Here is a 288,358-nt window from a genome sequence, read left to right as displayed (position 1 = left end):
TTTGTTTGATTTTGAATTACAAATGGACTGTGACACCAAAATTATTCATGTTCTTAGAGATTTTGAGGTTTTTAATTGGCCCTATACTAGTTTATTCTCTCCATAGAATTTCAGAGTTGAAGGAGACAGAAAATGGTTCATTTACTTCCCTTCTCAGTGCAAGTAACCCCTCTCTAACATCCCTTACAAAGATTCACTTGGGTGCTGTTTAATTATTTCAGTGGTTACAGGATGACCATATGGCAGCCTACTGTTAAGTATTATGAGTTGAAATTCTGTATCTTTGTGAATTTTACCCATTAATCCTCGTTCTAATCTCTCTTCTGCATGATAGCTCTTTGCATATTTAATGACAATTTTCATGCCTCCTCTTCCCAGGAGGTGTGGTGGCTATTCACAGGCATATGTTGTCTGAGGAACGCTTATTTTCTAGATTAAACATTCTCAATTTATTCACTAAACCCACTACTTAAATATTTATTTAGCACATACTAAGTGCTAGATCCTGGACATACATGATGAGACGTACATTTCTTGCCCTCAAATGGTTCACAATATTAAAGACAAAAGACATAGGGAAACAGACATATCATTATGCACACTTCTATGGCAATCATATCCAGACTCTTCATCATGCCAGTTACTAACCTAGAGGAATTCTAGCTTATCAGTGTCAGCATTAAATCAAGTTGCCCCCTGGAGCAGAACATACTATACCATAGATGTGGTTTGACCATGGCAGATTACAAAGTGATGAATTCCTTCTTCAGTTATGGACATTACACTTCTATTGTTGATGCCTGTGAATATTAACTTTAAAAGCTGTAAGGTCTTGTTGGCCGTTATTCTTTTTTATACTCAAACTCCAGCAAGTATGCCTCTCTGAAGCTGTCTCTTAAGAGAGTCTCATGAGAAAAAGAGCGCTGGCTCACCTTTCACAAAAATTAACTGAAAACAGACCTAGACCCACATACAATGCAGAACTATACAACTTCAAGAAGAAAATATAAGATAAAATATATATGGCCTTGGATTTGGTGATGAGTTTTTAGATACAACCCCACATAATTCATGAAAGAAAAAAAATTGATAAATTGAACTTAAAAATTGATAAGTATACTCTTATTCATTGTTAAGAGAAAGAAAAGCCACAAATGGGAAGAACTATTTACAAAACACATATCTGATAAAGGACTTGTATCCAAAGTGTTCTAAGAACCCTTAATATTCAACAATATGAAAACAACCAAACTTTTTAAATGGGCAAAAGATCCAAACAGGCACTGCAACAAGAAAGATATGCAGATACCAAGTAAGCTTATGAAAAAATGCTCAATATCATTTGTCATTAGGAAAATGCAAATTAAAAGAAGATACCACTATGTACTTGTTAGAATGGCCAAAATCCAAAAACAAACTGGCAACAGCAAAATGTTGACGAGGATAAGAGAGCAACAGGAACTCTCATTCATTGCTGGTAGGAATGCTACAGCTACTTTGGAAAACTGTTTGCCAGTTTCTTTTAAAGCTAAATATAGCCTTACTATGTAACCCACCAATCACAGTTCTCTGCACTTATCCAACTGATTTGAAACATATGTCCACCCCAAAATCTATGCACAAATGTTCATAACAACTTTGTTTATAATCACCCAAACTGGAATCAACCAAAATTGTCCTGTAGTACGTCAATGTATAAATAACCATTGGTACGTCCATACAATGTAATTCTATTCAGCAAAAAGAAAAGAGCTCTCATCTCACATGAAGACATGGATGAATCTTAAATGCATATTGCCAAAAGTAGCCAATTTGAAAAGGCTGCATACTGTATGATTCCATTTATATCACATTCTACAAAAGGCAAAACTATAAAGACTATAAACAGATTAGTGGTTGCCATGAGTTCAAGGTCAGGGAGGGCTGAATTGTTCAAATACAGGGGATTTTTTGGAACACAGCAACTATTCTGTATGATATTGTAATGGTAGATACATGACACTGTGCATTTGTCAAAACCAAACTTTATAGCAAAAAGAGTGAACTTGAGTATATTCAATTATTTAAAAATCAATTAAGTGATCATAGAATCCCAGGATGGAAAGGAAACTATAATAAAATAATTCTATTGTGAATGTATGAGATAAACTCACTGAAAGAGGAGCGAGGAAAGTGCTGATCTGAGTAACTTTGGAAATTAGTGGAGTCTGTAAGAATAAGGGGAAATGGAACTTATAAATAAGCATTGTACTCTGGTTGATAAAGTTTTTCTCCACAGTTTAACAATTTTGAAGCCACTATACGTGTGTATTGGAATTGAACAATTAAGTAAATGGATGGTGGTTGGTAGGAGCCAGGTTTCTCACCGTTAGAGTCAGGTTAGAGGCAAGCAAAGGAAGGGGACTAGAATGATCCTGTAATGGATTAGAGTTGGAAATATCAGTGTGAATTTGTCTTTAGCTTAGTACAGATAGAGCTGGTTACATTTAACAGTATTTTTAGATATATGTATATGCATGCGTTAATGTGCTCACATACATTTTCTTGCTCTGTTAGCTCAGAGAGCCTAGAAACAGTGATGCCCCAGTAGCAACAAGCCCACATAGCACTCAAATTTGTTCTCTAATCTTTAATGAAATGAACCAGGGCTCATTGGAGAAATGGCTGGTGCTGAAAAATATACAAGATGAACGTGGAGCATCTTGTAGCAACAGAAAGGAGATGTTCACAAAAAACACAAAACTGGAAACTCTGTGTTTCAAAGAGACACAGCAGATGATGGAAAGAGCTCCCAGTGGCCTAAGCTAGAGTAATTTGAGCGAGCAAATATGTAAAGTAATATTGGATTATAATCCAAAGCATAAAATAAATATCCATTGGTCCATACTGATACAAGTAAATATTGAAGTACATAATGGGGAGAAAAGACAGCTCTCCCATGCAGAAGAACTCCAAATAATTAATATAGATACTTCCCTCTCAGGGAGGTGGAGCATATATCCCTACTCCTTAAGTGTGGGATGTACATAGTAACTTCCTTCCGAAGAGTACAATAAGCAAAGGAAGATGGGGAGAATAAACTTCCAATGGAGAAATTTGAGAAATATTACCCCAGCCAGTTGATCAAAGGTCAACATCTGCAGTGATAAATCATATTGATAATATCAGCCTTTGACAGGATGTGATGAAAATGGCACTTTACCTCTATGGTCTTCCTCTAAAAATCTTGTAACTGCAGTCTAATCATCAAAAAAAATCAGACATATCTCAATAGGTGATACACTACAAAATATCTGAGAATACTCCTCAGAATTTTCAAGGTCATCAAAAAGAAGGAAAGTAGGAGAAAGTGACACAACCAAGAGGAGTCCAAGGAGACCAAATTACTAAATGTAACGTGGTATCCTGAATGATATCATGGAAGAGAAAAAGGATATTGGGTAAAAACGAAGGGAAACTGAATAAAGCTCACACTTCAGTTAATAATATTGTGTCAATATATGTTCATTAATTGTAGGAAATGTACCATACTAATGTAAGATGATAATAATAGGGGAAATTGGGTGTGGGTTATATGAAACTAATATTTCCACAGTGTTTCTGTAAATCTAAAATTTTTCTAAAATAAAATGTTTATTAAAAGAAAAAAGCACTGGCCAAGGACTTAATAATACCTTACTGTTAATTCATTTTATCTGGCTATGTGCCCTTGAAACTGTATGACCTTGGGCATTACTTAAGTGGCCCCAGTCTAGTCATCTATAAAATGAGTGAATAAGCTACATAACTGCATTAGTTCTTTTAACTGTAATGTTCTGTCACCATGTGAGTTCTTGTCCAGTTCTCTCTATGAGACAACAGAGCCCAAAAATTCCACCTGGAAGATGATGAGAAGATAAAGAGCTAGAAAAAATTTTCTGGATAAGAAGGCAATACCTTCTTATAATACCGTCACTTGTCGGAATTTTTTTTTTTTTTTTAATAAGACAGCCTCACTCTGTGCCCCAGGCTGGAGTGCAGTGGCCTGATCTTGGCTCACTGCAACCTCCAACCTCCCGGGTTCAAGTGATTCTCGTGCCTCAGCTTCCGAAGTAGCCGGGAAAACAGGCATGTGCAACCACACCTGGCTAATTTTTTGTATTTTTAATAGAGATGGGGTTTCACCATGTTGGCCAGGCTGTCTGAAACTCCTGACTTCAGGTGATCCGCCTGCCTCGGCATCCCAAAGTCCTGGGATTACAGGCATATGCCACCATGCCTGGCTGGAATGTTTTTAAAGCAATAAATAAATTGATTCTATAACGTGAAAATTACAACTGAAGTTAAGTGGCATTCCTATGCAGAAAAGGAGGAATTCATGTTCCTAGAACATACTTGTCAGATATTCCTTATAATTATAGCACAGTTGAAGATGTATGAGTTAACAGAAAATGACCCAAATCAAACCATTTAAATATAATAAACATAGTCTTTTGTATCTTTGTAACATATACTTCTCATGACACTTTATGAATGAAAAAAAAATCATACTTAGGAGAAAAATGCTTCAGTGTAGTCCTGAACAGAAATAAATTCCAGGCACGTGCCTCTTCACAAAGAAGTTGGTAGGATTCTCCTTGATATCTTTCTGATCTAGATGATGAACTGTGTCCTTCAGTATAGTTTGATAGATTGCTCTTGGCTAGACAACCCTATCTTGGGGAGGAGTTCTGTGGCAGTTATACAGTTTATGGCCCCATCATAGAACCTTGGAATGCTCATGGTGGCAAAGACAACAGACATTTGAAAAAAGAGTGAGAAAGAAAAAGCAAGACCTGGACTAGGTGAGTCTGTCCTGTTCAATAGTAACTTAGAAGGGAACTCAGATCTGACAGAAATTAGATGCAGGACGAGGATGAAAATGTTCATATTAGCTTTGCGGATAGGAATACTAAGAACCAAAAATTCTGCAGGTTTAAATTATTATACTAACCCCTCCCCCCCAAAAAAAAAGTTTTGCTCACCCGTAAGGTGGGTAAGATGTAGCTGATAGCAAATGTATGTAAAAAGTTGTATAAAAGATCATGTTTGACAATAATATGGAGTACTTTTTGAAAAAATCAGGTATATAGATCTATGGAGGCTGCATAACAGGGGGGTTACTTACAGGCTGAGGAACCGAACTGCTGGCGGTTGAATCCTTGCTCCATCACTTCATCTATTATCAGTGTGACCTTAGGCACCAGTTTCTTCTTCTGTAAAATGGAGATGTAATTACACCTCTTATAGGCTTATTGTGAATATGTTAAGCAGTTTTCACAGTTCCTAGAATGGAATTAGTGCACAATAAATGCTAGCTATTATCATACATTATTATTATTATTGATTACAATAAAATCTAGTATCTACATTGTAGGAAATAATCATTTCACTTATACCATATTGATCGCATCTGTATGATTGTGAACAAGTCACATCTGAATTCTTTCAAGGCAACATTTTCTTTTTACTTTACTTCCTCCTATAGAAAGCAGCCAGGCTAGTTAATGGGATCTGGAAATAGTGGCTTATGAAGGAAAAAAAAAGAAATCTGACTGTTCCTAGAAAGAGGGAAAAAAAATCTAAGAGATAAGGTAGCCCTGATCAATATGTAAAGGGCTCCTGTTTGGAAAAAGGAACAGCCTGAGCCTGTATCAGTCAAGAAGATAGGACTAGGAACAATGACTAAAAACAAGTGGGAGCAGAACTGAAATCAGTGTAAGACAAAACTTTAAAAAAAAGTTATTTACAAAGGTGACATAGTAAAAGCTGCACCACTGTTTGCCAGGTGTGGTACTGAAGATTTCTGCATTATGTGGGAAATAGGACAAGATGACATTAAAGGTTCTTTCCAACTCTGATTCTGGAATTTTATTCTATTGTCATTCTAGTTAAACAGGACATTTTGGGGTTTAAGGATGTATGTTGATTTTTAAAATCCCTATTTAAAATGGTCTTATTAACATTATCACACACGCTGCATACCAACTCTATGCTAGACACTAAGGTGAAACAGCTGAAGAGACTTGGAGGATACGATAAAGATTACTGTGGCCAAGAAAAGACCAAAACAATGAGGAAGGAAGAAGAAACTGTCTCTCTTCATTGGCTTAATCGTACTGATGCCTGATCTTGGTGGTTTGTCCTAAGATAAAGGAGATGGCTAATCTTTCTCTTATCTTCATTAGGAATTCTCTCAAATATTCTCTCATCTTTATGATACTTGCTAAAGATTTCTCATTTCAAAATCCCCAAAAGGTGGTTCTTACCCACCTCTGTACTGCACAGACTTGATATGGGGTCGAGGATCTCCGTTCATTTTCCACCTTGCTCCTATCTAGCTGTTTGATCTGTGGGCTTCCATTTTCCCACCCATGCAGTGAGGATAATAGTATTTAAAAGTATTGCCATTACTTTTAATGGCAAAAAACACAATCACTTCTGCACCAACCTATAATCCCTGTGCTGCCTCCCTCATTATGAGAATTCAGAATTCGATGAGCACATTAACGTGAATGTGCTTTGAATTGTAAAGCACTGTTGCAATAAATTGTTATTGTTTCTACCTGGAATGATGCTTCCGGCTCCCATGCATTACTCCCTAGTTCCTGCTCACTACTTAAGAACGTGACCAGTTACCAAAAGAAAAACCAGTTGCCTTCCACAGAGTGAACAATATTAGCTTTTTATTTTTTCATTTATGTTCCCTTTTAGAATAGTACACACTGGTGGCTTTTAGGGTATAATCAGTCAGTTCAGTGACATTAGTGTTTTCCCTCTTCCTTCTTTTGCTTCCTTGCTTCTCATGTTGTTTACTACTTAGATAACCACACCTGAATACTCGGAGCTTTACATCAGCATGAGAGCCAGACAGAACTCGGGGAATGGAGCTCTTGCCCACAGGGGCATATTCACCTAGAGAGAGGGATGCACACCAGGACCAGATTAAGAGCCTCACTCGTCTAGGAGTGGAGGAGGTTGTGTGTTGTGCTTTCCAGATGAATGTTTTGCTTCTTTATTCCTTTGTGTTTTGTCTGTCTGGCTTTTCTCTCTTATGTAAGATAAATCCATGAGCTGCCTCCAGACACTGGAATTCTAGCACCCTGAGTCGTCACTTAAGCCAAAATCTGAATCATTCCAAATTGAGCTGAGTAAACCCATCCCAGTCCATCTAAACTTTAAAAGCTAAAAATGAAATAATGCAGCATTTTAATTTTACTTCTTCAAGTCCTCATGTAGTATTTTCTAATTGACACAACTGTAGATGAGGGAAAGGCTAGTGAACTGAGAGATTTAAAACCATCATCATTATGATTGCTACTTATGAATATAATAGTATAAAGCTCATAGGTAGTGTACACATTAGCACATTTTGTGTTTGGTGCTACTGTATTAGCAGCTATTCCTCTAAACTCTGGGATGTTAGTGATCTAACCGTAGATCAGAAATAGCAAGATACTTGATCCTCATAGTCCCAAATGGGGAAGGCATTGTAAACCCATAGATCTCAATTGAAAATTACCTTGTCCCCTTGAGTAGTTCAGGCTAATATCTTAAACTATCATTCAGTATTTATTTTAATATTTAAAAGAAACTTCTCTTTGAAAGGATTTTCCCCATTGATATAATAAAATGTAACATACTAATGCTACATAACTGTTTCTAGACCTATAAATGTATAAATTATGTAACTACTTAGAAGAAATAGTGTGAAACATTCATGTGACTGTTAAGAATAAAAGTAATATGACTACCTAAGTTTTAGTAGCATTAATTATAATAGATTCTGATATCAGATACCTTCATAGCATTAAGGTAGGATTCTGCCTTTTACCAACTATACTCAAGTAACAGACAGAGGACCCTGATCCAGGACAAGAACTCTGCAGTAATGGAACAGCCCCTTAGAAATGTGGGATTGAATCAAATGTACCTACTTAAAACACATGTTACATGCTCTAAATCTAAAAGCTGTTTTCAAAAGGATGTGAGTGTCATTATTTTTAATTCAGAATTGTCTACTCCCAGTTTGGAGTCAAAACTACCTAAACATATAATAATTAATAGAATTTTGAATACCGCTAAATTTAACAAAAAAAAAAGTTAACTGGCTGCTTCATTCTTGAAATAATAGTTTGGAATTTTTTTTTTTTTTTTTTTTTTTTTTTTTTTGAGACGGAGTCTCGCTCTGTCACCCAGGCTGGAGTGCAGTGGCGCAATCTTGGCTCACTGCAAGCTCTGCCTCCTGGGTTCATGCTGTTGTCCTGCCTCAGCCTCCCAAGTAGCTGGGACTACAGGCACCCGCCACCATGCCCAGCTAATTTTTTGTATTTTTAGTAGAGACGATGTTTAGTAACACACCGTGTTAGCCAGGATGGTCTCTTATCTCCTGACTTCGTGATCTGCCCACCTCAGCCTCCCAAAGTGCTGGGATTACAGGCATGAATCACCACGCCCAGTCTGGAATAACAATGAGATTTTTTTTCATTCATGGTTTTTAAAAATCTATTTTTAAAATGCATATATTTGTGACTTGTTCGTTGTTTAAATTTCTTCCTCTCTGCCCCTTTTTAAATTATTTTTAGAGACAGAGTTTCACTTTGTCACCCAGGCTAGAGGGCAGTAGTGTGATCATAGTTCACCGCAGCCTCCCACCTCAGACTCCTAAGCAGCTGGGACTACAGGGATGCACCACCATGCCTGGCTAATTTTTTACTTTTTTATACAGGCAGGGTCTTGCCATGTTGCCCAGGATGGTCTCAAACCCCTGGCCTCAAGCAATCCTCCCACCTCAGCCTCCCAAAGCCCTGGGAATATAGACATAAGTCACTGCATCCAGCCCCCTCTTTATCAACTGTTTCTCTTCCCATCATATTTATTAAATATTTAAGTTGGCATAAATGTAATTAGAAGGCTCTGTAATCTCTGTGTATTTCCATCTGGTTTTCTGTGGGAATACAATATAATCTACTTTGTAAAAACTTGGCAAACTGTATTTAGTTTTTTACAACATAATCATGAATATATGAAAAAACCTTTTTTATGTGAGAACATATAACTTATTTAAACTACTTCAAATGCTTTTGAAAAATTTCAGGAGATTTTTATTCAAATATAAAAATACAGAAATTGATAAATGCCAGAGCATTAAAGATATATTAAATAGTGAAAGAAAAATATTGTTTTTAACAATACCTGAGATAAATTACATGTTTGTAGAACTATGTTCTATGATCAATTATAAATTTTTACTGAATCTTAAATGCCAGAATTGAGATATAAATTGCTCCTACTACAATTTCAAATTTCGAAGACATGTTATTTATTGTCTTATATCTTACATGATCCTTTTTTCTCAAATGGTAATGAATGGCCAGACACAGGTATTTCATTTACAAAGCAAGCAGATAATCATAACGCAGGATATTACACTTCCACTCTTGATTGTTTCTTCAAGGCAAGCTTTTCTAGGTTATGAGAAGTGCACTTTCAAATTAAGTCAATTACACTGTAGCTTCTAGTTAAGCTTTGAGGCTGGAATAGTATATTTAAAAATTTGTCTCCTTGTTAAATAGGCACCATGACAGTGTTTGTGTAGTGTATTGCTAACCTTCAGTGGAAGGTTAAGCAGCTTCTTCTGTGTCTAAATCTGTTGCCGTGAAAAATGACTGCAGTGTTGCACCCATCTACCCATGAATAGGGAAAGCGAAGACTTGCACCTGTGGGATTAGGTGTAGCAGCAGGAAGCAAGAGCGTTTGCAGCATATAATTAACAAGGAATTTTTTTCTCTTTAAACAGCGTGTTCATCTTACTAGGTTAACTAGTGATTAACGCTTGGGAAAAAAGTGCTGGAGTCTGCACCCTTTCTTAAATTCGTTCACTCACTGATGTATTTGATTACTTATACAGTGTCAGAGGAACTCACCTTAAAATACTTCATTTCCTCCCATAGTTCTTGATCCCTTTGTGCTCATGGGGGAATTTTTTAGATTTTTGTGTTGTTTCACTATAACTTTGCTAGACAGATTCTATTATTTTCTGAATGAGATTAAAAGTAATTTAGGAACTACTATTTTCATTTAGAGATTACCATCTTAATAAACAAGATGGAAGAGTTAGTGTGTAGTGAACTAAGGATCCTGGAGGTTTAAATGGGAGTATGAAAAAAATAATTTACTCCGAAATGGCATTTAATACATAGAGTACTTACTATATGGTTTTTGTTATTTTTCTCATATTAAGAAAACTATGATTACCAATTTAGAAGAGATTTCTAAATATAGCTCTCTAGAATACAATATTCTTAATAAAAACTAATCTGAATCCACAGCTGTTGAAGTTTAACCGGCCACTTTTTTGATATAATTGGTAGTCATGCATTTGTATCAGAATGTGTAGTTATAGTTTGTCTTTACAATGCAATCATATGCATTGTCTTCATGTACACACCAAAAAAAACCCCACAAAAATGTACTAGCATACTTAGTTATTATTTTCACTAAACTTCATATTCTTATAACACTTAATAATGATTCAAATTAGATGCAGTGACTTTCGGTGTGTAAATTTTACCACCATAATAAAACAGAGTCTTAGCACATGGGAGCATTGAACCAGCGATAATGTCTTCTATCCAAACACATTTGTACTGTATGTAGAAACTGTTTAAAAGGAAAATTACATCTTTTTCAGCAATTTATCAGAGATAATTACCCTTCATACACCAAATGAAAGATAAAGTGTTTTAAAGAACTACAATTCTAATTGGTAAATGTCACCAGCTGTTGCAGTTACTCTTACTTGTGTATATTCTTTTAATGATTATACACTCATGCCACAAGCTACATGAAAATGTATTCACTAGGTGTGAAATTCCCATATGTCACAATTTCAAGAATAGGTAAACAGCTCAATGATAAAGGAAGAAATAATTCCAGTGAAGAATGTAAGAATTCTGGGTTTGTTTTTTAGGCAAGTGGATCTTAATTTGCCAAAAGGGAAGAAAATGCAATTTTTTTAAAAAAAGGAAACACTTGATTTTTTACAACAATCAAGTGTATCCTCAGCCAGAGATTTTTATTTCCTTAGAAAGTTGTGGAACTGTCTCAACTTAGAAATTTCAGTATTATATCCCTTGGATCTGCCAATAGGAAAAGCATTTCGTTTTCTTTCAGGCTTAAACTGTAAAGTGTTAGTTTCAGGTGGTGGAAAATAAACTCTTCCTGGACAGTGTTTCATGATAGTCTAATCTTATAAGTGATCAAGGAAACAGAAAAGAAATTACCGTAGTGTCTATGGTAAATGTTTAAAGTCATTATTCAGTCTTCCTGGCCATAACTTAGTTTCCACTGAGACTGATAGGTCTAGTGACTGACTGAACTGAATGTCTAAGCAGTGGCCTTTAAAAGATGGAAACAAAAATGGGGTTGGGGTGGGGAGAAATAGTAGTAAAGACAAGCGTCCCATTTGTCTGTTCTTCAACTCCCAGTTCAACTGGGCTGTACCCAACTACCTTGGTATTTTGTACATTACAGCATCCTGTTTCTGGATACTTGCCTGAAACTCAGATACTGAGTTAACTTGCTATTGTGTATTGAAAATTGTTCTCATGTCACTTTCGTTCTGCAGCAGCAGGTTTTTTGAATGTTCTCATTGTCAGTGTTTTGACAAAGTTTGAGAGGCACAGAGAGAAATATGTATCTTAGGAGTTAGTTTCCTTCAAGTATTAATAGTAGTAATCTTTGTACAAATTACCCTGCCTCTTCACTGGAAGAGCCAATGTATAATCTTGCTAGACCCAAAGAAGAAAACAGTCTAGCTTTTTTATTGTTTATCCTTGTAATTGTTTAAACTTTCAAACATTGCTCATGAGAATTATTGAAATAGTGAAGGAATGAATTTGATAAATTGCCTCCATTAGGTTGAAAATAGATAGCCAACATTGTGTATGAATGCTACTGAAGGAGAGACCAGTAAAGACATTTATATAGTTATTTCAAGTTACAGCTAATGTTGTTGTATCAGGGTCATGTTGAAAGGATCCTTGAATTTATGTGGTATATATTTACCTTTAGACTAAATATAAGAACAGTAAGAGATTGCAGTAATTCTTACTGCACAGAAATAACTTTGTAACAAAAAATCATTAATTTTTATAAATGGAATAAGTAAGACATGCTCACTGCCTATACTATATATTGGTTAAGAGATGGTCAATTTTATTATGTTATATAAAATATGCCCCCTCCAAAAAAAAATGGCAAGAACTCTCTTTCATTTAGGGAGAAGATGTGACTACTGTCCTAGCATCACTCACATGTTTACCTTGAGTTGTTTTTTCCAGCAATGGTAATAGTTAAATGACCCATATCCTCTTTAACCTAATTTTCTTATAGTATTTACTTTTGCAAATGAGTCTGCTGACAAAGGTTATAAATGCTTTCTGTGAATACGAAATGATGCAAGGCTAACTGGCTTATTTGGGCATCAGTTCTACCTACCTATCATTAGGTCGATGGATCTATCTAATTTAATAGATCTACCTATCAAATTGGTAGCAGATCTACCTAGTGATAGATAGTTATCATTTTGTTCTTATTAATGTCATACTCTAATCAACAACTCAATACAGATTAGGAACCAAGCCCAGGTGTAGATGACACAAGTAAGTGCTTTCATTATCTAGTCCAGCTATATGAAGTTCAAGAAAGAGCTAAACATAAATCAATTAGAAAAAAGTCTTTAACAGCCATGCAGGCATCTATCCCTTACTAGTACTGACTTTGCAGCATCTATAGCAAGGAGAAATTGTATTACCTCCTCTACTATTAGAAGACACCAAATGTTAAATAACTTTGGAAAGGTATTTAATCCACATCTTCGGCTGTACATAGGAAACTAGTTCATTGATACTCTTGCCACATTTCTAAAAGAAAATAAATTATTCAGATAATGTTGTTAAATATTGAGTAGAAGCAATGGATAATCCACAAGATATTTTACATTTCATTTTGTAATATAGTAAATATTTTCCCCAATATCTTCTTCAAAATATTTTACTCAGCTTAATAAAAAATTTAGTTTGTATTCCTTGAACGCCCATAGTAGTTGAGGGAGGCACCCTAAGGAAAGCTAACATTTTTTGGTTTGGTTTTATTTTGTTTCATTTGTTTGTTTGAGACAGGGTCTGGCTCTGTTGCCCAGGCTGGAGTACAGTGGCATGATGACAGCTCACTGCAACCTCAACCACCCATGCTCAAGCAATTCTCCTGCCTCACCCTCCTGGCTAGCTGGGGCTACAGGCTCACAACACCACTCCCAGCTATTTTTTTTTATTTTTTGTAGAGATGAGGTTTCATCATGTTGACCAGGCTGGTCTTGAACTCCTGGGCCCAAGCGATCCACCTGCCTCAGCCTTTCAAAGTGCTGGGATTGCAGGCATGAGCCATGGCACTCAGCGCATTTTTAAATATTATTGATAAGCCAGCCAGAGATGATGCAAAGTAAATTGTATTTGCAACTGGGAAATTATAATTACACATGGAAAATTTTTGGAAAAATTTATTCATTTATACTGCTTGACATACTGGCCTTTCAAGATAGCCATTTAACAAAAAAAAAAAAAAGATATCTACGGATCTACAACTCTGTATTTTCAATTTGATCTCAAGTTGTGAACATCAGTAATAAACTTTTATTTGCTTTAATTATGGAATGTATTGAAGATGCTCACTTTTGGTTTAGTTTTAAGCTCCTTGTTATGACTGTAATTTTCAAAATTATTTTTCAGGGTATGATTAAATAATAATTTCACAATTGAGACCTGATATTATTTTGTTCCCCCTGCTTTTCCTTCACAACAGAAACCAGGAATGGATCTGGCAGACACCTATATTATGTTTGTTCGGCAAAACCAAGATATTCTTCGAGAAAAGGTCAATGAGGAAATGTATATAGAAAAGTTATTTGATGTAAGTAGCTTCCCTTGCAAGGTATGCTGACACCATAGATAAACTGCAAAGAGAAAAGTTGAATTTTGATGGTATGTTTGCAAAGCATAGTCTCCTTTTTGTGATCCTGTATCTTCTATACTAAAAAGTTGAAGCTGGCCAGGCATAGTGGCTCATGCCTGTAATCCCAGAACTTTGGGAGGCTGAGACCGGTGGATCAGTTGAGGTCAGGAGTTCAAGACTAGCCTGGCCAACATGGCGAAACCCCGTCTCTACTAAAAATACAAGAAAAAATAAAAGACATAGCTGGGTGTAGTGGTAGATGCCTGTAATCCCAGCTACTCGAGAGGCTGCAGCACAAGAATCGCTTGAGCCGGGAAGGCAGAGGTTGCAGTGAGCAAAGATTGCTCCACTGCACTCCAGCCTGGGTGAAAGAGTGAGACTTTCTCTCAAAAAAATGACTAAATAAAAAAATAAAAAGTTGAAGCCATTCTAGATATAGACCATCAAAGGTATATTTGTTGGTGTGTGGGCCGGGGGGATGGCGGGGTGCCTTCTGAATATCTTCAGTTTTTTGTCTTGGTGACCTATTTACTGAAATCCATTCTTGCCATCAGTTCATTATAAAGGTAGAAGTTTTTTCTCCTTGAAGTTATTCCCCATTTCCAATTCCTGTTCATTTGCAGCTAATATAGTTGATAATTTTTATACTTCTTTTGACTGCTGGAGGCCTTAATTAGCTTCCTTTTCTATATAAAAATTGTCACCATTAGAATGAGTCTCAAAAACCTGAGGTTAGTTATAAAAAGCCAGATAATAATAATTTTACCATGGTGTTCAGCATCTTTTCACTTGCCTTTTGCAGCATTCCATAAACAGAATCATGTTCTAATGGATGTGGTCCCTACTATAAGATGTTTTAAGTCAATATGATATTCTACTGTTAAACAAACAAATAAGCTGCAGTAAAGCCAAATATCTGCCACTCTACTGTTGAACATTTTTATCTTGATTTAAAGTACTGATATGTGCTAAAATATGCAGTATTACAGTTTTATCAGCACTAAGGTCTTCATTTAGGCATGACAATGCCTAAAAATGAGGACTGTGGTTTTGTATACTGTGATCGTCATGTTTCATTTATTCAGTATCTGTAAAGGAGACTAACAGAGCAGTCAATTTAAATAACAATATTGTCATTCATTTGTAATTATTTTACAGTCAGTTCAAAGGAAATGATACTTTGCTTGTGACATAACTTTGCATAATTCACCACAATACAGATTCCTAAATGTAATATTTGCTTTGAAGCTTATTTATTTATGTACATCTTCTCTGCATTTTAGAAATGCTTTTCTGGCAGTTTCACTTAATTATGCAAGTTACGGCAAATGTTTTCGTAACAGCAATTCACGGGCTTCATGGTGACACTTCAGCTGTGGCAGTTGCAGAAGGTCCTGCTACGTCATCCTCTCTGCCGTGGTCTCTCGTGTCAGTGTTCACTGTCAGTTTGGGTGGTCAAAATGAATTTTATCTTTCATGCTTTATGTTTCTACCCTTTACTCAGGCTATCATACAATAAAAAGTATTGCCTGTTTTAATAAGCTAAGTGTTAATATGTGTGAAAAAAATGATTTTCTAAAAGCTTTGATGCCCTGCAGGGGTAGAAAAATTATCATCCATCCAGCTGGCTCTTTTACAAAATACTGAAACCATATTAGCAACTTCTGCTTCCATTTGGTATTGCTCTGAATTTACAAGCATATGTTTCATTTCCAAGTTCTCTTTTACTTTTTCTGCTAATGTGGTGATTTTCAAAACTGTTGAACAGAAGAGGGAAATTGAGTTGATGTTATTCCCATTATGTTTCTTCTTAGAATAGCTAAAGCACGTCTTCTATGTTGAAAAGTTAAAGCCATTCTATAAGTAGACCATCATAGATAGATTTGTCAAGGGGAATGGGTGAACTTTCTGAACATCTTCAGTTTTTTGACTCGGTGACCTATTTACTGCAATCCATTCTTGCCATCAGTTCATTATAAAGGTAGAAGTTTTTTCTCCTTGAAGTTATTCTCTACTTCCAACTCCTCTTCATTCACTGAAGTTCTTTGGAAGACTTTCTATGTGGCAATGATAACAGACAGAGGGAACTAAAGTGGCTCTAAGGAGGCCAACATTAAAATATAACACTAGTTTAATTGCCTTGGTTATATATACTTTCATTCAATGCCTAAGCATCTGACATGGCTATGGGTCTAAAAGTAACCCTTAATAAGCAACCATTCTGTTTTGGTTGTGAAGGTTTTGTATTTTGAATATCCCCGGTAGAACACTGGACTTGTTATTTGTAAAATAATTGTAGTGTCCTTAAACATTCTAATATTTTTAAATTGCACATTTTTATTACTTTATTTAAAAATAAAAATAGACCCTAATTCTATTGATTTGTCATCAGGAATAACATGTATGAGGGGATACTAAAAGCCCCTAATCAGCCAAGACTGAATTTGCCTCAATTACAGTTAGAAAATGAGAGGTTATCAAGTACGTGTTGAAAGGCAAAGTAGAATGTGTATCTTAAGCAACAGATCATTACTGAGAGACATTATGTAATTATTGGAAATCCACTTGGCTGGAGCCTAAAATAATATTGTTAGGTGTCAAAAAACAGTTGAAAATAATGACCCTATAAATACTGTTAGCAACCTTAGCCTATTACAGATAAAAGATTGAAGAGAAAAATTTCATTCAGGCATCATGACGAACTTTTGCTATTCCAATTAGAGTATTTCCTATATAAGTAAGTAAATGGATCTTGTTAACTTCAGATGCAAGTGAAAACATGGTTACACACACATTATACTGAATTAAAACTTAGTGGTTTTAACCAACCCAGATTAGAAAACAAGGGCTACAGTTTCTGGGTCATGCAACATGAGGGCTTAAACTCTTCAAGAAATTCACTTAGTTTTGGAAATGCCACATATAACACTATTTTTATATAAAACAATTAGTCTGCAAAACATATTCACCCTGCCCCCAACATTTTTGGAAAGCATGTAATACTAAATAATCTTTGCAGGTGATGCAGCTGTGTTAAAAAGTTTGTGGAACTTTCCCTGAGTGTAGTAACTAACTACTCACAGTATCCCTGACCTCTATAACTTTTTGATCATTTAAACACCTTGATTGTTCCTGATTTTTGTGATGAAATACCCCAGGATTTGGTTTAAATAAGCTGCTATTGCTTAAGACCAAAAACATGACATTGGCCTAGATTCGTGCCCATTGTTTTTGGAATGAGATTGATATCTTCAAGAGTTTTCAGTGTACAACCTACACAGCCATTTACCGTATAAAATCTGCTTCTGGGGTATTCTGCACTGCTGCTATCATTCCCATCTCCAATAATAAGTCATTAATGTCAAAGTATGAGAGAGGAAATAAATAAAATCTGCATTACCTTAAAGGTCATAAATAGGATAATCTTTAATTTTTTTACATCAAATCTTGAAATATTAAAATTAAAAGTATCCTTTGAGGGTCACAAAAGCTAACATTAGGACAAATGTGAAGGCATTATATTCACCTCATAAGTAGTCACATTTACAAAACACTTTTTGCTTAAAACAGAAATAACTTTTTAAAAGTATAAATAAGTTATGGCAGGTCCATGATGTTAACAGGGAAAACTAAGTTTGTTTAAGGTACATCCTTCATCTTTTCAACCTATCAAAATAATAGCTGTAGTTTTCACCACTACCATTTCCTGGCCACCTCCTTGTTCCAGGAAATGTTCTAGGTGCTTCACCTATATCATTTCCAAGCTCCTAGGCTAGATCCCGTCAATCCCATTTTATCCCTATTTTTAGGTTAAAACATCTCCCACTCAGAGAAGATAAGTGACTTGTGGATTGTTGAGTCAAACTTTGAAATCGTATTTCTCAAGTTTCAAAGTCTATGCTCTCTCTACCTTACCTCTGACTTAACAAAATTTGAAATGATAAAGTAGTGTTATGGGAAGAGCTCTGGTCTGAGAATGCAGAAACTTGAGTTCCAACCACAGCTCTGCCATTAAATATCTGGGTGAGTTTGAAAAAGTTATGCCATCTGTGTAAGACTCAGTTTACTTAGTACGTGTAAACTAAAGATGTTGGTCTGGAACTCCAGATGATTTCTGAAACTCTTCCAGATTTTAAACCAATTTTTTTTTTAGTTTTAATGTTAGCAATGATGACCGAAATTACTGGACTGATTGCATAAAGGGTCTTGTACTTCAGTATAGTAATTTCTAAGTTATTTTGTGATAGCCATGTGAAAACAAGGTGTCCCACCAAAGAAGCAGTAGCATGTGCAGTAGATTAATAGAAAAGAAAATCTATCTACAAAAGTAGCTATGCCATATGACATTGTGTATATCTATCACTGTGGTTCTGAAACCCAAATTTTTTTAAAAAGTTGCAATATGTATATTCTGTATTCAGACTCAGTGTTTCCAGCTGACCAGGATGTTTTAAACAGAGGATATCTCTGCCTCTCACGTGACCACTGAGGCACATGCTAAGTTTATAATCTAGATATTACATTTACTTTTCCAATTTTAAAAAAGTGACTTGTTGGGTAAGAAAAACTGAAAGAAGTTATCCTGTAGTAGGAAAGATCATGAATATACCAAAAGAAAGTTTTTCTGCTTTGAGGTTCTCTCTCTTACACCAATGTCCTTTTTTTTTTTTTTTTTTAACACATAAGGCATCATTGTGAGCAGTCTTTTTAAAATTTTTATCAAATCAAAACCATCTTCAACCTGATCCCAATATAAAAAGTATGACAAAGATTTTCTAATTCTTCAATTCCATTTTTAATGCCTACTGTGATGTTTCTTCCCAGGCAGAGTGGCTGCTCACTCTCTCAGGTTTCAGAACATGTAGCACAAGCCACAGGTGTCCATGTGTCAGCAGAGATCCTGGTACATTTCTTCAGAGCTTTGGCTCTCTGGGCTGGAAAGGGGTGATTTTTCAGAAGTCAAAACTGACATCTGTAGTAATGACCACAACAGCACTTCTCTTGTCATTTTCTAAGGTCCAAGAATGTTGAAATGTGGAGGCAGTTGAGAGTTGACTGAAGCGCATCTTATTTTTCAAGATAGACACTAAACCTACCTAACTCTCTAAACCATTGTGCATTTATTGGGCACTGCCCACCTTGAATCCCTTGGAAACTATCTCATTTTAGCTCTCATGTTGCTGAAGACACATCAGGGTACAATGTTTAATTGGTAAATCATGCAGATTAAACATGCTCTTTGTTATAAATTGATTAAATGTTTAATTGTGGAGGAGTTTCATCTCCACAAGATTTTTTTAATGTTATGATGTCTTGTAATATTTAAAGTAATTCTTTAAATGATAGTTAATCAGTTATATTCATCCAAACAGCGTTTTATAAAGGCTTAATTTCCCAGGACTTTCTGTGAAAAGAATGCTTACTTTCCAGTGAAGAAACTCTAAATTAAACATTTTGAGTAAAATTGACCTATACTATATAAATGGATTCAGTAGACTATTAATGTAAGATAAAAAGAAAATAATGAAAATATTATAAGTGAATGTGCTTCTCAAAATGAAACTGATTTTGCACTTACATGCTCTTGTTTGCCTCTGGACTCCCAAATTTTAAGAAAGGGGGAAATGCCCAGAACTTTATTTTTTTTGGATGGAGTTTCACTCTTGTCACCAAGGCTGGAGTGCAATGGTGGAATCTCGGCTCACTGCAACCTCCACTTCCAGGTTCAAATGATTCTCTTGCCTCAGCTGCAGAGTAGCTGGGACAACAGGTGTGCAGCACTACACCTGGCTGGTTTTTGTATTTTTAGTAGAAACAGGGTTTCCCCACGTTGGCCAGACGAGTCTGAAACTCCTAACCTCAGAAGATCTGTCTGCCTCCACCTCCCAAAGTGCTGAGATTACAGACATGAGCCACCATGCCCGGCCTGCCCGGAACTTTTGAGCTAGTGCTTCACATCAATGCCCAAACTTTTTGAAGTGAGAATTTACTCATTCTTGGTAAGATTAACACTGCTATTCTTAATGTATTTAAAGACTGTTTATTACAATGTTGATTTCCTAAGAATAGTTGAAATCAACAAAACATGGATAAGAGTGACCATTAAATAGAACTTTCACGATACACAGTTGAAATCAACAAAACATGGATAAGGGTGACCATTAAACAGAACTTTCACAATACACTTGGTTATATAAGAGTGACCATTAAATAGAACTTTCACAATACACAGTTGAAATCAACAAAACATGGATAAAAGTGACCATTAAATAGAACTTTCACAATACACTTCTTTGTATGTATTTAGAGCTGATAATGTACTTTTTCAGTCATATTATTTGAGCCAGTTTCTTTGTGTATGTAATCAGCCTGTTTACTAGGAATGCAGGCTGGAACCCACTGAGATGGAAGACCATCTTTGCCTTCTTGCATGTCTTATAATTCTACGATATTATAGAAGAATTCTAGCTGGGCAGGATGGCTCATGCCTATAATCCCAACACTTCAAGAGGTCAACGTGAGAATGATCACTTACATCTAGGAGTTCAAGAACAGCCTGAGCAACATTGCAAGACCTTGTCTCTACAAAAAAAAAAAAAAAAAATTAGCCTAGCATGATAGTATGTTCCTGTAGTCCTAGCTACTTCGGAGGCTAAGGCGAGAGGATCATCCAAGTCCAGGAGTTTGAGGCTAGAGTGAGCTATGACCACACACTGTACTACAGCCTAGGTGACAGAGCAAGACCCTGTCTCAAAAAGAAAAATGGGATGCTTTCTTATATGTGAATGTCAGTTTTAAAATAGCAGTTTTCCTCTTTTCAATTATTTTTCACTTTTTAATAACTGTATAGTTGTTATATGGTCTTCACAAATTAGTATAGATTCCCATTAGGGTATTTTCACTTTGGTCTTATTTTTATATAAAAGTACTCAAATATAAATAATTAACTGTTGTACCAGTATGTCCAACCATGATTTTCCTATCAACACTCAAATACTAATATTATTCCCATGTCATAGCCATTATTTTCCTTTTCCATCAATAGAAAGGGATGTATGATATGAGTACAGTGAGGTACTTGAGGCTGTTTGAGGTTACTTATTTATTTATTTGTTTGTTTGTTTGTTTGTTTTTTTCTGAGACAGAGTCTCACTCTGTAGCCCAAGCTAGAGTGCAGTGGCGCAATCTCAGCTCACTGTAACCTCTGCCTCCTGGGCTCAAGCAATTCTTCCTCAGCCTCCCAAGTAGCTGGGACTACAGGTGCGTGCCACCATGCCTGGCTAATGTTTTGTACTTTAGTGGAGACAGGGTTTCACCACGTTGCCCAGGGTGGTCTCGAGCTCCTGAGCTCGGGCAATCTGCCCACTTCAGCCTCTCAAAATGCTGGGATTACAGGCATGAGCCACCATACCCAGCTGAGGCAATTTATTTATAAACATTGTTGTGTTGTGTACCTCAGTACCTCATTGTGTACTAAAGGTGGATAAAAAGTTTGACTAATTGGTTATATATATGATAGCAGCAGTGTCTTATTCATCTCACATGTTGTAGCAATCTGTTACTTAGCTGCTTTTAACACATTGTTTTCCAGCTGTTGTCATTGTTGTGTTTCATTGTATATAATCCTGCTTTGGTTTACTTATGGTATTTGGACTCACACTGAAGTTGTTTGACCTCTTTTAAGATAGTCATAGTCAAGCCTGTTTCTATATTGTCTTCTCTGCCTCAGTAGATGCCATACAGAGCTGCTCCTCAGCTTTTTTTTTTTTTTTTCCTTAAAGTTTGTTTCTCTTTAAAACCTCTGCTCTCGAATTACCGCTGTCTGGTTCCTTTGAGTTAATAATCCTCATTGTAATGTTAAGTTATTATTTGTAAGTGTAAGAATTTATAAAAGGATCAACTTTTGATGTATAGTGTATGCCAAAATAGCTTTGGCAAGTCCAGACGTGGTTCAGAGAGGCCAAAGGCCCTCATTTGAATCAGAGCTTTGGTGAATTAAAACCTGAGAAACTTGAGATAAGCATGCCCAATTGCCTAAAAGAAACTCAACCAGAAAGTGTATTAATAGCTTGTTGGTCTTATTTCTTTGATAATTCAAAAGAATGTTCAAGAAATATGTGGGCTTCTTGCTTAGATTCTTGAAATGTGATCGTGGAACACAATTGTCATTTGGCACATTCCCAGAAATACACATCTTTGCATGAGGCACCTGGACATATGTGGCAGGTCTGGTAGAATCAGCTAATTAACAACAGAGGCTTAAACAGGCACCTCATCTGGCAGTGCAGTTAGTTGCCTGATGGTGCTCAGCAGGATTTGGTAGTGCTTTTTATTTTTCTATCCTAATGGTCTGCTGCCCACCTAATTTTGCCTTATTGTCAGTCACTACTTACCGCAGCTTGGGGCCCTCCCAGGAGGCTAAATTATTATCAAAGGATTAGGGAGATGTAGCCTTGCAGCTCTGACATTTCTGATTACTTGTCTATGCCAGAACACTAATTAGCTGTGACTAATTAAGAAAAATGTTCCTGCCATAGAAAACTATTTAAAAGAACTGAGAAGTAGAAAAGCAATTCAAAAGCTGAGCAGTGCTCAGATTTGCTGATGCTCTTTAGATTTCCACCAGAGCCTTAACTCACCTTTAATTGTGCTCAGAATTAAAAAAAGAAATTCCACATGCAAACTGACCAGAGGATTTTGCTTGAATAGGAAAAAGAAAATGTTGATCACCTAAGCTCTCTTACCAATGGTAAAACTGTCTTTGATGAATGGAAGGTGACACAACTTTCATTTTCGTGGAGAAATTTTTCTAAACACCAATTGCATAATGTATATTTGCATTCATCCACCTGAGCCAGTAACAAAGGCTTAAGTCACTCAAGAAATTAGAATATTCTCTCTACCAATTTTATAAGAGACTGTTGAATTGATTATAAGGAACATGTTGAGCATTTGAAAGTTATTTAGCATTGCTTTCATGTATCTTTCATCTTTAAGATGGTCTAGAAATTCTGACCTCTATATGTAGAGCCTGTGACTTTGCATGCTTGCATTTCAACTGGTCTCTAGTGCCTTGTTCATGGAAATGTCCAGGCTTCCCCTGAGACCAGCATTTCTATCAGTTGATCACTGCAATGTTTTCATAGAACAGATAGCTACTACCCTCCATCTCTTCCATCCTAACTTCTTAAACAAATGGTATGGTGGCTTTAAAGCCATTTTCTGTGCTGGCCTTTTGTACTCCCCCTCTGTGAATCACGCCTTCTGCAAGGTCAGACCATTCACAAGTGGGCACAGCAGTGGCAGCCAGGTCACCAGTGTTGGCTAAATCCAAGAAAAAAAATCTGTGTAAGGAACCAGCAGAACTATCATTACATGTGATTATTGAATGCATTGGCAGGAAACTATATATAAAATAATTTTAAGCTTTCATATAAACACCTAACCTGTAAGAGAGAACCCTGAATTTCTTGATCTTAGCACAGCCCTAGATAACACATCATCTAAATTTTGCTGTCTTAATATGGACAAAATATTTCACTGGAGGGGAAAAAATAGTTCTCACCCGTACCTCACCTACATTCTTCATGCTGATTTTTAAACCCATTTCTCTTTTTTCTCTCATTGGAGAACAAAAGGCAGGTAGCCAGCATCCTCTAAGGAATAATCCCTCCTAAATATGAAGACTGTTATTAAGGTACCTGTCATACTTGTCTACTCCAGGATAAATAATCCCTATTTGTTTAACTGCACTTTGTAGGCCTTTTTTTCTAGCCCTTTAATCATCTTTGTGGCTGTCCTTTGAAACTTCTCAAAGTGTTCTCTGTCATGCTTAGGGTTTAGAGTCAAGGATAGGATGCAGTATTTGAACGTGGCTGAACAAGATTCTTTCAAGCCTTCTATTTATTCATTCTAATATATAACTTTCCCATACTTTTGCTCTACTGACCTCTATAGTTCCATATATTCCCTATATTTGTTTTTGTTGACTTTTTCTCTCACTGGCTACATAACTTAAAGATAGGCATTAATCTGAGGTCAGGAGTTTGAGACCAGCCTGGCCAACATGTGAACTTTCAACATGGTGAAACTCCATCTCTATTAAAAATACAAAAAGTAGCCGGGTGTGGTGGCACATGCCTGTATCCCAGCTACTCGGGAGGCTGAGGCAGGAGAATCACTTGATCCCGGGAGGTGGAGGTTGCAGTGAGCCAAGATTGTGTCACTGCACTCCAGCCTGGGTGACAGAGCGAGACTCCATCTCAAAAAAAGATAGGCAATAAATGTATAAGTTTAATGATGTAGAATATTTATTTTTGAGGCAGTAAAAGTACATGTTTATTCATGTAGAATATCCATTTCATTGGTGTTTTACATTAGAAGATCTAGAAAACAAACTCATTCAATTACTATGTGTAAAAAATGGTGGGAAATGTTGAGATTAAAACTTCAGGTCTTGGCTTTGCCCATAGAGATGGCTATCTATGTCACAATTACTCAATAGGAATCTAGTGAGAATAGAAAGTTGAAACCCCTCTTATTAATTATTTATTAATTGAACCTATATTTATCAAAGACTTTTTAGACCACACACTTTGCTAGAGGCTGGGAATACAGTATTAAACAAGATAGACCAAGTCCTTGCCCCAAGGGAGCTTACCAAATGGGTATTTTTGAAAAATTTTTATTTCCACATAAAATGTTTTACTTTTTTATCTGCAGAATAGCTATCCACAGATTTTTTTTTAAATGGAAGTACTCTGGTGAACTGAAAGTCAATACTGTTTCAAAATAGATACTAATAATTAATCTATTAAATTGTTTATTTATTTCTCCCTCTGCTTCAAGTGGATGACTGTAAACTTGCTAAAGGTTTAGAGCCAACACAAAGTTTGTATCCAGTTCTAGCACCTGCATCAAATGACGTGACTGTGAGATAAGAGCACACTCTTGCTCTCTGTTCTTCCTGGGTTCTTAGCTCAAAAGCCAGGCTTATATCAGCTCCCAAACAAGCTCTTATATCCCTACAGACAGAACTCACTATTTCCACAGCAACAATATTTTTCTGCCTTTCTTTAAAAACAGCTCAACGAAGCCAACAAGTGTAGAACGCACCCAGGACATGTCACTTAGTGGTGAAAATGCACAGGCAGCACATCCAGCCATGCCTCCTAATACACCCCATGGCCTCAGAGTGGGTACCAATAGACCTGAGCATATGCTAGAGAGGCAGCTCCCTGCTTGGGGGACAGCCTCTGGAGGGCTGAGTACATCAACATCTGAACTCATAGTGTTAGCATAGCTTTGTGAGTGAGTGTGTGTGTGTGTGTATTCTCATATATGTACATAGATATGAAAGTTTATCAATTTATAGTACTTTCTCTTTTATTTCATTCATCACCTAAAATAAAATTAGACTGTCACATTTTAAGCCCCATTTGAGTCCTGTCTTAAATTTTTTTGGCCAAATGCAACTGTTTACTTTTCAATGATTTCTACAGCTTTAACGTGTATTTAATTATTTTTCTGTTAAGGAAATATGTGATTCAAGTCAACAGTGAATCTGGCTCTGGTATTCATCTGTCCTTTGTCTATTGAAAAGCTGCCTGTCTGCTATTATAGATATGATATATATATATATAAATTTATATTTATAAATATTTAAATGCATGCAGTCTTTTCATGAAAATTGAATGCATGCTCTGTGCCAGACATTCTACTAAGGGCTGGAGATAGCAATACAAGTAAGATTCAGTTAAAGCCTTGTGTATACTCACAGCTGATTGAGGGAGACATGAACTACATTGTGCAATATTTTTATAGACACCTGTATAGAGTTCTAGGAGGAGAAAATAGGTGAGCCCCTAATTGTACCTAGTAAGAGATAGTATTGGCTAAGAAGCAGAGATAATGAATGATTGAGCTGAGTCTTAAAGGCTGACATGAATCTGGACAGGGAGATGTAGTTGGGAATAAAGTCCACACAGAGGAATGGGCATGCCCAGAGACCGAAGGTATAGAGAAGCCTAGCATGTGGCAGAGCTGCAGGTGGGTCAGTTTGCTGAAAAAGGTTCCTGGGGGACTGCACCGTGACTCAGAGACAGAAAGGTAGCTGTCTACTCCCGTCCTTAGGACACTCTTAAAAGAAGATTTTGGAATGTGTCCCATTTTTATAAGGAAACTGAAGCAGAAAGACATGCTAACAGCTCATTCTCAGGCATGAGTTTCATCTCAAGACTAAGTTGTACCATTTAATAGCAGTTCCAAGAGTCCAATATACTTTTATATAAATCCTACATTATGGATTTAAAAAGCAATATTTACCAGAATTTTATATACTATGTTCAAAATAAGTCAACCAGATGAAAATTTCATATTGCCTAAACGAATCATTCATAAAGGTGATGTTTGCACCCCAAACTAGTACATACACCATTATAACTGGATTTATCAATGAGCCAAACCATTAACTGGTGACTTCACTCAAAAGATTAGGCAAACCAGTATGCATCCCATCAAGGACACTAAGAAAGGGAGGGCAGAACAACTGATTGTCTGAAATTTTCACTTTCCAATTACTAGTCTTTTTAGTGCTAGGAAAGGAGCCACAGAATAAACTTGCAGAGGCACTTGCTTATTTGATAATAAAGAACATTATTTTTTAAATATTTTTCATGTAGTTTGAAGAAAGAGGTAGTTTATCTCTTTGAGGACATTTTGGAATGAAGGGTATTTTGAAAGTAGTAGTGAACTGGAAAGAGCTTGTGCAGCTCCCAATTTACAGAACTTGTCCTGTTTTCGAACTTATTGTGTTATGTAACTGAAGAGGATCTAATTCATCTGGAAATATCTGTTATTATATTCATGTATTTTTTAAAAGATGAAGTATGGAATGCCAAAGATAGGAAAGTTTTTCAGCATTCAACAAGCATTTATTAGGTGCCTATTTTATACCAACCTTCCCAATGTTAGCACTTTTTACACTTTTCATTCCTTAATAGACATGATACTCTTAATTTACAAACTGCCTGATGGAGTTAAAAAATGAAAATTGCCCTGAATATGACTTTATTCAACATGGAAAAAAGCAGCATGAATCACATGCTTCTCTGTTCTGATTGAAAAAAAAAAAAAAAAGATGATGAAGAAAGTCACATATATAGAGTTCTACTATGGAAGAACCAAGGATCGTCTTTCCACATTACATTGTTTTACTACAGTAGAACAAATATTTTCCAGTGTTTTTAATCATTATGGTATATAGCACTTTAAAATGAGTCTTAAGAGAGTATATGAGATGTATAACCTAATAGCCATTTGACTGGTTATCCTAATAGGGAGTGTGATTCTTCAAAGAATTTATTTACATTGTATATTACGTTATTGGATTTACAGATACATTTAACCTTTAGAAATGTGGATTGCTTCAACCTGCAAAAAAAATTGAATGGGCTTTTTTGGAAATAATTAATAGGTACCTTCTCTATTTGTGCATAATCCTATGTTGCAGTGACTGTCAGTAAGGACCACAAATGCTAATGACACTTTTCCTAGTTTTCTTCTGCTAGAAGCACCGAACTACTCTTAAGCATCAAAGGTGTTATTGACAAAACAGAAATCCAGATGTCCTTCTATAGAGAAGTGAAATAACACAGGAGTTATGAGCACAGACTCTGGAGTATAAATATAAGATATAAATCTTTACCCTACCACTTAAGTCATACTCATTGTATAAACTTGAATAAGTAAATTGCTTAATCTAAACTCAGTTTTGTGCCTCTGTAAACTCGGTTTCCAGATATGCAAAATGGGAATAATTACACCCACTTCATCAAAGTTATCATAAGCATTAAATGAATTATTTGTTTGTTTTTTTGTTTTGTTTTGTTTTTTGAGACAGAGTCTCCTTGTATCAACCAGGCAGGAGTGCAGTGGCGTGATCTCAGCTCACTGCAACCTCCACCTCCCAGGTTCAAGTGATTCTCATGCCTCAGCTTCCCAAGTAGCTGGGATTACAGGCACACGTCACAGCACCCAACTAATTTTTTGTATTTTCAGTAGAGATGAGGTTTCACCATGTTGGCCAGGCTGGTCTCCAACTCCTGGCCTCAAGTGATCCACCCACCTCTGCCTCCCAAAGTGCTGGGATTACAGGCACTGGCCTAAATGAAATTTTAACTGAATCACTTGAACTTCTTATGAAGGATAAAATAAATATCAGATGCCTTTATAATTAGAATTCATAAAAATAATACTAATAAAAACAGTATCTGTAATTCACAGTTCTTTATAAATCTCATTCCTCAGTATACTTTATTGTTTCATTTTTATGTCTATACATTAAGAGGCCAGATGAATAAGTTAAAAAAAAAATAACAGACAATAGAAAGTTCTGGAACTCTAGATGATTTTTCTTTATTCTGGAAGAATAAAGCTGTATTGAAGCAACATATAAAAACAGAATGACAACTGGGTTTTTCTCTTCCATTCATTTTTACAAGAATCACAAGCTCATCATGCCTTTTCCTGTAAGTCAAATTTAAACTCACAGTATTTCTATAGAGCATTCAAATCTTAGTATTTTAAAGATAGATTCATATAATCTACCCCACATATTACAGATGAGAAAGCTGAGGCATAGAGAAGGTGCGTAACAGACTCAATCCAGCAAATAGTAGCATAAATGGGGCTAGCACTGCCCACCCTCACGGGGTCTGCATTTGTGTTCTTCCCTGGTGTGTTGACAACCAGCCCACGGCTGCCATGTCCAGATGCAAGTCTCTTCTCTTCCCCCACCATGAGTGCCTCTGGATTGAGCTGGGAATGTTGATTGGCATAGGTTGGGTTAAACACTTCCTGTATTTTTAAACCTAATAGGCTGGTTTCACTTGTCCTTAAATATAGCCCTTACTCCTATTCCAAGCCAGGAAAATATTCACACTCAGAACTTGCAAAATGCTTGTGCCTGGGGGTCTGGTTTTATGGAACCCAGGTATGATAGTTTCAGTGGGGTGCCTTGAACAGGGTAGAAAAACCTTGACATTATTATATTAAATTTACCATTAATATAACATTTGCGTTTTAGTGTTTAGACATGGGAAATGAGTGAAACAGAGCCACAAATTTAGTTGCATTAAATAGAAATATACTGGTGAAATTGTAGTGCATTAATGTTTCTAAATATTTTGTTGCTCTTTACTAAATGATCCTGAAGAATGGCTTATATTTATCAAATTTATCCAAGCCTTCCTCATTTAACAAATATTGTTTGTTCTTTCATTTAACTTTATATTTAAAAGGTACATATTTCCTAAGGTGAGATTTTCTTGGCGTTATTTCATTTTAACACAATGACTCAACTCTTGCCAAACATACAGATTCTTTTGAAATAAATGAAGAAATACATAATCTGGAAACTTAGCCATTTCAGGTCTTAATTCACTAAAAAGTGTTGGTTCTTTTTCTTTCCTTTTCTTTGTCACCTATTGAGACAAGCATAGCTGGAGAAGAATAAAAATACATCAACTAGTTGTACCAATTCATAATCAATAAAAAGCTAAACACTTAAGTAGAAAATATATCACAGATTTGTGCCCTAGCGAAGCAGCTATTTTTACCTTGCCATCATCATCAGAAGCCGCATTCTGACAAAAATCATTTGCTTGAAGCAGCCGTGATATATAAACCCTATGTGGTCTTGTGATTCAGATTTAGGAATATCAGCCTTGGAGGGTCTAAAGGCATTGTGCATTAGTATGTATTGAGACCTCATTCCAGGTGGCAAGCAGCTGGACTTTTTAAAAATAAAACTTCCAAAATAAAGGTGAAGTGCTTGTTTCCAGGCAATACGTGTTATATTTAATTGAATCATCCTCAAAATGTTATAAATTAGGTAAAAAGGAGAGTTGTGCATATTTAATATATTTGTTTTGTATTTCCACTAGTTAACAGAATAATGAAATTCCTTAACTACTTCTCTTTAACTTGCATGAAGAAAGCACGGTATGTTGCTAAATCTCTTTTCACCAGCTCTGCGGAGAAACAACTTTAATCCTTGTTAGAAAATTGCCGAGTCTGGGACTGACAAAGAGCTCATGCTTGTTCTATTGTTAGTGCTCCCCGGCCCCAAGAGCAGAGCCCTTTACAGCTGCGTGGATCCCGCCCGGCTCAGCTGCACTATTTAGGAGATGAGGTTTGTCAATTTCTATTGACAATGGAAAGAGTTTTTCAGGGCCTGTAGCAGTGCTGACACAGTTGGGGATCAATGCCAGCCATTCAGACTGCACCCTCTTTCATTGCTTTGGTTTGTTAATTCAAGACTAAAGGTCCACTGAGGGGGTTCAGGGTGTTTAAGAAAGCTGATGAACTGTTTAAGAAAGCTGATGAACTGCAAGCGTTTATAGCCCTGGTGTGGCAATTTCCATAGTCAGTGGCAACTCCTGGCACTGAGGGAGCTGTGTCCTTGTTGACCCTCTTGTTATTAAAAATGCACAAGTGCTGCGCTTCTCAATATTTCAACACTCTTTCATTGTCAATACCACCTTCTGAGCCCTTCAGCTTGTTGCTTGCTCTAAAGATCTTCTTAGATTGGGTTTGAAAACCTCACCTTAAACACTAGATTAGACTGATGTTCTGTTTTCCGTGCTCCTGTTGATTTGTTGAACCTTCCCAGGGCTGGAAAGCAAGTAGCAGCTTGATGGGGAGGCGGGCTGCTAATATGATTTACCAGTCTACAGTCATGCACAATAAGTGTGAATAAATACAGGGGTCTCACAGAGTCAACCCTAGCCTTTCCCTTTCTTCTATTTTTGCTTTAAAAGAGATATCTCAAGAAAATGCAGTGAGTAACGCATGCCCTTACAGGAGTTGAATGAACCACAAAAAGAAGAAAAAAACATATTTTTGCTAAAGTGGTAGGCTGCTGTCATGGATTGATGTAGAAAAAATTTGTAAAATATACACTTACTGCTTTATTCCTGTGTAGACCAAGGCAAAGAATAAAGCAGTAATGCCATTCCCATACCTTCTGTGCAAGCTGCGGCACCCCTTCCTTTTCATCCCCTGTGGAGAAAAGTGAATGGTCAACCAAGTTGTTTTATAAAATTAACTTTTCCAAAGTGAAAAGGCACTTTCTAACATGGAGACTTTACTGCACATTCACCCTTTTCCAATTTTTTGTTTGGTTTGGTTTGGTGGAGGGGATTGGGGAATGGAGAGAACCTATCTTTGACTTTTTTCTCAGTGTGAGAAAATGGGACCTACCATATTCAGTACTCAAAAGGAGGACGTATTAATCCCAGCACTAGAAATAAGAAAGTGCTAGAGGTTTCTGTCTGGTGGCTTTCATTGTTTGTTTAAGGTGTGTGCGTGCGTGTGTGTGTGTGTGTGTGTGTGTGTGTCTGCATTTTACTGTATACAAGAAAGCAGTCATAATGGGATTTTTGTTGTTGTTAGGCTATTCTTAGTGGCAGCAAATATTCTGAGCTAAGTTGCTGCTTTTCCTTAATCATTTGCTTAATTTGAAGTGTGTCTTGAAAATGCTTTGACTTAGGAGCCAAAATATACGTTCTTATTTGATAGAATAATTTTTTCTTATTTGATAGAATAATTTTTTTCTTAGAAGCTTTTGCTGATAGAACAATTTATTGTCCTTCAAAGTAAGATGATGATAAATAGCTTAAACATTTTACTTAATAATAGTTCTCTTTTTCTGTTTTTGCAGTTAACTTTAGATCATTTTATTCCCAAATTCTTTTTCTCTAAGATTATTTTTCTCTAAAATTATTATTTTGGCATTGTATTAAATAAGTTATATATAAATGATTTCTGTGTTACATTATATGTCTTTTCAATTATCACTTAATTATAAGTACCATTTTATATATAATGGAAAAATGAAGTTAATTTTAAATTATATAAGGATTTTCAAGAACATAAAGATGCATATAGAGTAATTTTAAGAAAGTTTTTTCATTTCCCTCAAATTTATACAACTTACCAAGTTACAGTAACTGTGCAGTCTAACAGAGTAACCAGTATGTTATGTTAGGCTTCGTAAAATATATATAGTTTCTCTCCTTCAACAAGAAAGAAATATTTACTATCCCTTGCAAAATAACTGTAATTTTTAAGAGTCACATCCATTATGACAATATTTTCACTTTCAAATTATCTAGAGTGTGGTGTGGTAGAAGGGCCTCAATTGACTGTACTCATATTCAATATCACCAATACTTGTGAGTGAGTGCCTGTATTAAAATAGAAATCAAGAAGTTGAAGCTGTAAATTATTTGAAATAAGTAGCATAGAATTTAGTGTCGGAAATTAAAGTATCTATAAAAGATTTTGAGATTTAACGTGCCAGTTAAAGTATTGAATTTACTGGAAGTTTACTTTTTTAAGGATTTTGGAGTATGACTGTCTTGTTTTATAGAACTGCTGAAATTTTTACATGTCCTGAATATTAGGAAAGTGCTCATTAGGAAGGAGCAAAATTAGATACAGGAATAACATATTTTTAAAAAATCATGGTCCATCTCACATTTTTAAAACTTGAAGCTTTTATTTATCCATTTGATTGCTATTATTTAGTATATCAGTTATCCATTTAAATTAGCTTATCTCATTTGATGCATATATGTTCATTATACTAACAAATTAATGGAAATAAGCATGGTAAAATGTAAAATTCATTTTTAATTTATACTTAAAATACCATTTCTTGTTAAACTAAATTGTATTGGATCAATGTTAATAAATATAAATCCAGATGAATTTCAGACTTGGATCAGTGAAAATTTATTTTAGAAGTTGAATTTATGGTTTTATTATGTAGAGAAAATTTTTTTTCTAATTTTTTTTCGGTGTTTAAATTCTTTAGAACGTATGCACACACATATGTGATCTGGACTGTCATTATGTTTGTGTATACAAGCAAGGCACAAAATCTCCTGTCTTTCAAAACTCTTTTGTCATTTTCTAAATGCTGAGTGGACATTGATATTTCTCACTTTTATCTGAATGAGTAGCATTATTCTTAGAGTGTTATCTAAACCTAGCTCTGAATCACTGTGTCCCTTAAAAATGTTATTTGTAATGGCAGATTGTCTTTTTTTGAAAACAGGAACAATATTTTCTTTTACTAGACTGACAGACATATAGGAGCAGAAAATTGCATTAAAGAAGAATTTCAGTTTTTCTCTTAAGAGAGTTGTAATAAACAGAAAAATTATGGACCCTCCAAAAATACAAAATGAAACACATCCTTTTCATTCATAATTTGATCAACTGACACCTATTTTGTGATTCTTACAAAAATTCAATCTTGATAATGTTTCTTCCTAAGATCTCAATAAATCTTTATTTTAGATGGTTTTAAAAGAGCTTGGTAAATATTTAATTGATAAAGGTGTGATTGAGGATTACTGTTTAAGTTGTAGATTTTTTTTTTTTTTTTGCCATCGCTACTTTAAAATGTAATTTTAGGTATTGACTACATGACTTATAGCATAACACATCTTCTTTTTGATTTTTATGTAACATGCAGGCTAATAGAAAATTTTCCTTTGAAAATAATTTACCTCTTTTTTCCTGCTGCTTGGCTGTCCATTCAGTCCTATAACATGTATTTAGGATCCTTTGTTATTTACAAATTACAAAGCAGGCCACTAGGCTGCAAAGTGCAAAAACACTGTTTCCGTGAATATGTTACAGCTGAAAGACTGTAACGTTAATTCATTTAAAGAACAGCCTAGGTCAACTTAACAGATTTTCTAGCAAAGCATACAATTCTGTTAACAGGAAATTATAGCATTATTGACTTCAAGTGCTGATCTGTGGTCATTTCAGAGTGTTTTATTACCCCCTCATTATCGAATCTGTTAAATGAATACTGCAGAGGTTGTTTTCTTTTTTTGTTCTCCTCCCCTGTGCCCCAATTCTCCCTTCTAGCAATGGTACAGCAGTTCCATGAAAGTCATTTGCGTGTGGTTGACTGATAGATTAGACCTCCAACTCCATATTTACCAGCTGAAGACGCTCATCAAGATTGTGAAGGTAAACAAAATGTGTTTAGATATGAATTGCCCACTAAGCTATAAGGAATAATGGCAAGATACTGACATACAAGAAAACTGTATTTGATGTAACTAAAAAGTATCACTTATTAGCAATGATGTGCTACTGTTTACTTCCACGTTTAGTTAGATTAATAAATGAATATAAATTTATCTTTTTTGCACTAATAAAAAAAATTTGCTAGCAAATACTCACAGTTTGAGATTAAATACATAAAGCCCCAGCACAGTTACCTGAAGGAAGTAGGTTCACAATAATTTTACATTAATTTTCTTAAGCATATGAATGTTTTATCATAATACAATTACTTCATATTTATTAGGATCATATATCATTGTGAGGGCTTTTGTACTATATTTGCCAGAAGAATAAGGAGAGTCTCAGTTATTTTATTATATGCTGGTACGAAAGTAATACATTGTCATTGCCCAAATCCTTTTGGAAGCATGCCTCTTATATGTAAAAGGTAATCAGTTTGAGTGTTGGAGACCACCCAAAACTACTGACATAGACATCACATAAGTTCGGCAAGGCCATTTTGACTTTAGCTCTTGAAGAGAAAAGCTAATAAATTACATGTCATATTTAGTGAGTAAGATCTATAAAATAATATATTATGCATAATTTTTCACACTTTGTAAATTCTAATGTAAGTACAAAATTTACCCCAAGTTTAACCTTTTCTTAAAATTGGGACAGAAATTTCACCTTATGGCAGAAAACATAACTCTAAGCTATTGAGAATCACCTATTTATTTAAACAAAAGACCTTTACTTTCATTATAGTACCATTTATTAGTAGTATATATGTGTGTATGTACCCACACACATAATGTGTGTATATATGAGTATACACAGTAGTTTGCAAAGTGTCATTCCTCACCTACCACTATCATCATCACCTGGGAACTTGTTAGAACCACAAATTCTTGGGCCCCACCCCAGACCTACTGAATCAGAAATTCCGAGGGTGGAACCCAGTAATCTATAGATTAACAAGTCCTCCAGATGGTTCTAATACATGAAAACATGCTAAAGTTTTCAAAGACCCACTGTGTTACATCATTAAAAGATGTTTCTAGCCACATTAAAATATTTTCTTTATTCCTTTGGTTCCTACAGTCTAATTAGAATACAAATTATTTTTATGCCTGCTTGTTGATCTTGTTAGGCCCACAAATAGGAAAGTTCTGTTCCAAAGTCAGAAATTGGCAAATCTACTGGAAAGTAGAACCAGACCTAAAATGCCACAATAATAGCAATTATGATTACTCATAAATAACAAGTAAAATTATAGCCACTCACAAAATTTTAATACTATAGCTACACATTACATGTCAATGGAGAAAATAATTTTGATCCAGAACACTTCTTATATGGTGTTATTTATTTTACAAAGAAACTGAAAGGACAATATGATAGGTTCATAATTGGCTTAGTTCTCCATTGTTTCTTGTTTCTATAAATGTGACTTGAAGAGCTTTCAAATGAAGTTTGTTCTTCAGAAAAGAGAGTCAGGATAATGTATTTGCCATATATATATATATATATATATATATATATATATATATATATATATATAAAATATACATATGTATATAATATGCATATATATACACATACATAACAGTTGTACTTTATGCAGTGATTAATATTACAATTAGCTGTTTATCCTTATGATAAACCATATTTTCAAGCTAATGCCTACTGTGTTCAAGATTTCAGAAGTTACATATTCAGCCTCCTGGTGTTAGCTGATAGATTATTAAGCTCTTTGTTTTGAGAATAACAATCTCCACATTAGCCCATGATTTGTTTCTTTCAAAGTTATTCCTCATTTCCACACATCTTTATAGTTAAAGATTAAGCAAGAGTGAAATTTTTTCATTTTATTGAGGTATAATTTAAAAGTAAAAATTTTTATATACTCAAGATATACAGTGTGACTTATTAATGTATACTTGAAATTTGCTAAGAGAGTAGATCTTAAGTATTCTCACTAGTGAATATTTTAGCATAAAAGAACAATAATTTTATTAATTATATAGTGACATTTCCATTTTACTGTAAGTCAGTATATCTTCTTTAATATATTCTTCCTAATGATCAATATTTGACCAATAAATATGAAATTAATTTTCATGAATATGTTGATTTTCCATGTTTTACTTTTCACAGGCAAGTCTCCAGGCTTAGCCAATGTGTTCTTGGGCTGATACATTTAATCAAGTCATAGGGCTCTATTTAATAATTAGAAATAATTATTTTCACAATAAAACTCAAAGTGAATTAATAATTTAATGTTCTAATTGTTTTTTCTACTTTGAATATAAACAGACTTTTAGCCAATTTCATACATAGATTCATTATTCTTCAGAACTTACATGGTTTTGCTTATAATGATCATTTCCCAGTGAATTTAAGAAGCTGTTGAATAACACATGTAGAGAATTGTGAAGGCCCATAACCAGACTTTCCTTCCATCCAGGTCACTTAGACTTGGCCTGCATGGTTCAGCAGAGTAGTGTATTCTACCCAGGACCCAAACTACTTGCTGTTAGTAGTCTTGTCCTTACTACTCACAGGGATTGCCATTCTTCTATGCCCATGGAGACCTAGATGCCATCAAAATTTATGTAATAGCCAACTTTACCCTAAACAAAGACACTTATACACCAATTGGTTCATTCATGTTGCACACTAAGAAAAAAACAAATCCCAGAAAGGGTTACACAAAAAATTAAAGACTGAAATTATTTGCAAAGTTTTTACCTTAGAATGATTTTTTGGGGGAGGGGAAAAGTGAAACCCTCAAATAGTCAAAATGGTTGTGTTTGTGTTCTCCATAGTGGCCACATGACATTAAATGCAGTTAACATAAATCACCTGCTTCTTTTGCTAGGAGAGAAAAAGTGAACAGAACTCTGTGGCAGGCACTTGTCTTAAGCAAGAGCCAACCAAACCTTTGTGGAAGCCACAGGGAACATCCAAGTGTCAATAACATTTTATGAATTCTAAAGACAGAGAAAGAGATTGCAAGGCTAGCTGCCTAGTATCTCACCCAACTGGTTATTGCTTGCTAATTGAATAAGAAAGCGGTCTTAATTATATATAAATTAGAAAGCCTTCAGGACTGCAGATCCACAATTCAAATCTGCTCTGGCCAACTTACTGGTAATTAAGCTAAGTCAAAGGAAAGTCATTCCAATAAAATAAGAAAGTTGAACTCAAAAACTCAGTATATAATTGTTAGTGGAACAATAATACTTTACATTAGATGCATCATCTGTAGGTGAATACTTTATGTTTGACATGTTTAATTACAAGAGAGTTATAGGAATAAACACAAATCTTTGTGGTAATAATGCCATGTTTATCAGTTTCCAGATTATCTAGACAAAACATACCTTTCAGAATTATCTCACTGGTTCTGATGCAAATTACAGTGAGTTTTGGTGTAAGAGAGTACTACCTTAGTCATAATAACTTATGACTTAGAATGAGCTTATTATGACAAAATCATATCCCACAAAATGAAATATCTTCATTTGTTGTTTCCCCATTTAACTAACTGAACTTTTTCTCCTACTTTAAAAATCAGTAGTAATAAAATACCAGTCATGTTTAGCTGCAGAAAATTATATGTGAAGAAGATTACACTTTAAAAAGTGAACATGGCTGAGTGCTGTGGCTCACGCCTGTAATGCCAGCACTTTGGGAGGCTGGGGTGGGCGGATCACCTGAGTTCAGGAGTTTGAGATCAGTCTGGCCGATAGAGTGAAACCCCAAAAACACAAAAATTAGCTGGGCATGGTGGCATGTGCCTGTAATCCCAGCTACTCGGGAGGCTGAGGTGGGAGAATCACTTGAACTGGGGAGGCGAAGGCTGCTGTGAGCCAAGATTGTGCCACTGCACTCCAGCCTGGATGACACAGTGATACTCCATGTCAAAATAAAAACAAAAAAAAGAAAAGAAAAAAGTAAACATGGCCAGGCACAGTGGCTCAGGCCTGTAGTCCCGGCACTTTGGGAGGCTGAGATGTGAGGATCATTTGAGGCCAGGGGTTCAAGACAAGCCTATGCTACATGGCAAGACCTTGTCTCTACAAAAAAATTTAAAAGTTAGCCGAGCGCAGTAGCACACACCTGTGGTCCCAGCTCCTCAGGAGGCTAAGGTGGCAGGATTGCTTCAGCCTGGGAGGTCGAGGCTGCAGTAAGCAATGATCACACCGCTGTACTCCAGCCTGGGTAAGAGAGTGAGACCTGTCTCAATCAGTCAATCAATCAGTCAATCAATCAATCAATGTAAACATAAGGGAAACATTATAGATTAATATTTTAAGTGCCACAGAAAAATATTGTTGGATTTTGTTGTCTTGAAAATCATTGTACAAACAATAACATGGTACTCTATTTTTGATACATAATACAGCAAATTTTAATGTATTCTTTTAAGAAAAAATGTAAATACTTGTTTTGCTGTCCCATCTATGGAAGCTTTATGTCAGAATTTGGCACTTCACATCCCAAGGGAATTTCAAAAGAAAAGGGCAAAATTCATCCAGACATTTAGATGTACACAAATTTTTATCCAGTGGTACATGTAAATAAATTTTATAATTCACTGAAATGCTGAAAATGTGAACTTCTTTTACCGATAATAGGATTAATCTTCTTCCTCCACACAACTGACCCCTCAAAATTAATGCATTTTATAAAATATAATGTATTTTTCAGTATTAAAGGAAAGCCCCCTCAATTAAAAAAACTAATAATTTCTTATTAAAAACTTACACAGGTACATATTTTATTTTTGCTACAGGTTGTTCAAAAGGTAAATTGTGTGCAATTAGTAATGTTCTGAGGGGAAAGTGAATTTGTCATCTGATAGTAACAACATTTTGATGTAGTCATAGTAATTGTAGTTTGAAGCAATAGCCAGAGTCTGTCATTCCATTTACTCCCCAGAAATACACCAAGAAGATGATTGGCATGGACAGCCACATGAACCTATCAGTGGATTCCCCAAGATCATTTTTGAAATGCCAACTGAGTATATATCTATGTACACGCATATAATCTAAGTGAGCTAAGCAAATTTTATCTTCTTTCTTCAGAAAACCTACAGGGACTTTCGATTGCAGGGTGTGTTGGAAGGAACACTGAACAGTAAGACTTATGATACTGTGCACAGACGTTTAACAGTAGAGGAGGCCACAGCCTCTGTTTCAGAAGGAGGAGGACTTCAGGGCATTACTATGAAAGACAGTGACGAAGAAGAAGAAGGCTGATATCACACAGCTTTGCAGAAGGAAGGAAGACCTTGATCGACATTGTTTTTTATTTTTTTAACCTTGTCCTTGTAATTACATTCATTGTTTGTTTTGGCCAAATAAAAATGCTTGTATTTCTTTAAAAAGTAAGCCTGAATGTAGAGTAAAAGGGGAAATGCCAAGATTTTGGGGTTTTTTTGTTTCCTTTTTTTGTTTGTTTGTTTGTTTGTTTTTTTGGAGAAGAGCATCCTCTTTTGTGTAGTTTGACCTAAAAATGAACCTTGGCTCTGCTTGTGATCAGAACATGAACTTTTTTTTTTAAAGAAGATTTGAGCATTTTTCTGTAATCACATCAAAATGATGTTTTCTGTGTAAAGCGAGATACATATTTCTCATAATGCAGCATTGTGAGAAGTCAGTTCGGACCACTGCACCAACACTGTCGTATCCTTGTTAAAATGGTGTGTACCTTACAAATTATAATTTATGTGCCAGGTTCGTTTTGTACTTAATTTGCTATTATTGTGATGTGTATAAAATCTTTAATCTTGGTTCTTAGTACTTTGAATTGGTCTACAGGTATATTCCTGGGATGAAAGGATTGCCAAACCCAAATATAGACTAGATTATCCAATGGGTTTGTGTCTTTGTTCCATTCTCAACATTTCTTCTTTCAACTATAAGTAATCCCCAGGTGTGGGGTAGCAAGTGTGCTTCCGTCAAGATACCATATTCTCCTGCTCCAGTATAACAGCTTGCAGGCAATAAAAATCTATTTGCTCATAACTACTTCTGTATTTATTAGACTTATATAGAGCAAATGCAGTAAAAGAGGTTTGCAGTGTTTCAAACATCCCAACTATCTGACTCTGTGTTTTTGTTTCTTGAGTTTTTTGTTTGTTTTGTTTGTAATATTTTGTTTTTAATCAAATGAGTAAAAGATAGTAACACTGACTGTTCTTTGTACCTAATAGGCACATACATTGTTAAAAGAATTACTATGACAGCATATTTCCATAGCAGAGGAAATATATATTTCATATATTATTAGTTAATATTAGTAATCAATGTTAACTAATAATTAGTAATGTTAGTAATATTAACTAGTAATTCACATTATTAGTGGTTCTCTCAAAATATTTTCTTGCTAGGGTTTGAGAGATAATTGTATTATGTTGCGTAAGTTCTCTATGAATTATTTTTGTGATATTTCCCAAAACATATTGGCAGATTGTGCTACTGCATTTATTAATAAGTAATTTTTAAATGAAGGCAGTTAATGCAGAATAAGTGGAGGTATCCCTGCATTTATGAAAACGTTTATTCTGAAACTTTAGAAATGAAACAACTTGGACCTCCAGATTCGTTCTCCCATGGTGTAATAAGTGGTCGTTAGGTACCTAGACTAGCCTTAAAAATCTATTTAATCTACAGTTACTATTTAGCATTGTTTTGGCTCATTTTCTGGGCCCTAGGGCTAAGATAACAAACAAGGAAATTTCTTCCTTCTTCCGGGATTAAAGACTAACTCTACCAACTCACTATCTTTGAAAGGCAGTTTGGGAATGTTCTCCCTCCTTTTCTTCTCTATTCACACACCAAATACTATTTTCTCCAAACCCTCAAATGTCCAGTCATGCTATCCCAAACTCTCCAATGGCACCATCCCCAAGCTTGCTGTTCCACGACACATTGCTCTGTACTTAGTAATTACCCACCCTTCTTTTCCTTTCAATAAAATGTCCATTTCCTTGATACAGATCATCTCCAAATAATGCATCCCTTTTGTCCTGAAGTGTAACTAACTGATGACCTCAAATGTATTAAAAGTCGGCCTTTGTTAAAGAAAAGTTTATTTACTCTAAGAAATGACAGCTGACAGAATTCAGAAATAAAGAAGAAAAGCAGATGCTGCAGGGGAAAGTATTTGCGGCCTGGAGGTTCTTGCTGCTGACCTGGCCTGTTTAACCTGCCCATTGGCCTCCTTGGCTGGTCAGCCCCTTTGAGGTTCTTTCCAGATTTTTATGTTCTCTGCTACTTCCCTTCTACACCCAGGAGAGTCCTAAAAGCTTGTTCCCTACTCTTCACCCACAGTGGCTTCCAAAGCAAAGGCAATAGCAGTCAGGCAGGTAGTGGAGCTACTTGCATCCTTATGAGAAAATCGGAGACCAACCTTTGATCCATAAAAAAGATGTATGAAAAAATTCATAAAGTAACTGAAAAATAATGAAAAGTGATTTTTAAGTTTTTCCTCCAAACTAACTTCAAATTGAACTAATTGCAAAGTGCTTGAAATGACTTAATAATTGTTCATTGATGGGTATAACTATTAGGATGAACACCCAAGCATCTGTCTATTAAAGGATGCCACATCTTATGTGGTATTAACTCTTTTTAAGGATTATTTTTTAAGAAAATGGATTTAGTCAAAGGCCTAACAACTCTTGCAGAATTTTTTAAGTGAAACAATTTTGTCTAAAAAGAAATAGCTATACCCGTCTAAATGATTTGGGGGAAGGGCAAACAGGTACATTATTTGGACAGTTTCCTTAGTGTTGCAGGAGATAATTAATACCATCTAACATCCAACCGGAATGGGTTTGTTAAGTAATACGTCAAGAAGGAAAATTTTTTCAAACACTTGAAGAAAAAAAAAATAATAATGCCTATTCCTGGAAAAGGAAAGAACCATGCAGAGCTTAATGTAAACCTCTTGGCTCCAGCAGTGGGTCTTTCTTGTATTCACTGATTTTTCCACTTGAATTCTCTTTAGTCCTTGCTCATTGTCCCTCTCTCAGGAGAAGGGAGTTCCCGCTTCTTTTGCAATAAACGCCCAGTCAAAGCGTCTATGTGCTGCCACCCCGCCACCCAGGGTCACAGTCCAGCCTGGCCTGGCGCCGCCCTCAGCCTGCAGCTACCGGCGGTGAGAGGGTCCACCGGCTCCTTGAAGGTGTGCTTGAGAGGGAAAGAGGTCACTCAGCCGTCGTTGCTCAGAGATCCTCGAAGCCCCTTTGCGCTGCCGCGGTCTGCCTCCCGAGAGGGCCTGGGGACAGCAGGCGCGGGGACCGGACCGAGCAAGCCCGGAGTTCACAGGAACCCCGCGCCCCCGAGCTCGGACCCGTCCTTCTGATCCCGCCAGCCCGCGTGGAAGGGCCCGCGGGGGGAAATTAGGGCAAGAGCTTGGTCGCTTTTATTTCTTATTCCCAAAACAGAAAATGGAAATTTCCCGGTCCGGGTCCTTAAAGGGAGGTGATAGATCGATGTTCCGGAGAGATGTTCGCGCTCGACTGGCGGCGGGGCATCTGCGCGCCGGGATAGCAGCCCAGCCTGCCAGCTTGCGCTCTGCGCCTCTCGGCTCTCAGCAGCTCCAAGCCCCCGCCACAGCCCTCCGCCACCCACCCCACTTTTGTGAAGAAGTTGGAGGCCTGGCGTGTGGGGTTTCCGGGAGGCCGGTGGTCATCCAGTCTTTACATAGAGTTCCCCTACGACCATCACCGGTACTCTGTACCAGTACTATGCAAGAAAACGAAGTCGCTAATGCGCCTCCTTTTCCCTTCAAGTCCCGCTCGCAGTAACCTTCGAGGAAGAGCCGCGACCCATTTGGCCCCCGAACTTTGCTACAGATGGAGTCGCGTCCACAGGCCTGGGCGGCCGGGCAGTAGCGGAGAGGGGTTGAGAGCAGCGACGCCCTCGAGGGGCATGGCTGGGCAGGTGCCCCAGCAGGAGCTCAGAGCGAGACTTTCTCTGGGATACCCCAGCTTCGGATTGAAGATGGGGAGCAGGGCTGCCTTAAGCTGTTCTCCTCTGTGACATTGAGTAAAATATTAAGGGAGTAGAGGCGAGAGCGAAACTCTGAACCTGGGTTCCAGATGTCACCAGAGGGTCAACCGCTCATTGGCTTTCAGGGAGTAGTCACCGGAGTGCGAGCATGTGCCACTGAGAGATGAGGAGGTGAGGGAAGAATTCGGTATGTTTCCCAAGTGAAGAAGACCTCCGATTTTACTACCCAGATTTGGGTGTACCTGACAGCAGCTTGGACAACCGCAGAGCCCCAAGCTTGGAGTCAGAAAGTCTGGGTTTGGATACTAGTAGCCACATCCCTTCCCCAAGTCTGAGCCCTGAGTACTTGGACAAGTTACTTAACCCCTCTGTAAAATGGGCACTTCATAAGGAAGGTTGCTGGAAAGATTAGAGACGTCATAAGTGGTGGACATTATTAACTGTTTCTTAATGTATGAATGGATTCGAAAGAAATCGTGGGAGGCTGGCCTCTGCCAACATGCACCACCAGTCTCACCGGCCATTCTCTCTGAGGTTGGCACAGGGTCCTTTTGGATCACACGCAGCTCTGAGGATCTTCAGCCTAGCCCCTGGCGTGTCTGTGAACTTGCTAGAATTGTCCAGTTCTCCGGTTATATATATGGCCAGCCCGATGGGAGGAGAGGAGGAGACGGGGAGGGGCAAGGGAACTCTGGTCTCAGAAAGGGCCAGCATCGCTAACAGCAGCCCCTGTGGCTGCGGTTGGGAAGGGAGGTAGCTGGAGATGTGTTATTGAGTCCACTTGCAGATTATGTTGGTCAAGGGCTCTGAAATGGGACGGGGATGATCCAGGAGGTGCCAGATCACAAGCGAGGAATCTCAGGCCTCGGCTGTTGTGGTCAGTGCGTTGAGTTCAAGGGAATTTCAGGTGCAAATGGTGTTCATTAATATTTTCCAAGGCTTATGGGAGCCTAGAACGATGTCCTGCGTCCCAATTCAGGGATGCAACAGAAGGATACACTTGCAAACTGCAAGCGGAACAGAGAGAGAAAGGCAGAGGGGTCCACACCCTTCAAGGTGGCCCCAGCTGCGGAAACCAAGCACGAGAGAGAGAGAGAGAGAGAGAGAGAGAGAGAGAGAGAGAGAGAGCGCACAAGCGCTTAGGGCGACTGCCAGCACCGACTCCTGCCCGGAGTTGCTGGACTGCAGTACTTCTAGGCTCCCAGGAACACTTGAGCAACGCGGCGGCACAGGGTGGGGCAAGGGTGCGCCCCAGGGTCACAACCCAGCACGTCGGTGGCATGGGAGACGCGCGCCCTGGCGGTCTGGGGGTCTAGCACTCTGTGGCCTTGGGGAGGTAGAAACTGAGCACTCTGGAAAGGGGAAGAGACCGTGCCTGGCATTAAGCTGGGACTGGAGCCACTTGTTTAACCCGACTGGTGGTCTCCCCCCAGTCATTTTTTTAAAGTAGCCAGCGGCAGCTTCTGAGTCCTAGACCCAGTGACTCAATACGATGACGTCTTTTATCTCCCTGTACTTTGCAATTTTGCAGTGAGGATAGTTGTATTTGTGTGCTTATTTTTAAATAAACGTATTCTAGACTTGTCCCCAATCTCCGTCTCCGTTGATTCTCCCTAAGATCAATGATTCTCATATTAAGAGGAAGTGAAGAGTTGGTTTCAAGAACCATCAGACAAAGCAGTTACTCTTCCCATAGCCCTGGCCTAGGGTTGTTTATGGAGCCCCTACACATAGATGACATCAATATCTCCCTGTGCAAAAATTTAAAGTAGTGTGTCAAATTCTTTTCTACTCTAAATCAATGATTTCCCCTTTAGCACGACGTCTCTCTTCTCTCTCTACAAATAACATCTCTTTTGGGTGAGACTGAAAAAAAGGAGACTTGATTAAATGCTGAAGAAATGCTAAAGTTTATTCTGTAGGGCATTTCCTTAATATGCCAAGGAACCAAAACCAGTTGTAACTTCGGAAGGATATTTTGGTAGGGAGGTAGAAAATGTTTCAGTAAAGAAAGTTTCATGGTAAAATGTCACAATCTAACAGGACTGAATCTCAAAAAGTGGAAAGTGTAACATGGAAAGACCAACTGAGCGGGCAGATCATGGGAGAGTAGGGTTTTTTTTAGGTCCTGCCCGCTGGACAACCGGGTAATAATTTTTTAAAACAACTTCAAAGTTGCTGTATTGAAGAAGTGTATTCATTGTCATTTACTTAAACTCATTTCTTTTGTTACTTCATGTGATTACTAGGTGTGTTCTTTCATAAAATTAGAATAGTCTATAGAAAGTTGATTAATTTTACAAATGCATAACCACTTCTTAAGAAATGAAATCTGCTTTAATCAAATTGGGATTTTGTTTGAAAAGTTTTTGCTAAGGTTTCTTCTGTAGATTCTCCTGAATCTACAGAAGAAACTGTTCCCCCAGGAACACAGTACTGAATATGGGAGAGCAGATGTCTAGGCACAAGGAAAGTACTTGAGGTTGTGAAAAATACATAGCAAATATGATTCCTGTGTATATTTTAACATTTCCATGTGATTAACCTGAAATCTATCATTGAGCAGAGGAACTGTTTTTAAATCCAATTGTCTGAATAATATTTTGGAAAAATGTATAGCTAACTTTTTAATAAGGTGATAGCCTTTCATATGTAAAGTGGTTTTATTTTAAAATTTCTTTTCAATGTCAATGTCTCCTCTGAATGAAGGGGGCTTTTATTTAATCCCATTTTACAGAAAAAACAAAGGGGAACAACCACTATCCACTACTCAACAAGGAGTTCACTAGTTGTGTGGCCTTCCTCAAGTTGGGGTACTTGGGCTGGAAGGCCAAGACAGCACCAGAAACTAGCAACATTTATTCTAGTGCTCAAAATGTCCGCGACAAATTGGCCTTCTGCATATTTATGAAGACCTTTCTCAGAAAGGAAGACCAGTTGTGTACAATTTCAACAGATAATTGAAGAATCCAGCTTTAAAAGGATACTGAGGAACAGGGTGAATAAAGAGGTTTATATTTTACCCTTGATCAGGGCTGCATTATTAGTGATGAGGTGGGGGCAGAATAGATAGCATACTTTTTGAAAAAAAAGTTCACATTTTCTCATCTTAAGTTCCCATCTATATGTTTTAAATTAAAATCTTTATAAATTTCTTTAAAATAACTGCAAACTACTGATGGATTAGATGAAATGTTAGAGAATATGGCCAACTTTGGGTGTGTATTTTGCAGAGAAATGGGAGCCCCAGAAAACTAAAATTCAGAAGGCAAAGAAGGGAGAAGAAACCTCTTTCCCATTTCTGACTTCCAGCCACCACTACTCCCACACTGAAACAATAAGAGTGAAGGGCTCAATTGCACACCCACTGTGGTGCCATTTACCTTTCCAAGTGACTATGGGAGTCAGGCTCACTTGGAGGAGGCGCAGCGAGAAAGACCAAAGGGCACCTGAGCCTCTACCCCTCTTAACTAAAATAAGGGGATGCTGGGATCCTACCATCCCTGCCCCTGACTTTCCTTTTGCCCTGTGTCCCAAGGGGAGGTCGGGGGAGGGGGGGAAGGGGGGACTGCAAATAGAGCTCCAAAATTTGAATTACTGGTGGCATCTAGAAGAGTTCAAATGTGGGAAGGAGGGGTTGGGGGATTCAAAAAGCAACTACAGCAATCACATGTATTTTGCTGCTGCTGTATTTTACTTCTCAGTCCTCTATTTGAGTTGGCAAGTAGGAGTTGAGTTGACAGCAGGGTCTCTCTTTCAGTAGACATTGTGACCTTCACTTATTTAAGGAAATAATAAATTGGAATTTCCTATTAAAGGGCAATGACTTTGCTTTTAAAATGAAAAGCTCATGCCAATCAAATAAAAAGGAAATAGATACTTTGGAGAGTGAAGGACCCCAATTATTACTATGCCTGCACCTTTTGTACACAACATATGCTCTTAAGTTTTTTAAAAAAATCCTTCACCATTATTCAGAAATCTAAATCAACATTATTAAAGTCAATTTCTCTTTCTCTCCCTTTTTTCTCCTTCCTTTCCTCTCATTTCAACAGTGGTATGAGAGTTCAGATATTCTCTGCCGTGAGTAAAAAGCTCTGGAAATCAGCTATTGTGCCAACACCGGGAACATATCCAGGCCCATGGTGCGAAAATGAAATATGTGCTGTTGAATTATTATTTTTGTCCTTAAGGTTTACATCTACACCCTTGTATTATGTAAATTTCTGAGAAGCTGTGAATCACAAGGTTAGATAAAAGAGGGTCCCCCCCAACCCCCTCAACTCTCTCCCTCCTCATCCGTCTTCGCAAGCAACGGGAGCCGACCCCATTTAATCTTTGAATGATTCTCAGCCTTGTTCCTTTCTTTTTCCGGCTTTTTACCCCAGACCTCAACTTCCCTTCCCACCCTCGACCCAACGAGAAGGCAGGGGCCAGAGGCCGCGGTTGCAGCCCGGGTCCCCGCAGCTGGCCGCGTTCGTGACGTCAGCCGGCCGGCCCCTCGGGTCACCGTGGCCGCGGGACGCTGTTTGCGAGCTGCCAGCGTCAACACCCGCGCGGGGCGCTTAAAGCTTCGCGTTGTTTCCAGGAGCCTTTTCCTCTGTGTGGGACTGCTGAGAAACTATGAGGGCAGCCCCACTGTTCGTGAATTCAGAGAATTAACTGAACTTGAAGTAAGAGGAGACAGTGGGAAGAGGGAAAAAAAAAATCTTCTAAATTAATTTAAAGTGAGAAGGCAATAACATTTTAAAAGGTAGTAAGATTTCTTAATGATGGATCAAGCCTCTTCTTGGGATTGGATCTTAGTGCTCAACTCTTGAAACATGCACAAGGCGTGCAGAATCTGGTCTGGGAGAGGCCTAAGGGCGGGAAGGGAGGAAACAGAACAGCATCCACTTCCATCAACAAAAGGGGGCCGGCCAGTGGCTGAGTGCTTCCTCTTTTACAGAGGCTATGGAGGCCCGCGAGAGGTGGCCACGGGGTATGGCCCTCTTTGGACAGCCATGAAATACTCTCTTTTAGAGGAGATGCAGGGTTTCACTGGGAGAACTCGGGAATGAAAGAACAAATTGGAGAGTAAAGCCAAAGAAGGGAAGGTAGAAAGGCCTTTCTGTTAAGGTCTTAAACAGGAGAATCTAGTTAGAAAATTCTCTTTGCCCTGGGACCATAAGGAGACCCCAACTACTCTTAAGCACAGGCCAAACGGCTTCAAAAGGGAGGATTCTCGGAGGAAGGAGGTCGGCTAAAAAAATACACGAAAGGTTTTTGGAAGAGATACTCAGAGATGCTTCTCAGACATTCTTAAAATTTGACTTAAGAACGTATTTTCCAGGAAAGTCAAAATGACAGGCAAACCTAGTGAAAAGATGCTCTAGTTCCTCCTTAGGTATGCCACACCCCCGGGCCTGTTTTCTTTCACCTTGCGTCTAGATTAAATGACCCTTCAATTACACCCTGAGTCGTCAAAGCAAGTCTATTAGCGAGTGCCTGTTCAAAAACTTTCATCCAGGAGCTCTCCACCATCTGTTCCGCGGTCTCTTAAACCAGATCCGGCGCCCCCTCCCGAAACTCTTTGGAGCCTCCCTCGCCATCTCTCAGCCTTGGGGGGATGGAGCCGCCCCAGGACCTGCGGGAATGCAGAGGAGAAGGGGAGGAGCGCGATTGCGCCCGGGATGGGTTGCCAGACCAGCTGGGGCGGTGGTGGTCCAGAGGCCCGAGGTCGGCGGGACCTGATCGAAGGCAGCGCCGCGTCGACCACCCCGGGAGCCGGACGCTTGGGAGCCCCAGCCCGGCAGCGGCGCCCGGTCACTGAAGTTGCGCCCCAACTCCCAGCCGCCTCCAAGCTTCTCGAGCTAAGTTTCCTGACCCCTCCAAGGGAGTCTCACAGAGCTCGGTGGCCCTCGGCCTTGCCAACGTCACTTTAACTGTTTGGAACTCGTGAGCAAGAACCGAGAAGTGGAGAGCCCAGCCGGGGAGTTTTCAGCTTTTCTGTTTCACTTCGGGCTTCTTCTATTCAAATGGCTCTGCGCTGGCCACCGAATCCTGAATGAGGCGGGGCTCCTCTGCCCCAACTCCAGCAGCGGGAACTTGGTTCCCCTGGGCAGCCGGGGGCAGGGGGCGCCAAGGCCGTGGCGATAATGAAGGCTGAGACGGCCAAGGCCAGCGGGTCGGCGCGGGGCACTCCCGGGCCGGAGTGGCCATCGGCCGGAGTTCAGGAGGTAACTGAATTTATAAGCGGTTCTTAGAGCTTTCTAGCTCGAGGATTTTTATTTACCTCTACTGCTTCTCCATTTCACTAAGCTCGTTCTTTGCTCTGTGTTGTTTTAATTTCTATTATCGACTTTTATTTCATGGGATCACTTAAGAAAGTTTGAAAATAACATAAAAAATGCTTTAAACTTCGTGGGTAGTGTCAAGGAAACAGTCGAACCGTGTCTTGAATATGGTTGTTTTGTGTGTGTGTCTGCTTGTTTCTAATTTTGGCCACAAACACAAAATGTCTTTAAAATTGTCCAGGGACTGCTGCAGAACGCTAATCAATCAATTGCACGAAAACAGGTTTTTTCTATTATTGGAGGCAAGTATTTCAGTGTAGAGCAATAGAGCATGTTTGGGCTATCTTCTAATTGTTCGCCTTCCAGATTTCAGTAACACCCTTGTAAGTGACAAGCAAAACTTTGCTGGGTTTTGTTGCTTGACGCTGTTGCTCCACAGTAAAGGTTGGAGAAACTGGGTTACTTGTTTTATAAACTTCTTTTTTTCCATAAAGTCCAACCCTGAGTCATAGCCTCTCAGTCTGGAGGGACACACCTCACAGGCCTGTGGGAATGGGTGAGAAAAATCTCAGCATTAGTGGAGGGTCAGAAACAAACTGAGCCCAAGTGCTCGCTGTCTGTATTGCCTGCCACCTCATTAACAGCTCTCACATTTGGGCTCTTCATTTCCTTTCACAAACTGATTTGCTATGTAAATGCTGTTTTGAGAGAAATAATTTCACTGGGTTTAAATGAAATCCTAATATAAAAGAAATAATAACAACAAAGGTCTAGAGACAAATAATCCACCCTCACACTTCTTCCCCCAAAGAGAGGAGGGCTCTGTGAGTTAATCAACCCTTCCCACATTTATAACCTGTGATACTGTCCTTCACATTGCTTTAGGAACTTAGCAAAAATTCTTTATTTGCTACCAAACTAACTAAAAGCACACTAGTAGCCTTAAATTTGAACTTGTTGCCAATATGTTTGCTAACGTGTTGGAAAGTTAGTTCCCGTTGTGTATTAAGTAATCTGAGGTATTCAGAAACTCTTTCCTTGAACCTTATAGACCTTTGCTATTTGTGTCCCATCCCGTCACCCTGCCTCCATCACACACCAAAAGAAATAACAAAAGACCAGCCAGAGATAAAGACTATAAGCAGAAAACGCAGAGGAATTAAAAAACGTGTTTTTCCTTCTAGAAGTACAGTGTGTTGCCTTTGGTGCTATGTATTAAACAGGAAAAAGTGTAGATGTGCTTGAATGTCAAGGCTGGGGTGGGGGGTGATGTCAGAATAATAATAATGCTTTCGTCTCTCCTCCCTTAGCTCACAAGCTAAAGCAAAGAGAAAGCAGACTGTTGCTCTTGGTGAAGGGGCTGGGGGTCAGAGACGTTGAACAGGCCAGAAAACTCTAAAAACATGACCAGGGACAAGTCAATGAACTAGGGCAGAAAGTGGAATTAGTTATAATATTTTCCAATCCATTTTTAATTTAAAAAAATCAATAGTATTTTGTGACATATCAAGGAATAAGAGATTAGAGATTATGGCTTATTTGGTAATGTATGGCTCTATTATCTTATTACCTTTTATTTCGAATTGCAGTAACCATAGCCAGAAACTGCATTTGCTTATGATAGGGACTTCAACAAAAAGCCTGTGGAAATCATGAATATTTTTTAGTAATAGCAAGAACACAGCTTAGAAAGTATTGAAGTCAAAATCAGATTCCTTAGAAAAAGAGAATTTTAAATTACTTTAGAAAAGCAGGACTTTTTCTTATTTTTTAAATAGATCTTAACACAGAGTTTGTTATCTGGCCTCTTTATATCATGAACTGCTGTGGTTTCCTCAGGATATTTCATAAAGGATAAATCATACACTGAAACTCGCCTTCCATCAGGATTTGAGGTTATAAATACTGCCTTTCCATGGATGGAAAGGGGAGGCACACTTAATCATCAGCTCTCAGCAAAAAAATAGGATTATAGGATTCTCAAAGAAAATCCAAAGAAACTGTAAGAGTTTCTATTTTGCCATTAACAAAACAAACAAGGCTCCCTTGCATTTGTTTTAATAACTAAAAAATACTTGCATTGAAACGTTTTGAAAGCTTCTGAATTTGCTGAATATACTCTGTTTTTATTGCCTTTTTTGTTATTTTCAAATATATTTGGAAATAAAGTACTAGACAGATTGGACGGTAAGATAGAAGCCCTTTCTAAATATATTTTGTGTTTTGTGACAATTCTTATTTAATAGAGATAGTATTACTAATTAACATGTGTTTTTGGTTAGGTTTTGAAAAAATTAACAAATGTTGGATATCAAGGCCTGGAGTTGTAAAGCACCTTTTCAGTCTTTAGTAAACTCAAGGCCATCTTAAAGGAAGAGCATAATTGATGCTTTGCCATATTTGTGTTAACTCAAATGACATTTTCAAACACTTGCCAAAAGGGCAAATCCTGAAAAGACTAGTGAAAAGCAAACTGTTGAAATATAAACTATACAAAGCATGCATACCTCTTAGCCAATATTTTTTCCTTTTTAGTTTGGTATACACCAAAGGAGAAATTTACAGAGGTCAAAGAAAGGCTCTTTTGCAGTTAAGGAGAGGGGAGGGGGAGGAGAGGAAGGGGAGAGTGAGGGACACACCACAAGCGTAAAACGAACTGGTGGCATTCAGTCAAGAAGGCAGGTAAGGCTCCAGAGGCCGCGAATTGTGTACAAGTCAGCTGGACTCTCCAAAGCCTTCCAGAGCCGGGCTGCTTCGCGCTTCTTGGCTTTTTCCTTTCAACCTAGCCCGGTGGCGGAGGAGTGCAGCAGGAGGGGGATTTTTCGCTGCTGGGAAGTGGCAGGTAGGAAAAGGAATCTGATCCGGCCCAAAAGTCAGCAATTAAAGTCTTAACCGCGACCCATCTGTCGTGGGACAGAGAACCCCCCACCCCCCTTTGCCCCAGCAAAGCCCTTCCCGTGCCCTTTGTCTGAGCAGGGGAAAGGAGGAGACTGGTTCTGCGGCCCCAACAGCAAAAGGAAAGAAAATTTCCAGCGCTGACCAATACTGAGTGTCTGCGCCCGGTCCAAGGACAACTACGAAGCGCCTCTCGGGGATGTGGCGCCTCTCCGCTTGCTCTGCCCAGGTGCTCTGTCCCGTGGCCCCAGCAAAAGGAAAGAAAAATTTGCAGTCTGGGCGAATCCAAAGTAGGTGCACCCGGGCCAAGGACGGTTCCAAAGGGCCGCCTTGGAGTGTAGCGCCTCTTTGCTTTCTCCCCCCGGGCGCTCTGCCCTTCTCTGCTGCATCAGTTGTCCCAGCCTGAAGCCACCTCGAGGCCTGAAACGAGGCACTCCCAGGCCTAGCTGCTGAAGCCCGTCGTATTCAGCCAGACCTCTCCCCCCATCTTGCCCCTTGGCTGTCCTCAACTTCCAATAAGACTCACTCCCCCTCCCCCATTTCTTCAGCCTGTGAGCTTTCCCACCACTCACCCAGCTGCCACTGCCTTTCTGTTAGACATCAGGCGCGTTCCCAGCCCAAGCTCTCTTCCTTTCCACCCCTCTTGGCTCTTGGGGCAGAGGCGGAACTGATTTTCGCGGAAAGTTAGAGTGGGGCGGAGGGACCCGGGTAGCTTGCCTGGCATGTGTTGAGAATGGGGTAGAGAGGAGGGAATACTTTGACGTCAATTTCCTTCGTTTAAGGTCCAGTTTCGCATCTTTGAGTGAAATTGCTCAGGGACTTAATAATGCCAGGGTTTCTAGTCCGCCGTTATCCAGCCTTCCGGGGCCAACCCTTTTCAGAGCTCTAGCAGAAGGACGCCCCCACTACACTTGGCCCAATACCTGACACCCGCCACCACCTGTCTCACAGCCACGTGGGGTTAACTCACCAGGCAGATGGCACCTTGAGCTGCTGCGGTCGGCCACTCACTTCAGGGTCCAGGCCCCACCGCCCTTTGCTTGCAGCTCTGCGCGCTCCTTTGGCCTCCTCACGCCAGCTTACAGCTGCCGTGTCTTCAAACTCTGTGCAGCCCTTCCTGCGCGCCTAGCTGCGGGGTTCAGCTCTGCGTGATCGCCGGCTGGCAAGAGACTGCGCCGGGGAAGGTGCGCGCCGCAGCTTCCAGCGCGCTCCTGGACGCTCTTGCCTGGGCGGCGGGAGCCCGCACAGTCGGAGCCGCAGCCGTAGGCGTCTTCCCGGAAACCTCCACACGCTCCACCGCGCCGCCCCAGGAGTTTCGGCCGAGGTGCCACACCCGGCGGGTGTTCGGCTGGGGGGCGTTGCAGGGGAAATGGTCTCTACGCGCGCTCTTTGGGAGGCACAAGTGCACCTGTGGACACAACTCTGGCGCCGGCAAGTCTCCTTGATGCGCACAGACATCCAGGCTGCCGCCTGCGCTGCTTAGAGGAGGCTTGCAGACACCGGCAACCGGAGTGGGGATTAATACACTCTGTTTCCCTTCTCCGCTCGGCATTCAGTATTTAAAATGCTCCGGGAGAGCTCTAGCTGAGCGCAGGTACTTAAGAAAGAAATGCTCTTTCCAGACTCTCAATGGAAACTCGGAAGCGTGCGCGCGCGCGCGTCTGTGTGTATCCTGGGTGGGGTCCGATCGAGTCAAGGTTGCTTGTGGTGTGACACCCAATTATTCCTTGCAACTCCTCAACTTTGTGGATGAAAGTGCGACTTTCCCAGGCCTATTGCCGCGGGCATTGCCTTTACAAAACCACAAACACAGAACAAGCCTCCTAAGGCTTTTAATTTTCGGGGCGTTTGGGGAGGCCAGTTACCTGCCGGCGTCTTCTAAATGGTCCAGACTCGGTTCGGGCCGCGGAGACTCCGGGATTCCGGGAGCGGGCAACCCCGAGCCCTGGAGGAAGAAATAGGTCTGCGGAGGTGGCACAGATCTGACCCGGCCCAGCCCGGCCCAGCCCGGCCCACCCAGGCCCAGTGGAACCAAGCAGCGAAACCTCGGATTTCACTGCCGAGGCTTCCTAGCCGAGGCTTTCTGGAGCTTGGCGTTTGATAAATATAGCCTGGCGTTTGCCCCTGAATTAGACTCCGTTTCCTTATTTAGCCCTTGCACAATGATTTTAGATGATGTCACTTAGAGCTAAACGAGAAAATTGATCTCAGATTTGCTTGGCCTCTAAAGCCTGGTTAAGCAGATTGAGAATTAGAAAGGCAGAGGAAGCAAAAGGGGGGTGGGGATGGGGGGGTGCGGAGGGTAGTGAAGTGTGCGCGGCAGAGTGTGTGCGCAGAGGGGAGGGCGCGCCAAGCGGGTGAAAGCGCCCCCGCCTTTTCTGGGCGGGGAACCTCACTCACCAATGAAAAGTAGTTACTGACTGCAGATGAAAAAAAAAAAAGTTTTCCTGTTGACTGTTGGAAGCGAATTGAGCAATTATCTAGTTTACCTTCTCCTCTTGGAAGTTAACGATTGGCGAGATCTTGGCTGCGTTATTGACACAACACTTTCTATTGATAGAAATAAGTAGTGATTGTCCCCGAGTCATTGGTGCGCCAAGAACTCTGCGATGGGCTGGCAGGAGTCCATTGGGCTGGGCAGGCAGGTTCGGCTGGTGATGCTGGGGAGGAGGAGGAGGAGGAGGCTACTGGTGGTGATGGTGCCCGTCCCCCTCTCCGCAGGTCTGTGACAAGCAGGGAACAAGGCAACGGACGGCGCAACCCAGCCCCGGCTGACGGACGCTGGCGACTCAGACATGGACAGTAGCTGCCACAACGCGACTACCAAAATGTTAGCGACTGCTCCAGCTCGGGGCAACATGATGAGCACGTCCAAACCCTTGGCTTTCTCCATTGAACGAATCATGGCGCGCACCCCAGAGCCCAAGGCCCTGCCAGTCCCCCACTTCCTGCAGGGAGCCTTACCCAAGGGGGAACCCAAGCACTCTCTGCATCTCAACTCGTCGATCCCCTGCATGATCCCCTTCGTGCCTGTGGCCTACGACACGAGCCCCAAGGCAGGAGTGACGGGCTCCGAGCCGCGGAAGGCCAGTCTGGAGGCCCCGGCGGCGCCCGCGGCGGTGCCCTCGGCTCCCGCATTCAGCTGCAGCGACCTGCTCAACTGCGCACTGAGTCTCAAGGGCGACCTGGCCCGCGACGCGCTGCCGCTGCAGCAGTACAAGCTGGTAAGGCCGCGTGTGGTCAACCACTCTTCATTCCACGCCATGGGCGCCTTGTGCTACCTGAACCGAGGTGACGGCCCATGCCACCCGGCAGCCGGCGTGAACATCCACCCGGTGGCCTCCTACTTCCTCAGTTCCCCTTTGCACCCGCAGCCAAAAACGTATTTAGCCGAAAGGAATAAACTGGTGGTCCCGGCGGTGGAGAAATACCCTTCTGGAGTAGCTTTCAAAGACCTGTCCCAGGCTCAGCTGCAGCATTACATGAAAGAAAGCGCCCAGCTTCTGTCGGAAAAAATCGCGTTCAAAACCTCGGATTTCAGCCGAGGCTCTCCTAATGCCAAGCCCAAAGTTTTCACTTGCGAAGTGTGTGGAAAGGCAAGTACAATGCAAAACGGAGATCCTTTCCTTCCCTCCCTTCCTTCCTTCCTTCCTTCCCTCCCTCCCTCCCTCCTTCCCTCCTTCCTTCCCTCCCTCCTTCCTTCCTTCCTTCCTTCCTTCCTTCCTTCCTTCCTTCCTTCCTTCCTTCCTTCCTTCCTTCCCTCCCTCGCTCCTCCTTTCCTTCCTCCCTTTTTAGTATTTTGGGGGTAATTATTTGCATACACTTTTTGTTAAGATTCTCTTCCTCCTACCCTCTCTCTGCCCGGTTTGATTTCAAAGTTACTTGTGCGGCTAACCTGTTCTACGTGTGTTTAATTTTAAGGTCTTTAATGCGCACTATAACTTAACCCGTCACATGCCAGTGCACACAGGAGCCAGACCCTTCGTTTGCAAAGTGTGCGGAAAAGGTTTCAGGCAAGCAAGCACCCTGTGCAGGCACAAGATCATTCACACGCAGGTGTGTTCATCTGTCTCAATTTCACCTAGTTTGCTTCCGAACTGTTTGCAGAAAAACAGCCGATAAAACCTTACTCTTTAGGATAACGTTCATTTAAAAAGTGCTAGCTAAACAGGGTGAATGCCATGTATTGTTTGCTTTTGTTCTGCTTGAAAGTGTTTAAGCATTACTGTGTTTTGAGCTTGCAGAACTTCACATAATTAGAAAATATCTAAATGTCTCTGCTTTTCCTTTCTCCTGCTTAGGAAAAACCTCACAAATGTAACCAGTGTGGCAAAGCATTTAATAGAAGTTCCACTTTAAACACTCATACCCGAATACACGCGGGCTACAAACCGTTTGTGTGTGAATTCTGTGGCAAAGGGTTTCATCAAAAAGGTATGCAAACCAGGAAATGTCTCTCATGGTTAGTCTTATGAAAAGCCATACTTAATACTTTCGGGATGTTTTAGAAGACGATGTTTAAAGTGTAGTTATGTGGCACTTTTGTTGCCATTCTAACTCCCTACTCGAAGTCTGATTAGTATTAGAGAAAAGCATGATTCATAAAACAAGGGTATATGTTTTAACTGCATGCTCTCATTGTATGTAATTGGACTGATAAATGTGTATTAAAATTTAAGGAAACGGCATCACTGTTGATGCGATGCTTGAAAATAAACTTGGGGAGACAAGTGCAGGCACAGATAGTAGCCCTGCACTTGTTGTGGGACCTGTGGCGGCTCTTCTGCTTGCCTGGCGCTACCTTCCACGTGTCTGCTCCTCCCTTTTTAAGCTATTTTTTTTTTCAGAACCATATTCCTGTCATTTGTGTGTTTCAGGGAATTACAAAAACCACAAGTTGACCCACAGCGGGGAGAAGCAGTTCAAGTGCAATATCTGCAACAAGGCTTTCCACCAGGTTTACAACCTCACCTTCCACATGCACACCCACAACGACAAGAAGCCTTTCACCTGCCCCACGTGCGGCAAGGGTTTCTGCAGGAACTTTGACCTCAAGAAGCATGTCCGCAAGCTGCACGACAGCAGCCTGGGGCTGGCCCGCACGCCAGCTGGCGAACCAGGCACTGAACCGCCGCCCCCGCTACCGCAGCAGCCGCCGATGACGCTGCCTCCTCTGCAGCCGCCGCTGCCAACCCCGGGGCCCCTGCAGCCCGGGCTCCACCAGGGCCACCAGTGATCGAGGCTAAGGGTCCTCCCAGCCTCAGCCGTGCCCCCACGCTGAGGCAGCGGCAGACTAGAGCTCCTGGTCCGAGTTCGTCTGCAGACCCCAGGGCATGTTGGGCCCCACACTTCAGGGCCGACCAGAAGCCTCTGCATCCCCTGGCCTTTCGCCTCTTGCATGCACCTGCTAAATGGTTTTGTGTATTATATTCTATATAGGCACTAACAATTATGAAAAATTTGGAGGGTTTTGCTTGTTTTCTGTTTTTCTTTTTCTTTTTTTTTAATTTGGAAAGACTTTTCATCTTGGGTGGAGAGATGGTGTTTATTTTGTTTTGTTTTGTTTAAACAAATTTCTGCTATATTTATTGAGATCTGTATTATTCTACCCGGGAATGCTGCATCATTTTAATTTTATTATTGTATATATTTCCATTGTGTTGATTCTCCGGTCTCAAGATGTCTGCTGGATGTTGATCATTTCCTCTTTCCCTGAAGTAACAAAACACTGTGTGTATGTCATATATACACGCATAGATGTGTGCGCCCATAGGGGTACATTCCACATTCGTGAGCACACACCCATACACATTAGATAAGGGTGGTTCATTATGGATGATTTTGAATTTTGGTTTTGATTATTGCACGTGAAAATTGATTCATTGACTGTTGGAAATAAATACTTGGAACATGCTTATTTAATCAACAAACTTTAGGGCTCTGTTCATACTATTCAGCTAAAGATCCCTGACTCTGACCCCCTCATCCCTCCGCCTTTTTAAAATCTAAAACCCTGGATTAGTAATACTTAATGTTTTGGTCTGAAAATCTATCAAGTGCAAATAGTCTCTTCTAAATGGTTACACCTTTGGGTAAAGTTATGAAATCTGGTAAAGTTCAGAAGCAGAAGACATGGAGTTTTCTAATAGAAACATAAATTTGGCTTGGACCACCTGATACGTTCGTAGTGCACAGTTAAATGGGAACAACGTATCCAGTAGCTGTATGCAATGTACATCTCCTCAAACGCATTACAATCATAGATAGACAGGTATCTATTGTTTGCATCCTGACGGCACATACTGACTTGTACACAGCTGGCAAACGGAGCCTCCGTGTTTTTACATGTGTATGTATGTTTATAGACGAATATACTTCCATTCAAGGAGGAAACATGGATGAAAACCAAACTGTGGCGGGTGCCAGGTCCTTGAAATGCTTCAAGTGTTAATCAGCGGCTCCGCTGTGAGCTCGGGCTCTGGTGTTTCTAACTGCACGTCTCTCCTGTTTTCTTGCCAAAACAATGAAACAACTGCTAAAGACTTTAATTAAGAGGGGTAATTAGTTCAGATTTATCAAAGCCGGGTTGTTATACTATTAGCTGCTCAGTAGAAGCTGCCAGACAAACAGCCCAGCACCGTAGTGCTACTGCAGCGGGGCCACATCCCGGGAGGGCGACTGGGGGGAGCGGGCCCCGGGGTCCTCGCCTCGCCGCTTCGGACTCCACCACCCCGCCAGGCCCGGGGCCAGTGCGGCCAGCCCCGCAGGCCTCAGGGGCCCCGTGGCCCCTCCCCCGGCCCACTCTCTCCCTCCAGGGCTGTTGTCGCGGAGAATCCACCATCGGTCCACACCGCGGGCCCAGGTTCTACAGAGTCCAGGGATCTCCTTTCTGCACCCACCGTAGCGCGTCCTCACCAGCTCCGGGACCGCCCCGACAGTTGCGGGGAATAAACTTAAATCTGTGGCCCCGCCTCACTTCTATGAGTCCTGCGGCGCCCAGGAAAAGGCGGCGCGGAGCTGAGAAAGGCGAGACCGAGACCGGAGATGTGCAGGGGACACTGCAGGGGCGCGGCGGCTGCCACCCGAACTCACATTTCATGGCGGGGAAAGACTGACCGCTCTGGTCACCGAGAGTGGGTGACCTGAGTGCTTCTCAACGGCCTAGGAAGCAGGGAGATTACTAACAGCCCCTGTGGGGTGATCGCGGACGGGTAGGTGACCCAGCCCCGCAGGGACCCTCACGCCAAGTCCGGCCTGAGCTCCTTCCGGGTTGTGGAGCGAGGTTGGGGGAATCTAGAGAGCACGGACCTGGTGTGGGCTGGGAAGGTCCCCAGAACAGGGAGGTCCTGACACTTCCTGCAGACATCGGGTCCAGACCTTTCTCAACGCTTGTGCTAGTACGCACGCCCTTTGGACACAGGGAACAAGCTCCAGCCCAGCCATTATTAGATCGAAAACCGATGTTTCTCCTTTCCTGACCTCATGCCCCGACCTTGCCCACTGTTGGGGCCAAATCCATGTTAGATTTGACTTCGGAAAGCGAGGGAGCGAGGGTCTTGGAATTCCATAGTTGGCTGGATTCCGAATCTATGCGGCCCTAAGTAGCTCCATCTCTCACAGAATATCACAGCTGATTTGATAATCTTGTCTCAGGCTCTGGCCACATTCCATGACAGCTGCCTGTCACGAAGGAGTTTTGAGAGATGCTGCAGAGTTTATGAATCACCCTTTCCAAAGTAGCTTAGTTGGATTTTTAAAGCATTCGGTTTGAGTAAATGTGAATGAGATCAGGAGTCGTTATAATTTGCAACCTATACATTTCAGTGAAAAAGCAGAAAATGGCCTTTGCTTCTTGAACTTGTCAATACATATTTGAACTTATTCTCAAAACCCAGGGTGTAGATTCTTCTAGACATTCGAGATGACACGATCTTACTGGTGGAAAGCAAAATGAATATTATTGAGGAAGATTACTCAACCATTAAATACCCCAGGCCAGTGTACTTTGACATATTGGGGTTGGGGGTACTCTTCTATGGAATAATATAATTGGTTTGTTTCAATCCAGAAAAAAAGAAAGAGAGAAAGGAGGGAGAAGGAGAAAAGAGAGGGAGGTTGAGAGAGAAAGAGAGAGAGAGGGAGAGGAGAGGAGAGGAGAGGAGAGGAGAGGAGAGGAGAGGAGAGGAGAGGAGAGGAGAAAGATGAGGAGAGGAAAAAGAAAGCCTAAGAAGAAAAGATGAGAATGAATAGAATAAGAGAAGGAAAGAAACAGAAAAAATAGAGAATCAGTTATCGTACATTCCACATTGTAATGTGGAATGACTTTGTTATAAGGTCTGATCTGGGATGGTGCAATAGTTCCAGTTAAGGCAGGCACAAGGAAATTATTGTCTGCTCACATGTTTGAGCAGCTGGGAGTGTTGGTGATTAAGTAGAGGAAGCCAAAAGGAAATTCTCTAAAATGAAGCACTCAAGAGAACTACTTTTCCGGAGGTAAATTATCAATGAACTTTGATTTATGATAAAGCTGTTAGAGCTTACATCAAGGAGAATCTTCTTAAAGAGAGTATGAGCTTAGGGATTAAGTTTATGGGAGAAAAAAAATTGATGAAGTGGAACACTTAGCTAATAGTCAGGGAAAGACCTTACAATTCTCTCGCCTCAACTAATATTGAAAGGTGATTTTTTTCCTTCAACTATCTAACCTCTGCATGTGTGTATGTCTCTGTGTGTGCATGTCTCTGTGTTACACGTGTCTTATATAGATTTTTATGCTTGCTCATGAAACAGCTTCCCTAAAAGTATGAATTGAAACTTGGTTTTGTCCCAGTCCACCTTCTTTTGATCAGACATGAGCCAGCAAACTCTCTCATGTTTAGTGAGGAAGAGAGGCCACTGTCCAGATTATCTGCTGAGGGAAATGGTTTATCTTCAGCTCCCTCTGTTGGAATTAACTTTTGGTATAAGGAAGGTGGCCTTCCTCTGGAAAGGGCAGCAGAGACTAATTTTAGAAACTTGGTGATTCACTGAGACCTTATATTTAGTTCGGTTTTGGAAATCAGAGCATAGAACATAATTCACATTGTAAGTAGTGATTTCCTATATTTTTTTTAAATTTTTTTGAGACAGTGTCTTGCTCTGTCACCCAGGCTGGGGTGCAATGGCACACTCATGGCTCACTGCAGCCTCTACCTCTGATGCTCAAGCGATCCTCCTGCCTCAGCCTCCCAAGTAGCTGGGACCAGAGGTACATGCCACCATGCCCGGCTAATATTTGTATTTTTGGTAGAGACAAGATTTTGCCATGTTGCCTAGGCTGGTCTTGAACTCCTGGGCTCAAGTGATACTCCTGCCTCCAAATCCCAAAGTGCTGGGATTACAGGCATGTTACATGTGTCTTACCACACCCAGACAAATTCCTATCTATTTTATTTTAACACAGAACCCAAATCCTGATTTCCAATAATCTCTTCCAAAGGTAACAATTTGTTTAGATTTCCCAAATTTTAGTTTAAGAACAAGTTATTATGCAAGAGTAAGACTAAAGTGTCAATTTTTAATAGTAAATGAAAGCATTGCATATGGGACTCATCAAAGCTGTTACTTGTTAGTGATGCTTGAAGCTTAGTGAGTTTCTTGTGGAACTTTGCTCCTCTTCAAGTATGGAAGAAATTAATCTACAAGATGCAATGAAGTCATAATTCCCAGAATGTGTGTATCCTGTTTCATAGATTTCTCCCTCATCAATATCAGAAATCCTAATTTTGCTAGAACTGGTAACAACTCAGAATTAACTAAAGTATAACTGTAGTGGGTATATTTTGCCTTGTAAAGTATTTATTGTAACACTTGCAGTATAAAATACAGTGATCTCAAATTCAAAATTGGAGCAGAAACAAAAATGTTTTCTTTTTCACTTTATAAACCTATGTACTGGGTAAATCTGTTACTCATGAAGTTTATGATTTTAAGGGCCCACAACTTATTGTTGTTACCAAAGAGAGTGCATTTTAAAAAGCATTAAAATTAAAACCAACGTAAATTTCAATGGGTAAGAATATGAAGTTGTTGGCTGTTGAGATAAAAAGTAATTTTGAACCCAATGAAACATTGTCTTTTTGCTATATTTTTGTTAAAGCCACAGATTACTCTCACACAAGAAGTTATTTGTGTCCATTGGGTTAATTAAAATCTGGATAACAAACTGTATTTGTGAGTAGAAAATACCTTGCTATGAATTTCATTGCTGGCTGGGTGCGGTGGCTCACGACTGTAATCCCAGCACTTCGGGAGGCCAAGGCAGGTGGATCACCTGAGGTCAGGAGTTCAAGACAAGCCTAGTCAACATGGTGAAACCCCGTCTCTACTAAATATATAAAAAATTAGCCAGGTGTGGTGGCAGGCGCCAGCTACTTGGGAGTCTGAGGCAGGAGGATTGCTTGAACCCCGGAGGCAGAGGTTGTAGTGAGCTGATATCGCACCTTTGCACTCCAGCCTGGACAACAAGAACAAGAACAGAGCTACATCTCAAAAAAAAAAAAAAAAAAAAGATTTTAATTGCTTCTAGAAATTAATGCAGTGTGTCCATTTCAGCTTCAGGACAAACTAAAGACAAATAGTGATATACTATTCAACACACTGGTTATTTGCATGATTTTGGTGTTAAAGAAATTGCCAGTTCAAGCTAGCCTAGGTTATCTCCCTCCATGCAAAAGCGAAGAGGATGCCTAGCGTTTAAATGACCTTGATATGAAAACCTATCTCTGTTATTGTAATTTTCTCCATACATTGCTACATGTTGCCTATAATGATCTTGGAGAAAAAGTCAAAATTCATCATGTAATTGAATGAGTATAAAGTTATTACAAATCATTATGCACATTTTCTGTTCAAGACTGAGGTGACACTGGTGTCAAATGAAATCATGTCACTGTTGGTCTTATGGAGATTAAGTTACTAAGTAAAGATTAAATAAAATTCTGCCAGGACAGGTCTCCAGGGTTAATATTTTGCTGTCAAACAAACAAATGTTGCTCCTGGGTACGAAGGTGTGGGAATGGAGAAAGAAAGCATGAGGTATCAGTTTCTAACTAGAGCTAGAAATCTATCACAAAATGTAGAGAAGATCATCAGTTTGATTTAGCTTTGTTCTTCTTAGTAGGAATAATGAAGACTTTTCTTTTTGTCTGAGAAATCTGAAAGTTTAGATCAATGCATGACTCTCTAGTTACAATAACAAGGTGAAGTCTTTTGACAAGCCACAATGGAAATGTAACTTATCAATTAAATATAATAAATATGATAACCAAATCTGGAGTGTGTGTCTTAGTTAGCTCAGACTGTTGTAATAAAATATCATAGACTGGGTGACTTAAACAGCTGAAATGTTTTTCTCACTGTTCTGGAGGCTGGAAGTCTCAGATCAGGATACTAGCATGGCCTTCTTCTGGTGAGAGCTCTCTTTCTGGTTTGCAGATCTACCTTCTTGCTGTGCATTCACATGACCTCTTCTTGTGCCTCCTGGGGAGAGACAGAGAAAGCAAGCTCTTGATTTTCTCTTTTTATAAGGGCACTAATCCCATCCAAGGCTCCACCCTCACAACCTCATCTACCTCTAGTTGCCTCCCAGAGGCCCTATCTCCAAACACCATCATATTCAGGATCAGGGCATCAACAAATGAATTCTGAGGGGACACAAACATTCAGTACATAGCAAACATACACTATGTTTGTATGTTTGTAGTGTATGTTTGTGATATAGCAGTGGGTGCAGTATTCCAAAAGTGTAACTTGTTTACACAAAGCTCTTAATAAAAGTGGACTTACATTTTTAAAATTTCAGCAAAATCTACATTTTGGGAATCTCTAAAGGATAAACAACCCAGCAACCCAGTTTCTTCAACAAATAATTGTAAGGAAGAGAGAGAAGTAGAGGAATAGAGAAAGGAAGAGAGAGAGAGAGAGACAGAGAGAGGAAAGAGAGAGAAAGAGAGAGAACAAGGAAACCTATTTTTTAAAAAGACTTAAAAAAAAAAGAATAATCAATTATTACATGTGAATCTTATTTTAATCCCAATTCAATGAATAAACTGTAAAAATAAAGTCACATATTACATCTAAAATTACTGGGAATTTGAACACTGGGCATTTAATAAAATTAAGGAATTATGCTTACTTTTTAAGATGTGAAAAATGTAGCATACTTTTGTGTTAAAATAGTTTTTTAGAGCTCTGTATTCTGTTACTTAAGTGTAAAATGATAAGATTTCTGGGATTTGTTTAAAAATAATATTGGAGAAGAGGAATAGGTATACATATAGATCAAATAAGAGCTATAATATTAATCTTTTGATAATCATTAAAGCTGGATGATGATAAAGATTGTATTATACATTCTGAATACTTTCAAGTCTTAAATTGTTTTGTTTAAAACAAAAAGTTTTAAACAACTCCTCCAGTGAATTGTACCATGTCACAAAAATTCTTCCCTAAACACTCATAACCCTATAACCCTGAAGCATTACTTGTATTTTTTACATTTTTTTAAATCTGATTTCAGGAATAATACCATTACTATATAGAGCTTTAAACTTTTGTGAAAAAGTTTAAAAATTAAGTAAAATAAGATATGCAGAAATTTTGAAATGGGAAAGGAGGTAGAGACATAAAAGATGCCTTTCAATAATTATCAGTTAATGATATAAAGGAAGAGACCAATGGATCTGTTACTCTTGTAAGAAGAAGGGAAAATTGAGGGCCAAAGACAATAGAAAAATTATATTTATTAAAGCTATTTCAGATAGTAAGGAAGAAACATATATAGGTTCCACCCTATAAATATGTATAGGGTTGTAACTGTCATCTACCTAATAGAGACCAGGGAATTTGCTAAAATTTCTTAAATGTATAGGATAGTCCCATAAAATAAAGAATTTTCTGGACCAAAATGTCAATAGTGCCAAGACTGAGAAAACCTTACTTAAAGCTTCTAGTTCCCAGGGCAGGTTCTAATAGGGTCAGTTTGGCCTCTTTAACTGACCTATTCATCTGGGTATTAATTCATAGTCCACTCAATCAAACAAACAAAAAACTGTAAAACTAGGCAACATATGTGAAGCATCTGTTTTAGGTATTTAGCAATAGACTGTGCAGAACTGTCATCATAAAAATCTGGACTCCCAATAATATAAAATCTATAATATCTAGCACACAATAAAAATTAATAGACATATAAAGAAGCAAGACAATGTGACATATAATTTGGAGAACAAATAAGCAATTTAAAGAGATCCCAATCTGACAAAGATGTCAGGATTAGCAGGCAAGGACATTAAAACAGCTGTTATAAAAATCTTCAATAATTCAAAAAAATGGGACATAAGTAAATATATGGGTAATCTCAGCAGGAAAATAGACACTATAAAACAAGAACAAATGAAAATTTTAAAACTGAAAAATAAACCTGAAATTTTACTGGATGTCTCTAATAGCATATTGGACAATGCAGAAGAAAAAAAAAATCCATAAACTCTAAGACAGGTCACTAGAAACCTAAATTGATACTCTGGCAAATCAAGATTATTACATATTTTATATATATTATCATATAAAATACATATAATCATATATATGTATATATATATTAAACAACAGACAGTCATTTTTTCATAGTTCTGAAGGCTGAAAATCCAAGATCAAGGTGTTGACAGATTTAGTTCCTGGTGAGGACTCTCTTTCTGGCTTGCAAAATGCCACCTTCTCGCTGTGTGCTCACAGGGCCTTTCCTTAGTGGTTGCAAAATAAAATTAAGGTGCCGGTCAGACTGAATTCCTTCTGGAGACTCTAGGGAAGAAATTTTGCTTTTTCCAGCATTGAGAGGCCACCTGCAGTACTTGCCTCACGGTCACATTCTTGTTTTATATGTTTTAAGCTTTTATATGTATGATCTTATTTGATTATCTTTCAAAAATTATGAGTTAGACCACACTTAACAGCATCATTTTACAGTTGAGAATTTTGAGGATTTTAGAGGTGAAGAGACATGCTCAAAGTCACCCAGCAGTCAGAAGACAGAACTAGAAGACAGAATTAAAAGGCAGAAGAAGACTGGACCATGGTGACTCCAAGACAAAGACACTTTAAGCTATCATAACAGAGAAATATTGGAATCAGCAAGCCCTGACAGTTAATGTCCTGGTAAACTAAAGGAGTATGGCTTATGAGAGCCAGAACCAGAACCAGGCATGGCTCTACTTTACAATAATGATTAGCCAGTGGGGGCTGGTTTTTTTCAATATCCCCACAATCAGAAATGAAATTACACTCTTAAAACTCACAATTTGATATCAAATATAAGAAGGAACTCCTAATTGTAAAGAAAAAAAAAGATTTCACAGCTGGATGCATTGGCATGACCTTGTAATCCCAGCTAATTAGGAGGCTGAGGAAGGAGAATCTCTTGAGCCCAGGAATTTGAAACCAACCTGGGCAATACAGTGAGATCCCATCTCAAAAAAATTAAATAATTAAATTATATTAAATTAAATGATTCTACAGTAATACAATCAGGAAAGTTACAGAGTTTTTATGGCTAATGGTAGACAATGGAGTACTATATGATTAAGTTGGTTGGGCACTCTTTGCCTTTGAGACAATTAACATTTCTTCAAGGCATTTACCTAATCAATATATCAAATGTGGCATACAAAAAGTTGGAAAACTAGTATGATTAAAAAAGAAATAGCTAGAAGTCAGGACTATCCTTAATGTCACACAAAGTAATTGGCAGAAAATGCTAAATTCTACTGGATAATCCTTGGTGCATCTTAATACATAGCTATACAGTTCAAATACATGTATATTCCTATTCAATTAAGTACCGATATTTTACAGGGTGAGTTTAAAATATTACATGAGAAATCAAATAAATTTCAAGTATGTAGTGCATTGTTTCAGTCTTCATCACAGAACTTAAAGGACACCTAGAATGGAAACTTGAAAGAAAAACTTGAGAAGTACTAAGAAAGCTAAATCAGTCAGTCAACAAAAATGTATTGTGTGCATTATGAGACAGGACTTGTACTAAATGCTATTGCAATAGTGGTACAATAAAGAACATTGTCTATGTTTTGATGGATCTCAACCATAATGTATTTAATATGAAATAATAAATAATTATAAGCATAGAAAATAGTATGAAAAAGAAGTAAGAGTTTCTGAAAGGAGGATCTAATAAAGTCAGAGTGAAAAAGGTGGTTGTTTGTAAAAGCTTTCCTGAGGAAGTGATTTTAACAGGAGTATTTTTATCACCATCTGTATCTTTCTTGTATGTAAGCCATTTTTTTCAATAAAAGACTTAAATCTTAGGGAAGAGAAGAAAATATATTTCTTGAACAATAAGATTATCTTTGTATTTTTATTGTACCTTGAGTTTCAGAGTTAGTCTTTTGGATCTATAGTTAGATGTCTTAAAATCTAGGCTTTGTAAGGAAAAACTTTTTTTATTAATCTCAAAAGTCATATTTTGTCCTGCTGAATATTTTGAGATAGTTTCAAATATTAATACCAAACACATAAGATACAAGTATAATTATGTTTATAAATTCATCTGTTTGGCCTGTGTAAAAGAAAAGTCAATTTTGGAAAATGATACTTGAATCATGCAACTTAATCAGGGGATGATTCCAATTTTAGCTGGTGTCCCAGTTATGGTTTCTTCTGGAGTAATTAAACATATCCCATGGGCCTGGCATACTGCTATCAATTTGGAAAATGTTCCTTTTCTTTGGTGATGATGAGTAAAGATTGCCTGACAACATTTGCTTTTACTTGGCAGGGGTAGCAATACACTTTCCTCTTCTTACCACAGAGCTATGTGAATTCTCATGATGCCTGCGCAATTTTTACTGCACAACGTTCACTTCAAATTCTAAAATGGCAGCATAGAAGTAAGCTGACTTCACTCCCTGCCTCAAATAGAAAACCAACAAAATATATACAGCACCAAGATTATTACCAGCAATATTCCAGAACTCATATATGAGAAGGAGACAGTTCCCAGGGCCACAGAGAAGTGAAACACTCCCAACAGCTTGTAAGAGAATTGGATTTTCATAACTGTGGTGCCCCTCCCCTCAATCTGCCCAGCACCAAACTCATGGAAAATTAATATGGGAAAAAGTAATATGGAGGTGGACACTCAGCTTTCCCATCATCTTGGGCTACCTGGCAGGAGACCTGTTCCTGACTTAGCCCATAGGCAGCATTGGGAGTGTCTGAAGGAAGAAGTATCCTTGAGGACAACCAGAAACAATGGGGAGAGGTGAGACTACCATCCCTAGCTCTGGAAATTCTGCTCTATAACCTGACAAAAGTAGATTCCAAATTGGAGTGGCTGTTCAGCAGCACAAGCTGTAGGAGGTTCATTTGACAGGTCCCTTGAGCATAAACCCCTAGCTAACCTTCCACATTGCCAGGCTATCCCCGCTTTGGACTTATCCCATGTGGAATGGGTGGTACTCTGAGTCTTTAACTAGAGCTGAGGCAAACCTGGGCTTAAGGTGCCATCTAATGCCAAAAAGGAGACAGTGTCCAAGTGTGAACAAAATAAAGAAAATCAACACATAAATTACAAAGAATCTCTGTGCAAACATATCCAATAAAAACCAAAACAAGCCAGACAGAGAAGATGGATAAATAATTCATATTTCAATGTGAAAAAATAGACATACATCCACAGGAAACAATAGCAGACAGAGAACCATAACATCCTCAAATGGAAAAAGCATGGAACCAGTCACTGACACTAACAAGACGGTGATATGTGAACTCTCTAAGTAATCAAAATAACAGCTTTAAGGAAACTCAGTGATCTCCAAGATAACACAGAAAAGCAATTAAGAAATTTATCTGGGAAATGTAGCATAGAGGTTAAAATTAAAAAAAAAAATCAAACAGAAACCATGGAACTGAGAAATACACTTGCTAAATTGAAAAAGGTAATAGAGGCTCTCAACATCAGAATGAGTCAGAGAAAAGGAACAAGTGAGGTTGAAGACTAGCTATTTGAAAATATGTAGAGTTGGAAAAAAAATAATAAAAAGGAAGACCAGACCTATTTTACAAGAAAGCCTAAGGGAATCTTTTTTTAATCTGAGTTTGGTATGCATAGCATGATTCCATTACCAAAAGGAAGTGGTAGGTTTGAAATTTGGTGTAATTAAATCTTAAAAACACAAGTATGCTGCAAGAACAGGTGGTCCAAGATTTCATGTCACTTATATTTTAATCTATAGTTTTGGGCCCTTGGGGACATTCTGTATTGACTGAGGGAAGGAAAATAAATGAACCTAGTTTAAAGATCATTCTGCATGATATGCTGACTGAAGGACAGTTCTCTGTATAGCCTTGACAAACCTTGCTCCTCCCTCTTTCTCACTTGCAGTTCTCAAGAATAACTGTAGAATACACTGGGAATGCAACATCCTGAGATAAGGATGAACTGGCTGAAACATCCCTGACTCTATTCCTGTGTGTCCTAAGACAGGAAGTCCTGTATTGCTTTAGCCCGGTGGTTCATGTGACCCCCAGGGTATAAAACTGATGTGATATGGAGCACATGCAGACAGGATTCCTTCTGCCATATGTAGCTTTCCTGAGGCTTGGGGACTGGCTCACTATGAATCCTAGGCTTCCACTGTCCCTGATGCCTATCTGTGAGTAATAAAGTTGCTTTGCTTAACTGATGTGAGTGTTCTGTTTCACAAGACCCATGCAAGTAGTAGAAAATGCTGCTCAATGAAGGATATGAACAGACATTTCTCAAAAGAAGACATTTATGCAGCCAACAGGCATATGAAAAAATGCTTATCATCACTGGTCATTAGAGAAATGCAAATCAAAACCAAGATGAGATAGCATCTCACACCAGTTAGAATGGTGATTATTAAAAAGTCAGGAGACAATAGATGCTGGTGAGGCTCTGGAGAAATAGGAATGCTTTTACACTGTTGGTGGGAGTGTAAATTAGTTTAACCACTGCGGAAGACAGTGAGGTGATTCCTTCAGGATCTAGAATGAGAAATATCATTTGACCCAGCAATCCATTACTGGGTATATACCCAAAGGTTTATAAATCATTCTATTATAAAGACACATGCACACATATGTTTATTGTAGCACTATTTACAATAGCAAAAACTTGAACCAACCCAAATGCCCATCAATGATAGACTGGATAAAGAAAATATGGCACATATATACTATGGAATACTATGCAGCCATAGAAAAGAATGAGTTTATGTCCTTTGCAGGGACATGGACGAAGCTGGAAACCATCATTCTCAGCAAACTAACACAGGAACAGAAAACCAAACACCACATGTTCTCACTCATAAGTGGGAGTTGAACAATGAGAGCACATGGACATAGGGAGAGGAATATCACATACAGTGGCCTGTCAGGGGGTGGGGGGCAAGGAGGGGAGAGCATTAGAACAAATACTTAATTCATGTGGGGCTTAAAACCTAGATGATGGGTTGATAGGTGCAGCAAACCACCTTGGCACATGTATACCTATGTAATAAACCTGCACATTCTGCACAGAACTTAAGGGAAAAAAAAGGACCTCGTTATCAAAAGAAGAAGAAGAAGAAGGAGAAGGAGAAGGAGAAGAAGAAGGAGAAGGAGAAGGAGAAGGAGAAGAAGAAGAAGAAGAAGAAGAAGAAGAAGAAGAAGAAGAAGAAGAAGAAGAAGAAGAAGGAGAAGAAGAAGAAGGAGGAGAAGAAGAAGGAGAAGGACAAGGAGAAGAAGAAGAAGGAGAAGGAGAAGGACAAGGAGGAGAAGAAGAAGAAGAAGAAGAAGAAGAAGAAGAAGAGGAGGAAGAAGAGGAAGAAAATGCTGTCCAAGATGCAAAGGGGGGAAGCGGTAACCAGTGCACCGTCAACCTGCTTCACACTAACACCAGAGAAGAAAGAAGAAAGAAGAAGCAGAAGCAGCAGCAGCAGCAGCAGCAGCAGCAGCAGCAGCAGCAGCAGCAGAAGAAGAAGAAGAAGAAGAAGAAGAAGAAGAAGAAGAAGAAGAAGAAGAAGAAGAAGAAGAAGAAGAAGAGAAGAGAAGAAGAAGCAGAAGAAGAAGAAAAGAAGAGAAGAAGAAGAAGCAGAAGAAGAAGAAAAGAAGAGAAGAAGAAGAAAAGAAGAAGAAGAAGAAGAAGAAGAAGAAGAAGAAGAAGAAGAAGAAGAAGAAGAAGAAGAAGAAGAAGAAGAAATGCTGCCCAAGATGCAATGGGCTGAAGCGGTAACCAGTGCACTGTCAACCTGCTTCACACTAACACCAGTTAGAAGTGAAACCCTGAAGCGTTATAATCCCAAGTAGACAAAACCTTCAGAGACAGTGGATAAGGGAAATTCTCTTTTTAAAAAGAAATTTCGAGTAATACATCTGTTGCCCACTTGAAGGAACAAAGGCAAGAAATATGTATCTACATTTATTCACAAGATACAGCTAATTATTTGTCTACACGGTCAAGGACTGAAATGGAACATGATTGGAAAATTTGTGAAAAGAAGACCTAGAAAACAGAATGGTAAAATGGACATTTCTTAATGGGCCCAGAATGTTAGGATATTTATGTCCCATATGATTGGTCACTAATGGGTATCAACTAGGATGAAATTTTTTGATCATCAGGTGAACAAGATTACTTGCTCTGGGGTTATGAATCAATCTCTCTCCCTAGCTGTGATGGTTAATGCTGAGTGTCAACTTGATTGGATTGATGGATGCAATGTATGGATTCTGGGTGTGTCTGTGAGGATGTTGCCAAAGAAGATTAACATTTGAGTCAGTTGGCTGAGAAAGGCAGGCCCACCCTTAATCTGAGTAGGCACAATCCAATCAGCTGCCAGCATGGCCAGAATAAAAAGCAGGCAGAAGAGTGTGAAAACACTAGACTGGCTTAGCCTCCCACACTACATTTTTCTCCATGCTGGATGCTTCCTACCCTCACATGTGGGACTCCAAGTTCTTCACCTTTGGGACTCGGACTGGCTTCCTTGCTCCTCAGCTTGTAGATAGATAGAATAGGCATAGAATTTGGGATCTGTCATTTTTGAGGAGAAGATAAAGTTAGTTTAGTTTGTATGAGCGATTATTGTATTGTGTTAGGCAGGAGAATGTTGCAGTTTCTTGGAAGTTCATGTTAAAAGATTGTGTATAGACACTGACTAGTCAAATGGAGTAGACCTTGCTGGATGTTGCCTACTGGCACTTGACATCTGTTTCCACCCTCTTTCCACTGTAGTGCAGGTGACAGAAGCTAAGGACATTTCTGAGACATGTTTGCTGCCAGAGTACACATGTAATTTAGGTTCTACAAATGAAGTATATCTGAGTAAGACGTGGAAGACTGAAAGAAGTGGAAAGCCATTCTTCTTAAAGTGATTGTAGCTGACAGACAGACTTGCAGATATGAGTCTTTTTATCTCTCAACTTCATGCATTACTGTCTAATTGCTGTTGATGTATATATGGGTGGTATAATGTTGGCAGTAATTATAGCAAAATTGGCTATAATATGAATTTAAGCCCAGCGCTACCCCATATCTTCTGCTCTATCAGCTGTTTTAGTAAATTGAAAAATAGCTTTCCACTTTGATCCCTGTCTACTGGAAATATCTAAGGCGTTTTTCTTTGCTGTATTGAAATCAGTGTAATATTGGTAGAGTTATGTGCCATATAATCATATTTTGGCTAGTGATGGACATCATGTATTATGTGGTCCCATAAGATTATAATACTGTATTTTTGCTGTATTTTTTCTATGTTTAAATACACAAATGCTGGCCATTACATTACAACTGCCTACAACTGTTCAGTAACATGCTGTACATGCTTTTAGCCTAGGAGCAATAGACTATACGATAGCCTAGGTGTGTAGGAGGCTCTATCATTTAGGTTTCTGTAAGTACACTCTATGATATTCACACAATGATGAAATTGTGCATTTCGCACATCTTTCAATGACAGATGATTGCATTGGGATAGACAAATAGAAAAATGGAACAGGAAAGAGAGTCCATAAATGAAACCTCATATATAAACAAACTTGATTTATATAAGAACTGGCACTGCAGAAGACCAGCAAAGAAAGGAAAAACCATTCAATAATAATGTTGAGTGAAGATGTTAACGTGGAAAAAATAAGATTGGATCCTTACTTCAGACCACACATAAAAACTATTTTCTGGTGAATCAAAGACTTATATGTGAAAGAAAATATATTACAATATTTAAAATATATTTTTCTATTGTTTCTTTAAGACTTTGGAATAAGAGTTCATTAACAAATAAATATATATTGCTAAAAATAGAATGGGAAAGTTTGATAAATTCTATTACATTAAAACTAAGAACTTATGCTTATCAGAAAACACCGTAGGAAGCAAACATACTATATACTTGAAGAAGGTATTTGCAACACATAACAGCTAAAACAACACACATAATTGTCTAATAGTAACCAACATATATAAAGAAGCTTATAAAAAAAATTGACAAGAAAACTGATAGAAAAGTGAGTAAGCATTTGAAAAGGAATTACACAGAAGAGAAAATAATAAAAAGCCCATATACATGTGAAAAATGCTTAACCTTCTTAACAATGATCAAAATACAAATTATCACCATAGTGAGATCCAATTTCATACCAAACCACCTGAAAAAATTAAAATTGTTAGAATAGCAAGGATGGTGAATATTCAGGTCATCCTCAACACTATAACCTCCTAATGAGAAAGTTACCTATTTATCACTTTAGAAATATTTTGTCATTGTCTAGTAAGTTTGCCTGTACACATTTTCTATCATCTAGATATTCCTCCATTAGCTACATACTTTAAAGAGTTTTTGGAACACAGGTTTCTATAGGTATGTACAAGAATTCATAATAGCACATTTATAATTATAAATACCTGAGAACAACCCTAATGTCTATTAGCAGGAAAATAATAAATAAATTGCAGTATATATATATAACCTCATAGTATACAGCAATGAAAATAAATGAATTACTGCCACATGCAAAAAAAAGAGTGAATCTCAAGAAGATAATTTAGATAAAAATGCTTAGGTAAGTAGGAAGAAATAGTTTTAGAGTAAATAAAATTAAAAAATAATGAGTAATGAGAAAAAATAATGAGTAAAACAATAGAAAAGTAAAGTAACTAATAATGAGACCATGTTGGCTTTTTAGAAAAAAAAGTAAATCATGATATTAAAAAGTATTGGGGCGGAGGGAGGAGCCAAGATGGCCGAATAGGAACAGCTCCGGTCTACAGCTCCCAGCGTGAGCGACGCAGAAGACGGGTGGTTTCTGCATTTCCATCTGAGGTACCGGGTTCATCTCACTAGGGAGTGCCAGACAGGGGGCGCAGGCCAGTGGGTGCGCGCACCGTGCTCGAGCCGAAGTAGGGCGAGGCATTGCCTCACCTGGGAAGCGCAAGGGGTCAGGGAGTTCCCTTTCCGAGTCAAAGAAAGGGGTGACGGACGCACCTGGAAAATCAGGTCACTCCCACCCGAATATTGCGCTTTTCAGACCGGCTTAAAAAATGGCGCACCACGAGACTATATCCCACACCTGGCTCGGAGGGTCCTACGCCCACGGAATCTCGCTGATTGCTAGCACAGCAGTCTGAGATCAAACTGCAAGGCGGCAGCGAGGCTGGGGGAGGAGCGCCCGCCATTGCCCAGGCTTGCTTAGGTAAACAAAGCAGCCGGGAAGCTTGAACTGGGTGGAGCCCACCACAGCTCAAGGAGGCCTGCCTGCCTCTGTAGGCTCCACCTCTGGGGGCAGGGCACAGACAGACAAAAAGACAGCAGTAACCTCTGCAGACTTAAATGTCCCTGTCTGACAGCTTTGAAGAGAGCAGTGGTTCTCCCAGCACGCAGCTGGAGATCTGAGAACCGGCAGACTGCCTCCTCAAGTGGGTCCCTGACCCCTGACCCCCGAGCAGCCTAACTGGGAGGCACCCCCCAGCAGGGGCACACTGACACCTCACATGGCAGGGTATTCCAACAGACCTGCAGCTGAGGGTCCTCTCTGTTAGAAGGAAAACTAACAAACAGAAAGGACATCCACACCAAAAACCCATCTGTACATCACCATCATCAAAGACCAAAAGTAGATAAAACCCCAAAGATGGGGAAAAAACAGAACAGAAAAACTGGAAACTCTAAAACGCAGAGTGCTTCTCCTCCTCCAAAGGAACGCAGTTCCTCACCAGCAACGGAACAAAGCTGGATGGAGAATGACTTTGACGAGCTGAGAGAAGAAGGCTTCAGACGATCAAATTACTCTGAGCTACGGGAGGACATTCAAACCAAAGGCAAAGAAGTTGAAAACTTTGAAAAAATTTTAGAAGAATGTATAACTAGAATAACCAATACAGAGAAGTGCTTAAAGGAGCTGATGGAGCTGAAAACCAAGGCTCGAGAACTACGTGAAGAATGCAGAAGCCTCAGGAGCCGATGCGATCAACTGGAAGAAAGGGTATCAGCAATGGAAGATGAAAGGAATGAAATGAAGCGAGAAGGGAAGTTTAGAGAAAAAAGAATAAAAAGAAATGAGCAAAGCCTCCAAGAAATATGGGACTATGTGAAAAGACCAAATCTACGTCTGATTGGTGTCCCTGAAAGTGATGGGGAGAATGGAACCAAGTTGGAAAACACTCTGCAGGATATTATCCAGGAGAACTTCCCCAATCTAGCAAGGCAGGCCAACGTTCAGATTCAGGAAATACAGAGAACGCCACAAAGATACTCCTCAACAAGAGCAACTCCAAGACACATAATTGTCAGATTCACCAAAGTTGAAATGAAGGAAAAAATGTTAAGGGCAGCCAGAGAGAAAGGTTGGGTTACCCTCAAAGGGAAGCCCATCAGACTAACAGCTGGTCTCTCGGCAGAAACCCTACAAGCCAGAAGAGAGTGGGGGCCAATATTCAACATTCTTAAAGAAAAGAATTTTCAACCCAGAATTTCATATCCAGCCAAACTAAGCTTCATAAGTGAAGGAGAAATAAAATCCTTTACAGACAAGCAAATGCTGAGAGATTTTGTCACCACCAGGCCTGCCCTAAAAGAGCTCCTGAAGGAAGCGTTAAACATGGAAAGGAACAACCGGTACCAGCCGCTGCAAAATCATGCCAAAATGTAAAGACCATTGAGACTAGGAAGAAACTGCATCAACTAACGAGCAAAATCACCAGCTAACATCATAATGACAGGATCAAATTCACACATAACAATATTAACTTTAAATATAAATGGACTAAATGCTCCAATTAAAAGACACAGACTGGCAAATTGGATAAAGAGTCAAGACCCATCAGTGTGCTGTATTCAGGAAACCCATCTCACGTGCAGAGACACACATAGGCTCAAAATAAAAGGATGGAGGAAGATCTACCAAGCCAATGGAAAACAAAAAAAGGCAGGGGTTGCAATCCTAGTCTCTCATAAAACAGACTTTAAGCCAACAAAGATCAAAAGAGACAAAGAAGGCCATTACATAATGGTAAAGGGATCAATTCAACAAGAAGAGCTAACTATCCTAAATATATATGCACCCAATACAGGAGCACCAAGATTCATAAAGCAAGTCCTGAGTGACCTACAAAGAGACTTAGACTCCCACACATTAATAATGGGAGACTTTAACACCCCACTGTCAACATTAGACAGATCAACGAGACAGAAAGTCAGCAAGGATACACAGGAATTGAACTCAGCTCTGCACCAAGCAGACCTAATAGACATCTACACAACTCTCCACCCCAAATCAACAGAATATACATTTTTTTCAGCACCACACCACACCTATTCCAAAATTGACCACATAGTTGGAAGTAAAGCTCTCCTCAGCAAATGTAAAAGAACAGAAATTATAACAAACTATCTCTCAGACCACAGAGCAATCAAACTAGAACTCAGGACTAAGAATCTCACTCAAAGCCGCTCAACTACATGGAAACTGAACAACCTGCTCCTGAATGACTACTGGGTACATAACGAAATGAAGGCAGAAATAAAGATGTTCTTTGAAACCAACGAGAACAAAGACACAACATACCAGAATCTCTGGGACGCATTCAAAGCAGTGTGTAGAGGGAAATTTATAGCACTAAATGCCCACAAGAGAAAGCAGGAAAGATCCAAAATTGACACCCTGACATCACAATTAAAAGAACTAGAAAAGCAAGAGCAAACACATTCAAAAGCTAGCAGAAGGCAAGAAATAACTAAAATCAGAGCAGAACTGAAGGAAATAGAGACACAAAAAACCCTTCAAAAAATCAATGAATCCAGGAGCTGGTTTTTTGAAAGGATCAACAAAATTGATAGACCGCTAGCAAGACTACTAAAGAAAAAAAGAGAGAAGAAGCAAATAGACACAATAAAAAAATGATAAAGGGGATAGCACCACCGATCCCACAGAAATACAAACTACCATCAGAGAATACTACAAACACCTCTATGCAAATAAACTAGAAAATCTAGAAGAAATGGATAAATTCCTCGACACATACACTCTCCCAAGACTAAACCAGGAAGAAGTTGAATCTCTGAATAGACCAATAACAGGAGCTGAAATTGTGGCAATAATCAATAGTTTACCAACCAAAAAGAGTCCAGGACCAGATGGATTCACAGCCGAATTCTACCCGAGGTACAAGGAGGAACTGGTACCATTCCTTCTGAAACTATTCCAATCAATAGAAAAAGAGGGAATCCTCCCTAACTCATTTTATGAGGCCAGCATCATTCTGATACCAAAGCCAGGCAGAGACACAACCAAAAAAGAGAATTTTAGACCAATATCCTTGATGAACATTGATGCAAAAATCCTCAATAAAATACTGGCAAACCAAATCCAGCAGCACATCAAAAAGCTTATCCACCATGATCAAGTGGGCTTCATCCCTGGGATGCAAGGCTGGTTCAATATATGCAAATCAATAAATGTAATCCAGCATATAACCAGAGCCAAAGACAAAAACCACATGATTATCTCAATAGATGCAGAAAAAGCCTTTGACAAAATTCAACAACCCTTCATGCTAAAAACTCTCAATAAATTAGGTATTGATGGGACGTATTTCAAAATAATAAGAGCTATCTATGACAAACCCACAGCCAATATCATACTGAATGGGCAAAAACTGGAAGCATTCCCTTTGAAAACTGGCACAAGACAGGGATGCCCTCTCTCACCACTCCTATTCAACATAGTGTTGGAAGTTCTGGCCAGGGCAATTAGGCAGGAGAAGGAAATAAAGGGTATTCAATTAGGAAAAGAGGAAGTCAAACTGTCCCTGTTTGCAGACGACATGATTGTATATCTAGAAAACCCCATTGTCTCAGCCCAAATCTCCTTAAGCTGATAAGCAACTTCAGCAAAGTCTCAGGATACAAAATCAATGTACAAAAATCACAAACATTCTTATACAGCAACAACAGACAAACAGAGAGCCAAATCATGAGTGATCTCCCATTCACAATTGCTTCAAAGAGAATAAAATACCTAGGAATCCAACTTACAAGGGATGTGAAGGACCTCTTCAAGGAGAACTACAAACCACTGCTCAAGGAAATAAAAGAGGATACAAACAAATGGAAGAACATTCCATGCTCATGGGTAGGAAGAATCAATATCGTGAAAATGGCCATACTGCCCAAGGTAATTTACAGATTCAATGCCATCCCCATCAAGCTACCAATGACTTTCTTCACAGAATTGGAAAAAACTACTTTAAAGTTCATACGGAACCAAAAAAGAGCCCGCATCGCCAAGTCAATCCTAAGCCAAAAGAACAAAGCTGGAGGCATCACACTACCTGACTTCAAACTATACTACAAGGCTACAGTAACCAAAACAGCATGGTACTGGTACCAAAATAGAGATATAGATCAATGGAACAGAACAGAGCCCTCAGAAATAATGCCACATATCTACAACTATCTGATCTTTGACAAACCTGAGAAAAACAAGCAATGGGGAAAGGATTCCCTATTTAATAAATGGTGCTGGGAAAACTGGCTAGCCATAGGCAGAAAGCTGAAACTGGATCCCTTCCTTACACCTTATACAAAAATCAATTCAAGATGGATTAAAGATTTAAACATTAGACCTAAAACCATAAAAACCCTAGAAGAAAACCTAGGCATTACCATTCAGGACATAGGCATGGGCAAGGCCTTCATGTCCAAAACACCAAAAGCAATGGCAATAAAAGCCAAAATTGACAAATGGGATCTAATTAAACTAAAGAGCTTCTGCACAGCAAAAGAAACTACCATCAGAGTGAACAGGCAATCTACAAAATGGGAGAAAATTTTCGCAACCTACTCATCTGACAAAGGGCTAATATCCAGAATCTACAATGAACTCAAACAAATTTACAAGAAAAAAACAAACAACCCCATCAAAAAGTGGGTGAAGGACATGAACAGACACTTCTCAAAAGAAGACATTTATGCAGCCAAAAAACACATGAAAAAATGCTCATCATCACTAGCCATCAGAGAAATGCAAATCAAAACCACTATGAGATACCATCTCACACCAGTTAGAATGGCAATCATTACAAAGTCAGGAAACAACAGGTGCTGGAGAGGATGTGGAGAAATAGGAACACTTTTACACTGTTGGTGGGACAGTAAAGTAGTTCAACCATTGTGGAAGTCAGTGTGGCGATTCCTCAGGGATCTAGAACTAGAAATACCATTTGACCCAGCCATCCCATTACTGGGTATATACCCAAATGACTATAAATTATGCTGCTATAAAGACACATGCACACGTATGTTTATTGCGGCATTATTCACAATAGCAAAGACTTGGAACCAATCCAAATGTCCAACAATGATAGACTGGATTAAGAAAATGTGGCACATATACACCATGGAATACTATGCAGCCATAAAAAATGATGAGTTCATGTCCTTTGTAGGGACATGGATGAAATTGGAAATCATCATTCTCAGTAAACTATCGCAAGAACAAAAAACCAAACACCGCATATTCTCTCTTATAGGTGGGAATTGAACGATGAGATCACATGGACACAGGAAGGGGAATATCACACTCTGGGGACTGTGGGTGGGTGGGGGGAGGGGGGAGGGATAGCATTGGGAGATATACCTAATGCTAGATGTCGAGTTAGTGGGTGCAGGGCACCAGCATGGCACATGTATACATATGTAACTAACCTGCACAATGTGCACATGTACCCTAAAACTTAAAGTATAAAAAAAAAAAAAAGTATTGGGGCATTGTGTAGCCATTAAGAAAAATAAAGGTAGATGAATACTTCAAACCTTAACCAAGTACAAAAACCAGAACCACAGACCAACAGACCAACAGAACGGAATAGAGAACCCAGAAATAAAGCCACACACGTACAGCCCTCTAATTGTCAATAAAATCAACAAAAATAAGCAATGAGAAAAGAACATCCTATTCAGTAAAGGATGCTGGGATAGCTGGCTAGCCATATGCAGAAAAAGAGACTAAACCCCCTACTTTTCACCATATACAAAAATTATCTCAAGATCTATTAGAGATTTAAACGTAAGACTTCAAACAGTAAGAATCCTAGAAAAAAAACCTAGGAAACCTTGGGAAATAATTTATGACTAAGTCCTCAAAAATAATTCCAACAAAACAAAAAATTGACAAGTGGGACCTAATTAAACCAAACAGCTTCTGCTTAGCAAAAGAAACTGTCAACAGAGTAAACAGACAACCTTCAGAATGGGAGAAAATATTTCCAAACTATGCATCTGTCAAAGGTCTAATAGCCAGAATCTATAAGAAACTTAAATAATTAAACAAGCAAAAAGCAAATAATGCCATTAAAAAGTGGGCTAAATACATGAACAGACACTTCTCAAAAGAAGACATATGAGTGGCCAGGAAACATAAGAAAAAATGCTTCACATCACTAATCATCAGATAAATGCAAATCAAAATCACAATGAGAATCACAATGTATTAGTCCATTTTCATGCTGCTGATAAAGACATACCCGAGACTGGGCAATTTACAAAGAAAAGAGGTTTAATGGATAACTCACAGCTCTGCATGGCTGGGGAAGCCTCACAGTCATGGTGGAAGGCAAGGAGGAGCAAGTCACATCTTACGTAGATGGTGGCAGGCAAAGAGCTTGTGCAGGCAAACTCCCTTTTATAAAGCCATCAGATGTCGTAAGACTTATTCACTATCACGAGAAAAACACAGGAGAGACTCGCCCCCATGATTCAATCATCTCCCACCAGGTCCCTCCCACAACACATGGGAATTACGGGAGCTACAAGATGAGACTTGGGTGATGACACAGAGCCAAACCATATCAGAAACCATCTCACACCAATCAGAATGGCTATAATTAAAAATTAAAAAAAAATACATGTTGGCAAGGCTGTAGTGAAAAGGGACTGCTGGCCTGGGGTGATGGCTCACCCCTGTAATCCCAGCACTTTGGGAGGCCAAGGCAGGCGGATCACCTGAGATCAGGAGTTCCAGACCAGCCTGGCTGACATGGTGAAACCCCGTTTCTAATAAAAATACAAAAAATTAGTTGGGCGTGGTGGCACGCGCCTGTAATCCCAGCTACTCAGGAGGCTGAGGCAGGAGAATCGCTTGAACCTGGGCGGCGGAGGTTGCAGTGAGCCGAGATCGTGCCATTGAACTCCAGCTTGGGCAACAAGAGCGAAACTCTGTCTCAAAAAAAAAAAAAAAAAAAAAAAGAGAGAGAAAAGGGACTGCTTACACACACTGTTGGTGGGAATGTAAATTAGTTCAGCCACTGTGGAAAACAGCTTGGAGATTTTTCTAAGAATTTAAAGCAGAACCACCATTCAACTCAGCAATCTCATTACCGGGTATATATCCAAAAGAAAATAAATGATTCTACCAAAGGACACATGCACTCACATCTTCATCACAGCACTATTCCCCATAGCAAAGACATGGAATCAACTTAGGAGCCCATCAACAGTAGAATGGATTAAAAAAATGTGGTACATATACACCACACCATGGAATACTATGCAGTGACAAAAAGAGATGAAATCATGTCCTTTGAGCAACATTGGTGCAGCTGGAGGCCATTATTCTAAGTGAATTAATGCAGGAACAGCAAACCAAATAATGCATGTTCTCACTTCTAAGTTGGATCTAAACATTGTGTACTCATGGATATAAAGATGGTAACAATAGACACGGTGGACTACCAGACAAGGGAGGAAGAGAGGGTAGAAAAGGCTGAAAAACTACCTATCAGGTACTATGCTCACTACTTGGGTGATGGGATCAATCCTACCCCAAACCAAAGCATTACACAATATAGCCATGTAGTAAATCTGCACATGTACCCCTGATTCTAAAATAAAATAAAAGTTGAAATTAAACAAACAAAACAAAATACACCTTAGCCAAGGTAAATTACAAAAGGTCAAAAGTTTAGATGAAAAATATGTAATCATAAAAGTCATAGAAAACAATGTGGAAGAATTTTTTAAGTATATAGTGAAGTTAATTTTCTATGTATGATGACAAATCTGGAATTCATTTGAAAATGTTGAATAATTGACCACATAGAAATGAAAAGAATTATGCATGTTTAAAAAAATTAACAAAGTAAAAATGACAAAGAATAGATGCAACTTATAAAACAGACATAGGACAAATATTCTTAATATATGAAGAGTACCTTACACATTTATAATTTAAATGATGTACTTCGTAAATGTCCACAGAAATAGTTCACAGAAATGAAAGTACACATCTTTTTAAGACATCAGAAGATGTTTAGCCTCACTCACATTTAGAGAATTGGAGATTGAAACTTCAATGACGCAATTTCATCTATTTTATTCACAAAGATCTAACACAGTGGGGTTGGATAGGCATTGTTAGTCCATTTGCGTTGCTATAAAGGAATACCCACGTCTGGTGTTTTATGAAGAAAAGAGGCTTATTTGCCTCATGTTTCTGCAGCTGTACAGGAAGCATGGCATCAGCATCTGCTTCTAGTGAGGCCTCAGGAAGCTTCCACTTACTGTACAAGGCAAAGGGGAGCAGGTGTGTCACATGGAAAAAGAGGAAGCAAGAGAGATGCCAAGCTTTTTTAAACAACCAGCTCTTGCGTGAACTAATAGAGTGGGAGGTTATTACTGAAAGGAGGGCACCAAGCCATTCATAAGGATCCACCCCCATGACCCAAATGCGTCTCATCAGGCTCCACCTGCAACACTGAGGATCAGATTTCAATATGAGATTTGGAGGAGACAAAACATCCCACCTATATGATAGGCACTCTCATCCATTGCTCATGGGTAATTTAAATTGGTAAATCTATGGAGGGGAACTTCGCAATATCAGTAAAATTATAGGCGCCATTTCCTTTGATACCATAATTCTACCTCTAAGAATTTATCTTAAATGTGTGAAATGCTTTCTATATAATTTATTTCAGTATAATTTATAATAGTAAAGACTGGAAACAACCTATTCATCTGTAGGATTTGGTTAAATTTATTGCACTACATTTATACAACAGAAACCAGGCAATCATAAAAATGATGAAAAAGTGCTTTATAAATGTGAATGGAATCATCTCCAAGTCAGATTTTACAAAGTTAAGTCAAACACATACACACACACACACACACACACACACACACATCCAGGGAGAGAGAGGGGGGGAGAGAGAGAGAAAGAGAGAGAGAGAGAAAGGTTTTAAAGCAGTGTAGTAGCATGCTATCATTGTAAGAAAAATGTGTTCTGCTTTTAAATGCCTATAGTATTCCTGGAAGGAATACTACAAGAAATACAATAAGAACAAGAAGTACAAGAAGTACAAGAAATAGTGACTTTGGTTACTCATTCAGAGAACTGGTTGACTGGAAGGGTGGGAGAGCAGTGGGGAGGGAGGAAATTTACTTTTGAGTTCCAAACCAACTGAATGTGTTAGCTGAACTGATCAAATATTTTTTAAATGACTTATAAAATAATTGAGAGAATGAAGTAGCTGCATCAGGATGATATTCTCTTCTTCCTACCAGGCACACCCTAAAGGACAATTCTCAGCTTTCCTTCCTTAGATGTAATCATGTGACCTGGTTACAGCCAGTGAAGGAGGCCCAGAAGTGCAGTGTTTGATTTTTGCCACTGCTATTAATAAGCAACCGTACTATCAAGCAACTGTGTGCTTGGTGGGTGCAAATGATGACAGGGATAGTGGAGCCTCAGGGTGAGAGGAGCATATGGATTCCTGAATAACCATGGCAATGTGAGTGACTCACATATCAGGAACCCTTATTTGGACTAACACATAAGCAAGAAATAAACTTATTTGGTTGGAACTATCACATGTTTTTAGTAATATTTGTTAGCTCAGATTTACCTCCCTTAATACAGAAATTGCGACTAATACAGGAGTATGGTATTGCTGTGACAGAATGGTAAAATACATGCCATTGATTTAGATGGTGTGTGGCAAGAAAACAGGTACCATATGCTATAGAGTTGGAAATATGCATTTTCTTCTGCGGTGACAAAACATTTGATAGAACTACCACTGCAATAAATTGGAAGGCAAACACGTGCCTGCTGAGCCAGAGTGTTAGTATTTGTTGGCTTTTACCTGCCGTTTTGAGAAGGAAAGATGAAAAAGATGGAAAAGACAACTAAACCCCAAAGAGCAAGTTTGTACACTTCTATATTTCCAACCTAGGCGATTAGTTCAGGCAGTATCTTTAAGTAGAGAGAGAGGCATAGTGGATTATATAGTTTGGATGTCCCCTCCAAATCTCATGTTGTACTGTAATTCCCAACTTTGGAAGTGAGGCCTGGTGGGAGGTGTTTGGGTCATAGGGGCAGATCCCTCAAGACTTGGTGCTGTCCTTGCAATAGTGAGTGAGTTCTTGCAAGATGATCTCGTAAAGTTTGGAATGTCCTCCCTCACTCTCTCTGTCTTGCTCCCATACTATGTGAGTGCCTGCTCACCCTTCACCTTCTGCGAACATTGTGAGCTTCCTGAGGCCTCCCCAGATGCCAGGCAGATGCCAACACCATGCTCCCTGTAAAGCCAGCAGAACTATGAGCCAATTAAACAAACCTCTTTTCTTTATAAATTACCAGTTTCAGGTATTTCTTTATAGCAGTGTAAGAACAGCCTAATACATTGGAGCAAAGATGAAACTCATTTAATCCAGTATAAAAGTTACACCTAGAAAAGAACTTTGAATATGGTTATAGGCATAAGGAATTTTTGGAAGCAATCAGGCCAGACATTTACTAGTCTGAGAGTACTGTATGTCTAATCCATGAAAACAAAAACCCAAACATATTTGATTATTTTGGATTTGGATTTTGAAATAACCCTTGGATCCTCAAACCTGCATGAGCAAAAAGTTGGCTGCAAAAGCTATATTCTCCCAAGAAGAAAATATTCTACAATACCTATTACACATATGACATAAAAGATAAGGACCAGGGAGAACTTGACAAAGGGCAGTGCCAGGGGCAATAGAAAAGTAGAGTCTAATCCCAGGTTTATCTTTTTATCTTTTTGGGCTTCTCTTCTCCATCTTGGTCCTCCATATTCTTACTTCCTTGAGTTTTCTAATGCAATCAAATAGACTTAAAACATAATTTCCTCCAATTTCTCTAAGTGTATTTGTGGAAGAGTTTTTCTGTGTCAAGTTTATACATAATTGCTTGAAGAAAAAGTGTTTCCTTTTTTTTTTAACAAAGCTTCCCAGGTGATTCTATTAATAATATGCAGCAAACACTGAGAGGACTGTGTCTTTCTTGGTACTTAGGTCAGTCATAGAAAATGAGAAGTCTCTGACTCAGTAACTCTAGTTTCATTTTATACCCACACACAAAAAAAGAACTTTGTTGTTAATGAAGAGTGCGATGGCTCTCTCCCCTCCTTAACCTATCTCAGCAAATTATTGTCTATAACTTAATACACAGCTTCTATCCTTTAGTTTAATATAAGGTTTCTCCTTTATTAAAAACGCAACATGTATGTAAGTAAGATATATTACCACTTAATTTTACACTAAAGTTAAAACTTAGATCATTAATTTACTAAAAAAGTTAGCAGTTACTATGTCTCATGTCTAAACATATAAGCAAATTGCAAATGTGAAATTAAAATGTTTAAATTATCAATGTTTATATGACACATTTAATGATATACATAAATATCTAAGATGATAATTTGGTTATTAAGATTAAATGGTTTAATCAATGCCTGTAATTTGCTATCAGTGTAAGTGTGTGACAGACATTGCTGTTTGCCTGTCATTAGTCATTTTCATTTTCTTCTATGCTGGAAAAAAAACTGATTCAGGTGTTCATATTCTGACTTCTAACTCAAACACTTTTTGCTTAATTTATACTATTGGGTTTCATTTTCCTTACTGGGGGTTTGTTGAGAGTGGGCAGTGGTGTATTGGTAAATGTTTAACCACTAGCTCTCAAAAGAAAGAAAGAAGGAAGGAAAGAAAGAAAAGAAAAGAAAAGAAAGGGAGGGAGGGGGAGAAAGAAAGGGAGAAAGGAGGAAAGGAAAGAGGAAAGGAAGAAAGAAAATGAGAAAGGAAGAGAAAGAAAGAAAAGAAAGAAAAAAGAAAGAAAGGAAGGAAGAAAGAAAGAAAGAAAGAAAGAAAGAAAGAAAGAAAGAAAGAAAGAAAGAAAGAAAGAAAGAAAGGGGAAATAAGGTCTCTGATTTGTAGCACAGAACAATTTCTCTGGCGTGGCCAGTTCAAGCTACCAATGTTACATCAACTGGCTCACAACATTCTTGGAAATTTAACAATTGGCTCTTGCAAGCCAGGATGAACCTACTCCAACATACCAGCGAGGATGAATATCTGTGTGGGTCCCTGCCAAGGAGAAATGAAGAAAGTTTGGAGATTACATTAGAGAAAGATTTTATTACTCATAAAAAGAGAATCAGAAGAATAAGACAATCATTCTCTTTCTGGTACTTATCCAACTTTTTATTATGAAAAAAACATTCAGCAGATTTGAAATAATTTTATAGTAAATGCATATACTTATCATCTGGATTCCACCATTAACAGTTTTACATAGCTATCAATACACTTTGTACTTTATCTATCAATCCAACAGACTATGTTATTTCATAATGCATTTCAAAGTAAATTTCAGCTATCAATACCCTTCTCAGTAGATACTTCAGCATTTGTAGTATTAACTAGAGTTCACTATATTTTGTAGATTTTCCTTTTTTTGCAGTAAAATTTATAATTATATGTAAAAATCCTAAGTGATAAATGTGTATGCTTGTGTAACCCAAACTCCCAACAACAAATAGAAAAAGTTCACCCCCAAAACTTCTCTTGCCCTTTTTGTAAGTTAATTCCCACTTTCTCACACAAGAGGCAACAACACTTCTGATGTTTTTCTAAGGTAGATTAATTTTGCCTGTTCTAGAACTTCATATAAATAGAACCATACAATATGCACACTTTTGTATAGGGCTCTTTTCATCCAGCATAAGGCTTTTGGGATTCATCTATGTTGCTGTGTATGTGGTTTTGTTTGTTTTTATTGTGCAGTTAGTATTTCATTGTATGAATATATTGCAGTTTCTTTGTGCATTCTCCTACGGATAGATATCTGGGATTTTTTCCAGTTTGGGCTATTTTGAATAAAACTGCTATCAACATTTTTTTTTTTTTTTGAGACAGAGTCTCGCTCTGTCACCAGGCTGGAGTGCAGTGGCACGATCTTGGCTCACTGCAACCTCCGCTTCCCAGGTTCAAGCAATTCTCCCGCCTCAGCCTCCCGAGTAGCTGGGATTACAGGCGCGTGCCACCACGCCCAGCTAATTTTTCTATTTTTAGTAGAGATGGGGTTTCACCATGTTGGTCAGGCTGGTCTTGATCTCGTGACCTCATGATCCACCTGCCTCGGCCTCCCAAAGTGCTGGGATTACAGGCATGAGCCACCGTGCCTGGCCTATCAACATTTTATACAAGTCTTTTTGTGAACATGTTTTTATCTTGAGTAACCACCTAGAAGTGGGATTGTTGGATCATAAGAAAAATATGTATTTAATTTTATAATAAAGGGTTTTCAAAAGAGATTACAACAATTTATACTCCATCAAAAATATGTGTGAGTCCCAGTTGCTTTGCATTTGGCCAATATTTGATGTTGGCAGTCATTTTAATTTTAGCCATTGTGGTGGGTTATGGTGGTATCTCATGTCCTTGTTGACTAATGACGTTGAACACTTTTCCATGTGATTATTCGTTGTTCATATATTCTTTTTTAAAAATGAAATGTTTATTCAAATATTTGAGCTATTTTTTATTGTGCTGTTCATGTTTATATAATTAAATTATATAGGGGGCTATTATATAGCCCCTATTATGTAGGGGCTATTTATATATCCTAGATATATATTCCAGTCCTTTGTCAGATATGTTTTGCAAATATTTCCTTCTGGTCTGTAGCTTGTTTATTAATTTTCTTAAAGATGACTTTTAATAAGCAGTTTTTAATATTGATGAAATTTAACTTTTAAATCCTTTTTTTATTCACTCTCTCTAAGAAATGTCCTCTTTGTCCCAAGTTCCTAAAGTTTTCTCCTGTTTTCATTTAAATATATATATATATATTTTTTCTCTCTCTCTCATTGGATTGCTTTGGTGCCTTTGTAGAGAATCGAATAACCATATAATTGTGGGTCTATGTCTGGGCTTGGTGTGCTATTCTTTTGATATATTTGTATATCTTTAACACTATACTGTCTTGATTATTATAGCTTTACCTTTACTATTACTTTGTTATCTTAAAAGATTAATTTTAATGATTTTAAAGGTGATTATCAACATTCTAAAGCCTTTGGATTTCCACACACATTTGCAAATCCACTTGTCAATTCATAAACATAATTCTGCTGGAACTATAATCGGAATTGCTTAGATCTATAGACCAATTTAGTAAGAATGGACATATTAACAATATTGAGTCTTTCTGAAATAAACTGATCATAGATACATAGACAAACAGAACAGTGAGTTGACTTGTTAATTACTATTAATTTGGGGGATTGTTCATCCTTGAGTTGAAACAAGTAATTATAGTATAATGATGAGGAAAAAAAAATTCCTTATTTTGCACACCACCTACCATCTGGCAAGTTTTTATCTAATGTCTTCTAGGCTGATCCTGGAATTTGGGCATGAACTTAGTGGTTTTGAGAGTCCATGCAGTGTGCCTTAACATTGATTCCTTTCCATAAATTTCAAACATGAAAAAAGATCAGCAAAAGTCCCAAACAACTTTTAAAACAGCTTTAATAAATAAAAATATAAATTTCAATAACTCCCAAGCTGGAGTACAGTGGCGTGATCATAGTTCACTGTAGCCTTCAACTCCTGGACTCAAGTGATTCTCCCACCTAAGCCTCTGGAATAGCTGAGATTACAAGCAGGACCCCCTGCCCTTGGTTTAAAGTAGCTGAATTGAGATGCGATTCACAAATCATACAGTTCACCAAAGTGTACATTTGTTTAGTAAATTCACAGAGTTGTGTAACTATGGCCAAAATCTAAGTTTAGAAAGTTATTGTTCCCATGGAAAGAAACCCTATACTCATTTTCTTCTTCCTCCCCCAAGCCCCAGCATTCTCACCCTTGTGGCACCTGAAGTGGAGTTTCCTCCCTATGCGTCAGAGCTTCTTGGGGGATGGTAGGCCTGATCCTCTCAGTCCTAGAATAGAATTTCTGTAATATGAGGCTGGGCAGGGGTGGGGAGGGGAGAAGAAATGATGGCAGCTTGTGCCTTCTAGGGAAAATTGGAGCCTCAGCCTGGGAGCTGGAAGGAGAGGGAGACTTGTCTTCTTGGCTGCACCTGCCTGGAGTAGAGCACCCAGGGTAGAGCTTTCCTAACATGGAGATGAGAGTGGGTGACAAGGGAGTGGGTCATGATTCAAATGCCACAGACTCTCACCGGGATTACAAGAAAATTTGGCTGATTTTCTTGAATGCATGTTTCTCCATTTGCTGTATGCCCTTAAGGACAATTTCCAGAGATTTTAAACACTTAAAAAAAAATACATGTATATAATTTTTACCAGTTCAATTGTTTTGCTGAAACATGCAGGCCTCTGAACTCCTTACTATGTTATTCTGAAGTCCCAAAATATTTCTTGGTCATTCTTAAAAGATTTCTCTGCCAGGTTAAAGGCTAACTAATCATGCCTAAGTCTTTTACTAAATCCCCGCTCCTTCACTCCACAACCCTCACAATGGTGTGTGTGTATATGTATATATATATATACACACACACACACCATATATATATAGCATATATATACCATATATATAGCATATATATATACACCATATATATATACACCATATATATACCATATATATATACACACACACACTACACACACACACACACACATACACACAGTTATGCATGTTATGCTATGCAGTTAGCCAGTGTTGTTTTGGTCTGATGCTGTCTTGGGTTAGTGAGGAATCAAGTGAAGGGCAGTACATTCTTCCCTGTCAAGTTTTTTATTTTTATTTTTTTGGTTTGTTCGTTTTTTTTTTTTTGATGATGCTTGTCTCCATCTGCCTGCTTCTACTTGGTTTCCTGCATATTTCAATTCCTATCAATCTCCTGCCTTCTAGACAGCTGCATAACGTTGAAGTTGATCTATCATTTGATTTCTGTGGGCATCTCTAACTTTTGCCTGTCCTCCTTCACTAAGCTGAGCCTCTGGTGCATTCTGCTTTTCTTTCTCCTAGCTTCTTGCTTCCTTACCTTAATTGGCAGCCACTAAGAGCCCACTTAGACAAAAGCATTATGAGATCATCTGGCAGCATTTGGCCTTAGGTACGGAACAGAGGAGTATATCACGGTGGAGTGATGCAATGAATTGAACAAAAGGTCAGGTCACAAAATAGAAAAATACTGGGGAAGTGTAGTCAAGAATAATATTTTGTTTAGCATTACTCTTGCTATCTAATTAATGTCAATCCATATCAATTCCATTAAAATGGTCCCCCATAGGCTAGGGGACAGAAATCCCTAGCTGAATGTGGAGGAACCTTTTGAATTATTTGCTGCTGCCAGACCCTCTTTCAATCCCTCATTTACTTCCCCAGTATTTGAATTGATGGATGCGGTTCAACAATTCTGGCATTTTGAATCAGCACATGTGGTTAAAATTAATAATCTGAAGCTCTCCAACTTTGAGTCTAGTTAGCATTGACTTCCCTTTGGACTATGCTTCTTAACTAGTCTTACTTATGATTAGTAATGATTTCAAACCTTTTAACGCACACCCCTATTATTGATTAATGCTAAGATCTATTGTTTTCACTTATCAGTGATCCCTTCTGTGGCCTGCAGTGCTGAGCAATATTTCTTGAAAATTTATAACGAAAAGGATCAGACTCCTAAAGGTTGCTAGGCAATTCTAGAACCATATTACAGTACTTTGATCTGCAACTTCTAGTGCTCTTGGGAAAAAGTGAGACAAGTGTGTCATTTCCAATTCCTTTATTCAACATATACTTGGTGAATATCTATGACTATTGCAAAAACTAAAGGAAATAAAAATTTGGACAAAATGTGAGTTTTGCCTTCATGGAAATCACAGCTTAATATTATATTTATGGAAAAAATTTATAATGGTATGTAGACTGTGTACTATTCTGTGATAGAAATATAAACAAATGCTTTATTTACCAGCCTGGGCAACATAGTGGGACCCCATCTGTATTAGTTCATTTTCACACTGCTGATAAAGACATATCCAAGACTGGGTAATTTATAAAGAAAAAGAGGTTTAATGGACTCACAGTTCCATGTGGCTTGGCAGGCCTTACAATCAGGCTGGACGGTGAAAGGGATGTCTTATATTGGCAGCAGGCAAAAGAGAAAATGAGAGCCAAGCAGAAGGGGTTTCCCCTTATAAAACCATCAGATCTTGTGAGACTTATTCACTACTGCAAGAACAGTATGAAGAAAACCACCCCCATAATTCAATTATCTCCCACCTGGTCCCTCCTGCAACATGTGGGAATTATGGTAGCTACAATTCAAGATGAGATTTGAGTGGGGACACAGCCAAACCATGTCACCATCTCTACAAAAAAAAAACTAACTTGGTATGGTGGTGCGCCTCTGTAGTCCTACTTACTTGGGAAGCTCAGATGGGAGGATCGCTCGAGCCTGTGAGGCCAAGGTTGCAATGAGCATGATTACCCCACTGCACTCCAGACTGGGTGGCAAAAACAGACTCTGTCTCAAAAAAAAAAAAGACTTCATTCATTCATTCAATAAATATTATTGAGTGTCTACCAGAGTCTGGAGGTACTACTGTGAATAAATAAAAGTTTTGTCCATGAAACCTATTGGTAAGGGAGAGATTGCTTACATTTGCAAAAATTAGAGAAGCCTTCTTTAAGAGGTGGCATTTAAGAGGGTCCTTAAAGAAAAAGTAATATTTATCCATGTAGAAAGGCATTTCAGGAAAAGTGAGTAAAGATAGGCATGAAGAACAGACAGGCCAGGAATGCTCACCAAATGGCTGCCAGGTTTTTTGAGTTTGAGTTTAGAGAAACAAAGAGGCAGAATAGGAGGAAAACCAAGAAATTAGGTTGAGGTCAGAGTATGGAAAGACTTGTTGTCTGTCCATTCATCCATCCGTCCATCCTTCCATCCATCCATCCATCCATCCAGTAAACAACCTGATGTGAAGGTGCCATCAAAGAAACTCAGATTACAAGCAGAAAAGGAGCCAAATTTGTAGTGGAATATGTGAATATTTTAGAATACGTAGCTGGAATTAGATGTGGCTGAGCAGTGTTCATTTTCAAGGGGGTGAGATTTCTTAACTTTACTACTTCAGCCTGTGTCCTCTTTGGGGACTGGATGTTCTTCACCCTTGAAAATGAAAGACTCAGACTTATAGTCAATGCAGGATGTTGTCAGTGTTTCTGAGAAATAATCAGCTTTTCTCAAGTGGGTGAAAAATGGGCAGTCTCCAATTTCAGCCTCTCAAAAATGCCAAGTAGTTTCTCATCATCCTTTAATTTGTGACACTAAACAACAGAGACAACCTGCTTGGTGGGATTTAAGGTGGAGAGAGAACAGTGTCTGATATCCTTTAAGGTTTACAGTGACTGCTTAAAAGCTCAGACTCAAGGCCGTTTGGCCTTGCTGTCCTCCATCCTTCAATCCCCTGCTACACTCAAAATGCAAACTCCCCCAGACAACATTGCTCTTACACCAAGTCATCCTCATCCCTTATGCCACTCTTCAATTCTATTGCTGGCCCCCCTTCGATCTATTTTTCTGAGACCTCTTTTACCTTCTTTTCATCTGTGTCATTGCATTCTCATGGCCTTGTATTAGTCTGTTTTCACATTGCTATAAAGAACTACTTGAGACTTGGTAACTTATGAAGAAAAAAGATTTAATTGGCTCACAGTTCTGCAGGCTTAACAGGAAACATGACTGTACGGTCTCAGGAAACTTACAATCATGGCAGAAGGCAAAGGGGAAGCAAGCACCTTCTTCCCGTGGTGGCAGGAGAGAGAGAGGGAGTGAAGGGGGAAGTGCCACACACTTTTAAACCAACAGATCTTATGAGAATTCACTCACTATCACAAGAACAGCAAGAGGGAAACCGCCCCCAAGATCCAATCACCTCTCACCAGGTCCCTCCTCTAGTTCGACATGAAATTTGGATGGGGACACAAATCCAAGCCATATCAGACTTCAACTCTTTCCCTAGCTAGGCTACACATTCTAATGCCTTCTAATGTATTATGTCAACCACTCGAGTGCCACCATATTCAGCATCCTAATTTCCTTCTATTTCGCCTGCATCCTTACCTCAAACCTTAATCTTCAATCAAGGCATATACTTGTTTTCTCTCTTTCTAAAGTGCTGATGAGAAAACCACAAAACTGGGTGGATTTATGCCACTGTATATACCTGGTTTCCAGCCTTTAGCTGGGGAGTTCCACTTTCCTAAAGGTAGAGTATCAACATAAATTATTTGAAATTCTTCTTAGGAGATTTTTCTTTTCTCTTTTATTAGTTTATTTATTCAACCATTTATTTATATCACTATAGACTCATGGATGTCTGTTTTGCACTTTGGGTGATAATCCAATACTACTTAATTTTGCTCAAATTTTTCCGGCTTTGGCCATTGTGAGCTCTTTTGTTTAACTCCTGGGTCCCTTTGACATACGCTCATAATTGTGTGTGTTTGTGTGTGATTGTGTGTGATTGCGTGTGTTTGTGTGTGTTTGTGTGTGATTGAAGAAGCATATGTTAGAGTGTTTCTTTACATACTGGTATTACAAGATGTTCCAGATTCATCTTGCATATTTTCTTCCTTACTCTTAGATTCAACCATTTTTCCATAAGGAGCCATTTTATTCTTCCTTTTATTGGAGAATTGTATTAGAAATCAAGATTTGGGCAGTTGGTGCCCTCTCTGCTACTGGGCTATCATGGTTTCCAGGCTCTCTAATCTGACAGAGCATGTGCGCGTGTGCATGCGCACACACACACACAAATTGGTGTGTGTACACATACTTATAAATATTTCTAACGTATCCGTATGTATCTATATTAAGGTAAACATGAGTTCATACTGATGGTCTCCAAGGAGCCAAGTACCACATGGTTAGTTCCAGTCCTCCCCCTTCTTTTCTAAAATCTCCCGCTCCAACAGTGAAAAACCTGGTTTCTGCTATCCATCATCCATTTATTTGTTTTTGTATAGTGGTTTCCAAACTGGTAACCTATACGCTGGTTGGAAAAAGCTTTATCCAACTGGAGCATGGTGCTTGTGTACCATTTATTTTGCCTTTTGTTTTACAGCATCCATTTATTTTCAACATTACTTAGGTCAGAACATTTTCCCCATACCATTCAGTAAGTTTGTCTCATTTATTTGTAATGCAGTTTGATTCTCTTGTCCCAATCTGCCTTCTTTTCTGAAATTCCAAGATCTTCTAAATTAAATTCTTTTTTTAAAAATTGCACAAATTAAAGTTTACTACTTGTGCTATGAAGTCCAGTGTGTTTTCATAAGTGCATGATATCATATATCAACCATTATAGTACTGTACAGCATCGTTTCACTACTGCCAAAATCTCCTGTGCCTCATGGATTCAACCCTTTTTCCCCTTGAATTCCTGGCAATCACTGATCACTTTCCAGTCCATGGACACAAACTAACTTTGAATTTGTTTAGGCTTCTTTAATTTATTATGCCAATGTGTTGTAGTTTTTTTACCTACAGATTCTGTATCTATTATGTTATGTTTCTACTTAGGTGTACACATTTTTGGTGAGATTGTAAATATTAAAAAAAAATTAGATTACAATTGTTCAAGGCTGGTATACAAAAAAAAATTTCCCTTTGTACACTGACCTTGTTTCTAGTCATCTTGTTCCCCTAGCTTATTCGTTCCAGGATTTCTTTGTAGATTCTTTAGAGTTTTCTCATAGACAGTCATGCCATCTGTGACTAAATACAGTTTTCTTTCTTTCTTTCCCATCTCTATATCTTTTAATTTCTTTTTCTTGTCTTACTGCACTTGCTATGATGTTAGTACAATGTTGAATAGAATTAGTTACAGAATAGCCTTGCCTCATTCTCAATCTTCGGGGAAAAGCACTTAGTCTCTTACCATTAAGTTTGATGCTAGCTGTATATTTTTTGTGATGTTATTTGTTAAATTGAGGAAGTTCTCTACTCCTAATTTACTATTAATTTTTTTTAATCAGATGAGGGTTTTAAATATTGCCAAATGTTTTTCTGCATCAATGGCTATGATCATATGATTTTTCTTCTTTAGTCTATTGACATGGTAGATTCTACTAACTGATTTTTGAATGTTGAATAAGCCTTGAATCCTTGGAATAAATGTCACTTGGCTATGGCATATAATTCTTTTTATACATTGTTGGATCATGATGCACTGTTAAAAAATTTGGAGGATACAACAATGAATAAAACCATCTCCTACCTTAAACAATCTTATAGTCAATTAGAGGGAAATAAACAGATAGACACACACACTTAACTATAATCCAAGCCAGAGCATAGCAAGTGTTCTAAAAGAGGGAAAAAAATCTTACAAGTTTTTAATGGAGGGGAAGATAACATCTTGTTTGGAGGAGTTAGGAGGAACTACTATATATATATTTATTTCTTTCTTTTCTTTTTTACATTTCTCTAACACTAGGACCTAGGAGGCACTGATACATAAAATCTGGCTAATATAAAATCAAAAATTGAGGCCTGGAAGCAAACTCTAATAATCGAATTCAAACCTTTCTCTTCTTTTATTAATGAAGCAGCACACAATCTACTTCTCTGTAGAACCAGGATTTGATCTCGGATACCTCATCCTTTTGTCAGTTAGCCTTACTTTGCCTCACACAGTCACCCACTTAAATTGGAAACATGAATCTGTTTTACTTGGTTTTTAAATTGCTTATTTAGAAAATGAGCATGACTTTTCCTTTGAATTTCCTCATTCCTTCAATAAAAAGAAAACTGGAGGTACTAGGTGGGTATGGAATTGCCTAATTTTGCAATTGAGTAACTCCATCGTGTTCTGGTGTCTCAGACCCATAAAGCCAAACAAAGAAAACATAATCCCCATCTGCTACAATCTGTAGTTACCCTGCTCCCCGCGAGGGAGGCGATTCCCAGCTGATACAGCCATTACTGTATGTTGTCTGTATGGACTTGCTTTTAACATGTGAGTTACCTTTTTTTTTCCCAGGATTTGAGCCACATTTTTTTTTTTTTCACAGAAAAACTCACAGAGGAACTTAAGTGGAAGTTCACCTGTGTTTGTTCTTTGCAATTTCAAGAGATAACATTCACATTGCCCTAAGGACATTATAAATAAGAAATTTGCAGTGGCTTATTTCAACAAAGGTGTGATTTTTAAAGTTGTTCAAGATGAGAACAGCAGGTGTCAAAGTTTATTGATGATAATCAGATTCTTATATCATAGCCATGTACAATAATGGATGGATATTTCTATTTATCTCATATAGAGAATGCATTTTCTGAAATTATTATAATAATGAAGATAATAATAGTGGCTAGTATTTATACTTTATCTAAAAATGGTCCTGTACTTTATGTAGATAATTTATTTATTTAATCCCCTCAACCACCCCATGAATTGGGAATTGTTAATATCATCCCTATTTTAGAGAATTAACTTTGCGTTAAAACAGATAATTAACTTGCTGAAGGTCGCACAGTTAGTAAGTAGCAAAGCCAATATTTAAGCTGTACTCTGTCTGACACTGGTCCTTATGTTTTCATCATGGTGCTCTAACTAGTGCCTCTTATTGGCTATCCTTGGTTATCCCAAGTCCTTGGACAACACTCATCCATTTCAAACACACACACATACTCTCTCTCTCTCCTCTCTGTCTCTCTCTTTCTCTCTCTCTCTCTCTTTCTTTCTCTCGCTCTCTTTCTCACTCTCTCATCCTAGCGGATTCTTCCAATTTTCCTAACATTCAAATGACTTTACAACCTGCTTCCTCTCTATGACGACTTCCCCACAGGAACCCTTCAAACCAGCCAAAGGACTCACTTCATTTCTTCCCTCTCCGTGAAGTTTACCTTACCTTTGCTCAAAGAGCTCCCTTCAGCTGCAATGCCCACCCCCACCTCCTCACCAACTGTCTACATTTTAGCTGGGTCAGCTCAAAAGAAAAATTTCCAAGGATAAAAAGAAGATAGGCAGTGGGTGGCTGAGCCCAAGGTGAAATAAAATAATGTTTTCTTTTATTGATTTACCAATGTTTGTCTTTTAATTTCTGGAGAGCCTCTATTGCATGCAAAAATGTTAATAGGAGTTGAAGGTCTTTTATTCATACAGTTCCAATCTATTCTGCAAATCAAAAGCAGTGAAAATGATTCATACATGAATAATTCCCCCAAACCTTTGCTTATTGAAATGGATCAGAGATAATTACTAGGTTGGAGAATTTGCATCCACACAATTTTCTGGTCTCACAAACATAATTTTCTTTAGAATGAATAGAAAATATTTGCTCTTTTAAAAGCTGTTGTGAATTGTGATGCTGTTTTTCCTGTATCTGCAGAAATGTGGCTGTACCATCTGCAGCTGCTATTCCTCATAGCTGGGGATTTTTGTCTGCCCCCTGGTCTCCACCATTGTGGAGTTTAGCTGGTTTGTTTTAAAACTCTTATCTGTATTCATCTCAGTGTGGAGATCTGCGTGTTCTGTTGGTCATTACATCCAATAAGATGAAGTCAGTGAAATCTTAAGTTTGGGTGTTTATAATTTCTTCCTGCAAAATGACTTCACATTCACACGCAAGTTGGGAGGATAAGAGTAATCTGTCACACTTCAGGGATTTATTTGACCACTGAACATTTAGTATTTAGCTGAGAGTCACAGGAAATTTTAATGGGAGTTGCTCTGAGAAAGGGGTGGGGACGAAGGCTTTTTGTCTGTGATCCTTCAGAACCATCTGGAATACACATGAGATTTGTTTTCTGCCATTGTCTCTCCAAACCATCAGGCTGTTGTTCCAGGTGTGTGAAGTGCATGTGTGGCTTAGGTTTAATACTTGCTTTTCATTATGCCCAGCAGCTTGGTCCTTTATTCTCTGAGGGATGTGTTTTCAATACCGCAGGAGATTTCTTTATGCCCAACCAAATGAATCTTTACAAACAACTCAACTGGTGTAAGGCCTCAGGTGGGCTTAAGGGACCCACAAGAACAAGGTTTATGTGTAGGCACAGGGGGTATTCAAATGCGGCATTATATTAAAGGCATTTTGAATTTCTCTGTTCTGGTTTTCTAGAAAAAGAAGCACTGCTCCTTCTGAGAATAAACAAGAGATTCCAGGGTTCCTTGAACTCTGTTGGAAAAAGAAAAACCTAGGCGTGTGAAAGACATGAAATAATGTAAATATGGAAATTTTGGAAAAAGAGAGGAGGAATAAAGAAAACATTTTGTAAAAAAATTAAGAAATAGATAAGGAAAAAATAGTGATGTCTATTGATGAATTTCCATAAATTGATGAAATGTTTGTATTGCTTAGGGTTAACATATTATCTTTTAAGTAGCAAGAAAAAAAGGCACTTAGCAGAATGAATGAATGAATACAGCTGCATATGACAATATGGGTGAATTTTAGGAATATAGTTTTATGTGAAAAAGTCTCTATAGCTTATATCTTACATGATACTTTAAATAATTATTCTTTATTTTGAAATATAACACACTAAAAGTAGAGAAAGATACTCTTTATAGTAACTTAAAAATAAAAACAAAAGTATATATTATTAATAAATACATCTAAGTGTAATAAAACTATATCAAAAGAACAATGAGGCAACAACAAACACAAGATTTAAGGTGGAAGATAGAATAGGATGGACAAAGATATTATATGGATGTAAGTTGCTGTCATCATTTTTGTTTTCTGTTGGGTGGTAATTTTACAATTGTTCATTATATTATTAAAACCAACAAGCAACAAACAAAAGAGAGTCTTTTATGTACAAGTGATGGAAGCCTGTTATGAATTTGGAATTATGATTAATGCAGTTCTATGCACTTGAGAACCAATAAGAAATAATTTGTCAAATAAAACAGGAAAAGAAATATTTGCTCTTTGAGAAACATCCTCCAGGTATGGCTGTTCCTATACTGTGTATGTCCTTTCCCCTCAATATTGGATGTTGATTACCCTCCTTGCCTTTAAATGCAGGTTTATGTAATAAGTGGATCTCTAGAGAACTCTCAATTCCACCAGCAAGCATTAGCCTTTTGGAAGCTACTGAATCCTTGCTGCAGAAAAATATTGAGAAAGTAATTTGTTCTCACATGTTCCAGGCGAAAGTGCCCTCTGCTTTCAAGCATTGGAGTGGCAGGTCCCACTTAAAACATCCCTATCTATACTAGAGCTCAAAGTGCCTGTTTCCACCTCCAGAAAGAGGATAATGATAAGAGCAAACATTGGAATGGATAACTTGAATTTACAAGCCGGATTAACATTCCTCCCTGCCTCCCCACAAACTTTCTAAATTGTAGAACTTTTTTTTTATACTTTAAGTTTTATGGTACATGTGCACAACATGCAGGTTTGTTACATATGTATACATGTGCCATGTTGGTGTGCTGCACCCATTAACTCTGCATTTAACATTAGGTATATCTCCTAATGCTATCCCTCCCCACTTCCCCCACCCCACAACAGTCGCCGGTGTGTGATGTTCCCCTTCCTGTGTCCATGTGGCAATTCCTCAGGGATCTAAAACTAGAAATACCATTTGACCCAGCAATCCCATTACTGGGTATATACCCAAATGATTATAAATCATGCTGTTATAAAGACATATGCACACGTATGTTTATTGCAGCACTATTCACAATAGCAAAGACTTGGAACCAACCCAAATGTCCAAAAATGATAGACTGGATTAAGAAAATGTGGCACATATACACCATGGAATACTATGCAGCCACAAAAAGTGATGAGTTCATGTCCTTTGTAGGGACATGGATGAAGCTGGGGACCATCATTCTCAGCAAACTATCGCAAGGACAAAAAACCAAGCACTGCATGTTCTCACTCACAGGTGCGAATTAAACTGTAGAACTTTTAATCCTGACTCATTACATTGATTATTTTTATTAATTGTTGCAGGTTGGGTTTCCTGGGAAACAGACTGAAATTGAGATTTCTAGGCAGGTAGGTTATTGGGATGTGCTCTTGAGCATACGGTCTATAAGGATGTGAGGAAAGCAGGATTGGGCAGAGGGAGAGGCTGAACTGTGACGTAGTTGCAACAGAGGCCTCAACCAATGTCACAGTGCACTGTGAAGCAGGAATAGTTCCTCAGAGATGTCCCAAATTTAGGCAAGGGGAAAGAGCTTTTGAAGATTCCTTTTTGTAGGGCTGTCCCTATCCGAGGCTGCTTTCGGAGGTGATTTTCCTGTCATAATTTTCTTTCCGATCCCTTCTCCCTACACCCTTCCCCCGGGTGAGGCTATAGTGCAATAGCAGCCAATTTTTGGCTGGCACACACATACTGAGCCAGTACACCTGTGAACTAAGCTTGGACTTTTTTCGCCTCTGTCCTTTGGTGTATGGCACCACCTGCTATAGGTGTCAGCTGAAGGAGAGGCAAGTTTGCAACACTGCTGAGCTATGATCGTACCACTACACTCCAGCCTGGTGACAGAGCAAGATGCTGAAAAAAGAAAGAGGAAAGAGAAAGAAAGAAAGAAAGAAAGAAAGAAAGAAAGAAAGAAAGAAAGAAAGAAAGAAAGAGAGAAAAGAGAATTTCTGTGACCTCAAAACAGGTAGAGATTTCTCCCCAGCAAGCAAGCAAGCAGTTTTGCAGTGTATGCCAGCAGAGTGTCCTCTAATTCAATTGCAACATCGTCTACCTGGAGATAGTGTCAGATCCCACAGGTTGAGAGCTAGGTCCCCAAGACTGCCCCCATCTTCAGAAAAATGTTGTAAATCCAGGCCTCTGGAACTTCTGACCAACAGGCTTCAAACTGGGGTTCCTATGCCACCCACTTTGGTTTTGATTAATTTACTGGAGCAGGTGACAGAACTCAGGGAGACACTTATTTGCATTTACCAGTTTATCACAAAGGTTATGAAAAAGGATAGATTAATATATGCTTAGAGTGAGGTATAGGGAAAGAAGCACAGAGCTTCCATGCCTGCCCTGGCCACGCCACCCTTCAGGAACTTCCACTTGTCCAGCTATTCAGAAGCTCTCCAAACTCTGTTGCCTTGGGCCTTTTATGGAGACATCATTGGGTAGGAGTGACTGACAGTCATATAGAAATATGACTGGACAAAAAGGTATGACCTAAACCCAGCAAGATCTGTCTGTACAGATTCTTCTTGGCATTTCTGTGCAGCATTCCTTCCTCCAGGATATGGAGCAAGACACCCTCTGGAATGAGGGTCTTATGACCCATAGTCAGATTAGAGTCCTGCCTTAGGTAAAAGGAGGGCAGGAAAAAGTCACAGAGAGAGATTCCGTTTCTAAGACCTGCTTCTGATGCCTCAAGTGCCCCAACATTATAAAAACCTATACATGTGTATAATATCACACTGACCTAAGGATCTTTTGATGAAAGATTGGAAGAACTATTATCATGTTTATTTGCCAGAGTTTGCAAGGCTCTTTCTCACCATATTTCTCTCTAGGCTACATTACACTTTAAAATTATAATAAAATGGGAAATTCCTAAAACACACTAAAGAGTTTCGCAGTCCATTTATTCCCTATCAAATAGAATACCACGCAATATTGAGATGTTTTATTGCTGCTTCAGCCCTTTGCCTGAGGTGGGATCCTTTACTTGTTGAAGGATGTTGGGCCATGAAGTGATATGATCCTCTCAGGACTGGGGATAGACTATCACAGAGATTCTTGAACCCTCCAACTGAGTCTCTGCTGTCTTAAAGTGCTTACCTCCCAAAGGAGGTGATTTATGACCTCTTTTTGTTAACTTTCCTTGGGCTGCCTAATTCAAGCAAATGCTTTATGTAACCTGGTAGTCTACCAGCAGTTATTTTATTTGGATAACTTTTATTAGACAGGACAATACAGGCAAAGTTTCTAACTTTCCTCAAGAAGAAACCCAAAGACTAGATTATTGCATAATTTAAAAAATATGTACAAAAATGTATAAAACAAAGAAAGTAATAGGAAATTTGCAAATATATATTCTCTTCCTTTGTTGCAATGTGTAGCTTATTTCCTGGGAAAGGAGCCCACAAATCTTACAGCAATAAATCTTAGTCCTGTCCCAATCCATTCATTCCATTTCCTTCTCATGCATAGAATGACAGTTATATGACTGTAAGAAGACATTCACTCATTAACAAATATTTGTTGAGAGTCTACAATCACCTGTGCATTTCCCCAAGTGTCAGGAGATACTTTTGTTCACAAAAAAGTTCCAGCTGTCATGGAGCTTACATTCTGGTGAGGGGAGGCAGTCAACAAATAAGCATATATGCGAAAGGGTGGTAAGTGCTCTGGAGAAAAATAAAGCAAGGATGGAGGAAAGGGCTTTCTGGAGCTGCACGTGGTTGTAATTTTAAGGAAAATAGTCTGGAGATGACTCAATAAAAGTGTAATATTAAAAATTATCTGTGTGAAGGTGTCAAGGAGTCTGAAGGTCCCATGAAGAGGATTCTTCTAAGCATCTCCCCTAATACCTAAATTAGTAGCAAATTGGGACCAAAACCCAGGTATTGAGGTCCTCTGTCCCATGCTTTTCCCATTTTGTGACACTGTAAGAAGGACTCATAAGGGATTCACTGAAGCACTATATCAAGCAATGTGGTGAAGCTGCAAACTGTTGGCAAACAGGAGTGGCAAACAAATTAGCCTAACAAGTCCTTATTGATTACCTACTGTTCAGAGAAGATTACCAGTCCCCCAGGGAGCTCAGAGGAATACACACTGGATTTCCTGCCTCCAAAAAGCTGACAACATGCGGTGGGGGTGGGAGCAAATCATAAACAAGTAAAGCAGATGTTTTGAGGATACCAACTGAACAGTGCAGATGCAAAAATACAACCAGGGATGCTCTTAGGACAGTGTCTTTTGCCAGAATCCAAATGACATTCTTCACAGGCTTGCTGAGTGAAAGAGAATCCCGCTTACTCACTTTCTTTTCAGCCTTGCCCACATATGTGGATTATCATACTGTCAATGGCATAATCTAATAAGAAGGATGGCAATATATTGTCTTTTGTTAGCTGGCTGAAACCCAAGGACTGTGGCTGTTGAATACAGAAGGGCAGACAGAGAGAAGTTTCATGCTGTCCTGTAATTGCAAAGTGGACTTATATTTGACAGTCCTTTACAGAACAGCATCTATTACCTGTGGATAAGTTGGGATGGTACATTTTAAAATAATATGGAATACACCTACTGGTACAATGTGTTACTGATTAGATCTAGCAGAGGGAGAACTTACATCAGGCACAGTGACTTAACTAATTGGACTACAGAAATAAAACTGCCATTAAATTCAGGAGTGGTAAGTCTGTCAATATATTTGGGAAAGCAAGTAGTTGTTTTAGAGGTCAGGTTTTACACTGCCTGAAGAATAGGGGCTAGAAACCAGGCATTATATTACCAGCCTGTGCTGTGTACCACGGTGCCAGAAATAACACATAGACAACTCTGAAGGTATTAAAAAGTAGTTCCAGCTAAAAGCAGAAATGTTCAGAAATAGATATATCTATTCAGAAATAGATATATCTATTTTACAGCAAACCAGGCTGTTTATTTGATCAAACAAGTCATTTAAGGAAATTTTCAGCCAAATCAGCTATTTATCCTTGTATTGTCATAAAAACTTATAATTAAGATGCCCTGGTATTTGTTTTTGATACTTTAAAAGAACTCAGTCTCAGTTTTCAAAATATATTTTTGTTATTTTAGCTTCACTTTCTTCCTCAGTTTTAAAGAAAATATACATTTAAAATATTTCATTTTATTGCCCATTTGAACAATTCCCCTTTCATCATGTTTCTTGTCTAGTAGGAATTATCAAAAGGAAAAAGCGAAGTGGCTATATTCAAGCTTACATAAAGCATTTGCTGGAAGGTGGTAAGAACCTAATATTTGGGATTTTAAGCTTAACTCCATCTTTGATTTTGTGCTTATTCTCCAATAACATAAAATGAACCAATTGGGCATTCCTACAGAAAAATAAATACATTTAATTTGTATATACTATTTGTACATATGCTTATATATATTATATATACAGGTATATGATTTTACATATGCATATATATGATTTTTTACCATATCACACATTACTCACTTGTGGGAGGTTTATGGTCTACTAGGTTTCCCTATTATTAAATTAAGTGCCTGCCTTTTAAAGTCTTTTAAAAAAGTCTTTTAAATTCCTGAAACTGTTCATTTGAATTAAGTATAGCATGTTGGACTTTGGAAACTTCAGTTAATTGTTTGAAGGTAATCTATTACAGGTCTCAGAAAAGGGGGTTTCCGACTGCATTCAGATCCGGTCAGCTTCAAAAAAGACTTATCTATGTTTTATGGAATCAGGAATCATCAAAAGACTCGGTTTATTCTAATTCCTTATAGGTTTTGGATTTGTAGGTAATCAGAAAGACCAGCTCTACCACCTCTAAAATTGTCTTAATTAACCATGGTGAGTTGAAATAAAGGATTGTTTTGGCCTCTCCTGTTGAGTCACTCTCTCTACTTAGCAAGTAGAGGGAGGTAGCTTGGTGGCCAAGTCAGGGGCTGGTTAGAAGTAGAATTAGGCTGTGTTGTAATTAACAAGTGATAATCAACATGTTTAGCTGTGGCATGTTGCTGGTGGTGAGTGTGTTATGAACTGGAAAAAACTGTTGCTTACGGTGGTGGTAGTGTGGGATCAGAGAGTTGGTTAGGGGAAGACACCAACATCAATCCTAAAAGTGACTGTCCAGCAATTCCTCCCTTCCTCCACCCCCAATTGCCTAGAATGGAGTGATGGGCGTGGGCATAGTATAGGGCTATGGCATCACAGCCAAGTAAGAACCTTTTTATTTATTTTTTCTCTATTCTCTTTTATTAAGGCTTTGGAAAATAAGTGGTGGATTTCAAGTTAATCCAAGGAACCAAGAACCCTGCTGAAGGCTTGAAAAAATGATGTTGTGGTTTCCTAAAAGAAAAAGAGGTGAACCCAGGGAAATGCATGAGGGGCTGAACCATTGTTACTAGGACAGACACGAAGAATATTCAAAAGAGGGAGATATTGGCGACACCAGGAGTTTTCACTTCTGATGTCAATAGCTTAGTTAATGTAATTTGTATTTTCTCTTAAAGAAACTTTCTTTTTCTCCCTAGTAGACTTGGAATAATAGTGATAGCAGGAAGATTGGGTAGGCTCTTCCTATCCCATATTTTAAGTCTTTCTGAGCTGGCAGGATGAAGGTGGAGACAGGAAAGGGTTTGTAAAGTTAAACATTATAGCTAAGTAATTATTCCACAGAGCTAATTAATTTGAAAACTTGTAGAACACACTTATGTGATTGTTATAGGAGAGTGCTAGTCCACTAAGCCAATGAAGAAGTATCATCACCAGCATCACGAGTGAAAAGTTGACAGAGACAGAGACAGAATGGCATACGTATTTCATCACTAATTTTCTCCCAGAATACTATTTTACCAGCATCATGCTATAGTTTAGTTCAAGAAATGGGCCTTTGGAAACTTTGAACTTATATTATTTATAACATGCAATGGGGGAAATTGCCTGGATGAAAGAATAACACAGAACTGTCTTAACCATATTGTGAGTCTCTCTTCCATACTCACCTAGTCACAGCAACACTTTGGTTAAGATTGTGAGTGGGCATATCGTTAGGGGGAAGGTGAGGGGAGTCAAAATCAGGCAGGGCTATGGAAAAAGTTCGTGACTTGGGAGAGGGAGGAAAGAATGTACGAGCATAAGTTAATAATTGCTAATGCTTGCTAAGCAGTATTCTCAGTGTTTTATGCATATTAACCCATTTCATCTTTCTAACAGCAATATAGTGTAAACACAGTAGGCAGTATATGCATAATCTCCATTTTCCATATGCCAAAGTAGGCACAGAGAGGATAACAAACTTGCCCATAATCACACAGCTTGTAAATGGTAGAGTCAGGATTAGAAGCCATGAAATCTGGTGCCATAGTCTAAAGTCTTAGCCACTACACTAGACTGCTATGAAGCAGCAAGGTAAGGATGTGGGTGAAAGGCTAAGACAGTGGATCTGTCCTAGGATAGAGACAATGGAAGATGGGTCAGAGATGAGCCCAGCAAGGGTGCAATATATATCCATCTCTCAGGGCTGTCATATACAGGATTCTTGCCCAGGCAAAAAAATTGCATCCGAGGGCCCCCCAGGTCCCTCCTGACCCCAAGGTCCTTGGACCCTATAATGGACTGGGAAGACAAAATAATGCAATCTAAAGTGAACAGGGGCTGGTGAAGTGGGTGGGAAGTATGTATTGGAGGTGTCAGGCAGAAATTATGGTCAGGAATAAGTGACTTGCAGATTTTATATTCACAGAAGTCTTATTCTCTGTGCATGAATCTTTCTCAACCACCCCTGGCAAGGAGTTAAAAGACCCTGCTGAAAATGCCAACTCCAGGGAGAGCTCCGTGTTTTCTGTTCCAGGTATTTTGCATAGCTCCAATGGTCACCAACTGCCTCTTTGCTTTTAACAGTGATTGGTCTCCCTGAAACCTCTAGCTGCTGGTTTTGGCTCCACTTCTCAGGATCATCAAAACAAGTCTAATTAATTTTCTATGCCATGGCCTTTCAAACTTTCAGTTCTGTTTTTTCTGGTAAATCCTTCCCAGTTTCTTGGGTTTTCTTCCCCATGTGAAATGATGTAAGGTCTTTTATCATTCTGGTAGTTTTCTTTGGAAAAGTCTCTAGTTTGGCAGGAGTCTTTGGGAATGTGGTACCTGAATTGAACTTAACACATTAAGTGTGGTTTGACCAGCATGAATTAGAGTGAGACAATCACCTCTTTCCATTTGGACTTCATTAACGAAGGCTGAAGTCTCATTAACTCCTGGACATCTCTTTACACAGTGGACTTCTAGTGAGCATGAGGTCAATGAAAACTCACAAGTCATGTTTATTCATGCATTTCTCATCCTACACTTAAACTTCTTTTAAACTAAGGACATGACATTACCTTTTTGTGTGATATATTTCATCAGTCAGGTTTTAGCCCATTGTTTAGTGTGTTTTGGATATTGATTCTGTCACACACCAATTAACCATTCCTCCACATTTTGTTTTATTCAAAGTCTGGTCAATCTGACATCAATATCCTCATCTGAATTATTAAAACACATGGTGAAGAGGCAGATCAGAGCCTTGTGATATGATTCCAGGGAACTTTCATCAGAAGCTGCTTTCCTCTCTCTTCTGAAAGATAAAGCTCTCTATAAGCCAGAATAAACAGTTTTTTCTTAAATTTTAGCTTTTTCCTGAATTTTAGCTAAAAAGAGTCCTTGCAGGTGTCTAACTCCTATGGCTTCTCCATCTTACCTCTGTGCCTGTGGATGAATGTGACTCTGGGATGAATCACCTAGTTGTATGTGGGTTTGTGGGTCCTGGGTGAGGTCCCTTTGGTGGTGTGTGCCTTTGGACCTCTGGATGAATAATCACAACTGCTAAATTGATGGGACTGTGGGCCTTAGCTTTTCTTGCCAATTTGTGAGTTCTCCAAAGGAGGGTTGGAGGGCAGCCCCACAGGAAAATCTCTTCAAAGTACACTCTCCCCTTTGCTGTTCCTGGGCCCCCAACACTTTAGTGCTCCCTGAGAATACTCAATTACCTTAAAATCATTTTCAGCCTCAGATGCCCTTGGGCATTGACACTCTTTAAGGCAACAGCTAGAAATTTCCCTCTAAACTTGGTTTGGGGCTTTCTCACATTCCTCCTGCAGCGTCCATTAGAAGAGGGTCCCTCAGCAATAGTGACAAAATACTTCTTGCTTTTCCACCCAGCTTTTTTTTTTCAACCAGCTTGCAGCATGCTGAGGGGAAAGGGGGAAGAGGAAACTTTGTTGGGCTTCTGTGTTTCCAAGCGCAACCCCACACTGCCCCATCCAGATGTCCTTTTGGCATTTGTACTCCTTGTAAAGACTTTTTTTTCACTCTGTTTTCCATATCCATTAATGCAACCTGGTTTCCACTAAACTGTCTTGAAATATATCACTCTTGTCAGCTGTTTTATGATTCCCCACAGGAATCTTTCATTCCAAGCAAATCAAGAGATGTATACAGACCTCTTTTCAGAACACCAAGTATTCTGAGACATGTATAGAGGACTCATCTTCCCAGATTCTAGAGAGAACCTCTAGATGGGCACTGTCCAGTAGAAATATACTGTGAGCCACAAATGTAAGGCATGTTGATAATTTTAGTTTTTCTTATAGACACCTTTTAAAAAGTAAAGGTAGAAAAGTGACATTAGTTTTAATATTTTTATTTATCTCAAATACCCCAAATGGTGTCATTTTAACATGTAATCAGTATAAAAGTTATTGAGATACTTTGCCTGATTTTTTCCTTTTTTTCTTCAAAATTCAGTGTATATTTTACACTTACCACATATTTTAATTTAGATCAGCCATATTTCAAGTGCTCAGTAGTTACAAGTGGCTAGAAGCTACCATATTGGATGGAACAGCTCTGTACTGTGGTTTAATTCAGTTTTTATCTATGCCCTACTTATCCAACTTCCAACTGATTAATGAGGAATCCTAGAGACTTCTCCCAAAGTGATGTACTTTTTCTTCTTGCTGTTTATCTAAATTCAATTGATCTAGCCCAGAATTCCATCTTTAGGCTCAGAGTTTTCAGGTAATCATATCTTTTAAATTTCCATCACAATGCCATGTCACCTTTCTCCACATGTAAAAAAGAAGTCTTTCATTGCTCTTTACAACCAATAATTTCATACCAACAAATATAAGTTTGCTAGGGTTGCTGTAACAAAATACCATACACGGAGTGGCTTAAACAACAGAAATTTATTGTCTCACTGTTCTGGAGACTAGATGTTAAGATGAAGGTGCTGACAGGGTTGGTTCCTTCTAAAATCTGTGAAGAAGAATTTGTTCCTTCCCTTTTCCTAGCTTCTGGTAATTTTCTGGCCCTCTTTTGTGCTCCTTGAAATACAGAAGCATCACCCAGATCCCTGCCTTCATCTTCACATGGTGTTCCCTCTGTGTGCCCCTGTTTCCAAATTCCCTCTTTTTAAAAGGACATCAGTCATATTGAATTAAGGGCCCACCTTACTCCAATATGCCTTCATGTTAATTAATTACATCTGCAATGATCCTATTTCCAAATAAGGTCACATTCTGAGGTACTGGGGGTGAGGGCTTCAACATATAATCTTTAGAGGAATACAACTCATCCCATAACATGTGGTGAACATGTGATGTGCTGCCCAGACCCCTGTTACCTGTGGAAATAGTGCTGGGAAAGGGTCTGCAGCTATCAAACCTCTTTGGGATTAACTCAACCGAAGAAAATTGCCTTGCCCAAGATCTGGGCCCCTTCCAGAGCAGCCTGTCTCCAGTGACTGATCAACCAGGAGGTATAATTTCTCAGCCCCGTTGTCACAACTTGAGATAACACAGAAGAGCCATCCCAGCTCCAGAGCTCCCTGTAGATTCAAATGAGGCCTTCATTGGGACTGCATCAGAACGACCAACTTCCCCCTTTGCCTAATCTTGCTTTCTTCCCCTCCCTTCCACCGGTGTTGATCCTAAGAGCATTCCCTGAAAAACCTCCTGCAGCTAATCACAACCTGAGTCAGCTTCCAGTTTGTAACACAATGTAGCATATGTCACAAACTCCTAAAATTTCAAAAAGTCTTGCTCATGAGTCATTTTCTGAGCATACCTATAGAGCTAGTCTGGGCCACAGATGATTTTTTCTATTACTTTACTTGGTATTTTCCACTGCAAATTGCTGACTATATTAGTCTCTTATCCTGCCTTCCTAAAGTACTTCATAGCATTAGGTTTTATCATAAAAGTGTGTGGATAGTTGATGGAAAAATACTGTATAAGGAGAGTGTACAAGTCCATTTTCACACTGCTATAAAGACATACCTGAGACCAGGTAATCTATAAATAAAAGAAGTTTAATCTAATCACAGTTCTACATGGCTGGGGTGGCCTCAGGAAACTTATAATCATGGCAGAAGGAGAAGGAGAAGCTAGTACCTTTTTCACAAGGAGGCAGGGGCAGGGAACTCCCTCACACTTTAAAACAATCAGATAGTGAGTGAGAATTGCAAGTCTGAAAAACAGCTGGGCAGTCATTAAATCTTAAAGCTCCACAATAATCTCCTTTGACTCCATGTCTCACATCCAGGCCACACTGATGCAAGCGGTGGGCTCCCACAACCTTGGGCAGCTCCACCCCATAGCTTCTTTCACAGGCTGGTGTTGAGTGCCTGTGATTTTTCCAGGCTCACCATGCAAGCTGTTGGTGGACCTACCATTCTGGGGTCTGGAGGACGATGGCCCACTTCTCACAGCTCCTAGGCAGTGCCCCAGTAGGGTCAATGTGTGGGGCTCCAACCCCACATTTCCCCTCTGCATTGCCCTAGTAGAGGTCCTTCATGAACGCTCCACCCCAGCATCAGACTTCTGCCTGGACACGGAGGCATTTCCATACATCCTCTAAAATCTAGGTGGATGTTCCCAAACATCAACTCTTGTCTTCTGTGCACAGGCCCAACACCATGTGAAAGCTGTCAAGGCTTGGAGCTTGCACCCTCTGAGGCAATGGCCCAAGCTGTACCTTGGTCCCTTTTAGCCATGGCTGGAGCTGGAGTGACTGGGGTGCAGGACACCATGTCCCGAGGTGCTGCATAGAGCAGTGGGGCCCTAGGCCTAGCCCACAAAACCATATTTCCTTCCTAGGCCTCTGGGCCTGTAATGGGAAAGGCTGCTGTGAAGATCTCTGAAATGTCCTTGAGACTTTTTCTCCATTGTCAGGTTACTTATGCAAAGTTTGGCAGCCAGTTTGAATTTCTCTCCAGAAAATGGGTTTTTCTTTCCTACCACATGGTCAGGCTGCAAATTTTCCAAACTTTTATACTCTGCTTCCCTTTTAAACATAAGTTCCAATTTCAGATCATCTCTTTGTGAACATATATGACTGTACACATTCAGAAAGAGCCAGGTCATCTCTTGAATGCTTTGCTACTTAGAAATATCTTCTGCCAGATACCCTAAATCATCTCTCTCAACTTCAAAGTTCCACAGATCTCTAAGGCAGGTGCAAAATGCTGCCAGTCTCTGCCAAAGCATAGCAAGAGTGATCTTTCCTCCAGTTACCAAGAAATTCCTCATCTCCATCTGAGACCACCTCAGCCTTGTCTATATCACTATCAGCATTTTGGTCAAAACCATTCAACAAGTTTCTAGGAAGTTCCAAACTTTCCCACATTTTCCTGTCTTCTTCTGAACTCTCTAAAGCATTCCAACCACTGCCCATTACCCATTTCTAAAGTTGCTTCCACATTTTCAGGTGTCTTTATAGCAGTGCCCCAAATTCCCTGTACCAACTTTCTATATTAGTACATTTTCACACTACTATAAAGACATACCTGAGACTGATAACTTATAAACAAAAGAGGTTTAATTGACTCACAGTTCTGCACAGCTGGGAAGTCCTCAGGAAACTTGCAATTATGGTGGGAGGCGAAGGAGAAGCAAGTACCTTCTTCACAAGGTGGCAGGAGAGAGAGGGGCACTGCCTCACACTTTTAAACCATCAGACCTCATGAGAACTCACACACCGTCATGAGGGCATGGGGGAAACCACCCCATAGCCAATTACCTACCACCAGGTCCCTCTCTTGACCTATAGGGATTACAGTTTGAGATGAGATTCAGGTGGGGTCACAGAATCAAACCATATCAGAGAAAAAAGGTAGATTGGTGGAGAGCATGGCAGGAAGGAATACAAATACCAGTTTGTTAAAAACTGATCAGCTGGATCACTTTTTAAAAATGCCACTGGTGAAATAAAGCATAATTTTCTCTCTAAATTATTACACAAATTACATTTTAGGCTGATTTTCAACCCAGATGAAAAACTAAGATTTATACACCAAAAATGGTGGAGGATGCATGGGACAATAAAAAAACTTTTGAGGTGGTCAGACTCAGGTTCAGAAAGCAGCGCTGTCATTTTCCAGCAGTGGAACTTTCACCAGGTTACTTAATTTCTCTCACCTCTCATTTTCTCATCAAAGAATTGTAATACAATTGTGCAGACTAAAGAAAGTGTATACAGGACACCTAGAAGAGTCTTGGCTCATGATATCCTCAATAAATTGTATTTCTCTAATAATAATAATTACTTTACCTGGAAGTAGAATGATTATCTTAAGTGGCTTTTGCCTATATTTAATATGTATTCTAAAGTATGAATGTAACAATGTATAGATTATTCCAGAGACAATAAGATGTTGTAGCTAGTTAATACTTTTAAGATCCTTTTGCTGAAGTCATATTGATGCTAGCAGTGCCAGGATTTTGCTGAAGGATTGAAGTTCTGTGGAGTTTTGTTTTTTTTTTGGAGTGTTTCAAATAGCATCTTCACATCAAATTTCCTGAATTTTTACTTCAACAGTTTGCAGTGAAAGAAGTAAACTATCACTTGAAAATAATGTATTATACAAAATGTATTTCTAAGAAATGTGGATTTATTAAAAATTCTGTTAGCACTCCATCTGCTAGTAAGAAACATTATTTCATGTAAGTAGCTGTCTCAAGAATGGAAACTTTTCCATTAAGTGCTAAAGATTTTATATAGTACCAGAATATTAAAAATGGATTTCTAAAAGAACACCTAAAAGCACCAGTGACACAGCTTATTCTGCCTGTGTGTTCAGAATTAGAATAAAGCTTTTGATAATATTGTCAATGTGCTGAAATTATTATTAAAGGTCCTTAACCTTATTGTGGAACAGTTGAACAATACTTGTTTGTTCATCACAGAATTATGTAGGAAAGATTGTTGGGTTTCAAGGCTTTCAGGTGCTTTTTTTCCCTTTTTATTTTTTTAAGCTAAAAGTGATGTTGGCAAAGACAAAGAGTAGAGTTACAAAAGCTGATGGTACCTGCTGAGGTAAGTTCTGATGTTATCGTTAATAGTGGTAAGAGTCTCTATCCATGGGTAAAATTTTTTCATACACATTATTTTTAAGTGAAGTACTTGCATAAAGTTGCTTTTTTCCTCTTGGAACTCACCCTTTGAGAGGTTGTACAATAACCTGTTATATAAATGTACAGTGGATATTTCAATAGTGGCTTATATTGCCTTAAGTGAGACACACGTGAGTTTCATCAAGGGCATTGCTGTATATAATGTGTTGTCACACCTCCGTGTGGGACTGGGCCTCGTAACCATTATATTTTTGGGAAAGTCACATTCTGATCCACCTCCCCACTTTACCTTATTTTTTGATTCCTTTAAAAATATTTAGAAAAACACAATAATGGTATAGTTGTATCAGCCAGTTGAAATTTTTAATTAAAAAATAAGTACAACATTCACATGTTTTGAAGTTTATAATAGAGTATTAATATAGATGTAATAGTATTAGCAATGTTTGTTTTTAAGCTGAGTAATTCTCAGAGATTTTATTGATATGCTTCAAAATGTACATATAGTCCTTTGTATGCATCCAATAACACACAAAAAGCAATATTTAACTCCCTCCCACTATTAAATAAACAAATAACAAAAAAGAAAAATAAAAAGTAAAATCCTCTTTTCTTTTTTTAAATTAAGTAAAATATGTTTTATATATTTATTTGTTAAAAAAATAACAGTAAGCCCATTATATGTTAACTTAACAAAACTTCCAAACAAAAAACATTGTCCCACTATTTTATATTTTTGAAAATCTCTAATATTTTCTTTTTTTTTTTATGAGTTAAAGTATGCTAAATTTTTTTTTTTATATACTTTAAGTTTTAGGGTACATGTGCAGATTGTGCAGGTTAGTTACATATGTATGCCTGTGCCATGCTGGTGCGCTGCACCCACTAACTCGTCATCTAGCATTAGGTATATCTCCCGATGCTATCCCTCCCCCCTCCCCCCACCCCACAACAGTCCCCAGAGTGTGATATTCCCCTTCCTGTGTCCATGTGATCTCATTGTTCAGTTTCCACCTATGAGTGAGAATATGCAGTGTTTGGTTTTTTTGTTCTTGCGATAGTTTACTGAGAATGATGATTTCCAATTTCATCCATGTCCCTACAAAGGACATGAACTCATCATTTTTTATGGCTGCATAGTATTCCATGGTATATATGTGCCACATTTTCTTAATCCAGTCTATCATTGTTGGACATTTGGGTTGGTTCCAAGTCTTTGCTATTGTGAATAATGCCGCAATAAACATACGTGTGCATGTGTCTTTATAGCAGCATGATTTATAGTTCTTTGGGTATATACCCAGTAATGGGATGGCTGGGTCAAATGGTATTTCCAGTTCTAGATCCCTGAGGAATCGCCACACTGACTTCCACAATGGTTGAACTACTTTACTGTCCCACCAACAGTGTAAAAGTGTTCCTATTTCTCCACATCCTCTCCAGGACCTGTTGTTTCCTGACTTTTTAATGATTGCCATTCTAACTGGTGTGAGATGGTATCTCATAGTGGTTTTGATTTGCATTTCTCTGATGGCCAGTGATGATGAGCATTTTTTCATGTGTTTTTTGGCTGCATAAATGTCCTCTTTTGAGAAGTGTCTGTTCATGTCCTTCACCCACTTTTTGATGGGGTTGTTTGTTTTTTTCTTGTAAATTTGTTTGAGTTCATTGTAGATTCTGGATATTAGCCGTCTGTCAGATGAGTAGGTTGCGAAAATTTTCTCCCATTTTGTAGGTTGCCTGTTCACTCTGATGGTAGTTTCTTTTGCTGTGCAGAAGCTCTTTAGTTTAATTAGATCCCATTTGTCAATTTTGGCTTTTGTTGCCATTGCTTTTGGTGTTTTAGACATGAAGTCCTTGCCCATGCCTATGTCCTGAATGGTAATGCCTAGGTTTTCTTCTAGGGTTTTTATGGTTTTAGGTCTAACGTTTAAGTCTTTAATCCATCTTGAATTGATTTTTGTATAAGGTGTAAGGAAGGGATCCAGTTTCAGCTTTCTGCCTATGGCTAGCCAGTTTTCCCAGCACCATTTATTAAATAGGGAATCCTTTCCCCATTGCTTGTTTTTCTCAGGTTTGTCAAAGATCAGATAGTTGTAGATATGCGGCATTATTTCTGAGGGCTCTGTTCTGTTCCATTGATCTATATCTCTATTTTGGTACCAGTACCATGCTGTTTTGGTTACTGTAGCCTTGTAGTATAGTTTGAAGTCAGGTAGTGTGATGCCTCCAGCTTTGTTCTTTTGGCTTAGGATTGACTTGGCGATGCGGGCTCTTTTTTGGTTCCGTATGAACTTTAAAGTAGTTTTTTCCAATTCTGTGAAGAAAGTCATTGGTAGCTTGATGGGGATGGCATTGAATCTGTAAATTACCTTGGGCAGTATGGCCATTTTCACGATATTGATTCTTCCTACCCATGAGCATGGAATGTTCTTCCATTTGTTTGTATCCTCTTTTATTTCCTTCAGCAGTGGTTTGTAGTTCTCCTTGAAGAGGTCCTTCACATCCCTTGTAAGTTGGATTCCTAGGTATTTTATTCTCTTTGAAGCAATTGTGAATGGGAGATCACTCATGATTTGACTCTCTGTTTGTCTGTTGTTGCTGTATAAGAATGCTTGTGATTTTTGTACATTGATTTTGTATCCTGAGACTTTGCTGAAGTTGCTTATCAGCTTAAGGAGATTTTGGGCTAAGAGAATGGGGTTTTCTAGATATACAATCATGTCATCTGCAAACAGGGACAATTTGACTTCCTCTTTTCCTAATTGAATACCCTTTATTTCCTTCTCCTGCCTAATTGCCCTGGCCAGAACTTCCAACACTATGTTGAATAGGAGTGGTGAGAGAGGGCATCCCTGTCTTGTGCCAGTTTTCAAAGGGAATGCTTCCAGTTTTTGCCCATTCAGTATGATATTGGCTGTGGGTTTGTCATAGATAGCTCTTATTATTTTGAAGTACATCCCATCAATACCTAATTTATTGAGAGTTTTTAGCATGAAGGGTTGTTGAATTTTGTCAAAGGCTTTTTCTGCATCTATTGAGATAATCATGTGGTTTTTGTCTTTGGCTCTGGTTATATGCTGGATTACATTTATTGATTTGCGTATATTGAATCAGCCTTGCATCCCAGGGATGAAGCCCACTTGATCATGGTGGATAAGCTTTTTGATGTGCTGCTGGATTTGGTTTGCCAGTATTTTATTGAGGATTTTTGCATCAATGTTCATCAAGGATATTGGTCTAAAATTCTCTTTTTTGGTTGTGTCTCTGCCTGGCTTTGGTATAAGAACGATGCTGGCCTCATAAAATGAGTTAGGGAGGATTCCCTCTTTTTCTATTGATTGGAATAGTTTCAGAAGGAATGGTACCAGTTCCTCCTTGTACCTCGGGTAGAATTCGGCTGTGAATCCATCTGGTCCTGGACTCTTTTTGGTTGGTAAGCTATTGATTATTGCCACAATTTCAGCTCCTGTTATTGGTCTATTCAGAGATTCAACTTCTTCCTGGTTTAGTCTTGGGAGAGTGTATGTGTCGAGGAATTTATCCATTTCTTCTAGATTTTCTAGTTTATTTGCGTAGAGGTGTTTGTAGTATTCTCTGATGGTAGTTTGTATTTCTGTGGGATCGGTGGTGATATCCCCTTTATCATTTTTTATTGTGTCTATTTGCTTCTTCTCTCTTTTTTTCTTTAGTAGTCTTGCTAGTGGTCTATCAATTTTGTTGATCCTTTCAAAAAACCAGCTCCTGGATTCATTAATTTTTTGAAGGCTTTTTTGTGTCTCTATTTCCTTCAGTTCTGCTCTGATTTTAGTTATTTCTTGCCTTCTGCTAGCTTTTGAATGTGTTTGCTCTTGCTTTTCTAGTTCTTTTAATTGTGATGTCAGGGTGTCAATTTTGGATCTTTCCTGCTTTCTCTTGTGGGCATTTAGTGCTATAAATTTCCCTCTACACACTGCTTTGAATGCGTCCCAGAGATTCTGGTATGTTGTGTCTTTGTTCTCGTTGGTTTCAAAGAACATCTTTATTTCTGCCTTCATTTCGTTATGTACCCAGTAGTCATTCAGGAGCAGGTTGTTCAGTTTCCATGTAGTTGAGCGGTTCTGAGTGAGATTCTTAATCCTGAGTTGTAGTTTGATTGCACTGTGGTCTGAGAGATAGTTTGTTATAATTTCTGTTCTTTTACATTTGCTGAGGAGAGGTTTACTTCCCAGTATGTGGTCAATTTTGGAATAGGGGTGGTGTGGAGCTGAAAAAAAAGTATATTCTGTTGATTTGGGGTGGAGAGTTCTGTAGATGTCTATCAGGTCCGCTTGGTGCAGAGCTGAGTTCAATACCTGGGTATCCTTGTTGACTTTCTGTCTCATTGATCTGTCTAATGTTGACAGTGGGGTGTTAAAGTCTCCCATTATTAATGTGTGGGAGTCTAAGTCTCTTTGTAGGTCACTCAGGACTTGCTTTATGAATCTTGGTGCTCCTGTATTGGGTGCATATATATTTAGGATAGTTAGCTCTTCTTGTTGAATTGATCCCTTTACCATTATGTAATGGCCTTCTTTGTCTCTTTTGATCTTTGTTGGTTTAAAGTCTGTTTTATCAGAGACTAGGATTGCAACCCCTGCCTTTTTTTGTTTTCCATTGGCTTGGTAGATCTTCCTCCATCCTTTTATTTTGAGCCTATGTGTGTCTCTGCACGTGAGATGGGTTTCCTGAATACAGCACACTGATGGGTCTTGACTCTTTATCCAACTTGCCAGTCTGTGTCTTTTAATTGGAGCATTTAGTCCATTGACATTTAAAGTTAATATTGTTATGTGTGAATTTGATCCTGTCATTATGATGTTAGCTGGTGATTTTGCTCGTTAGTTGATGCAGTTTCTTCCTAGTGTTGACGGTCTTTACATTTTGGCATGATTTTGCAGCGGCTGGTACTGTTTGTTCCTTTCCATGTTTAGTGCTTCCTTCAGGAGCTCTTGTAAGGCAGGCCTGGTGGTGACAAAATCTCTCAGCATTTGCTTGTCTGTAAAGGATTTTATTTCTCCTTCACTTATGAAGCTTAGTTTGGCTGGATGTGAAATTCTGGGTTGAAAATTCTTTTCTTTAAGAATGTTGAATATTGGCCCCCACTCTCTTCTGGCTTGTAGGGTTTCTGCCGAGAGACCAGCTGTTAGTCTGATGGGCTTCCCTTTGAGGGTAACCCAACCTTTCTCTCTGGCTGCCCTTAACATTTTTTCCTTCATTTCAACTTTGGTGAATCTGACAATTATGTGTCTTGGAGTTGCTCTTGTTGAGGAGTATCTTTGTGGCGTTCTCTGTATTTCCTGAATCTGAACGTTGGCCTGCCTTGCTAGATTGGGGAAGTTCTCCTGGATAATATCCTGCAGAGTGTTTTCCAACTTGGTTCCATTCTCCCCATCACTTTCAGGGACACCAATCAGACGTAGATTTGGTCTTTTCACATAGTCCCATATTTCTTGGAGGCTTTGCTCATTTCTTTTTATTCTTTTTTCTCTAAACTTCCCTTCTCACTTCATTTCATTCCTTTCATCTTCCATTGCTGATACCCTTTCTTCCAGTTGATCGCATCGGCTCCTGAGGCTTCTGCATTCTTCACGTAGTTCTCGAGCCTTGGTTTTCAGCTCCATCAGCTCCTTTAAGCACTTCTCTGTATTGGTTATTCTAGTTATACATTCTTCTAAAATTTTTTCAAAGTTTTCAACTTCTTTGCCTTTGGTTTGAATGTCCTCCCGTAGCTCAGAGTAATTTGATCGTCTGAAGCCTTCTTCTCTCAGCTCGTCAAAGTCATTCTCCATCCAGCTTTGTTCCGTTGCTGGTGAGGAACTGCGTTCCTTTGGAGGAGGAGAAGCACTCTGCGTTTTAGAGTTTCCAGTTTTTCTGTTCTGTTTTTTCCCCACCTTTGGGGTTTTATCTACTTTTGGTCTTTGATGATGGTGATGTACAGATGGGTTTTTGGTGTGGATGTCCTTTCTGTTTGTTAGTTTTCCTTCTAACAGAGAGGACCCTCAGCTGCAGGTCTGTTGGAATACCCTGCCATGTGAGGTGTCAGTGTGCCCTTGCTGGGGGGTGCCTCCCAGTTAGGCTGCTCGGGGGTCAGGGGTCAGGGACCCACTTGAGGAGGCAGTCTGCCGGTTCTCAGATCTCCAGCTGCGTGCTGGGAGAACCACTGCTCTCTTCAAAGCTGTCAGACAGGGACACCTAAGTCTGCAGAGGTTACTGCTGTCTTTTTGTTTGTCTGTGCCCTGCCCCCAGAGGTGGAGCCTACAGAGGCAGGCAGGCCTCCTTGAGCTGTGGTGGGCTCCACCCAGTTGTAGCTTCCTGGCTGCTTTGTTTACCTAATCAAGGCTGGGCAATGGCGGGCGCTCCTCCCCCAGCCTCGCTGCCGCCTTGCAGTTTGATCTCAGACTGCTGTGCTAGCAATCAGCGAGACTCCATGGGCGTAGGACCTTCTGAGCCAGGTGCAGGATATAATCTCGTGGTGCACCGTTTTTTAAGCCCGTCGGAAAAGCGCAGTATTCAGGTGGGAGTGACCCGATTTTCCAGGTGCCGTCCGTCACCCCTTTCTTTGACTCAGAAAGGGAACTCCCTGACCCCTTGTGCTTCCCAAGTGTGTCAATGCCTCGCCCTGCTTCGGCTCGCGCACGGTGCACGCACCCACTGACCTGTGCCCACTGTCTGGCACTCCCTAGTGAGATGAACCCGGTACCTCAGATGGAAATGCAGAAATCACCCGTCTTCTGCGTCGCTCACGCTGGGAGCTGTAGACGGGAGCTGTTACTATTCGGCCATCTTGGCTCCTCCGCCCTAAAATCCTCTTTTCATTCCTAGTCATTCTCTGTAAAGGTAACTACTATTTTGATAATTTCTAGTGTATCCTTTCTAAAAAAAGTTCTGTGCAACTAAAATTATACATTTTAAATAGTTCTTTTATTTTTTTAACTGTAAAGACAGAATATTGCTGCTAGACAGGATCTAGAGCTAGAAAATTTGGGTTGGAATTCTGTCTCCTCTGATGACCAGTTATACAACTTTGAATACGTTTTTAAATCTCTCTGTGCTTCAGTTCCTTCATCTGTAAAATGTGGCCAATACGCTTCAGAGGGCTGTTTTTAGGATTTAACGTATCATTTATGTAAAGCACATTCCTGGCACACAGCACTCAGCAAATGTGGTCTCCAATTAATATTTATATATTAAAAAAGATTATATTTTAACTCTTGTTTCAGTTAGCTTTGCGTGACTGTATTTATATATTCTTGTTTTTTAATCTTTTGTGAATCACATTGTTTTAGATGTCTCATATACACAATATACAATTTAAAAATTGTACCCAATATGAGAGTTTTTCTTTTAGTAGATGAATATATGCCATTTATATTTGTCGATACAATAAATGTATTAGGCTTTATTTCTTGGTGACAGGGTCTTGCTCTGTCACCCAGGCTGGAGTGCAGTGGTGTGATCATAGCTCATGGCAGCCTTGAACTTCTAGGCTCAAGTGATCCTCCCACTTCAGCCTCCCAAGTGGCTGAGACTACAAGTGTATGTCACCATGCCCAGCTATTTAATTTTTTTTTTTTTTTTTGGTAGAAACAAGGTCTTGCTATGTTTCCCAGGTTGGTCTTGAACTCCTGGGCTCAAGTGATCCTCCTGCTTCAGCCTCTCAAAGTGCTGGGATTATGGGCATGAGACACTGCACTCAGCCTTGGATTTTTTTTTTTTTTATGTGTGTGGTTTTTCTTTTTATAAGTTCAACAATGTTTTGTCTGTTTTAAAACTTCTACTTAACTTTATAGCAGTTTATATAATATTACAGTTAATCTTCTATTTTTTAATTTAGCAAATTTAAATGGTTCTATTCCCTGCAGAAATAAATAAGAAAATGAGCAATTCACACTTTCTGTTAGCTCTTTCCTTATCCAATATCAGCTTGACTAAGCCACAGTCCACAGGCCACATATGGTCCAGGATGGCTTTGCATGCAGCCCAACACAAATTCGTAAACTTTCTTATAATATTATGAGATTTTTATTTTTATTTTTATTTTTGCAATTTGCTTTTTAGCTCATCAGCTGTCATTAGTGTTAGTGTATTTTATGCACAGCCCAAGACAATTCTTCTTCTTCTAATGTGGCCCAGGGAAGCCAAAAGTTTGGACACCCTATTGTATCTTAAAAATGTTAGTTACATGGTGAAACCCCATCTCTACTAAAAATACAAAAAACTAGCCAGGCGTGGTGGCGGGCGCCTGCAGTCCCAGCTACTCGGGAGGCTGAGGCAGGAGGATGGTGTGAACCTGGGAGGCAGAGCTTGCCGTGAGCCGAGATCGTGCTACTGCCCTCCAGCCTGGGTGACAGAGCAAGACTCTGTCTCAAAAAAAAAAAAAAATTACATTCTTATTTTCAATATCTTTTGGTAGTTTCCTATATATTTTATATATAGTTAAATCTTGATTTATCAAAATAGGTATGCTGAAATGATAGAATTTCAGTTTGTTTAGTTATGTATATGCGTAGATTCAGTGAACAAAATATTCAATCTCAAAAGTCACTTAGAATTGTGGTTTAAATGATTTGAGATTGTATTTACTTTTATAATCTTTTTCAACTTTTTTAAAAGTTTCTTTTCTAGTTTTTAGTTTATTTTATTTATTTATGTTTTTATGTATGTATGTATGTATATATTTAATAGAGACAGGGTTTCACCACGTTGCCCAGGCTGGTCTTCAATTCCTGGGTTCAAGCAATCTTCCTGCCTTGCCCTCCCAAAGTGCTGGGATTACAGGTGTGAGTCAAAGTGCCTGGCTCAACTTTTATTTTAGATTCAGTAGTAACATGTACATGGGTATATTACATGATGCTGGGATTTGGTATACAAATTATCCTGTCACCCAGGTTCTGATTCTAATACTCAACATTTAGTTTTTCAACCCTTGCCTCCCTTCCTCCCTCCCCCATCTAGTAGTCCCCAGTTTCTATTGTTGCCATTTTTATGTCCATGAGTACCCAATGTTTAGCTCCTACTTATAAGTGAGAACATACAGTATTTGCTGGGTTTTCTGTTCCTTTTTGAATTCGCTTGTATTAGTTCGTTTTCACATTGCTATAAAGAACTGCCTGACACTGGGTAATTTATAAAGGAAAGAAGTTTAATTGACTCACAGTTCTGCATGGCTGAGGAGGCCTCAGGAAACTTAAAATCATGGTGGAAGGTGAAGAGGAACCAAGGCACCTTTTTTACAAGGTGGTAGGAAAGAGAAATGCTGAGCAAAGAGGGAAGAGCCCCTTATAAAACCATCAGATCTTGTGAGAACTCACTTACTATCATGAGAACAGCATGGGGAAACTGCCCCCATGATTCAATTACCTCCACTTGGTCTCTCCCTTGGATTATGGGGATCACAATTCAAGATGAGATTTGAGTGGGGACAGAAAGCCTAACCATATCAGGCCTGCAGCTGCATCCATGTTGAGGCAAAGGGCATGATTTCATTCTTTTTATGACTCCTTCGTATTTCTTGTTATATATGCACCACATTTTCTGTATCTAATCCACTGTTGGTGGGCACCTAGGTTGATTCCATGTCTTTGATATTGTGAATAATGTTGCAATGAAGGTGTGAGTGCATGTGTCTTTTGGTAGAATGATTTATTTTCTTTTGGATATATACCCAGTAATGGGATTTCTGAGTTAAATGGTGGTTCTGTTTTAGGTTCTTTGAGAAATCTTCAAACTGTTTTCCACACTGACTGAAGTACTTTCCACTCCCACCAACAGTGTGTAAGCAGTCCCTTTTCTCTACAGTCTCACCAACATGTGTTGTTTTTTGACCTTTTTAATAATATCCATCCTGACTGGTATGAGGTGGTGTCTCACTGTGGTTTTGTTTTGTATTTCTCTGATGATTAGTGATGTGGAACTTTTTTTTCATGTTTGTTAGCTTCTTGTATGTCTTCTTTTGAGATGTGTCTGTTCGTGTCTTTGGCCCATTTTTTAATGCGGTTGCTTCTTTTTCATTTTTTTAAGTTTTTTGTAGATTCTGGATATCAGACCTTTGTCAGATGTAACTTTTTTGTTATTAATTTATAACATAATTGCATTGTCATAAGCAAATATAGTCTGATAGCAATTTTTAAAGTTTTTTGACCTAAAAGTAAAAAACCTTGCTTGTGGCCTTTTTTTTTTTTTTTTTTTTTTTACTTATTTCCTATGTGCTAGAGAAGAATTTGCATTCTCTGTTTTAGGTGGAGGGTTCTGTATATGTATAGCCTATTTCATTGTTCAAACCTTTTCTATCCATTGGCCTCTCAATAATAGAGAGCTGTGTTGACATCTCTCCCTTTAATGGTGATTGTCCATTTCCTCTTTTTTTTTTTGCAATTTTATAACTTTATTTGATGTATTTGATGATCAGCGATTAGTTCTCATCCACATCGACTGTCTTTAGATTTTTGAAAGTGGTAACAGGTATGTAGGTAACCAAAATATAGAGCTTATTTGGTGAATCTTCATCCTCATTACGTTTTCTGGACAACCGCACACAGATACCGTGTGGGTCATACCTTATTCCTTTGGCCCAGACCTCTTTGTTGCACCTGGTATCAATGTGCACATCTGGAGTTCCCATCTCCTTCATGGCAAATTGCAGAATCTCTTTGAGTTCCCGAGGGGCACGCTTCTTAAGCCCACTCCATGGATGCACTTGTGAATATTGATGGTGTATTCTCGGGTCACCACCTCGTTGATGGCAGAATGGCCCTTTTTCTTCTCATCACCCTTCTTTGCAGGAGCCATTCTCTCGGGTCAAAGTTGGAAAGCTGTCCATTTCTTATTATAGTTTTAATTACCTTTTCCTTGAGTATTTTGAAGCTATTTAACTATATGTATACAAAGTTAAATGTTTAAACGACCTTGATTAATTGAACTTCTCATCTTCATATAGTGATTTTTTAAAAAATAAATCACAAATAAAGCTTTTCTTTTGTCTTAAATTAAAACAGCTGATATTAAAACAGCTATCCAGGTTGTCTGATTATTAAAACAGCTATCCAGGTTGTCTTTTGTTGATATTTTTTGCCTATATAGTACTGAAATATTTTACCAGTTTCTACCACATAACTTTTTGCTTTATATTTGTCTCATTTATTTTTCTTTTTTTCATTCCCTTTGGCTTATTTTGCTTTTGGTTTTTTTTTTTTTAATCACGTATTTTTTCTTTACTAATTTGGAAGTTATATGTCCTATTTCTATTTTATTGGTTAATATCTTTAAAATTTTATAGTGTACTTTTAACGAAGTCCAAACTTAATTCCTAATCCCCATTTGAAACCAGGATCTTAATTCTAATCACATCTTAATTCTAATCAATACTTCCTTAGATTTATCTACAATTATATATTTTTTCAATTTTCTTTCCTTCTTGCATTCAAATCTTCTTTTCTGGGCTTCTTTTCCTTCCTCCTGAATTACGTCTTTAGGAATTTCCCTAGTGAAGATCTATCACTATGTGTTCATTTTTTCTTTATCTTCCGACAAAGATGAGACCAGGGGCAGGCATTTTTTTGAGAAACTTCTGAGGTCTCTACAAATCCAGGTTGTGATTTTTTTTTCTCAATAAACTCTGCATATATTATTCTATTGTTCTCCAGCATCCATGTTACTCTTAGTTTATTCATCTTTTCTTCCTCCCTAGCTGTTTGACAATTACACAGTTTTAAGTTGAAAATGTTCAGGCCAGGCATAGTGGCCTGTGCTTGTAATCCCAGCTACTCTGGAGGCTGAGGTTGAAGAATCAGTTGAGGTATGATACCACCACTACACTTCAGCCTAGGTGGCAGTGTGAGAACTTGTCTCTAAAAAAATTTTTTTTTTTTTTTTTTAACAACAATAAACACTGAAAATGTTATTTCTAAAACTGATCCCATTTACAATAACATTAAAATATATAAAACAGCAGTTCCAAAAATAACAAATGTGTAGAACCTTTAATGAGAAAATTTTTTTAATTTAATGATATACATTTAAAGAAAATGAAAGTAAATGGAGCAATATACCATGTTTATAGACTGGAAGACTCAATATAATAAAGATATAAGTTATCTCAAAATTGCTTTATAGATTCAAAGAAATTCCAATCAAATTTCTGAAAAGTTTTTTTAGAATTTGTCAAGCTAATTTTAAAATTTGTATGAAATCATCAAAGCGTTCATGTAAAGAGAATACCAAAGTGGGCATACTTGCTTTACCAGATAACAAGAATTATTCTAAAGCTCTTGTAATCAAGACAGTACAGTATTGCTGCAGTGATAGACAAATCTCCCACAATAAAGAACTCAAGAGCCATCAATGTACAAAAATCACAAGCATTCTTATACACCAACAACAGACAAACAGAGAGCCAAATCATGGGTGAACTCCCATTCACAATTGCTTCAAAGAGAATAAAATACCTAGGAATCCAACTTACAAGGGATGTGAAGGACCTCTTCAAGGAGAACTACAAACCACTGCTCAAGGAAATAAAAGAGGACACAAACAAATGGAAGAACATTCCATGCTCATGGGTAGGAAGAATCAATATCGTGAAAATGGCCATACTGCCCAAGGTAATTTACAGATTCAGTGCCATCCCCATCAAGCTACCAATTGACTTTCTTCACAGAATTGGAAAAAACTACTTTAAAGTTCATATGGAACCAAAAAAGAGCCCGCATCGCCAAGTCAATCCTAAGCCAAAAGAACAAAGCTGGAGGCATCACACTACCTGACTTCAAACTATACTACAAGGCTACAGTAACCAAAACAGCATGGTACTGGTACCAAAACAGAGATATAGATCAATGGAACAGAACAGAGCCCTCAGAAATAATGCCGCATATCTACAACTATCTGATCTTTGACAAACCTGAGAAAAACAAGCAATGGGGAAAGGATTCCCTATTTAATAAATGGTGCTGGGAAAGCTGGCTAGCCATATGTAGAAAGCTGAAACTGGATCCCTTCCTTACACCTTATACAAAAATCAATTCAAGATGGATTAAAGATTTAAACGTTAAACCTAAAACCATAAAAACCCTAGAAGAAAACCTAGGCATTACCATTCAGGACATAGGCGTGGGCAAGGACTTCATGTCCAAAACACCAAAAGCAATGGCAACAAAAGCCAAAATTGACAAATGGGATCTAATTAAACTAAAGAGCTTCTGCGCAGCAAAAGAAACTACCATCAGAGTGAACAGGCAACCTACAACATGGGAGAAAATTTTCGCAACCTACTCATCTGACAAAGGGCTAATATCCAGAATCTACAATGAACTCAAACAAATTTACAAGAAAAAAACAAACAACCCCATCAAAAAGTGGGCGAAGGACATGAACAGACACTTCTCAAAAGAAGACATTTATGCAGCCAAAAAACACATGAAGAAATGCTCATCATCACTGGCCATCAGAGAAATGCAAATCAAAACCACTATGAGATATCATCTCACACCAGTTAGAATGGCAATCATTAAAAAGTCAGGAAACAACAGGTGCTGGAGAGGATGTGGAAAAAAATTTTTTTAAAAAAAGAAAAAATGTGTGGTTCAATCTTCTTGTTCTCAGTTTCATTATACCATTTTAGGTATGAATTTCTATATAATTGGCTTTGGTTTTATTGGGTTTTTAAAATACGATGCTTGATATCCTTTATCAGTTCTGAAAAAAATGTCAGTCATTACCTCTTGGTGAGTCATCACCTTTTCTCCATATTCTCTATTGTCTTTTGCTTAGACTCCATTTAGGCCACCATATTTGAAATTTCTTATCTCTTAAATTTCCTTTTATATTTTCCATATTCTTTTCTCACTCTTTTCTCATTGTCTTGGAATCTGCTCTCTCTTTTGATTCTTTAATTCTCTGTCAAATGTGTTTAATATGTTGCTAACCAATCCACTGAGGTATTATTATTATTGTTGTTATTCTTATTGGTAAATGTTTAAGTTAACTGTTAATATTTTAAGTTCTCAGATTTGGTGAAGAGCTGAAGTTTGGTAATTAATTTCCAAGTGTTCATTATATTTTAAAGATAAAATAAAATAAAACAGGCCATTCTTGGGTAAATGACTCTACTGTGTCATAATTCAAGGGTCATGATTAAGCCAGTTTTATGCACCTAATTTCCATTAAAAAGTAAGTTTCAAATAGTCTCAGATTTTATTTTATTTTTTTAAGAGATGGGCTCACTCTGTTGCCCAGGCTGGAGTGTAGGGGTGTGGCCATGACTCACCGCAGCCTATAACTCCTGAGCTCAAGTGATCCTCCCACCTCAGCCTCCCAAGTAGCTGGGACTACCACCATCATGCCCAGCTAATTTTTAACTTTTTTTTATAGAGATGGGATCTTGCTTTATTGTCCAGGCTCGTCTTGAACTCCTTGGCTCAAGCAATCCTCCCACCATGTCCTCCCAAAGTGCTGGGATTACAGTCATGAGTCATCACCCCTGGCCTATTTTTTAGGTATTTTCCATCTAGTAATTATATCTCACATATCTTAACCTATGAAGCCGTTAATTGTCTCAATCTGTTGTTTGTTTCTAATGTTGTTACTCATGTGGCTTGTAAATAAAAATGAAAAAATTGGTAAATTAGACCACATTAAAATCAAGAACTTCTATTTATTTAGAAAAGTCATTAAGGAAGTAAAAGACAAGGTTCAGAGGGAAAAAATTTACATCCGTATATCTGATAAAGACATCAAAAGTACAACATATTTAAAAAATAGCCAGGCCTGGTGGCTCACTCCTGTAATCCCAGCACTTTGGGAGGCCGAGGTGGGCAGAACACCTGAGGTCAAGAGTTTGAGACCAGCCTGGCCAACCATGGCCAACATGGTGAAACCCTGTCTCTAGTAAAAATCCAAAAGTTAGCCAGGCATGGTGGCATGCACCTGTAATCCCAGCTACTTGGGAGGCTGAGGCAAGAGAATCACTTGAACCTGGGAGGTGGAGGTTGCAGTGACCTGAGATCGCACCACTGCACTCCAGCCTGGGTGACAGAATGAGACTCCATCTCAAACCAAAACAAAACAAATCTACAAATCAATGAGAAAATGATCAACTAATAGACAGCTGGACAAATAAGGTAAACAGGTACTTCACAAAAGAGGATATCCAAATGATCAATAAGCCTATAATAAGGTGCTCAAGATCATTCCAACCCAGAGATATTAAAATTAAACAATTAATTCAGAAGTCAGAATACTGATTACCTTTAAGAAGGTGGTAGTGACTGGGAGAAAGAACAAGGGAGTGGGCTTCTGGAACACTGCTTCTAGTTCTTGATTTGGTTATGCGGGTGTGTTTATATTTAAAGAATTTATTGAGCTATTGAGCTACGTGTGGTTATTGAGTTACATTTATGACTTCTGTGTTTTACTATATGTATTTCTCAATAAGAAACTTACTTGAAAAAATGACCTGCATATTCTTGACTCCAAGATATGATATTGACACATATAACATTTGGTTTCAATGTTTATATCTCTCAAATTGACCATTGTAGGTTATATTCCATCTCACATTCATTCTTTGCTAGGTAGTGTACTAAATACGTTATATTCATTATCTTACTAAATCTTCACAATAATCCTGTAAATTAGAAATTAGGCTTATTTTGTATACGAAGAATTAAACTCAGAGACACTAAATCATTTGCCCCAAATCACACAACTAGTTATCCTGCTCTAGCAGTATTTATCTACAAATTAATTTTTAGAACACAAGCAGTTTGTGGATTGGAGTCTTGCCTTATGCCTATTTGGAAAAAATGAGAAGGAAGAGAATGCTGATGACAAATCACAATTGGATGGTCATGGAGACACAGATAAGTCACTTAATGGGTGTCTGTACTTACTAGCTATAATATAAAATACCTTTGACAAGCAGAGGAGTGCTTATTTTTCTCTCCTTGAGTTTTAAAGCTTCGAAGAATGAGAGAAAAGTCCTAAATAACTACTAATAATGATAAATATTTTACTTGAACATGCTCACTTTGAATTGCTTTCTGAGTAAAAAATCTGGAAAATGAACATTACTCTGCACGTGTCCTTTGTTAAGCAAAGACTTCCATCCAACAACTAGGCTTCTGAGGCTGTGATAAATAATTGCTACTGTTTGTATTTTTAAGTCTTATACAGAGAGGCAAACTGCCTAACACTCCAAAGGGATTCTCTTTCTACTAGGAAACATACTGTCTGACATTACATTAAATAGCTTGAAAATACTGTATCCACTGATGCACAGTTGTTGTTAAAGTATCTTAGAATCAATGAAAGAAATTAATAAATAAAAAACCCAGTCTTAAGACCGTCTCCTGGTTTTCTAGCAAAGAAAAAATAAATTAGCACTCTCAGCAGGGGGAAAGCAGTAGATTGCGTGGAACTCTTTTGAAAAAGGAAAACTCCACTCTCAATGTTAATTTAATTTAAGTGAAGTTCTGGATAAGTCATTTATCACCTTATTATGCATGTACCTTGAATAATATTTATGCTTCGATATAAGCTTATAATAAAATATGTTACTATCTCTGGAATACCAATTAAGAACTGGTTAATATGGGAAATATCTGAAGGAAAAGTTTGATAAGAGTTTGGTATAACCCCTTCACATGTCATCTTAGGGGCTATTCCATTAGTGTTATGGTCAAAAACTGCAAACAAGGAACCTTTGATTGTATTTGTCCTGCCCTTGTGTTATTTATGATGCCCTGAGGTTTTCTTTCATTCCCCAAATGCATGCTGTTATCCCTACACTGACTCTGTTTTCAGTAGTCATTAATTTGGATGCTCAGATGATGTAAAAAGAAGACTAAAGCTGATTTGCCACACAGAATCTGAGCAATAATACTGATGACAACATGAATGAGGGTTTAAATATTCTCAGTTTAGCTCCAGAATGAATGTGCTGAGCAAATAATCATATCAGAAATTGAAAACCCCTCCACATTCTTATCATTGTTTGTTTCACCCCTGACTGGGACTTGCTGTTGTTGGGATGCCTCTCCTGTCTTGCTCTCTTCAAGAACTTGTGAGCACTCAGCTCCATGATGCTCTTTGCTTCAGCACAGGGATCTAGTCTTTGCTAGACATCTTACTGCTTTAGTCTCCTCTCTCATGTAAATTGTGCTCCCAGAACCCACCTCATCATAATACTCTCAATCAGTAGATCAGATTATCAAACTTACTTCCATATTTTATAGGAAAAAGATGAAGACCAAATATTATATTTGAAGACTAAAGGGACTGTGTGTTTACTATATACAAAAATAACAGAAGACTGGCCGGACGCAGTGGCTCATGCCTATAATCCCAGAACTTTGGGAGACTGAGGCAGGTGGATCGCCTGAGGTCAGGAGTTTGAGACTAGCCTGGCCAACATGGTGAAAACCCATCTCTACTAAAAATACAGAAATTAGCTGGGTGTGGTGGCGCACACCTGTAGTCCCATATTTAGGAGGGTGAGGCATGAGAATGGCTTGAAACTGGGAGACGGAGGTTGCAGTTAGCCAAGATTGCACCACTGCACTCCAGTCTGGGTGATGGAGTGAGACTCTGTCACAAATAATAATAATAATAATAATAATAATAATAATAATAGAAGACAAATAATAGAAGACAAAGAGAAGGCTGTGACATTGCTGTCAGAAGCACAGTTTAACAGTCAAGTGGGACTTAGACCGCCTAGGTTTAGGTCTCAATACCTCCACTCATTGGCAGTGAGACCTTGGGGGAAGTTACTTAACTCTTTAATTCTCAAAGTTATCATCTATAAAGAATAATACCTAACTATTGGGGATGATGTAAGGATGAAAAGCAATCCTATAGGTAAAATGCTTACTAATTACAGTGCTTGGCACATTTTTTTAAGTGCCCAATAAACATATTAGTTAGTTTTCTTTTCTTTTTTTTAAAGTTAGATACGTTTTAAGGTCTGTTTAGCAGCCCTCTCCCTTCATCTGAGGGGGCACATGACTTTGGCACATGATTCAGGCTCAGTCAATCAGAGTGTCCCATCCTGGGCCAAAGTGATTAATTTAGGTGGGGCAAGTGACTACGGGGCTCCATTATTCTGGATCTTTTTTTTTTTTCCATTAACCAATGTAGTTGCTTTATACAGCTTTTATCATTAATAAGTTACCTAGTATATGCCATAGTGATGAATAATTAGCTTATATTTTTATAGAAAATTCTGGTAAATAACAGTGAAGTAATGTATCACATTTTATAGGTTAAAATGACAGAATGGAAAAGCAGGTCCAGGATTAAGTGAACGTTAGTTTCTTAAGACACTAATAATTATATGAATTTATATAATTCCTTTTGTTTTATTTTTTAAGCTGGTTTGAGTCAGAGTTCTAACTCTTACTAATAGAAGAGTCGTGACCAATATTAATAAATAGTAGTTGTAGTTTATGTCGAGAGACATTCTTCAATGGGCACTGGGAACAGTGCCCAGAGCAGCTTAATCACAGAGTTGGGTGAAAATAAGCTGAGGGACAGATTTGAGTTTTTAATAAAACCAGATAAGCTGACAAGTTTGGGCACTTCAAATTGGAATTGATAGTGTTTTCCTTGAGATTTTAATAACTTTCACAAATCAGGTATAGCAAATATCAAATGCCAGGATGCCAGGATAATTAATAATAGAGGTAAGACATTGCAAATCCTTCCTTTTATTGGAAAAGAGCTGCTCCCTGCCCCTCTTCCCTTGTGGCAGGCCTCAGATATTATGGGAAAGTGTCCTCTTTGATACAACCTGAAATTCATCATTTTAGCATTCCCCAGTGTTCCTGAAAAAAGTTTTAAAAATTCTTTCTCACAATTAACTATAATGTGGTGTTTGACAGTTCCTTAATTTTAGATCTTGTTCATGTTTTTGCATCTGAAGTTTTAAAGAAAAATATAACTTCTAATTCCAGTTTTTAAAAATTCAGTGGTAAAGCAGTTTGGGCTGATGAACTGATTGACTTGCATGAAGAATTTTAAACCTCCTAAATTTTATTAATGTCATCTTTCACCCACTGGTGATCATCTTCATCTAATCTTAGCTTTTAGTACTCCATTCTGAAAACAGTGCTTGCAGGATATCTGATGTCTTGATGATCATGAGACTGGTCAGTAACATTTAGCAATTGTGACTTTACCCTTTACCAAGTTTTCTGTTACAGTCACGCCCATGTGGTTTCATTGGTCATTCCAATATCTAGTCCGTTCATGTTTTTTTCTCTAGGACAGAAACTTGCCTGTATTAGAAAATGCTATAAACAGCAGTGGGCTGTGGGCTCCTCACTGCCTTTTGAGTAAATAATCTTTTTTAATAAAAAGATTGTGTAATTTAAAGGTCACATTTTAACGACTCACTTTAGTCTTTAATATCACCAGTGTTCAGAGATGGAGTTAGCAGTGACATCTGGATAAAAAAGATTCACAATTCTGTTTTTCATCTCTTCCCCTTGGCAATACTTCGTGAGAACAGTGTGAATGAAATTCCAAGAGTAAATAACCAATAGCATAATACACTTTCCAACATGCTGTGAACTAGTGAGTGAAGAAAATTAGAGCTCCAATGGTTTCCTATGAAGGATTTAATAAATTATTTTCTAGTACAAAAATGAGGTTGAAATAGCTGTCATTGCATTTTTATACTTGTACCAGGTTCAGAACTATAACAAAAATCCAAAATTATGAAGGTATTCATTTACAGAATACATTTAAATATGACTAAATATAATTTTAATTATAATTAACCTGTATTGGATAGTTACTATTTTCCAAGTACTGAGTTGAGTGCTTTATAGCTTAAATGAGTGAGTTAGCTCATGTAATTCTCATAATAATCTGTATGTGGTAGGTACTATGAGGGTTCCATCCCTGTTCTCCTGACTTCAGAACCCGGGCTTCTCTTAGCAATGCTATTTTATGGAACTATTACATTTCTTCATTTGCTTTTCTCCTCTACAGATACCCACGTATTTATCATGTCCCACAACTAAACACAAGTTTTAAAAAATTGTTCTGCAAATACCCACACATTTATTTTCATTTTTTAACTTTTTATTTTGAAACAATTACAGATACACAGTAAACTGTGCCACAAAATACACAGAGATACTGTGCTCCCTTCACCCAGCTTCCACCAGTGGTAACATCTTGCGTAACTAAGGTAACACTATCAAAATCAAGAAATTGACATTGGTACCTTCCACATAGCTAATTCTGATTTCACCAGTTTTACAAGCACTCTTTGTGTGCTATAGTTTGTTATAGGGTTGTAATGCTTTCCAACAAATGAAAGCTCCTTGTTTTATCTAGGCAAATATTCCAGTCTTTTTTTTTTATAGCTCTTTCATGACTTCCTTACAAAGATTTTCCCCATCCTCAAATTATAACAATATCTTTTCAATATTTTCTTTTAGTATCTTAGTACTTTTCGAGTTTACTTTTGCATATAGTGTGAAGCAGAATCTAATTTAGTTTTTTTCCCCAAAATGTATCATCAGGTTGTGATAACACTATTTATTGAATAGTTAATCCTTTCCTACTGATTAGAATGCCACTTTTATCATATACATTTATCTTTTTTCTTCTGTATTTTGTTATATTTTTCTTTTTGTCAGTGACTGCATCAATACTATGCAATTCAGATGGAATTTTCAAAAGTGTGTAATTATTGTACTTTTAGCAAGAAAATCACACTCATGCAAGACAACAGAGCACAAATAATTTCTTCTTTCTCTAAATTCCAGTGTGCTCTTGTGCTGGGCCCAAACTCAAAAGCTTCTGGACACCATGCAGGTATCATAAATGTATGATAAAGTCAGTGGTAAGTCAACGGAGATTGGTTTTTATCATAAATAGGTGATTACATGATGCTCCTGAAAGTATGTCAATTCAATATTTTAACATATTTTTCTGTCCAAACAAGTCTGTGGTCTCTAAATGTCCACCTCCAGTCTAGCGGAAATAATTCTGTATTAGAATCAAACAGCTTCTCAAGCTTCATCATTTATTAACTGTGAAACTTTGAGCAAATTACTTAACCCTCTGAACCTCAGTTTCCTCCTTTGAAGAAATAAATAACAATAGTTACCCGCAAGATTGGACTAATTATCACATGAAATAATATGCATTACAATACTGAGTATAGTGCCTTATACATGACTTTTACTCAAGGATGTTAGTGTAATTTAAACAGCAACTTATTAAGGGAAAGCAATGTATCTTTTGATCTAGATAAAGGCCACTTTTAATACACTAAATCGAGGAAGCTAGAAAATGTGTAAATATGAGTTTATTTATGAGCTTTTATATATAGCACTGTTTTGGGTATTATTCAAGGAATAGATATTATTAGATGTAGCCCTTGCATTTGATAAGTCACAGTCTGATTAAGACACAAACATTGTAAAGTCCTTTTTTTTTTCTTCTTGTCCAGCATTCTTTCTTACCTGTTGAGGACTTGACCACTCCACTCTCAATTCATATGCTGCATTGGGTTTCGCCCACAGGCAAGCATACATGTCATAGGACTGGCCTTTTGGATGTGTTCACATTCTAGCTACTGTGATTGCTTCAAATCTGGGCATGAGAACAGCTCAAGGAATTCTGAAACTTTTGCTAGAGCTACTGGGGAAAAAAATGTCCATGAATTGTTACACTAGCAAAATTTAAACCTGAGCTGCTCATCCCTCGGATCGTCTCATAAAAAATAAATGTTTGAGAAGGAAGCGAACACAGAAGGTGGCAGAGGTGAGAGATGGTAGGAGAGACGTAGGCTGATGCCATCACTGGAGCCCCTGAATTCAGCTGTACCTGTATGGTCATCCCTTGAACTTCCGAGTTATTTTTTTAAGTTAGTCGGAACTGTCTTTCAGTTATTTTCAATCAAGAATCCTGAACAATATAGAAATACAATACAGACATTAAAGAAACACGTGAGGGAGCTTACAAAGCAACATAAAGCATCCATCCTCAAGAAATATGGAAGTCCATTTCTCTTTCTAGGTAGAATTACTCCAAGTTAGATGCATACAAACTGGAGAGGACTTCTGGGAGGAGATAATAAGCACCATACAATTAAAAAAAATCCTTGGAGATTGAGGTTTCATTGACCCTCAGTTATAAGGAACTCAAGCATTAATATAGGGGGAGGTCCTATTCATGACTAGCCTGTTTCATGTAACCTGAAGTTTCAACATATTTTCTGAACACTTCCAGCATATTTCCGGGGGTTCAGGAGATAAATTGAATTGAATAAAAATATGGAGTAAGAGAGTTGATTTTGGTACAGTGCTTGGAGTAAGAGATTGATTTAGTGAGGCAGTGTTACAGCAAGGCAAGAAGAGGCCTGGGGTAGAAGTGGCCTGCAGAGGGGGGCTTTCTTCTGCTGTTTCCTCTCCCTCTGCTTCCTACCTTCTCACTGGGAATGTCTTTTGGACATTGTAAATCTGTCTGCCAGACATATCTCCTGGCCACAGAGCTGAAAGCCTCAGCATCAAGGCTGCATTTCTTACTTCAAGACATTACATCATTACATCAAGACAATTATGTCAAATACATATAATTGTGTTTGAAACAAACATTAGAATCTATTAACTGAATACATTTTGGACCATGAGATTAGTTAATAAAACTTCTCCAGCCCAGAGCTAAGGCACAGAGCTGGCCAATTCCTATCTGAGTGAAGTGGAAGGCATGGAGAAATCTGGAACATGGAGAAGGACAAGTCCTTGTGGCCTCTGGCCTCTTTGGGGGCAACATAAGAGGGCATTATGAGAACAAGGGCATTAAGAATCTGGCTGATTTAGATTTGAATCATGATCCTATGTTTATCTGGGCAGTTACTAGGAACTCTGTATTCTCTTCTGTAAAATGAGGGTAATAATGATACATGTTTCACATAATGTTAAGAACATTTGATAAGGTTATGGCCATAGACCATGGTGCCTGGGCATAACTATAGATGCTCAGTATATGTTAACTCTTCTTATCATCATCATCCTTATCATCATCTCATGTTGATGTTGGTTTTATTATAACAGGAAATATATATACTTTAAGAAAGGGGCTGTGTTGAAGCAGATTGACTCACTTTTTAGGTTTGCTCCACACGCAATACTGTCTGCTTGAGAACCACATGGGGATTGGATGGGTAAGGTTGCTCCAGACCACAGTGATTTCAGAGAAGAGTAATAGAAAATTTTGCCACAGAGAAACAAACATCTCTCCTTGAAACATGTCCCATGTAACACAAGGAATTTCGCAGCCTTATTTTTGCCTTATCGCTACAACTATATTATGGCTTATAAATATCAACAGTATCTGAGTGCTTTATCTGGCCCAAATAAATGAATGTTTCTATTGCTACCAGTTTTTCTTCCTCGAATTACAAATGCCACAATGAACAGAAACATCTCTCTTGGAGCACTGTATGTGCTCAATCACATTCTGTTGTTCTCCACCACCCCCAAACATCCAGATGAAATGTAAAATACTCAGTCCATGAATATTGGGAAGCATTGATTTGTATTACTGTGAAGCCAAAATATTTAGATGCAAGGGTTGGGACTTTCTCCTTTATTCTTGCTCAGAAATGCACAAACTTAACCAGAGTCTAGATCTCGAGTCCCATAGAAGCCAATTAGCTTCCATATTCAGATGTTTTCAACAGAATTATTTATATATGTATAAAAGCACAACACAGGATAATGAACGCAACTTTTGTGTTCATATGGACTTTGATTTGACTTTTATTTCATACACTCACTAAACATGTGGAATCTGTCCATTTACCATAGCTCTTTGAGACTCATTAATCTCATCTACAGGATGGAGAGAATCAACTCTGCCATGGCCAGGGGATACGAGGGGCATATCAAAACACTGTGATTTCCATGTAAAACCTGAGAAGAACTGGGAAGAAGAAGAGGTTTTCCTTACAAGAAGGACTGGAGAATAGATATGGCAACTAGGAGAATTAAGGCAATCACACTAATTTATGTCTCTTACACCCTGTGGCCCAGCAATTTCATTTCTAGGACTTTACCCACAGACATATACTCATATGTATAAAAAAATGCTTATGCAGTGATGATCACTGCAGTACTGTTGTTAAAAAGCTTTCTAAACTAAATCCAATGTCCATATATTGGATATTGGTGAATTAAATCACAGCAAAACCATTCAATGAACCACTGTGCTGCAGATAATAAAGTGAGGTAAGTGTGTGTGTGTGTGTGTGTGTATATATATATATATATATATATATATATATATATATATATGGTGGCATAGAGCAATGTCCAAAGATATAAAGTTAAGCCAATAAAGTAATTTGCAGAAGAATATTATATTACAATCCCATTTGTATAAAATGTGTATCCGTATCAATCTATCAACAGTAGTATTTACTAGGATGAGAAAGTTATCTGGGAATTTCACTATATTATCCATTTTAGAAATGATGGATTTCATTACAATGACAATGCATATTTTTGCCATAAGGAAATATAAAGATTTAACCTAAAAAGTCATATTTTTTCCAACCAATGAAGATGAGAAAGCCATTGAAGGACTTTGAACAACAGAGTGATACATCACATTTAACAGGATCACTGTGGTAGCTGTGTTGACAGTGGTTGGGGGAAGCAAGGTGGTAGCAGCAAGACCAGTTATGACACCATTGAAATAACCAAGGCAAGAAGTGATTGTGGCTTAGACTGGAGTTATAGTAGAGGAAGTGGAGTGAAGTGACCTGTACTGTGCATGTTTGAAGACAGTCAATGAGCTCTGCTAGTGGATTGGGTCTGCAATGTGAGAAAAACAGAGGAGTCAAGGACAATTACAAATATTTTTGGTCTAATTGCTTGTTTTATGTTTGTTTGTTTTTAAGACGAAGTCTTGCTCTGTTGCCCAGGCTGCCGTGCTGTGGCATGATCTCGTGCTCACTGCAACCTCTAGGGCTCAAACGATTCTCCTGCCTCAGCCTCCCGGTAGCTGAGATTACAGGCATCCGCCACAACGCCCAGCTAATGGTCTGCTCAATTGGAAGAAAGTAGTAGTCTCACAAGGTTCTTATCTTGCCTTCCATTGTATTATACTCTTCTGGTTTTCCTCCTTCTCTTGTGCACTTAATTTTTGAGTGGTAGTGTGTGCAAAGACTGGTTATGATGCACAATCAGCCAGCATATACAATTTGGGATTCAATGTATAAATTCCCTTCAGAGGGAAGAGGAAAGAGGAAGCCTGAGCCAGGAACTCATCTTCCAGGAACTGCATCTTGAAGGCTTATTACCTTCAAGTGACGGCCATACTGATATGAAAATTATGGACCATGGCAAGACTAGAAAACTCACCAAGGGCATGAAACATCAGAGTGAACTCTCAGAGTAGATTGTCCAAGAAAATAGATGGTTGCAGTAAGCTTTAGGTATTCTCCAACCTGAAATCTTATGACTGGAGCATATTTGCATTACTTTCTTTGTCTTGATACTACAAGTTTCCTAGAATTTGCTGTGACTCATGTATTTGAACAGTTTTCCTTTGGTTTACACAATTTCAAGTTTAAACACCCATTGATGTTATTACATACAATACACTTTCAGTCAGCACTTTAGAATTGTAATCTTCATTTATGCACATAATTTGTTTCTTCAGTTACAAACATGTGGTGCAATTATGTTGGTTTTTATCATTGACTTGGGAATTAGGGTTTGTATTTATGTGATTAAAGTATTCAGTTTTTGAGTAAGTTCTGTAACTTAAATATTTGCTGTGCACCAGTCATAGTTTAAATGGAAAATCAACTTTAAAAGGTAAAATTTGGTGCCATCCAGTGTCATCATTGTGAATTGCAGCATAAGCACAATTGTGAGGAAAATAATTTCAAATGGAAACTAACTACAATTTGCAGAAATACCAATAATGATTTTAAAATAGTATAAATTTGAAATTAAATTTAACTGCAACATGAGATAATATAGAAAAAACCATGGAATTAAGAGAATTGAAACATGTTCTGGAATTGCTTTATTTATAAAATGGGAATATGTTACCTACATGGTAGACAAGAGCTAGAAAAATTTTTTTTATAAGGTCTAAATACCAAACACATACTGTACTTGACATCTACTACATTAGACATATATTATCTTTATATTACACTATGTTAAATAAAATCTTTATATATTGCAAAGAAATTAATATTTGGTTCAACTTATAGGGCATTACACAAGTCTGAACTTTTGAAAGTCATTCACAGGACAAAATATGGGGCACATTTCTGTAGATGCTAAAATTAAGAAGGAAAATTTCTACTAAGTATAGATTTTTGGTCTTCTCACAGAAGTTTTCGGTTGTTCAGGTGCAGTAACAATGGTATATATTTAAAACACTTAATTGAATATGAGATATTCTGTTAGCAAGACTACCTGGTCATGACTTGTGTTAGTTAGGTAATAGGTTTGGCTGTTGAAAGAGACCCTGTAATAACTGTGGTTTAAATGAAATAGAGAAATTGTTCTCTTTCATGTTAAAGCCTGGGCAGGCAATTCAGGACTATGGGACCCACAAAATTATCTGGGATCCAGGCTCCTTCTACTTGTGGTTCTGGGGCCTTGAATACATAGCTTCTCTCTCATGTTCCATGATGACTGCTCTGTTCCTCTTCTCATTCACAGCTTTATCTGCACTTACCATCCTTAAAACCATATGAGGCAAATGGGCAGAGGAGGATGCTCAGAGCTGATTGTATGGTTCACATCTTACTCTGCCCCTAAAATTTGTGCCCCTTTTCTGTGAACGTTTCTGCTCCTGATGGAATATCTGGTACAAAAATAATATTCATATATTCTTCTAACAATGAAACATACATACACTAATTTATTGGTTTATGCCAATATTAAGAAGAAACATAAAATAATACATCTTATTTAGTTAGTTATACATAGTAATATTAAGGGAAGTAAATCAATGCAATTTGTTCCATTAGACCAGTGGCTCCAAAGCAGTAGTTCTCAACTTTGGCTATACATTATAATCACTTAGGGAGCTTTAAAAATACTTGTACCTGAATCCAGCAATCCAAGTTTCTGATTTAATGGATCTAAGATGCAATTTGGTCTGCAGCGGTTTCTTCCCCAGGTGATTCTAAGTACAGCAAGATTGAGAATCGTTGTAGATCGTGGTGCAGAACAGGGTCACCTGAGGAGCTTCTGAGCTTCATCTGTGCCTTCCCACCCCCCCACTCCCCATTTCATTATGACACAATTAACCTGGAGTGGCGTCCAGGCATCAATATTTTTTAAAAATTTCCCCAAGTGAATCTAATTGTAGTTGGGGCAGAGAACCAGTGTTAAATATGAAAGAGAGTTTCTTTTATGATTTTTTTTGTTACCGTATGTATTGGCACTTATGCTTGAATTTATAGCTCTTCTGTCGAATTAAATGAGCAGTTTCTGCTATAGGAAAACTACAGCTATATTGAAATTTAGCTCTCCTTATATGAGCATCTCATTAAAATCTCAAATTTTACCCAGGTTTAGCTGGAATGCTAAACTAATGTCAAAAATAAAATTAACTATCATTTTACACATTTGTGTTTAGGTAGAATTTCCTAACATTTTCCATTGCTATGTATTTTTAAACAACTTGATTACATTTAAATGCAAAACTTTACTTTATCATTCGAAGATCTCATAAAGAGACAATTTTATTGTTGGAAGGACGTCTCAGCAGCCATAGCCTTTTCTACTATTGCCAACACTTAGAATATTCTGGGTTGGGCCGGGAATTCGATATTCTTTTTGCCACTCACATTTCCTCTCTACATATTCTTCTATATCAGATAGCCCAGATACAGTATCATCTGACTGTTGCAAAGCCAGTTGTACTGTACTCAGAATCTTGACCCAACCAGGAGTTTAGCCATGAAGTCGTTGGCTCATGTCATCTTTGTACTCCAGACAGGATTAACTTGTATGTTTGTGTGTTGCAATTATACAAACAAGGTGAGTCATGGATTACTTGGAGCATTTTCAGTTTTGGGGCTTTCAACTTCAGGCCTTTGTGTTCAAATTCCCTTGTACTGTAGCTCCAGCTCTATGTGATACTTAACATATGGAAGTGTGACTGATGAATGCATGAGGACAGTCTCTGAAGGGACCCACAATGACGTGCCCCCTGCTAGTGACCTATGAATCAGGTAACTCCAACTGAGCCAAAAAAAAAAAAAATTCACATATATTTTTGGAAAGCACTTACCAGAGCCTATGATTTCCTTGCATCTTGGATTTCCATGTTGGGGACCAAGAATTTCTTTTTCTGTTACAATAATTAAAATGAATCCCATTAGAGACTTTTGAATACTTGCATAAAATTGGATGGGTTCTTTAAGAAGTATTTTAAAGAAATCCTGTAGTACAGTGTGCAGAATGCATATCCCATTGGGGCCTTATTAAACGATGCCACACGTTAGGGGGACACCTACCCCTCCTTTTCATGTTTTCATAGAAGGAAGGACATTTTCAACTATTTCATTCCCAAGGAGAAAAAGCCCAGAAAAGAGATACTTCCAGCTTTTCCCTGTCCTTTGGCTTTCTTCTCTGTACTGGAAGTAGGTTGACTTATCTGACCACTTTCTTTGAAGAAGAAATTGAATATGGTTGGCTCTACTCCTTCTGTTCTCTCTCTTTTTTTTTTTTTTTTTTTCAGATCAGACTTTGCACGAAGGAGTTGTGTCCTGCTTCTCTCCACAGTGAAATGTACTGAGATAGGCTTTGTCCTTAAATCCATGTCTACCAAACTCAAGTGCTTCCCAGCGATCTTACCTTTTTTCTAGTCCATCCACACTCCTACTCTCCTAGATGAGTATTTCTTTATCTTCTCTTTTCAAACTCCCTTCCCAAACCACGTTATTAGCTGAACACCTTGTTCCTTTCTTCACTGAGAAAATAGAAGTAATCAGCAAAGAACTTCCACAGATTCCCATTACCAAATCTACTAATCCATCTATACCTAAACTCATATAACTGCCTTTCTTTCATTTACACGTAAACAGCCTACATTCCAATCCAAGACCTATCTACTTGTGCTCTAGATCCCATTCATCTTTCCAAGGGCATTGCTTTAGCAGTTTTCCCCAATCATTAATTTCTTTTATTGATCTACTTAATCATTTATATCAGCTGATATACTTTGTACATTCATCCCTGCCCACATTTCATGTTGAATTGTAATCCCCAGTGTTGGAAGTGGGGCCAGCCGGAGGTGGTCACAGGGGCAGATTTCTCATGAATGGTTTAGCACCATCCTTTTTGTGCTGTTCTTGTGATAGTGAACTCTCAGGAGGTCTGGTCATTTAAAAGTGTGTGGCACCTCTCTTGACCCACTGGCTCTCTCACTTGCTCCTCCTTTTGCTGTGTGATGTGCCTGGTCTCCCTTCATCTTCTGCCATGATTGTAAGCTTCCTGAGGCCTCCTTAGAAACTTAGGAGATGACAGTACTATGCTTCCTGTACAGTCTGCAGAACCATAAGCTGATTAAACCCCTTTTCTTATAAATAACCCTGTCTCAGTTATTTCCTTATAGCAATGCAAGAACGGCCTGATACATCAGCATATAAACATACTGTAACATTTCCCACCTAAAAATATAGGTGTTTTATATCCCATATCTCCCACCAGCTTCTACCGTTTCCCTGCTACTCTTGACACTAGAATTTCTGAGAAAAGTGGACTGCATTTTTAGTCTCCACTTTCCTCTCCTCTCATTTTCTAATGAGTCAGCTCTAGTTAAGCTTTCGCCTCCATCACTCTACTTAAAGTTGTTCCACTCAAAGTCAGAAGTGACCTCTCCATTGCTAAATTCAATGTTATATTTTTAGTCTTCATCTATCAGGAACATTTGACATAGCTAGGTACCGTTTTATCTACCGTATTGGCTACTCCTTCTTAATCTCTGATGAATCCTATTCATTTTTCTAATTCTTTTTCTTCTTTCATTTTTTCATTCTTAGATTATTTTCTTTCTTTTTCTATATTCACTTCCTAGGTGCCCACATCCATTTCCACAACCTTAGCATTATCTATGATATTGGGGTGACTTCCCATTTTTTCTTTAGTTAAGTGCTCTTCACTGAAGCCTCTAGACTTGTAAACCCAGGTGCTTACCTGACACCCCCATCTAGATGTCTAGTAGGTATTTTAAATATAACATTGCTACACATTTTTAATTTTCTCCCTTAGACCCATTCAATTTCAGCCCTCTCACTCTCTGGTTTCTCAGTCTTCTAGTTTCTGGTTTCCAAATGACACCTTGAAGTCATTTTTGACCTCTTTCTTTCTCTTGTACCCTAAATCCAATATGTTAGCAAATTCTATTGGCTCCGCATTTGGAATACATTATATCAGGGTTCAATTAGAGAAGCAAAACCACTACAAGATCTATAGATCTAAAAGGATTTGTTGTAGGATCTATAAATCTAAAGATTTGTTGTACGATTTTGTAAAATCTACAAAAAAAGAAAGATTTGTAAAATGATTTATTGTAGGGATTTGACTGTATAGAACAATTGTGGAGCTGATCTGGTTAGGCAGTTTCTGTAAGACTGTTTTCATCACATTTATACTAAATCTTGAGTTCATAGCTCTGGTAGTTAGAAAGGGAAGATAGATATAAATATATCTATATGTGGATATATTCAGAGATATCTCTATCTCTGTTCAGATATGTGAACTATCTGAACTATCTCTGTTCAGATATCTATTCTATCTGAACAAAGACAGAGATATTTCTGTCTGTATGTTTATCTATCTACCTATCTACCTACATGTAGATATTTAAATATATCATTCTGCCCCATAGTCTTTTAAAAGAAGGTCTTTCTCCTGACCCTCCCTAATGGAAAACTTACATGAAATAGAATTCTGAAAAATGTAATTCAACCTAGTCAAGTTGACAAGATACCACGGTCCAATTCTTGCTAACTTGGCATCTATACATATCTCCTTAAACCATACTTCATATGAAATAACAATAACAAAGTCATATGTCTTCCTACTATGCTACAACTATCTCACATGCAACTGAAAAGCACACTAACCCTTTCCCCAGAAAAGACAACAAGTCCTTTTTTGTCTTTGGGTGTTATTCGTTCTCCTCCTGGCTGGTTCACACTCCACTTTGATATCCTGTAACTTAAATACAGACAACCACTATTAACATGTCTTACGTTAAATTATAAAGGATTAAAGGAGCAATAAAACAAAAATATTTGTATAAAAATAAAAAATTCATAACTATGACAGTCCTTATTTCTACAACTGGTCACATAGCATAGCCAATATTTATAGTAATAAATTGTAAGCTTCCTTAGGCCTCTCTAGAAGCTGAGCAGATGCCAGCATTATGCTTCCTGAACAGCCTACAGAACCATGAGCTGATTAAGCCTCTTTTCTTATACATAACCCAGTCTCAGGTATTTCCATACCTTCTTCCATGGTCCTTTCTCTATTTCCTTTGCCCTAACCAAGTCCCTCAACTGGTCATGATGTTTTTCCTGGGTGAGGTGGTCCTAACTTTTACTCTTGAGGGGTCTGAGTTTTTAGCAGTTCTGTTTAAATTGGATTGTTGCAGTTTTCCATGGACTTTGCTCTCAGGAATGTACTAAGAGGTGTCCCAGAGCATCTTCTGTATTCCAACAAACTTCCTATTTGTCTCATTATATAAAGTAACCTCAATTCCTCTATTTTCACCAGTCAGAAACTGACTTTTAGCAGTTCAGTCACCCCCTCTTTCACCTGTTGATTCAGTGTCATGCAGAGCTGAAAGTGTTGAGAGCCAGTCTCAACTCCCAGTTTAATGGATTGTTTTATCTCCTAGTAGGGGCATTACATCCTTTGGAACAAAGACCTCTAGGCCAGCTAAACCTAAAGTCACGGGGGAAAAGCAAAAGTTTTGCTCATGGATCACTAAGGCCATTAGTGAGAGGAGACAGTTCCATTTTCACCTCTTGATTCTTGGACCTATAAATTCTGTCTATGAGCGAAACAGCACCATATAATGGTTGTTGATTTAGGGTGCTACTGAATGCTGGAGAAAAGAGCTTACAATATGTCACTTAGCTCACACAGTAACTGAGTCTTCAAAAGATCATTTTACCATTCTAACAAGTCAAGTGCTTCAGAATAAAGGAGAACACTGTAAGTTTCATGAATTCCATAAGCATGAGTTAATTGCTATACTTCCATTTGCTATGAAATAAATTCCTTGCCTTGTTGTGATACTGTGTGGTCAGAGATGATGCTGGGTAGAATACAGGAAATCCATGAATTGTAGTTTTGACAGAAACATTGCAGAAAGGAAGGAAGATCTCTATCAGAGTAAGTTTCTATTCTAGTAAGAATGCAGGGGAACATCAGCCACCTTGTAGCTCACATGTGGTTTCACTGGCTAGCTCATCTTCATAGTTGCTGGGCCTGCAACTGCTCCCCTTCCTTTGTATCTTCCTTTAGATTTTAAACTTGTATGCGGCTGTGTATGTTCAGAACACATCTTCCAAACATCTATATTACTGTAGTCAGAAGCAACAGGAACTGTCAAGAGTTTTAGTCCTTTCTCATGGGTTCCATCTTGTGCTTTGGGGTCCAGCTTAATCTTTTTTGCCCCCATTTACATTTACCGTCCCTTCCCTAGTGACTGTCTTGCGGACTTCATATTCCAGCTTCAGATATGAAGACAACAATCTGACTCAGACTGTGTGTGGCTGCTCCCACAATTATAGAAGATCAAATTCCGGCTGGGCACGGTGGCTCATGCTTGTAATCCCAGCACTTTGGGAGGCTGAGGTGGGTGGATCACTTGAGGTCAGGAGTTCGAGACCAGCCTGGCCAACATAGTGAAACCCTATCTCTATTAAAAATACAAAAAAAAAAAAAAAAATTAGCCATGCATGGTGGTGCATGCCTGCAATCCCAGCTACTCAGGAGGCTGAGGCAGGAGAATAGCTTAACCCAGGAGGGAGAGGTTGCAGTGAACCGAGATCACACCACTGCACTCCAGCCTGGTGACAGAGTGAGACTGTTTCAAAAAATAAAAAAAAAGATCAAATTCCTGTAACAAGTGTCTTGATAAATACATAGATAGATAGATAGATAGATATTCAAACAGACAGATAAATAGATACATAGGTAGATGTATATATAGATACACACCTCCTAGTGGGTCTGCTTCTCTGACTGAATCCTGATAACAGAATTGCATACTGAGAGTGGTTCCAGAGAACAGAATCTCAAGGATGAGTTATCTGAATTGGATTTGGGTTTTCTAGCATTGGCCCTCTGATCTGATTAGATTTAAAGGCACTAATGACCATGTCTCCAGTGGTAAAGGGAGCACTAGTAGTTCATGGCATGTGGTAGTTCATGGCCAAAAAAGTTACTCAAATTATCTCCTTTAGATACCTGCAATCAAATGCTTATAAAAGGCATTTCAGGTTTTCAAGTATTTGCTACCAATAGAATATTTTAGTGAAAATGAGCAAGATAGAGTTGGTTGGTTGCTTCTAACAATACCTGAGAACTTAGGGAAAGAAAATTATAAGCTCAGGGCTTTAAATTCTTAGCTCAACATTCTCACAAGGGACCTGGAATCTTCTATGTTTACTCTGAAACCATTATCTTCTGTAGGCACAGGACTGAAGTTTATGAAAATGAAAGAAAAAACATTCTCACCTTGTGAGTGGCTGAATTACAATGTCAACTGAATGCCCAACCACACAGGGCCCCTTTGTTAAAGTTACGGCATTGATTGGAAGGAATGGCATTCTCAGAAACTGGAATCAAGACATATGGGCAGATTGTGACGAAGCTGGTGTCTTGAACCTATAAATTACACCAAGCCTTTTTCACCAGAAGAAAGAGCCCTACCATCTCTTCCTCAGGAAGTTAGTCTCGCTTTGCCTAAAACACCTGCAATGGTTTCCCCTGAGGTAGTTGCCTTCCAAGATATTGCTGATCTTCTTCAGGACCTACCCCCCAAAACTCTACTTTCCTCTAGATCTGCAGCCAAACTCAAGTCTTAGCAGACTCAAGATCTCCTCACTACTTAGAATGTGAACTCCCTGAGTGCAGTGACTTTGAGTTGTTCACTGTTGAATCCTCAGCACCTAAAACAGTATCTGGCCCATAGTTTACATTCAATAAATATTTATTGAGTGAATAATGAGTGTCTCTACAGGAAATGCATACAGTTGTCCATTACTGCCTGTAGGAAAATTCAATATGGAGCAAACTGTTAGGAAATCTATTGAGGCTGAATATTTAAGCCACATCCTCCATTCTAGCTTTTATCAATAATGTTCATGCTTTAATCTCTATCAGATTCTTGCATCTATTGGGGTAGGAAAGAGAGGAGTATTATTTATTAGCCCCCTAAAGCCACAATCACATTTTCCAGAAAAATAAAATAAAGCATTTCATTACATTTTTAAATCTTAATTTTCAATTTTTGTGGGTATAGAGTACATGCATATATTTATGGGGTACATCAGATGTTTTGATATAGGCATGCGATGTGAAATAAGCACATCATGGGGAATGGGTTATCCATCCCCTAGGCATTTATCCTTTAAGTTATAAACCATCCAATTATACTCTTTAAGTTATTTGAAAATGTATGATTAAGTTATTATTGACTATAGTCACTCTATTGTGCTGTCAAATGGTATGTCTTATTCATTCTTTCTATGTATTTTTGTACCCATTAGCCATTCCCACTTCCCTTTCAGCCCCCGCCCCACACTACCCTTCCCAGTATCTGGTAACCATCCTTCCATTATCTATGTCCATGAGTTCAATTGTTTTGAATTTTAGATCCCACAAATAAGTGAGAACATGACATACGATGCTTTTCTGTCTGTGCCTGGCTTATTTCACTTGGCATAATGATCTCCAGTTCCATCCATGTTGTTGCAAATTACTGAATGACATTCTTTCTTATGATTGAATAGTACTCTATTGTGTATATGTACATTTTCTTCATTCATTCATCTGTTGATGAACACTTTGGTTGCTTCCAAATCTTGGCGATTGTAAGTATGGGAGTGCAGATATCTCTTTGATATACTGATTTGCTTTCTTTGGGGAATGAACCCAATAGTGGGATTGCTGAATCATATGGTTGTCCTATTTTTTGTTTTTAGGGGAATCTCCAAACTGTTCTCCATAGTGGTTGTACTAATTTATATTCCCGCCAATAGTGTACAAGGGTTCCCTTTTCTTCACATCCTTGCCAGCATTTGTTACTGCCTGCCTTTTGAATATAAGCAATTTTAATTGGAATGAAATTATATCTCATTGTAGTTTTGATTTGCATTCCTCTGATGATCAGTGACATTGAGCATCTTTTCATATGCCTGTTTGCCATTTGTATATCTTCCTTTGAGAAATGTCTATTTAAATCTTTTGCCCATTTTTAATTATACTATTAGATGTTTTTCCTGTTGAGTTGTTTCAGCTCCTTACATATTCTGGTTATTAATCCCTTGTCAGATGGATAGTTTGCAAATATTTTCTCACATTCTATTTTGTGAGAAATAGTTTGTCTTTTCACTTTGTTGATTGTTTTGTTTGTTGTGCAGAAGCTTTTTTAACTTGATGTGATCCCATTTGTCAATTTTTGCTTTGGTTACCTGCGCTTGTGGGATAATACTCAACAAATCCTTGCCCAGACTAATCTCCTGGAGATTTTCCCCAATGTTTTCTTGTAGTAGATTCACAGTTTGAAGCTTTAGATTTAAGTCTTTAATCCATTTGATTTGACTTTTGTATTGGTGAGAGATACAGGTCCAGTTTCATTCTTTTTTATATGGATATCCAGTTTTTCCAGCACCACTTATTGAAGAGACTGTCTTTTCCTCAGTGTGTGTTCTTGGCACATTTGTCGAAAAATGAGTTCACTGTAGGTGTGTGGATTTGCTTCTGAGTTCTCTGTTCTGTTCCATTGGTCTATGTGTCTGTTTTTATGCCAGTACCATGCTGTTTTATTACCATAACTAGTATAATATGAAGTCAGTAATGTGATTCCTCTGGTTTTGTCCTTTTTGCTTAGGATAGATATGGCTATTCTGGGTCTTTTGTGGTTCAATATGAAATTTAGGATAGTTTTTTTTATTCCTGTGAAGAATATTGTGAGGATTAATACTGAGTGTCAATTTGATTGGTTTGAAGAATGCAAAGTATTGATTCTGGGTGTGTCTGTGAGGGTGTTGCCAAAGGAGATTAACACTTGAGTTGGTGGACGGGGAAAGGCAGACCCACTCTTAATCTGGGTGGGCACAATCTAATCAGCTGCTAGAATGGCCAGAATAAAAGCAGGCAGAAGAACATGAAAAGACTAGAATGGCTTAGCCTCCTAGCCTACATCTTTCTCCGTGCCGGATGCTTCCTGCCTTCAAATATCAGACTCCAAGTTCTTCAGCTTTGGGACTCGGATTGGCTTCATTGATCCTCAGCTTGCAGACAGCCTATCATAGGACCTTGTGATTGTGAGTTAATACTCCTTAATTAACACACACACACACACACACATATATATATATATATATTTTTTTCTATTAGTTCTGTCCGTCTAGAGAACCATGATTAAATACAGATTTTGGTATCAAGAGTCTTTCTAGAGGAACAGATTATTAAGGATGGAGTTCTTTTGTTGGTTTTGGCGTTTCTGGAGTTGGCTTCTTAATATGATTAGACCTAAAAATGCTAAGGACTCTAATTCTAATAGTGTGGAGAACACTGGTAGTCTTTGGTGTGGACTGTTTAAAGAGTTATGCAAAATAAATTCATTTGACACACCTGATTCACCACTCGTGAGAGGCAAGGAGTTTAGTGACTCTACACATAATACCTTTGACTATATGTGGAGAACCAAGGAACACAATGACATTGGTTGGTTGGTTGCTTCAAAATTCACTGGACGAGGTGATGAAAGAAAATGATGAACTCAGGGATTCTAACTCCCAGTTTCAGAAGCAGATACTGAGCCTCAAATCTGCTAATCTTGCCCTGAGTGAGAGTCTTATCTCCTGTAGAGAAAGAGCTGAAATTGTGGAAAATCAGACACAAGCTCTTATTATACTAGTGGCTGACCTGCAATGAAAGATGCATGCACAGCCTCACCAGGTGTCTACTGTTAAAGTGAGGGTATTGATTGAAAAAGAATAGAACCATGCAACTTGCGATCAATATATGGAAGGACCCTGATGAAGCTGGGTACACTGAGCTTGTAAACTCTGATGAAACTTTTAGCCAGAAGAAGCAGCTTCTCCATCCCCAGTAGTGGCAACATCCCCTCCCTGACCCATGCTGCCATCAGCCTTTCCACCTTTGCCTGAGGAGATAAACCCTGTGCTGCCTGAGACAACAATGATGTCCTCCCCTGATGCAGTTGCCAGGCAAGATAATGTTGATTCTCCTCAGGAGCCACCCCCAACACCTCTGTTTTCTTCTAGACCTATAACTTGACTAAAGTCCTAGTGGGTTTCTAGAGTTGAGGTTCAGAGTATGAGCCATGAGGAGGTGGACTACACTTGAAAAGAACTGCTTGAGTTTTCTGATTTATATAAGCAGAAATCTGGAGAACAGACATGGGAATGGATATTAAGGGTGTGGGATAATGGTGGAAGGAACATAGAGTTGGATCAGGCTGAATTTATAGATTTGGGTCCTCTAAGTAGGGATTCTGCATTTAATGTTGTAGCTCAGGAAGTTAAAAAAAGGTTCTAATAGTTTATTTGTTTGGTTAGCTGAAATATGGATTAAAAGATGGCCTACTGTAAGCAAGCTGGAAATGCCTGATTTTCCTTGGTTTATGTAGAGGAAGGAATCCAAAGGCTTAGGGAGATTGGGATGCTAGAGTGGATTAGTCACTTTAGACCTACTCATCCCAGCTGGGAGGGTCCAGAAGATGCAACCTTGAACTGTGCTTTGTGAAATAGATTTGTGAGGGAAGCACCTGCATCTTTGAAGGGCTCTGTGATTGCTCTTCTCTGCATTCCAGATCTAACAGTGGGAACCACAGTCACTCAACTACAAAATTTACATGCAATGGGAATAATTGGATCCCAAGTTGGCAACTCCCAAGTGGAGGTACTCAACCATCAAAGGTAAGGTAGGCATAGCTACTGTAATAGACAGCAGAGGCAAAGCAGTAATCAGAATAGTCTGACTCGTGTAGAGCTCTGGCATTGGCTAATTAATTGTAGTGTTCCTAGAAGTGAAATTGATAGGAAGCCTACTGCATTCCTACTTAATTTATATAAGCAGAAAACTTCCAGGTTGAGTGGACAAAAGACTAATTTGAATTATAAAAGTAGAACATAATGACCCTTCAATCAATTTCCAGACGAGCCAGTTTACAGACCCAGAATCCCTCGAATGAAAGGGAGGCTGAGTCCCCTTGAGGAAGGACCCCTACACGCTACTGATAATTTATGCTGTTAATCTTTCTCCCATCCTTTCCCAAGGAGACCTCTAGCATTTTACCAGGGTAGCTGTGCACTGGGTAAAGGGAAATGACAAGACATTTCAGGGACTACTGGACACTGGCTCTGAGCTGACATTGATTCCAGGGGACCCAAAACGTCATTGTGGTCCTCCAGTTAAAGTAGGGGTTTACAGAGGTCAGATAATCATGGTGTTTTGCTCAGGTCTGACTTGCAGTGGGTCCAGTGGGTCCCTGGACTCATCCTGTGGTCATTTCCCCAGTGCCAGAATGCATAATTGGCATAGACATACTTAGCAGCTGGCAGAACCCCCAAATTGGCTCCCTGATTGGTAGAGTGAGGGCTACCATGGTGGGAAAGGCCAAATGGAAACCATTAGAGCTACCTCTACCTAAAAAAAATAGTAAATCAAAAACATTATCACAGTCCTGGAGGGATTGTGGAGATTAGTGCCACCATCAAGGACTTGAAAGACACAGGGGTGTTGATTCCCACCACATACCCATTCAACTCTCCTATTTGGCCTGTGAAGAAGACATATGGATCTTGGAGAATGACAGTGGATTATCATAAGCTTAACCAAGTCATAACTTCAAGTGCAATTGCTGTACCAGATGTGGTTTAATTGCTTGAGCAAATTAACACATCTCCTGGTACCTGGTATGCAGCCATTGATTTGGCAAATGCCTTTTTTTCCATTCCTGTCCATAAGGCCCACCAGAAGCAATTTGCCTTCAGCTGGCAAGGCCAGCAATACACCTTTACTGTCCTACCTCAGGGGTATATCAACTCTCCAGTTTTGTGTCATAATCTTGATCACTTTTTGCTTCCATAAGATACCACATTACACTGATGACATTATGCTGATTGGATCCAGTGAGCAAGAAGTAGCAAATACACTGAACTTATTGGTGAGACATCTGTGGGCCAGAGAATGGGAAATAAATCCATAAATCTGATTAACATTTAGGGACCTTCTACCTCAGTAAAATTTCTAGGGTTTCAGTGGTGTGGGGCCGGTCAAGATATTCCTTCTAAGGTGAATGATAAGTTGCTGCATTTGGCCCTTCTTACAACCAAGAAAGAGGGACAATACCTAGTGGGCCTATTTGGATTTTGGAGGCAACACATTCCTCATTTTGGTGTGTTACTCTGGCCCATTTATTGAGTGACCTGGAAGGCTGCCAGTTTTTAGTAGGGTCCAGAAGAGGAGAAGGCTCTTCAACAGGTCCAGGCTGCTGTGAAAGCTGCTCTGCCACTTGGGCCATATGACCCAGCAGATCTAATGGTTCTTCACGTGTCAGTGGCAAACAGGGATGCTGTTTGGAGCCTCTGGCAGGCCCCCATAGGTTTATTACAGTGCTCTAGGATTTTGGAGCCAGGCTCTGCCATCTTCTGCAGATAACTACTCTTCTTTTGAGAGACAGACCTTGGCCTGTTACTGGGCTTTGATGAAAACTGAACATTTGACTATGAGTCATCAAGCCACCATGTGACCTGAACTGCCTATCATGAACTGGGTGCTTTCTGACCCATCTAGCCATAAAGTGGGTCGTGAACAGCAGCATTCCATCATCGGATGGAAGTGAATATACCTGACTGGGCTCGAGCAGGTCCTGAAGGCACAAGTAAGTTACACGAGAAAGTGGCTCAAATGCCCATGATCTCCACTCCTGACACCTTGCCTTCTCTCCCACAGTCTGCACCAATGGCATCTTGGGGAGTTTCCTATGATCAGTTTACAGAAGAGAAGGCTACAGCCTGGTTCACAGATGGTTCTGCATGATATGCAGGCACCACCCCAAAGTGGACAGCTGCAGCACTGCAACCCCTTTCTAGGACATCCCTTAAGGACAGCAGTGAAGGGAAATCTTCCCAGTGGGCAGAACTTTGAGCAATGCATCTCGTTGTGCACTTTGCATGGAAGGAGAAATGGCCAGATGTGTGATTATATACTGATTCATGGCCTGTAGCCAGTGGTTTGGCTGGATGGTCAGAGACTTGGAAGTATAATTGGAAAATTGGTGACAAAGAAATTTGGGGAAGAGGTATGTGGGTGGACCTCTCTGAGTAGTCAAAAACTGTGAAGATATTTATATTTCATGTGAGTGCTCACCAAGGGTGACCTCAGCAGGAGTGTTTACTAATCAAATGGATAGAATGACTCATTCTGTGGACACCACTCAGCCTCTTTCCCCAGCCACCACTGTCGTCACCAAAAGGACCCATGAACAAAGTGGCCATGGTAGCAGAGATGGAGGTTTCATGTGAGCTCAGCAACCTGGACTTCCACTCACCAAGGCTGACCTGGCTACAGCCACTGCTGAGTGCCCAATTTGCCACAGCAGAGAGCAACACTGAGCCCTCCATATGGCACCATTTCTAGGGGCGATCAGCCAGCTACCTGGTGGTGGCAGGTTGGTTATATTGGACCACTTCCCTCATGGAAAGGGCAGAGGTTTGTCCTCACTGGAATAGACACTTACTCCGGATATGGGTTTTCCTATCCTGCATGTAGTACTTCAGCCAAGACTACCATCCATGGACTCACAGAATGTCTTATCCACCCTCATAGTATTTCACACAGCATTGCCTATGACCAAGACACTCACTTTATGGCTAAGGAAGTGTGGCAGTGGGCTCATGCCCATGGAATTCACTGGTCTTACCATGCTCCTCATCATCCAGAAGCAGGTGGATTGAAAGAACTGTTGAGTGGCCTTTTGAGGTCACAATTACAACACCAACTAGGTGACAATACATTGCAGGGCTGGGGCAAAGTTCTCCAGAAGGCTGTGTATGCTCTGAACCAGTGTCCGATATATGGCACTGTTTCTCCTGTAGCCAGGTTTCACTGGTCCAGGAATTAAGGGGTGGAATTGGAAATGGCACCATTCACCATCACCCCTAGTGATCCACTAGCAAAATTTTTGCTTCTTGTTCCCATGACATTATGTTCTGCTGGCCTGGAGGTCTTAGCTCTGGAGGGAGGAACGCTGCCACCAGGAGACACAATAACAATTCCATTAAACTAGAAGTTAAGATTGCCACCTGGACACTTTGAGCTCCTCTTACCTTTAAGCCAACATGCTAAGAAGGGAGTTGCAGTGTTGGCTGGGGTGACTGATCTGGACTATCAAGATGAAATCAGTCTACTACTCCACAATGGAAGTAAGGAAGAGTGTATGTGTAATACAGAAGATGCTTTAGGGCATCTCTTAGTATTACTATGCCCTGTGATGAAGGTCAATGGGAAACTACAATAGTCCAATCCAGGCAGGACTACAAAGGGTCCAGATCCTTCAGGAATGAAGGTTTGGGTCACTTCACCAGGGAAAAAACCATGACCTGCTGAGGTGCTTGCTGAAGGCAAACGGAATACAGAATGGGTAGTAGAAGAAGGTAGTTATCAATACCAGCCTACAACCACATGACCAATTGCAGAAACAAGGACTGTAATTGTCATGAGTATTTCCTCCTTCTTTTGTTAAAAACATGTTTGTGCATGCATACACTTGTACTAAGAAAATATCTTCATTTTATTTCCTTTTTCCTTTAACGTGACATAATATTTATTGACTTCATATCAGCATTTAAGTGTTGTTAACTTTATGTAATAACATTTGGGTTGGGAATTGGTGTGCTTCTGGTTGCGTGAAAGATAGTTGTATTGTGTTAGGCATAATTACGACCTTATTATTGTCTTTATTTGAAGATTATGTATGATCTTAGGAGATGTGTATGGGTTCAAGTTGATAAGGGGTGGACTTGTAATAGTTAATACTGAGTGTCAACTTGATTGGATTGAAGAATGTAAAGTATTGGTCCTGGGTGTGTCTGTGAGGGTGTTGCTAAAGGAGATTAACATTTGAGTCAGTGGTGTGGGAAGGGCATACCCACCCTTAATCTGGGTGGGCACAATTCAATCAACTGCTGGCATGGCCAGAATAAAAGCAGGCGGAAGAATGTGAAAAGACTAGACTGGCTTAGCCTCCCAGCCTATATCTTTCTCCATGCTAGATGCTTCCTGCCCTCAAACATCAGACTTCAAATTCTTCAGCTTTGGAACTTGGACTGGCATCATTGCTTCTCAGCTTGCAGATGCCCTATTATGGGACCTTGTGATTGTATGAGTTAATGCTCCTCAATAAACTCCCCTTCATATATACATATATATATATATATATATATATATATATATATATTTGATTATATATATATAGAATGATATATATATATCGTATAAATATATATCCTATTCTACATATACAAAATAGGATATATATTATATATAATAGGATATATATACACACATATATAATAGGATATATATAGCCTATTAGTTCTATATATAATAGGATATATATAAAAAATAGGATATATATAACAGTATACATATAATGGGATATAGACACACATATATAATAGGATATATGTACATATATATCATATTCTGTCCCTCTAGAGGACTGTGATTGATACAAATGTCGTTGGTATTTTGATAGAGGGTGCATTGAATCTCTAAATTGTTTTGGGTAATATGAACATTTTAATAATATTGATTCTTCTAATTCATAAACATGGAATTTTTTCCATTTTTTGGTGTCCCCTTCAATTTCTTTTGTCAGTGTTTTATAGTTTTCATTATACAGGTATTTCACTTAGTATTTCATTTTAAAGTTATACCCAGTCAAGCCAGTGCAAAAACGTTTAATGTCAATGTTTAGGGAGATGTCCTTTTAGGACTTGTGCTGAACTCATTGAAGCTCTGAATTTTCAGGGAGCCCCTTGTTCATGTTTGTGTTCTTTATTTTGATCCAATCAAGTCCTTATGCAGACATAGCTGCTAAAACTGTGAGCCTTAAACCCTCAAAATTGCCAGAACTCAAGTTCCTTGTGGCTGATAGATGTAGTCTTTCCTTAACTTTAATTCATTACAAAGTATTTTCTTGTTTAACACAATGTAAAGAATGTTGCCTCACCATAGGTTATGCATAGAAAAAAGATGATTTGTTAGGGAAAAAATGTACAGTGACAGCAGTCTTTTGAATTCAACCTATAGAATATATACTATATCTGAAATATTTTATACCATTTTTTCAGTCATACACACTTTCTACTATCAGAATACTTTGACAATTATAATCAGGGAGACAGAAAGGATAGAAATTTTAAAATAAAATTGCATTTATAAATCATTTGTGTTAGAATATAATGAATTTCTACTGAAGTCACTTATTACTTATGTTGTTTCAAAAGCTACTGCATATATTAATTGCTAATAACAAGCTACATGACTGAAACAAAAAGATCATCTAATCCAATCTAACTTCCTTTCCAAGAAAATCAATCAATGATGTTGCTAAGAAAATGGAATAGAAAAACTGTTCACCTTGTAGCCATTATTGCATATTCAGTGTTGAGACTTCTGGTCTAGTTGCCATTGAGGGATTTTTCTTTGAAAATGTGAAAATCAAGGTAACCGTTTATTGTCAGACTTTTGTTGCTATGGAAGTATTCATTATCTTGGAACACCTAATGCGAAGAAAACAAATAGAATTAGTGGAGGCATAAATGGAATATAAACTTGTGACCTCCTACATTGCAACTAGAGCAAGTCTCCTTCCTTATTTTGCTCAATAGATTTTCTGAAGCTGCTCTGTGAAAATACCAGGTGGTAGTTGGAGGGAATGTCTGTTCAGCAATGTCTGGGGTGGGGTGGGGGAGGTGCTAAACCAGGACTAGACTGCCTGTTAGTGCTCATGTAAAGTTCCCAGTCTAGAGAATGAAGAGGCAGAGGGACAAAAAAGCTGACAAGTTTGGGGATTTGGTTTGGCAATGTCTATGTGAATAGAGCCTGACCCTTGTGTCTTTAGAAATTTTAAGTAAATGATCCAAGCTTCAGGTTTGGTCATTTCCTAGGTCCTTTAAATGGATCTAGGCAACAAATGAGACATGTCATAAAGATCATGTGAAAGCCTGATTGCTGTCACTAGTAACTGTTTCCAAAATAATTCAGACAGCATCCCATTCACTCTTTTTAACTAACCACCTCCTTGTTATTATCTTATCTGACTCCTGGCCCTTGGGTCTGAATTCCAATCTCAGTACGAATGTTAGGTTTCACCTCCTGATTCTGAGGAACCATTCTGGTCATGCTTTTGGTTCTCTCTATTAAGTAGAATTTTGGAACTTGACTTTTAGCTTCAGAATTTCTATATGGGAAAAGCATAGGAGTGGTAAGAGTGTGGGAAAGCAGGGACTGAGGGAACTATAAAGAAATTTTTATGTGCATGGCACACATATTTTTATTCATCTTGTTTGTTATAGAGTAATTAAGATGCCAAGTTTTAGAAAGTTACTGTAAGCATAGTTAGGATAAAATTGAGAAAATATCCTTATCAAGGAATTTTAATCTTTCTTAATTTTGTGATGGTTTAGAAAAGAACAATTAATGGAGATTTTACGGAGAAGGGGAATAAAGTCCTGGCATACCCCAGACTTTCATTTTCAAGTATTATAGCTTCCAGCAACTTGCTCTCCACTGGAATGGCCTTGACTCACCATCAGAGGGATCTGACACAAATACTAGCTGCACCCATAAGTGGCAGGATATTATCAATACCACAAAACCTTCTATGATGTATTAGTTAGAGCTTTTATAGTTATGGATGGCAGAAAACTTAATCCAATTGGCCTAAGCAAAGAGGAATTGGTCTACTATAAGAAACACATATAGGGCAGTGCTAACTTCAGATCCACTTGGCTTCTGGGGCTGAACATCATCTATCTCTGTGTCTTGGCATTGTTCTATTCCACAAGTTGATGTCATTTTCAGACAGGCCCTTATCTTGCAGAAGTGAAACGACTGCATCAGTTCTAACTTTACTTTCATATCCTGAAGAGACCAGGAACGTTACTGAAGGTGGGAGAATCTGGACTTATCAAATATAATTGTGGTGATATTTCTGTAAGGATGGGGAATAGATGATAGACGGCAACTCTGCAACTGTCCACCTCACATGACTCTTTGACACTCAGACATTGAATATTTTCCTACTTTTTATTTCAACCTTGCTCCTAATTTACACATCATCCTATCTATCACTTCCCCTCTCACTCTAAGTAACTACAATATATTAGATAGAATGCGCCTGGGATTCTATGCAGCACCTTAAATGCCTGTCTTAGCCTGTCATTTTAAATTCAGTAAATGTGTATTAGATTCCTTTATGTAGGGCATTGAATTACATAATGCTTGGCTGTGGAACAAGAAGAGCCAGGCTATTTTTTTCCAGGCAGTAAGTGTTTATCTCTGGGTAATATATTAATTTGAGGAAGGACATTCCTAGTTGGCTTTTACCCATGCAATGAATCATGTAGCTAGACTCCTTCCATCTTGTGGCATCATCATTCCAGGGACTTATAATCATCTGACTCTAGCTGGTGGAAGGGAGAAAAGAGATAGAGAAGTTACATGAGGTTCCTAAAACTCTTGGCCACAAAGGAGGACCCTCCCTCTCATGTTTCATTGGTGAGAATTAGTCAGATAGCCATGTGCAGGTAGGTGCAGGAGCATTGGGAAATATCATTCTTAGCCATCTCTGCATTCTCACTGCACACATCACAGTGTGAGGAAACATGCAAAATATGGAGTCTCTGTTTCTTTAGAAGGGAAAGCCGATTCCTATAGATACATAGCAGACAATAACTGAGGAAGAAGTTTCACAATTCATTTTAGAAAACCAAGGATTTTGGTGTTGTTTTGGATTTTGACCCCCTGAGTGTTGGTTATATATGTTGAAATTTCTTGGCATACTGCCATTCCCCAAAATATGCACAGATAGAAGCTTAGTAAATGCTGCTTGAAGGTAATGTTCTTCTTTCTCAGGGCAGGATCTGATTTTTTTGAAACTCCCTATATGCCTGATACAATAGTCTGCTCACAGCAGGTACATAGGAACAGTTAGCAGGTACCCCGGGGCAACTCTGCTTCCAAGATCTTAATCTCCTTTCTGACCTTGCCCTTTCTTTCCTACTGGAGTTGCTCTTGGTTCTCACCATGAGCTTCATTCCAAAGACTATCACTACAATGCTGGGTTTACTTTCCTGCTTCTCAGAGCAGACATTCAATGGCACACAAAGTAGCATACTCAGATCCATCACTCCCTTCAATAAGCATTAGCAGCAAAGCCTAAGCATTACTTAGAATAAGATATTGCCTAAGTATTACTTAGAATAAGATTCCTAAACTATTGTGTGGGGATCTATCTCATCATATTAGAATAGGTTACACTTTTTCAGTACCATATTCCGTTAATCACTTAATTATCTCCATGATCATATTTTTTTTAAAAAAACAGCAACCTTCCCCCCAAACCAGAGCAGATATCATTTCAGATTTTTACATATAGTAGAATGTTTGCTTTTTTTATTTTTTAGATCAGTGCCATTTACTGGTGCCATTTGCCCAAGGCAAATTTATTCTTATAAAAATCTCATAATTCTAAAATAATGGCAGATCTTCATATTCTTTAGATGTGAGTTGTTTGGAATGTTATATTAACATAGCACACATTGGGGCTTATTTAGCTTTGCGTCTTTAGCTCAAACTGTTTTATAATTTCTAGCAGAGAAGATAACCCTAAAATAATGCATATTAAAGAACAAGCTCTAGTAATTATAGAAATCTCGTTTCATATAATCAAGTCCAAACACCTTATCAATGCTGGATCACCTGATTGTGGAGCTCCCCTTTGTAATCATCTTTGCAATTCCAGCCCTGGAAGTTTTGTTGCCATGAGGTTTTGACAATGGCATGAATAGTGGCTACTCCTTCCTGTTTGGGTAAGAAAAAGGAAATGGGAATTAAGGAGGTGAGAGTATGTTCCCAGTGGGAAGCTCTGGGCAGTGTGATGAAGCAGGGAAAGTGTTAAGGGACACCAAAACAAACACACACACAGAGGTGCGTGGGAAGATCTCGAATTTGTGAGAATTCAAGATTATACAATTTGGGCTGGGCGCGGTGGCTCACACCTGTAATCCCAGCACTTTGGGAGGCCTAGGGGGGTGGATCACGAGGTCAGGAGGTCGAGACCATCCTGGTGAACATGGTGAAACCACGTCTCTACTAAAAATAAAAAAAAAATTATCCAGGCGTGGTGGTGGGCGCCTGTAGTCCCAGCTACTCGGGAGGCTGAGGCAGGAGAATGGTGTGAACCCAGGAGGCAGAGCTTGCAGTGAGCTGAGATGGCACCACTGCACTCCAGCCTGGGCTACTGAGCAATACTCTGTCTCAAAAAAAAATTATACAATTTGAAGAGCTCTCTTTAAGGAAAGAAATTTGAAATTATAAATTCATGATTTTATATTCACAAAAATGAATATCTATCTGGAATGAAAAAGAAATGACAAGTTACAAATTTTTAAAAGGTGGTAAATTCAACAAATGTCACAAAAATCAAGAAAAATTGCATAATCATTAGCTATCTAACACACTTGTCAAATACTTTTTTGTCTGGAGTTTTGACCCCGTGATCACTTCTTCATAAGAAACATTTTGCAGAAAGAGAATGAAATGATAATTCAATATTTCCTTAGCATGATTAATTGAAATTTACCTTTTTATTACTGACTGTTGAAAGGCAAAACATAGGAAACTTTAGACACTATTTACAGTGCCGCTACAAGTTCATACTCTATAAGTATAGAGATTATGATAAATTCTATGTATGTAATTTCCATCAAAAAAGAAAAAAGTTGCACTGTGCATTCATGATTGTACATACAATGTGTTATTTAATATGTTCTTGTTTTCATAAAACGTTCATGAGCATCATCATCTCCTTTGCTTACATTTTACATGCCTGACAACTGGAAAACTTTTCCACTGACCAGCTCTGGCTCATGCATTTCAACTTTTTAAAATTTTCACTACCCACATATATCTGGCCCCAGATGCTCTAGGACATGTTCATATTCTGATATGATCTCTAGATACTTTGAATCAAAACCCAGGTGTATTTTCACAGTGATAGTAATAATATTTCTGGAAGGTGTGGCTAGAAATAATTATCCATGGATGTGACTGTGAATTATAAATAAATTCTAGTAAACTCAAGCTAAATATATCTCTAACTCAACTTCTTCTGAGCAAGATCCTCAGAATATCTGTGGCCACTGAAACACTACTGCACCGGTGTGGCAGGGGGCAAGTCAGAGTGGAAAAGAATAGTCTCAATTCACTGAAATTAAAATATCTTACTTTTGTGAATTAAAAAAGGAAATATATGCACATATTGTTGGGCCTGTATTCATCAGCATTCAGCCAGAGAAACAGAACCAGGAGGAGATATATACTAAGAGGTTTATTGCAAGGAATTGCAATAAATTCCTTGCAATTTATTCCTTGATAAATAAATTCCTTAATTTACTCCTTAATAAATTAAGAAGTTTATTGCAAGGAATTGCAAGGAATTGGTTTACATGATTGTGGCAAGTCCAAAATATTTAGGATAGACTGAACTCTCAGGCATGGGTAGCAAAAATCTGCTGTCCACAGGTGGAATTTCTTCTTTATTAAGGAAGCATCAACTCCACTCTTACAGCTCAACTGATTAAATCAGTCCTATTCAGATTTCCTAAGATAATCTCTCTTACTTAAAGTCAACTGAGTATGGAATTTAATCAAATCTACACAGTACTGTCATAGCAACATCTAGGTTAGTGTTTGATTGAATTTCTGGTGACCATAACCTAGCTAAGTTGATAAGTGCAACTAATCATTGTAGGGATGTTTCCAGGCTTTGTAAATGGGCTGTGCAAAAGAGGAATGTTTAAAATGCTCTTGTTTTAGAAAAATCTGCACCTGGAGAGGGCACAGGGAATGAAAGGGATAGTTTGGAGAATACCTAGAACTGCTTCTCAATTTTGCATCAGATACATCTTACAGATTTCTTTCTCTTTCTTTTTCTTTCTTTCTTTCCTTCTTTCTTTCTTTCTTCCTTTTTTCTTTCTTCTTTCTTTCTCTCTCTTTCTTCTTTCTCTTTCTTTCTTTCTTTCTTTCTTTCTTTCTTTCTTTCTTTCTTTCTTTCTTTCTTTCTTTCTTTCTTTCTTTCTTTCTTTCTTTCTTCCTTTCTTCCTTTGTTCCTTTCTTCCTTTCTTTCTGATGGAGTTTCACTCTTGTTGCCCAGGCTGGAGTGCAATGGTGCTATCTCAGCTCACTACAACCTCCGCCTCCCAGGTTCAAGTGATTCTCTTGCCTCAGCCTCCCAAGTAGCTGGGATTATAGGCACAAACCACCACGCCCCGGCGAATTTTTGTATTTTTAGTAGAGATGGGGTTTCACCATGTTGGCCAGGCTGGTCTCGAACTCCTGACCTCAGATGATCCACCCGCCCTGGCCTCCCAAAGTGCTGGGATTATAGGCATGAGCCACCGTTCCTGGCCAGACCTATTTCTTTATTCTGGGTTACATGAATTTCAAAAAGTCTTCAGGGATTTCTCTACATTGAATTTATAGAAGGAACTAATTGGATTCCTCAGAAAGATTCAGTGTTTGACCCCTGAGGAATGGAAATTCATGGCTGTAATAAGTAGCACATTACACAATAGGAGCATAAAGTTACTTGCTTCTATTATTATATATGTAAGAATAATAAGGGTCAATACCTGTAAGTAACCTACTTACGAGAAATTGTGTTCAGTCCCAATGCTCACGAAGTTATCTACCTGGGTCTTAGTGTGTGTGTCTGTGTGTGTGTGTGTGTGTGTGTGTGTGTAAGAATAAAGACTTTTAGATATGAAGAAAGCAGTAACAATTACCAGGTTTTTGAAACTAATGCTTTTTCAAAACCAACCTATTTGACAGCATTTTCTCATAGAGTTAAGAAAATTATTCTTTTAAAATAAATACCAGAGACATAAGTAATGCTTTTGAAACATTGTACATTGAAGGTGAGACACTTAATAAGTTTTTTTTGTTGTTATTATTTTTTTTTTGTAGATAGACTCTAGTCAGAGTGATGTTTTGTGAGAGCCACAGAAATATTTATAAGTGGCAATGTTAAATATATTTGGACCTTGGCTTTGAAATATTGGTAAAAGTGTTCGAAGGTTTAAATTTTGTGCCTTTTGTTCAAGGGTAAATAGGCTCTGGAGCTGCTATGCATGAAAGGGAACAGCATCATTGTTATCTAGAGTATGTCACGGAATCTTTATGTGCATTTGTAATATCAATTCTTTTAGTTTGCCAGAGTTTGTTTTTGCCTTGGGTTCCGAAAGCAGGGTTAACTTTTCAAAAAACTGTTTTTATTTCTAATATTTATTAGCTTATTTGACTTTCTTTGCATTTAAATGTATATTTTGGGGTTGCTCGGTCAATTTCTGTAAAAAGACAGATGGGATTTCAACAGGAATTGCATTGAATCTGCAGATTTATTTGTGGAATATTGTGATCTTGTCAAAATTAAATTGTGTTATCCTTGAATTTAGTTGTCTTTTCATTTATTTAGATCTTTGATTTCTTTCAGAATTTTTTTTTTAACTTTACAGTGGACAAGTCTCAACCTTTTATTTTCTTCCAACTTTTATTTTAGGTTCAGCGGTACATGCACAGGTTTGCTACATGAATAAATTGTATGTCATGGGGGTTTCTTGTACAGATTATTTTGTCAGGGTTAACTTTCTAATGTTAGCCTTTTCTTAAATCTACATGAAGATGTATTTATTGCTGTTTTGGGAGGAAAAAGTATCTACACACATGTGTCTCTAAATCCAGATTAAGACTATTACTACAACAAGATTCCAAACATTTCTTTAGTTGTAACGAGACGCCTATCCCAGAACCTGCAAGATGGAAAGAAAAGGCATTGTTTGGGTCTATAGTTATTTTTCAGGTTGAAACTCTCAGGAAGTGAGATTCTCCCAAGGTGAAAAGATTAGAGTGCAGTGAAAGTGGTGGCAATAGGCAGTAGTATGCTGATCAACTAGCTCTCTCAAAAAACAGAAAAAAGAAAGAAAAGCCCTGATTTCACAGTGTTTGCCCATTTTCTTGATAAAAATTTGATACAAATACACTCATCATAATGAATTTCAAGATAACAACCATTAAATATTTAGTCTCTCAAAAATCCTATTTAACAATCAGAGACAGCAACAGTCCGTTCCAGTCAGCTCTTGCACCACTATTCATTTCTTCCTCTCATTAATTCAGCAAACATTAACTGAGTACATACTATGTGTTAGCCACCATCCTATATTTTAATGAGAATAAAAATACCAATTAATATGACCTTATTCATCAGGAATTGTCACCCACTCTCTCTTGAAGTGAAGAAGTTGCTTAAAATTTGGGGCATAGAACTCAGGAACAAAAAAAGAGTGGCATCTTATGATATGGGAGATTTATACCAACTCATGAGGTGGAAGATGGAAACCTTTATTTGTACCATTCAACAACAAATGGTAATAAACATCTGGTTACTATTTTTATTGTTCTTTTACACATTGATTTCCTTGAAACCCATGTCTGGTAACCTTGATTTCACTTTAAAAAGACTAGTAACCAATAATTAATTTTTATTATCTTGGTGCTTAAAATGAGCCTAGGAAACAGCTACACCAAGTGCTCTCCCTACACCAGTGTACCTGTTGAAGTCCTTGGGTTGGTTAGCTGCTGTGGAAGAGTGAAGCATTTCTGCTTCTCCCATTTATGCCTCTGTTTAAAGGCAAGAGAGTTGTGTGCCACACCACACCTCTACTTCAGAGGAATTTTGAAGCAAGCCCTTTCGACCTCTCACTTTGTTCACCCCTATACTTATTCCTTTCCATAAGAGAAAGGGTTGCAAACTTGATGCATTGGAATTTGAGTCGCTGTGCTAAATCAATGCCCTTGGGTAGCATAGTTTTTTGACTTTTTACATGCTGTTGGATTTAAATGATAATCAGATAGATTGGTGGACATTTGTCCTCACAATAAGCAGAAGCCTGTGAAGATGAAGCAGACATATGCTTCTCATTCATGTGGCTGGCTGGGTTAGTAAATTACATGTCTGATTTGCACATCATCCTTTCCTTCAGTTATCCTTCCCTCCCTTCCAATACTCTTAAGAGAGTAGAGGATCTCACTTTACCTTTTAACTTAAACTGTATTTTCTAATCCACAGTTTAACATTGAGATATAGGACACATACACTTGTATTAATAAAAATGACAATAAATTCTTGCTTAGCTATTGATTTTTAGAATATATTCTGTATTAGTCCGTTTTCATGATGCTAATAAAGACATACCAGAGGCTGGGTAATTTACAAAAAAAAAAAGAGGTTTAATGGACTCACAGTTACATGTGGCTGGAGAGACCTCACAATCATGGTGGAAGCTGAAAGGCACGTCTTACATGGCAGCTGGCAAGACAGAATGAGAACCAAGTGAAAGGGGTCTCTGCTTATAAACCATCAGATCTCGTAAGACTTATTCAGTATGAGAACAGTATGGAGGAACCGCCCCCCTGCCCACCTTGATGATTCAATTATCTCCCACCAAGCTCCTCCCACAGCATGTGGTAATTATGGGAGCTACAATTCAAGATGAGATTTGGATGGAGACACCCAATGGTCCCCACCAATGGAGGGACCATTCCACTCTGGTCCCTCTCATATCTAATGTTGTCACATTTCAAAACAAATCATGTCCTCTCAACAGTCCCCCAAAGTCTTAACTTGTTTCAGCATTAACTCAAAAATCCACAGTCTAAATTCTTGTCTGAGACAAGGCAAGTCCCCTACCACCTATGAACCTGTAAAATCAATAGCAAGTTAGTTACTTCCTGGATACAATGAGGGTACAGGCATTGGGTAAATACAGTAGTTACAAGTGGGAGAAACTGGCCAAAACAAAGGGGCTACAGTCCTCATGCAAGTCTGAAATCTAGCAAGGCAGTCAAATCTTAAAGCTCAAAGATGATCTCCTTTGACTCTATGTCTCACAACCAGGTAACACTGATGCAAGAGGTGGGTTCCCACGGTCTCAGGCAGCTCTGTCCCTGTGGCTTTGCAAGGTACAGCCTCTCTCCTGGATGCTTTCATGAGCTGGCACTGAGTGTCTGCAGTTTTCCCAGGTGCATGGTACAAGCTGTCAGTGGCCTACCATTCTGGGGTCTGGAGGATGGTGGCCCTCTTCATGTATCTGCACTAGGCAGTCTCCCAGTGGGGACTCTGTATGGGGACTTCAATCCCCCATTTCCCTTCTGTACTGCCCTAGAAGTTCTCCATGAGGGCCCTGCCCCTGCAGAAAACTTCTACTTGGAAACCCAGGCATTTCTGTACATCCTCTGAAATCTAGGTGGAGGTTTCCAAAACTCAATTCTTGACTTCTGTGCACCTGCAGGCTCAACACCACATGGAAGTTGCCAAGGCCTGGGGCTTGCACCCTCTGAAGACATGGCCCAAGCTGTACCTTGGCCCCTTTTAGCCATGGCTAGAGCAGATGAGATGCAGGGAACCAAGTCCCTAGGCTGCACATAGTGGGGAGGCTCGGGTCCCAGCCCACAAAACCATTTTTCCCTCCTAGGCCTCCATGCCTGTGATGGGATGGGCTGCTGCAGAGGTCTCTGACATGCCCTGGAGACATTTTCCCCACTGTCTTGGCAATTAACATTTGCTTCCTCATTACTTATGCAAATTTCTGCAGTCAGCTTGAATTTCTTCTCAGAAATGGGCTTTTCTTTTCTATCATATCATCAGGCTGCAAATTTTCTGAACTTTTATGTTCTGTTTACCTTTAAAACTGAATGCTTTTACCAGCACCCAAGTCACATCTTGAATGCTTTGCTTCTTAGATATTTCTTCCACCAGATACCCTAAATCATCTCCCTCAAGTTCAAAGTTTCACAAATCTCTAGGGCAGGAGGAAAATGTCACCAGTCTTTTTGCTAAAACATAGCAAAAATCACCTTTACTCCAGTTCCCAACTAGTTCCTCATCTCCATCTGAGACCATCTCAGCCTGGATTTCATTGTCTATATCGTTATCAGCATTTTGGTGAAAGGTATTCAACAAGTCTCCAGGAGGTTCTAAACTTTCCCACATTTTCCTGTCTTCTTCTGAGCCCTCCAAATTGTTCCAACCTCTGCCTGTTATCCAGTTCCACAGTTGCTTCCACATTTTGGGTATCTTTACAGCAGCACCCCAGCCTACCAATACCAATTTACTGTAATTAGTCTGTTCTCATGCTGCTGATAAAGTCACACCTGAGATTGGGTAATTTATAAAGAAAAAGAGGTTTAGTGGACTCACAGTTCCACGTAGGTGGGGAGGCCTCACAATCATGGCAGAAAGCAAAAGGCACATCTTACATGGTGGCAGACAAGAGAAAATGAGAACCAAGTGAGAGGGGTTTCCCCTTATAAAACTGTCAGATCTTGTGAGACTTATTTACTACCATGAGAACAGTATGAGGGAAACTGCCCACATGATTGAATTATCTCCCACTGGGTCCCTCCCACAACACATGGGAATTATGAGAGCTACAATTCAAGATTAGATTTAGGTGGGGACACAGCCGAACTATATCATATTCTGTCATCAAGGGGCCTGTGAGGAGGAAACTATAGAAATTAAAATGCCACAGAAAACCCTAAGTTTACTTCTTCCCACCTTTCATCCTAACCAGTTTAGTCTAGCTTTTCTTGTGCGTTCTACTCAGGTCTGTATCTCCTTGAAACTTTCTCCTGACACCAGCTTTTCTCTTTCTGTCAATGGATATTCTCATGTCACCAAATTCCCAAACATTTCAACAGTCCCTTTATCTTCCTTACAAACAAAACCTTGGCTTTTGTCTGGTGAAACCACATTTAGATTTTACAATATCCCATATGGAAACCATTACAGCCATTATACAGAGTAATGAAAAAAAGAATATTGGGTAACTTTTGTTATTCCTCTTAACCAACTACAGCAGTAGTTTGCAACCCCTCATTCATAAATATCATTTCCATTTTTTTTTCTTTTTTTTTTCTGTGACAGGGTCTCCCTGTGTCACCCAGGCTGGAGTGCAGTGGTGTGAACATGGCTCACTGCAGTCTCGACCTCTCAGGCTCAAGTGATCCTCCCAACTCAGTCTTCCAGTAGCTGGGACTATAGGCACATGCCACCAGGCCTGGCTGTTTTTTTTTTGTTGTTTGTTTGTTTTTGTTTTTTTTGGTAGAGATAGAGCTTTATCACATTGCCTAGGCTAGCCTAGAACTCCTGAGGTCAAGTGATGTGCCTGCCTCAGCCTCCCAAAGTCCTGGGATTACAAGCAGGAGCCACTGCACCTGGCCTCAATTCCAATTTTAGAGGGTTTTCAGAACTTTCTAGGGATCAGGGAGAAACAGAAAAAATCATGGGTGTGATACATGAATAAAAAGATATTTTGGAATCAAATGCTAAGCTGGAAAAAAAGAAGAAGAAAACCATATATGTATGAACTCTACTGTGCTTAAGAGTGAACCTGGTTTATGAACATGGTATGTCTTTCCATTTATTTGTCATCTTTGCAAATTTATTTCAGCAATGTTTTGTAATTTTCAGCATACAAGTTTTTTCCTCCTTGGTTAAGTTTATTCCAAAATTTTAAAATGTTTTTTGAGTTTATCATAAATGGGATTGTTTTATTTCCCTTTTCAGATTGCTCATTGTTAATGTATAGAAACACAACTGATTTTGTATGTTGACTTTGTATCTTTACCACTTTACAGAATTATTTTATTAGTCCTAACAGGTTTGCATGTGTGTGTCTGTGTGTGTGTGTGTGTAATCTTGAGGGGTTTTTATATATAAGATGATGTCATCTGCAAACAGAGATAAATTTACTTCTTCCTTTCTGATTAGAATACCTTTCTTTTTTTCTTCTCTAATTGCTCTGGCTATTACTTGCAGTACTTTGAATAGAAGTAGAGAAAGTGGGCATTCTTGGATCTTGGAGGAAAAACTTTCAGTTTGTCACTGTGGAATATGAGGTTTGCTGTGAACTTTTCATGTATTGCCTTTATTATGCCAATGTAATTTTATTCTACTCACAACACATTAAGTGTTTTTATCAGGAAAAGGTGTTGAATTTTGTCAAATATTTTTTCTACATCTATTGAGATGATTATATAATTTTTATCCTTTATTCTGTTAATGTGGTGTATCACATTGATTAATTTGCTTATGTTGAACCCCCTTGCATCACAGTGACAAATCTTACTTGATCATGGTATATGATCCTTTGAATGTGCTGTTGAATTTGGCTTACTAGTATTTTGTTGTGGATTTTTACATCCACTTTAGTCAGTGATATTGACCTATACTTTTCTTTTCTTGCAGTGTCTTTGTCTGGCTTTCCTATTAGAGTGATGTTGGTCTCATAGAATGAGTTTCAAAGAGTTCTCTCTTCTATTTTTGTAATTACTTAAGGATGATTGGAATTAAATTTCTTTAAATGTTTGATAGGATTCATCTGAGAAGCCATATTGTCCTAGGCTTTCCTTTCTTGCAAGGTTTATAAATACTGATACAGTCTCTCTATTTGTTATAGATCAGTTCAGGATTTTTATTTTTTCTTGATTTAGTCTTAGTAGGCTGTATGTTTCTAGGAATTTGTCCATTTCCCATTTGTCTAATTTTTGGTATATAATTGTTCATGATACTTTTTATGATGTTTTTTTATTTCTGTGGGATTATTTGCAATGTCTCCTGTTTTATTTTCTATTTTATTTATTTTAGTCTCCCCTTTAAAAAATATTCTAGCTAAGGATTTTTTAATTTTGCTTATCTTTTCAAAAAAAAACCACCTAGCTGAATGAAATCAAGAATGAACTACCTTAATGAAATCGAGAAAACAATGCAATTTACAATAGCTACAAAAATAAACTACCTAGGAATAAATTTAATCAAGGAGGTGGAAAGCATGATGAAAACTACAAATAACTGATGAAAGTAGATGAAGAGGACAGTAACAAATGAAAAGCTACTCTATGCTCGTGAGTTGGAAAAATTATGACCATTCTACCCAAAGCAATCTACAAATTCAATACAAACCCTATAAAAATATCAATGACATTCTTCACAGAAATAGAACAAAATTCTAAAATTTTATGAAGCCGCAAAAGACCCTGAAGAGTCAAAGCAATATGGAGGAAAAAGAACAAAGCTGCAGGTATCACACTATCTGACTTCAAAATATATTATAAGTCTAGAATAATGAAAACAGCACGGTATTGGTATTAAAACAGATACATAGACCAATGAAACAGAACAGAGAACCCGGAAATAAATCTTTGTATTTACAGCCAACTGATTTTCCTTTTCTAAACAAATTTTTAATTTTTGTGGGTACATAGTAGGTGTATATATTTATGGGGTACATGAGGTGTTTTGATGCAGGCATGTAATGTGAAATAAGCCCATCTGGGGAATAGATTATCCATCATTTTAAACATTTATCCTTTCTGTTACAAACAATCCAATTATATTCTTTTAGTTATTTTTAAATGTACTATTAAATTGTTATTGACTACAATCACCCTATTGTGCTAGCAAATACTAGGTCTTATTCTTTCTATTCTTTTTTAGTCCATTAACCATCCCCACCTCCCCCTTTATCCCCTCTACCCCTCCCTTCCTCTGGTATCCATATTTCTACTCTCGGTATTGATGAGTCCAGTTGTTTTTATTTTCAGATCTCACAGATAAGTGAGAACATGTGAAGTTTGTATTTCTGTGCCTGGCTTACTTCACTTAACATAATGATCTTCTGTTCCATCCATGTTGTTGCAAATGACAGGGTGTCATTTTTTTATGGCTGAATAGTTCTCCATTGTGTATATGTACCACATTTTCTTTATTCATTCATCTGTGATGGACACTTAGGTTGCTTCCAAATCTTGGCTATTGTAAACAGTGCTACAACAAACATGGGAGTGCAGATAGCTCTTTGATATACTGATTTGCTGTCTTTTGTGTATATATCCAGAAGTGGGATTGCTGGATCATATGGTTGCTCCAGGTTTAGTTTTCTGAGGCACCTCCAAACTGTTCTCCATAGTGGTTGCACTAATTTACATTCCCACCAATAGTGTACAAAGGTTCCCTTTTCTCCACATCCTCATCAGCATTTGTTATTGCCTGTCTTTTGGAAATAAGCCATTTTAGCTGAAATGAGATAATATCTCATTGTAGTTTTAAATTCCATTTCTCTGATAAACCCCTTTTCATATGCCTGTTTGCCATTTTTATGTCTTCTTTTGAGAAATGTCTATTCAAATCTTTTGGCCAGTTTTAATCAGATTATTAGACTTTTTCCTATAGAGTTGTTTGAGCTCCTTACATATTCTTGTCAGGTGGGTAGTTTGCAAATATTTTTCCTCATTCTATGGGTTGTCTCTTCACTTTCTTGATAGTTTCCTTTGCTGTGCAGAAGCTTCTTAACTTATATCCATTTTTGCTTTTGTTGCCTGTGTTTGTAGGCTATTACTCAAGAAATATTTGCGCAGACCAATGTGCTGGGGATTTTCCGTAATGTTTTCTTGTAGTAGTTTCATAGTTTGAAGTCTTAGATTTAAGGCTTTAATTCATTTTGATTTTATTTTTGTATATGTTGAAAGATATGGGTCTAAATTTCATTCCTTTGCATATGAATACCCAATTTTCTGAGCACCATTTATTGAAGAGACTGTCTTTTCCCCAGTGTATGTTCTTGGCACCTTTGTCGAAAATGAGTTCACTGTAGGTGTGTGGATTTGTTTCTGGGTTCTCTATGCTGTTCCAGTGATTTATGTGTCTGTTTTTATGCCAGTAATGTGCTGTTTTGGTTACTAGAGCTCTGTAGTATAGTTTGAAGACAGGTAATATGATTCCTCCAGTTTTGTTCTTTTTGCTTAGGATAGCTTTGGCTATTTTGGGTCTTTTTTTGTTCCACATACATTTTAGGATAGTTTTTTTCTATTTCTGTAAAGGATGTCGTTGGAATTTGATAGAAATTGCATTGAATCTGTAGATTGGTTCAGGTAATATGAACATTGTCACAATAATGATTTTTCCAATCCATGAACATGGAATATTTTTTCATTTTTTGGAGTCCTCTTCAATTCCTTTGATCAGTGTTTTATAGTTTTTATTACACAAGTCTTCCACTTCTTTGGTTAAGTTAATTCCTAGTTATTTAATTTTACTTGTAGCTATTGTAAGTGTGATTACTTTCTTGACTTCTTTTCAGATTGTTCACTGCTGGCATATAAAAATGCTACTGATAGTAAATATTTTGAATGTTTTCAGACTTGTTTGGTGACCTAACATATGCTCTACCCTTGAGAATAATCCATGTGCTGAGAAAAAAAATGTACATTTTGCAACCACTGGATAAAATGTTTTGTAACTATCTGTTAGATCCATTTGGTCTACAGTGCAGATTAAACCCAATATTTCTTTTTTGATTTTCTGTCTGGAAGATCTGTCCAATGCTGATAGTAGGGCGTTTAAGTCTCCAGCTATTATTGTATTGGAATTTATCTTTCTCTTTAGTTCTAATAATATTTGCTTTATACATCTGGGTGATGCAGTGTTGGGTGCACATATATTTACAATTGTTGTATCGTCTTGCTTAATTGATCTCTTTATCATTATATAGTGATCATCTTCATCTCTTCCTTATAGCTTTTGTCTCAAACCTATTTTGTCTGATATAAGTATAGCTATTCCTGCTCTTTTTGGTTTCCATTGGCATGGAATATCTTTTTCTACTCCTTGATTTTCAGTTTATGTGTATCTATAGGTGAAGTGTGTTTCTTGTAGGCAAATCAATGGGTCTTGCTTTTTTAAAAATCCATTCGGCCACTCTATATCTTTTGATTAGAAAGTTTAGTCCATTTGCATTCAATGTTATTGATAAGTAAGGACTTACTCCTGCCATTTTGTTATTTGTTTTCTGATTATTTTGTTGTCTTCTCTTCCTTCTTTCTTTACTTTCTGTTTTTCCTTTAGTGAAGATAATTTTCTCTGGTCATATGATTTAGTTTCTTCCTTTATATTTTTTATGTATCTGTTGTATGATCTTGTTTTGAATACACCAGGAGGCTTGCAAATACTATGTTAAAACATACGATAAAACTATGATAACAACTTAACACTGTTTGCATAAACAAAAAAGCAAAAAAAAAAAACCTAATAAAAACTCACTTTAACTTCATATCCCCTTTTGAACTTTTTGTTGTTTCCATTTATTTTTTATTGTATTCTCTATGTTTTCAAAAGTTGTCATAGTTATTATTTTTTATTGATTCACCCTTTAATCATTCTACATAGGATAAGATAGTTTACACACCACAGTTATAGTGTTATTATATCCTGTGTTTTTCTGTGTACTTACCATTACCAGTGAGTTTTGTACCTTCAGGTGATTACATATTGCTCATTAACATACTTTGGATTGAAATACTCCTTTTGGCATGTCTTGTCTGACAGTTCTGATGTTGATGAAATTCCTCAGCTTTTGTTTGCCTGGGAAAGTATTTATTTCTCCTTCATTTTTGAAGGATATTTTTGCCAGTTATGCTATTCTGGAGTAAAAGTTGTTTTTCTTCAGCACTTAAAATATGTCATGCCACTCTCTCCTATCCTATAAGGCTTCCACTGAAAAGTCTGCTGCCAGACACATTGGAGCTCCATTGTATGTTACTTCTTCCTTTTCTCTTGCTGATTTTAGGAGCCTTTCTTTATCCTTTATCTTTGGGAGTCCGATTATTAAATGCCTTGTGATAGGCTTTCTTCTTCTTTCTTCTGCTTGATGAATTCTGCTATTAAAAGACCCCAATGCATTCTTCAGTGTGTCAATTACATTTTTCAACTCTAGAATTTCTGCTTGATTATTTTATTATTTCAATTTGTTTGTTAAATTTATCTGATAGAATTCTGAATTTCTTCTGTGTGTTATCTTGAATTTCTTTGAGTTTCCTCAAAACAGCTATTTTGAATTTTCTGTCTGAAATGTCACATATCTCTATTTCTCCAGGATTGGTCTCTGGTGCCTTATTAAGTTTGTTTGGTGAGATCATGTTTTCCTGGATTGTCTTGATACTTAGGGATGTTTGCTTATGTCTGGGCATTGAAGAGTTAGGTATTTATTATAGTCTTCACAGTCTGGGTTTGTGTGTACCTGTCTTTCTTGAGAAGTTATGTGAAGAATGTGGGTGTTGAGATCTAAGCTGTATCAACTTTACGGGGCACCCCAATCCCAATTACTCTGTGGTTTTTGCAGACTCATAGAGGTACCACCTTGATGGTCTTGGACAAGATCTGGGAGAATTCTCTGGATTCCCAGGCAGAGACTCTCATTCTCTTCTCTTACTTTCTCTCAGACAAATAAAGTCTCTGCCTCTGTTCTGAGTCACCTGAACCTGGGAATGGAGTGATATAAGTACTTCTGTTGCCACCACCAGTATGACTGAGCTGGATGAGATCTGAGACATACAGAGCACTGAGTTTTACCCAAGACCTGCTGTAACCACTCCCTGGCTACTACTTAAGGTTGCTCAAGGCCCTGGAGGCTCTACAATCACGATGTGGCAAAGCTATCCAGGCCGATCTTTCCCTTTGGGTTTGGTGAGTTCCCTTAGGCCATGGGCATATCCAAAGGTGCTGTTCAGGAGCCAGGGACTACGCTTAAAATCCTTAGAAGTCTACCTGGTGTTCTGTTGTACTGTAGCTGTGCTGGCACTAAAACTACAAGATGCAGTCCTTCCCATTCTTTTCTCCACTTTCCAAAGGCAGAGGAGTCAGTCCTTGGCCACTGCCATCACAGGCCCATGGGGGTACTGCCAGACTATTGCCATTGTTCCCTTAAGGCCCAAGGTCTCTTCATTCAGCTTGTGGAGAATATGGCCTGCCTGGGGACTCACCCTTTAAGGCCTTGGACTCCCCTCTAGCCCCAGGCAGGTCCAGAAATGCTGTCCCAGAGCCAAGGCCTGAAATTGGGGACCCTAAGAGCCCACTTGGTGCTCTACTCTCCTGTGGTCAAGCTGATACCTAGGTGCAGGACAATGTCTCCTTTACTTTTCTCAAATAGAAGGATTCTTGCTCCACAGTCACCACAGCTGGGGAATGTGCTGAATCTCAACTGAAGTGAGGAGGTCTCAGAGTCTCACCCAAAGCCCTCAATGTAGAACTTGGGTATTGCTGCTGGTTATTCAGGGCCCAAAGGCTTTTAAGTTAGCAGGTGATGAATGGTGCCGGCACTATGTTTCATTCCCTTTAAGGCTGCAGGTTCCTTTCTGGCCCAGGGTGTATCTAGATTTGTTGTCTGGTGGCTGAGGCCTGGAAAGGGAGCCTCATGACTCTGACCCATTTCCTATCTTATTGTGTCTAAGCTGGTATCCCAGATGCAAGACAAAGTCTTCTCCAGTTTTTCCCCTCCTCTCCTCAGGCAGAAGGAGGTGTCTCTTTTGGAGCTGCAAGCAGTGTGGCCTGGGGTTAGGGGAGGAGTGATGCCAGCACTTCCTTAAGTGCCCAGTTGATGTGTCAGCAGGTCACATGCCCTCCCACTGTCAACCCCTGTGTGCTAGCTATGAACCCAGTTCAATACGAGAACTCACCTAAAAATTGCAGTCCTGTGACCTAGACCACCTTTCAAGTTTATTTAGAGTTCCAGAGCACTTTAGCCCACAGTGCCAAGACTTGCAAGGACTCAAGTTCTCATCACCTCTATTGGCAATTTCCCTCTGGCTAGTGCCGGTTTAAATGCTCCCTCTGTGGGTGTGTGTTAGCTGAATTTTGTCTGTTTTTTCTTTCTGCTATGACCAGACAGCACTGAGTTCAATCGCTTCATGATTGCTGTGCTCTCCTTCCCTCAGTGCTCAGAAACACTCTCTGCACCATGCTGCCAATGCTGGGGGATTGGGGAGGAGGTTGCATCAGTGATTCATGACTGTTTTTTTTCTACCTCTTTATTTCTGTTTCAGTGATATGAAGTTAAAATCAGGTACTGTGAGTGCTCACCTGATTTTTAGTCCTTATGAAGGTGCTTTGTGTGTGTGTGTGTGTAGATAGTAATTAAATTGCTGTCCTTGTAGGGGGACGATTGGTGAAGCCTTCTATTCTGCTGTCTTGCTCTGCCTCTGATTTTCAGCCTACTGATTTTCAACAAAGGTTCCAAGAACATACAATGGGGAAAGAATACCCTCTTTAATAAATAGTGCTGGGAAAGCTGTATATCCATATGCAAAAGAATAAAACTGAACCTCTATCTTTCACCATATTAAATAAGTCAACTCAAAATAGTCCAAAGACTTAAACATATGACTGGAAACTGCAAATCTACTACAAGAAAACATAGAGAAAATGCTTTAGGACATTGGTGTAGGCAAAGATTTTACAGCTGTGATTTCAAAAGCATAGACAACAACACTGACAAAACTAGACAAATGAGATGATATGACACAAAAAAAGCTAACAGCAAAGGAAACAACACAGTGAAGGAATAATCTGTAGAAAAGGAGAAAATATTTGCAAACTATTCATTCAACAAGGGACTAATATCCAGAATATACAAGGAACTCAAACTACTTGACAGCAAAAAAAAAAAACCAATAATCCCATTAAAAATTGGACAAAGTATCTAAATAGACATTTCTCAAAAGAAGACATCCAAATGGCCAACAGTCATGTGAAAAAATGGTAAACAATACTCATCACCAGGGAAATGTAAATCAAAACCACAATGAGATATCATCTCATCTCATTTAGAATGGCTGGTATAAAAAAAAAGAGAAAAATAACAGATGTTAGCAGGAATGTGGAGAAAAGGAAATTCATATATGCTGTTGGTGGGAATGTATATTAGTTTAGCCATGTACAGTATGGAGGTTTCTCAAAAAACTAAAAATAGGACTACCATACAACCCAGCAATCCCACTTCTAGGTATTTTTTGAAAGGTAAGCACTCCAAAGTTTACTGCAGCATCATTCACAATAGCCAAAATATAGAATCAACTTAATCAATGGATGAAAAATAAAGAAAATTGGGCATACATGTATATGTGTGTTTGCGTATCTATCTATCTATCTATCTATCTATCTATCTATCTATGCCAAATTTTCGGTATTGTGTTTCTACATATAAGTGTACACACACACACACACACACACACACACAATGGAATACAATTCTCCCATAAAGAAATAAAATCCTCTTATTTGTAGCAACCTGGGTGGAACTGGAGGTCATTATGTTAAACTGATAAAAGTTGGGTACATAAAGACAAATATTACATGCTTCCATTCATACATGAGAGTTTAAAAAGTTGATCTCATGGAAATAGAGAGTAAAATGGTGGTTATCAGAGGCTGCAAAGGGCAGGGAGTAAAGAGATGAAGAGAGGTTGCTTAATGGGTATAAACGTACACATAGATAGGAGTAGTTTCTAGTATTTAATAGTATAGTAGGGTGATTATAGTTAAAAATAATTTTTTAATATCTAAAAGAGAAGATTTGAAATGTTCACAACATAAAGAAATGATAAGTATTTGAGGTGACAGATATCCTAAATATCCTGATCTGATCATTACACCTTGTATGTATGTATGTATCAGAATATTATGTGTACTCCATAAATATGTACAATTATTATGTATTAATAAGAAATGAGGGAAGCAACCATTCTCTACAGGATTTAAATAAGACCCAGAGTTTTATAGTTTAGTACTCAAACATTTAAGATATAATTCAAAAGTACTTATCATGTAAATATCTAGGAAAATCTCAAACTGCACAATAAAAGAAAAACAACCAATGTCAATGCTGAAATGACATAGATGCTAGAATTATCTGACAAAACCTTTAAAGTAGGTATGATACAAACACTCTGAAAACTAATGGGAGAACTGTCTTAAAAAGAATTGAAAGATAGAAAGTCTTAGCAAAAAATTGAAGTTACAAAGATGAACAAAATAGAAATTTTAGAATGAAAAAATGTAATAACCTGAAAGAAAGAAGCACAAGATAAGATCCATAGCAAAATGGAGATGCCAGAGGCCCTATAAGCTTGAAGCAATAAAAATGAAAATAATACAATCAGAACAGAGAGAAGCACAATTGAAAAAATAAAAAAGACAGAAACCTATAGATTCAAGATAGTTACTCAGTGAATGCAAACAAGATAAACTCAAGAAAATATATACCCCAACATATAATTAAATTGCTGAAAACTAAAGAAAAAGAAAAAAATTTTGAAATCTTATACAGAAAAACCATAGTATATTCAGAGGAACAGTGATTCCAGTAACCAAATCAGAAACTATGAAAGAGAGACAGAAGTAGCACAACATTTTTTGAGTACTGAAAAAAAAATTATCAACCTAAAATTCTATATCCTGTAAAAATATCCTGCAAGAATGAAGGTAAAATAAAGGCATTCTCAGATGAAGGAACACTAAGAGACTTTGTTGTTAGAAGAACTACTCTAAAGTAATTGGTAAAGTAAGCTTGTCAAACAAAAGAAAAATGATAGCAGTAGGAAACATTTAATATCAGGAACAAAGGCCAAGCAAGAGAAATGGTAAATATATGTATAAACATAAGAGAATGTTCACTTCTTGAGTTCTGTAAAATATGTTTGGTGGTGAAAAGCAGCATATGAGATCAACACACAAAAATCAACCATATTTGTATATGTTAACAATAAACATTTGAAAACTGATATAAAAAAGCCTTTTTCAACAATTCAAAACTTCAAATACTTGAGTATAAAGATAACCAAAAAATGTACAGGATCTGCATGCTAAAACTGCAAATGCTGATGAATAAAATAAAATAGGACCTAAATAAACAAGGAGAAATGCCACATTCATGGATTAGCACATTTAATGGTGATCAATTCTCCCCAAATTTATTATAGAGTTAACATAATTCCAATAAAAATCACAATAGGATTTTTTGAGATAGAAACATATGTAAAGGTCAAAGAAGTAGAATAACCAAAACAATTGTGAAAAAGAAGAAAGAAGAATCATAGTACTTGATTTTAAGACTTACTATAAAACTACAACAATAAGGACTGTGTGGTATTGTCAAAGAGATAGACCCATAAATCAATGGAACTGAATAAATAGTTCAGAAATGCATCCACACAAATGTGGGCAATTAATTTTTGACAAAGATGTAACAGCAATTCAGTGGAGAGAGTGTAATCTTTTCAACAAATCATACTGGAGCAATTGGACAACCACATGCAAAAAAAATAAACCTTGACATAAACCTCACACTCTTTGCAGTAATTAATTTAAAATAGATTATACATCTAAAAAATACAATAAGTTTTTTTATAAGTACAGTTGGGAAAAAGTTTTTAATCTTGGATTTAAGCAAAGAGTTCCTGGAGAACACATCAAAAGCATAGTCAATGAAAGAAAAAAATAATAAATTAGGCTTCATCAAAAATAAAAACTATATTGTGAAGACATTGTTCAGAGATTAAAAAACAAGTTAGAGGCTGAAAGAAAATATTTTCAATCGATATTTTATAAAGGATTTGTATCCAAAATATATAAGATCCCTCAAAACTCAGGAAAAAAATGAGCAAAATACATGAAAAGACACATCATCAAAGTTATATGGAAAGCAAATACACACATGAAAATAAATTCAACACTTCCAAACCACCACGAGAATTACTGTGTACCTACTAGATTACCAAAAATGAAAATGGCTAAACCTACCAAGTACTGGTAACGATGCAGAGTAACTGGAACTCTTCAAAATTGCTAGTAGGAATGAAATACGGTAAAGCCACTCTGAAAAACAGATTGGCAGTTTCTCATAAAGTTAAACTTCCCACATGATCTGGCAAATCCACTCCTAGGTAGAAAAATGCAACAGCCTATGCACATAAAGTTTACAGGAGCTCTAATAATAGTTTTTAGAAGCTGGAAGTAACACAAATGTCCTTCAGCCAGTGAATGGATAAACTGTGATATGTTCACACCACAAACTACTTCTCAGAAATAAGAAGGAATGAACTATTCATATATACAACAACTTGGATGACTCTCAAAGGCATTATGCTCAGTGAAAGTTTACAAATCCTATGAGTCCACTTATAAGTCATTCTTGAAAAGACAAAACTGTAACAACAGAGAACAGATCAGTGGCTGTCAGGGGCCAGGGATGGGAGAAGGATGTTACTGTTACGGGTGGGTCTTTGTACTTAGAGCTCCCAAGATGGTGGTGGGCAGCTCCCAAGATGCAGCAGGCCACTCCCAAGATGGTGGCAAGCCTTTTATTCTCCGACCTGGGTTTTTTGGCCTCGCAGATTCCAAGGAATGGAACCCTGGGCCAGGCGGTTAGTGTTATAGCTCTCTTAGAAGCCAGGGGTCATGGAAGAGAACTGTGGAACCAAGCGACTAGTGTTCAGCTCAATTAAGATGAACCCGGGCACTTAGCCGTGCAGGAACAATGGTGAGCCTTTAGCCCGATCAGGAGCAGCAATGGGTGCCTCACTTGATCAGAAGCTCAGTGGACACCCTGATGGATCCGGAGGGGTGGAAGTCAGTGGCGGGTCTACGATGGCGGCAAACAGCAGTGGTGGACAGTGAGCTAAAGCTCAGCTCGAGCCGTAACAAATATGGACCAGAAGAGTGTGCAGTTGCAAGATTTAATAGAGTGAAAACAGAGCTCCCATACAATGGGAGGGGACCCAAAAGGGGTTGTCCACTCCCGGCTCGAATGCCTGGGGGTTTATATCACAATCATTATCCCTCCCTTGTGCTCTCAGATGAGACGTAATTTGACTATTTCTTTACCTCCTGCTTTTAGCCTAATTTGTATTTTAGTGAGACCTCTTTATTACCTGATTGGTCAGGTGTGAGCTGAGATACAAGCCTTGTGTTTAAAGATGGTTGCAGTCACCTTCCCCAGCTAGGCTTAGGAATTCTTAGTCCTAGGAAATCCAGCTAGTCCTGTCTCTCAGTGCCCCCTCTCAACAGGAAAACCCAAGTGCTGTTGGGGAGGTCAGCCAACGACCACTGTTAACTGCTTCCTGCTGAATTGGGGTGTAGTAGGGGTCATGCAGTTGAGATTTCCTCAGGAGGGGTGACTTCAATGTCATTAACATCAGGGCATGGGCTAGCAGGCTAGTCCAGGGGTCCGCGGTAGATCTTAGACATGATCTGCATCTGGGGCTCCATTTGAAGAATGATTTGTAGTTTTACAGCTTTGGTTCTGGAAGAGACAAACTTAACAAGCAGGTTAAAGATACAGGGATTGACATGTATGGCCTGAAGTGCAGGGGCATATGGGTGTGGGCGGTGAAAGTGGGGTTTCCTTTAGAAAAACTCCTATACGATGGGGCATCAACATTTCCAGGAAGCTGCATTCTCCATAGAAGCTCTTGCTAAGGGGAGCTACTGGTAGTACAGAGGCATGGAGGAGGTGCAGTGAGAGTGAAAGGGGGTAAGAGAACAGTAAAGAGAAAAATATGACAAGGGAGGGCCATGGGGATGTATGATTCTAGTTACTTTCCTCACGGTTGTCACTTGAAGAGCAGGCGCAGATCCTCTAGAGGTTCACAGGAATAGCTAGTGTAGTCTCCCGGATTTTCGGGTTCCTTTGGCAGTATCCAGGGTTTGACTTGAGTGTGATGTATCCAAGACTCAACTCCAGCCACTTTAACAGCGATGGGGGTAGATAAAATGACTGGGTAGCGTCCTTCCCAGGATGTGTCTAGGGATGGGGAATTAGAGGGAAGGGACTTGACTAATACCATGTCACCAGGGTGGAATAATTCCTTTCCCTCCTCTCAGGGAGAGGTTGCCTGTAGTGTTTTAAGAACTTGTTGGTATTTGGCTAAGGAGGTGATGTCTGCAACTAAGTTGGCCATCTCTCGGTCAAGCACAAGGTCATTGGTTAGGAAGGGCTGTCCATATAGCATCTCATATGGACTAAGTCCTGCTTTCTGGGGAGAGTTTTGGATTCTTAGTAAGGCTATAGGCAACAGAGCAGGCCATGCAAGGTGGGTTTCTTGGATTAGCTTTTTTAGATGTCGTTTGAGTGTTTCATTCATTTTCTTGACTTTTCCTGAGGATTGTGGCCTCCAGGCGCAGTGTAAGTGATATTGTATGCCTAAGGCCTGGGATACTCCCTGGGTTACTGCAGCCTTGAAAGCAGGGCCATTGTCACTCTGTAAGCCTCGGGGAAGTCCAAATCTAGGAATTATTTCATGAATTAGCACCTTTATTACCTCTTGGGACTTTTCTGTCCTACAAGGGAAGGCCTCTGCCCAACCAGTGAAAGTATCTACCCAGACTAGTAGATACTTAAATCCCTGAGATTTGGGCATGTGGGTAAAATCTAGTTGTCAGTCTTCTCCTAGGTAATGGCCTGTTCTTTGTTCTCCTGAAGGAGCCTGGCGATAAGGCAGAGGATTATTTCTTTGGCACCCTTCACAGGCCCTGACTATCTGCTTGATAGTTTTGAAAAGGCCTGATCCAGTAAATAATGATTTGGCCATCTGATGGGTGCTATCAATGCCAAAGTGAAAGGTCTGGTGAAGGGGTTTAAGGCATTTCCATTGGCTAGCTGCAGGCAAAATTATTTTTCCTTCTTCGGTGGCTAGCCATCCTGAGGGGAGAAAACTATGTCCTCATGAGGTTCCCCATTCTATTTCTTCTGCTGAGTACTGGGGCTTGGTTTCCTGGAGGGCATTACCCCATACTAGGGGCCCTTCTATAAGCATTTCTAATGGAGGGTCCCACCTGGTGGCTCTTTTGGCTTCAATATCCGCTTGACGATTCCCTTCTATTTCTCTTTCCTTTCCTTTCTGACAACCCCGGCAGTGTAAGGCTGCCACCTCTTTAGGTTTCTGTGCAGCCAATAATAATCTCCAGTGGCTTCCTGATGTTTGATAGGTGTTCCCTCAGAAGTTAGGAATTCTCTCTCTCCATATTGCTGTGTGGGCATGGAGGACTAGGTAAGCATACTTAAAGTCTGTATATATATTTACCCTTTTTCTTTCTCCTAATTCTAGTGTATAATGGCCCCTGCTTTTGCTAGAATGCCTCTCCCTAACAAAGGAGTGGGGCTTTCAGGCATAATTAGAAAGGCATGTGAAAAGAGTAAAGTTCCCCAGTCACAACTTAGTGGCTGGGAGAAGTATCTAGTGACTGCCTGTCCTAGGACCCCTCGGATAGTGACAGATCTGGAGGACAGTTCTCCGGGACAGGAGAGTAAGACTGAGAAGGCTGCACCAGTGTCCAGGAGACAGTTAACCCCCTGACCCTCAATGGTCAAGCCCACCCGGGGCTCTGTGAGGGTGATGGCATGGGCTGGCGCTTGCCCCGGGCACCATCAGTCCTGTTGCTGGATCATCTGGTTAATGGCTTCTGACTCAGGACCTTCATCCCCTGGGGCAGTGGGCCTTCCAGTGATTCCCTTGACATAAGGGGCATGGACAAGGGGTTGGCTTATTTCTATTCGGACAATCTTTTTTAAAGTGTCCTTGTAGACCGCACTGGAAGCAAGCCCTATTAGGCATTCGATTTGCCCAGCCTTTCCCTGTTCCAGAGCCTCCAAAGTCAGCTTGCCTGAGGGCCATGACTAAAGCAGTAGCCTTCTTTTTATTCCATTTGTCCCATTCTGCCTGCTCCTTCTGATCTCTATTATGAAAAACCGAGGTTGCCAAATTCAGTAGGGTTTCTAAGTTTTGCTCTGGGCCTAAGGTGGACTTTTGAAGTGTTTTTCCTAATGTCTACAGCTGAGTGAGTGAATAATTTATCCTTTAAGATTAGTTGGCCTTCAATAGAGTCAGGTGGCACGGAGGAATGCTTCCTCAATGCCTCCCTTAGTCTCTCCAGAAAGGCAGTAGGATTTTCTTCCTTTCCTTGTGTTATAGTGCACATCATTGACTAATTCATAGGCTTCTTCCCAGTTTTCTTTAGTTCTTCTAGCACGCAAGTTAGCAAATGTCTGAGGCACCAATCTCCATGTTCTGATTCTGTGTCCCAGTGAGGGTCTACACTGGAACTGCCTGCTGGCCTGTGGGGAATTGTTCTCTTTCCTCTGTTGTCATCCTATCGTTGGCCTGACTGAGATACCAGAGATCGCCAAACTCTCGGGCTGCAGTTATGGTGGCACATCTCTCATTTGGGGTTAGTGTCTGACCTAGCAATAACATTATATCTCCCTATGTCAGATCAATATACATCAATATAGCCATCAGGGTTATCTGAGAATTTACCTAGGTCTATTTTAATTTGCTTCAAGTCTGAGAGGGAAAAAGGTACATGCACTCTGATTGGGCCGAATTCTCCTCCTCCCACAGTTTGGAAGGGGCATAATCAGGGAATTTTGGCACTCTTGGGTTCATTGTTTACCCCTTTGTATATCTCTTTTTGGGCCATTTATGTTGAAGGGGGGTCTTATTAATTGGGGAAGGGGCAGGGAGGTAGACTCTGAGGGCTTCCTGTAGAGCATAAATTACACTTTTTACATAATTGCGAGTTGTCTCTTAATGAAAAGAAAGTTTGCACATATGGCACTTCACTCCATTTGCCCTCATTTCTACAAAAGAGTCTAGCTGTAAGATGGTGTTATAATTTTTACTTCACTCAGGGGGCCAGGTTTCTCCCCCTTGAAGAGGATATAGTGGCCAGGCAGTAACTGCAGAAGAACATAAGTCGCTTATTTTTTTATTTTTATTTTTATTTTTAGATGGAGTTTCACTCTTGTTGCCCAGGCTGGAGTGCAATGGTGTGTTCTCAGCTCACTGCAACCTCCACCTCCCGGGTTCAAGCAATTCTCCTGCCTCAGTCCCCCGAGTAGCTGGGATTACAGGCATGCACCACCATGCCCGGCTAATTTTGTATTTTTAGTAGAGACAGGGTTTCACCATGTTGGTCAGTCTGGTCTCAAACTCCTGACCTCAGGTGATCCGCCCACTTCAGCCTCCCAAAGTGCTGGGATTACAGGTGTGAGCCACTTTGCCTAGCTAAGTTGCTTATTTCTTAGTGTCTGAGGGTCAAATTGGTCCCAATTCTCCAGAATACATCTTAGGGGTGTTTTTGCCTTGGGGGAAATGTTTCCCATCTGAAAAAAAGAACATAGGGATGCCAGCACCGCTAGTCATTTTCCAATGAGCATTAGTCCTAGAGTGTCCTCTGTGGTCCTAATGTTTATTCCTTTTCAGGATGCGTAACCACCCATGGACCTCTGCTTATTGGATTAGTTACACTCACTGATGTAGCAGTCCTGCACCTCTTTTCCTGCCTTTCTTGACCACAAAGAAAGGGGTCCAGGCTGGTGGATTCTAGTAGTCCTTTACCAGCATGCCCAACATTGCCTTTGTGCTCAGGGGTGAGTCTTAGAACTGGGCTGGGTTCCTGAGTATTTCATAACATCCCAGGTGCCCCATCAAGATGCATTCCCGTAAATAACAGTTCTTATGCAAATTCACTTCAGAGAGGTGTGTAAGTAACCTTTTGAGTCAGTACTGAGATAGAGTTTTTTGATTCTATAAGTACTTTAAGGCTTGGCTGAGTGCAAACAGCTCGCATGTTTGAGCAGACCAATTATTAGGCAATTTTCCTAACTCTGCTTTTACAAGAGTTTCCCTATCAATTACTGGATACCCAATTGTGGTTTTTTTTCCTCAGTCACCTGGGAGGAACCATCTATCTCCTGTCCCGAAGGGAGTTCTTCCTAGGTCTGGTCGGACCTTTGCATGGTAATTAAGATTTAAATCCCTCATTAGGAAACCTGCTGGGTTAAGAGAATTTTCAGTGGTTAATGTTAAATTACCTTTTTCTAACAGAATAGCCCCATACTTTAAGATTTTTGAGTTAGTAAGCTACCTTTTTGCTTTTTTTGACTTAGGATAGCTCTGAACTGGTGAGGTGTGCTCTCAATGAGGTTTCCTCTAAAGGTTATTTTTTCTACTTTCTTCTGTTAGCAAAGCAGTTGCCACTACCGATTGAATGCATTTGTGGCTTACTGGGTTAAGGATTTTTGATAGGAAGGCTATGGGTTGTCAGTGGTCTCAGTGTTTTGGGCTACGCCCTTGTTTACACTGACAACAACGTAGTATTGGAGTGTTATAGCCTCATAGAGAAGACCTTCAATTATCAACTATAGGCTTAACTCTCTTCATTTCTCCTTCATGCTCTCTCAATATCTTCACTAGCTCTTTTGGTTTGGGTCATCTATGCAGACAAATGCCAAATCCTTACCTGTAGCCTTAACTTTTCTAAAAACTCTAGTTTTGAATTTGCCAGTTCCTCCTGTATGTGGTCACTTAGATATCTTGCAGGAACACTGAACTCAATTTATCTAACACAACTCTTCAACACTACCTACTGTATTTAATCACCATCTTCTCAGTCATTTTCAATTATAACATTTCTCTCTACGCTGTTTTTCAGGCATCTTCAAAGTACTATAGATTCTACCTCTGTACTATTTTTCTTATCAATATGGCCCCTCTTTTTCATGTCTATGCACTCTTTTTCTGCCTCTGAAATGCTCTAGGCTCACCATGCTGGTTGTCATGAAAACTGTAAAAAAAAAAAAAACAAAACTATATTTAATTGTCTATGCTTTGCTTTGGAAACTTCATCAGACCCTCTCTTACTCTTCTTACTTCAAACATTCCCTTGTATTAGCTCCTCTTGGTTTAGGATTGCTGTGGTTTGACTATTTGTGTCTCCTTCAAATTTCATGTTGAAACTTAATTCCCAGTGCAACAGTATTAAGACGTGGGGCTTTTAGAAGGTGTCTGCTCACTAAACACCAAATCTGCTGGCACCATGATCTTTGGCTTCCCAGGTTCCAGAATTGTGAGAAATAAATTTCTGTTCTTTCCAAATTACCCAGTGTCAGATATTTTGTTATAGCGCATAACAAATAGACTAAGACAAGGATCATACTTTCCTTGTACCTTTTTTTCTTCTCCATTACTCCAGCATGTGCTGGTGTTTCCCCAGAATTTTATACTATCTACACAGACTTTGGCTTCATGTCAATATACCTGTTACTAGGTGATTCCTAACCAGTATCTATACATTCCAAAAGAGTTCCAGAAAATTAGTTATTATCACTAGGCAGCTTCATCACTTGCTTCAACAATAAGAATTATGTCAGTCAACTTTGAATATGTGCCAAGAAATGGAAGAAAAGAAGCATTGAGGTAGAAGCAGGAATATGGTTTGTACCCAGTGCAAGCCTGATGTTGTAGTATAAGCCTACCATCTATTACAGGCTGAATTGTGTCCCCTACTCCACAAATTCTTGTGTTGAATCTCTAACCCTGAGGATCTTAGAGTATAACTGTATTTAGAGTTAGGCCCTTTAAAGAGGTGATGATAGTGAGGCCATTAGTGTGAGTCCTAATTCAAATTGAGTGTTGGCCTTGTAAGAACAGGAAATTTGGGGAGCTGGGTGCAGTGGCTCACATTTGTAATGCCAGCACTGTAGGAGGACAAGGAAGGCGGATCACTTGAGGCCAGGAGTTCAAGACCAGCCTGGCCAACATGGCGAAACCCCATCTCTATAATAATAATAATAATAATAGCAAAAATTAGCCAGGGGTGGAGGCATGCACCTATAATTCCAGCTACTTGGGGGTGCTGAGGCATGAGAATCACTTGAACCCAGGAGGTGGAGGTTGCAGTGAGCCGAGATCGCACCACTGCACTACGGTCCGGTCTGGGTGACAGAGCAAGACTCTGTCTCAAAAAAAAAAAAAAAAAGAAAAAAGGGAACAAAAGAAGAAAGTAGAAGAAGGAGGAGGAGAAGGAGAAGAAGAAGGAGAAGGAGAAGAAGAATAAATTTGGATGCCCAAAGAGACATTAGGGATTTGTATTCACAGAAGAAAGGCCATCTGAAGACACAGTAAGACAATAGCCATCTGCAAGCCAAGGAAAAAGGCCTCAGATAAAACCAAACTTGCCACCACCTTGATCTGAGGCTTCCAGCTTGCAGAAGTGTGAGAAAACAAATTTCTTTTGTTTCACTCAGTCTGTGGTATTTCGTTATGGCAACCCTAGAAAACTAACTCACCATCAATAAAAATGCATTTATAGCACAAACTGTCAACCTGTGTAAGTGCTAACAATAAAGTTTAAGTGAAAGAACAGACCCTGAACAAATTTTGTAACCACAATCATGTGGGAAAAGAAAGAAAATTCTATTTCTCCAGTTTTACCTCTTTTCCTCATTTATTGATATTAATATTTATTAATATTATGTGTAATTTAATAATACACATAATATTTAGGTCATGCTAATGTCCTTTAAAATATACATACATTGAAATAAAGCTAAGTTTATATCTTTGTAGCAGCAGCAGCCTCTGAATATAAGCCCCCTCTTTCCTTTTCCCTCTCCTTCATCTAAAATGGACAATTACGGGGAACCATAGCAGATGTTGCTGGTGAGATGCTAGTAGAAAGACACGTAGGAGATAAAGCTTAGGCCAGGCACAGTGGCTCACACCTGTAATCCCAGCACTTTGGGAGGCTGAGGTGGGCGGATCACAGGGTCAGGAGTTCAAGACCAGCCTGACCAACATGGTGAAACCCTGTTTCTACTAAAAATACAAAAATTAGCCGGGCATGGTAGTGTGTGCCTGTAATCCCAGCTACTTGGGAGGCTGAGGCAGGAGAATCACTTGAACTCAGGAGGCAGAGGTTGCAGTGAGCCGAGATTGCACCACTGCACTCCTGCCTGGACTACAGAGGGAGACTCCATTTCAAAATGAACAAACAAACAAACAAACAAAAAGCTTTGTGTTTACTCTTCCTCAAATTTCTCTTTGGCTCTGTAAAGTGGATATAAATGGATGAGAGTAAAAGCACCCCTGGCTGGGTAGTGGGAATCCTCTGCAATGCCTCAACATAGTTATTAAACCCTTAAATTCAGCTGCATGAGAAGCTGACAGCCAAGAGCTAAAATGTACCCAGACATTGCTTATTCTATCCTTTATTTCTGAACTATCACAATCAGTCTCTGATCTTTAATCTAGTGATAGTTTCTTATTTTTTAAAAGTCAAGAACAGCAAATACTCCTGCTGAGGATGGCAGTTTTAGTGAGGGTGAAGGAATAGGGAAGTGGAATATGTTGACAACTTACTTCTATAGCAAAGAGATTATTTCTTATGTTATCTGCTTCCCCTGGCTCCTGGAATCTGGCAAAGATGTTTTTCTTTAAATATTGTATGAAACTGGCTTTCCATGTGGTGTGGGATTTAGAAATTAGATACTTGAACAAGTTGTATAAAGGAAGTGTATATGAACATTGTTTAAAATGCCAAGACGTGAGCATTCAGCTTGGAATCAATTACAACCTTAAAGCAGGTCTGCCACACTGCCAAGTTGCTCCTCATTCTTTATGTCAAGTAAAACTGGACAGATCATAGAGGTAGAAAGTTATGGACATCATATTTGGGGAGGTAATTTGAATTGAGCAAATACATAGCTATTTTTTAAAATAAAATGCCATATTTGTAGACTCATATGTTCTGTTGCTTCAGACACCCTGATTCAAAGACAGACAGACAATCTTTTAATCATTTGAGAAATGAGAATTTAAGAAAAACTCTTCTTTCTGATTATGAGAGAGTGACTTCTTCCAACTCTCTGGAAATCCACTCAAGTGATAGGAATACTCCATCCTATAAAAATTGTTGGTCTGGGTATAAATTGTTAATCCATTATTTCAAGAAATATTTATTGAGTACTTCCTCTAGGTACTGGCTGCACATCAAGATAGACAAAGTTTCTACCAGATGGAGCTTATATTCTAGCAGAGGAACACAGATAGTAAACAAGCAAATAAGTTCAGATACTGTTAAGTGCTAAAAAGAAAATATAACAGGATAAGAGTGGGTCCTCACTGAAGACCTCAGTGAGAAGGTAACACTGAAGCTGAGAACTCGATGACAGAAAGAAGCCAATCTTGCTCAAATCTTCTAGGGGAAGAGCTTTTCTGGAGGAGGGAATGGCAAGTGTGAAGGCCCTAACATGAGAGGAACTTGGCATGTTCCAGGACAAAAAGAAGGCAGTGTATCTGGAATATTGTAATAGGAGAGATGCGATCACAGAGGGTGGTCAGGGACCAGCTCTGGTAGGTGAAGCTAAGGATAATGAGTTTTACTCTAAGTAGGAAAGGAAGCCCATGGTTTCAGGCAGAAAAGCAACAGGATCTGATTTATATTCTTAACACATGGTTCTGACCACTATGAGGAAAATCAATTTTACAGAAAAAGAGAGGTCAACCAGGAGGCTGTTGCAGTATCCAGATGGGAAATGATGGTGCTTCAGATAGGGTGGGCATAGTGCAGATGAAGAGAACTAGACTGATACTGTATGTTTCGAAGTTGAGACTTAATAGGACTTGCAGAGAGATTGGATGTTGGAGATTAATGAAAAAGGGAAATCAAAGATGACTCCTGGATTTGGGGGTTTAACTATCGATTGACAGTGCTTTTATTTTCAGTGAAATATGAATGATAATCATTAGATAGATGACAGGGTCAGAAAAGGGAAAGGAGAAGACTTATGGGAGGTTTGAGGAGAGAGGAAAGGTGTAAAAGAGTTATGAAGTGTGAGAGAGAATATAATAGTAAGTAAAAAAGAATTGTTGCAAAGAGTTTTATCTCCCATTTGGGATTAGCTATTAGACAATACAAGATTTCCTAATAGGATCCTTGTCATTGTGACTGTCTTATCTAAGAGAAGGGATGGTCAGAAAAGAGAAATACAAATAGAAAATGCCATTTTACACCACTGTGCCTCTGACGTGTAGGGTGCTCAGTCTGGAAGCCAGGTGGCCTTCTGCCAGAAACAAGAGAAACATTATTTTAGAAAAAAAAAAATCTTCCTGTAACATGGAAACATTCATATGAGTCTTACTAAACCTGAAAGAATTTACAGCAGAGATAAGCCAAACAAGTTTACTAATAGTGGTAAGAACCTTCAGCCTAAATGTACTATTTCCCACATTCCAGAATCTTGTTGAATCTAGGAAATGAACCTAATCCTATTTACCCATCTCTCCATCCATTTTTCTATTGATTCATTTATTTATTTAATGAATATTTACCGAATGTCTGCTATGTGCTGCTATGTGCTAGTAACAAGGTAGATGCAGTCTCTACCTTCATAGAGCTAATATTCCAACAGAATAAACAGACAAGAAACAAGTAAAGGAAAAGAAATGATGAATGCTCAGGGAAAGCCTCTTTGAGGAGATGAAACTTAAGTCGAGGCATGAAAGATAAGTGTCGGTAAGCTATACAAGAACCTGGGCAGGAGCATTCCAGACAAGTGTCAACAGGAAAGAATCTGGCATGACCAGAGGGATGCAAAACAGAGAAGAGTGACAGGGGATGTGACACCAGTGCCAGGCAGGGGCCAGCTCACTTAGGAGAAATCAGAAAGATCTTATGAATTTTACTCTTGCTCCTCAATCAAATTTATCCAAAAGTTGCCAGAATAAGCTTCTTAAAAATGTCGATCCCAGCAATCATTTATCTGCTTAAAAACCTTCAGTGATTTCTCATTGCATTTGAAATTGAATCTAAATTATCCAGCTTAGCCTACAGGACGTGGAATGAATCAAGGATACGGCTTAGATTTTTGTCTTCTACAACTGTATGGTGCACCAATGATAAACTGGAGATGACTAGAAGAAGAAAAGTTTTTTGGGGGGATTGGGGAAATCCCATTATATAATACTTTCAATGCATGTGTAAAAAAATTCCATGAGTATAATTAATTAAGAAAATCTTTGGTGCACTTCTATTCTGTTGTCTACATTAAAGAATTCAGGGCCAGGCACAGTGGCTCACACTTGTAAACTCAGCACTTTGGGAGGCCGAGGCGGGAGGATCGCTTGATATCAGGAGCTCGAAGCTAGCCTGGACAACATGGCGAAACCCCATCTCTACTAAAAATACAAAAATTATCTGGGCATGGTGGTGGGTACCTGTAATCCCAGCTACCCAGGAGGCTGAGGCAGGAGAATCGCTTGAACCTGGGAGGCGGAGGTTGCAGTGAGCTGAGATCACGCCACTGCACTCCAGCCTGGGCAACAGAACGAGACTCTGTCTCAAGAAAGAAAAAAAAAAATCATATTTGTGAGAAGTCCTATGATCAAAAAGTATCTTTATTCAAGACTTCTATTATGCAAACTTATTATGCATACTTATTACCCATTGGCTATAGTATCTTTATTCAAGACTTCTATTATGCATACTTATTATGCATACTTATTACCCATTGGCTATATTCGTTTAGCCTATTGGAAAGTTTTTTTTTTTCAACCCACCTCCTCCAACTGCTTTGCCAGTCCCCAGTCTTCTTTCCAATCATTCCACCTCTCCATAAATTTCATATTTGATATGCCCTAAGTATGACCAAAGCTATTACCACATCTGGGATTTCTCTGTACCCCTCCCTAGCTTTTTTTGTCTCTTAGAACTTTAATTTCACTTTGCTTTGTGCATTTTTTGTGATCTTCAAAACCTTCTGCTCTTTCCCCGCATGCTTCTCCAAAGGTCCTTGTTGCTAGCTCAGAATTTCTCTACCTTTTTGTATATCTATAAAATAATTCCTTTAGAGTATTCTAGGCACACTCTTTTTTCCATCCCTGATCCAGGGTTGCCACTTTCTTTTAGTTTAGAGTATAATGTCTACAACTAAGCCTTGGGAACGAACAGACTATCTTTACACTGAGGGACTGTATTTTCCATTGATTCTGAAAGTGAGAGACACAAGGACGCATAATCAAAAGTGCTACCACCTATGTAGGATAAAGTCTCTCGTGTTGCAGGACCATTTGTAGTAGGCAGATTCTATGAAGGATAAAAATTTTGTAGAAAAACATTTGCCTTACTAAAACAACAATCACAAACAAAAAACAAGAAGAAGAAAACCCAGTCTACGCTCTATTCCACTAATTATTTTTCCGTGAAAGGAATCATAGCGTAGTGGTTAGGAGCACAAGCTTTGGAGTCCACCAGAGTTGACCCCAGCTTAGGTTTTAAGCAGGGGTGTGAATGCCATCACTTAACCTTTTTAAGCCTCAGTTTCCTCATGTCAGTGGAGACTATTTTTATCTACTTCATGGATTGTTGTAGGGACTACATAAAATATTACTGGTTTATCACTCAAAACCTAGCATATAGACATTTAAGTATGGTAAGTTTTCTTATTTTATACTATGTAATTACCTTATTGTTTGTGTTTTCGCCATTTCATCACTGTACTCACATATAATTTTAAACTTCTTCCTTAGAACTTTCTAAAATATGCACAGTATTTTTAGATTCTGACCTATACTTTCCAGCCTTTTATTTCACCACTCTGTTGCTCATACTCTCTTCCCCCTAAGAAACAGTTAGGACAATGGTTTTAAAATATTTTCTGATCATTTGCAGCGTATTTTTCACTGATGGTCTATGAAAAACTTTTAGGAACTCGTTGATTTCCTATAAAATTTTTGTGCTTATATACATATACACACAAATTATACAGATAACTGTATATTTAAACACTCATATAATGTATATATTAAAAATAAATATAAGTATTCATTTCTAGAATTTCTTGTGCTTATATACACATATACACACAAATTATACAAATAACTGACATATTTAAACACATATATAATTTATACATAAATTATATATGTGTTATTATATATATTACATTCCTGCTTTTAGGACCTCAGCACAAAAATCAGTCTTCCCCATGGAATGAAAGAAACATAAAACAATTATCAAAATATTGTTAGGAATACTATACCAAGAACTAAAGTAAAATAACTCAAATCCCTAGTTACACTGAGGTATTTCTACATGTCTATATACTCTCCATCATGTTTGAATTTCCAGAAGCAGATCATAAAGTTATCAGTGTCATCTTGTGATGATCTAGATAAACCCTTTCAAAAGGGAGTGTTGGCTTTTAGGCCAAGAGGTTGAGCCTCAACAAAATTCTATCTTGGTGCTCACACAGCTCATCCAATCACAGTATCCCTTTTTTACCCAAACCCTTCATTCCCTCACTCCTCCACTCCATGTTTATGCTTAATATAATCAGTGTTTTAAGCTTAGTTTTCATTCACCAATGGCAGAGCTCTATAAATTCTTCAAATGAAACACATTAGCATCCATAAATATTATTTGGTGTTTATACTACATTGTATTTTTTTATAAGTCTTTGTGTTATTTACATGAATAGTCCATACTTTTGGTTCATGGTTTTGCATGCCATCATGACAGATCCCAAAAATTCAACAAAAAGAAGAGGATCAGTTCCAAGGTCTGCTACCAGTATAAGGATAAGACTTGAGTATTCATCAATGTTAGGAAATTTTTAAAGTCCACACACACTCTGGTAATTATGTCTGCTCCAAATGACACTAGCTAACATGTACAGTATTATTGAAGAATATTTGTAGTTATAATTATATTAACTATAATTTATAATAATTTATATTCTAAATCTAATAAATTCCATTTTAACAAAATAACATCTGCAAACTATTCAAACTCATTAAACCCCCAAATGAAAATATAATCAAAGTAAAATAATTATAAGGCATGTTGGCTTTTGCCAAGTAATGTTTCCATTTAGATAGTGAGGTCCCAGTCCTCTACAACACAGAGTCTTACATACTCATGTTCACATAGTATTTTTTTTTTCTTGAGACAACGTCTCACTTTGCCACCCAGGCTGGACAGCAGTGATGCAATCATGGCGCTCTGTAACCTTGACCTGCTGGGATCCAGTGATCTTCCCCCCTCAGCCTCCTCAGAAGCTGGGACTACAGGCACATGCCACCATGTTTAGCTAATGTTTAGAAACAATTTTTGCAGTGATGGGGTCTTGCTATGTTGCCCAAGCTGGTCTTGAACTCCTGGCTTCAAGTGATTCTCTGCCCTCAGCCTTCCAAAGTGTGTGATTATAAGTGTGTGCCACTGCACTTGATCATACAGTCTATTTAAAAAAAATAAACAACTGTGCAAAAATATTTAATATTTGAACTGACAATACATATAAAATGGTATTTAAAAACATTAAAACATATAATCACTTTCAAAGGCTTAGGGTTTTAAATTTAACAGAAAAGAGAATGAAACTGATGAAAATGATGCAAGTGTTCACGCACAGATTTAATTTTCTCTCAAACTGCAGGATACCTTGGACCCAGTATAATGGACTCTCGTACACCATCATACAATGAAGAAACAATGCTTTTAGAGAATTATCTTTAGGTGAAGAAATTAAAAATGTCAGAGTAAGAAATATACTGTACATAAACATACACATGAAAAGCCTAAAAATCCAGCTGTGACAAGAGACTTACAACTGAATCAAATGCAATTTGAGAAAACCTACAAAACATTTGCTTTCTGTAATCTCTACATACAACTTTAGAAACAGAGATTTTTGCCCTGGACTGGTATAACTAAAACACCCAAAACTTTTACTAACAGCATTTAGCGTAAAGGTGCTGATTTCCTTGGCATATAAATTTTTTGTCTTATTTTCTTTTTCTTTCCCAAATCCACCTATCTGATTAAATATACTGAGTAAATTTTAATTTTTTTAAACGCTGCTTTCTGAGTGTTCTTTGCTATAAGTCCATCTTGTTCTGGAACCTCTGTTTTGATATCCTCCCCATAATTATTTTCTCCTTCATATTTTCCTTGATTTGTATTTAATCAGTATTTTAGCTCATGTCTACCAAAATCACATGATCTAGAATAAGAATGTTTTTTGTATCTCTCAACTGACTTCCAGGAGTGGTCTCAGCTTGCTGGTGAAGTGAAATACCTCATAGAACCTGGCTTTTACCTTCTCTAGAGCTCTTTTCTTCCCTCCTACGACCACATCTCCTACAACCATATCCTGTTCAAATCTACAATCATAAATTCTTATCTTGTTTCCTGAATTCCTACGGAAGGAATCTGAGGAATTTCTTCTGCTGGAAAAATGTCTTTCTGATTTATATGGCTTTTCTGCTTTGCTACTACTTGTCTCGGTTTTATCAGTATTACAAAAATCTCTTGGCTCTTCAGACCTGTCTCCAAAATAATACAGTATTTCATCTGAAGATGGAGAGAGTATCTATCTTTCTCTTTTACTCATGTTTTTTGATATTGTAACTTATCCCTGCTTTTCCAGTAGTTTTTCCACTTCTTGCTTTTGGTTAAGAAAAGATGCTAAAGTATTAGTTGAAACTGGGTTTCACCTTTCCTACTCTGTCTATCTGGTTTGGGGATACCCTAAGCGAATGTCTCTTCGAATTTCAAGCAGACTTGGAACAGTTCCTCTTATGTTTCTTATGCTTTTTGTGACTGGAAGAGAATGAGGATGATGCAGAAACAGATTCATCAGCAGAAGAAACAGGAAGAGGAAGTAGTTGATTTTCTTTTCTTCTTTAGCCTTTCTCCCTCCCTCTCTCTCTTTCTTTCTTTTTTTTTTTTTTTTTTTTTTGAGATGGAGCCTCACTCTGTTGCCCAGGCTAGAGTGCAGTAGTGCAATTTCAGCTCACTACAACCTCCACCTCCCGGGTTCAAGTAATTCTCCTGTCTCAGACTCTCGAGTAGCTGGGACTACAGGTGCATACCACCATGCCCAGCTAATTTTTTGTATTTTTCAGTAGAGACGGGCTTTCACCATGTTGGCCAGGATGGTCTCAAACTCCTGACCTCAAGTGATCTGCCCGCCTTGGCCTCCCAAAATTCTGGGATTACAGGCATAAGCCACCGAGCTTTGTCCCTTGTTCTCTTTTGAGAGCTTATATAACTTTCTTCACATGCTTCTATTTTCTTTGTTTTCTGCTTTTCTTCCTTTTCAGCCTGTTTTTTCTCTGTACTTATTTATGAAGTTTCTGCGAAGCATTTTTTACATCTTTCAAAGTCTCATCCAAAGCCCAAGCTTTCTTCCAGTGACTTTCAGCATTTAAAAACTTTTCTTCTTCTAACTATCCTCTTCTTTCTACAAGTGTCTGTGAGTTGGAGAGTTTTGTAATGTAAGCTCAAAATCTTCTGTTGCTTTGTTCAGACTTCCCTTTGGTGTATTTAATCCTTCATGAACTGCCAGCGTTTTATTTGTTTGTTTCTAGAGCTTTATTGTATTCATTCACAGCATCCGCATGGCATCCAATCTTAAACTGTAATCTTCACACATTTTAAAGCCCAAGGTGCATATTGTTACTTTCTTAATGCAGAAACAAAATTGTCTTAAGAGAAATTATTGCTCTGCAGGCCTTTTATTAAAGATGGTGGATGGTTGCAGCAACACGAATGGAACTGGAGTACATTACCCTAAGTGAAATAACTCAGAAACAGAAAGTCAAATACCGCATGTTCTTCCTTCTAAGTAGGAGCTAAACAATGTGTACACATGTACATATAGAGTAGAATAACAGACATTAGGAACTCAGGAGGGTGGGATGGTAGAAGGAGGGTGAGGAAAAAAAAAAGAGAGAGAAAAAAATTACCTGTTGGGTACAATGTTCATTATTTGTGTGATGGGTACACTAAAAGCCCAGACTTCACCAGTGTGAAATATATCTATGCAACAAAACTGCACTTGTACCCCCTCAATGTGTTTTTGGTGGTGGTGTTTTTTTTTTTGGTTTTTGTTTGTTTGTTTTTTTTTAGATGGAGTCTTGCTCTGTCACCCAGGCTGGAGTGCAGTGGCACACTCTGGGCTCACTGCAACCTCCGCCTCTCAGATTCAAGTGATTCTCCTGCCTCAGCCTCCCAAGTAGCTGGGATTACAGGCATGCACCACCACGCCTGGCTAATTTTTGTATTTTTAGTAGAGACATGGTTTCACCATGTTGGTCAGGCTGGTCTTGAACTCCTGACCTCTTGATCCGCCCACCTTGGCCTCCCAAAGTGCTGTGATTACAGGCATGAGCCACCATGCCTGGCCCTAAATATGTTTTTTTAAGGTGGTGGATTATATTAGTCTATTCCTACTTTTTCTAGAAAAAAAATTACTCCTCAATTAACAAATCCCACTGAACTCTGCATGATATTTTTATAGGCTCCAAAGAATTGTTATTTAGTTCAACACACCTCCTGTAGCACAAAGGAAGTTCTTCAGGGCTAATTACACCTAATTTAATACCAGATAGGTGTGGTGGAAGAGACGAGGTATCCAGAGACAGTGCAAGCTTTGCATGGCATCTATCAATATCCTTGATTCCAGCTTGAATGATGTCACCAGTTTGATAGTAAGATAAATAACCCCTATGGTTACTGTGAGAAGACACATTTCTTAATGGACAAAGACCTGTGATTTCTAAGTGGAATGTATCTCCTATGATGCCACTTCATCAACAAATCAACACCATGAAAAATTAAAATTCCTGTATAAAACTAGTTTTTCCAATCACTAAGTCACCATGCTCAATAGTTTGGAAAAACAGCTCTCTCCAATCTACACTGGGTATCTCCATAAATAGTTTTGGGGTGACAATGATTTCCCGCTTATTGCTGGTCCCTAAGTGTTACATCACATGTTTTTGTTTCCTTAACCTTGTCCATAACTCTTTAGATAATATTTTTATTAAGCTCACTCAGTTACAGCCTTTGTGTTTGCCTTTTATTTCCTGCTATTCCATTGACTGATACATTATGGAAAGGAGGAGAAATTGGGAGGGACCAGATGAAGGCAACCATTGGCATTGGGATGCAGTTTAAGTGGTGGAGCAGATGCAGCTAAGAAGGCAGAAAGTGGAATTCAGAAAATATGGGCACAGTCTCGATGCCGTGGCTGATGCCTGTAATCCCAGCATTTTGGGAGACTGAGCAGGAGCATCACTTGAGGCCAGGAGTTCAAGACCAGCCTGAGCAACATACCAAGACCTCGACTCTACAAAAAATTAAAAAATTAGCCAGGTGTGTTGGCACGTGCCTGGAGTCTCAACTACCTGGGAGGCTGAAGCAAGAGGCTGAGCCCAGGAGATCGAGATTGCAGTGGGCAATGATCACACTACTGCACTCCAATCTGGGTGACAGAGAGAGACCCTGTCTCAAAAAATAAAATAAAATAAAATAAAAATCTTCTTGAGAAGACAATAGGGTCTCCCGATAGAGACCTGGGAAATTTCTTAGTACCTTCAGTGATTCATTTAAAAATAATTTGTAAAGTTGGTCATTCTTCCCTCTATTTTGTTACTGTTCATCTGTTTCATTCGAGAGTGATATCTTTTGATTTTCCTTACACTTTGGAGGTTTCTGGGCCCAGTATACCCTGCATAATAATGACAATTATGCTTCAAGATATGTTTTCAAGACAGTGTTTACCAACTTTTTGATAAGCTTTTTGTCAGCCTATCTAATGAAGAACCATGAGTTACAGACTTATCAGGAATCAGGTAATCAAAAACAAGTTTATTCCCACTACTTTATTTTCACATATTTATTGTGAGATACTTTTGTTAAATGGGTCTGTAGAAATTTCAGGCTTTATGTCCCTTTCTGTCTTTAATAAGACACGTTCAATAGATTTAGAGCCCACCCAAATCCAGTATAATCTCACTTAAAAAACAAACAACAACAACAAAGAAAAACAAAAAACAAAAACAAAAACAAAAAAGAAAAGGTCTTGCTATGTTACTGAGGCTGGAGTGCAGTGGAAAGATCATAGCTCACCACAAACCTTGAACTCCTGGACTTAAGTAATCCTCTTGCCTCAGCCTCCTGAGTAGCTTGAACTACAGGGATTCATCCAGCTAATTTTTTATTTTTTGGTAGAGACAAGTTCTTGTTATGTTGCTCAGGCTGGTGTTGAGCTCCTGGCCCCAAGCAATCCTCCTGCCTTGGCCTCCTAAAGAGCTAGGATTACAAGCATGAATCACTATACTCATCTCTATAATCTCATCTTGATTCTTATATGGGCAAAAATCTTATTTCCAAATAAGGTCACATTCTAAGGCTCTGGGTGGGCATGAATTTTGCGGGCATGGGAGGGTGGGGTTCTCTATGAACCTGTTACAAGGCCATTAAACTTCATGAGTTGCTAGGTACAGGGTTGCCTTCCTGTCAGGCGAGCTGGTGTGGGCTCAGCAGGTAGTACAGACAGGCTTCTACAAGTGGCAGAGATGCCAAAGCAGCCAAGACATTGGGGACTTAAGGAGGCAAGGGCAGCCTGTGTGCAAGAGAAGCAGAAGCAGCAGATGTTGTTTTTAGCTGTGAAAGATTTTCTGAACTGAAAATTAAACAGAGGAATGCTAAGATTTTGGTGGGGTTTTTTTTTTGTCTGTTTGTTTTAATTTTTTTTCAAAACCTTTGACTTCTTTCCCTTTTTGAAACGCTTTGTTTTCTGTTGTCTATTGAAGCTCATTCTCCTTGCTTCTCTCACATTGGACCTCAGACTTCTGTCCTGGCATGTTTGCCTACACCAGACCCTAATGGCCGCTGTCCTGAACCCACCTTCCTCTTTTCATGATTATAAATTGCAGCAGATGATACATTATATGAATGTATCATAATTTACTTAGCCAATATCCTATTGAGGGTCATTTATATGTTTTGAATTTGGGGCTACTGCATATCATACTCTGGCAGACAAACGTGTATGTATACACACACAAGGTACAGATCATATATATTGAAAATAAATATATTATTACACACGTAATTATTTTCTTACAGTGAGTTCCTGGGAATGTCTACAGTCATTCCTGTTTGTCACACCTGAGTTGTGATCTAGTAGGTAGAACCTAGGGATGCTGCTTAACATTCTGCAGTGCACAGAACATCCACCCCCCAACTCCGCCCACAATCCCAACGAAGACTGTTCAGGCCCAAAATATCAATAGTGACGAGGCTGACAAATCCTGTCTATATCCCTGCTCTTGACAGTCACAAGGTGAAGCCCAGGAATTTCAGGTCTTTGTTTCTGTACTCTAACGCACATATGGTTTTGCAAATAACCTTTTTTGTTCCATCTCCTGCCTCTGCCTACGTCCTAAAACCCTTTCCCTGTGTCCTCTGGAATTCATCAATTATCAGTAAAATACTCCTTTCTTCAAGATCTTTTCTGAATGGTGTCTTCACCTCTTGCTCTCATTAAACCTGGCTTCTGGTAACACTCCTACCCCTGCAACCCTCTTAAGCAGTGGATGTTTTCTCAGCTACATCCATTATACCACTGGGAGTGGAGTAGTGGCATGTTACTTGCTGTTCTCTGAAGCTTCCAACCCCATATTACTCTATCCCTAAAAACACACAGCTTTTCATCACACATCATTACATCTTAATATTTACTGTTTCTTTTGGGGGGTAGGCTCTACCTCAACCCAAGTCATTGCCCTTAGTCTATTAAAGATTCTAGTTCCTGGTTCACTGTAATTCCATGCAATAATATTCTTATTACAATTATTGGTTATTTCAGCACCGATGCAGATAATCCTTTTCACAACCTGGCCTGTCATTTCCTTGACGTTTTCTCCTCTCTATCTCAGTTACTCACTCTCTGAATTTTGTCATTGCCAATAACAGCAGCTCCTCCATTATCTTCCTTATAAAGATCCCACTTTCCAACCCAACAGTCTTTTTTCAGTTTTTTTTCCTCCAGTACTTCAGCTCCAACAATCCTTTGGCCCCACTCCACCAGAAAAAAAGCCATTCATTCTACCGGTTGTCTCCATCTCTTATCTCTCTCAGGTCCATATTTCCTTCTGTGTCTGGCTTAAATTGCATAGTCAGTCATTAATATCTTTCTTTTGCATGTACTCTACACACCCTTGTTCTGCTTAATATTTATCTTCATCTACTCTGTGCCAACATCTGAGAAGCTGAACGTGGCTGAAGGAAATCACACTGTTATGATTGGTCTCACCTTAATTTTTTTTTATTTTACCAATACCTCCAATGGGCCCCATAAAGCTTTCTAGGAATTTTGTTATATTGTGCTAATTCATTCATTCCCCTATACTCCTAGATCAGTGATTCATGGCCATGGCCTGCCCCATGACTTGTAGCATCGGCTTTACTTGGGAAGAATGTTAGAAATGCAAACTTTTTGCCTCAGCCCAGACCTATTAAATCAGGGACTCTGGGTGTGAGGCCTACACATCTTTGCTGTAACAAGCTATATTAGTCCCTTTTCACATTGCTATAAAGAACTACCTGAGACTGCACAATTTATGAAGAAAAGAGGTTTAACTGACTCACAGTTCTGCAGGTTGTACAGGAGGCATGGCTTGGCAGGCCTCAGGAAACTTACAATCATGGCAGAAGGTGAAGGGGAAGCCAGCATATCTTACATGGTGGGAGCAGGAGGAAGAAAGAGCGAAGATGCAGGTGCTACACACTTTTAAACAACCAGATCTCATGCGAATTCAATCATGAGAGGGCACTAGGGGGATGGTGCTAAACCATTAGAAACCACCCCCATGATCCACTCACCTCCCTTGAACATTGAGAATTACAATTCAACGTGAGATTTGGATGGGGACACAGAACCAAACCATATCACAAGCCCTCCTGGTGATTCTGATGCACACTCAGGCTGGAGAGCCCAAGTGCTAGCTCCTACCAGAGAGTTAAATCTGACTCATCACCAGTTTTGCTTGTTTTAATTTTTTAGGTAGTTGAATTGAGACATAACTCATATACCATAGAATTTACCTATTTAAAGTGTACAATTCAATGGCTTCTAGTATATTCACAGACTTGTGTAAACTTTACCAAAACCAATTTTAGAACATTTTCATCACCAAAAAAAAAAAAAAGAGAAATCCCATGCCCTTGAGCTGTTATCTCTCAATCCCCTCATCTTTCCCATTTTTAGGTCTAAAGTTGATTTTGAATTAATTTTTATGTACAGTGTGGAGTAGGGGCCCAAGTTCATTCTTTGCTTGTGCTATTCAATTGTTGCTGCCTGTTTTCATAAACAATGTTTTACTGAAACTTAGCCACACCCATTCATTTACATATTATCTATAGATGCTTTAATACTACAACTACAGAGTGTGTAGTTGAGACAGAGACTGTATGGCTTAGAAAGCCCAAAATGTTTGTTAGCTAGTCTTCTGCAGAAAAAGCTTGCTGACACCTGTCCTAAAGGATGACTTTGTATTTTCTTGTTTCCTCAAACCTCCAATACTTTCTTTGCACCTGACTGTCAGCTGAAGGCTCTGCTGATGACTTTGTGAAATTTAAAATGATTGTTAAATAGAAGAGCATTTCCACAAGTTCCCATCACTAGATGTATCAACTCTGTTACATCTGAGCTCATATTCTTTACCTTCTTCCTTGCTTCTACTTAAGACCAACCCTCCGCTTGTGTATGAGGTCGCATACCATTAATTTTCCACTCTCTTGAATCATTCCCATCAGCATACAGACATGCTATAATATTAATCATCATTAAGAATAACTTTTCCTGATCTCACTTTTCTTCCTGCAGTAACCACTATGTTTATCCCCCTTTACTATAATACTCCATGGAAGGGATGTCTCTATTTACTATGTAATTCTCTTTATATCTCTTTTTAAAACTTATTTAAGTTTTATTTCCATGACTGTTGATTGGAACTACTCAACTCCACACCTCAAAGCAATAAGAGCCATCTATGACAAACCTGAACCAATCACACTGAATGGGCAAAAGCTGGAAGCATTCCCCTTGAAAACCAGCACAAGACTGATGCCCTCTCTCACTACTCCTATTCAACATAGTATTGAGAGTCCTGGCCAGAGCAATGTGGCAAGAGAGAGAGATAAAGGGCATCCAAATAGGAAGAAAGAAAGTCAAAACATCCCTGTTTGCAGATAACATGATTCTACATCTAGAAAACCCAATAGTCTTGGCCCAAAATCTCCTTAAGCTGATAAACAACTTCAGTGAAGTTTCAGGGTACAAAATAAACATACAAAAATTACTAGCATTCCTACACTCCACTCACAGTCAAGCTGAGAACCAAATCAGGAATGCAATCCCATTCACAATTGCCATGCAAAAAAATTAAAATACCTAGGAATACAGCTAACCATGAAGGTGAAAGATTTCTACAATCAGAATTACAAAATTCTGCTCAAAGAAATCAGAGATGACAGGAACAAATGGAAAAACATTTTATGCTCTTGGATAGGAAGAATCAATATTGTTAAAATGGTCATACTGCTTGATATTGTTTGGCTCTGTGTCCCTGCCCAGATCTCATCTCCTATCGTAATCCCCATAATCCTCACATGTCAAGAGAGAAAACCGGTGGGAGGTGATTGGACCATGGGGGCAATTTCCCCCATGCTGTTCTCATGAGAGTGAGTGAATTCTCATGAGATCTGATGATTGTATAAGCGGCATTTTCCCCTTCTCTCACCTGCTGCCATGTAGGACATGCCTGCTTCTCCTTGCGCCATGATTGTAAGTTTCCTATCACCTCCCCAGCCATGCAGAACTGTGAGTCAATTACATCTCTTTCCTTTGTAAATCACCCAGTCTCAGGCAGTTATTTATAGCAGTGTGAGAATGGACTAATACACTACCCAAAGCAATTTATAGATTCAATGCTATTCCTACCCAACTGCCAATGACATTTTTGACAGAACTAGGAAAAACGATTTTAAAATTCATATGTAACCAAACAAGAGCCCAAATAGCCAAGGCAATCCTAAGAAAAAGAACAAAACTGGAGGCATAACACTACCTGACTTCAAACTATACTACAGGGCTACAGTAACCAAAACAACATGGTACTGGTACAAAAACAGACTCAGACCAATAAAACAGAATAGAGAGCCCAGAAATAAGGCCACACACCTACAACCATCTGATCTTTGACAAAGCTGACAAAAAGCCATGGGGAAAGGATTTCCTAGTTAATAAATGGTGCTGGGATAATTGGCTAGACCAATGTAGAATATTGAAACTAGACCCCTTCCTTATACCATACACAAAAATCAACTCAAGATGGATTAAAGACTTAAATGTAAAACCAAAAACTAGAAAAACTCTGGAAGACAACAGACATAGGAACTGGCAAAGATTTTATGATGGAGACATCAAAAGCAATTGCAACAAAAGCAAAAATTAACAAATGGGATTTAATTAAACTAAAGAGATTCTGCACAGCAAAAGAAACTATCAACAGTGTAAACAGACAACTACAGAACGTGAGGAAATTTTTGCAAACGATGCATCTGACAAAGTTCTAATATCCAGTATCTGTAAGGAACTTAAACAAATTTACAAGAAAAAAAACAACAACAACCCATTTAAAACTGGGCAAGGCATCAATAACAGACTGGATAAAGAACATATGGTACATATACACCATGGTATACTATGCAGACATAAAATCAATGAGATCATGTCCTTTGCAGAGACATGGATGGAGCTGGAGGCCATTATCCTTAGCAAACTAACACAGGATCAGAATACCAAATACGGCATGTTCTCACTTATAAGTGGAAGCTAAATGATGAGAACACATGAACAGATAGGGGGAACAAGACACACTGTGGTCTTTTGGAGGGTCGAGGGTGGGAGGAAAAAGAGGATCAGGGAAAATAACTAATGGGTACTAGATTAATACTTATGTGATGAAATAATATTACAACAAACCTCCATTACACAATTTACCCATGTAACAAACCTGCAGTTGTACCCCTGAACTTAAAAGTTAAAAAAAAAAATGGACAAAGGTCATGGGCAGCCACTTTTCAAAAGAATACATATGTGTAGCCAACAAGCATATGAAAAACAGCTCAACATCACTGATCATTAGAGAAATGCAAATCAAATTTTATTTCTTCATTAGACTTCCAGGAAACTATATTTTTCCTGGAAATGTGGTTCTAAAGCCTTTTAAAATAAACTTCTACTCTTGCTCTGAAACTTGCTTCAGTCTCTTTTTCTTCCTTATGCCCCTCAGCTGAATTATTTCTTCTGAGAAGGCAAGAACTGAGATTGCTGCAGACCCATAAGGATTAGCCACTGGTAACTTGGATATTATTTACTGGTTAACATAATGAAAATCTCAAACCTGAGTTGTTCGCAACCAAACTCCTGATCTTTCTCCTACCCTGCCCTTCAAGTGTCTTCCCCATTTTAGTTAAAGGCAACTTATTGCTTCTAAATTGTTGAGGCCTAAAATCTTAGTGTTACTATTGACTCCTCTTTCTTTTCAAATTCCACATCTGAAAGTTGGCTGGGAAAGTTTTACAGAGAAAATGTTTGTTTGTTTTTTTTAATTTTCTGTCTGGAGGGCAAAGGCCTAGCTGCAGGCATTCTGGAAGCAAAGAGAGGAAGGGGTTTAAGGTTCCCTATGCAGTAAGTAAACTTTGGCTCAATCCTCCTATTGTCAGCCCCTCATCCTCCACTCACTTTATTTTTATCCACCTTCCCTCATTTTGTTCCTTTTTCATTTCTCTGTTTTCTCCAGGTCCAAATCTACTTCTTCACATAACTGCACAGATCCCTCAGACCCCCACTGTGTGTAGGGCAGCTAGTTGATCCTGGTGGATTTCAAAGACACAGAACTCAAGTCTCTGACTTTTAGAAGTAAAAACATTAGGGCTGGGAGCGGTGGCTCAGGCCTGTAATCCCAGCACTTTGGGAGGCTGAGGCAGGTGGATCACCTGAGGTCAAGAGTTTGAGACCAGCCTGGCCAACATGATGAAACCCCTGTCTCTGCTAAAAATACAAAAACCTAGCTGGACGTGGTGACGGGCACCTGTAATCCTAGCTACTCGGGAGGCTGAGGAAGGCGAATCATTTGAACCTGGGAGGCAGAGGTTGCAGTGAGCCGAGATCATGCCATTGCTTTCCAGTCTGGGCAACAAAGTGAAACTCCATCTCAAAAAAAAAAAAAAAGAAGTAAAAACATTAGTGATTAGTGCGGTGCTTGTCTTGACACATCTTTGGTATATTAGGCATTCAGTTTCTTAGGATAGAAGGAGTATTTTTCTTAACCATGTTTACAGAACAATTAACAAACATTTTGGAATTAACCTGTGTATATAGGTGCAGACAACACTCTGTTTATTAAATTCTTGCCTTTTGTGTGTGTGTGTGTGTGTGTGGCTTACTGTTGTTTTGTTTTAGAATCTTGGGGTTGTTCAATAATAGTAAATAAGACAAAAATGTCTGTTTCTATCATGGGCAGTATCAACAGTTTACCATCCAATGAGAGCATCCTCCTCTGCTTTTCTTTTTCTGTCCCTTTTAAATTCTATTATGTCTGTTTCTGAGGAACTACACAGATGGCAATTATCATGAGAGTCAGTTGAATGTTGGGGATACTTTCTCCATTTTACTTTACATTTTTTTGCTGTGGCCTTGCCTATACTTTGATTATTTTTCTTAGCTGCTACTTCTTACATGGCTATATATGTGTGTGTGTGTGTGTGTGTGTGTGTGTGTGTGTGTGTGTGTGTGTGTATTCCCCCATCTGTTCATGTGTTCTCATCATTTAGCTTCCACTTATAAGTGAGAACATGCCATATATACATATATATATATTCTTTTTATTTCCTTCTCATCTCAATAGTGAAATGACTACTGTGAAAGGTTGCTTTCATTCAGTTGATCCAGACTGAGACTGGAAGGAAAAATCCTGACTCCTCTTTTATTTCCTGAGAAAAGGAAAATAGTTCAGAGCAGTCTGAGGAATGTGAGTTGTGCAAAATTTGTCAGGCCCAGAGAGTCATGAGTATAGGACTTACCCATAGTGGTGGTGGTGGAGGAGGACAATTATTTAAAGCAATTTTTTTCCTAACTAGCTGCCTTATCCATTATCTCCATGTTCCTGGGATTTGTGATACAAAGAACAATGTAAGGCCAATCAATAGCAATAATGTAAATTATTGGTAAATAACTTAGGAACTGCCTTTTCCTTTCCTTTAAAAATTTACTTGTACTTTACAGCAGGTACACTGCTAATGGGAGTGTATATTCGGGGCAAGTTGAATATATGCTCTCTGGTTCTAGTCCTCAAACTTCAACCAAATAAACTCTTCACTTATATTAAGTTTGCCTCAGTTTTTTCCTTTAGGTCGACACTCCTAAACCTGGTCTGTTAGCTCTCTCCAGCTCAACCCCCAGAAAGATTACTTGTGTGTTTTATTTGTGCTTTAATTTTTTCCCATCTTCTTCCCCAATCTTTTCTTAGTTCTTTAAAACATCTTTTCTTTTGAGACTTTTGCTCAAAAGAAGATGGGGAAGGGAACACTGGATTTTCTTCCTGGATTTGCATACATTAGATCCATTATGTCAGTGAGATATATCCTGAAATTTGCATTCTCCAAATTTGCTTATATTATTATAAAATATAACTGTCATGCATTCATTACAGTGAAGTGTAACTGAAAATTCAAAAGTCCTGATAGACTTTTGGTAACAGTTACTAAGCGGGCAGTTACGAGCAGCAAATCTGCTGAGTGAGGTGTACCGCACGTGTAACTTTCAAAAGAAGCCACAGACTCTTGGGAAGTTTTTTTAAAACATTAGAAGCCAATAAAAGTTGGCCCTAAAATGCCAAGAGGCTTGGAATTTTCTTGAAATTTTTTCAAGAAGGATTCCCTAAATATGACTAATGACTAATGGCAGAGGAGGTAAACTAGGAATTCATTTTCTTTCCTTCTTTCATCTAAGGGTGGTGGTCGTGGGGGAGAACGGTCCTGGTTGCAGGAAGTGAGATTTAGATTTACCTGTGGGTGGTTCCTGCTCTTGTTTTACCTGAATTGATTTTTAAATTCTTTGCAAGTAAAAAATGTGTGTGTCATTTACAAGACAATATGAGAGTTAGGCAACAATAGTAATTGTCATTTAAAAACTTTTCTTTTCTAAATTACTTCTTATTTTGAATTTGCAGTTTCTGCCTATAAGGCAGTTCTATTTACAATAAGTAGAATAATTTATTAGGGTGGGCATATCATAGATGATATGGTAAAAATTGCTGTTCATTTAAGAAATACAATTAGTCTTGACTTGATGTCATCCATAGGTTCTTGGAAACTATGACTTTAAGCAAAATGACATATATATATATATGTATGTAACAAAACCATTTTTTCTTATCAATGTTATAACAAAACTATATTGAATAAAATTATGCTATTCAATGACCTGCTGCATGTTGTTTTGCTTAAAGTCACAGTTTCCAAGAACGTGTTGATGATGTTAAGTGAGGACTTAAATGTATAAAATTTTGAGAAATAAATGGAACACATTTAGGAGCATGCTGGATTTCTTCCTCCTTCTCCTCTCAAATACCTACTTGTTTTATCTTTATAGAAAAACTTATTTAAAAGTGAGACTGGGTTCCAAATGCAATGAAAGGTGAGGGGGTGATAAAACAGGACAAACTAGTAAGCTTTAACATTAGCTCACATATATTAAGAACATGGCTCATTTAATCTTGACAACCCTATGATGTTCTCCACTGTCCTGATGGGAGAAAGCGAGACTTAGTGACTTGCTAGTGAGAGGCAAAGAAGGGATTAAATCTAAGTCCCATTCACTCTGGTGCTCAAGTGCCAAACCACTACCTTTCAGGACCTCACAGGAAGAACCAGACGAAAATAGAGAATGACTGGGGAAGAGAGAAAACCAAAGTAGGTGGGAGAAAGAGAGGCAGCCTGAGTGGCTAGAATCAACTTCCCAATTTCAGGAGCACGGACTCAGCACCCAATGTGGATGGAAGAGGTCTCCCTTATTAAAAACATTTGAGGGATTGACTGCAGGAGCTGACCTGAGGGGTATCCAAGGTTTGTTTTTGTCTCTCATCTGTTATCCCTTTTCATTATAAAGAAATTTCTGAGATCTGTCACACTCATTACAACAAATGTCACTACACTGAAAAATGTTTGAAATTCCTCATTTCAAGAACCAGTATTTCTCATGTGTATATTTTGCAAAATTCCTAAAGTAAAGCAAGAGAGAAGCACACTGAGCCTCAGGTCCTTGTTGAAGTCATGATGGTCCAGGGCCCTTTCCCAGCTTTTCCTACTTAGGAATTAAATTTCAGCAGTTTTTCCATGAGCGTTCAATCATTTGCAGTGGGATTCACAGTGACCAGTCATACGATTCATTCATTTCAACAAGTAGTTGCTGAAAACATTTTGTGTTGAATATTCTCCTTTGAACCCTCTAGAATTTCTGTCCCTTTCTGCACCTGCTCTGCCCCCAGAATGGGAGGTGATCTTTTTGGACTTCACTAACAATCTGGCTCTATTTATGTCCAAATAGTAGAAGCCATCAGCAGGAGATGAAGGGGCAGGAGGAGAGTGAAGTAAGATTATTCCTTCCCTATGGAAGAACAGGGGTCTGCAAACTGTAGCCCAGAGGCCCTATCTGCCCTGCAGCCTACTTTTGTAAATTAAGTTTTATCAAAACACAGCCACACATATCCATTTAAATATGGCCTATAGCTGCCTTTTACATTCCAGCCAGCAGAGTTGAGTAGTCATGACATGACAGAGATGGTATGATCTGTGAAGCCTAAAATATTTATTTTCTGGCCCTTTACAGAAAAAAGTTTGTTGACCCCTGCCTTAGGTAGGTTCCTCTTCAGGTAGGATTAATCTTTTTTTGTTTGTTTTTGAGATGGAGTCTCACTCTTGTCACCCAGGCTGGAATGCAGTGGTGTCATCTCGGCTTACTGCAACCTCCTCCTCCCGGGTGCAAGCGATTCTCCTGCCTCAGCCTCCCAAGTAGCTGGGATTACGGGCCCTTGCCACCATGCCTGGCTAATTTTTGTATTTTTAGTAGAGACAGGGTTTCACCATGTTGGCCAGGCTGGTCTCAAACTCCTGACCTCAGGTGATCTGCCCACCTTGGCATTCCAAAGTGCTGGGATTACAGGCATGAGCCACTGTGCCCGGCCGGCAGGATTAATCTTTAGGCAGCTTTATTCCTGTCACAAACCACTACTGTTGGTTGAATGGCACTCTCTACAGCTACAGCTACAGCTACACTACAGGTAGAACTATTCCTGAGTTCTGGTAATTATTTCTTTCCCTGGCCCTGTTTAGGCCTACGAGTGATTGTCAGTGTTGCTAGTCCCAGGGACTACATGGCACATATACTGCCACTTTCCTTTATCCCTGCATACACTCAGTCCTTTTGTGTCTCCTAATTTACCCAGTTGGATTGTGCCACCTATTTCCTGCTAAGACCCCAACTGACTTATTACACGCATAGCATCGTACTAGAAGCAATAAATAAATAGAAAAGAAAAGAAAAGAGGAAGTCCACGTACATATTCTTATTTTATGGTGGTGATGACAGGTGAGCTGAGCAATGTGGATAAGGTAAGTATGAATAACTGTGATAAAAGGAAGAATGTGATAAGTACAATAAGAGAGGCCAATACACAAGGGAGAAGGGAAACAATCACATGTGGTTGAAATATTCAGGAAAGTTTTCATTATTTAAGTGGCATTTGAGCTGAACCCCAAAGGGCTGGTTAGTTTTAGAAAGGTGAATATTTTTGTAAATTAGAATTACAGATAAGTCTACAACATGAGGTATTTGGAGGAAAATAAATAATGATTTCCAGTTTCTTCAGTGAGACAATTAACAGGGCACTTTGGCCATTATCTCATTTTGTTCTCATGACTCCACGAAGTAGTGGCTATTATTAACCCATTAACAGATAATGGAGCACAGGCTTTTTTTGAAAACTAAGTAACTTGCCCATGATTTACAACTCAAAGGAGAAGAGTAAGGATTCTTACATTCTTACCCAGATGCTTAATCCTTAGGAAGATAGCAAGGCATAAATTGTGTTTCAGTGGTGGTTTCAGGCTGGTTCTGCTGCAGAAATAAAGCCAAGGTCATTGATTTTGGCCACATCTGAAGCAACTAACATTATGTGAAGAACGTTGGGCTAATGTTCCACAAGTACTGGGTAGTCTCTGAGGCTTTTTGCTTAGGCCAATGAGACAATTGGAGTTGTATGCTTAAAAAAATATGGTCTACGTTATATATAAAAAGGGGTTTGAAGTAGGGTGATAGTAGTGGGGTTTTTAAAGGACAGTGTCAACACCAAGGGTAAGGCTGAGGGGCCAGAGGAAGAACTGAAGTGACCGTGGCTTTTTAAGTCTGGATAGGTGGTGAGTAGGAAGGCAGTGATATTAGTAACAGAGCTGGTGAGCACAAAAGGGAAGGCTTTATTTTATTTTATTTTTTGAGACAGGGTCTTACTCTGTCACCCAGACTACAGTGCAGTGGCATGATCATGGCTCACTGCAGCCTCAACATCCTGCGGCTCAAGTGATCCTTCCACCTTAGCCTCCTAAGTAGTTGGGACCACAGGTATGTGCCACTACACCTGGCTTTTTAAAATTTTATTTATTTTTATTATTTTTATTTTTAGTAGACACAGGTCTTGCTACGTTGCCCAGGTTAGTCTTAAACTCCTGGGCTCAAGTGATTCTCCAGCCTCAGTCTCCCAAAGTGCTGAGATTACAGGTGTGAACCACTACACAGCCTTTGGAAGACTTTCCAAGAATGATAAGGGATCCGATTTTGGAAATGTGAAGCTGAAGATACAGAAGAAAATTCCAACTCTACTTACAGATAAAATTCTAATTTGGGGTTGGGCACAGTGGCTAACACCTGTAATCCCAGTGCTTTGGGAGGACGAGGTGGGAGGATAGCTTGAGGCTAGGAGTTCCAGACCAGTGTCCTGGTCAACACAGCGAGACCCCATGTCTACCACAAATAAATAAATAAATAATTTTCTCTGCAATTGGAGATATGAGTGGAGTCTCAAGAACGTTCTGGCTATAGATTGTTGACATAGGAGTTCAGTAGCTAAATACATCTATGGCAGGTATAAGAAGAGTAAGTGGTGGAGAAAGTTGTAAAAACAGGAGGGAAGATTAACTTCTGACCGTTGACGCCTTGGGGAATCACAGCTGGGCTTCAGACGATTCTTCAGTTCCTAGTGCTGGGGCTAGTGTCTATGAAATACGTTTTCCCCCTCCCTCCAGGCCTCCTAGGTAGTTAGGACTTTTCAATAACATTGGACATTGCCATATGCACATGAACACACTCAGTTTTAATTTCTCAGATTCTCCGCTTGCTGGCTTCTAAAACTGTTGTAAGAACTGTTATCTGGCTTCACAGGGTTGTGACAAGGCGGTGAAATGCTTTGAAAAGTGTCTATAGCTAAACAAACGTGAGGTACCGGCGCTCGCAACTTTTCCCCAGGAGATGTGCACCTCTATTTAGAGCGTAATGCCCAGACTATTTTCGTTGCTTTCCGTCCCCGCCCGCCTTCTGCCACGGACAGTTACAAACCTGGTCGATAATTATCCTGGGAGAACTCGACGTCCCAGCTAAGAACGCAGGTCAGAGATCAGAGATCAGAGACAGAAGGATCTTGGGGAGGAGCAGGGGCCGGGCATGACGTAGCAACTGGCAGCGCCGCCGATTGGCAGATGAGAAGGTTGTTCCCTCAGGGCGGCTGCTGATTGGCTACGGGAGGCAGAGGCGTGACGTCCTCAGAAGTTGAGCAAACACCTCCTACTTCCCGGCCTTCCATCCCAGTTTCTTCTAGGAATTCGGAGCCTCCCCTGCAGCGACTCGGAAGATTCGAGGCGGCGGGGGACAAGTCGGCGCCCCAGAGCGGACGAGGTGAGGAGAGGAGAGGTCCCCGCGGAGAGCTGAGCAGACGCGCGGGTGGGCTCAGCCTGTGAGATGCGGTGGAGATAGCGGGCCGGGCTCGGGCTGTCGCTGGGAGGGGCCCGCGAGCCTGGCCTTCGGGTCCCGGCGCCGCGAGGCGACCCCGGCCGGGCCGAGAGAGGGAGAAGGCGGCGAGCATTCGGGCCTCCCTGCGAGGAATGGAGGGAGAGCGGAAACGCAGAGAGTTTCACTGCGAGGAAGGGAGGGAGAGCGGTCAGCGCAGCTCCAGCATTTCTAAGTAGAAAGGCGAGGGATTGCAATTCGGATTTCTTTTCTTTCTTTTTTGGCGGACAGTGGTGGTGCTGTGGCTGGGGAATAAAGAACTGATGAAGCTGAGGAAACAACGGCTTGTTAATTTGTGGACGGCGTGCTTAGAGGGGACGGCTGGCTGAGGGGGCGGTGGATGGAGATTTCGGGGTGGTTCTTTCCCCCTTCCCTCCCCACGCCCAGCTTAGCCAAACTGATCACAAACTTCTCTCCTTGTCCATCTTGGGCTGCCCACTCTCCGAGACACAGACCCATTCTCCAGCAAGGATCGGAGATGGGTGGAAGTTGGGCGCCTTGCAAGTCTGGGTTTCCTGAACTCTTCAGCCCCTGCGGGACTATGCAGCCCATTGTGAGCGCTCGCGCGGGACGGGGCGCGGGGAGAAGCAGTTTACCCACCCTCCTCGGTTGAATGGGGCTGAATGTCTGTCTATCCTGACAGCTTCAGAAGAAGAAATGTGCTTTTCAGACATTGATTTCAGGGGAATGGGGGTGGGGGGAGCGGAAGAGAGAGAGAGAAAGAGCGCTCGAGCGCGAGAGAGAATGAATTAGTTCAGTAACTTGAACAAGGATTAACATTTTTTGATGTTGTGGGTTATCAGTGGGGAAGGTGCAGCTGTGAGATGTAGTTATACACAGGACGGAATGGTCCTTGACTGAAGCTGCGGCTTTCCAATACTGTATTAAAAAAAATCCCAAAACACTGATGGCACTTTGGTGTTTCTGGGTTTGTCTGTTTTGTCCCCTGCACTCCCCTCTTCTTTTTTTCCCATGAAGATGAGTGAATCTAGGGCTACATGACTTGACTGTGTAACCTGGTGGCCATTCTGCAAAATGAGTTAGGTGGACAAAAATTGAAGCCAATTTACCTGAATCATTTTCCCACTCTTCAGATAATCATATTTGTTATCAGTTTCACTTGTTATTGATGATGGCGTGATCAGAACTTTGGTTTATTTGTCATTGAATTTTTTTTCTCACTAGTCGTTTAACAGACCTTGGTTCGGAATTTTGGAAATGATCTTTGGTGTTTAAGAAGCCACCATTTAACAAAACATTTTCATTTTTTTCATATATTCTTTTATTAATTTTCTCATAGAAATAACATTACAAACAGTGGTAAGTTTTCTTGGGAAGGCTACAAAAGATTCTATGCAATTCATGAAATCATGGAAACAAACATTTGGAATGGAAAATAACCCCAAAACATTATTACCACATTCATCTGATCTAAGGTGTCATCTATTGTAAGATGCATCCCTATTTCACTGATGCTAAAATGTGTAAAAAAATTGTCTTAAATTTGATGAAATACAACATTAAAATGGTAATTTATTTATCTTGAACATGCATGCCTGAAGTTTGAAGTTGAAGAGAGGGCTTATTGGGCTCTAATTATTTTTTTTCCAAAATAATGTAAGGGTGGGGGATTAATATGGAGCCATCGTGAAGGTCTTACTACAGTGTGACAGAGGAAAGAAATGTGAGTCTACTGTTAGCGGCGTGGTTGTGCTCGCTTTTGAGGAGTAGGCAAGCCTGGAGGCTTTTTCTTTTCTTAAAATTTATTGTTTATGACACACAGCAATGCTCAGCACTTTATGCATATTAGCTCAATTAAACGTCTTAAGAGCCCTAAGAGGTAGAGGTTAATATGATTCTCATTTTGCGCATGATGCACAGACAGGTTAAGTTGCCAGCCAAGGTCACAGAGTAAGTTTGGCCGCTGAGGAACCCAGGAGAGAAACCAGTATTCCTTTGAGGTATCCATCTTCTGTTGCAAGCTCTTGGTTCCTGGTCCATGCTATTAATGCAGGTAGCTTAGGTGAATGTCCACTCTTTCTTGATTGTGTTTTTGGTATTTTGTTTCCCTGTTTGGTGTACTTTAGCTAGAAATTCATAAGTCAGAGTGCCTATTTATGTTCTACATTTCTAATGTTTTTGTAATTCTCAGTGTCCAGTTACTACTATGCTTAATAGAATCAGAATATCAGAGCCTGAAAGGGACTTTAGTATTATATTTTTGTCTGGGTAAGGAAACTGAAGTCAAGAGGAGGAACCCTACATCTAGTTATGTGTCCCAGCTCCCATGTCTAAGTTTTCCCACTATACTGTACTATATTTCACGACATTTGTTGATCTATGAGATCTTGGAAGAGAATCAAGTTTTTTTTTTTTTTTTTTTTTTTTTTTGCAGGGTTAGGGGGATGTGAGTCTCTTATTAATGTGTCTATTTTATCTGTTTGTTTGTTTGTTTGTTTTCTTGCTGCATAGGTCTTTATAATGTTTATTGAATTTGCTTTTTCATTTATTCATTCTTTCTTAAAACACTTGCTGTTTTCCCATGTGCCAGTCATTGGGAATACAGAGATGAGTAAAACACAACTCATACACATTTGCAGTTTAGCAAAGAGACAGACAAGTAAGCAGATAAGCATTTTGGACTAGACTCCGATTTAGAACTAACTTTGTATTCCATTTCAATGAAGCTAAAATTATAAGCTAGAGACCAGGAGAAATATGTGTCATGTTTATGGATGACTTTGAGTAGGTGATGGGCTGGAGAAAATATGAAAATTCTCAGACCAGATTAGTTAACACTAATAGACCTCCTCCCCCAAAGTCTACCACTTTCTTCTTAATCCAGTAAAGTATTTTATAGAGGGTTTAACATGGAAGCATTAAAAGAATGTACCCACGCACAGGAAGTCAAAGTATGACCAGTGTTAATGCAAGCCCAAGCCTAGTTCTAGCAAGCCTTGAAATTGGGAGGGATTTGGATTAGTTCTAGGCCATCATCTGGTGCTGTGTTAATTCTGGAACTCTTTTGAACCTCTCCAAAAAATATTATGGTTTGGATACTTAGTGTAGGCCAAGACTCATAGCCATAGAGCTGCCATACTTATTTACAGACACCAGTGCTTCTTGGGAAACCATGGATTTTAATATATACTTGTATTTTTTTTTTTTTTTTAGTTACTTGGAAGGGTGAATATAAATAATTAGCGCTGTTCATCCTTGAACTTATTTTCTTCATCTAAAGACTACATTACCTCATTCTTAGTCTCTCAATATTTAATCACAATATATGCCTGATTATTGCAAATAATTTGTCATTCAGAAATCCCCCGTGTGATTTGATAGTTTTGGTTTGAGTCATTGAATTATGCTGTAGTGAAATTATTTTAAATATCTAAAATAGATGGACAAAGAGCACGTTCCTAACTGTGGGGATTAAAGTTGGAACATTTGGCCTTAATTTCTTCAAAAATGAATGTGTGATCCTTCATACATATCCCAAAAGAAGTAACAGAAATTAAGAGGTGCAATGCTTAGTTCATTCTTTTTTTTTTTTTTTTTTTTTTTGAGACTGAGTCTCGCTCTGTCGCCCAGGCTGGAGTGCAGTGGTACGAACTCGGCTCACTGCAAGCTCCGCCTCCCGGGTTCCACGCCATTCTCCAGCCTCAGTCTCCCGAGTAGCTGGGACTACAGGCGCCCGCCACCGACCCTGGCTAATTTTTTGTATTTTTAGTAGAGACGGGGTTTCACCGTGTCAGCCAGGACGGTCTCGACCTCCTGACCTCGTGATCCGCCTGCCTCAGCCTCCCAAAGTGCTGGGATTACAGGTGTGAGCCACCGCACCCAGCCGCTTAGTTCATTCTTAAGCTCTTGTAATGCTTGTGCATTGTTTTGCTTAGGTAGGTGATCTATAAGCTTAAAAAGTATTCTGATTGGGTTGGTGCTATGGAAAGGGTTGAAGAGACTTAAAGAATTTTAGCTATTTGATGGAAGAGTAAAAAGCTCTATGAAAATCTCAGCTCTCTTCATCTACCCCGTTCCCTTATAAAAACTGCAAAAATTAAATACATCATTTGTTTGTTTGTTTGTTTGTTTGTTTGTTTGAGACAGTCTCACTTTGTTGTCCAGGTGGGAGTGTAATGGCATGATCTTCACTTACTGCAAACTTCGCCTCCTGGGCTCAAGTGATTTTCATGCTTCAGCCTCCCGAGTAGCTGGGACTACCAGCATGCGCCACCACGCCCAGTTAATTTTTGTATTTTTAGTAGAGATGGGGTTTTGCATGTTGCCTAGGCTGGTCTCGAACTCCTCAGGTGATCTGCCCACCCTGGCCTCCCAAAGTGCTGGCATTATAGGCATAAGCCACTGTGCTTGGCCAAACACATCATTTTAAGGCATAAATATTGCCTGAAAAGTAGCAGAGAGAAAAATCTTGATCGAGTTACATTTAAAAAGTTATACCAACGAGAACAGACTTACTGTGACATCCATTATGATAAGTCATAAAAATACATAATAGTGGCTTGGAAAATGCTTTCTATAAAACAGAAAAAAATCCCCTATTTCTATGGGCCTCACTATTCTCATTTGTAATACTAGATTTTAGATTACATTCTATCAGTCCCACTTTGACTCTAATATTTGGATATAATCAATAATTAATAATTCACTATCAGATATTGATCAGCACCATTTAATTTGATAAAACTAATCCTGAACATGGGCAGGGATTGGATTACTGCTTCTTTATATCTTTACCAAGTGCATCATGCCGTGCATATCTTAAGTAGCCCCCAAATATTTTTTTAATTAAAGAGAATCAAAAGCATTTGTCCCATATTCCGTGTACAAAAGATTTTATTTTGATAACTCTATCAAGAGACTTTCTGGATTTCATTATAATTTAAATATTAGAAAATATTTGTGCTATAAGCAAATGACTAGCTGTTTTTATATTAATATGTGTAATTGTACAAAAGACCACTTTGCTCACACTCTGAAAGGACCTTTCTAACCACACATGAGATTCTCTGTCCTGAGAGTGGCTTTTCTTAAATATAATATTTTATAAATACATTTTACAGAATCTGCTTTGCTTTGGTTACTCCATGTGATTTAGAATGATGGTGTACTCAGTGACCATAGGACAGCTCATGGTCATTGAAAGAAAATGGGATGTGTATGGAGTGCCGAGCTCTGTCTCTGTGTCCTTTTTTTTCTCTCTCTCTCTATCTGTCTCTGTCATTTTCCTTTCCCTTTTCTGGAAAATAATAAAAAAATACAAAGAACATTCAAGCATGTTCTTTCTTCTGATTCTCATGTTTTTGTTGCAAAGTTAGCAAATTAAAAGATTAAGTCTTGCCACCTTGAGAGATGGAAAGATAAGACAGTATCATAGAGTATGTTCTCCTATTGCTACTGGGCAACCTTCACTATTATCTTCCTGTCTCAGTACATAGTAGTTCCTTCTTATCCAAGTTTTCGCTTTCCATGGTTTCAGTTACCCACTGTCAATCTGGTCTGAAAATAGGTGAATAAAGTACACTAAGATATTGTGAGAGAGAAAGAGAGAGTGAGAGAGACCACATTTACATAACTTTTATTACAGTATATTGTCATAATTATTCTATTTTATTATTGTTGCTAGTCTCTTACAGTGCCCAATTTATAAATTAAACTATATCATAGGTATGTATGTATAGGAAAAAACATAGTATATATAGGGTTTGGGACTATCAGAGATTTCAAGCATCCACTGGGCTTCTTGGAATGTATTACCCACAGATAAACAGGGTCTACTGTATCTCGCTGCAATTCACTATAATACTCCCATGACTTTTAGAGACATTTCAAATTCCTCATCAATTTTAGGTAAATAAAAATGTATACCTTAGTGGTGTTCTGTTTTACAAAAACAGAGAAGAAATCTTTTAAGTTTCATTTTTATATTTGAAATGTTAACCTTCATGTAACAAAGGGAAGACTGTTACAATTCATCAGAGGAAGGGTCTTGTACCCCACCCTTGCCTGTGTGACACTTCTCTTTCTCTATTTTCCTCCTCTTTGTTCTTTCTAGCTCTTTTTTTCCCCCTCTCTGCCTCCTGCTTTTCTACATCCTCCTTGCTTGTGTTACAAGCTGTTATCAGCACCCGACATTGTCGGGTAACCTCACTAGAGCTGGTGGTGAGTAAACCCTGATCTTCCCTCCTTCCTTCATTGAAGGCATTCCAGAAATATACATTGAATTTACTTCCTGATATTCTTGAAAAATACCACAAAATCCAGGACAGAAAAAGCTAAAGCAGCCTCCGTTGGCATTTCCATGAAATACTAGACACCTGCAGTGCAATTCAGAAATTCTCACTATTTCCTATTTCTTGAAGACCTTAGAAGCAAATGAACTGTGGATCTTGAAAGTTCTATGCTGAGACCAAGTTTTAAGGTTCAAGCAGTAACTAGCAGTTATACTATAATCAAACCATTTTTTTTCTAAGCACCCAGAAATCTAGAATTTATCTTGGCAGGTACTCAGGAATGATTTTCAGTATAAAGCAGGAAAAGGGGTCAAGAGAGGCACGGCATGCTACGGGGAGAACTGTTAATTCACTGTGACTGTTGAAGGCAAAGCCATATGGATCTGATTTCTTTCTGAAACAAGAGTTGGCTGGAGTTAACAGCATGTGTTGGATCTATATGGTGTGAATCTGTAGGCTTTGGCAAAGAAGAGAAAATTCCAGGTGTTAAACATTAAACTAGGAATCCTGCTTCTGCTTAAAAGCAACAGATCCTATATGATTCCAGTTCAGTTTCTTCATCTATAAAATGGGGATATGTATCTACTTAATAAGATTTTTGCAAGGAGGAAATAAGATGATATCCATAAAGTGCTCAGCATAGAGCTTGGCATGTGATGCTTAATCAATGGTAACTACTGTTACATTTGTTTAAATAATGAAAGTTACAGAAATTATTATTTAAGCCTTCCATGCAAAAAGTGAAAGTGAAAGTAGCTTCCCAAATAAACTGAAGCTCAGTCCCAGGCACTTCTGTCTTTTTCCCTAGTCTTCCAAGATAGTTGGCCTTTGCAAGTATATGTGTGTATGTTACAAGTGACTGTCTGTATTTGTGTCTGTGTGTGTGTCTACTGCTTTCCCGCCCTATCCCAGACAAAGAAGGTGGTGGGAGAAGGAGCAGGGATTATTACTGAGTGAGGGATGAGTGAGGTTAACATTCAAGCTTGGGCTAGAGGGGAGGGATTAAATTATCTCCACATGTTCCTCCTGATGGAGTCAAGAATTTCAACTCATAATAAAAGTTACAGGGGTATGTAGTCACCTGTGAATTCATGAAACACAGCCCCTGCTGGGAAGATGGGATGGTTTCTGGACATTTGTGTATGTTCAAAGGAATCACTATCTTTGGAATTGGTTTTATTAGAAACTGAGGGATTCAGGTTCTAGTTTTTCTTTTGGCTTCGAGAAGACTGAATGTTATGGGTTTGGGATTGAGTTTAATGCAATCTATTTTAAAAAACAGAAGATATGAATAAACAAAAAATAGATGCAGTATATAACAGTCGTTTACTGAAATGTTGATAATCTATTTTGCATGCATATTTTGCCCTGAATAAAAGCCTAAACTCCTAATCATCAGCAGTTTCTCTTGCTGTGTGCAGCTTTTTTTCTTCTTGGCCATCTTCCTAAAGCCTTCTTAGCTGGACTCTTCGCTGTTTGGTCTGTTGTCTGATTCTGTTGTAAAGTGTCCTATAAATTTACTGTCTAGGTAGCAAGTAGTTGTTTGCCCCCAGGAAATGTACTTGTATGCTTAATTGTTTGGTCAAGCCTTCCCCATCCATCAAGCTGGTGCTCTTCCAAGATTGCAGTCTGATGTAAAATAAATGTGTTTCATGCAAGCTTTTCTATATGTTGTTAGCGGTGATGGGTAGAAAATTTCTGGAAGGTATAAAAATCATTGAATCCTTATATTTTGCTGCCAAGTTTACATGGAAAACTAAGTTTTATCATTCAAATGATCCAGCAAATCATCATCTGAAATGACATTTGGCTACAAAATTGAAGTTGGATAGAATCCAATTGAAGTTGGGTAGAATACTGTTAAGCCTGGATATTTATGCTTTAAAAATTTACATAAGATTTATTCTGCATAGGAATAAATGAACCTGTATATAAAAATTAGGAGCATCTGGGTGAAAATAAAATGTTTACTAGTGTCACTTTAATTTCTTTAATTTGGTTTAAAGTATTATTTCCACCGTATTCTACGCTTCCTCCAGCTGAGGGAAAAAATAACTACTTTTAGTAGATGATATCTTTCAATCATTCTCTCCTTCATATGCAGCCCTGGTTCTGGGACTAGGGGGACAAGACACTTCTTGTACCAAGAGAATGCTGCTTTGAGTAGAGTTTATTCATGAGAATATACCTTGCCTGCCACATTGAGAGAAGCCCGTTACATTCATCATAGTAAGCCTTTAGTAACTATTTCTTGATTGACTGAATGAGTGGAATTACACAATCTTCTCACTTGAATAGCAGTTGGAAAACTGGTTGAGGCAGGTCGGGGTTTAATACAACAGCAGACGGCCATGTATGGAGAGAAAACCCAGGAAGAGGAACTGGCATGTTTAGAGCAACAAAGGTGAACAGTGAAGGTGAGCTGGACTCTAGGAAGCAGAGTGATTTAACTCTGCTTCTTAATCTTCTAACACCTCTGGTTAAAGAATAGGTTTGTTTGGTCGATTGGTTTTCTTTTTTTTTTTTTAATACTTTAAGTTCTAGGGTACATGTGCACGACGTGCAGGTTTGTTACAGATGTATACATGTGCCATGTTGGTGTGCTGCACCCGTTAACTCGTCATTTACATTAGGTGTATCTCCTAATGCTATCCCTCACCCCTCCCCGCACCCCATGACAGGCCCCAGTGTGTGATGTTCCCCACCCTGTGTCCAAGTGTTCCCATTGTTCAATTCCCACCTGTGAGTGAGAACATAAGGTGTTTGGTGTTCTGTCCTTGTGATAGTTTGCTCAGAATGATGGTTTCCAGCTTCATCCATGTCCCTACAAAGGACATGAACTCATCCTTTTTTATGGCTGCATAGTATTCCATGGTGTATATGTGCCACATTTTCTTAATCCAGTCTATCACTGATGGACATTTGGGTTGGTTCCAAGTCTTTGCTATTGTGAATAGTGCCACAATAAATATACATGTGCATGTGTCTTTATAGCAGCATGATTTCTAATCCTTTGGGTATATACCAGTAATGAGATGGCTGGGTCAAATGGTATTTCTAGTTCTAGATCCTTGAGGAATCGCCACATTGTCTTCCACAATGGTTGAACTAGTTTACACAGGTTGATTGGTTTTCTTAAATTTCCAATCTGTTGAGGACCAATACTTTTGTAAAATCCGGTAACAATAAATTACTAGAAAAAATGATCTTGTGGCTTGACATGGTGGATCACCCCTGTAATCCCAGTAATTTGTTATAAATTAAAAAAAAGAACTTAGCCAGGTGGGTGGTTGTGCACCTGTAGTCCTAGCTACTAGGGAGGCTGAGGCTGGAGGATCACTTGAGCCCAGACTGCAGTAAGCAATGATCTCACCACTGCATTTTAGCATTGACAGAGTGAGACTTCATGTCTAAAAATAAATAAATAAATATGATCATGTGATATTAAGGCTTCTAAATGCTTACTTTCTATTTATGTACACATCTAATTGTGAACCAGTTTTTTTGTTTTTTGTTTTTTGTTTTAAAAAAACAGTTCAGTGCAGTTCACTGACTGACACTAGGGCACACTGAGAAACACTTGTTTTGGGAATGGTCAGAGATGAACTGGAAAGAGGTTGGCACTAAATTGTGAAGAATCTTGTATACCATTATAAGGATTTCAAACTTTACGCCATCAAAATTTAGACCAATCTGAAAGTCTTGCTCTTTATTATTTTCCTGGATTTGCATTGTAGATTAATTTGTTTAAAACTTTTGTGCCGAATAGATGTTTGATAAAATGTGTATTTAAAAAGCTATTTTAGCTTAGCAGTTATTGGATGGTGTCACACACGTTGCTCTATACTTTTTAAAATTTTGCAGTTAAATAATCTTGTTTTTGAAAACTTGGCTTTAAAGGAACACTTGACATCCCAGTTTTCCCTTCCCTCTTCTCTACCTTGTGTCTGTTTTCATAAGAGCGGGTTGTATTTTACCTCAGATTTCTCAGGAGACCAGAACTGATCTGCCAGCCTTGCTGCCTTTTGTTGCTCTGCTCTTTACATTGTCTTTACAGTCACCAGGTGTCAAGATGCTGCAAGTACATAGGACTGGACTGGGCAGGCTGGGGGTCAGCCTCTCCAAGGGTCTTCACCACAAAGCTGTGTTGGCCGTCCGGAGGGAGGATGTGAACGCCTGGGAGAGAAGGGCCCCGCTAGCTCCCAAGCACATCAAAGGCATCACCAATCTGGGATACAAGGTCTTGATACAGCCTTCGAATCGGCGGGCCATTCATGATAAGGTGAGTATTTCCAATATTTTTATGTGAGAATAAAATGAACCTGCATATGAAAATTAAGGAGCATCTGAGTGAAAATAAAATGTTTGCTAGTGTCACTTTGATTTCTTTACTTTGATTAAAAGTATTATTTTCACCCTATGCTTACTCCAGCTGAGGAATAAAAGAACTTACTTTTAGGAGATGTTATTTTTCAATCATTCTCTCCTTCATGTACAGCCCTGGTTCTGGGACTAGGGGGATAAGACTCCATTCTTGCACCCAGAGAATGCTCCTTTGAGAATGTACCTTGCCTGCCACTCTGAGAGAAGCCTGTCATGTTCATCATTCCACTTGCTCTTCAAAATAATATTATGGTATAGGTTTGACTCATTCCTATTTTAGCAATATACATATATATGTATACTTTTCCTTTCCTGAGCCATTTTAAAGTAGATCACAGACATCATAACTCATTACTATTAAATGCTCCAATGTGCATCTCCTCAGAATAAGCCATGTTTTCTACATAACCACAATATGACTTTCATACCTAAGAAATTAATAATTCATAATATCATCTTATATAGTCTATGTTCAGATTCCCCATTGCCTCAAATGCCTTTTATTTTAATTGAGGCTTAATGAAGCTTTATTGCATTTTATTATTGTGTGTCTTTAGTTCTTTCAATCTAGAACAGCACATCCCTTTCTGATTTTGTTTCAATGATATTGACATTGACATGGACTCTAGACCCCAAGACTTACAGAGTGTCCTGCTACTGGGCACGAATAATCTGGTTGTTTTCTCGTGAATAGATTATATTCTAATTATATTCTATATGTTATATTCATGCCAAAAATGTTTGGCATGAATACAACATAAGTGATATATGTTCTTCCCATGGCATCACATCAAAGGCACAAAACATCTGGTCGTCCCATGGTTGGCAATGTGTGGTCACTTGGTTGAGGTGGTTACAGTGAGAGCTCTTCATTGTTAAAGTCTATATCACCCTTTGTAATTACTGAGTCATCTGTGGTATGGTATTTTAAGATCTGTGATGTTCCTATTCCTCAAATAACTTTACAACTAATCATGTCAGCCTCCATTGATAATCTTTGCCTGGATCAGTTTTTACATGGAGACTTGTGAAGTGATGCTTTTCTAATTTTATCACTCCCCTAAGTTTGTTTGCTGACATTCTTCTTTAGAAAAGAGGTTTTCTTTTCTTTCTCTTCCACTCCTCCACTTTTTTGAGTTGTGAACTGTTCTATTACAGTGCATTGAACTGTTTACCAAACTGTGAATTCTGTAATTCAGTGTTTAAACAATTTCTTTAAAAAACTTTCTTATCATTGCATTTAAAGCCTTGTTATGAGGAGTTTATATATACATCTTCATGTTGACAAGATGAATCTTAGGATGTTGCTTAAAAGATGAGTTGTGAACTGTTTTATTACAGTGAACTGAATTGTTTATCAAAGTGTGGACTCAAATTTGCTATTGCATTATGCTTCTTTAATTTTTGCTTTTTTGAGTATATTTTGGAAGCATGGACCTTTTTCATTCAATCCATTTACCATTATTCTTTTTAATGTCTGAATTATCCCAAAATTGGTTAGTGTGAGTCCTTCCAAGGGGGCTTCTCTGTCCTTTGGATGTGAATCCATTTACCTTTGAGCTTTCTTGTTTCTTAGGATAACAAATTGTCCTAGTCTCACCTTGTACCTTTCCTGCCCCACATCAGGAAATTAATAATTTCACCAAGAAGACTTGTTTTCTTTTATTATATAGAGACCAAGATCTGGTATCTGATGTTAAGCATGTTTATTGTTACTGAGATACTGTTGCTCTTAGGCTCTATTAGTGTACAGAGTTTAGAAATATACACAAACAGTTGCCCACACATATATATATATATTATTTAATCATGAGTTAATACTGATACTAAAAGACCTCCAGAGGAAAAATTAATGTCCAGGAAAATTAAAATTTAACATTGCACAACTTTTTACCTTTAAAATTTTATATTTGCATCTGTTTTCTCCAACAGTAAAAATCTTAATTCTTTAATATTAATGCATATTGTTTGCTTTATCCTATGATATGTATAAATAGTGTCAGGATCACAATACTATTATTACAACTAATAGTAAGCCCACTAAATGAAGTTTACTATTTCTTTGATTTTTTTTTTTTGCCTTTAGAATATATCTGACAATGAATATTCAGAGTGTTGTATTAAAAAACTTATTTGAATTTTTTTTGGTGTGGTTTCGTCATCAATCTAATATCCATCTGGATTTATATATTATTGTTTCTATTCAGTTTTAATGTTTGCTTTCCCATTTTTGATTTAATTTTGTTTTTCAAAGTAGAACATTTACAAATTCCAGAAATGAAGTCATGTTTTCATTTTAATCCCCTACATCCAATTCTCACCCACCCCAAAGAGGTTACTTTTGTTTCTGATCTATCATTGTTTTTTCTTTTTTTTTTTTTTGCAAAAATAAACACCTGTGTGTGTATTTACATATTTATTTCCCTTTTGTTCTTATACAGAAGGCTGTCTACTATATACACTCTTTTAACCTTGCTTTCTTTCTTTAGTAACAACATATCTTGAACATTGCTCTATGTAAGTTCTTAGAGAGATTTCATTTCATTTCATGGCTGTGTGATAAGTACTCCATTGTACAGATTTACCATGGTTTATTTACCAATCTACTACAAATGAGAAAATGGACTGTTTTTGAAGAAACCAGGGAGAAATTGTATATTCATCCTTTAACTATCTCTGTTATTCATCTCTACTTTCCTTTGAGGTAGATTCCTAACTAAACTTATCTTTTGTTCAATTGCTCTTTTAATTCTGCTTGGGTTATACCTCTTTATTTAAAAATCAGATATGTCTGTCTGTTGCTTCCATGTACTAGTTATGCAATCTCAATTAAGTTTGTAAGCCTCAGGTTTCCCATTGATTGAATGAGGATTATAATTGTACTTACCTCATGAGAGTTGTATGAAATTTAAATGAGATAATTCATGCAAAGAGCTTAGCAAAGTACATGTAATTTATTAATACATATCAATGATTGTTACTTATTACCCAATAAGTCTTGTATTAGCCATGATGACATTCAACCTACATTTCCAAATCGGTTTACTCGTATGTTGTAAATGTCTCTTTACTTCTCTCTTTGTATTTTTATATATGCCTTCAATGCCTCTTACTGATATTACCATCTTGTGTTTGCCATCTTCATTTCTCTAAATTTCAGGTAGCCTTTCAGATTAATTTAAATTCTCATATTTCTTTGGTATCCTACCTTTCAGATTAATTTAATTTTCATATTTTTTTGATCATCCTACTTAGGAATTATCTCAATATCAGTTAAAGTAGCATATCACTTAGATACTGCTGATCATGTTTTGTATTTTTCATTTACTCCAATCCAGAGTACTTTTTACTATATTTTGTGAGCTCCTTTATACAAGGGATCTTGACAATCTTTCCTTGTATCTTAGCATCTCATCTCTAGCACGGACTAATGTACAGTAAGGATAGTAATAAATACTAACTGGGTAAACACTGAAAAATAAATGTATAATTATGTCTTATCTTTTAAAAATACAACTAATAAATCACAATTTGGCATTTAATATTTCAGTGTACTGTTGGTACAAAATATACATTTCACAAGTATGCTTAAGTCACATGTGCTAGTGCATATGACCAAATTATAAACTCTTCTTAAACATACATATATATATATATGCTGTGTTTTCTAATTGTTTAATGCTGTAAGAGTTGACATGATAGATTTATCTTTAGCCAACAAGTACAAACATTACAAGTAGTTGTTCTATTATTTGTTCTAATTCATACAGATTTTATTCCTTCAAAAGATTTGTTGTGCCTTTGCTACACATTTTGCTCAAGAAAACATGGATATTACAAATCAGGATAATAACCTTTAATCATAATTACAATTTCAGGACTATGTCAAAGCTGGTGGCATTCTTCAGGAGGATATTTCTGAAGCTTGTCTAATTTTAGGAGTTAAAAGACCTCCAGAGGAAAAATTAATGTCCAGGAAGACTTATGCATTTTTCTCCCACACAATAAAAGCTCAGGAGGCCAATATGGGCTTGTTGGATGAGATTCTAAAACAGGTAATTAGTGATTAATATTTATAAATATTAATGTAGAAAAATAATATTTTTTACTTTTAACCCCCAAATGGAGTTTTAGTCTTCTTTTCTTCTTTAGTTTAAGAGAAACATTGCATTCCTTTTATATTCTGAAATGGAAAGAATGATAAAAGCTCTTACCCTAAACAATTTACCAATTTATAAGGTCAATTGGCCATATACTATCAAATAGAATTTTAGAACTGAAAATAACCTCAGGGATCATATAATCTACTACCTTGTTTTTCAGATGGGATTTTTTTTTGAGATGGAGTCTTGCTCTGTCATCCAGGCTGGAGTGCAGTGGCACAATCTTGGCTCACTGCAACCTCCGCCTCCCAGGTTCAGGTGATTCTCCTGCCTCAGCCTCCTGAGGAGCTGGGACTACAGGCGCCAGCCAACACGCCCAGCTAATTTTTTGTATTTTTAGTAGAGATGGGGTTTCACTGTGTTAGCCAGGATCGTCTCAATCTCCTGACCTCGTGATCCGCCCACCTCAGCCTTCCAAAGTGCTGGGATTACAGGCATGAGCCACCGTGCCTGGCTGAGACAATTTTTACATTTATTCACATTCATAAGGGAAAATGCATTTTTGAGATAGAAATACTATGAAAAAAACTAGCAGCTGTTTAAAACACAAGATATTCATTTAACAAATATCTATTCAGTGCTGATGCTGTGTCTGACACTGTTTGTTCCAAGGAAAGAGCCAAAGAGTAAAGTATCTTTATTTTCACAAAGCTTACATTCTAGTGGGAGGAGACAGATAATCAATGAATAAGACATCTAATATCCACTTGGGAATATGTGTGATGAAGATAAATATAATATTGAAGGAGAAAAGGAGTCCTGGGCACTGGGAGGTGATGATGCTATTTTAAGTAGGATGGTCAGGGAGGACCCCATTGTGAAAGTGGCATTGAGCAACAATCTAAAGGAGGTGAAGGACCGAGCCAATACATCTGAAATGAGTCTTTTAAGCAGACAGATTCGAGATTGAGTGTGGGGTTAGAGTACACCATGTTCAGAAATGCTTATTTTGTCTCTTGTGTCAACAATGGTTGGAGGTGGGAGGAGGAGAGCAACATTACTAAGAAGGCTGCTAACCTAGGCTGGTCTAGACTGCAAGTCACAAGTGATGGTGGCCTGCACCTGGAAGAAATGGTGGAAGAGAAAGTTGTGAAATGTGGACAAATCTTGGATATGTTTTAGAGGTGGATCCTACAGGATTCACTGATGACATAAAGGTGGAATATGAAAAAAGGAGAGCAGTCAGGAATGACTCCAGGTTTTGGCCTGAGCTACTTGAAGCAATTGTCATGGAATGACATGATGCCATTACAAGAGAAAAAGGCTTCGGTGGGCAAATCAAGAGTTGAGTTTAGGGTCTGCCAAGTTTAATATTCTATTAGACATTCAAAGGGATAATCTAAGAGGGCTGTTGGATATGAGTCTGAAGCTCAGGAGGGCGGCTTCTCCTGACATACATTTTGTAGTTGTGAGAGACCAGGTGGTGTCTAGAGCCACGAGACTGGATGAGCCTAGGAAGGGAGTATAGAAAAAGAAGTCTAAGGTCCACATCTTCCAGATGTTAGAGCTAGGATCCGAGATTAGGGCAGAGGATTGGAGGGTTCATAAACAGTAAAAGCAATGGAAAATACCTATTATATAGGAGTGTAAAATACTTCCAATTGATTCCAAATACAGTAGACCAGGGTGACAGTTAATTTGTAGTATTTCTAAAGAATAAGTTCAAAAGTAATTAATGGAAATAATACTATAGGAAGAATGTTCCACTTTAAGCAAATAAAGTAATTATAAATTACTTTAGGAACTTTTTTTGTTATTTTAACTTTTGTTCATTATAAGAAAATTAAAAAAAACTGACCTAACAGGGCTGCTTTTGGGCAGCATTTTGTAACCAATTACTTGGAGTTGGAAGAATGATAAACATTCTTAAATTCATGAACATAATAAAAATTATATGATCTTTGAGGAAATAAAATTACTGTTTAAAATAGTGTATAATTACAATACACTAATATGTTTTAAGCATGAATTACTAATGCTTTCCTGAGAGAGGAAAGGTTTTCAAGGAAAGAGGAAGAATATGTTTTTAGTGAAGGCAAGGAAGATAAATGACATAAAGGTGGAATATGAGAAAAGGAGAGGAGTCAGGAATCACTCCAGGTTTTATCTTGAGCTACTCGAAGGAATCCTGTACTACTTTTAATAGGAAGGTTACCTGTAAAAGGAAGGAGAGGGAAAAAGAAAAAGAGAGGAGAAGGAGGAGGAGAGAGAAAAATATCTGTGCTTGGACTTGAGAGAGAGTGTTATTTCCCAGGTTGAAAGAGAGTGTTATTTTCCAGGTAGAAGAGACCTGAGTGTACTTAGAATGGTTGAGAAAGAATGTAAAGATGGATGATGCAAGAAAGAGGTAATAGTTCAAGAAGAGTGGTCTTGGAGGACATGAGAGAAGCTGGGATCTAGGTCACAGAGATTCGTCTCAAAATGGATCTGTTTTATTTGACCAGAAGGAAGGATGTAAGGATGAGAGGGGCTTTAGACATGTTTATAGATGGTGCTGGGTGGGTCGGGGCAGAAAGGTAAAGGAAATTCTACCTTTATTATTTCATTGCTTACCATCAAGGGGGGTATAGCACCTGCTACAAACATTTTTTCATTTCTAATTACAAGCCTACCATTGGTTTGCTACCTGGCGTTTTCTAAATATTTCATGGTATACCTGATGGTAGCTTCTGTTAGCAAGTTAAGGTGTATTTCAGAGGAAAAAATGTGAAATATTTACTTGCTCATATATGTCTTTACTTGTTAAAATTAAGCTTAATGGGTCCAGTTGAAATTTTTTTATCCTCTTTTCAGGAAATTCGCCTTATTGATTATGAGAAAATGGTGGATCATAGAGGAGTACGGGTAGTGGCATTTGGACAGTGGGCTGGTGTGGCAGGTAAGTATGCCAGGGCTTACATCACCCACTTCCTAAATTGGCTTGGGGAATAACTGTGAGTTTTCTCTTTTCTGCGGCAAGGGGATAGGAGTGTTTATTTCCATGGAAAAAATTAAAATGAAGGTATGCTGAAGGATGATGAATACAAGTGGAATAAAGTATGAAGATAAATGGTTAAAAATATTTTATTGCAAAAATTCAAAGGAAAAAGCAGGGAGAAGGATAACAACTACAAACAAGCTCTGATTTTTAGGTAGTTCCTTTCGAAAGGCTGGAAGGAGATACCAGTTCGGTAATGAGACATTGAGAATTAGAAGATAGGGAGAAATAGAAAGGGAAAAAAGGTCCAGGGGCAGGAATTTTGTCCAGTTAATTCTTTGAACCTTGTTTGGTTAAGAAACACCACAATATGTTGTAGCTCTGTTTCAGATCAGACTACTTGCAGGTCTAATAAGGAAGGTCATGACTTCGGTACTATTTGTTTGACCTTGTTATATAAAAATAGAAGATTCCTTATGTAAAAAATAAAAGTAGAGGTTCCTCTTCAAAGACTTTCGTCCCCATTTAATTAGGAATAAATAGTAACTTCTCTTAGGAGCAAAATTTATTCAGACCTGTGCTTCTAAATATTTGCCCCGGCAGGCTTATACTGGTCCAAGCAAGCATTAAGTCATAGCCTGTTCCTCTTCCTTATTTAAAAGTGTTTTTACCTTTCTCAGCATTCCACAAGTTACTTCCTCCTTCCTTTGTTCTCCTCTACCTTTGCCTCTTTTAAAAAGTTCTAAGTTGCTAGCCAATAGGAACGAATACAGAACGTGAGGTCTCGTTCCAGCCAATGGAAACCGGACACAGCAGTAGGGTGGACGTGTCAGGTTATAAATGACCCTGTCTCTTTTGTTCGGTGTATTCTTGTGGCAAAACTGCTGGTGAGTGTACCCTTTCTGCAGGAAGTAAAAATGGCCTTACTAAATAAATTAAATTTATGTTCATGTGCTGTTTCTTTACGGCACCAGGGAACAAGCATTTCAAACACTTATTATGGCTTATGTCATTCTGCTTATTATTAATATTATACTTGCATCCACCTGCTTTTTAAATAATAAATCTAAGCAAAAATGTGAAATTCAAAAAATTCTTTTACTTAAAACCAATTCAGGCAGGGTATGGTGGCTCATGCCTGTAATCCCAGCACTTTGGGAGGCTGAGGCGGGCGGATCATTTGAGGTCAGGAGTTTGAGACCAGCCTGACCAATATGGTGAAATCCTGTCTCTACTAAAAATACAAAAATTAGCCGTTGGTGGTGCATGTCTATAATCCCAGCTACTCAGAAGGTTGAGGCATGAGAATTGCTTGAACCCAGGAGGCAGAGTTTGCAGTGAGCCGAGATCACGCCACTGCACTCCAGTTTAGGCAACAGAGCAAAACTCTGTCTTTAAAAAGAAACAAACAAATTCATTGTTTTTATTCACTCACCTCATATCTTTCCTCACCCAACACCCAAATCAGCTCTATTAAACTAACAGAAAATTAAATTTCTTAGTATAAAAGCAGTAATAGAGAGACCTCTGATGACTATGATTCCTAGGGCCTTTCAGGACTCATCCAGATGAGGGTTTTATTTACCTAGACAGAATTAATACATTGGAATTAAGTTGATTTATTTAGAAGTCACCATATTCAGAAGTAGGACCACATCCATGAATAGGATGTGGTTCATGTTCTTAGAGAAGCATTCAAGCAAGTAAACACAAATACAATGCTAGTGCTAATTGCTATAAGAAAGGTATTTGAGACTGGGTGCGGTGGCTCACACCTGTAATCCCAGCACTTCGGGAGGCCGAAGAGGGCAGATCACCTGAGGTCCAGAGTTCAAGACCAGCCTGGCCAACATGGTGAAACCCCTTCTCTACTAAAAATACAAAAATTAGCCGGGCGTGATGGTGGGTGCCTGTAATCCCAGCTACTTGGGAGGCTAAAGCAGGAGAATTGCTTGAATCTGAGAGGTGGAGGTTGCAGGAAGCCGAGATCATGCCATTGCACTCCAGCCTGGGAGACAGAATAAGACTCCATCTCAAAAAACAAACAAACAAACACACAAAAAACAAACAAAACAAAAGGTATTTGAACTTGGCTGTTGCAAAAGCTTTCTTTTAAAAAGTGCCTTTGAAGGTGAGGTCTGAAGAATGATTAAAAATGATTCAGGGAAGTAGGAGAGGACAGTACAAGTGTGCAAAGCTCAAAGTGAAGAGGGGGAAAATAATAGTTTTGAGGAATAGAAATAAGTTCAGTATAATTAGAGTGTATATGGAAATAACTATATGTGGTTCTTATAAGTATTTAGAAGGTGGAATTCACAGGATGTGGTGACTGATTGGATGTAGGAGTGAGGGGGTGAGGGAGACACTTTAAAGATGACATGCAGGTTACCAACTTGGACAGTGATTCAGTTCTTTCAGTACCCACAGGAATGGAGGAAGAATTTGGAGGAAGGGAGTAAATGAGTTCTGTATAGGACAATGTATTAGTAGATTACATACTAAGTTGCTATAATGGAGACTCCACAAAACAGAGCTTACATAAGCTAGAAGTCCAGGAGTGAGAAGTCTAGGGATGGTGGAATGAGAGGAAGCCTTTGCTATTGTCAACACTTGGCTTTCATTTCTAAGGTGACCCTTCAGGTTGCTATTTTCCAGTCAGTGGAAAGGGGAGAAAGGAAGTAAGGTAAATAGCTTCCTTTCTAAGGATGTGACCAAGAATCTGAACATATTATTTCTGCTCATACCCATTGGTCAAAATTGACTGAGAAATGTAATCTATAACTGGGCAACTATGTCTGCTGCAAAAACCATGTGCCCTCCATCTGTGAAAGATTAACTGAGGTCAGACTTACTATCCTGTCATTAACCAACTAGAAAAATTGAATGAGATATAGAAAACAATGTTATCAGACATTGGACCACAGGCAGTACAGACTTGTGATCCTTGATAGATGGAAAATAGATGAGGTGAGCTCTATGTTCACCCTGGCTTTCTGTCTGGAGAAATTATCAGATGGTATGAATATGGAAATGTGACACAAAGCTTGGTGAACTCAATAAGCTGAGGAGATAGGAGTTGGGGAGCCTGAGTTGGCTGGAATTGGCAACACATAGTACCAAACAGTGAGGAGCTATGCAGAAATGGTGTTCCAGAAATATGCTTAGGGGTCTTGCTAAGTGGAGGATGAAAATTCATGAGACTGCCTTAGGAACAATTTGTGGAAAAGAACAATTGCCAGGGAACTCTATGGAAAACTGTTCTCAGAGTTTGTCCCATCAGCCAGAGTGGAGAGACTTAACTGAATGTATAAGGCTTTCAGGGATGCCCTGAAGTGTGTGGCTAAACCAGCTCTTAATAAAGCCTACTCTACATTCATTCCTATAAAAGCTTAAAAATGAGCCTAATGTCTACTTTGAGAGAGATGCAATTAGCACACAAGCAGATTAAAACAGCTATAATAAATGTTCAGTATGTTCACGTTTTAAATGGAAACATAAACAAAATCAGGAGAGAAATAGAGGAAATCAGTCCATCTACCTATCAATCAATAGATACCACGGACGAAAATCTATACATAAGCAGAGGATTAGAGAACATATATAGATTTTCTTCTGTAGTGTCTATTGATTGATAGATACATGGTGGATAGATTGATTTCCTCTACTCCTCATTTTGTTTGTGTTTTCATTTAATCCTTGAGCACATTGACCAGCATCTCTGTCATTTCTTGTTTCTGGGATTGTTTCCGTTGTTGATTATCTCCAGGTTAATGTTCCATTGCAAGACTCATAATTTTTTACTGAATGCCAGACAGTGTTCATTTTACATTGTTGATAGATTTTGTTGTTTTCCTTTTAGGAGCATTGGGCTTTGTTCTAATAGGCAATTGTTTGTGGATTACATTGATTCTCTTAAGGCTTGTTTTCCTTTCACCTGCCTCTCTTCCTTCTGGGACTCCAAATACACACGTATTAGAGCATTTGTTCACCACCTGTCACTTAAATTCTGTTTTTTTTTCTCAGTCTTTTTCTCTCTTTATGCTCCATTTTGTTTAATTTCTACTGCAGTGAGGAAGGAAGAAAGTAAAGAAATCATGACCGGAACATTCCCATATCTTGATAAAAATTATAAATACACAGATAAGTGAAGTTCAATAAACCCCAAGCCAAAAATAGAAATAAAAAATCACAAAGAAAATGACAGTAGAACCATCATAATTGTCTTGCTAAAAAATAATGATAAAAACATTGAAAATAAATGGGAAAAGGGAACCATATACATAGAATAACTACGATAAACATCAAACTTCTAATCAGAAACAGTTTAAGCTAGCAGAAAGTGGAGCAACATCTTTAAAGTGCTGAAAGAAAACAAACAACTTATAATTTTATGCACAGTACAATATATTTCCAAAGACAATATCTTTTCAATATCTTTCTGGACATCTTTCTAGAAAATGAAGATTAAACACAGATTTTCTGGTCAAATGAAAGCTGATAAAATTCACTGACATAGAAGTATTTAAAAAATTTCTCAAGCAGAAGGAAATGAAGTCAGTTGAAAACATGGATTGAATTAAAGGAATAAAGAACACTACAAATGGTAGAATGTAAACAAACATAAAAAACATCATATCTTATTTTAAAACTTTTCTTTAGGGCTGGGCCCAGTCGCTCACTTTGGGAGTCCAGGGCAGGCTGATTGCTTGAGCTCAGGAGTTTGAGACCAGCCTGGGCACACGATGAAGTCCCATCTCTACAAAAAAATGCAAGAGTAGCTGGGCTTGGCGGTGCGTGCCTGTCATCCCAGCTGCTTGGGAGGCTGAGGTGGGAGGATTGCTTGAGTCTGGGAGGTTGAGGCTGCAGTGAACTGTGTTCATGCCACTACACTCCAGCCTGGGTGACAAAGTGAGTTAACTGTCTCAAAAAACAAAAAAATTCTTTAAAAGATAATTGATAGTTTCAAATGAAACAATGTATTGTGATATTCATAACACAGGTAGAAATAAAACTTATGTCACCAATAATGATGGACAGGTGAAAAGGAATAGAACCATACTTTTGTAACAAGTTTATTTTATTATACCGGAAGTAGTATAATATTACTTGATAGTTGACTATAATAAGATAAAGATGCATATGGTAACCTAGAACAATGATTAAAAATAAAACAAGGCTCTAAAGCTAATAAGCCAATAATGGATGTAAAATTCATACTAAGAAATACACAGTTCAAGCAAAAATACAAGAAAAAGGGCATTAAAAAAACAAAGTACAAATGAAATAAGAACACAAACAGCAACATGGTAGCTTTAAATTTAGCTATATCAATAGTTACATTAATGGCCTAAAAACTCCCAGATAGGCTATAGAATGAGTCACAAAACAATTTTTGATAAATTTGAAAGTCTGAAATCATACAGTATGTATTCTGACTGTAATAGAATTGACCTAGAAGTTTTTATAGAAAGATATTTGGAAATTTTCCAAATATTTGGGAGATATTCAATGTAATTTTGAATAACTGATGGATTAAGAAGAAATCACAGGAAAATTAGAAGATATTTTTAAGAGAATAAAAATTTAAAGTATAGCTTATCAAAATGTGTGGGGTATAAAGTAGCAATTAGAAAGAAATTTACAGCATTTAATTCTTTTATTAGAGAAGACAGTTTTTAAATTAATAATTTGTGCTTCCACTATAAGAAGCTAGAAAATCAAAGAGAAATTAAATCAAACGCAAGTAGAAAGAAATAAATAATAAAGATACAGAGAAAATTAATCAAACTAAAACAGGAAAAGAATAGAGAAAATCAATGAAACCAAAACCTGGTTCTCTGAAAAATATCAATAAAATTAATTAACATCTAGGTAGACTGATAGAAAAAGAGAGAAGACAATATTTACTAAGAAGGAATACTAGGGGGCCATCACTATATCTTTTAAATATTAAAAGGATAAAGGAATATTATGAATAGGTCAATGAATTTGGCAACCTTGATGAACTAGATAAATTTTCAAAATGTACAAATTACCAAAATCAGCTCAAGAAGAAATTGAAAACTTAAGTATCAAGGTACAAACTAAATTCCACTAATAGGCATTTATTAAGAGAAATACAATATTTTATACAAAGAATTTTTTTATAGCAACTCCATTTATAATAGCCTGGAAACAACCCAAATGATGAGCAGAGAAATCAACTGAAATAGAAATGGGAAACTCTTCAACAATAAAAGACTATACTGATACACACAAAATATGTATGAATCTCAAAAACACGATGCTGAGTAAAAGCCGACACATTGTAAAAGAGTACAATTGACCCTTGAACAACACGAGTTTGAACTGCATGAGTCCGCTTATATTCATGGGATGCAAAATCCACCTTTATCGGGGGCCACCTTTTCATACAGGCAGGTGTCACAGAACTGACTGTGGGACTTGAGTATGCCCAGATATTAACATGTGTAGGGGTCTTAGAACGAACCCCCTGCATATACTGAGAGACGACTGCTTAAAATTTTGTTTATATGTAACTTTAGAAGAACTTAATCTATAGAGAGAGAAAGATCAGTAGTTGTGGAGACCAGGAGTTGGTGAAATACTCTGTATCTTGATCATGGCGGTAATAACACAGATGTGTATATTTGTTAACAGTTACCAAACTATACATTTTAAATGGGTGCATTATGTTGTATGTAAACTATTTCTTTATAAGTTGACTTTAGAAAAACGACAAAAGAAAATTTGGTAGGGATGTTTGTTGGGGGTGAGGATGGGGAATGGAGGAGCATGGAAAGTTCTTTCCTAAAAAGAATAAGGAAAGAATGGATGCTCAGGTCTTTGCTGCAGGGATGCTGAATTTTAGCTTTCTGAAGAACATCCAAATTGAGACAGACATAAAAAGGTGGCTGGCTAAGTTTTGAAATCAAAAGAAAGATCTGTTTTCAAGAGAGAGACTTGAAGTCGTCTGCATATAGATAGTACTTGAAATTTAGGACTAGATGAGATTACCTAAGGGACAAATGTAGATATGGAAGAAAATAGAGCCCAGGACATAATCCTGAGGGTGAATAATATAAAAGGAATTGCCACAGGAAGAGGGTCCTACAGAAACGTAGGATTAAAAATTTCAAGTTGGGATGCTGAGGGGCACTCTTCGTTTCAACAAAGAAGAGGTCTGCATTGCCAAGTACTTCTGATCTGATCTACAATGTGTTCACTGAGTTTAGCTATTTAGGTCACTAAATAGATGATGGGAGCCCTAGGGTTAATGGTGACTTTGTTTTTGTTTGTTCATTTGTTTTTGTTATGGGAGGCATGGGAGCATGTTTAAATGCTGATAAGAATGAAGCAATAGGGAAGGATAGTGAGGGGAGTAACTCAGTAATAAATTCCTTGGGTGACAGGAAGGGATGGGATCCGGAGCCAAGGTGGAGAGATTAGCCTTAGATAAGAAGAGAAACATTCTTCCTATTTTATCAGGATTGAAGGTGGAAGGAATAGGTGGGGATGCATTTGGGTTAGTGCATTTGATGGCAGAAAGTTGAGAGGATGGATACAATCTACTGAGGCCTCTTCTAAATCTGAGATGCATGATCTGTGCTTCTGCAGGGCACCATGCAGATTGGAGAACGAGCAGAGAGAACAGCTTAAATTCTTCCCAACTAATAGTCTTTCTATTGGTCTGATTCTGTAACAGGAATGATCAACATTTTACATGGAATGGGTTTAAGGCTCCTTGCTTTGGGACATCACACACCTTTTATGGTAAGAGATGTTTATTTTGCTAATTTTTTTGAAAACACATCTCACACCTTAATAATAAAAAAAATGCTGAGCTGGTGGACTAACTTGAGTTGTGTATGTTTGTTTTCAGCACATTGGCATGGCTCATAACTACAGGAATAGCAGTCAGGCTGTGCAAGCTGTCCGTGATGCTGGCTATGAAATATCTTTGGGTTTGATGCCTAAGTCAATAGGACCCTTAACATTTGTGTTCACAGGAACTGGTAATGTTTCTAAGGTAACTTTTACCTGACTTCCTTTTGTAAAACAATCCAAAACTTTGAAACTAACCCAAATGATGTGGGCAGCCATTTTGTGGGTATTTCAAATGGACTGGAGATTCTATTTTAGGCACTTTTCTTACCAATGTATTTTTCTCATAGTGAAAAGTAGTAATGATCTAAATATGTGTGTATGTGTGTATGTGTATGTGTGTGTATATATATGTGTGTGTGTATGTGTAAGTGTATATGTGTGTGTATATCTATACACATACATACACACATATAGCTTTTAGTTTATTGCAAGCTATCGGAGTCTTGGAATACTTTTTCTTCGTTTCTTTTTCTTTTTTTAAAAGAGATAATTCAGCCAGACATGGTGGCTCACACCTATAATCCCAGTGCTTTGGGAGGCCGAGGCAGGCGGATCACCTGAGGTCAGGAGTTCGAGGCCAACCTGGCCAATATGGTAAAACACCACCTATACCAAAAATACAAAAATTAGCCAGGCATGGTGACGCACACCCATAATCCCGGCTACTAAGGAGGCTGAAGCAGGAGAATCGCTTGAACCCGGGAGGCAAATGTTGCAGTGAGCCGAGATTGCACCACTGCACTCCAGCCTGGGTGACAGAGCGAGACTCTGTCTCAAAATAAAATAAATAAATAAATAAATAAATAAATAGATAAATAAATAAATAAGATAATTCATTGTTAACAGTGTAAAGGTCTGTTCTGAGGGTGATCTGTTTTACCTCCATCACCAAAATGTCCACGAGTTTGAAAGTGACCTCACGATAACCATTTTTTAAGACTACTTGGAGTTTTGCAAACAAGATGTTAGGAAGATTCATTTAAGACTGGAATTCATGCTTTCTTCCTTCTCTGGTGGTTTTAAGAATGTGTTTGTAATCTCCTATAGAAACTTGTCATTGTAAAATAATTCCTGCTTCAAAGAAAATATTTTACAAATAGGATATCATTCTTATTATATTGTGAGGTAAGCATCTGATTATTTCTTTTGTAGGAAATATAATTTCCCCATTTGAAATAATTTCTGCAATGGATCTAAAATAAATGGAAATATTTTTCCCTCATTTCTAAACACTCTTATCGATACTCTGAGTAGCTTAAGTAAAAAAGAAAAAAATTAAAGCCCTTTCTAAGTGTGCTGTTCTAACAGGAATAAAAGCTAGCTAGCAGGCTGGTTGTAAGCAACTCATCTGTATTTCTGTGTTGCAGTCCTGGTTGTAGGGAAGGCAAGTGGAGCTATGTAATTGTTGGGAAAATGATCAGATCTTTGCAGAAAACCATGTTGGTTCTTTTTCTATTGATTTTTGGATTTTTACTCATGTGTTATTTGTAGGGAGCCCAAGCAATCTTTAATGAGCTACCTTGTGAATATGTGGAGCCCCATGAATTAAAAGAAGTTTCCCAAACTGGAGGTAAGGGACAGGAGATGACTAACTTTTAATGTTTTTAACAGTCTATGTTATAATATTTTATCACCATAAATTTTTATTATTTGTCACCCACTTTACTAATTTCTTTCTCCTTTTCAAGACCTCAGAAAAGTGTATGGGACGGTGTTAAGTCGTCATCATCATCTTGTCAGGAAAACAGATGCTGTGTATGATCCTGCAGAGTATGACAAACATCCGGAGCGCTACATAAGTCGTTTTAATACTGATGTGAGTATCATATTCACCTTTTAAGTTGGTTGCTTATGATACAGTGTAGGTAGGCTATTTTCAAGGAGAGAAATTATGAATTGTACAATGGCTTTCAGTTTTCCTGTTGTGAGTCCTTTGGGTATCATGATTTGGCCTTTGGAGCTATCATCTTTTATGGTATTTGGAGTAGTCTCGCTTAGTGCTTTTGGTGGTTTCTGTGGATACACTCTTTGTTTCACTGTCTCCATTTCTGCTTCAGGTCTACATGTGCCCAATAGCGCTAAGCCATTTCCTGTGCGTTACTGTTTTCTGTATTTATCCTGGACTAGTTAGCACTGTGGGCAGAGCATAATGCCTATGACGTTTGGTCTCAACATGGCCGCAAATTGCAACCATAATCTCAGCCAGCAATCTTGAAATGCATGCCATTGATTATCAGGGTGAGGGTTAAATAGCGTTCCTATATAAGTGCAGACCATCCCCACTGAATGAAAAAGCTATTACACTTACAAATCAAATCCTTCGATGCGACACACATCTTATAAGAAATAAAATATATTTGTGTGCTCTATAGTCATTGGCCATGCAACATTCTTCCCCCAGATAAACTAACAAACCAAAAAATACATAAAACAAAAAATGCATGCATTTATTGTGAAAAAGAATGCTTTAAATAATTTTAAATATGTTTGACCAACATAACATTTTCAGATTCTGGTATGAAGTTTAGCCCTTATATCGTGCAGGGCATGTTAGGGAAAAGAATTCTTACCTTCAGCTTGAGATGTTTGAAGAAGAAAAATTATGAACATAGTTTCAAACTGAAAAATTTGGAATCTAAGAAATCTTTATTCCTTCTCATTTCCCCAATCACAGAAGTATTGGTGATTGGATGCATCCTAAAACTGATACTGACCTAGTTGCCATGTATGCATGTATGTAGCACATTGCTCCATAGAGCTTACAGATGTTATCCGATTTAATCTTCACAGCATTCCTTTGAGGAATGGGGTGCGTATTATCCCCATCTGGCAAGTAAGAAAAATAGAGCCCAGGGAAGTTGAGGTAGCATGATTTAGGTCATACCCTACTGATATTAGAGCTGGAAATATAATTTTAGGTCCACCGTTTTTTGTTTGTTTTGTTTTTGTCCTTTCATTTTTCTTCGGCATGCAATACATTATAGAATGAACACACTAATGTATTTATAGTCATATATTTCTCTATCATAGGGTAATTCTATACTGAAATCTGGGTGGCTATTTAATATCTTTGCCTCAAAAGATGGACACTGACATGGACAATAAGAAAATCAATTAGAAGTTACATTTAATTATTTCTCATAGAATTTACTGATAGCTTTCTTTCAGTATACTGTATTAAAATAGGCTATTTTCTATTTTCTTGAACCTGGAACTTGCATTACAGATTGCACCCTATACAACTTGCTTAATTAATGGAATCTACTGGGAACAAAACACTCCTCGCCTCCTAACCCGCCAAGATGCTCAGAGTCTCCTGGCTCCGGGCAAGTTCTCACCTGCTGGTGTGGAAGGCTGCCCTGCATTACCACACAAGTAAGGACTCTACTTCAGCAACGATAGTAGTTTTGACCAGCTGCTTCCATTATTAGAGGATCAAATATCACATATCAGAGGACTTGATTTCTAATGACTACTTCTCTGCCTTATCTTTCTTGACCTCTTGGCAGTACTCAACACTGTTAACCATCTCTCCTTTTTTTTTTAAAATTTTATTGTATATATTTATCTTTAGAGATGGGGTCTTGTTATGTTTCCCAGGCTGGTCTAAATCTCTGGACCCCAAGCAGACCTCCTGCCTTGGCTTCCCAAGGTACTGGGATTATAGGCATGAGCCACCATGCCCAGCCCACCTCCACTTCTTGAAACATTCTTCTTTTGTCTTCTGTGATGCCCCATGCAGCTCTGAAGCTATTTGCTCAGAGAAGTCTTCTCTTGTTTCTCCATTCTCATCTCTATCTCTAGTCTGTTACTCTGTTTTTTGTTTTGAAATTCCTCATTTATTTTCTCGTGTTTATGATTTTTCTCCCTCTTCCTAGAACTTAATCTCCTTGAGGATAGGGGGTCTCTTTCTCTTGGCCACAAGCACCTAGTACGTTGCCTGATATATAATAGGCATTGAAATAATTATTAAATATTGAATTAATTAATTAATATTTGTGGAAGAGTAAAAGATATGTCTGCTTTTCTAGGCATGTAACTGGCATCAAGTAAATGCCAAGGGAATGCTAGGAGCAACAACATCACCAGGGTTTAGAAGAAAGCAGAAGCATTGGGCGCAGCAAACCTTAAAGGGAGGAATGAGGAGAACAAGAATTCCAAGTGAAAGGATTGGTGCTTAATAAATATGGAGCTACCAAAGCATATTTAGGGTGCTGAATGTGTCAGTCTAGCTCTACATTGGTTCATGTATGCAAGTGGTAATTGGAGATTGGGCAGAAAAATTGTAGTCAACTTTTTGAATGCTGGACTGAAACTTTTGTTCGTAATTCTAGAGATTTATGTGTAACCACATGTAAAACTATACAGTACTAAGCAGGGTGGAGGTAGCATAATTGAACCTTTCTGAGTTATTTAGAGATAACTATGTTAACTTTAGTCTGTTAATGATTTCTCTAGGAAAGCAATTTTCTGCGTTTGTTTCCTTTTTTCTTTTCTTTCTTTCTTTCTTTTTTTTTTTTTTTTTGGAGACTAAAATTCATACTGGGAAGATTCTCTGTATCACAGAACAGTGCAGAGTCCTGAAGAATGAGCTATAGGAAAAAGACCCCAAAAGCCTGGAAAATATTTGGGATCCACATTGAAAATTGTTCCAAACTCCTTTTTTTTTAGTCTTGTTGGAGACTTCAGAATTTCATCCTCTCATCTAAGTATTGATGTTATTTTCAGACTCGTGGCAATATGTGACATTTCAGCTGACACAGGAGGGTCTATAGAGTTTATGACTGAGTGTACAACAATAGAGCATCCCTTTTGCATGTATGATGCAGACCAGCATATTATTCATGACAGGTGAGTTTGCTAAAGTTGTTAGATGATATTCCTCACTTAGTTACATTGATATACTACTCTAAAATTCTCAGTATTTTACATCTTTATGAAGTTATGAAAATTTGGAGAGATATACTCAAACATACTAAAATTTGGGGAAAAAAACATGCACATTTGAACACACACACATACACAAATATATTTAAATGTGAGATGGGTTGCTGAAGAAGGAAAACGTTTTGTTTGAAAAGTTTTGTTTATTTTCGCGTATACTTTTATACAAAATTACAAATGATAATGAAGCAAATATAGTGGAGTAGACATCTGGAAAAGTCAGAACTTACAAATAATGTTTTGTGCTTCTGAATAAACCACATTGCTGCTTTTAGTGTTGAAGGCTCGGGGATCCTGATGTGTTCCATTGACAATTTGCCGGCACAGCTCCCAATTGAAGCTACAGAATGCTTTGGAGACATGCTTTACCCTTATGTTGAAGAAATGGTAAGCAGACTGGTAATATCAGTAACAACTCTGTGGCTTTAAATTGAATAATTGAGTAATTCTGTGAATGTTCTGGTCTTCTGTATCTAAGAAATCTGCTGTAAAATGAAATGCCAGCCCTTCCCTGAAATACTTACTGATACTATTTTATTTGACATATTCTGCTTACTTGTCTCTTGGGGTATAGGATGATATCACTGCCTTCATGCTTAATTACAATTACATCTCTTTCCCATTATAGGTCTTTTATTAAGAATGTTCACCACGTGTGAGATAAAACATGCTTTATTTTTAATTTTTTGCCATCTATGTCAGTTCATATTGGGGCACTCTTATTGTGCCGTAATAACCAGGTCTGAAAAATTAGAAATATAGAACATTTTTATTGGGTTCTGGTCACTAATAGTTAAGTGACAGCTTATGTTGAGGTCATGTATTTTTCTTCTGTGATCATTGATTAGCTAATGAAATACCATGTTATCTAAATTCCATTTTCTTTATCAAAGAAAATTTTTCTTATTTCAGTTTTTATCCTAAGCATTCATAGCCTTCCTGCTTTATTTTTATTTCAGACTGTCTGCCTCTGCCAATGATTCCAATATAAAGAATGGCTCTTACTCTTTTCATCTATATCTTCCCTCATAAGCTCTTACACTAAAATAGAACAATAGTTAGTGGGGCAAGAATAAATGAAATTTCCAGTCTGTGATCCTCTTTTCTTTCAAATAGTATTCCATTTTGACCCTTTCTTTTTCCTATTGGAATATGTCAACAGGGAGATGTAGCAGGCTTGAGAAAATGCAGGCAGCAGGCACTGTCATGGTTAGACATGATATTGCACCTACTAGGTGCAGGAAGTGTTCAAAGTACTAAATATATTTTAATTTTAAGTACTCATGAAAACCGTATTAGGTAAATACCATCATTAAATCCATTTTACCATCATTAAATCCATTATAAAACAAATACAGAGAAGTTAAGGACGTGTTGCTGATACAGTCAGTGCTGGATCTGCAATGTGTCTGGAGTTGGTGCTGAGGCATTAAAGAAGCAGGAGAAGGAGAGTACAAATGCCAGGCTTTGCTGGAGATATCAACTTGCTTTATAACCTTGAGCAGGGCACTCACTTCCTTTCTGAGCCTCAGATATTTCATCTGTAACATGAGGTGGTTGTAATGAATACATAATCTTATTTTATTTTATTTTATTTTTTTGAGACAGATTCTCGCCCTGTTGCCCAGGCTGGAGTGCAGTGATGCAATTGCGGCTCACTGCAACCTCCACCTCCCAGGTTCAAGCGATTCTTCCTGCCTCAGCCTCCCGAGTAGCCAGGACCACAGGTGTGTGCCACCACGCCTGGCTAATTTTTGTAGTTTTTAGTAGAGATGGGGTTTCACCATGTTGGCCAGGCTGGTCTTGAACTCCTGACCTCGTGATCCACCCGCCTCGGCCTCCCAAAGTGCTGGTATTACAGGCGTGAGCCACCGCGCCCAGCCACGAATACATAATCTTAACAGTTTCTCTACTTCTAAAATTTTATAATGGTAAATGTTTAAGTGGCCAAACTGTATGTATATAAAAAATACAATAATATATTTACCAAGGTGTTTACCATTTTTGATGTTCTTCATTCATTTCCCTTTGGCATCATTTCCCTGCAGACTGAATAACTTAATTTATCACTTCTTACAGTACAGGTTTGCTGATGACAGATTCTCTTAGTTGTCCTTTATCTGAAAATGTCTTCATATTCTCTATTCTGCTAATCAGACATTTCTGTGCATTTTTAATTTCCGATGTTCTATTTTCAGTTCTAGAATTTCCATTGGGTTCTTTTTTAAAAATTTTGTTTTGGTATTTTCTCTTTTTCTGCAGAGAGTTTCTATCTTTTCATTAATTATGAGTGTATTTTTCGTTATTGCATGGAACATAGTTATAAAAACCACTTTACAATGTTCATCTCATACTTCCAACTTTCTGGGTCAATTTGTGGTTGAACTTTATTGATTGTCTTTTCCTTTGAGAATTGGTCATAGTCTTCTGGTTTTCATAGACTGAATAATTCTGGATTATGGCCTGGATGATGTGGATATTATGTACATGTATCAAATGCATTTTCTGTATTCATTGAGAAGATCATTTTTTCCTTTTCTCTGTTAATATGTGAATTGTGTCAATTGGTTTTCAAATATCAAACTAACTTCACAGTCTTAGGATAAATCCAACTTGGTTGTATGTTAACCTTTTATTTATGACTAAGTTCTGGTTGCTAAGAAATATACCAACATTTATTAATCTATTTTACCATTGGTAGACATTTGGGGTTGTGGAGATATATATATATATATATCTCCACATTATTTTGTTGAGTTTGCACATAGATTTATCTTGTTTAGGATTATTAACATCTATGTTCATTAGAGAGCTTAATCTATAACTTTATTTTATTATAAGGTCTTTGTCAGGTTTGGATATTAAGTTTATGTTGGCTTGAAAACAAGTTAGAGAGTATTTCCTTATTTTTGGTCTCAGGAACATTTTACATGAGATTAGTGTTAGTTCTACTTGATACAATTCATTAGCAAAACTATTTGGGTTGGTAGCATTTTTGTTTGTTTCTTTTTTTAGTTTTAAGGGTAAGTTTTAAAATTATAGATTACATTTTATTTAAAAACTTAAGAATGTTCAGATTTTTATTTTTCTTTGTCAATTTTGGTATGCTTATTTTCTAGGAATTTATATTTCATCTAAGTTGTAAACTTTATTGTCATTTTTTTTTTAGTAATAACCTTATTAACTCTTTAATAGATTCTGTAGTGATTTCTCTTTTTCCTGATGTTGGTTGGGTATGCCTTCTGTTTTTTCTTAATCTGTTTTACCTGGACTTGATCAATTTTATTAGTCATCGCAAAAAATCAGTTCAACTTTGGTGATCATCTCTATTTTATATCATTTTCTGTTTTCTTAATTTATAATCTTACCTATACTATATTCTTTATTTTACTTTATTGAGAGCTTAGTTAACCTTTCTTTTCATAACTTCTTGCAATAAGTGCTTAGGTAATTGTTTTCCTGTGTTTCTCTTTAGCAATATGTGCATTTTAAAGCCATTAGATTTACTTTGAGTACAGCCCATTTTTGATTGTATTATCTCTTGTTTTGTTCTTTGACTTTCTTGTATATTCTGAGTATTACTTCCTTGTGAGACGTATAGTTTGCAAATACTTTTTCCCATTCTGTTGTTTCTTCACTCAATTGATCTTTTGTTTGTTTGTTTTGCTGTGCAGAAGCTTTTTAGTTTGATGTAATTCCATTTGTCTGTTTTTGGGTTTTGTGCTTGTGCTTTTGAGTTCTTATCCAAAAAATTCTTAACCAGGTCAATGTAATGAAGCATTTCCCCTGTGTTTTTTTTTTCTTCTAGTAGTTTCATAGTTTTAGGTCTTCCATTTAAGTGTTTAATCCATTTTGAGTTGATTTGTTTATATGATGAGAAATAGGGGGTCTAGTTTTATTCTTCTGAATGTAGATATCCAATTTTCCCAGCACCATTTATTGAAGAGACTCTTCTTCCCTTAATGTTTGTTCTTGACACTTTTCTCCAAAACTGGTGGATATAGATGCATGGATTTCTTTCTGGGCTTGCTTTTCTGTTCCATTGGTTTATGTGTCTGCTGTTATGCCAGTACCATGCTGTTTTGGTTACTATAGCTTTGTAGTATATTTTGAAGTCAGGTAGTGTGATGCCTCCAGCTTCGTTCTTTTTGCTAAATATTGTGTGACGATTTGGGGTCTTTTGTGATTTCATACTAGTTTTAGGATTGTCTTTTCTATTTCTGTGAAGATTATCATTTTTTTTTTTTTTTTGGTAAGGATTGCCCTGAATTGGTAGATTGCTTTGGGTAGTATGGGCATTTTAACAATATAAATTCTTCCATTCCATGAACATGGGAATATCTTTACATTTGTTTTTGTTTTCTTCAATGTCTTTCATCAATGTTTTACAGTTTTTAGTATAGAGATCTTTCATTTCCTTGGTTAAATTTATTCTTATGCATCTTATTTTTGCTGTGGCTATTGGAAATGGGATTTTTTTTCAGATTGTTCACAGTTGGCATATAGAAATGCTACTAATTTTTGTATGTTGATTTTGCATTCTGCAATTTTACTAAATTTATCAGTTCCAACAGTGTTTTGATGGAGTCTTTAGGGTTTTCTATATATAAGATTTCGTCATCTTCAAACAAGGACAATTTGACTTCCTGCTTTCCAATTTGGGTACCTTTGTTTTCTTTTTTTTTGCCTAGTTACACTGACTAGAACATCCAGTACTATGTTGAATAGTAGCATCCTTTTCTTGTTCCATATCTTAGAGAAAAAGCTTTCAATTTTCCATGATCAGTATGATGTTAGCTGTGGGTCTGTCAAATATGGCTTTTATTATGTTGAGGTATGTACCCTGTATGCCAAATTTGATGAAAGTTTTTATCATAAGGTGATGTTGAATTTGTCAAATATTTTTTTCTGTTTCTGTTGGAATAATCATATGGTTTTTGTCCTTCATTCTGTCAATGTGATAAATTATGTTTATTAATTTGCATATGTTGAACCATTCTTGCACCCCTGGAATGAATCCCATTTATTATGGTGAATGCTCTTGTAAATATGCTGTTAAATTTGGTTTTCTAGTATTTTGTTGAAAATTTTTGTATCTATGTTCTTCAGGGATATTGGCCTGAAGTTTACTTTTTTTGTTACGTCCTTGTCTGATTTTGGTATCACAATAACACTGGCCTTATAGAATTAGTTTGGAAGAATTCCCTCCTCCTTGATATTCTGGAATAGTTTGAGAAGAATTGGTATTAAATCTTCTTTAAATGTTTGGTAGAGTTCAGTAGTGAAACCATCAGGCCCTGGGCTAGTCTTTGATGGGAGACTTTTTATTACTGATTCAATCTTGCTGCTTGTTATCGATTCGCCTATTCAGATTGTTTATTTTTTTCTGGTTCAATCTTGGTAGGTTGTATGTGTCCAGGAATTTGTTCATTTCTTCTAGGTTTTCCAAGTTTTTGGCATATCATTGTTCATAATGCTCTCTTATGATCCTTTGTATTTCTGTGGTATAAGTTGTAATGTCTCCTTTTTCATCTGTGTTTTTTTTTTTTTTTTTGAGTTGTGGGTGATTTGTTATGCAATAATGTTGCAGAAGCTAATACATACTTAAAAAAAACTTTTAGGTTCAGGGGTACATGTGCAGGTTTGTTCTATAGGTAAACTTGTGTCACGAGGGGTGGATGTGCAGATTATTTCATCACCAGGGTATTAAGCCTACTACCCAATAGTCATTTTTTGTGCTCCTCTCCCTTCTCCCTCAGGAAGGCCCCAGTGTGTGTTGTTCCCCTCTATGTGTCTATGTGTCCTCATCATTTAGCTCCTGCTTATAAGGGAGAGCATGCAGTATTTGGTTTTCTGTTCCTGCATTAATTTGCTAAGGATAATGGCTTCTAGCTCTATCCATGTTCCTGCAAAAGACATGATCTCATTCTTTTTTATGGCTTCATAGTATTCCATGGTGTACCACATGTTCTTTATACAGTCTATCATTTATAGGCATTTAGGTTGAGTCCATGTCTCTGCTATTTACAATAGCGCTCCAATGAGCACTCTTTACAACAGCATGTGCATGTGTATGTGTCCTTATGATAGAACATTTTATATTCCTTTGGGTATATTACCCAGTAATGGATTGCTGGGTTGAAGAGTAGTTCTGTTTTTAGCTCTTTGAGGAATTGCCACACTGCTTTCCACAATGGTTGAACTGATTTTTACTCCCACCAACAGTGTATAAGCATTCGTTTTTCTCCACAACCTCACCAGCATCTGTTATGTTTTGACCTTTTAGTAATATCCATTCTGACTAGTGTGAGACGGTATCTCATTGTGGTTTTGATTTGCATTTCTTTAATTATCAGTGATGTTGAATTTGTTTTCATATGCTTGTTGACTGCATGTATGTCTTCAATTGAAAAGTGTCTGTTCATGTCCTTTGCCCAGCTTTTAATGGGGTTGTTTGTTTTTTCTTGTAAATTTAAGTTTTTATAGAAGCTAGATATTAGACTTTTGTCAGATGCATAGTTTGCAAATATTTTCTCCCATTCTGTAGATTGTTTACTCTGTTCATAGTTTCTTTTGCTGTGCAAAACCCCCTTAGTTTAATTAGATCCCATTTGTTGCATTTGTTTTTGGTGTCTTCATCATGAAATCTTTGCTAGTTCCCATGTCCAGAATGGTTTTGCCTAGATCATCTTCCAGGGTTTTTATAATTTTGGGTTTTACATTTCATTCTTTAATCCACTTTGAGTTGATTTACACCATTTTATATGCTGTAAGGAAGTGATCCAGTTTTAATCTTCTGCATATAGCTAGCCAGTTATCCCAGCACCATTTATTAAACAGGGAGTCCTTTCCTCATTGTTTGTTTTTGTCAGCTTTGTTGAAGATCAGATGGTTGAAGATGTGTGGCCTTATTTTTGAGCTCTCTATTCTGTTTTATTGGTCTTTGTGTCTGGTTTTGTACGAGTCTTATGCTGTTTTGGTTACTGTAGCCCTGTAATATAGTTTGAAGTCAGGTAGCATGATACCTCCAGCTCTGTTTTTTTTTGTTTAGGATTGCCTTGGCTATTCTGCTTCTTTTTGGTTCCATATGAATTTTAAAATAGTTTCTTTCTAGTTCTATGAAGAATGTCATGGGTAATTTGATAAGAATAGCATTGAATCTATAAATTGCTTTGGGCAGTATGGCCATTTTAATAACATTGATTCCCCTTGAAAACTGGCAACAAGGATGCCCTCTTTTACCACTTGCATCCAACATAGTATTGGAAGTCCTGGCCAGAACAATCAGGCAAGAGAAAGAAATAAAAAGCATTCAAATAGGAAGAGAGGAAGTCAAATTATCCCTTTTTGCAGATGACATGATTCTATATCTAGACAACCCCCTAGTCTTAGCCCAAAAATTAAGCTGATAAACAATTTCAGCAAAGTTTCAGGATACAAAATCAACATACAAAAATCACTAGCATTTCAACACACCAACAACAGTCATCTAAAATTTTATTCATTTGAGTCTTTTCTCCTTAGGCAGACACAGGGTTTGTTGATTTTGTTTACCTTTTCAAACAAACTCTTTGTTTCATTGATCTTTTATATTTTTTAAGTCTCTATTTTGTTTATGTCTTCTCTAACCATCATTATTTCTTTGTGTCTACTAATTTTGGGTTCAGTTTGTTCCTGTTTTTCTTGGTCCTTGAGGTGCAACATTGGGTTATCTGAGATCTTTGTTCTTTTTTGAAATAGGCATTTCAAAATTGCTATAAACTTCCTTCTGAGTACTGCTTTTGCTGTATCCCATAGGTTTTGGTAGGTTGTGTTTTCATTTTCATTTGTCTCTAGAAATTTTTAAATTTCCCTTTTAGTTTCTCTATTGACTCCTTGATTGATGAGGATTATGTTGTTTAATTTGCATGTGTTTGTAGTTTCCAAAGTTTCTCTTGTTATTGATTTCTAGCTTCATACCACTGTGATCAGAAACAATACTTAATATGATTTCAATTTTTTTGAATTTGTTAAGACATATTTTGTGGCCTACCATATGGTCTATTCTGGAGAGCATTCTATATGTACTAGAGAAGAATGCGTACACTGGTGCTACTGGATAAAAAGTTCTATATTTATCTATTAGGTCCATTTTGTCTAAAGCACAGATCAATTCCAGTATTTTCTTATTAATTTCTTTCTGGTTGATCTTTCCATCTTTGAAAGAGGGGTATTGAAGTCTCCTACTATTATTGTTTTGGTATCTATTTTTTACCTTCATGTTGATTAATTAATATTTGCTTTATATGTTTAGGTGTTCCAATGTTGAGTGCACATGTATTTACAATTGCTATGACTTCTTAATGACTTGAGCTCTTTAATAATGACTTTCTTTGTCTCTTGTGAAAATTTTTGTGTTAAGTTTTTTCTATCTAGAATAAGTATTGTCCCTGTCCTCTGTTGGTATTATTTGCAAGGAATATCTTCTTTCATCCCCTTTGAGGGATGAAAGCCTATGTGCATTCTTAAGGTGAAAGTGTGTCTCTTGTGTGCAGCATATAGTGAGAGCTTATTTTTTTTTTCTCTTTGCAACTTTTATTTTAGGTTCGGGGGTACATGTGCAGTTTTATTACATGAGTAAATTGCATGTCACTGGGGTTTGGAGCACAAATGAATTCGTCACTAAAGTAGTGAGCATAGTACCTGATAGGTAGTTTTTCAGTCTTCACCCTCCTCCCATCCTCCACCCTCAAGTATACCCTGGTTTCTATTGTTCCCTTCTTTGTGTCCATGTGTACTCAGTGTTTAGCTCCCACTTATAACTGAGAACATGTGGTATTTGGTTTTCTGTTCCTACATTAATTTGCTTAGGATAATGGCCTTCATCTGCATCCAGATTGCTGCAAAGGACGTAGTTTCATTGTTTGTTTATTTTTGAGGCAGTCTTGCTCTGTCACCTAGGCTGGTGTAGTGGCACCATCTCATTTCACAAACCTCTGCCTCCTGGGTTCAAGCAATTCTCCTGCCTCAGCTTCCCCAGTAGATGGGATTACAGGTGCCCACCACCAAGCCTGGCTAATGTTTGTATTTTTAGTAGAGACAGGGTTTCACCATGTTGGCCAGGGTGGTCTTGAACTTCTGACATCAGGTGATCTGCTCACCTTGGCCTCTCAAAGTGCTGGGATTACAGGTGTGAGCCACTGTGCCTGGCCAATTTCATTCTTTTTTATGGCTGCATAGTATTCCATGGTGTATATATACCACATTTTCTTTATCCAATTCACCACTGATGGGTATCTAGATTGGTTCCATAACTTTGCTATTGTGAATAGTAGAGCTTTGTTTTTTTAATCCATTCAGCCACTCTGTGTTTTAATTGAACAATTTAATCTGTTTACATTCAGAGTAATTATTGATATGCCAAGGACTTACTACTGCCATTTTGTTAAATGTTTTCTGATTGCTTTATAGCTTATTTGTTCTTTTTTTCCTCTCCTGTTTATCTTTGTGATTTAGTGATTTCCTTTAGTGCTAAATTTGTATTCTTTTATCTTTATCATTTGTATATCTGCTTTAGTATTCTGCTTTGTGGTTACCACAAGGCTTACATAAAATGTCTTATAGTTATAATAGACTATTTTATACTAATAACAACTTAAATTCAGTTGCATACAAAAACTGTAGAATTCTACCCTCCCACCAGCGTGTGTGTGTGTGTATAGTATATATAGTATATATACACACATATATATGTATATGTACATATATTCATATTTCTTTTTTACCTTTCTGAGTTGGGTGCAACCAGTTAATATTTTTTGATGTCACAATTTTCATCTTTTTAGCTTACATATTTCTTAATACTTTATTGTAGCTATCATTATTTTTGACTGTTTTGAATTTTAACTTCCATCCTAGAGTTATATATACCTATGTTTTGCAGAGTGCCATAGTAGTATCAGGGTATTCTGGATTTGAATATATATCTACCTTTATCAGTGGATTTTTTTACTTTTTATGTTTTCATGTTAGTAATGTTCTTTTTTTCTACTTGAAAAACTCCCTTAAGCATTTCTTATAGAGCAGCTCTAGTGGTGAAGAATTCCCTAAACTTTTGCTTGTCTGGGAAAGAGTTTATTTCTTCTTTTTTTCTGAAGGACAGCTTTGCTGTGTATAGTATTTTTGGCTGGCAGGTTTCTGTGCATCAGCACTTTGAATATATCATCCCATTCTCTCCTGGCCTGCAGGATTTCTACTGAGAAATCTGCTGATAGTCTAATGGAGATTCCCTTATATGTAACATGATATTTTTATCTTGCTGCTTTTAATATCATTTGTCTTTGGTTTTTGACAGTAATTATAAAGGGACCTCTTTGGGTTAACTCTGTTTGGAGATTGTTGAGCTTCATATATTTGGATGTTCATCTGTCTTCCAAGGCTTGAAACATGTTATTTTTCATTTATCAAAAACTTATATTCACTAATTTTAAAGTTTTACATTTTTTAAAAAAGTTATCTATATTGTCCTTTTATTTTTTGAACATATTAATCACAATTTAGAATCATTTTTGTTAATTCCATTACACTTCTTGGTTCTATTTATGTTCCCTGTTTTTTTCCTTGGTTTTTATGGTTTTCAGTAAATTCTTACCTTTCAATATATTTATTTATTTTTGGTTTAATGCCAGACATTGCGTATTCAAAATTTTAGAGATGACTCGAGGCTCTGGATGTTGTGTGATTTTCCTCCAGATAATATATTCTTTGTTTTGGGCAGTGAGATAGACAAGGGTAAAGGTTAGGAGAAATTCACCTAAATTCAGTTAGGATGAAGTAATTTAAATCTAGGTTTCAGTCCTTTGGAGAACTGACCTTTTTCAAATTACCATTTATTTTAGATACATGAAAACCATTTTCTATTTATTTTAATACAGTAAATAAATTCTCTGTTACCAGCACCTTCTAGGAACATTTTTCTTGTTCTTAGTTGGGTGAGAGAGCTAGATCTTAACCTATAGTTAGGGAGGAAAGATTGTCTCATTGGCTCTTCCCTGTCCACCAGAAACAGCAATGCTAACTTATATGCCATTACTTCTTGGCAGTATATTCAAGAATTGGGTTCTTTGAGAAGGACTAACTTACATGCCCATTACTTCTTGGCAGTATATTCAAGAGTTGGGTTCCTTGGGAGAAAAGAGGAGGACTAGAAGGTTGCTGAAATGTTAACATGAGACATCTTACTTTTTTTGTTGTCTCTGACTCAATTTTGCAAGATAATGTGAAGAGGGTGTGAATGACTTTCTAGGTCTACTCAGTCAAGTCACTTTTGCTACCACCTTTGAAATGCTGATGTACCTATACATATAACTACTAATACTGATACTGATCTGAGGGAGACCCCTTACTGCAGGGTTGGTGGCCTTGCTGAGTGGAAAACCTCATTCTCTATTCCTAATAGAACAGCTTGAACTTTTGGAATGGAGTAGAGGCCCTTGAAGGGAGGACTATAGCTATAAAGCTTGTGAAGATATTTGACAACATGCTTAATATGATACATTTAACTGGTTGGAAAGGATAAGCTTTTTTGTGTTCACAGCAAGCAAAGATGATTATAATCCAATTTTAGTTTTAAAATTGGGACTTGTGCTGAAACACCATAGTCTTGTGGGCAGAGTTGATTGCTTGTAGAAGACTTCTATTAGCAATCACTTATACTCGGTGATCCTCAGAAAACTGTTTCTTAAATTATTTTTTTCCCTTGATTAATATTTTAATATGGATACAAACACCAAGAGGCCTTCTTTGCAGTGTCATTTATCTCTTACAAATCTCATTTTCCTTTCAGATATTATCAGACGCGACACAGCCTCTTGAAAGTCAGAATTTTTCTCCTGTGGTGAGAGATGTAAGTTATGAGCAGAATATTTTTTCATAAATGTATTTTTTTACTACCATTTTTGCTCTCTTCTCTCTGTTTCTCTCTCTCTCCATCTTTGTCATTCTGTCTTTTCTCTATCAGTCATGACACCTTGTTTGTAGGACTAAAATGTGGATACTAAAGAAATGTCTTGTGTCATATACATTTAGGCAGTGATTACATCCAACGGTACATTACCTGATAAATATAAATATATCCAGACACTCCGGGAGAGCAGGTAAGTATTGTTCAAATCCTCTTGTTTTATACATTTATTCTTATCTTGGAATTCATGAGTATTTTTTAATGCTTCAATGGGAGTTCTTAATATTAGGTTTGTACACTATATAAATTTTGATAATGTTTGAAAATGTAGGAAATCCAAACTAAGTGGCTGGCTGAAACCACTGTGACTGTTTCCCACTTAACAGTAGTATAGCGTCATTTTGGCTTTCTAATAGCCTGTGTAGACGTATGGGTAAGCAAGCAAAAATCCAAAAGGATTGTCCTTCAGGTAGCTTCTTGTTTTTCTCTAGCTTTTGATACATGATCATGCCTCGGTTATTTTCTCAAAGGAAAATGAGCACACTAGCCTTTCTGTGGTGCTTTCAGTTTGGGTTTTAGTTGAGGATTTGGACTCTCTTTTGTTTAGTATAATGTTCAGGGAAGTGAATTCGTGGTTACAAATTAAGAGAGTTGTGAATAAACAATTGATGAAAGTAAGAGGTAGTTTTCTCCAGGGATTCTTATTAGGGGGAAGGTGCCAAAAAGTAATGTAGCAAATCTACTCAAGAGAATAGTTACTTTAGAAAGGTCTTTAGCTAAGGCCCTTGTTTCCTTAATTGATTTTACTACTTAAAGTTTGAAAACATTGATTTTATTTTTTTGGAATATTCTGGTCTCCTCCAGCCAATTGCCCTTGATCTGTGTTTATATCTACTCTGCTGGTCTTTTCACATTAAAAAAGGAACCCATGTACTGAAGTATCAGGAGAAACCAGAGTTGGAAAAAAAAATAACACAACTGTTTTATCTTCTTTTTCAGTGGTTCTACTACAAGCAGTAAACAAAGAGATCTGCCCAGATCAAGCGTACTATAGTTAGGCTTTTCCATATGTGCTGGTTTGATTATAGTTACTTTTTAATGTGTCAGTGAAATATACTGGCATAAGACACTAAGTATTTACTTTTTTTCTTTGTGAATAAGAGAAGCTAGCTCTATAACCCTGTAGGAGAGTTTCTTACAAGTAAAACTTCACATCTGTTTGTTTTTCATAGCTCTATGTTTTGGTTCTCATCATCCGATGGTCTTTTACACTACTGAAACTAGTGACATGTCTAACATGACTGGTCAAGATGATATCTTCTCTCTTATGTGTCATATTTCATGAAGCAGCAGGTTTACTTGGCTCCGATTGCTAGAACTTGCTGCCCTCTTTCCTGATGGAAACTTGTGCCAAGATACTGATAACAAAGGTTGCATTTTGAAAGGAAATTTACTTTATATTGAACCCTGCCTTATTCTTCTCTTCTTTTCATCACTTAGCACGTGATTATTAACCTGGAGTCTGGGGTTTGGGGGTACTGATGGGCTGGACAGTATTAGAATCTAGGAGTGAGTTTCTGTTTTGAGCATTTGGTATTTGGAATGTTTTAATTATACAAACTATAGAAAATATTGTTAGACAGAAAATATAATAACCGAATAATAGTGGTTCTCTCTGGAAGGTGAAATGGGAGATGGTAGTAGTTAAATGAGACCTCTTCACATCAGTAATATGTGTGTTGGGATACAGAAGGACAGGAATTTTTTATACTTATATTTATTTTTATTTGTTAAAAATTAATGAAAAGTTTTTTGGGTTAATGTTCAAGAGACATTATGGCCTAAAGATTCTAAATAACAGAGCCTACTTCAGTCCCTGGCACTAGGCCATTTCTATGGTTTCATGTTGATAACAGGGAATTTGATTCAAAAAATATTTAATGAGTAAATTCCATATTTAAGACAAAATGTGCTGAGCATTAATGGGTTTGTAAAGATGGGTAAGTCTTAGATGCTGCCTTGGAGGTCATAGTTTGTGGGAAAGACAGAAAGTCATCTGCCTGGAAGGTATTAATATAAATTCCAGCAGAATAGACTGTTCAAGAATTAAAATAATGCCTAACACTAGTCTTCAGCTTCTACATTTAACCCATGGCATGTGTGACTCAAAGTCATGGTTTTGCTATTTTCAAGTGACTCTAAAGATATATGACAAAACAATTTCTAATATGGATAATAATATTCTCTTCCTCAAATTGTTGTCTTCTGGGATTGTTGTGAGGAATAAATAAGGTTTCCAAGGTAAAACCCCTTGTATGATTTTGAACCACATCTTCTGGAAGGATAAAATGTGAGACCAAGTTACTCAATCACAAGTAAGCCAAGAAAATGTCCAGCATCTGCACCTCACTAGTAATACTGGGAATTCATGAAATACATCTATACGTCTGTAGATATATATCTCAGAGATGTCAGGTCTATTGTTCTTCATTGTACAAAATGTAAAATAATTAAAGAAACATGTTGTTATAGGGAACTCATTCATGTTGAAATTCTTATTTTAAGTAATGTGAAGAGAAAATGTTGCTTCATTATTTAGGTTTTAGTATGATTTGTGGAATGCAAGATTCTGTTATTTAAAAAAAAATTTTTAATTAGCCCCTTCCCTTTTTTTTTTTTTTTTTTTTTTTTAAATAGGGAACGTGCTCAGTCACTTTCAATGGGCACCAGGAGAAAGGTTTTGGTTCTTGGATCTGGCTACATATCTGAGCCTGTATTAGAATATTTATCAAGAGATGGCAATATAGAAATAACAGTAGGTAAATAAGCCCTAATTTTTGAAGAAGAAAAATGTATTTTATAGCGTGTTGACTTCTACATTTTAGAAGACTACTTTGTTTCTGAAATTTGAAAATTTATTTTTGGAGATGTTAAAATATATTTTACTCTGACATATCTAAAAATGTGACTTTTAATTACTGAAATAGGATCTGACATGAAGAATCAAATTGAACAGTTAGGCAAGAAATATAATATTAATCCTGTTAGCATGGACATTTGTAAACAAGAAGAGAAGCTGGGCTTCTTGGTGGCAAAACAGGATCTTGTCATCAGGTCAGTATCTGGCAAGAAATGAGTTTCATATTTTTGTTGTTATTTCTTTTCTCATTTTTCTTTCTCTTTCACTTCTCCTCTCTTCATACTCCTTTGGAGTAAAGTTTTTAATTGAAGTATGGGTCCAGAAGGTGCACAAATCATAAGTATATAGCTCAATGAATTTTCACAAAGTGAACACATTCTGTGATGATTATTTATGTCAGGAAACAAGAGTATCAGTAATTCCCCAGAAGCCCTCCTGGTGCCTCTTTCTATTCACTTACCCCATCCTCTAAGGGTAAACACTATCCTGGCTTCTGACATTTAGTTTCTGCCTGCTTTCAGACTTCATATAATTGGAATCATTCAATATATCCTCATTTGTGGCTTCCTTCTTCCATTCAATGTTGTGATTACAAGAGTCATTTGTGCTATTGTCTGAAATGATAATTTATTCATTCTCATTGCTGTATAGTATTTCATTATGTGAATATACCATTATTATTTATTTGACTACTATAGATATTTAGGTTGTTTCTGGATTTTGGCTATTATAAGTCACACTGCTATACACATTTCGGTATTTGTCTTTTAGTGACCATTTCACTAAAACAGTAATTATACATTTCTGTTGGGTATGTACTTAGAAGTGGGATTGCAGGTCATAAGGTATTAATGTTTTATATACTTAAGTGTCTATTTTATCCTTTGGAGTTATAAAGCTTAAATGGAATAAGTAGATTATTTAGCCTTATGACCATTTTAAGTCTCATCATAGCAACAGATCCTGAAATAGAGTATTACTAACAAAAATGCAGATCTAACATCTAGACACAGAATTACATGAGATTCACTTTATAACTAAATTTGGTTTTGATATTTGAGTACATATGTACACAAAGAAAGGAACAACAGACATCAGGGCCTGCTTAAGGGTAAAAGGTGGGAGGAGGGTGAGGATCGAAAAACTACCCATTGGGTACTATGCTTATTACCTAGATAATGAAATAATCTGTACACCATACCCCCATAACATACAATTTACCTGTATAACAAACCTGCACATGTACCCCTGAACCTAAAATAAAAGTAATAAATAAATAAATAAATAAATTTGGTTTTGAAATGTCAAAGTGATGAAAATAGTCATTCATTCCTAGAATTTTCCCAAGATGAGAAGAAGAAAGTTATCTGTTCCCTCATAGTGATTACCTAGTCACTTTCACAGATCAGATTCAAATTGTATCTTTGGAGGAAGTTCTGTGATGTTCTGCTTTAAAAAAAAAAAAGCAGGCTTGGAAAACATATAATGAAAGGTAGTTCTGTAGGCTGGCATTTTTACATTTCTCTTGATATCTTTAAATACAGGCTAACTTTATGCACTTAAAATGTTACTCAATTTATATAAATGTTATGAGCGTTAATTTTTATTTAGAAAAAATTGACTAATGACCAACTGAACCTCTCTGATATTACCATGAAAAGAAATTCTGATTCAAAATAGAATGATCTAGCCTTCTGAGTAGAACAATAATTTATTTTGCCACACAGAGGTATCTAAATATATCATTTTTAATTAAAAGTAAAATAACATGATAAAATCCATTTGGAACAGAATCTGAAATAAAATGTGACAAGATAATGGACAAAGACATCAATCTCTTAATATGTCCAAATTTTAAAATTTAGCAAACTAGTGGCCTTCAATAGGATTTAGCATTAGCAAAAACTGTTTTATATTTAATGTTTTCTCATTTGGTGTATTTTCTATGCTGAATAATGGTAATGCCATTAAACAATGTTATCCTATAACATTCCTTAAATTTTTTTTTTCTTTTTTTTGAGACAGTCTCATTTTGTCACCCAGGCTGGAATGCAGTGGCACAATCTTGGCTCACTGCAACCTTCACCTCCCAGACTCAAGTGATCCTCCCACCTCAACCACCCAAGTAGCTGGGACTACAGGCACTTGCCACTATGCCTAGCTAAAGTTTGTATTTTTAGTAGCAATGGGATATCACCATGTTGCTCAGGCTGGTCTTGAACTCCTCAAGCAATCTACTTGCCTCAGCCTCTCAAAGTGTCAGGATTACAGGCATAAGCCACCATGCCTGGCTAATTGTTTTATTTTTTAAGTTGGGGAAAGAATGTTTTGATATAACCACAGTGATAGGGACTACAAAAAAATGAGTAAAGAATATGTTTCACAAAAAATGTTTAGTAATATGTACAATTCTCATAGTTATAATTTTTCAAATTTAGTTTTTAATTTAATACAAAGTAGTAATTGATTTCAAGTTTCTTTGAAAATTCCACATGTATTTTGTGTGTATTTTTCACAAGTGACATTTTCGACCTTTTGGAGTAATTGGGTTGGAGTCAACTTAAATAATTTAAGAGTATGTCCCATTGAGTGCTTACTGTATCATATTCGAGACGAATTATGAACTCTAATCCCTTCGTCTAAAAAAGTACCACAGGCAAAGTCCTATCATTCTACTTCTCAGCCTATTATAAGGCCAAAGTTTTAAAATATTATTAGATCTTAGTAAAATTTTGATTGAGCAAGTTTAATATGGAGAATGTGATTTAAAAATTTCTGTTTAACCTTTAAGATGATGACATTGCACATTTTCTATTAATATTTGGTTCTAATAGTTTTGCGAGTATTTTGCTCAGTGGTTTCCAAAAGTCTACTAAATTTGTTAGCAGTAATTATTTTTGGTTTAAGGAAACAAAAACACAGAGACCAGGAGCTTTTGATACTGATAAAAGACATACACAATTTTATTCTGCATTATAATAAATTTAAATAGCAATACTCTATTCTGTTGACCTGAGGAGGAATAAATGCCTGAAAAGTGGTTTTATTGTTTTTTTTTTTTTATGAAGTAGAGAAAATCTGAACTATGCAGAATGAATTTGACAAGTACAATGATATAGTGTAATATTGTTTCTGTTGGTTTTTATTTTTTTTTGTTGGTACTGTAGACAGCTTTACCAAATAGGCATTAAAAAACAAATTAAATATTATCATGTAATTAACAGAGTATTTTATTATTCCTAGAATAGAATATGGATATGCTCATTTTTATAACACTCATATTTATGAAAATTTAATTTCTTTTGATTATGCAGTCCCAGAGCCAAATTATTATACCACAGCCAAATTTGTTGAAAACCGAATCAAAGTTGAGCTTTGAGTACAGCATCATCCATTGTTCACCATGTGGATTTTTAGCCATTTTGATAGCATTTACACTGATCAACACCGTTAAAGCCTGTCTCCTCCGTGGACCCTTCCTGGAGTCTACTCAATAATGTAATACATTAGCTGTAGAAATATAGGGATGAATGGAGCAAATTCCATTAAATGTTATAAATATATAACTGGATGCATGCAGAGGAAGGATATCTGGCTTTGGGGAAATCTGGGAAAGCTTTGTGGAGGAAAATAACTCTTTAGAAATTTCTTAAAGAGGCAGGTATAATTTGGATTGGGGTTTTCTGTCGTGGGCTTTCCACTAAAATAGGGCTGCTGTTCTTTTTACCTTCACATCTTCCAAATGGCTATCAGGAAGTGTCAAACTAGGTCAAGATGGCCCATGTATTACATTATTGAGTAGACTCCAAGAAGGGCCCAAGGAGGAGATAGGCTTTCATGGTGTTGATCGGTGTAAAGGTATCAGAATGGCTAAAAATCCACAGGGTGAACAACAGATGATGCTGTACTCAAAGCTCAACTTTGATTGGGTTTTCAACAATTTTGGCTTTGGGATTATAATTTGGTGCTGGGTCTGCATAATCACAAGATATCAAATTTTCATAAATATGAGTGTTATATAAATGAGTATATCCATAGTCTATTGTAGGAATAATAAAATACCCTGTCAATTACATGACAATATTTAAGTTGTTTTTTACTGACTATTTGGTAAAGCTGTCTGCAGTACCACCAAAAAAATAAAAACCAACATAAACAATATCATACTACATCATTGTACTTGTCAAATTAACTCTGCATACTTCAGATTTTCTCTAGTTCATTAAAAAAACAAAATAAACAATAAAACCACTTCTCAGGCCTTTATTCCTCAACAGGTAAATAGAATAGAGTATTGCTATTTAGATGTGATAACAGGGTGAATTTATTCTGTGGCCCACAGGGAGTCATTGATCACGTCTTTCCAAGGGAATATTTATTTATTTTACTTTCAACTTTTATTTTACAATCAGGGGTTACATGTGCACATTTATTACAAAGGTATATTGTGTGATTCTGAGGTCTGGAGTATCAATGAATCTGTCACCAAGTAGCAAGCATAGTACCCAGTAGGTTGTTTTTCAGCCCCTGCTCCACTTCTTATCTCTTCCCTCTTGTAGTCCTCAGTGTCTATTGTTTCCATCTTTAATTCCATGTGTACCCAGTGTTCAGCTCCCACTTACTTGTAAGTGAGAGCCTGCAGTATTTGGTTTTCTGTTTCTGTGTTAGGTCGCATAAGATAATAGTTTCCAGTTGCATCCATGTTGCTGCAAAGAACACTATTTCATTCTTTTTTATGGCTATGTAGTATTCAATGGTGTATATGTACTACATTTTTTAATCCAATTCACGGTTTTTGTTTTTTTATTTTTGTTTCATTTTGTTTTGTTTTATTGAGACAGGGTCTCACTCTATTGCCCAGGCTAGTGTGCAGTGCTGTGATCTCAACTCACTGCAGCCTTGACCTCCTGAGTTCAAGTGATCCTCCCACTTCAGTCTCTGGAGTAGCTGGGACTACAGGCATGCGCCAACATGCTGGGCCAATTTTTGTATTTGTTGTAGAGATGATGTTTCACCATCTTGTCCAAGCTGGTCTCGACTCCTGGGCCCAAGCGACTCACCTGTCTTTGGCCTCCCAAAGTTCTGGGATTACAGGCATGAGGCACAGCACCTGGCCCCAATCCCACTATTGATGGGCATGTCAATTGATTCCATGTCTTTGTTATTGCGAATAGTGCTGTGATGAATATGTGAGTGCCTGTGTCTTTTTGGTAGAATAATCTATTTTCCTTTGGATAGATAACCAGTAATGCGATTGCTAAGTCGAATGATAGTTCAACCTTTAGCTCTTTGAGAAATCTCTGAACTATCCTCTGTAGCAGCTGAACTAATTTACATTCCCACCAACAGTGTATAAGTGTTCCCTTTTCTGAGAGAATAATTTAATCAGAACAGTACCTTAAGATGCAGCTTTAATACAGTTCAAGTACCTTAGAAAGTAGAGTTGAAAAAGGGAGTTTCTGATTAGTTTCTTCCTGTTTTCAAGCTTGTTGCCTTATGTATTGCACCCTCTTGTGGCCAAGGCCTGCATCACAAACAAAGTTAACATGGTCACTGCAAGCTACATCACACCAGCACTAAAAGAATTGGAAAAGAGGTAAGTTTTAATCATTTTAAACAAACTGAGTGGATCCATGGCATTGTTTTTATTTTATATCCAAGTTTTCCTTTTTCCTCTTTCCACCTGCTGCAGTGTGGAAGATGCTGGCATCACAATCATTGGTGAATTGGGATTGGACCCTGGTCTGGATCACATGTTAGCAATGGAAACAATAGATAAAGCCAAGGAAGTGGGAGCCACGGTGAGCCCAATTTGTACCCAAAGGCAACATTAAAATGTCTAAATTCTTGTGTACAGAATCAAAGTATGAGTTATAATATAGCAACACCTTTAATCAAAGTTAAAGATTTTTTTTTTTTGAGACTGAGTTTTGCTCTTGTTGCCCAGGCTGGAGTGCAACGGCACAATCTCGGCTCACTGCAACCTCCATCTCCCAGGTTCAAGTAATACTCCTGCTTCAGCCTCCCAAGTAGCTGGGATTACAGGCACGCACCACCATGCCCGGCTAATTTTGTATTTTTAGTAGAGATGGGGTTTCTCCATGTTGGTCAGGCCAGTCTCAAACTCCTGACCTCAGGTCATCTGCCCCCCTCAGCCTCCCAGAAATTTTAAATAATATCTTATAACTGCAAAAATATCCATACAGGAAAACAATGTCCAAGTCTTAGGTAGCAACCAATTTTTGGAGAAACAGATGCTACTATAAAATTTTGGCTTAATACAAATTTTAGACTACCTTGAAGATTCTGTAATAAGATTTGACTTTTAAAAGTAAGAAGAATCTTTGGGTATCAGCAATCTGTTGATATGAAATATCTTTTATGAAATAGTACCTTTGGCGAGGTACTATTGGGTGTAAATGGGATGATTCAGATTGTTTTAGGTTTTTTGAATGTGTGTGTATATATATGTATTAAAATTATATATATGTAAATATATAATTTGAATACAAAAGTTAGTAGGAACTGACTAAGCAGAATTGAACTAAGAGTTGGATTTTTAACTGAACAAAATGTTAGTCACTATTTTTACAGTTTTTTTAAAAAAACATATATATAAAATTAACTGTTATTTAATCAAATGGTACATGCTTTGAAGATGTATTTTTGAATGCCTTAGTAACTTTAAGAATGAAAAACTGTAGCAAGTTTACTCCATTCATATCATTGTCTTCAATTAATTACTTAGACATTCTCTAAGTTGTGAATTCTTCCTTATTTATTGATTCTTTAATTTATAGATTGAATCATATATTTCCTACTGTGGTGGGCTTCCAGCCCCTGAACATTCAAACAATCCATTGAGATATAAATTTAGCTGGAGTCCAGTGGGAGTTTTGATGAATGTAATGCAGTCTGCCACCTATCTGCTCGATGGAAAGGTGAGGAATCTTATCCAAGCATAGTGATATCAACCTGCAATAACAGCCTGAGACAGTCTAAATACTCCCTGATCCCAAACCCTTTAATAATGGTGATGCTGCCTGTCTCCATTATCTCCTCCTGTGTTGTTTCCCAGTGTATATTTTCTGTTCTATTTAGCACGGTATCCTTGCTGTTCCTAGCAAAGCCTGTGCCTATTCTTTGCCCTAGGCCTTCTTGCAAGTTGTTTCTGCTATTCAAAAATTCACTTCTCTATATATGTAAACACTGGTTATCTCTTGATTTATTTCAGCATGACAAACATTTTCTGAGTACCTACTATGTGCTGGACTTTGGGCAAGTTACCCAAGACTGTCACAGAGAATGAAATTCATGACCTCAGAAAGCTCACAGCTGGACTGGGGATGGGGCTCTTGGAATGGAGGGTTTGGTGTGCTGGGGAAAGAAACTATAATTTCTTCCCCAGCTGCCATGTAACAGAGCATAAGAACTCTCCAAGTTTAATATTATTTTCATTATTTTACAATAAGAAAGCTATGGCTCAGAGAGCATGTCCAAGGTCATTTGGCTGAGATTCAAACCCAGGTCTAACTAACTCTTAAGGCTTTTTTTCTCCTTTTGCCAGATTGCCTAATGGCTGGAAAGACAGACATGGGAATAAGTAATTATAATTTAATAGGGAAATTTCCAAAGTATGTTAAAGTGGCTCAGAGCTACAGATGGGAGAACAGTTTAATTGGCCTTGGTGAAGGGGTTGGGGGAAGGAGGATGGGGAAAAGAAAAACTAGTGGAGAAGAGGATGTGCTTGGCCTTGAAGGATATGAGGGTGCCAGCTAGGCAGGGATGTTAGCACTCATGGTATGACAGTTTTATAAGGGGAAAAATCAGGTTTAGGGAGTTAAGATAACAGCTACACTTAAAGAGATGGCAAGTGACAGAGCCAGTATCCAAATCATGTCTGTCTGACTTCATAGTTTATGCTCATAGTTTGGAGAAAAATGAAACGAGACTCAGAGTGCCTCTTTGAATTGTGTGTTGTAGGCACCTCATTCACCTTGCCCTAGTCCTGGCCCTGCAGGGAGTGATGAGTAATATGATCACATAGATGTGTCTTAAAAAGATTATTTTAGCATCAATATTTTACATTGTCAAGGTATTTGTGAATCGAAATGTATTTCAGGAGTAGAGAGAAAGAATTTCTTAAGCAACAAGGTGAATGCTGTTATTAGCCATGGTCTTTTGTGCCTGTGATATAGAGCATAACTCATACTTGGCTTGGAATTACAAGGGGAGTTTAAAAAGTACCAGCGCCTCATCCCCAAAGATTCTGATTTGCCTGGGTTTGAGGATTTTTTAAATCTTCCTAGTGATTCTAATATGCAGCTGAATTTGAGAACAACTGATTTAATGATCAGAGAATCACAGCTGCACTTAAAATAGTACTAAACAAGCAGGACACTTTAGCTTGATGCCGGAATGATGTGTGACATGTTTCAGGATAATAAACAGGATCAATGAGTTCTGGTCTAATTCCTGGCATCCCTCATAACATAGCCAAAGACCAGGCAGTTGAAAAGATCTACCGGATGTCAGTTTCCTGATGTGTAATGTGAGCACTGATGTTCCATCCAATTCTTTAATTCTATGAATCATGAAGGTTTGGACCAGAATCTTAGTCTGATGTTTTACCAAGCACACATCCTTTTACATGCTACAGCCTATCTCCTATTGCATTCCAACAGCTCCTTTTACCTTCTGCAATCTTAAGAGACTGGCCTATGTTTGGTATAAATTAACATGTGAAGGCAGGACAAATTCTTGCCTCAGTTGAGTAAAACACTTATTTTTAGGAGGCCTTATAAATGCTAAAGATGGTAACAACGAAAGGGTCAGCAGAGTGCAACCATGTAAAAGAAAGAGCAAGGAACTTGGTATCTGTGGGCCTGGCTTTGTGCTCTAGCTCTGCCATTACTGGTTGTGAGCTTTGGGTTCCTTGTCTGAAGATAAAGACAATCATGCCAGCCTTCCAGTGTTCTTAGTCAGTGAGGTCACATAGATTGCAATCTGCCTAACAGCAGATTGTCAGCCATGTAATAAATCTAGCAAATATTAGCTACATAAGGAAATTAGTGGTTGTGAGAGTTTAAGACAAACAAGAGGTTATTTTCAGGTAGCAGAAGTTGTATTTGTTGAATTCGAAGTTCTCCTCTTTCATCCTAAATGTCTTTTGTAAAAATGAGTGCTTTTTGCATCTCTCTGACACTGGAGGATACCAAGAGAAAATATGACACTTTTCTTTGCTAAAATGATACTTTTTTCAAGGTCCCACCTGCGTTTCCTCTTGTGGATGAAGCTTTTTGTGACCACTCCAGCCTCTGTTCACTATTATTTTGCCTGAACTGAATCAAAGAATCAGACACTTTGTTTGTCTGTGTCTTAAGAATTTTCTAGGTGCTGCATTATTCAGTCAGTAATTCAAGTGTATCAGTCTGTTTCTCAAGCCAGATTGTTGAACAACTTAAAACCTCTCTTGTATTCTTGCCCTTCACTCCCTCTGCCATCACCACCCTCCACTGTGGAGCGGGTCTTAAGTAATTCACAGAATCATAATGGGAAACCAAGTCACCTCTCTGACTTCTGCTTGAATTTGAAGACTTAAACTTTTCCAGAAATTGGTCAGTGGCCTATGAATTTGAATGTGTCTCATTGTCTTACATCTTTGTAGTAATTTCTAGCCACTTGTACTATTTCTAACTTCTAATTTGATTCCTAACAATTCTGATTTTCTTCCACATATTCGGAGACAGTGATTTCATCTTCTCTTAGTTTCATTCCCCTCACAGTGGTGGTGTACTTTTTTACATTGTTGGCATTTGGGAGTGATATGGCAGAGCTTTGCCATCATCTTCTGCAGTGTTTCCCAGTCTAACCTGGCAAAACATGTAGTCTAAGTGAGAAGTGTGCTTGCTCTGCAAACATCGCTTTAAGATAAGTTTTCTAGCCCTCTATCCATTGCCTGCCACCACCTTGACTGCAGCACCCAACCCTTTGGAAATCAAGAGCTACCACTATCTTCCTTTGCCTGTACCAATTCTTTATGCAACTTTCAGTGCATCCCAGGTGGCATAATCCAGAATGCTGTACTTTGTCAATATCCCTTTCAAAATACTGATCCAGAAATAAGCATGATTAAGGGGACAGTGTAGTTGAAGGAACACAGACATTGCAGTCAAATAGAACTGGGTTCAGATTTGCCTTTGGGTGACTCAGCCTCAGTTTTCACCTCTGAAAAATGAGTTGTTTCATGGATTAAAGATAATGCCCAGTACAAGGCACTGGGCACATAGTAGGCCCTGAAAAAATGATTGTATATTTCCTTATTAGTTTAGTGATCAAGCTTACTGTGATTATTTGAATATATATGATATATTTATTCAAATATAACAGTGATTCTCTCTACTTGGGAGATTTGTATTTGTGTTTGTGTGTATGTGTGAAAGAGTTGGACCTAGAGAAGCTTGCAACAGCAGTGAATAATGAGCCTGAGCATTGTCAGAGCAGAAAGAAATGTATATTCTCTGCAAAACAGACAAATATGTTTCTGTTGTCATTCAAATTATTAATAAAATAATAAACAAGAAAGAACTTATTGTTGAACTACATTATATACCACTAGAAATACAACTACGAATGAATATCAAATGACAATGATTACCCAGTAATTTTTGGGTCAGGTTGCTTAGCCACCTGCCATTCTCACTAAATGAATCATTGCCATTCAGCTGACATTTCTCCATCTTCTTTGTAAGGATTTCATGATAGACTTATGAACTTGCTGCTTTATTTATGATTGGTAAGCTAGAATATTGTGGTCATTATTGAATTTTTCTTTCAGAAATTTTCCTGACTTTCAAACAAGCAAACAAAACTTAAGAATTGTCATGGGTTATAGAAATGAGATGGGTGTGAAGACCCTAAAAGTCAACGTTTGCTTTTTTGTTTTTAAGAGATGGTGTCTTGCTGTGTCGCTCAGGCTATTCTCAAACTCCTGGGCTCAGGCCATCCTCCTGCCTCAGCCTCCCGAGTGAAGTAGCTGGGATTACAGGTGGGCACCATCATGCCCAACATTTGCTTTCTTAGATTTTTTCAAAAATTTAGAATTCTATTAAATAAACTGGTTTTAAAGAAGTAGTTCAGAAATCATCCCCCCTTTGGAAATGTTTACTCTGCAGTCTAGTAGGGTTCACAAGAAAATTAAATGGAAGGCATTCCTCACATCCTTCATTCAGATTTTCACTTTTGAAATTTTAAATGGTGCTTGGCACTCTCCAAAGTGAGTCTCTGAACTGAAAAGACTCCAGTGGTCCTAACATTGCAGTCAGCATAGCCCTTTTCTTTCTGGGGCTTCATCCACAGATAAATGAGTTTCCATTTTCTCTCTCATACAAAGGCACGTTCAGAACCCATCTACTAATAAGGCATGAGAATCATTAAGTTTAGCCAAAGGCCTCTTCAGGCAAATCCTGTGAATCCACCTTAAAGTACATTGGCAGCTCCCTGGTACAGTGTTATTTTGTGCAGCTTTAGAGAAACTGGTCAGAAATTGTTTCCAGTGGTACAATAAGGATAAAATTTAGTTCCACCAGCAGCAACAACCAGAATTCTCAGACCTAATTTTATCACTCCAGAATGCTTTCCTTTATCTCAACAATAATAATAAGCCAATAAACTAGAAGAAAATTTAGTCTTTTAATTAAAATTAGAGACAAAGAAATCCTTCATTGCATTTTGAGTATGTGTGATGGGGGTAGGGGTATGGGAAAGAGAAGTACTGAGATATCAAAAGATTTTTATTTCATCACTCATGTTATTCCCTTCACAATTTGTGCGATCTTCAATGCATAGATAGTAACTGCTCAATAAATTTAGCTGTATGAATGAAATGTATGTGACTGATGCCTAATGTGGCATTTAGAAGGCTCATGAAAGTAAAAGAAAAGAATGAGAATATTGATTGTTGTTTGAGCATAGAAGCCATTTAAATAATTATCTGTTGCTTTTAGCTTATTTAAGTTTATTTTTTAAACATTTTTATATAAAATAATTTTGTTTATTTTTTAAACATTTTTTATTTTTAAATATTTAGAAAATAAATTTTTTAAAAATTAAAATGTTTATTTTAAATTTTTTTTCTAAATGTTTATATTTTTTAAAAAGGCAAACTCTAGTGGGAAATAATTTAGTGCCATTTTATCCAGGGGAAGGAAAAAAATTGAAAATAAGACCTTATGTTTAGAAAAACTAAATGTTTTAAAGTCAAATTTTAAAGCTTGAGAGAAGAATTGCTTTGTGAATTATGATATTAGTAGAACAGCTTAAGTATAGGATGATGATTATGGTGGTTTCATTATTTTTATTTTTTTTTTCAAATTTCTGTTGCTTTCTTTGTTCGTATAATGCAGATAAGCCCTAAAAGAAAGGAACAGCTGTAACCCCATGTGTGCCTTCTCAATGTTCCTCAGGTTGTGAATGTTGCAGGAGGCATCTCCTTTCTTGATGCCGTTACGTCCATGGATTTTTTTCCAGGATTAAATTTGGAAGGCTATCCTAACAGAGACAGTACGAAATATGCTGAGATTTATGGCATTTCTTCTGCTCACACTTTGTTGCGGGGGACACTGAGATATAAGGTAAGCAGCTGGACTTTAGATTCAACATGTTGCCAGTTGTGATGTAAGTGATGTGTACACTTAATTTTTCTTAGTAGTCAAAATAATTAAGATGATAAACCAAGTTGGAGTCTATTTTTTCAGGAATCTTATGATTGATTGAATATTTTAGGAGACTCACCTCAAAATAAAAAGATAATTAATTGACTCATTAGGAGTTGGGGACAGGCAGGGCTTCAGGCTTAGTGAGAGTTGGAGATCAAGTGACTTCCCCAGGACCTGACTTCTCGTAACGTCTCAGCTCTTCTTTCCAGTATTCACAGGAGTTTCAAGTGCTGTGCGATGGCAGAGTGGTGGCAGTGCTCCCAGCCTCTCAGGATCAAATTCAGTGGGAATAAAAAATGATACCGTTCTAATAGCCAAAAATACGATTTTTGTCTCATTAGCTCCCTAAGGTCAGTGGGATAAAATGTGCCCATCTACTTTGGCCTATGTTATATGTCCTAGAACTGGAGATGGAGTCAATGTCATTAAAAAAACATGGACTGGGGCGGGAGGAAACGGACGGGATGAAAGGGGCTTCCCCAGAGCAAATCCAAAATGTTTTTAAACCACAAAATGGGGAGTACATTCTAGGAGCATTAATGCAAATGTCCACTACACATTTATTGATCACAAAAAAAGCAGTTACAAGTGTGACCTAATCAAGACAACTGGTGTAATAGTTTTCTAGCATAATATCACAAATTGGGTAGCTTGAAACAATAGGGGTTTATTCTCTCACCATTCAGGAGGCCAGAAGTCTGAAATCAAGATGTGTGTGAGTAGGGTTGGTGCCTTTTGGAGGCTTGACTTTGAGACACATCCATCCAATTTGTGCATCAGTTTCATATCACCTTCTTCTGTGTGTCTCACTGTGTTGCATCCTCTTCTTATTAGGGCACTAGTCATTGGACTTAGGGTTCACCCTAAATCCAGGTTGATTTCATATTGAGGTCCTTAATTAATTCTATCTGCAAACATTCAAGTGAGGCCATATTCTGAGGCTGTGGATGCCCATGAATTTGGCGACAGGGCCCTAAACTCAACCTAATGTAACCAGCATACCTAAAATACATGTATTTCTCAGGATCAGAGACCTGACTGCAAATCTGTCTGTCTTGTGAGATTTCCTGGCTAAGGCCAGAGAGGGGATTTGTCTCATGTGTGTTATCTAGTATTCTCTAATTATCTTTTTATCTGGAAGATGTAAGGCACATGGACCTGTCAGTGATGACCCTTCAATCTTGTGCCTGCTTTTCTGTCGTTCTCTTATCTTTTTTTGCTGGCTGTTCCTTTTGCCTGGAACTTTTCCTCCAGGTATTTGTATCATCCTCCTTCGGGCTTTATTCTTTTCTTCTCTGCAGCCCTGCCCCTGGTAACCATGGTTTTATTCTCTATCTCTGCATCTTTTACTTTCGTAAAAAAAAATTCTGCATGTAAGTGAGATCATGCAATATTTTACTTTTTGTGTCTCACTTATTCCACTTAGCATAATGTCTTCCAGGTTCACCTGCCTATCTGTTCTTAAAAAGAAAACAACCACTATATTTCTTACTCTTGAGAGCTTCTGTTACATTTATGGGCACTTAGCATTTACTTCTCAGCATTTTAAGTTATAATTTTATGTATATTTTTCTTATCTCCCAAAAGAGATTGTAAGCTCCTAGAGAGCAGGTGCTTGTACTCCATGAATATGATTTTTTCATTGCCCAGGAATCAAATGAGACATCAGTGATAATGTCCTACCGAGATCTAGGAGCTATGGCTCTTCTACCAGCCTTTAGGCACAGTAGAAATTCTAGTCTGAACTTATGCATACTATCCCCAGCTCTGGCAGATTTCTTGATCTATTTTCTTCAATTTGTTCAAAGAATATGAGTAAAAACTTTTTTTTTTGGCCAGCAGTTAGGATATATAGCTTTCAGTATAGTCTTTTGACAAACATATAGATCCAGGAATGAAGGATTTTAATAGATTTAAACATTGAATAAAGGTCTCAACAAGGTGTGCGAGTGGGAGCCATCCCCATGGATTCCTTGAGGATGGAAGATATCACAGTGTTCGTAATCATGAGGGCCACCATCCTGGGCAATGCCAGCAATCCATTGGTAACCCTAAAATTCTTTCCAGTATTGGAGATGAGATACCATCATTCAAATATGACAGAGAGGCCTTGACCACTCTCCTTCTCTGCCTGCCTGTCACCTGCTTGTCCTTCTAGACGCAGGTTAATAGCACCTTCCTGTGGTATCCTCCCTAACTCCTTCCCCTTGAACCACCCAGCCCCATCTATGTGAGTTCCCCTTCTTTTGTGCTCCCACAGCTATGTTTTCCTCTAACCTAGCACCTATTAATATAATACTGTACTACAATTTAGTCATCAGTGGTGATGCATTTTTGCTTACCATGGACTAGGCATTATTTGCTTGACTTATCTGACCCTTCTGTTGACTGCAGTTTCTGCATGGATGAGACTGCAATTTTTTCATCTCTGTGGCCTCAGTCCCTAGCACAAGTCTGACATATGGCAGCAGTTTGCTAAATGCTTATTGATGAATGAATACATAAAATAAATTCATTTCTAGGGGTCAGCATAAAAATATATTTCTGAGATTAATAAATAGCTCAGAAATCAGTATTTTAGATGTTGGATAAAGGGATCTCTAGCACCTATCAGGTCCCAGAAGCGAGCTAAACAAGCTAGTGATATTACTTTTCTGTTTCTCCTCTTTGAAGTATATTTGCATTTGAATTAGAGCAAATGAGAATTCTTTTTTTAGTAACCTTTGAACAGTTTGAACAATATAACCTTTAGAAATGGGAAAATTGCTAGTTGGCCAGACATTCAGTAGTGAAATATCTGACGTTACAGGAACTATTTTATATTTTAAAACCTCTGTTGCTCCCTAGAATTATTTCCCTCTCTCTCTTTTCTTCTCTCTCTCTCTGCTTGAGCAGTAATTGCAGATAAGATAAATTTCTTATCTTAGCCTTCTCACCCTGCTTCCCATTTGCACACTGGGGAATAAACCATTATGGTCTTTCTTCACTTCATCTATTATTCAGAATCTATTTATCCAGCCATTTGTTCTCTTTTAGGGATTGGAATGCTGAATAATGGATTGGAATGTTGAATAATGTTGAATACCTTCCTATGGTATCCTCCCTAACTCCTTCCCCTTGAACCACCCAGCCCCATCTATGTGAGTTCCCCTTCTTTTGTGCTCCCACAGCTATGTTTTCCTCTAACCTAGCACCTATTAATATAATACTCTACTACAGTTTAGTCGTCAGTGGTGACGCATTTTTGTTCACCATGGACTAGGCATTATTTGTTTGACTTATCTGCCCCGAAGTGGGCATTGGGATGAAGAATATGCACACAAATAAAATATAATATAACATAATATAAAGATACAATTTCCCTGCTTTCAATACCTTCAGTACAGCAGCTGAATAGACAATTAATTATGAGCTGCATTAATTGCCATGATAAAGGTATATACAAAATGCTACAAGAAGGGAGTGCCCACTTGTGAGTGCTAGGGGACTCACAAGAGGTGCTAAACTGGGTCTGAAGGGAGGAGAAAACATTTCATAAATGAAGAAGTGTGGCCACAACATTCCAGTTACAGGAGCAGCATGTACAGAGGCCCTGGTTTCTGGAAGAACACAGCACATTTGGGGAATAGTGAAAGTGGAGATCTGTGAGTTAGGCTAGATGAGCATGTTGTGATGGGTTTTATATAATATACCAAGGACCTCAGGTTTGCTTTGTAGACAATGAAGGACATATGAGGAATTTTTATCAGAGTGATGATATCATCATATCTTAGAAAAATCTCTGATTCCTACCTCTTTTTCTGCTCTCCATATATCTTGGGGGTGGTGGCTCTAATTAGTAGATTGGATTATCTGCTTTTGAGGAGGATATTCTTACAAGTTCCTCCTTCCATTATAAGAAAGAGCTCAACTGACTGTTCTGTTAAATAATACTCTGCTGAGCTGACAGCATATAACACATAAGAAAATTTGCCCTTATGCTGCCCGAAAATTCCATTCACATGTTACCCAGAAACAGAAGTAAAGACCTAAGTTTTGCAAGGTCTTTTATGTAAACCAGTAGAATTGTTATGACACTATTGATCTCAGTTTGAGCTTGAAATTGGTTGTATCTATATCCTCAATACTTTTTTGGTGGGTTGTGGGGAGGGGTTTCTAGTAAAGACAGGAAAACCTGCTAGGCAAATTCTAGAAGAGCTGTAGTACTCATATCATCAATATAAACAGTTTTCTAAATTAGTTACAAAGATATATCCCTCTTTTCAAAAATATTTTAAGTTTTTTCATTGGAAGAGAAAAATTTTATATACTGCTTATTAATTCTTGTTTCAGGGATATATGAAAGCTTTGAATGGATTTGTAAAATTAGGTCTTATAAACAGAGAAGCGCTTCCTGCCTTTAGACCTGAGGCCAACCCTCTCACCTGGGTGAGTGACTCCGAATTACGTTCTATCTGCTCCTTTTCAGAAATACCTTCTGAAATGGTCGGGGGTGAACTCTGCTTTGGATCTGCAAAAGATCCTATTTTTTAGCTTATGAGCAGGAAGATAAATCCTAACTCCAAAGCCCCCTTTCCCTTCACTGTTGTGGAAGAATGGAGAGGGTGTGGGGCTGACACATATCAGGCCTGTTTCCCGCAGCAACTTATACCATTTGACTGCTCCTTGAGCTGTGATAAGAGATGCCTTTGCTCTCTGCATTAAGCTCTGAGCTATTCCAGTTGTCTAGGTGGTGACCCAGTGATGGGAGTCACTTGGACTTCCTGAAAGTGAGAATCCAGGAGAGTTACTAGTGTATTACAGAACTGGATTTCCAACCTCCAAATCTTGTCAGTACTCTCATTTGGTTACTTATAACCATGAGTGATTTGATTTTCAGTTACCGAGCTTATGCGTCTATCTCTTGTTGTACCAAAACCTTAAGGCCTCAGAGTTGGAATGAACTTTGGAGGCTTGGAACTGAATGCGAAGTAGAGCTTCTACTGACTGCTCAGAATTAACTCATTACCAGCTGGTTGTTCAACTTAAACTAGTGTGCCTGTATTCCAGTAGAAATGCCAGAAATGTATCACAAGGAGAAAAGGACCAATGTTGCTAATTCCATTACATCTCAAAAAAAAGTTTTGGTATTCTTGCTAGCTAGTTTCTTTAAAAAATTATTTTTGAATTCTTTATGGGTACATAGTAGGTGTATATATTTATGGAGGACATGATATATTTTGAAATAGGCATGCAATGTATAATAACCCCATCTGGGTAAATGGGGTATCTACCACCTCAAGCATTCATCATTTCTTTGTGTTAGCCAGTTGCTTTTACATTCATTTTTTTTGTGTGCATTTGTGAACCTTTCCAATCTTAAGTTTTACCTTTCATAAACTTACTTGTTGGGTAGGAGTGAACAAGTATCTGCAGAGAGAACCTGGGGTTGAGGCAGCTGGTTTGGGAAGGTTGGTGCAGACATTCTTAGGGATGGTCTTTTTTGTAAAGGACCAGATTATAAAGGTTTTAGACTTTATGGGCCACACGGTCTCTGTCAGTACCACTCAGTTCTCCCATAGACGATACATAAACCAATGAGCATGACTGTGTTTCAATAAAACTTTTATTTAATAAAACAGACAATGAGCCAAATTTGGTCTGTGAACCAGTTTGTTGACTCCTGATCTAGAGCATAGCTTTTCCTTTGGGAACCTAGAAAAAGTCTTGTTTTGAAAGTAGAAAAAACTATGGCTACTGTTTAAGTATTCTTCCTTTGAGATTTTATTACCTGCAAGGACTTTCTCATCTCTTGAACCTACAAAAGAACCTGGGTTGCTACTGGCAACCACTGCAGTAAGCCTTTTCCACTTTATCCTGGTCAAAATGGACTGCTGGAGGGTAGGGGGAGAATGGATAAAAACATAGTGATAGAGAGGATATACAAAGACAGGGAATGTGCTGGTAAGAACTGCACCATCTGTTTTGTGTTGAGTTGATCTTAAAACCCATTTTTATTGGTGAAATATCGTTTGGAATAGCAGCTATTTATTGATGTGTAGGTATGCAGATGTGTGTATGTGTGTGTATGTGTTACAATTTCCTATTTCCAATTATTTTTAATTTTAAAATTTGAGGTGTATTTGAAGTTCAGTGTTTTAGTAGGATAATTTTTCAGTCAATTAAAAAAAAATTTGTTAGGGACTTAGAAATATTGTATTTCTTTTTCTAACCAGAAACAACTCCTCTGTGACCTAGTTGGGATTTCACCCTCCTCTGAGCATGATGTGTTGAAGGAAGCTGTTCTTAAGAAACTAGGAGGAGACAATACCCAGTTGGAGGCTGCTGAATGGTAGGCACCCACCACTCAACTTAGAGCAAAATATACTGGATCAATGATTGCTAATTTCTACTCAGAAAAAGTTAAATATTTTACATTTGTCTTTGATTAATTCGTTGCTCTAATGTGGGTAGAGAGATTACCATGTGCCATGTTCATGTGGGCATAAAGAGTAGATAAAGAGAGGAGCTCAATGGCAATTAGAATTTGAGAAATGCTTATCTCGAAACACTTTACCACTCAGTTCCCAAGCATAGTGGGGTATTTTTGCTTTCCTGTAGGAGATTTGGAGTAGTCATAGAATATTACATGAAAACATTCTTTCATATGACCGCTGTGGCATCCTGCTGGTATACCTAATGTTGGAGAACTAACCTATAAATTAATCTCATAAAGATCTTTGTAAGAACATGGGATTACAATCCATCATCTCTGCCCTGCTCCAGGGAGCAGTGCCTGGGTGAGTCTGGAGAAGATTCTGAAGGTTAAAACATTGCTATTGTTATTGTTATTTTACATTTTAGGAGAATCCTACAACTTGAGTTACCACCTTGTAATTCTGCCCTTTCAAGATTAAATTCAAGGAGCTCCCTTTTGCTTCCCAAATGAGAACATGTATAGGACTTGAACTAATGCAGCCATCTCCTGTGCTTTTCAGGTTGGGCTTACTTGGGGATGAACAAGTTCCTCAGGCAGAGTCCATTCTGGATGCCCTCTCCAAGCATTTGGTCATGAAGCTTTCCTATGGTAGGCCATGAAGTATTAGCTAAATATACCTAAAGAAGAATCATAAGATAGAGTCAGTGCAGATAATCGTATTGGAGGGTTGGCCCCAAGCAGCAGGAATGGGAAGATGTGATATGAAGAAAAGGGCAATTGGACTATTTTTCCAGAGGGAGGAATTTGAGAATTATTAGGTAAAAATAAACTTAGTTATTATGGGAAAGGAAAAAATAGTTTTACTATTTATTTATTTAGTTAGTTAGTTAGTTATTTTTTGAGACGGTGTCTCACGCTATCACCAGGCTGGAGTGCAGTGGCTCCATCTCGGCTCACTGTACCTCTGCCTCCCAGGTTCAAGAGATTCTCCTGCCTCAGCCTCCCGAGTAGCTGGGACTACAGTTGCCTGCCACCATGCCCAGCTAATTTTTGTATTTTTAGTAGAGACAAGGTTTCACCATGTTGGCCAGGATGGTCTTCATCTCCTGACCTCGTGATCCGCCCACCTTAGCCTCCCAAAGTGCTGGGATTACAGGCATGAGCCACCGCGCCCGACATTACTTTTTTTTTTTAATGCATTAGGCAAATGCCAAAGAAGCATTTTTGGAGCACACTAAAAGGCCTCTATAGCAGCGCTTTTGTGTCTGTAAACAGGATATGGTGACATGAATCCGGATAAAGGAATGAGATCAGAGTTCTAATTTCCTTGAGGTTTTCACTTTGACTTTGGGCTAAAAAGCTGTGTAAATAATTGTCTAGTGATCATATATAAAAGGAGGGAAAACTTTTAAGACCAGAAGGGCAGGAGGAGATGACAGACAATATTTGAGTTGTAATGATAGTGGTATTTTTACTTATCTTTATTTGTTTTAAGGTCCTGAAGAAAAAGATATGATTGTGATGAGAGACAGCTTTGGAATCAGACATCCTTCTGGACATTTAGAACATAAAACGATTGATCTTGTGGCTTATGGGGACATCAATGGCTTTTCAGCCATGGCTAAAACCGTGGGGTTACCCACCGCCATGGCAGCCAAAATGTTGCTTGATGGTAAGTCTGTTCATTTGAGGTGTAAGCCTGTTTCTGTTTCACCTCCAAGCCATTTGGTGCCTGGACATCAAGTAATTGCTCTTGAGCGTAACACAGGCATTTACTAAAAGTGAACCATCTTAGAAGATCCAAGCGCGGACTGCCTGGGAGGTCCCCTTTTGATGAGTAAAGCATGTGGGCTTTGGAGATAGACCTGACTTCCGCTTCCGCTCAGTTCCAAGGTGGCTGAGTGATGGGCTGCAAGTTACTCAGCACCTTTGAGCAAGAGTTTCCTCATATTTAAAGTGGGTATTGCCATCCCTGTTTCAGAGTTGTTGTGACACTAACTGATATAATACATGAAGCTGCTACCTCATAGAGGGGTCCCCAGGGAATGGTAACTTCCTTCCTTTCTTTCTTTGGTTTTTGCCATGTTGGGAGTGATAACTCTAAAATAGAAAAAGATATTCACTCCAGATTCTCAAGAATATAGGTTAAGTTTTATTAGTCTTCATATCTCAGCATATTATTAGTACTCAATAAATATTTTAGACTAAATGAATAAAAATTTCATTCCTCCACTCTCCCTAGAAGATCACATAGACATTCAATAAGCATTGCCTCTGTTTGACCCTCAAGAAAGAATGAGGGGAGTAGAAAATATCAAAGCATATAAATGTGAAATAATGAAAAAAAAATGTATAGTAGCATATCAGCTAATGTCAAATTAAATGACCAACTTAGTTATTGAGGAATCAATGAAGAAGTAAGTGATAAAAGTTGGGGTCATTGTGGCCTCTAGTGAGAGTGCCCAGGTTCTGTGTTTCAGTCATACTAACAGGTGCCTGTGCCCATATAATCAAACCTGTTACAACTCATTCTGTTGGTGTCTTGCCTTTTTTAAAAAAAAATGACATTAGCAAGTTAAGCTGACCAGTCAGATTTACTTTACTTCTTACTTTACTTTGTTCTCTGATTGTCCTGGCAGAAATTAATGCAGTTAAGTGTACAAGTTCTGACAATATCCCTAGGTCCGGCTGTGCTTTCAATCTAAAATCAACTCCTTTTCCTTACAAAGTGTTGAATAAGTAATAATTTACTAAGGGACGTTTTTAAGCAGCTACTTAAAAAATGCCTAGGCCTCCAAGAATTCATTGACTCTGAGTTTGCTTCTTTGTGGAGACTCTTGATGGGGAAATTAACCTCTGACACAACCTTTGAAATGGTAATTACACATTTATTTTCTTCCAGGTGAAATTGGAGCCAAAGGCCTAATGGGGCCCTTTTCAAAGGAGATCTATGGACCAATATTGGAGCGAATTAAAGCAGAAGGCATTATATATACTACACAGAGTACAATTAAACCATAATTGGGAATTATATTTTGTTTTTTTCTTCCCAGGCAATACACCTCTGAACATGTGTGTGATAAATGGGTTTGCTAATGTGCTGTTTTAAAGTATAAAGCATAATATGTTTTGGTTAACACAATGTACTTTTTGAACTATAAATCTTTATTTTAATATGGAAATGTTTGGAACAGGAGATGCAAGCCACTAACAGAGAACTTTAATAATTCTACCCTGTATTTTATAAATACGTATGTGAAAGTGATGATCATGCTATTTGTTAATTTATTGTGCCACTTTTTTTCTTTTGTTTTTTTTTTGTTGTTGTTGTTTTTTGAGATGGAGTCTCGCTCTGTCACCCAGGCTGGAGTGCAGTGGCGCGATCTCGGCTCACTGCAAGCTCCGCCTCCTGGGTTCACGCCATTCTCCTGCCTCAGCCTCCCAAGTAGCTGGGACTACAGGCACCCGCCACCACGCCCGGCTAAATTTTTTGTATTTTTCAGTAGAGACGGGGTTTCACCATGTTAGCCAGGATGTCCACTTTTTTCTTAAATGAACATATTGTCTTATAACCAGCAAATGAAGTTTTACTTTTTTAGTCAGAAAAAATTTCGTCATAAAGCTATATTTTTATATTTTTAAAATTGATACAGTTAGATACCTTCAGATTACCTAAGTTAAGTTTTTGCCAAAATGCTATTTTATGCCCTTTTTGTAAAGTTATGATTTATTTTGTAAATATAGTTCCTTATAGTTTTCTCTTGAGTGTTTGGACATGAGAATAGATAAGATTAAATTACAATTTACAAGATCACTTCATTAGGCACAGGAAAAGTATTTAACAAAATTCAACACCCTTTCACAATAAAAAATAAAAAATAAAAAACCCTCAACAAACTAGGAATAGAAGGAAACTTCCTCAACCTGATAAAGGGCATCTATGAAGAACCCATGGTTAGCATCATACTTAATGGTGAAGGACTGGATTATTTCCCCCTGAGATCAGAAACAAGACAAGGATGTCTGCTTTGGCCATTTCTATTCAACTTGTACTGGACAGTCAAGAAAGGGCAATTAGGCAAGAAAATAAAATAAAAGTCATCTAGGTTGGAAAGGAAGAAGTATAACTAAATAGAGATGGGAGACGATATGGTGGTTTTGTGCATAGTAATCCAAGGGAAAACTATAGAAAATCCAAAGGCATGATTTATTAATAAATAAATTCAGCAAAGTTACAGGATACAGGATTAAATATGCAGAAATTGGTTATCTTTCAATATAGTATCAATGAATAAATCAAAAATGATGTTAAGAAAACAATTTAATTTTCAACAATGGTCAAGCTTGGTGGCTTGTGCCTGTAATCCCAACACTTTGGGAGTCTGAGGCAGAAAGACTGCTAGAGGCCAGGAGACCAGCCTGGGAAACAGTGAGATCCCATCTCTACAAAAACAAACAAACAAAAAACAACAAGCAAACAAAAAACAGCTGGATGTGATGACACTCATCTGTCGTCTCAGCTACTCAGAGGCTGAGGTGTAAGGATGGCTTGAGCCCCAAAGTTCGAAGCTGCAATGAGCTATAACTGGGTCACTGCAATCCAGCCTGGATGACAGAGTTAGACCTTGACTCAAAAAAAACAAAAAAGAAAAGAAAAAAATTGACAGCATCAGAAAGAGTAAAATACCAATATAATTGAGGGTCCAGAAATATTGATCACATTTATCATCAACTGACTTTTGAAAATAGTGCTAAGACAATTCAATGGGGGCAAAATAGTCTTTTTCATTAAATGATGCTTGGAAACATGGATATCCACATGCAAAATAATGAAATTGGACTCCTACCTCATATTGCATATAAAAATTAACTCAAAGTTGACCTAAGATCTAAATGTAAGAGCTAATATTGTAAGTATCTTCAAAGAAAACATGGCGTAAATCTTTCTGACTTTGAATTAGGCAATGATTTCTTAAATAAATGACACTAAAAACACAAGCAACAAAAGAAGAAAATAGGTAAATTAAAATTAAAACCATTTGTGTTTCCAAGGACAATATCAAGAAAGCAAAAATACAACCCACAGAATGAGATAATTTTTTTTAAAATCATGTATTAGTTAAGGGAGGAATTTGTATTTAGAATATGTAAAGAACTGTTACAATAATAATTAAAAGGCATATAATTCAATTTTTAAAAATCAACAAGAGATCTGAATTAACAGTTCTCCAAAGAAGATACACAAAAGGCCAATAAGCACATGAAAAGGTTCTCAACATCACTAGCCATCAGGGAAATGCAAATGAGATCTACAATGAGATATCACTTAACACTCACTGGAATAGATATATAATCAAAGTGATAATATCAAGTGTTGGTGAGGATGCAGAGAAATTGGAACCCTCATGCACTGTTGGTGGATACCCACGTGATATAAAAACAAATGTCTACACAAAAACTTGTGCACAGATGTTCTTTGCAGCATTATTTATAATAGCCCAAAATTGAAACAGCCCTAATTTCTATCAACTAACAAGTGAATAAACAAAACGTGGCATATCCATACAAGGAATATTATTCAGCAATAAAAAAAGAGATGAAGTACTGATATGCACCACAACATGGAAAAACCTTGAAAACATATCAAGTGAAGAATGCCAGACATGAAAGGCCACATATTATATGATTTCATTTATATGAAATGTCCAGAACAGGCGAATATATATAGAGAGAAGGCAGATTAGTGGTTGCTTAGGCTGAAGGGTTGGGGAGGACAAAGGGGTGACTGCTAATTAGTATGGGGTTTCTTTTTTGGGGTGATGTAAACGTTGTAAAGTTGATTGTGGTAATGGTGGCACAACTCTGAATATACTAAAAACCACTGAATTGTATACTTTGAATGTTTGAACTGTGTGGTATGTAGATTTTATCTCAAGTTGTTATAAAAAATTAAATTACAAATGCAATTTGTTTGTTTGCTTCTTGGGGAAAAATCTCTTGCCTTTAGAGATACAAAGTAAGCACCTTTTTAACCTTCACAAATTGTGCTCATATCCTGGCACGTGAAACTAATTCTGCCCTTGAAAGAAGCAGGTACTACATGTGAGGTATATGACAGTTGAGAAAACATCTCCTGCTATTTGAAAACAATCAAAATTGATTAAGGCCTGGTCCCACCTGTCACAGATAATATATGGAGATCAATAATCTATTAATAAGTAAAAACATTTTGTTGTGGAATTTTTCTTACCATGACATTCAGTTCGACCCAATTGATTAGGAAATACAACTCGTGTCATATTGATTTCACTATCTAAAACGGCGCCCAGATTAATTGGGAACTGAGAAACTAGCACTTTGTGTCAGAACTGGGATCCAGTTGAGCTCTCAGTGTAGTTAACTAGTTTGTGCTTTATGATGACAATGAGAATTAAAGGGGATTTGATTTGAAGAGCTGATTTAATGTTAGTGTTAAACGTGGTAATAGAAAAGGCAATGTCAGTAAGCTTGAATACAGCTATATGTAATTAAACACTACATTATCCCTCAATAACAAATTTTCCTGCAGTACCTTTAATAATAAAGGTGGTGGTGCACATGTTCTCACTCATAGGTAGGAAATGAACAATGAGAACACTTGGACCCAGGAAGAGGAACATCACACACCGGGGCCTGTCGTGGGGTAGGGGAAGGGGAGAGGGATAGCATTAGGAGATATACCTAATGTAAATGACGAGTTAATGGGTGCAGCGCACCAACATGGCACATGTATACATATGTAACAATCCTACACGTTGTGCACATGTACCCTAGAACTTAAAGTATAAAATAATAATAAATGTGGTGGTGATAGGATTTGGGAATGAATGAGCAGGTTATGGTTATAGGCATATCAACATATAGCTTCACCAGGAGTCCACAATTATTTTTCTGTGAAAGTCAGATATAAACATTTTAGGCTTTGCTGACCAAAGATATCACAACTGTTTATTTCTGCCTATATATTATGAAAGCAGCCATAAACAGTACATAAATGAATGGGCATGGCTGTGTTTCAATAAAACCTTATTTGCAAGAGCAAGTGATAGGCAGACGTGACCCTCGAGCCAGTTTGTGGGCCCTTGGTCTAACCATTCTGGTAGACTTAATGCTCACATGTTTCAGATCTTTCTGCCTCTTTTGTTCTTTTTTAGATAATACCAATATTTGTATTATCCATTTTTCCTTGTTCTAGGTTAAAGAGACACTAGATCATACTACACAATGTGAATGGCTCTACAACATACTAGCTGTTCTCTTCTTTATGAAATGAGGATAACGGTAACTCCCGGGATGATTATAAAAATTAATGAGATAATGAGAGAGAAATGCTTGCCACTTAGTAGATGTTAAAAAACACAAGTGGGTTGTTCTTCTCTCTTTTACAATACAGTTTTTGCCTGAAGTTTATGTTTAGTTAATACGATCTTAACTTTGATATATTTTTTCAATTTCTTGGATACCTTTGGAAGACTCCTCAAAGATCCATGCCGCTTAAACAAGCCATAGATTTATCTGCTACATAAAGTGGTTGAAGAGATGAAAAAGACCACAACAATCATTTGGCCAAGCCTCTGACTTCAGAGAAGAGAAAATGTGCCTCATAAAGTTAAATGACTTGCCTCAGGTGATAAGACTTAATGTTGAAATTTGATCATCATTTGGAGACACTCAAAATACTTGAAACAATTTGGGAGCACCCTGATTTTTAAAACATCTTCTAGGATGGATGACTTAGGGCCCACCACTAGTCCATATGGTGTCTTTTTGAAAATTAGAACAAGGCATTCCTTCTCAAGACACTTCTACTGGTCAAAAAATTGTTCCTAAATATACAATGTATTAGAGTAAAACACTTTGCTACCCTCTAATGGAAAATTGCTATTGTGAATACAGAAATCTTTAACGTCTATGATATGATTAGTTCTCCTTTAGATGCAATGCGTAATTTACACATCTGTGCAAGGTAATCTTATCTTTATGTTTTGTATAGTGTTAGTGGCTTACATTTGCTGATTGTTTGCAGTGGAACTACATCTACCAGATCTGAACTCCAGTGGAAGGAATCCAGTGAGAAAAGCTGGCTGTTCTGGAGTGATACTTGTTAGTTACTGACAATTAATCTAATAACTTCCTTTTTCCAATCTTGTTTTAGTCCTAATACCCATTCTTAATTTTCATTAATTAGCAAGAATTACAAAACACAGTCCTAACTTTTTAGATCAAGAGGTTACATCCTCCCGGTTTAAGTTGTCAGTGTAGTAAA

The 288,358-nt window shown here is 38.1% G+C and overlaps 3 protein-coding genes, 2 long non-coding RNA genes and 3 pseudogenes across 45 annotated transcripts in view, besides 10 other annotated features; 3 read left to right on the top strand and 5 right to left on the bottom strand.

Annotated features, from left to right (window-relative positions):
• Positions 1-41,152, top strand: part of CADPS2 (calcium dependent secretion activator 2) — a 568,050-nt gene extending 526,898 nt beyond the window's left edge. For all 29 annotated transcript variants that reach the window (NM_001363398.2, NM_001009571.4, XM_047421032.1 and 26 more), the window contains 3 exons: positions 13,882-13,989; positions 33,982-34,086; positions 39,225-41,152. In NM_001363398.2, coding sequence (NP_001350327.1) covers positions 13,882-13,989; positions 33,982-34,086; positions 39,225-39,398 — 387 coding nt within the window. In that variant the 3' untranslated portion in view covers positions 39,399-41,152. The remainder of the gene's footprint in view (positions 1-13,881; positions 13,990-33,981; positions 34,087-39,224) is intronic.
• Positions 28,539-32,089: an enhancer, noted in NCBI's record as "VISTA enhancer hs1809". NCBI's record gives its function as "enhancer in: neural tube[5/9] | hindbrain (rhombencephalon)[7/9] | midbrain (mesencephalon)[7/9] | forebrain[9/9]" and the evidence as "EXISTENCE:transgenic organism evidence [ECO:0001131][PMID:17130149]".
• Positions 29,927-30,591: an enhancer, noted in NCBI's record as "OCT4-NANOG hESC enhancer chr7:121969026-121969690 (GRCh37/hg19 assembly coordinates)". NCBI's record gives its function as "activates a minimal SCP1, AML or CMV promoter by ChIP-STARR-seq in naive H9 embryonic stem cells {active_cell/tissue: H9 hESC(naive)}" and the evidence as "EXISTENCE:reporter gene assay evidence [ECO:0000049][PMID:30033119]".
• Positions 41,833-42,687: an enhancer, noted in NCBI's record as "H3K4me1 hESC enhancer chr7:121956930-121957784 (GRCh37/hg19 assembly coordinates)". NCBI's record gives its function as "activates a minimal SCP1, AML or CMV promoter by ChIP-STARR-seq in primed H9 embryonic stem cells {active_cell/tissue: H9 hESC(primed)}" and the evidence as "EXISTENCE:reporter gene assay evidence [ECO:0000049][PMID:30033119]".
• Positions 43,834-44,364: an enhancer, noted in NCBI's record as "H3K27ac-H3K4me1 hESC enhancer chr7:121955253-121955783 (GRCh37/hg19 assembly coordinates)". NCBI's record gives its function as "activates a minimal SCP1, AML or CMV promoter by ChIP-STARR-seq in naive H9 embryonic stem cells {active_cell/tissue: H9 hESC(naive)}" and the evidence as "EXISTENCE:reporter gene assay evidence [ECO:0000049][PMID:30033119]".
• Positions 47,112-47,624: an enhancer, noted in NCBI's record as "H3K4me1 hESC enhancer chr7:121951993-121952505 (GRCh37/hg19 assembly coordinates)". NCBI's record gives its function as "activates a minimal SCP1, AML or CMV promoter by ChIP-STARR-seq in naive H9 embryonic stem cells {active_cell/tissue: H9 hESC(naive)}" and the evidence as "EXISTENCE:reporter gene assay evidence [ECO:0000049][PMID:30033119]".
• Positions 47,625-48,137: an enhancer, noted in NCBI's record as "H3K4me1 hESC enhancer chr7:121951480-121951992 (GRCh37/hg19 assembly coordinates)". NCBI's record gives its function as "activates a minimal SCP1, AML or CMV promoter by ChIP-STARR-seq in naive H9 embryonic stem cells {active_cell/tissue: H9 hESC(naive)}" and the evidence as "EXISTENCE:reporter gene assay evidence [ECO:0000049][PMID:30033119]".
• On the top strand, positions 48,840-58,260 carry FEZF1 (FEZ family zinc finger 1). Of its 4 annotated transcripts, XM_011516202.3 has the most exons (6): positions 48,840-49,378; positions 55,052-55,554; positions 55,705-55,926; positions 56,252-56,386; positions 56,632-56,764; positions 57,208-58,260. In XM_011516202.3, exons 2-6 carry the CDS (start codon positions 55,126-55,128, stop codon positions 57,564-57,566), a joined length of 1,278 nt encoding a protein of 425 aa, XP_011514504.1. In that variant the 5' UTR covers positions 48,840-49,378; positions 55,052-55,125; the 3' UTR covers positions 57,567-58,260. The 4 variants fall into 4 exon arrangements, with proteins under 4 accessions (XP_011514504.1, XP_005250394.1, NP_001019784.2 ...); XM_005250337.4 differs by having other exon boundaries at positions 55,052-55,926; NM_001160264.2 differs by lacking the exon at positions 48,840-49,378 and having other exon boundaries at positions 57,208-58,254.
• FEZF1-AS1 (FEZF1 antisense RNA 1) lies at positions 49,486-55,905 on the bottom strand. Its single transcript, NR_036484.1, has 7 exons — positions 55,295-55,905; positions 54,820-54,990; positions 53,301-54,275; positions 52,903-53,047; positions 52,075-52,260; positions 51,006-51,076; positions 49,486-49,979 (listed from the first exon to the last, which is right to left on the bottom strand). It is a non-coding gene; the product is annotated as an FEZF1 antisense RNA 1 (long non-coding RNA).
• Positions 74,897-75,502: an enhancer, noted in NCBI's record as "H3K27ac-H3K4me1 hESC enhancer chr7:121924115-121924720 (GRCh37/hg19 assembly coordinates)". NCBI's record gives its function as "activates a minimal SCP1, AML or CMV promoter by ChIP-STARR-seq in primed H9 embryonic stem cells {active_cell/tissue: H9 hESC(primed)}" and the evidence as "EXISTENCE:reporter gene assay evidence [ECO:0000049][PMID:30033119]".
• On the bottom strand, positions 124,615-125,055 carry RPL31P37 (ribosomal protein L31 pseudogene 37; annotated as a pseudogene).
• On the bottom strand, positions 140,286-215,149 carry LOC102724527 (uncharacterized). Of its 5 annotated transcripts, XR_007060497.1 has the most exons (8): positions 215,067-215,149; positions 161,512-161,613; positions 160,138-160,217; positions 158,167-158,309; positions 145,374-145,467; positions 143,101-143,215; positions 142,535-142,594; positions 140,286-141,421 (listed from the first exon to the last, which is right to left on the bottom strand). It is a non-coding gene; the product is annotated as an uncharacterized LOC102724527 (long non-coding RNA). The 5 variants fall into 5 exon arrangements; XR_007060501.1 differs by lacking the exons at positions 160,138-160,217; positions 215,067-215,149 and adding an exon at positions 167,114-167,179; XR_007060498.1 differs by having other exon boundaries at positions 142,535-145,467.
• Positions 196,782-200,284, bottom strand: LOC100130618 (tetratricopeptide repeat domain 14 pseudogene; annotated as a pseudogene).
• Positions 214,934-214,983: an enhancer, noted in NCBI's record as "active region_26563". NCBI's record gives its function as "activates an Ori minimal core promoter by ATAC-STARR-seq in GM12878 lymphoblastoid cells {active_cell/tissue: GM12878}" and the evidence as "EXISTENCE:reporter gene assay evidence [ECO:0000049][PMID:35858748]".
• AASS (aminoadipate-semialdehyde synthase) lies at positions 215,314-286,014 on the top strand. Of its 6 annotated transcripts, NM_005763.4 has the most exons (24): positions 215,314-215,402; positions 225,822-226,046; positions 230,026-230,202; positions 233,104-233,188; positions 240,933-241,000; positions 241,110-241,256; positions 242,606-242,684; positions 242,803-242,930; positions 244,341-244,489; positions 245,843-245,965; positions 246,334-246,445; positions 257,883-257,942; positions 258,125-258,192; positions 260,697-260,818; positions 260,987-261,113; positions 266,405-266,515; positions 266,612-266,720; positions 267,720-267,860; positions 273,384-273,551; positions 277,968-278,063; positions 279,851-279,966; positions 280,613-280,701; positions 281,549-281,725; positions 282,956-286,014. In NM_005763.4, the coding sequence occupies exons 2-24, from the start codon at positions 225,837-225,839 to the stop codon at positions 283,072-283,074; spliced, it is 2,781 nt and encodes a 926-aa protein (NP_005754.2). In that variant the 5' UTR covers positions 215,314-215,402; positions 225,822-225,836; the 3' UTR covers positions 283,075-286,014. The 6 variants fall into 6 exon arrangements, 4 of the variants coding, with proteins under 4 accessions (NP_005754.2, XP_011514027.1, XP_047275666.1 ...); XM_011515725.3 differs by lacking the exon at positions 277,968-278,063; XM_047419710.1 differs by lacking the exons at positions 280,613-280,701; positions 282,956-286,014.
• Positions 215,484-215,683: a silencer, noted in NCBI's record as "silent region_18577". NCBI's record gives its function as "represses an Ori minimal core promoter by ATAC-STARR-seq in GM12878 lymphoblastoid cells {active_cell/tissue: GM12878}" and the evidence as "EXISTENCE:reporter gene assay evidence [ECO:0000049][PMID:35858748]".
• Positions 215,985-216,490: an enhancer, noted in NCBI's record as "NANOG-H3K27ac-H3K4me1 hESC enhancer chr7:121783127-121783632 (GRCh37/hg19 assembly coordinates)". NCBI's record gives its function as "activates a minimal SCP1, AML or CMV promoter by ChIP-STARR-seq in primed H9 embryonic stem cells {active_cell/tissue: H9 hESC(primed)}" and the evidence as "EXISTENCE:reporter gene assay evidence [ECO:0000049][PMID:30033119]".
• On the bottom strand, positions 277,782-277,843 carry RNU7-154P (RNA, U7 small nuclear 154 pseudogene; annotated as a pseudogene).

Source organism: Homo sapiens, chromosome 7 (genome assembly GCF_000001405.40).
Source record: "Homo sapiens chromosome 7, GRCh38.p14 Primary Assembly".
Classification (NCBI taxonomy): Eukaryota; Metazoa; Chordata; class Mammalia; order Primates; family Hominidae; genus Homo; species Homo sapiens.
Note: the sequence above shows the minus strand (reverse complement) of the source record. Positions and strands in the feature narration are given on the sequence as shown.

Coding starts and splice junctions, on each gene's coding strand:
- AASS (NM_005763.4), top strand. CDS start 225,837: ATGCTGCAAGTACATAGGACTGGACTGGGCAGGCTGGGGGTCAGCCTC. Junction 233,189..240,932: donor ACAGTGGGCTGGTGTGGCAG/GTAAGTATGCCA, acceptor ATTCTGTAACAG/GAATGATCAACATTTTACAT. Junction 279,967..280,612: donor CAGTTGGAGGCTGCTGAATG/GTAGGCACCCAC, acceptor TGTGCTTTTCAG/GTTGGGCTTACTTGGGGATG.
- FEZF1 (XM_005250337.4), top strand. CDS start 55,126: ATGGACAGTAGCTGCCACAACGCGACTACCAAAATGTTAGCGACTGCT. Junction 55,927..56,251: donor CTTGCGAAGTGTGTGGAAAG/GCAAGTACAATG, acceptor TTTAATTTTAAG/GTCTTTAATGCGCACTATAA. Junction 56,765..57,207: donor CAAAGGGTTTCATCAAAAAG/GTATGCAAACCA, acceptor TGTGTGTTTCAG/GGAATTACAAAAACCACAAG.